Genomic DNA, 288,358 nt, shown 5'->3' with positions numbered 1-288,358 from the left:
AAGTACCAAAGAGAGAGGAAGGACAAGATGGCGGAAGAGTAGGGGCCCCAAATCACCTGTCCCCACCAAATTACCTAGATAACCTTCAAATCATCCTGAAAATCTATGAATTCGGCCTGAGATTTAAAGAGAGAACACCTGGGACGCTACAGTGAGAAGAGTTCACACTTCTATCAAGGTAGGAAGACGGGGAAAAAGAAATAAAGAAACAAAAGGCCTCCGAGGGGGAGGGGCCCCGCGAGGAGCCGGGCTGAGGCCGGGGCGAGTGTCCCCAGGACAGGAGAGCCCCGTCCCGGAGAAGCAGGAGCTGCACCAACCTTCCCGGGTGGAAAAGGGCTCGCAGGGAGTTAGATTTTAAAAACATATTATGAACAGCTCTACGCCAATAAATTAGGCAATCTAGAAGAAATGGACGCATTCCTGGAAAGCCACAAACTACCAAAACTAGAACAGGAAGAAATAGAAAACCTGAACAGGCCAATAACCAGGGAGGAAATTGAAGAAGTCATCAAAAACCTCCCAAGACACAAGAGTCAAGGGCCAGATGGCTTCCCAGGGGAATTCTATCAAATGTTTAAAGAAGAAATCATACCTATTCTACTAAAGCTGTTTGGAAAGATAGAAAGAGATGGAGTACTTCCAAATTCGTTCTATGAGGCCAGCATCACCTTAATTCCAAAACCAGACAAAGACCCCACCAAAAAGGAGAATTACAGACCAATATCCCTGATGAACATGGATGCAAAAATTCTCAACAAGATACTAGCCAATAGGATCCAACAACACATTAAGAAAATTGTTCACCATGACCAAGTAGGATTTATCCCCGAGACACAAGGCTGGTTCAACACTCGTAAAACAATCAATGTGATTCATCATATCAGCAGGAGAAAAACCAAGAACCATATGATCCTCTCATTAAATGCAGAGAAAGCATTTGACAAAATACAGCATCCATTCCTGATCAAAATTCTTCAGAGTGTAGGGATAGAGGGAACTTTCCTCGACATCTTAAAAGCCATCTACGAAAAGCCCACAGCAAATATCATTCTCAATGGGGAAGCACTGGGAGCCTTTCCCCTAAGATCAGGAACAAGACAGGGATGTCCACTCTCACCACTGTTATTCAACATAGTATTGGAAGTCCTAGCCTCAGCAATCAGACAACAAAAAGACATTAAAGGCATTCAAATTGGCAAAGAAGAAGTCAAACTCTCCCTCTTCGCCAATGACATGATACTCTACATAGAAAACCCAAAAGACTCCACCCCAAGATTGCTAGAACTCATACAGCAATTTGGTAGCGTGGCAGGATACAAAATCAATTCCCAGAAATCAATGGCATTCCTATACACTGAGACTGAAGAAAGAGAAATTAAGGAGTCAATCCCATTTACATTTGCACCCCCAAAAGCATAAGATACCTAGGAATAAACCTAACCAAAGAGGTAAAGGATCTATACCCTAAAAACTATAGAACACTTCTGAAAGAAATTGAGGAAGACACAAAGAGATGGAAAAATATTCCATGCTCATGGATTGGCAGAATTAATATTGTGAAAATGTCAATGTTACCCAGGGCAATTTACACGTTTAATGCAATCCCTATCAAAATACCATGGACTTTCTTCAGAGAGTTAGAACAAATTATTTTAAGATTTGTGTGGAATCAGAAAAGACCCCGAAAAGCCAGGGGAATTTTAAAAAAGAAAACCATATCTGGGGGCATCACAATGCCAGATTTCAGTTTGTACTACAAAGCTGTGGTCATCAAGACAGTGTGGTACTGGCACCAGAACAGACACATAGATCAATGGAACAGAATAGAGAACCCAGAAGTGGACCCTCCACTTTATGGTCAACTAATATTCGATAAAGGAGGAAAGACGATCCACTGGAAGAAAGACAGTCTCTTCAATAAATGGTGCTGGGAAAATTGGACATCCACATGCAGAAGAATGAAACTAGACCACTCTCTTTCACCATACACAAAGATAAACTCAAAATGGATGAAAGATCTAAATGTGAGACAAGATGCCATCAAAATCCTAGAGGAGAACACAGGCAACAACCTTTTTGAACTTGGCCACAGTAACTTCTTGCAAGATACATCCACGAAAGCAAAAGAAACAAAACCAAAAATGAACTATTGGGACTTCATCAAGAAAAGAAGCTTTTGCACAGCAAAGGATACAGTCAACAAAACTCAAAGACAACCTACAGAATGGGAGAAGATATTTGCAAATAACATATCAGATAAAGGGCTAGTTTCCAAAATCTATGAAGAACTTATTAAATTCAACAGCAAAGAAACAAACAATCCAATCATGAAATGGGCAAAAGACATGAAGAGAAATCTCACAGAGGAAGACATAGACATGGCCAACATGCACATGAGATAATGCTCTGCATCACTTGCCATCAGGGAAATACAAATCAAAACCACAATGAGATACCACCTCACACCAGTGCGAATGGGGAAAATTAACCAGGCAGGAAACCACAAATGTTGGAGAGGATGCGGAGAAAAGGGAACACTCTTACAGTGTTGGTGGGAATGTGAACTGGTGCAGCCACTCTGGAAAACTGTGTGGAGGTTCCTCAAATAGTTAAAAATAGACCTTCCCTACGACCCAGCAATTACACTGTTAGGGATTTACCCCAAAGATTCAGATGCAATGAAACGCCGGGACATCTGCACCCCGATGTTTCTAGCAGCCATGTCCACAATAGCCAAACTGTGGAAGGAGCCTCGGTGTCCATTCAAAGATGAATGGATAAAGAAGATGTGGTTTATGTATACAATGGAATATTACTCAGCCATTAGAAAGGACAAATACCCTCCATTTGCTTCAACGTGGATGGAACTGGAGGGTATTATGCTGAGTGAAGTAAGTCAATCGGAGAAGGACAAACAGTGTATGTTCTCATTCACTTGGGGAATATGAATAATAGTGAAAGGGAATATAAGGGAAGGGAGAAGAAATGTGTAGGAAATATCAGAAAGGGAGACAGAACCTAATGACTCCTAACTCTGGGAAATGAACTAGGGGTGGTGGAAGGGGAGGAGGGCGGGGTGTGGGGATGAATGGGTGATGGGCACTGAGGGGGACACTTGACGGGATGAGCACTGGGTGTTATTCTGTATGTTGGTAAATTGAACACCAATAAAAATTAATTTATTAAATAAAATAAAATAAAAATTACCAAGGAGATATCAAATATATAAAATGTAACAATTGAACTGAAAAGAAAATCAATGAAAGAGTTGAACATCAGACAAGATCAAATGGAAGAAAGGATCAGCAAGCTTGAAGACAGGGCAGTGGAACTTATCCAATCATAGGAACAAAAAGAAAAAACAATGAAAAAGAGGGGACTTACAGAATACTTTTACATAAACCAATTTACAGGAATCCGAGAAGGAGGACAGAAAGAAAGGGGAAGAAAGCTTATTCAAAGAAACAGTGGCTAAAATATTGCCTAAACTAGGGAAAGAAATAGCCATCCAGATCCAAGAACCCAGAAAGTCCAACTAAAATAATCCATTACCCTGGAATATAAATAATAGTGAAAGGGAATATAAGGGAAGGGAGAAGAAATGTGTGGGAAATATCAGAAAGGGAGACAGAACATAAAGACCCCTAACTCTGGGAAACGAACTAGGGGTGGTGGAAGGGGAGGAGGGCGGGGGGCGGGGGTGAATGGGTGACGGGCACTGAGGGGGACAGTTGACGGGATGAGCACTGGGTGTTATTCTGTATGTTGGTAAATTGAACACCAATAAAAAATTAATTTATTAATAATAATAATAATAATCATTCATTTGGGGAATATGAATAATAGTGAAGGGGAATATAAGGGAAGGGAGAAGAAATGTGTGGGAGATATCAGAAAGGGACACAGAACATAAAGACTTCTAACTCTGGGAAATGAACTAGGGGTGGTGGAAGGGGAGGAGGGCGGGGGGTGGGGGTGAATGGGTGACGGGCACGGAAGGGGACACTTGACGGGATGAGCACTGGGTGTTATTCTGTATGTTGGTAAATTGAACACCAATAAAAATTAATTTAAAAAAAATAATAATCCATTACCCAGACACAATTAAATTGCCAAAAATTAAAGACAAGAAAAGAATCTCAAGCACAGCAAAAGGAAAACAATTTATTACATGCAAGAGAACCCCCATAACATTACCAGGAGATTTCACAGCAGAAACTTACAAGACAGAAGAAAGTGGCATGATATATTCAAAGAGATGAAAGAAAAAACTGCCAACAAGGCACCCTCTACCCAGAAAAGTCCTTCAAATTGAGGAGAAATCATAATTTCCCAGAGGCAAAACCTGGAGAGGATAATCACCAACAGATTGGCCTTAAAAAATGGTAAAGAGACTTTTAAAGCTGAATGAAAGGACAATAATTAATAACAGGAAAACATAAAAGTATAAATCTCATTGGCAAAGGTAATTATGTAGTTAAATTCTGAATACTATAATATAATATTGGCAGGTAAGACACTTATAAATCTTATTATGAAAGTTAAAAAATGGGATCCCTGGGTGGCTCAGCGGTTTCGCACCTGCTTATGGCCCAGGGCACGATCCTGGAGTCCCGGGATCGAGTCCCGCGTCAGGCCCCTGGCATGGAGCCTGTTTCTCCCTCTGCCTGTGTCTCTGCCTCTCTCTCTCTCTATGTCTATCATAAATAAATAAATAAAAATAAATCTTTAAAAAAAGAAAGTTAAAAAGTGAAAGTACTAAAAATAATTACAATAATTTAATGGTTAAGTAGTATTAAACGATATAAATTGTACCATTGAAGACATAAAATGGAGGGTAGAGTAAAAATACAGACCTTTAGTACACATTCAAACTTATGTTGCTGTCAGCTTAAAATAGACTGTTATAGATATGTTTTTTATAAGCCTCAAGATAATCACAAAGCAAGAACATATAACAGATACACAAGAGAGAAAGAGGGAGGAATCTAAGGATACCACTGTAGAAAATTATCAAATCACAAAGAGAGCAAGGGAAGGGAAAAAAGACAATTCTGGCAAAGCAGCCTGAAAACAATTAACAAAATTGTAGTAATAAGTCCAAACCTATCAATAATTACTTCAAATGCAAATGGATTCAATTCTACAGTCAAAAGGCACAGGGTGGCTGTTAAATTAACAATACCCAGCTATATAATGTCTACAAGGGATTCACTTCAGCTCTAAGGATGCACACAAACTGAAAGTGAAGGGATGGAAAAAGATATTCCATGCAAAAGGTAGAAGTAGATATATATTTATTTGACAAAATAGACTTTCAGCCAAGGACTGCAATAAGAGACAGATAAGATTACTAACTAGTGAAAAATGGCCCAAGAAGAGAATGTATCATTTATAAATATTGATTAACCCAACATAGGAGCATCTAAATATATAAGGCAGATACTCAGAGACCTGAAGGAAGCAATAAACAACAAATGCAATAATAGTAGGAAACTTCAACATTCTACTTTCAATAATGGATATATTGTTTGAGCCGAAAATGAAAAAGGAAACATGGGACTTAAACTGCAAGTTAGACCAGGTAGATTTTACAGACATTTACAGAACATTCCATCCAACAGCAGCATACACAGTCTTCTCAAGCACATATGGAATACTCTACAGGATGGATAATATGTTATGTCACAAAAAAAGCCTTAATAGAGATACCTGGGTGGCACAGTGTTTGGGCATCTGCCTTTGGCTCATGTCGTGATCCCAGGGTCCTGGGACTGAGTCATGCATCAGGCTCCCCACAGAGAGTATGCTTCTCCCTCTGCCTATGTCTCTGCCTCTCTCTCAGTGTCTCTCATGAATAAATAAAAATAAAATATTTTTAAGCCTTAATAAATCTAAGAAGATTGAAATGATATCAAGCATCTTTCCCAACCACAATGGTATGAAACTAGAAATGAATTATTAAGAAGAAAACTGGAAAATTCAAATATGTGGAGACTAAACACATGCCACTGAATAGCCAATGGATCAAAGAAGAAATCAAAAGAGAAATCAAAAAATATCTTGAGACAAATGAAAATGTAAATACAACATATTAAAACGTAATGGGATGTAGCAAAGGCAGTTCTAAGATGGGACTTCATAGTGATAAATGCCTATAATAAGTAAAAAGAAAGAGCTCAAATAAATGAACTAAATGTATATACCTTAAGGAACTAGAAAAACAAACTAAGCCTAGTAAAATGAGGGAAATAACACAATGAACTAACAATAAACTAGTAAAAGAAATGAAATAACAAAGATCAGAGTGGAAATATTTAGAGACTAAAAAATAGAGATTAACAGGAATGCCTGGATGGCTCAGTGGTTGAGGATCTTCCTTTGGCTCAGGGCGTGATCCCACATCTGGGGATCTAGTCCCACATCGGACTCCCTGCGAATAGCCTGCTTCTCCCTCTGCCTATGTCTCTGCCTCTCTCTGTGTGTCTCTCATGAATAAATAAATAAAATCTTTTTAAAAATAGAGATTAACAAAACTAAGACACGGGTGTTTTTCTTTCTTTTTCATTTTTTATAAATTTATTTTGTATTGGTGTTCAATTTGCCAACATATAGAATAACACCCAATGTTCATCCCATCAAGTGCCCGTCACCCAGTCACCCCCACCCCCTGCCCACCTCCCTTTCTACCAGACATGGGTGTTTTTCTTAAACAAAAAAGACAAACCCTTATCTAGACTTACCAAGAAAACAAGAATGAGGATTCTTTTTTTAAACATTTGTTTATGTATTTTAGAGAAAGAGACAGAGATAATGTGTGAACTGGGGGAGAGACAGAGAAAGAGGGAGAAAGCAGACTCCCCACTGATCAGGAAGCTTGACACAGGGCCCAATCTCAAGACTCTAATATCATGACCTGAGCCAAAACCAAGAGTCAAGTGCCTAAGCAACTGAGATACCCAGGCACTCCAAGACTCCAATATTATGACCTGAGCCAAAACCAAGAGTGAAATGCCTAAGCAACTGAGCCACCCAGGCACTCCAAGAGTTTTGTTTAACTATAAATGAAAAAGGAGACTTTCCATCTTATGCCACAGAAATATAAAACACCATAGGAGAGTGCTATCAATAATTATATGCCAAGTTGGAAAAGGTAGAAGAAATGGACACATGACTAGAAATATACAACCTACCCAGGCTGAATTATGAAGAAGTAGAGAATATGAACAGATCAATAATGAGTAAAGAAATTGAATCAGTAATAAAAAAAACCTTCCCAATGAAGAAAAGTCCAGGACTCAATCAGCTTTACTGGTGAATTATACCAAACATTTAAAGAATAACAATCCTTAAACTCTCAAAAAATAGAAAAGGAGTAAATACTTAAAACTAATTTTATGAGACAAACATTACAATACTAATCAGACAAATATAGTACAAGAAAAAAAATTAAAGGCCAATATCCCAAAAAAATATGCAAAAATATTCAACAAAATATTAGCAAACCAAATTCATTAATACATTAAAAGGACCACACACTATAATCAAGTGTAATTAATTCCAGAAATGCAAGAATGGTTCAACATCAGCACATCAATTGGTATGATATACCACATTAATGAAATGCATAAAAATCATATGATCAAAAAATTCATATGAGCATCTCAACAGATGTAGACAAAGCATTTGACAAAATGAGACATTCATTCACAGTAAAAAAAAAATACTCTCAACAAACTGGTTAAAGAATGAGCATACCCCAATATAATAAAGGCTATATATGACAAGCTCACAGCTAACACTATTCTCAACAGTAAAAAGCTGAAAGCTTTTCTACCAACATCACATACAAGACAAGGATGTCAATTCTTGCCACTTTTAGTCAACACAGTCCATGGACTACTGGCCAGAACAACTGGGGAAGAAAAAGAAAAGACATCCAAATCTTAATTAAAATCATCATGGAGGGAGGGGCAAAATGGTGGAAGAGTAGGAATCCTCAACTCACCTGGCCCCACAAACTTACCTAGATAACTTTCAAAATATCATGAACACCTATGGATTTGACCTGAAATTTAATGAGAGAACAGCCAGAATGCTACAGAGAGAAAAGTTTTCACTTCTAACAAGGTAGAAAGGGGGAAAAAATTAAAAAGAACAAAGTGGGGGATGGGCCCTTCAAGTAGGAATACTAAAGTGGAGTGGCAAAAGCCTCCTGGGCAGGAAAGCTCAGCCCTGGAGAAGCAGGAACTTTAAAAATCAGCGCCAGAGTTTTCCCTAAAGGAAAAGTGCTTAGCAGGGAAATCGGGCAGAATCCCAGGAGGGGCAGTGAAGCCTCCAGATTCCTGGAGTCACTATAAGAGGAGGGGTGCCTGGGAGAAACATCACCACAACCATGGTCCAATATTGGTAAAGGGCTGGAGCTCTGCAGCCATCCAGGGCATTTCAGAGAAGCAAGTGGGTTAGGTGGGCCAGCTTTGTATGGAGGTGGCTGTACCCCGTCCCCTTCAGGAGAGGTGGTCCTTAGGCACGTTGGTCAAGTGACACAGGGCCCTGGATCCAAAAGGTACCCAAGACAAAGCCAGCAATCCTTCATTCCCCCTGGACAAGGTGGAAGCAGAGAGGGCACAGGAAAGTGAGAACTCTACTGCCACTGGGCGCACTGCAAGCTGTGCAGAGCAGTGCACTCACACTTGCCCCCAGAAGCATCTAGATCAGTGTGGACTGGGAGCTGCGGTTTGTTGCTCCTGGGGAGTTCAACTGCAGAGTTGGAAATCTGGCTGCCACCATTGTTCCTTTTCCTCTTTGTTTCACCATGTGCCTGGGAGAGGCAGGGCCTCTAGGGAACAAGGGCTCACAGGATAAACAGCTCATACTGAGCACAGCACCTGACAAGGAGCAGGAAATTTCTGCCCAGGCACAGACACCTGAGAATCAGTACAGCAGACCCCTCCACCAGAACTGCTGGAAGAACAAAGGAAGAACAAGTTTACTCACCAAGCAGCACTGGAAAGCTCCAGGACTGAGGGAAAATAGTATATAGAACAAGAGGGTCCTATTTTTGTCTTTTTCTTTCTCTTTTTCCATTACAACTCATTTTTATCATATCAGACTAAAAATTTCCAATATTTTTTCTCTTTTCCCCCCATAACTACAATATTTTACCACCTCTTAATTTTTAAGATTTTTCCTTTTTGACTTTCATATTTCTACAATTACAAGTCTTAGATATATTTTTCAATTCTGGATTTCCTTCAATGTACTCAATTTAATTTTGATAGATATACAAGATATAGGTCTTTGGGGGTTTTTTTTTGGTTTTTGTTTATTCTGCTTCATTTTGTTTTACAATGGTGGAAATTAATACCTTTGAAAACATGACCAAAGTACACCCAGAACCAAGTGGAACACCAGGTTGGTTCATTCTGTGAGATTATATTCTCTCTTCCTTCCTATTCTGCCCCCCTCTTTTATCTTCTTTATGTTTCTGTGGTCAATATTGGGCATTTATATAAGTATTGCTGGTTTATATAAATTTGGGATTGAACATCCTCCAACATACAGAATAAAATACACTCAGAACCAAGATGATCACCCTCTAGGAATGCTCAGATAGACTATATTCTCTCTCCACTACCACTTCTTCACCATTACCATCCCCACTTTTTTTCCTTTTTCCTCTTTACTTTTTTTTCTTTTCCTCCTTTCATTTAAAAAATGTCAATACTGATTATGCAAATTCAAGATTTTGGCCTCAAAAATTTGTCTATAATAATTGGTATAATATTATAGTTAATATCCTTTCATAGGATAGGTAGGGACATAGTTTAAATGTAGAAATTTATTTCCCTTTGTAAATCCAAATTAATAGTTCAATTTTTTCTTACCACTAGAATCAGAATTCACGCTATCAATCATTATGGACTAAGCCCTTTTAGCCAATCAATAAGAACCAAAACCAAACCACTACCACTTGATCCTCCACATCTTGATTGTGTGGTCTATGGACACCAGAGCCTCAAACTCAAATGGGGTAGCTCTTCAAGCAAAAGATTACTTTATAACCTTATAAACTACAATCTGTTAATTGGAGATTGATCTGGAAGGTAAACTATCATACTATTTAATATGTATTCTAATAAAAATGTTTTTAAATTTCCTATCTTAAACCATAGTCTAAAGTGGTTTCAATGAACTGATAGATGTGAAAGCAGTACATTATCATGTTAGATATACTTCCTTTAATTCCTACTGATAATGTAGCTATTTTTGCTCTTCTAAAAGACTTCTTCCTTTATATAACACACATTAATACCAAGGAACAGAAGTTACCAAAGTACTATGAAAGACAGCAGCTTGCCATTATGATATTTACAACCTGATTTTTTTTCCTTTTGTGTTATACCCACCAGGCTTCAAGTTGATTTATTTAGGCTTTACTGAGGACCCAGTTTCAGGTCAGTTATATAGAGTTACTTGTACCTAAATAACTGTTGATTAATAATATTGCTTCTTCAATCTTGATTCCCACTCCCAGATTTTCTATCATTTACCACGGACCTTGTCAGACTCACAAAGTGCAGAGACTGAGTGAATATACTCAATACAAATTTAAAATCCAAGTATGTAATGAAGCTGGTGAGGGACCACTGTCTAGTATCTACACTTTCACCACAACCAAAACTCCACCAGCCATACTTAAAGGTAAGTATTATAAGCTAGATGATGAAGGTTTCATTAATATGAGCTCCAGTAACTCATATATGAAATTCTGTAGTACAGTTCATTTGAAATGTTGAACAATATAATAGCAAGAGACTCTAGTACTTAATTATGGATTCAAGGTACAATTTAGAATTTAATAAGACTCCAAAAACTATAATGTTTTACTTTTTAATAAGTTTTTATTTAAATTCATTAGTTAATGTACAGTATACTATTAGTTTCGGGTGTATAATATAGTGATTCAACACTTCTATACAGCACCTAGTGCTCATCACAAGAGCACTCCTTAATCCCCATGACCTATTTAATCCATCACTCCACCTACCTTCCCTCTGGTAACCATCAGTTTGTTCTCTATATTTAAGAGTCTTTCTTCATTTATTTATTTTTATAAAGATTTTATTTATTCATGAAAGACAGAGAGAGAGAGAGAGAGGAAGAGACATAGGCAGAGGGAGAAGCAGGCGTCCCTGTTTCTTCATTTAATTCTTACTCTTTTGGAACACGTGGGTGGCTCAGCAGTTGAGCAACTGCCTTCGGCTCAGGGTGTGATCCCGGGGTCCTGGGATCAAGTCCCACATCGGGCTCCCTGCATGGAGCCTGCTTCTCCCTCTGCCTATGTCTCTGCCTCTGTGTGTGTGTGTGTGTGTGTGTGTATCTCATGAATAAATAAATAAAATCTTTAAAAAATAATTCTCACTCTTTTTTGTTTTGTTTCTTAAATACCACATCTGAGTAAAATATGGTATTTCCCTTTCTCTGACCTATTTCACTTAGCATAGTACTCTCTAGCTCCATTCATATCCTTGCAAATGGCAAGATGTCATTCTTTTTGTGGCTAAGTAATATTCAACTGAATATATATCACTTTATCCATTCATCAATTGATGGACATCTGGATTGTTTTCATAATTAGGCTATTGTAGATAATGTCGCTATACACATCAGGATGCATGTATACTTTGAATGTGTATTTTTGTATTCCTTGCGCAAATACTGCAAATGCTGGATCATAATGCAGCTCTTTTTTTTCATTTTAAATTTTGTTAGTTGGTAAATGGATAAAGAAGATGTGGTATACATAATGGAATATAAAATATAATATTACCAGTCAATGGACATTTGGACCCTCTCCAAAGTTTGGCTGTTGTTGATAATGCTGCTATAAACAGTGGGTTGCATGTACCCCCTTTGAATCTATATTTTTGTATCCTTTGGGTAAATATCTACTAGTACAATTACTGGTTTGTAGGGTAGTTCTATTTTAACTTGTTGAGGAACCTCCAAACTGTTCTCCAGAGTGGTTGCACCAGCTTTGATTCCTACCAACAGTGTAAGAGTGTTCCCTTTTCTCCACATCTTCATCAACACCTATTGTTTTTTGTGTTAATTTTAGCCAATCTAAGTTGTTTCTTGTATTATTGATTTTACCCATTATGTCAGATGTGGTGTGATACCTCATTGTAGTTTTGATTTGAATTTCCCTGATGATCAGTGATGTTAACAATTTTCATATGCCTGCCTGTTGGCAATCTGTATGTCTTCTTTGAAAAAAAATGTCTACTCATATCTTCTGGCCATTTTTAATTAGATTATTTTTATATGTTGAGTTTCATAATGTATTCATTTTAGATATTAATGCTTCATCAAATATGTCATTTGCATATATCGTCTCCCATTCAGTAAGTTCCCTTTTAGTTTTGTTGATGGCTTCCTATATTCTGCAGAAGCTTTTTATCTTGGGACGCCTGGGTGGCTCAGCGGTTGAGCATCTGCCTTTAGGTCAGGATGTGATCCTGGAGTCTGGGGATCAAGTCGCATATCAGGCTCCATGCATGGGGCCTGCTTTTCCTGCTGCCTGTGTCTAAGCTTCTCTCTCTGTGTGTCTCTCATGAATAAATAAGTAAAATCTGAAGAAGAAGAAGAAGAAGAAGAAGAAGAAGAAGAAGAAGAAGAAGAAGAAGAAGAAGAAAGAAGAAGAAGAAGCAGCTTTTTATCTTGATGAAGTCTGAAGTTTCATTTGCCTCAGGACACATGTCTAGAATGAAGGTGCCACAGTTGATATCAAAGAGGATACTGCCTGCTTTTTCCTCGTGGATTTTTATAATCTACTCTCTCACATTTAGGTCTTTAAACCATTTTGAATTTAATTTTGTGTATGGTATATGAAAGTGGCCCAGTTTCATTCTTTTGCATGTTGCTGCCCAACAACATTTTTTTTAAATTTTTATTTATTTATGATAGTCACAGAGAGAGAGAGAGAGGCAGAGACACAGGCAGAGGGAGAAGCAGGCTCCATGCACCGGAGCCCGATGTGGGACTCGATCGCGGGTCCCCAGGATCGCGCCCTGGGCCAAAGGCAGGCGCCAAACCACTGCGCCACCCAGGGATCCCCCAACAACGTTTGTTGAAGAGACTTTTCCCACTGGATATTATTTCTTGCTTTATCAAAGATTAATTGACCAAATTTCATTTTGTTATTGACCAATTATCATTTCTGAGTTTTCTCTTCTGTTCCATTGATCTATGTGTTTGTATTTGTGCTAGTACCATACTGTTTTGATCACTACAGCTTTGTGTAATTTCAAATCTGGGATTATGATACCTCTAGCATTGCTTTTCTTTTTCAAAATTGCTTTGGAAATTCAGGGTCTTTTGTGGTTCCATACAAATTTTATTTACTTTATTTATTATAGTTTTTGGTGCAATTATAAATGGAACTGATTCCTTAATTTCTCTTTCTCCTACTTCATTATTGGTGTATAGAAATGCAACAGATTTCTGTCAATTGATTTTGTATCCTACAACATTTCTGAATTTGTGTATCAGTTCTAGGGTAATTTTTTGGTGGATTCTTTTGGATTTTCTATATGGAGTATCATGTCATCTGCAAACTGTAGGAGTCTGACTTTTTCCTTGTAGATTTGGATGCCTTTTATTTCTTTTTGTTGTCTGAGTGCTGAGGCTGGGAATTCCAGCACTATGTTAAATAACAATGGTGAGAGTGAACATCCTGTCTTGTTCCTGACCACAGAGGAAAAGCTCTCAGTTTTCCGGATTGAGAATATTAGCTGTGAGTTTTTCATATATAACATTTATTATGTTGAGGTATGTTCCCTCTAAACCTTTTCTCAGGGCTTTTATCACAAATAGATGTATTTTGTCAAATGCTTCTTATACATCCATTGAAATAATCATAAGGTGCTTATCCTTTCTTTGATTAATGTGGTGTATATCACAATGACTGATTGGGGAATATTGAACCATACTTAGAACCTGGGAATAAATCCAACTTAATCATACTGAATCATTTTTTAATGTGTACTTAGACTCAGTTTCCTAATATTTTTTGAGAATTTTTGTATCCATGTTGATGAGGGATATTGGCCTGTAGTTTTTTTAGTGGAGTCCTTCTCTGGTTTTGGTATCAGGATACTGCTGGCTTCACAGAAGGAGTATGGAAGTTTTCCTTCCTTCTCTTCTTCTTCTTCTTCTTCTTTTTTTTTTTTTGGAATAGTTTAAGAAGTATTAACTCTTCCCTAAATGTTTGGTAGAATTCATCTGTGAAGCCATCTGGCCTGGAGGTTGTTTGTTGGGTGTTTTTTGACTACTGATTCAATTTTATTACTGGTTACTGGTCTGCTCAAGTTCTCTATTTCTTCTTTCTGTTTCTGTTTCTAGGAATTTATCCATTTAGTTTATGTTTCTAGGAATTATTCATTTCATCCAGGTTATCCAATGTGCTGGAATAGTTTTTCATAATATTGTCTTACAGTTTATATTTCAATATTGTTGGTTATTTATCCTTTCTAGTTTGTGATTTTATGTATTTGGGTCTCTGTCTTTTCGTTTGATAAGTCTGGCTAGGATTTTATCAATTTTATTATTTTTTCAAAAAACCAGCTCCTGGTTTCATTGATCTATTCCATCATTTTTTAGACTCTATATTATTTTTTATCTAAACTTTATTATTTCCTTATTTTGGCTGGCTCTAGGCTTTGTGTGTTGTTCTTTTCCTAGTTTCTTTGGGTGTAAGGTTGGGTTGCTTATTTGCTTCTTGAGGTAGGCCTTATTGCTATATACTTTCTTCTCACCACCACTTTGCTGGATCCCAAAGGTTTTGGACCATTGTGTTTTCGTTTTCATTTGTTTCCATGTATTCTTTTATTTCTTCTTTGATCTCCTGTTTGACCCTTTCTTTGTTTAGTAGTATGTAGTTTAACCTCTAAAAATTTGTGATCTTTCCAAATATTTTCTTCTGAATGACTTAAAAATACTTAGCATTGTGGTCAGAAAATAAGCAGAGGATGATCTCAGTCTTTTTGCACTTATTGAGACCTGATTTGTGACCTAGTGTCCAATCTTCTGGCTAATATCCCATGTACACTTAAAAAGAATGTGTGTTCTCCTGAATTAGGATGGAATGTTCTGAGTATGTCTGTTATGTCCATCTGGTCCAGTGTGTTATTCAAAGCCACTGTTTCCTTGTTGATTTTCTGCTTAAATGATCTGCCCACTGACATACATGGGTGGTTAAAGTACCCTACGATGATTGTATTATTACCAATTCATTCTCTTTTTTTTAACCAATTCATTCTTTATGTTTTTTATTGATTTGTATTTTTGGGTGATCCCATGTTAGGGGCATAAATACCTCCAATTGTTAGAATTCTGTTGGACTAAAATAGCCAAACTGTGGAAGGAGCCTCGGTGTCCATCAACAGATGAATGGATAAAGAAGATGTGGTCTATGTATACAATGGAATATTACTCACCCATTAGAAACAACAAATAGGGATCCCTGGGTGGCGCAGCGGTTTAGCGCCTGCCTTTGGCCCAGGGCGCGATCCCGGAGACCCGGGATCGAGTCCCACGTCGGGCTCCTGGTGCATGGAGCCTGCTTCTCCCTCTGCCTGTGTCTCTGCCTCTCTCTCTCATTCTGTGTGACTATCATAAATAAAAAAAATTTAAAAAAGAAACAACAAATACCTACCATTTGCTTCAATGTGGATGGACCTAGAGGGTATTATGCTGAGTAAAATAACTCAATCAGAAAAGGACAAACATTATATGGTCTCATTTAATTGGGGGATATAAAAATTAGTGAAAGGGAATAAAGGGAAAGGAGTGAAAATATCAGTGAGGGTGACAAAACATGAGAGACACCAACTCTGGGAAATGAACAAGGGGTAATGGAAAGGGGTAGTGGAAAGGTAGTGGAACAAGGGGTGGGCGGGGGGTTGGGGTGACTGGGTGATGGTCACTGAGGGGGGCACTTGGTGGGATGAGCACTGGGTGTTACGCTATATGTTGGCAAATTGAACTCCAATTTAAAAAATTAAAAAATAGGGATCCCTGGGTGGCGCAGCAGTTTGGCGCCTGCCTTTTGCCCAGGGCGCGATCCTGAAGACCCGGGATCAAATCCCACGTCAGGCTCCCGGTGCATGGAGCCTGCTTCTCCCTCCGCCTGTGTCTCTGCCTCTGTGTGTGTGTGTGACTATCATAAATAAATAAAAAAAAATTTAAAAAAATAAATTAAAAAATAAATAAAAATAAAAGTATATAAAAAAAGAATTCTGTTGGACTATCTCCTTTATTATGATATACTGCTCTTCTTTCTTTGTATGCTTTTTACTGGAGTTCAATTTGCCAACCTACATCATCACACCCAGTGCACATCCTGCCGAGGTCCAGCCTCAGTGCATGTCACCAGTCACCCCAACCCCTAACACCTCCATTTCCACCACCCCTTGTTTGTTTCCCAGAGTTAGGTGTCTCTCATGTTGTCACCCTCACTGATATTTCAAACACATTTCCTCTCCTTTCCCCTTTATTCCCTTTCCCTATTTTTTATATTCCTCAAATGAATTAGACCATATAATGTTTGTCTTTCTCCAATTGACTTACTTCACTCAGCATAATACCCTCCAGTTCCATCCACCTTGAAGCAAATGGTGGCTATTTGTCGTTTCTAATGGCTAAGAAATATTCCATTGTATACGTAGTACACATCTTCTTTATCCATTCATCTTTCGATGGACACTGAGGCTCTTACCACAGTTTGGCTATTGTGGACATTGTTGCTATAAACATTGGGGTGCAGGTGTCCTGCCATTTCACTGCATTTGTATCTTTGGGGTAAATCTCCAGCAGTGCAATTGCTGGGTCTTAGGGCAGTTCTATTTCTAACTCTTTGAGGAACCTCCACACAGTTTTCCAGAATTGCTGTAACAGTTCACATTCCCACCAAAGTGCAAGAGGGTTCTCCTTTCTCCACATCCTCTCCAACATTTGTTGTTTCCTGCCTTAATAGTTTTCCCCATTCTCACTGATGTGAGGTGGTATCACATTGTGGTTTTGATTTGTATTTCCCTGATGGCAAGTGATGTGGAGCATTTTCTCATGTGCTTTTTGGCCATGACTATGTCTTCTTCCGTGAAATTTCTGTTCATGTCTTTTGCCCATTTCATGATTGGATTGTTTGTTTCTTTGCTGGTGAGTTTAATAAGTTCTTTATAAATCTTGGAAACTAACCCTTTATCTGATAGGTCATTTGCAAATATCTTCTCCCATTCTGTAGGTTGTCTTTTAGTTTTGCTGGCTGTTTCTTTTGCAGTGCAGAAGCTTTTTATCCTGATGAAGTCCCAATAATTCATTTTTTATTTTGTTTCCCTTGCATTCATAGAAATACCTTGCAAGAAGTTGCTGTGGCCAAGTTCAAAAAGGGTATTGCCTGTGTTCTCCTCTAGGATTTTGATGGAATCTTGTCTCACATTTAGATCATTCATCCATTTTGAGTTTATCTTTGTGTATGGTGTAAGAGAATGGTCTAGTTTCATTCTTCTTCATGTGGATGTCCAATTTTCCCAGCACCATTTATTGAAGAGGCTGTGCTTTTTCCAGTGGATAGTCTTTCCTCCTTTCTCGAATATTAGTTGACCATAAAGTAGAGGGTCCACTTCTGGATTCTCTATTCTGTTCCATTGATCTAATGTGTCTGTTTTTGTGTCAGTACCACACTGTCTTGATGACTACAGCTTTGTAGTACAAACTGAAATCTGGCATTGTGGTGCCCCCAGCTATGATTTTCTTTTTTAATATTCCCCTGGATATTCGGGGTCTTTTCTGATTCCATACAAATGCTAAGATGATTTGTTCCAACTCTCTGAAGAAAGTCCATGGTATTTTGATAGGGATTGCATTAAACATGTAAATTGCCCTGGGTAGCATTGACATTTTCACAATATTAATTCTTCCAATCCATGAACATGGAATATTTTTCCATCTCTTTGTATCTTCCTCAATGTCTTTCAGAAGTGTTCTGTAGTTTTTAGGGTATAGATCCTAAAGAGGTAACTCTTTGGATAGGTATATTCCTAGGTATCTAATGCTTTTGGGTGCAATTTTAAATGGGATTGACACCTTCATTTCTCTTTCTTCAGTCTCATTGTTAGTGTACAGAAATGCCACTGATATCTGGGCATTGATTTTGTATCCTGCCACGTTGCTAAACTGCTGTATGAGTTCTAGGAATCTTAGGGTGAAGTATTTGGAGTTTTCTCGGTACAGTATCATGTCATCTGCAAAGAAGGAGAGTTTGACTTCTTCTTTGCCAATTTGAAAGCCTTTTATTTCTTTTTATTGTCTGATTGCTGAGGCTAGGACTTCTAGTACTATGTTGAATAGCAGTGGTGAGAGTGGACATCCCTGTCGTGTTCCTGCTCTTGGGGAAAGGCTCTCAGTGTTTCCACATTGAGAACTATATTTGCTGTGGGTGGGGTTTTTTAGAAGGCTTTTAAAATGTTGAAGAATGTTCCCTCTATCCCTACATTCTGAAGAGTATTGATCAGGAATCGATGCTGTAATTTGTCAAATGCTTTCTCTGCATCTATTGAGAGGATTATATTTTTTTTAATTTTATGTTAAAAGTGAAAGTTTTTTTTTAATTTTTTGATTGGAGTTCAATTTGCCAACATATAGCATAACACCCAGTGCTCATCCCACCAAGTGCCCCCCTCAGTGCCCATCACCCAGTGGATCATACGGTTTTTGTTTTCTCTTATTGATATGCTCTATCACATTGATTGCTTTACGAGTGTGGAACCAGCCTTGCATCCCAGGGATAAATCCCACTTGGTCATGCTGAATAATCTTCTTAATGTACTATTGGATCCTATTGGCTAGTATCTTGTTGAGAATTTTTGCATCTGTGTTCATCAGGGATATTGGTCTATAATTCTCCTTTTTGGTGGGGTCTTTGGTTTTGGAATTAAAGTGATGCTGGCCTCATAGACCGAGTTTGGAAGTATTCCATCCTTTTCTATCTTTCAGTACAGCTTTAGTAGAATAGGTATTATTTCTTCTTTAAACGTTTGATAGAATCCCCATGGGAAGCCATCTGGCCCTGGACTTTTGTGGTTTTGGAGGTGTTTGATGAGTGCTTCGATTTCCTCCTTGGTTATTGGCCTGTTCAGGTTTTCTATTTCTTCCTGTTCCAGTTTTGGTAGTTTGTGGTTTTCCAGATATGCGTCCATTTCTTCTAGATTGCCTAATATTGGCGTATAGCTGCTCATAATAAGTTTTTTAAATCGTTTGTATTTCCTTGTATTGATTGTGATCTCTCCTTTTTCATTTCTGATTTTATTGAGTCTTTTTTTCTTTTTAATAAGGCTGGCTAATGGTTTATCTATCTTATTAATTCTTTCAAAGAACCAACTCCTGGTTTTGTTGCTCTGTTCCACAGTTCTGGTCTCTATTTCATTGAGTTCTGCTTGAATCTTTATTAACTCTCTTCTTCTGCTGAGTGTAGGTTTTATTTGCTGTTCCTTCTCCAGCTCCTCTAGGTGCAAAGTTAGCTTTTTTATTTGAGTTCTTTCCAGTTTTTGGATGGATGCTTGTGTTGCGATGTATTTCCCTCTCAGGACTCCTTTTGCTGTGTCACAATGATTTTGAATGGTTGTATCTTCATTCTCATTAGTTCCCATAAATCTTTTTAATTCTTCTCTATTTTCCTGGTTGACCCTTTCATCTTTTAGCAGGATGGTCTTTAACCTCCACGTGTTTGAATTTCTTCCAAATTTCTTTTCGTGATTGAGTTCAAGTTTCAAAGCATTATGGTCTGAAAATATGCAGGGGACAATCCCAATCTTTTGGTTTTGGTTAAGACCTGATTTGTGACCCAGTATGTGGCCTATTCTGGAAAAAGCTCCATGTGCATTTGAGAAGAATGTGTATTCAGTTGCATTTGGATGTAAAGTTCTGTAATTATCTATGAAATCCATCTGGTCCAGTGTATCATTTAAATCTCTTGTTTCTTTGGGAATGTTCTGCTTAGAATATCTGTCATTTGCGGAAAACCCCGTGTTGAAGTCTCCCAGTATTAGTGTATTATTATCTAAGTATATCTTTACTTTGGTTATTAATTGATTGATATACTTGGCAGCTCCCACATTCAGGGCATAAATCTTCATGATTGTTAGGTCCTCCTGTTGGATAGATCCTTTAAGTATGATAGTGTCCCTCTTCATCTCTTTCTACAGTCTTTGGGATAAACCTTAATTTATCTGATAAATAGCAGGATTGCCACCCCTGCTTTCTTTTGAGGACCATTTGAATGGTAAATGATTCTCCACCCTTTCATTTTCAGGCTGTAGGTGTCCTTATGTCTAAAATGAGTCTCTTGTAGAGAGCAATAGATGAGTCTTGCTCTTTTATCCAGTCCAAAACCCTGTGTCTTTTGATGGGATCATTAAGCCCATTCACGTTCAGAGTGACTATTGAAAGATATGAATTTAGTGTCATCATAATACCTATCCAGTCCCTGTTTTTTTTTTTTTTTTTTTTGGTTTACTTCTTTGAGCTTCCTCTTTCTTTTACAGAGTCCCCCTTAATAGTTCTTGCAGAGCTGGTTTGGTGGTCACATATTCTTTCCCTTTCTGCCTATCTTGGAAGCTCTTTATCTCTCCTTCTATTCTGAATGAGAGCCTTGCTGGATAGAGTATTCTTGGCTGCATGTTCTTCTCCTTTAGGACTCTAAATATATCCTGCCAGGCCTTTCTGGCCAGCCAGGTCTCTGTGTTAAGGTCTGCTGTTAATCTAATACTTCTCCCCATAAATTTTAGGGATCTCTTGCCTCTTGCTGCTTTAAGGATCTTCTCTTTGTCTTTGGAATTTGCAAGTTTCACTATTAAATTTTGAGGTGTTGAATGGTTTTTATTGATTTTAGGGGGGATCTCTCTCTCTCTCCTGGATCTGAATGCCTATTTCCCTCCAAATTAAGGAAGTTCTCAGCTATGATTTGTTCAAATATGCTTTCTGTTCCTCTGTCCCTCTCAGCATCCTCTGGAACCCCAATTAAACGTAGGTCTTTCCTTCTGAGGCTGTCATTTATTTCCCTTCACCTTTCCTTATGATCTTTTAATTGTTTTTCTCTTTTTTCCTCAGCTTCCTTCCTTGCCATAAACTTGTCTTGTATGTCACTCACTCGTTCTTCTACCTCATTAACCATCGTCATTAGGACCTCCAGTTTGGATTGCATCTCATTTCATTGATTTTTAATTTCTGCCTGATTAGATCTAAATTCTGCAGTCATGAAGTCTCTTGAATCCTTTATGCTTTTTTTCCAGAGCCACCAGTAGCTTTATAATTGTGCTTCTGAATTGGTTTTCTGACATTTAATTGTAATCCAGATTTTGTAACTCTGTGGGAGAGAGTACTGTTTCTGATTCTTTCTTTTGTGGTGAGTTCTTCTTTCTAGTAATTTTGTTCAGTGCAGAGTAGCTAGAAATGAGTTGTACAAGAAAAAAAACAAGGAGGGGTATCCTCTGGTTCTGTATACTGTAAATCCCTCGACTTCCCCTGGAGCTTTCCAGCACTGCTTGGTTAAGAACTTGCTCTTTCCCTGTCCTTCCAGCTGGTCTTCTGGGGGAGGGGCCTGCTGTGTTGATTCTCGGGTGTGTGCACCTAGGGGAGCTGCCCTGCCCCCCACCAGGTGCAGGGCTCAGTGGGAGAGGTTTATCCTGTGAGGCCCCTGCTCCCTGGCAGCCCCGCCCAGTCCTAGGTACAGGGTGACACCAGGAGGGACAACAAACACTGGCCTCGGCCAGCTCTCCAGGTCTGGAATCAGCCCCCGTAGTAACTACCGCAGCTCACAGCGGGCACTGGCCTGGATGCTTCCAGGGGCTGGGGCACTGGCCTGCACAGCTTGGAGCCCACGGCAGCAGGAGCCTCCTCACTGTCCTGTGCCCTCCCTGCCTCCATCTGTCCTGGGGGGATGCAGGACCCTGGGCTGTGTACCCCGGGGCCCTGGGATCCGGGATCTGTGCTGCTGGAATCACGTTCCCCGGTTGCGTGACTGTCAAAGGCAGCAGGGCACAGATCCCTGCCTGCGGGTCCACCGCCTGAGCTTTTCCCGAGTCCCCGCCGGGCGTGTGCTCCAGCCCTTTACTGAATTTGGCCCACGGTCTGTGGCACGCTGTCCCCTGGGGCGCACTTCCTCTGTTCATGACGCAGGAAACCTGGAGGCTCCACTGCCCCTCCGATGGTCCTGCCCGATTTCCCTGCTAAGCGCCTTTCTGTCCCGGAAGAATCCGGTGCGGATTTTTATTTATTATTTTTTTTTTATATTTAAACATGTTAGAACAGAATTTCCTTTATTGTTTCAGTCATTAATTTTTGAGCATGTACAGTGTTCAGGGTATTGCCTGTAAAAAGTTCTTTAGAGTTGGAAAGATGATTTAGACATAGATTCTTTCTTCGTGTTGATATAAGATGGTTTAATAATAAGTTTGGTTTTTTTTTATAAATTAATTTTTATTGGTGTTCAATTTACCAACATACAGAATAACACCCAGTGCTCATCCCGTCAAGTGTCCCCCTCCGTGCCCGTCACCCATTCACCCCCACCCCCCGCCCTCCTCCCCTTCCACCACCCCTAGTTCATTTCCCAGAGTTAGAAGTCTTTATGTTCTGTGTCCCTTTCTGATATCTCCCACACATTTCTTCTCCCTTCCCTTATATTCCCCTTCACTATTATTCATATTCCCCAAATGAATGAGAACATACACTGTTTGTCCTTCTCCGATTGACTTACTTCACTCAGCATAATACCCTCCAGTTCCATCCACGTTGAAGAAAATGGTGGGTATTTGTCGTTTCTAATGGCTGAGTAATATTCCATTGTATACATAAACCACATCTTCTTTATCCATTCATCTTTCGATGGGCACCGAGGCTCCTTCCACAGTTTGGCTATTGTGGACATGGCTGCTAGAAACATCGGGGTGCAGGTGCCCCGGCGTTTCATTGCATCTGAATCTTCGGGGTAAATCCCTAACAGTGCAATTGCTGGGTCGTAGGGCAGGTCTATTTTTAATTCTTTGAGGAACCTCCACACAGTTTTCCAGAGTGGCTGCACCAGTTCACATTCCCACCAACAGTGTAAGAGGGTTCCCTTTTCTCCGCATCCTCTCCAACATTTGTTGTTTCCTGCCTTATTAATTTTCCCCATTCTCACTGGTGTGAGGTGGTATCTCATTGTGGTTTTGATTTGTATTTCCCTGATGGCAAGTGATGCAGAGCATTTTCTCATGTGCATGTTGGCCATGTCTATGTCTTCCTCTGTGAGATTTCTCTTCATGTCTTTTGCCCATTTCATGATTGGATTGTTTGTTTCTTTGGTGTTGAGTTTAAGAAGTTCTTTATAGATTTTGGAAACTAGCCCTTTATCTGATATGTTATTTGCAAATATCTTCTCCCATTCTGTAGGTTGTCTTTGAGTTTTGTTGACTGTATCCTTTGCTGTGCAAAAGCTTCTTATCTTGATGAAGTCCCAATAGTTCATTTTTGCTTTTGTTTCTTTTGCTTTTCGTGGATGTATCTTGCAAGAAGTTACTGTGGCCAAGTTCAAAAAGGGTGTTGCCTGTGTTCTCCTCTAGGATTTTGATGGAGTCTTGTCTCACATTTAAATCTTTCATCCATTTTGAGTTTATCTTTGTGTATGGTGCAAGAGAGTGGTCTAGTTTCATTCTTCTGCATGTGGATGACCAATTTTCCCAGCACCATTTATTGAAGAGACTGTCTTTCTTCCAGTGGATCGTCTTTCCTCCTTTGTCGAATATTAGTTGACCATAAAGTTCAGGGTCCATTTCTGGGTTCTCTATTCTGTTCCATTGGTCTATGTGTCTGTTTTTGTGCCAGTACCACACTGTCTTGATGACCACAGCTTTGTAGTACAACCTGAAATCTGGCATTGTGATGCCCCCAGCTATGGTTTTCTTTTTTAAAATTCCCCTGGCTATTCGGGGTCTTTTCTGATTCCACACAAATCTTAAAATAATTTGTTCTAAGTCTCTGAAAAAAGTCCATGGTATTTTGATAGGGATTGCATTGAACGTGTAAATTGCCCTGGGTAGCATTGACATTTTCACAATATTAATTCTGCCAATCCATGAGCATGGAATATTTTTCCATCTCTTTGTGTCTTCCTCAATTTCTTTCAGAAGTGTTCTATAGTTTTTAGGGTATAGATCCTTTACCTCTTTGGTTAGGTTTATTCCTAGGTATCTTATGCTTTTGGGTGCAATTGTCAATGGGATTGACTCCTTAATTACTCTTTCTTCAGTCTCATTGTTAGTGTATAGGAATGCCATTGATTTCTGGGCATTGATTTTGTATCCTGCCACGCTACCAAATTGCTGTATGAGTTCTAGCAATCTTGGGGTGGAGGCTTTTGGGTTTTCTACGTAGAGGATCATGTCATCGGCGAAGAGGGAGAGTTTGACTTCTTCTTTGCCAATTTGAATGCCTTTAATGTCTTTTTGTTGTCTGATTGCTGAGGCTAGGACTTCCAATACTATGTTGAATAGCAGTGGTGAGAGTGGACATCCCTGTCTGGTTCCTGATCTTAGGGGAAAGGCTCCCAGTGCTTCCCCATTGAGAATGATATTTGCTGTGGGCTTTTCGTAGATGGCTTTTAAGATGTCGAGGAAAGTTCCCTCTATCCCTACACTCTGAAGAGTTTTGATCAGGAATGGATGCTGTATTTTGTCAAATGCTTTCTCTGCATCTAATGAGAGGATCATATGGTTCTTGGTTTTTCTCTTGCTGATATGATGAATCACATTGATTGTTTTACGAGTGTTGAACCAGCCTTGTGTCCCGGGGATAAATCCTACTTGGTCATGGTGAATAATTTTCTTAATGAGTTGTTGGATCCTATTGGCTAGTATCTTGTTGAGAATTTTTGCATCCATGTTCATCAGGGATATTGGTCTGTAATTCTCCTTTTTGGTGGGGTCTTTGTCTGGTTTTGGAATTAAGGTGATGCTGGCCTCATAGAATGAATTTGGAAGTACTCCATCTCTTTCTATCTTTCCAAACAGCTTTAGTAGAATAGGTATGATTTCTTCTTTAAACGTTTGATAGAATTCCCCTGGGAAGCCATCTGGCCCTGGACTCTTGTGTCTTGGGAGGTTTTTGATGACTTCTTCAATTTCCTCCCTGGTTATTGGCCTGTTCAGGTTTTCTATTTCTTCCTGCTCCAGTTTTGGTAGTTTGTGGCTTTCCAGGAATGCGTCCATTTCTTCTAGATTGCCTAATTTATTGGCGTAGAGCTGTTCATAATATGTTTTTAAAATCGTTTGTATTTCCTTGGTGTTGGTAGTGATCTCTCCTTTCTCATTCATGTTTTTATTAATTTGAGTCTTCTCTCTCTTCTTTTTAATAAGGTTGGCTAATGGTTTATCTATCTTATTAATTCTTTCAAAGAACCAACTCCTGGTTCTATTGATCTGTTCCACAGTTCTTCTGGTCTCAATTTCGTTGAGTTCTGCTCGAATTTTAATTAACTCTCTTCTTCTGCTGCGCGTCGGGTCGATTTGCTGCTTCTTCTCTAGCTCCTTTATGTGTAAGGTTAGCTTTTGTATTTGAGTTCTTTCCAGTTTTTGAATGGATGCTTGTATTGCGATGTATTTCCCCCTCAGGACTGCTTTTGCTGCATCCCAAAGATTTTGAACAGTTGTATCTTCATTCTCATTAGTTTCCATGAATCTTTTTAATTCTTCCTTAATTTCCTGGTTGACCCTTTTATCTTTTAGCAGGATGGTCCTTAACCTCCACGTGTTTGAGGTCCTTCCAAACTTCTTCTTGTGATTGAGTTCTAATTTCAAGGCGTTATGGTCTGAGAATATGCAGGGGACGATCCCAATCTTTTGGTATCGGTTCAGACCCGATTTGTGACCCAGTATGTGGTCTATTCTGGAAAAAGTTCCATGTGCACTTGAGAAGAATGTGTATTCAGTTGAGTTTGGATGTAAAGTTCTGTAGATATCTGTGAAATCTATCTGGTCCACTGTGTCATTTAAAGCTCTCGTTTCTTTGGAGATGTTGTGTTTAGAAGACCTATCAAGGGTAGAGAGAGCTAGATTGAAGTCACCAAGTATAAGTGTATTATTATCTAAGTATTTCTTTACTTTGGTTAATAATTCGTTTAAGTATTTGGCAGCTCCCACATTCGGGGCATATATATTGAGGATTGTTAAGTCCTCTTGTTGGATAGATCCTTTAAGTATGATATAGTGTCCCTCTTCGTCTCTCACTACTGTCTTCGGAGTGAATTTTAGTTTATCTGATATAAGGATGGCTACCCCTGCTTTCTTTTGAGAACCATTTGAATGGTAAATGGTTCTCCAACCTTTTATTTTCAGGTTGTAGGTGTCCTTCTGTCTAAAGTGAGTCTCTTGTAGACAGCAAATAGATGGGTCCTGCTTTTTTATCCAGTCTGAAACCCTGCGCCTTTTGATGGGGTCATTAAGCCCGTTCACGTTCAGAGTTACTATTGACAGATATGAGTTTAGTGTCATCATGATATCTATTTAGTCCTTGTTTTTGTGGATTGTTCCACTGAACTTCTTCTTAAAGGGGAATTTTAAGAGTCCCCCTTAAAATTTCTTGCAGAGCTGGTTTGGAGGTCACATATTCTTTCAGTTCCTGCCTGTCTTGGAAGCTCTTTATCTCTCCTTCCATTTTGAATGAGAGCCTTGCTGGATAAAGTATTCTTGGTTGCATGTTCTTCTCATTTAGGACCCTGAATATATCCTGCCAGCCCTTTCTGGCCTGCCACGTCTCTGTGGAGAGGTCTGCTGTTACCCTAATATTCCTCCCCATGAAAGTCAGGGACTTCTTGTCTCTTGCTGCTTTAAGGATCTTCTCTTTATCTTTGGAATTTGCAAGCTTCACTATTAGATGTCGAGGTGTTGAACGGTTTTTATTGATTTTAGGGGGGGATCTCTCTATTTCCTGGATCTGAATGCCTGTTTCCCTTCCCAGATTGGGAAAGTTTTCAGCTAGGATTTGTTCAAATACATATTCTGGCCCTCTGTCCCTTTCGGCGCCCTCGGGAACCCCAATTAAACGTAGGTTTTTCTTCCTTAGGTGTCATTTATTTCCCTTAATCTGTCTTCATGGTCCTTTAATTGTTTGTCTCTTTTTTCCTCAGTTTCCCTCTTTGCCATTAACTTGTCTTCTATGTCACTCACTCGTTCTTCCACCTCGTTAACCCTCGTCGTTAGGACTTCTAGTTTGGATTGCATCTCATTCAGTTGATTTTTAATTTCTGCCTGATTGGATCTAAATTCTGCAGTCATGAAGTCTCGTGAGTCCTTAATGCTTTTTTCTAGAGCCACCAGTAGCTGTATAATAGTGCTTCTGAATTGGCTTTCTGACATTGAATTGTAATCCAGATTTTGTAGCTCTGTGGGAGAGAGGACTGTTTCTGATTCTTTCTTTTGAGGTGAGGTTTTCCTTCTAGTCATTTTGCTCAGTGCGGAGTGGCCAAAAACAAGTTGTATTGGGAAAAGGAGAGAAAGAGAGAGAAGGAAAGAAAAGAGAAAAAGAAAAAAGAAAAAGAAAAAGGAAAGAAGAGAAGAAAAAGGGAAAGAAAAAGAAAGAAAGGTGAAAAAAAAAGGGGTGGGGGAAGCAATCAGAAATCAAAAAGAAAAGAAAAAAGAAAAAAAGAAAAAAAAAACACGGGGGAGTATTTCTGTAGAGTTTAAGTCCCTTGACTTCCCCTGGAACTGGTCCGTCCAGCTGGTCTTCTGGGGGAGGGGCCTGTTGCGCTGATTTTCAGGTGTTAGCACTTGGGGGAGCTGCTCTGCCCCTGCCTGCTGCAGGGCTCAGCGGGGGTTGTTTACCCCGTGAGGTCTCAGGAGGAACAGCTGCAGTTGCTATGGCAACTCTGGAAGCCTGGATTCAGCCTCCGCAGGAACTACGGGGCTCGGGCTCTCGGTCTCCGTCGCAGGGCCTGGAGGCTCCGGGGCGGGGCCGCTGATCTGCTCAGCTCGGGGCAGGAGCGTCCTTGCTGTCCTGGGCCCTCCCGGCCTCTGCCTGTCCCGGGGGAGGCCGGATCCTGGGCTGTGTCCCGGCGCCCTGTGCTCCGGGGCCTGCGTTGTTGGATTTGCGCTCCCGCCCCGCAGCTCCCTCCCTGGAGCCGCTCCCGAGCCCCTCCGAACTGCTCCTGGTGCGCGCTGCAGCCCTTAGGGAGCTCGGAGCACTCCCCTGCGCTCGCAGGTGTCTGTTAGTGTCCCCGGGAGCCCGAGGGCATCCCCGCTCTCCTGGGTCCTGCTCCAACTCCCTGCGAGCCCCTTTCCGCCCGCCCGGGAAGGTTGGTGCAGCTCCTGCTCCTCCGGGACGGGGCTCTCCTGTCCTGGGGACACTCGCCCCGGCCTCAGCCCGGCTCCTCGCGGGCCCCTCCCCCTCGGAGGCCTTTTGTTTCTTTATTTCTTTTTCCCCGTCTTCCTACCTTGATAGAAGCGTGAACTCCTCTCACTGTAGCATTCCAGCTGGTCTCTCTTTACATCTCAGGCCGAATTCGTAGATTTTCAGGATGATTTGAAGGTTATCTAGGTAATTTGTTGGGGACAGGTGATTTGGGGACCCTACTCTTCCGCCATCTTGCCCCTCCTCCAATAAGTTTGGTTTACAAAAAATATTTTATAGGCTTATCTGTTCATTTACTCATTTATTTAATAAAGTATCTGCTATGTTATAGGGATTTTTTAATAAATTAATTTTTTATTGGTGTTCAATTTACCAACATACAGAATAACACCCAGTGCTCATCCCGTCAAGTGCCCCCCTCAGTGCCCGTCACCCATTCACCCCCACCCCCCCGCCCTCCTCCCCTTCCACCACCCCTAGTTCATTTCCCAGAGTTAGAAGTCTTTATGTTCTGTCTCCCTTTCTGATATTTCCCACACATTTCTTCTCCCTTCCCTTATATTCCCTTTCACTATTATTCATATTCCCCAAATGAATGAGAACATACACTGTTTGTCCTTCTCCAATTGACTTACTTCACTCAGCATAATACCCTCCAGTTCCATCCACGTTGAAGCAAATGGTGGGTATTTGTCGTTTCTAATGGCTGAGTAATATTCCATTGTATACATAAACCACATCTTCTTTATCCATTCATCTTTCGATGGACACCGAGGATCCTTCCACAGTTTGGCTATTGTGGACTTTGCTGCTAGAAACATCGGGGGCAGGTGTCCTGGCATTTCATTGCATCTGAATCTTTGGGGTAAATCCCTAACAGTGCAATTGCTGGGTCATAGGACAGGTCTATTTTTAACTTTGAGGAACCTCCACACAGTTTTCCAGAGTGGCTGCACCAGTTCACATTCCCACCAACAGTGTAAGAGGGTTCCCTTTACTCCGCATCCTCTCCAACACTTGTTGTTTCCTGCCTTGTTAATTTTCCCCATTCTCACTGGTGTGAGGTGGTATCTCATTGCGGTGCGGATTTTTAAAGTTCCTGCTTCTCCGGGAGTGGGCTTTCTTGTCCCAGGAACAAGCTTTCACCAGCTGGCCTTAGCCTGGCTCCTTGTGGGTGCCCTCCCCAACTTGATTATTTTTTATTTTTTTTCTTCCATCTTCATACCTGTTACCTTGTTAGAAGTGCAAACTCCTCTCTGTAGTGTTCCTGCTGTTCTCTCTTTAAATCTCAGGTCGAATTTGTAGGTTTTCAGGATGATTTGAAAGTTATCTAGGTAAGTTTGTGGGGACAGGTGACTTGGGGACCCTACTCCCCCATCTTGCCCCACCCCTACTGCTCTTCTTTATCATTTCTTATAGTCTTTTTTTTAACATCTAGTTTGTCCAATATAATTATTGCAATTCTGGCTTTCCATTTTTTTTAAGATTTTATTTATTTATTCATGAGACACACAGAGAAAGGAAGAAACACAGGCAGAGGGAGAAGCAAGCTCCATGCAGGGAGCCCGATGCAGGACTCAATCCTGGCTCCGGGATCACGCCCTGAGTCATGGCAGAAGCTCAATTGCTGAGCAACACAAGCATTCCTCTGGCTTTCCTTTAACATACATTTCCTTGATAAATGTTTCTCCATCCCCTCACTTTCAATCTGCAGGTGTGGTAGGTCGAAAAGGAGTATCTTTTAGGCAGCACAAAAATGGGTCTTAGGTTTTTTATCCACTCTGACACCCTATGTCTTTTGATTAGAGCATTTAATGCATTCACATTCAAAGAAACTATTGATATTATTGCCATGTTTTTACTTGTTTTGTTGTTTCTGGAGATTCTTCTGTAATCCTTTCCTCTCTTTATCACTTTTGGTCTTTCCTTTCCACTCAGTGAGTGGAAAATATTTAGCATTTCTTGAAGGGCTGATTTAGTAGTCATGAACTCCTTAGTTTTGTTTGGGGCACTCTATCTCTCCTTTTATTCTATATAATAGCCTTGCTGGATAGAATATTCTTGCCTGTAGATTTTTCCATTCAGTTCTTTTTCCATGCCACTCCAGTCTCACGTGCCAAGCTTCTGTTGAGATCTCTCCAGCTAGACTTATGGGTCTTCTCTTTTAAGTTAAGACCTTCTTGGGATCCCTGGGTGGCGCAGCGGTTTGGCGCCTGCCTTTGGCCCAGGGCACGATCCTGAGCCCTGGGATCGAGTCCCACGTCGGGCTCCCGGTGCATGGAGCCTGCTTCTCCCTCTGCCTGTGTCTCTGCCTCTCTCTCTCATTCTGTGTGACTATCATAAATAAATAAAAATTAAAAAAAAGTAAGACCTTCTTTTATCTTCCTGGTTTTTTTTTCTTTATCACTATATTTTACAAATTTAAATACAGTATCTCTTGGTGTTGGCCTGTTTCTGTTTTTTTTGTTTTCTTGTTTTTTTGATGGGAGTTCTCTGTGCCTCCTGGATCTGGATATCTGTTTCTTTCCCCAGTTTAGGGATGTTTTCAACTATTATTCCTCAAATAAATTTTCTGTCCCCTTTTCTCTTCTTCTGGGGACTCTGCTCATACATATGTTACTACATTTGATGGAGTCAGTGAGTTCCCTAAGTCTATTTTCTTGTTCCATAATTCTCTCTTTTTTTCAGTTTCATTATTTTCTATTAGTTTGTCTTCTAGGTCATTAATTCATTCCTGTGCTTCTCGCAGCCTGCGATTCATTGCATTGAGCCTTTTTCCAATCTCATTTATTTCCTTCTTCATCTCTGATTTATTCTTTTTTAACTCTTATCTCTGTGATAAGGGTCTCCCAGATGTCATCTACTGTTTTCTCAAACCCAGTGAGTACCCTTATGATTGTTACTTTAAAAAATTTTTTTTGTTTCTTTAAATTCTCTATCAGCATGTTACTTATAACTGCTTCTCTTAGATCTCTTGCCATGGCCTTATCCTGATCTTTCACTGGGGATAAATTCCTCCATCATGGCATTTTGTTCAAGTCTCTTCCTTCTGTTCTGTGTTAGAAAAGCCACTATGCTTCTTGCTCCTGTAAGTAATGTCTTTATGAGGAAGAGGTCATGTGGTGTCCAGGACCTGGCAATTCAGGAAGTGTCTCTAGTGCATGCTGCATGTGCTCTGCTGTGGTGTTTTGTCTACTCTATCCTTCAGGCCAGTCATCTGCAGAAGCCTTCCTTGGCCTTCTCTGTGCAGTGTTTGGTCTCTGGCTTGAATGTGGCAAGTGTTAACTCAGTATATTCTGATCTTCTTCTAAAATGAGACTTGACACTAACTTCCACTAGAAATGAGGCCCTGCAGAACTCTCTGGTTGTGAGACATGGTGTGGGCAGAGGTTTGTCCTGGTCTTCTAGGGGAAGGGGCTGCCACACTAGAACTAAAACAAGCTGGACTGAGAAGAGCAGAAATGCCAAAGGACAAGGTTGTGGGACTTGGTATAAGCAAGTTAGGCAGCCATTGTAGGTGGCTCTGTGTTTATGCCTAATGGACAGGAAGGGAAATGGTGGCCAGCCAGTTGCTTTGTTCACTGAGAGGTATCTCCATAAATGCTGCCTCTCCAAGAAGTGAAAAGCACTCCAAGAAGAGTGAATAATCTTCCACCCATGTTCCCCAGGCATTCTTCATATCCTTGTTTTCTCACAGTATGCCCCTGGGCTGTTTGCCTGCATTCCCAGCCAAGCCCAATGACCTTTAAAACTCCAGGCTTTAAGCCCCAGAGGTTGTAAGAACTCACAAAATTCAGCCCCTCTTGTTTTACAACCCAATGTCTATGGTGAAACATTCTCCTTGTGCATTCCCCTTTGTGCTCCTCTCTCTCTCACCCTTCTCCACAACCAGGGCTCCCTCCTCTCCACAGCAGCCAGGATCCATTTCTCCCCTAAATCATGGCTCCAGACTTCCTATCTTCTTCAATGTAGCCTCTTCTCTCCCTTTAGTTTTGGAGTTTGTTCTGTCAGTCTTCAGGTTGATTTCTGGGGTATTTGGGGTGATTTCACAGATATCCAGTAGTGTTAGTAGGACATGACAAGCCTAGGGTCACACTACTCTTCCCCCCTCAAATCATAATATTTCAAAAACATCTTTGAAATCAATTAATCCAGACACTCTATCACCACAGCCATTTTTTAAGAGGAAGAAGCAAATTCCCTGAATGGTAAGTAACCTAACTAAAGAAAACTATGAGCCAGTAGCACAGCCAAAATTGGAATTATAGGCTCCAAAACCCCATCATAGTTCTCCTTTACTTTGTCATGATATCCATTCCTTGCTAGACCTCACGTTTTCTCAAATGGATGAATACACCAACAAATATCAGCTGATAGGTATCATACTGATTAAAGCTAAAAAAATGAACTTAGTATATGATACACATTTATACGTATTTAGTACAGATTTGTAACTTCATATTTGGTAATTAGTACATATTTAGTAATTTCTGGAACTCTGAATTTAATCTCCCTAATTGAAAAGTGAAATAAACTACTTTCTATAATACATAACAAGGTCAATTAACAATCATGAAAGCTCAAGCTCTGAGCATTTTTTCCTTCACAGTTGTGAAATTCAGTTGTTCCAATGTTTCCACACAACTCCCATTACTATAATGAAGTAGTTTGTTTTCAGTGAAAAGCTAACTGGAACATACTGGAATTAAAAATGACTTAGACCGAGGAGGAGGGGCAAGATGACGGAAGAGTAGGGTCCCCAAATCACCTGTCCCCCAAAAATTACCTAGATAACCTTCAAATCATCCTGAAAATCTACGAATTCGGCCTGAGATTTAAAGAGAGAACAGCTGGAATGCTACAGTGAGAAGAGTTTGCGCTTCTATCAAGGGAGGAAGACGGGGAAAAAGAAATAAAGAAACAAAAGGCCTCCGAGGGGGAGGGGCCCCGCGAGGAGCCGGGCTGAGGCCGGGGCGAGTGTCCCCAGGACAGGAGAGCCCCGTCCCGGAGAAGCAGGAGCTGCACCAACCTTCCCGGGCGGAAACGGGCTCACAGGGAGTTGGAACAGGACCCAGGAGGGCGGGGATGCCCTTGGGCTCCCTGGGACACTAACAGACAACTGTGAGCACAGGAGAGTGCGCCGAGCTCCCTAAGGGCTACAGCGCGCACAGCTGGGCCGGAGCAGCTCGGAGGGACTCGGGCGGCGGCTCCACGGACGGAGCTGTGGGGCGAGAGCGCGAATCACACAGCGCAGGCCCCGGAGCACAGGGCGCCGGGACACAGCCCAGGATCCGGCCTCCCCCGGGACATGCAGAGGCCGGGAGGGCCCAGGACAACAAGGACACTCCTGCCCCGAGCTGAGCAGATCAGCGGCCCCGCCCCGGAGCCTCCAGGCCCTGCGGACTGAGAGCCGAGAGCCCCGAGCCCAGTAGTTCCTGCGGAGGCTGAATCCAGGCTTCCAGAGTTGCCATAGCAACTGCGGCTGTTCCTCCTGGGGCCTGACGGGGTAAACAACCCCCGCTGAGCCCGGCAGCAGGCAGGGGCAGAGCAGCTCCCCCAAGTGCTAACACCTGAAAATCAGCGCAACAGGCCCCTACCCCAGAAGACCAGCTGGACAGACCAGTGATACTCCCCCGTGTTCCAATACAACTTGTTTTTGGCCACTCTGCACTAAGCAAAATGACTAGAAGGAAAACCTCACTTCAAAAGAAAGAATCAGAAACAGCCCTCTTTCCCACAGAGTTACAAAATCTGGATTACAATTCAATGTCAGAAAGCCAATTCAGAAGTACCATTATACAGCTACTGGTGGCTCTAGAAAAAAGCATTAAGGCCTCACGAGACTTCATGACTGCAGAATTTAGATCCAATCAGGCAGAAATTAAAAATCAACTGAATGAGATGCAATCCAAACTAGAAGTCCTAACGACGAGGGTTAACGAGGTGGAAGAACGAGTGAGTGACATAGAAGACAAGTTAATGGCAAAGAGGGAAACTGAGGAAAAAAGATATAAACAATTAAAGAACCATGAAGAAAGATTAAGGGAAATAAATGACACTCTGAGGAAGAAAAACCTACGTTTAATTGGGGTTCCCGAGGGCGCCGAAAGGGACAGAGGGCCAGAATATGTATTTGAACAAATCCTAGCTGAAAACTTTCCCAATCTGGGAAGGGAAACAGGCATTCAGATCCAGGAAATAGAGAGATCCCCCCCTAAAATCAATAAAAACCGTTCAACACCTCGACATCTAATAGTGAAGCTTGCAAATTCCAAAGATAAAGAGAAGATCCTTAAAGCAGCAAGAGACAAGAAGTCCCTGACTTTCATGGGGAGGAATATTAGGGTAACAGCAGACCTCTCCACAGAGACGTGGCAGGCCAGAAAGGGCTGGCAGGATATATTCAGGGTCCTAAATGAGAAGAACATGCAACCAAGAATACTTTATCCAGCAAGGCTCTCATTCAAAATGGAAGGAGAGATAAAGAGCTTCCAAGACAGGCAGGAACTGAAAGAATATGTGACCTCCAAACCAGCTCTGCAAGAAATTTTAAGGGGGACTCTTAAAATTCCCCTTTAAGAAGAAGTTCAGTGGAACAATCCACAAAAACAAGGACTAAATAGATATCATGATGACACTAAACTCATATCTGTCAATAGTAACTCTGAACGTGAATGGGCTTAATGACCCCATCAAAAGGCGCAGGGTTTCAGACTGGATAAAAAAGCAGGACCCATCTATTTGCTGTCTACAAGAGACTCATTTTAGACAGAAAGACACCTACAACCTGAAAATAAAAGGTTGGAGAACCATTTACCATTCAAATGGTTCTCAAAATGTACCCTAAAAACTATAGAACACTTCTGAAAGAAATTGAGGAAGACACAAAGAGATGGAAAAATATTCCACGCTCATGGATTGGCAGAATTAATATTGTGAAAATGTCAATTTTACCCAGGGCAATTTACACGTATAATGCAATCCCTATCAAAATACCATGGACTTTCTTCAGAGACTTAGAACAAGTTATTTTAAGATTTGTGTGGAATCAGAAAAGACCCCGAACAGCCAGGGGAATTTTAAAAAAGAAAACCATATCTGGGGGCATCACAATGCCAGATTTCAGGCTGTACTACAAAGCTGTGTTCATCAAGACAGTGTGGTACTGGCACAAAAACAGACATATAGATCAATGGAACAGAACAGAGAACCCAGAAGTGGACCCTGAACTTTATGGTCAACTAATATACAATAAAGGAGGAAAGACGATCCACTGGAAGAAAGACAGTCTCTTCAATAAATGGTGCTGGGAAAATTGGACATCCACATGCAGAAGAATGAAACTGGACCACTCTCTTGCACCATACACAAAGATAAACTCAAAATAGATGAAAGATCTAAATGTGAGACAAGATTCCATCAAAATCCCAGAGGAGAACTCAGGCAACACCCTTTTTGAACTTGGCCACAGTAACCGGAGAAGGACAAACAGTGTATGTTCTCATTCATTTGGGGAATATGAATAATAGTGAAAGGGAATATAAGGGAAGGGAGAAGAAATGTGTGAGAAATATCAGAAAGGGAGACAAAACATAAAGACTTCTAACTCTGGGAAATGAACTAGGGGTGGTGGAGGGGGAGGAGGGCGGGGGGGGGTGAATGGGTGACGGGCACTGAGGGGGAAACTTGACGGGATGAGCACTGGGTGTTATTCTGTATGTTGGTAAATTGAACACCAATAAAAATTAATTTATATAAAAAAAAAACAAAAGCTAACCTTACAAATAAAGGAGCTAGAGAAGAAGCAGCAAATCGACCCGACGCCCAGCAGAAGAAGAGAGTTAATTAAAATTCGAGCAGAACTCAACGAAAATGAGACCAGAAGAACTGTGAAACAGATCAATAGAACCAGGAGTTGGTTCTTTGAAAGAATTAATAAGATAGATAAACCATTAGCCAATCTTATTAAAAAGAAGAGAGAGAAGACTCAAATTAATAAAATCATGAATGAGAAAGGAGAGATCACTACCAACACCAAGGAAATACAAACGATTTTAAAAACATATTATGAACAGCTCTACGCCAATAAATTAGGCAATCTAGAAGAAATGGACGCATTCCTGGAAAGCCACAAACTACCAAAACTGGAACAGGAAGAAATAGAAAACCTGAACAGGCCAATAACCAGGGAGGAAATTGAAGCAGTCATCAAAAACCTCCCAAGACACAAGAGTCCAGGGCCAGATGGCTTCCCAGGGGAACTCTATCAAACGTTTAAAGAAGAAATCATACCTATTCTACTAAAGCTGTTTGGAAAGATAGAAAGAGATGGAGTACTTCCAAATTCATTCTATGAGGCCAGCATCACCTTAATTCCAAAACCAGACAAAGACCCCACCAAAAAGGAGAATTATAGACCAATATCCCTGATGAACATGGATGCAAAAATTCTCAGCAAGATACTAGCCAATAGGATCCAACAACACATTAAGAAAATTATTCACCATGACCAAGTAGGATTTATCCCCTGGACACAAGGCTGGTCCAACACTCGTAAAACAATCAATGTGATTCATCATATCAGCAAGAGAAAAACCAAGAACCATATGATCCTCTCATTAGATGCAGAGAAAGCATTTGACAAAAAACAGCATCCATTCCTGATCAAAACTCTTCAGAGTGTAGGGATAGAGGGAACTTTCCTCGACATCTTAAAAGCCATCTACGAAAAGCCCACAGCAAATATCATTCTCAATGGGGAAGCACTGGGAGCATTTGCCCTAAGATCAGGAACAAGACAGGGATGTCCACTCTCACCACTGCTATTCAACATAGTATTGGAAGTCCTAGCCTCAGCAATCAGACAACAAAAAGACATTAAAGGCATTCAAATTGGCAAAGAAGAAGTCAAACTCTCCCTCTTTTCAGATGACATGATACTCTACATAGAAAACCCAAAAGCCTCCACCCCAAGATTGCTAGAACTCATACACCAATTTGGTAGCGTGGCAGGATACAAAATCAATGCCCAGAAATCAATGGCATTCCTATACACTAACAATGAGACTGAAGAAAGAGAAATTAAGGATTCAATCCCATTGACAATTGCACCCAAAAGCAGAAGATACCTAGGAATAAACCTAACCAAAGAGGTAAAGGATCTATACCCTAAAAACTATAGAACACTTCTGAAAGAAATTGAGGAAGACACAAAGAGATGGAAAAATATTCCATGCTCATGGATTGGCAGAATTAATATTGTGAAAATGTCAATGCTACCCAGGGCAATTTACACGTTCAATGCAATCCCTATCAAAATACCATGGACTTTTTTCAGAGACTTAGAACAAATTATTTTAAGATTTGTGTGGAATCAGAAAAGACCCCGAATAGCCAGGGGAATTTTAAAAAAGAAAACCATAGCTGGGGGCATCACAATGCCAGATTTCAGGTTGTACTACAAAGCTGTGGTCATCAAGACAGTGTGGTACTGGCACAAAAACAGACACATAGACCAATGGAACAGAAGAGAGAATCCAGAAATGGACCCTGAACTTTATGGTCAACTAATATTCGACAAAGGAGGAAAGACGATCCACTGGAAGAAAGACAGTCTCTTCAATAAATGGTGCTGGGAAAATTGGTCATCCACATGCAGAAGAATGAAACTAGACCACTCTCTTGCACCATACACAAAGATAAACTCAAAATGGATGAAAGATTTAAATGTGAGACAAGACTCCATCAAAATCCTAGAGGAGAACACAGGCAACACCCTTTTTGAACTTGGCCACAGTAACTTCTTGCAAGATACATCCACAAAAACAAAAGAAACAAAAGCAAAAATGAACTATTGGGACTTCATCAAGATAAGAAGCTTTTGCACAGCAAAGGATACAGTCAACAAAACTCAAAGACAACCTACAGAATGGGAGAAGATATTTGCAAATAACATATCAGATAAAGGGCTAGTTTCCAAAATCTATAAAGAACTTATTAAACTCAACACCAAAGAAACAAACAATCCAATCATGAAATGGGCAAAAGACATGAAGAGAAATCTCACAGAGGAAGACATAGACATGGCCAACATGCACATGAGAAAATGCTCTGCATCACTTGCCATCAGGGAAATACAAATCAAAACCACAATGAGATACCACCTCACACCAGTGAGAATGGGGAAAATTAACAAGGCAGGAAACAACAAATGTTGGAGAGGATGCGGAGAAAAGGGAACCCTCTTACACTGTTGGTGGGAATGTGAACTGGTGCAGCCACTCTGGAAAACTGTGTGGAGGTTCCTCAAAGAATTAAAAATAGACCTGCCCTACGACCCAGCAATTGCACTGTTAGGGATTTACCCCGAAGATTCAGATGCAATGAAACGCCGGGGCACCTGCACCCCGATGTTTCTAGCAGCCATGTCCACAATAGCCAAACTGTGGAAGGAGCCTCGGTGCCCATCGAAAGATGAATGGATAAAGAAGATGTGGTTTATGTATACAATGGAATATTACTCAGCCATTAGAAACAACAAATACCCACCATTTGCTTCAACGTGGATGGAACTGGAGGGTATTATGCTGAGTGAAGTAAGTCAATCGGAGAAGGACAAACAGTGTATGTTCTCACTTATTTGGGGAATATGAATAATAGTGAAGGGGAATATAAGGGAAGGGAGAATAAATGTGTGGGAGATATCAGAAAGGGACACAGAACATAAAGACTTCTAACTCTGGGAAATGAACTAGGGGTGGTGGAAGGGGAGGAGGGCGGGGGGTGGGGGTGAATGGGTGACGGGCACGGAGGGGGACACTTGACGGGATGAGCACTGGGTGTTATTCTGTATGTTGGTAAATTGAACACCAATAAAAATTAATTTATAAAAAAAAAAAACAATCAATGTGATTCATCATATCAGCAAGAGAAAAACCAAGAACCATATGATCCTCTCATTAGATGCAGAGAAAGCATTTGACAAAAAACAGCATCCATTCCTGATCAAAACTCTTCAGAGTGTAGGGATAGAGGGAACTTTCCTCGACATCTTAAAAGCCATCTACGAAAAGCCCACAGCAAATATCATTCTCAATGGGGAAGCACTGGGAGCATTTGCCCTAAGATCAGGAACAAGACGGGGATGTCCACTCTCACCACTGCTATTCAACATAGTATTGGAAGTCCTAGCCTCAGCAATCAGACAACAAAAAGACATTAAAGGCATTCAAATTGGCAAAGAAGAAGTCAAACTCTCCCTCTTTTCAGATGACATGATACTCTACATAGAAAACCCAAAAGCCTCCACCCCAAGATTGCTAGAACTCATACACCAATTTGGTAGCGTGGCAGGATACAAAATCAATGCCCAGAAATCAATGGCATTCCTATACACTAACAATGAGACTGAAGAAAGAGAAATTAAGGATTCAATCCCATTGACAATTGCACCCAAAAGCAGAAGATACCTAGGAATAAACCTAACCAAAGAGGTAAAGGATCTATACCCTAAAAACTATAGAACACTTCTGAAAGAAATTGAGGAAGACACAAAGAGATGGAAAAATATTCCATGCTCATGGATTGGCAGAATTAATATTGTGAAACTGTCAATGTTACCCAGGGCAATTTACACGTTTAATGCAATCCCTATCAAAATACCATGGACTTTCTTCAGAGAGTTAGAACAAATTATTTTAAGATTTGTGTGGAATCAGAAAAAACCCCGAATAGCCAGGGGAATTCTAAAAAAGAAAACCATATCTGGGGGCATCAAAATGCCAGATTTCAGGTTGTACTACAAAGCTGTGGTCATCAAGACAGTGTGGTACTGGCACAAAAACAGACACATAGATCAATGGAACAGAATAGAGAACCCAGAAGTGGACCCTCCACTTTATGGTCAACTAATATTCGATAAAGGAGGAAAGACGATCCACTGGAAGAAAGACAGTCTCTTCAATAAATGGTGCTGGGAAAATTGGACATCCACATGCAGAAGAATGAAACTAGACCACTCTCTTGCACCATACACAAAGATAAACTCAAAATGGATGAAAGATCTAAATGTGAGACAAGATGCCATCAAAATCCTAGAGGAGAACACAGGCAACACCCTTTTTGAACTCAGCCACAGTAAATTCTTGCAAGATACATCCACGAAAGCAAAAGAAACAAAAGCAAAAATGAACTATTGGGACTTCATCAAGATAAGAAGCTTTTGCACAGCAAAGGATACAGTCAACAAAACTCAAAGACAACCTACAGAATGGGAGAAGATATTTGCAAATAACATATCAGATAAAGGGCTAGTTTCCAAAATCTATAAAGAACTTATTAAACTCAACAGCAAAGAAACAAACAATCCAATCATGAAATGGGCAAAAGACATGAAGAGAAATCTCGCAGAGGAAGACATAGACATGGCCAACATGCACATGAGAAAATGCTCTGCATCACTTGCCATCAGGGAAATACAAATCAAAACCACAATGAGATACCACCTCATACCAGTGAGAATGGGGAAAATTAACAAGGCAGGAAACAACAAATGTTGGAGAGGATGCGGAGAAAAGGGAACCCTCTTACACTGTTGGTGGGAATGTGAACTGGTGCAGCCACTCTGGAAAACTGTGTGGAGGTTCCTCAAAGAATTAAAAATAGACCTGCCCTACGACCCAGCAATTGCACTGTTAGGGATTTACCCCAAAGATTCAGATGCAATGAAACGCCGGGACACCTGCACCCCGATGTTTCTAGCAGCCATGTCCACAATAGCCAAACTGTGGAAGGAGCCTCGGTGCCCATTGAAAGATGAATGGATAAAGAAGATGTGGTTTATGTATACAATGGAATATTACTCAGCCATTAGAAACGACAAATACCCACCATTTGCTTCAGCGTGGATGGAACTGGAGGGTATTATGCTGAGTGAAGTAAGTCAATCGGAGAAGGACAAACAGTGTATGTTCTCATTCATTTGGGGAATATGAATAATAGTGAAGGGGAATATAAGGGAAGGGAGAAGAAATGTGTGGGAGATATCAGAAAGGGACACAGAACATAAAGACTTCTAACTCTGGGAAATGAACTAGGGGTGGTGGAAGGGGAGGAGGGCGGGGTGTGGGGGCGAATGGGTGACGGGCACGGAGGGGGACACTTGACGGGATGGGCACTGGGTGTTATTCTGTATGTTGGTAAATTGAACACCAATAAAAATTAATTTATAATAAAAAAGAACTTATTAAACTCAACAGCAAAGAAACAAACAATCCAATCATGAAATGGGCATAAGACATGAACAGAAATCTCACAGAGCAAGACATAGACATGGCCAACATGCACATGAGAAAATGCTCTGCATCACTTGCCATCAGGGAAATACAAATCAAAACCACAATGAGATACCACCTCACACCAGTGAGAATGCGGAACATTAACCAGGCAGGAAACAACAAATGTTGGAGAGGATGCGGAGAAAAGGGAACACTCTTACACTGTTGGTGGGAATGTGAACTGGTGCAGCCACTCTGGAAAACTGTGTGGAGGTTCCTCAAAGAGTTAAAAATAGACCTGCCCTACGACCCAGCAATTGCACTGTTAGGGATTTACCCCAAAGATTCAGATGCAATGAAACGCCGGGACACCTGCCCCCCGATGTTTCTAGCAGCCATGTCCACAATAGCCAAACTGTGGAAGGAGCCTCGGTGCCTATCGAAAGATGAATGGATAAAGAAGATGTGGTTTATGTATACAATGGAATATTACTCAGCCATTAGAAACAACAAATACCCACCATTTGCTTCAACGTGGATGGAACTGGAGGGTATTATGCTGAGTGAAGTAAGTCAATCGGAGAAGGACAAACAGTGTATGTTCTCATTCATTTGGGGAATATGAATAATAGTGAAAGGGAATATAAGGGAAGGGAGAAGAAATGTGTGGGAAATATCAGAAAGGGAGACAGAGCATAAAGACTTCTAACTCTGGGAAATGAACTAGGGGTGGTGGAGGGGGAGGAGGGTGGGGTGTGGGGGTGAATGGGTGACGGGCACTGAGGGGGACACTTGACGGGATGAGCACTGGGTGTTATTCTGTATGTTGGTAAACTGAACACCAATAAATTTAATTTATTAAAAAAATGACTTAGACCACAACAATGCTTTGTTCTCTTCTTATATATTTAAGACCCATTTCTCTGAAATGTAGAGAGACAACATAAATAAAGATCCTGCTTTCCTTTCCTCACACAGTTGCTGTGATCCTAAAACAAAATTATTAACATATGTGGTGCGTTTGGGTGGCATAGTGTTTGAGGTGACAGACTCTTGCTTAGGTCATGATCTCAGGGTCATGGTATTGAGCCTCACATCTGGCTCCAAGCTTAGCCCAGAGTCTGCTTAGGATTCTCTCTCCCCTCTCCCATTGCCTCCCCTGCATGCTCTTAATCTCTGTCAAATAAATAAAATCTTTTAAAAATTGTTAATGTATGTGAAATGCTTTATTCATTGATAGTTTTAAGTTCTTAAAGTTTTTATTACAATCATTCAGATGCCTGATGTTGTTGCAAAAGGCTTTATAATAAGAACTATAACTATATATTTCTTAAACCAAGCCTGCGTGGGCTGCCTTTTACTCATCATGGAAAACTGTATCAGAATTCAACATATTCAAAATCATATAAGAAAACTTAAACCCTCTAAACTGAAATTCTCTTTTTCTAGCACCTAAATTACAGCATGTGAATAGCAATATTTGTGAGATTAAATGGGAGTCTTTGGAGCCAATAAAAGGAGATCCCATTGTTTACAATCTTCAACTAATCAGTCAAAAAGGAACTGATGTGGTAAATTCTTACAAATTTTTCTTTAAAATTTTATAATTTTGTATTCTACTGGGGATTGAGCTCTTGCTGAAGAGCAAGATATCCCTTTAGAAGGTTTAAAGTAACAAAATCTTATACAAAAGTCATACCTTTTATCTAAAGTTTTGTGTACATATGACTTATTTGGGGACAGTTTGCTTATTCACTTAGTTAATATATTACTATTGAATGATTTGATATTTCTAGGTTTCACTGATCACATGCACAACTCATTCCAAACCAAATCCAATTAAAGTTCAACAATTATAAGTCCTCGTTATTTCTTACACTGGATAAAATTATCTGAACAGTACTGGGTCCTCATGATATTAAAGACTGTAAGAATAAACTTTATTTTTGTTTTAAATGTGTTTATGAAGTTAATGGGTTAATTCATATTTTTCTTGTCAAAAACTATACCATATTATTTGGTAAGACAACATAATTTTCATTTTGTCTCATTTTTCTTTAGATATACAAAGGACCAAACACTTCATTCTCCTTTCCAACTTTGTCACAAATTCATATTATTGCTTCAAGGTCTGTGCTTGACGCCAATATCAGAATTCTGCTGGGATACAAGAGCCCTGGGGATCATATAGCCCCAGTGTTCTTCTCTCAACTCATAAGCAACATCCATGGCCTGGGAAAGGTGGTGGAGGAAAGAGAGGAAGTAGCACTGGTGAAGAGAAAGATGAAAAGCCCAGGACAGAAATGAGTGATGATACATTTGTTCTAACCATTGTGATAGGATTTGCACTAATTGTTATTTTGTGTGCTGTTATAATTCAACATTTTTTAATCAACTAATTTATTTTTATGCATTTTAACCTTTTTCAGAAGTTCCAAAAACAAATTACATCTCATGTAAAAATTGCTAGATACATCTCAATTCTTACTTACATGTAAATCTCATTTGGTAGAAATCCTTATAAACATTTATTTACCTGACAGTGAAAGAAAAGAACTTAGACTCAAGAAATTCATTGTGACAATAGAAGAGATTTTAAAAAGAAATAAATCTATTTTAAATTTGAGAATGTCAGCAACAAAACACTTCCACTATTATGTAGAACTATCTAGGACCTCTCATGAAAACTATTCTATTAATTTTTTAAAATAATATTTTGCAAATTTTTTTAGAATTATGAGAGGATAGCATTTTGGAATTTTATTCAGAAGTGAGAAAAATCAATTCTATATGTCAACTTACATTCATACGAAATAATAAAAACATATCTACCAACCGTCTGAACTGTAATTTTTTTGAAGTAATGTATTCAGCTGTTTGGCTTGTACCCTGATAATTACTTTGATACTAGCAAATAGTAACTTACAGACACTTGGTGAGTAGAAGTTGGAAAGTGGGGAGCCATTTTATACTATTCTAAACTCTTTAAAATACACCCAATGGTGGTTACCCTGTAATCAGAATCATTAAACATACATATGATGACTCATATCTGTATATAGTATATTAAAATGATTTCTTCTGGTGAGAGACAGACTAGCACACAGGGGAGCCCATGGGGAAAATGAATCCCCATAGCAACTGGCTTGGATAGTGAGAAGGGCCAAATTTTGTAGTTTCTTGCAACCATCAGGGCTTGAAGCCTAGAATGTTAAAGGTAGGTGGGCCTGGCTTGGGTAAAGCCCAGAAGGCAGTGTATTGCTCTGGAAATAAGGCAGGCAAACAGCCTGTGGACACAGAGTGTGGAAACAGCAATCTGAAGAGTGCCTGGGGCACACAGTGGGGAGACTAGTCACTCATTTCAGCACCCATCCAAGAGTGTTCACAGAGAGACCCCCTTCAGGAAAAAAAGGGATTGCCAGGCAACATTTTCCTATACCTGCCCCTCCCCCCAGCATAAACACAGGGCCACTTGTGGGAACCAGCGCAGCACTGATACTTGCTTACCTAACTTGCTTACTGAGCCCTGCCCCCCACATACACACACACACTCCCATGGAATTCCCCCCTCCTAGTCATGCTTGCCTTAGTCCAAGCACAGTAGGCTTCATCCCCTAGAAGACCAGCCAAACCTCTGCTCATACCACATCTCCCAACATGGGAGTTTTGCAGAGCATCAGTTCCAGCAGCAGTAGTAACATCTCATTTCACAAACAGACCAGAGCACATCTAGTAAAATGTGCCATATTCAGGCCAAGGAACAAACAATGCCCACAATAGGCAAAGAGAGACTCTGCAGATGACTGGCCTGAAGGATGAAGCAATTAAGACAAAACAGCAGAGCAAACACAGTACCCATTGGAGACACTCCCAAAGTGCCAGACCCTGGGGAATAGGGGACATTACACAGCAGGGCACTGCAAGACCTCTTCTTCATAAGCTCATTATCCTCCAAGAACAGGAGATATAGCTGACTTTCCTAACACAGAGAAAAAGGCACAAAAATTTAGAAAAAATGAGAATACAGAGAAACTTATCCCAAATGAAAAACCGGAACAAGGCCATGGCCACTGATCTAAATGAAACGGATATAAGTAACATGCCTGATACAGAATTTAAAGTAACTATCTTTTTTTATTTTAATTTATGATAGTCACAGAGAGAGAGAGAGAGAGGCAGAGACACAGGCAGAGGGAGAAGCAGGCTCCATGCATCGGGAGCCCGACGTGGGATTCGATCCCGGGACTCCAGGATCGCGCCCTGGGCCAAAGGCAGGTGCCAACCGCTGTGCCACCCAGGGATCCCTAAAGTAACTATCTTAAGGATACTCACTGGACTTGAGAAAAGAGTCGAAGACATGAATGAGACCTTTAACACAGTGATAAGAAGTAACATGGCAGAGATAAAGGGCTCAATAAACAAGATGAGAAACACACATTAGACAAAGCATCAGAGACTCTTAATCATAGGAAACAAACTGAGGTTTGCTGGAGGGGAGAGGGGTAAGGGGATGAAGTAACTGGGTGAAGGACATTAGAGAGGGCATGTGATATAATGAACACTGGGTATTATATGAGACTGAAGAATCACTGAACTCTACCTCTGAAACAAATAATACATTATATGTTAATTAATTGAATTTTAAAAATAATGAAGATAAGAAACAAACTTGATGGAATGAACAACAGGATGCAAGAAACAGGAAGATATTAGTAACCTAGGAGACAGAGTAATGAAAAGTAATCAAGCTGAACAAGAGAGAAAAAACAATTACACAACATGAAAATAGAATTCAATGACTCCATGAAATACAAATCATAACAGTACCAGAAGAAGAAAGAGAAAGGGGAACAAAAAAAAACTTATTTAAGACACAATAGCTGAATTCTCAATGGGGAAACACTGGGAGCCTTTCCACTAAGATTAGGAACATGACAGGGATGTCCAATCTCACCACTGCTATTCAACATCGTAATAAAAGTCCTAGCCTCAGCAATCAGACAATAAAAAGAAATAAAAGGCTTTCAAATTGGCAAAGAAGAAGTCAAACTCTCCCTCTTTGCAAATGACATGATACCATACATAGAAAACCCAAAAAAACTCCACCCCAAGATTGCTAGAACTCATACAGCAGTTCAGCAACGTGGCTGGATACAAAATCAATGCAAAGATTCCGTGGCATTTCTATACACTAACAGTGAGACTGAAGAAAGAGAAATTAAGGAGTCAACCCCATTTACAATTGCACCCAAAAGCAGAAGATACCTAGGAATAAACCTAACCAAAGAGGTAAAGGATCTATAACCTAAAAACTACAGAACACTTCTGAAAGAAATTGAAGAAGACACAAAGAGATGGAAATATACTCCATGCTCATGGAATGGAAGAATTAATATGTTGAAAATGTCAATACTACCCAGGGCAATTTACACATTTAATGCAATACCTATCAAAATACCATGGACTTTCTTGAGAGTTGGAACAAATCATCTTAAGATTTGTGTCGAGGGGGAGGGGCAAGATGGCGGAAGAGCAGGGTCCCCAAATCGCCTGTCCACACCAAATTACCTAAATCACCTTCAAACCATCCTGAAAATCTACGAATTCGGCCTGAGATGTAAAGAGAGACCAGCTGGAATGCTACAGTGAGAAGAGTTCGCGCTTCTATCAAGGTAGGAAGACGGGGAAAAAGAAATAAAGGAACAAAAGGCCTCCGAGGGGGAGGGGCCCCGCGAGGAGCCGGGCTGAGGCCGGGGCGAGTGTCCCCAGGACAGGAGAGCCCCGTCCCGGAGGAGCAGGAGCTGCACCAACCTTCCCGGGCGGAAAGGAGCCCGCAGGGAGGTGGAGCAGGACCCAGGAGAGCGGGGATGCCCTCGGACTCCCGGGGACACTAACAGACACCTGCGCCCCGGGAGAGTGCACCGAGCTCCCTAAGGGCTGCAGCGCTCACGCGCACGGCGGGGACCGACCGGAGCAGCTCGGAGGGGCTCGGGCGGCGGCTCCAGGGAGGGAGCTGCGGGGCGGGAGCGCGAATCCAACAGCGCAGGCCCCTGAGCACAGGGCGCCGGGACACAGCCCAGGATCCGGCCTCCCCCGGGAAAGGCAGAGGCCGGGAGGGCCCAGGACAGCGAGGACGCTCCTGCCCCGAGCTGAGCAGATCAGCGGCCCCGCCCCGGAGCCTCCAGGCCCTGCAGACGGAGAACCGAGAGCCCCGAGCCCCATAGTTCCTGCGGAGGCTAAATCCAGGCTTCCAGAGTTGCCATAGCAACTGCGACTGTTCCTCCTGAGACCTCACGGGGTAAACAACCCCCGCTGAGCCCGGCAGCAGGCAGGGGCAGAGCAGCTCCCCCAAGTGCTAACACCTGAAAACCAGCACAGCAGGCCGCTCCCCCAGAAGACCAGCTGGACGGACCAGTGATACTCCCCCGTGTTCCAATACAACTTGTTTTTGGCCACTCTGCACTAAGCAAAATGACTAGAAGGAAAACCTCACCTCAAAAGAAAGAATCAGAAACAGTCCTCCCTCCCACAGAGTTACAAAATCTGGATTACACTTCAATGTCAGAAAGCCAATTCAGAAGCACTATTATACAGCTACTGGTGGCTCTAGAAAAAAGCATTAAGGACTCACGAGACTTCATGACTGCAGAATTTAGATCCAATCAGGCAGAAATTAAAAATCAATTGAATGAGATGCAATCCAAACTAGAAGTCCTAACGACGAGGGTTAACGAGGTGGAAGAACGAGTGAGTGACATAGAAGACAAGTTAATGGCAAAGAGGGAAACTGAGGAAAAAAGAGACAAACAATTAAGGGACCATGAAGACAGATTAAGGCAAATAAATGACAGTCTAAGGAAGAAAAACCTACGTTTAATTGGGGTTCCCGAGGGCGCCGAAAGGGCCAGAGGGCCAGAATATGTATTTGAACAAATCCTAGCTGAAAACTTTCCCAATCTGGGAAGGGAAACAGGCATTCAGATCCAGGAAATAGAGAGATCCCCCCCTAAAATCAATAAAAACCGTTCAACACCTCGACATTTAATAGTGAAGCTTGCAAATTCCAAAGATAAAGAGAAGATCCTTAAAGCAGCAAGAGACAAGAAGTCCCTGACTTTCATGGGGAGGAATATTAGGGTAACAGCAGACCTCTCCACAGAGACGTGGCAGGCCAGAAAGGGCTGGCAGGATATATTCAGGGTCCGAAATGAGAAGAACATGCAACCAAGAATACTTTATCCAGCAAGGCTCTCATTCAAAATGGAAGGAGAGATAAAGAGCTTCCAAGACAGGCAGGAACTGAAAGAATATGTGACCTCCAAACCAGCTCTGCAAGAAATTTTAAGGGGGACTCTTAACACTCCCCTTTAAGAAGAAGTTCAGTGGAACAATCCACAAAAACAAGGACTAAATAGATATCATGATGACACTAAACTCATATCTGTCAATAGTAACTCTGAACGTGAATGGGCTTAATGACCCCATCAAAAGGCGCAGGGTTTCAGACTGGATAAAAAAGCAGGACCCATCTATTTGCTGTCTACAAGAGACTCATTTTAGACAGAAGGACACCTACAACCTGAAAATAAAAGGTTGGAGAACCGTTTACCATGCAAATGGTTCTCAAAATATACCCTAAAAACTATAGAACACTTCTGAAAGAAATTGAGGAAGACACAAAGAGATGGAAAAATATTCCATGCTCATGGATTGGCAGAATAATATTGTGAAAATGTCAATGTTACCCAGGGCAACTTACACGTATAATGCAATCCCTATCAAAATACCATGGACTTTCTTCAGAGAGTTAGAACAAATTATTTTAAGATTTGTGTGGAATCAGAAAAGACCCCAAACAGCCAGGGGAATTTTAAAAAAGAAAACCATATCTGGGGGCATCACAATGCCAGATTTCAGGTTGTACTACAAAGCTGTGTTCATCAAGACAGTGTGGTACTGGCACAAAAACAGACATATAGATCAATGGAACAGAACAGAGAACCCAGGAGTGGACCCTGAACTTTATGGTCAACTAATATACAATAAGGGAGGAAAGACGATCCACTGGAAGAAAGACACTCTCTTCAATAAATGGTGCTGGGAAAATTGGACATCCACATGCAGAAGAATGAAACTGGACCACTCTCTTGCACCATACACAAAGATAAACTCAAAATAGATGAAAGATCTAAATGTGAGACAAGATTACATCAAAATCCCAGAGGAGAACTCAGGCAACACCCTTTTTGAACTAGGCCACAGTAACCGGAGAAGGACAAACAGTGTATGTTCTCACTCATTTGGGGAATATGAATAATAGTGAAAGGGAATATAAGGGAAGGGAGAAGAAATGTGTGAGAAATATCAGAAAGGGAGACAGAACATAAAGACTTCTAACTCTGGGAAATGAACTAGGGGTGGTGGAGGGGGAGGAGGGCGGGGGGTGGGGGTGAATGGGTGACGGGCAGTGAGGGGTACACTTGACGGGATGAGCACTGGGTGTTATTCTGTATGTTGGTAAATTGAACACCAATAAAAATTAATTTATAAAAAAAAAAAAGATTTGTGTCGAATCAGAAAAGACCCCGAATAGCCAGGGGAATGTTGAAAAAGAAAACAATAACTGGGGGCAAAACAATGCCAGATTTCAGGTTGTACTACAAAGCTGTGGTCATCAAGACAGTGTGGTACTCGCACAAAAACAGACACATAGATCAATTAAACATAATACAGAATCCAGAAATGGGCCCTCAACTCTATGGTCGACTAATATTTGACATATTCACAGGAAAGACTATACACTGGAAAAACGACAGTCTCTTCAGTCAATGATGCTGGGAAAATTGGACATCCACATGAAGAAGAATGAAACTAGTCCATTCTCGTACACCATACACAAAGATAAACTCAAAATGGATGAAAGATCTAAATGTGAGACAAGGTTCCATCAAAATCCTAGAGGAGAACACAGGCAACACCCTTTTTGAACTTGACCACAGCAACTTCTTGCAAGATACATCCACGAAAAGAAAAGAAACAAAAGCAAAACTGAATTATTGGGATTTCATCAAGATAAAAAGCTTCTGCACAGCAAAAGAAACAGTCAACAAAACTAAAAGACAACCTACAGAATGGGAGAAGATATTTGCAAATGACGTATCAGATAAAGGGCTAGTTTCCAAGATCTATAAAGAACTTCTTAAACTCAACAGCAAAGAAACAAACAATCCAATCATGAAATGGGCAAAAGACATGAACAGAAATCTCACAGAGGAAGACATAGACATGGCCAAGAAGCACATGAGAAAATGCTCAACATCACTTGCCATCAGGAGAATACAAACCAAAACCACAATGAGATACCACCTCACATCAGTGAGAATGGTGAAAATTAACAAGACAGAAAACAACAAATGTTGGAGAGGATGTGAAGAAAGGGAAACCTTCTTGCACTGTTGGAAATGTGAACTGGTACAGCCACTCTGGAAAACTGTGTGGAGGTTCCTCAAAGAGTTAAAAATAGAACTGCCCAATGACCCAGCCATTGCACTGCTGGGGATTTACCGCAAAGATACAAATGCAGTGAAACACCAGGACACCTGCACCACAGTATTTATAGCAGCAATGTCCACAATAGCAAAACTGTGGAAGGAGCCTCAGGGTCCATCAAAAGATAAATGAATAGAGAAAATGTGGTCTACATATACAATGGAGTATTACTCAGCCATTAGAAACGACAAATATCCACCATTTGCTTCAATGTGGATGGAACTGGAGGGTATTATGCTGAGTGAAGTAACTCAGTCGGATGAGGACAAACATTATATGATCTCATTCATTTGGGGGATATAAAAATAGTTAAAGGGAATAAAGGGGAAAGGAGATAAAATCAGTGGGAAATATCGGGGAGGGTGACATAACATGAGAGACTCCTAACTCTGGGAAACGAACAAGGGGTGGTGGAAAGGGAGGTGGGCAGGGGGTTGGGTGACTGGTTGACAGGCACTGAGGGGGGCACTTGATGGGATGAGCACTGGGTGATATGTTTTATGTTGGCAGATTGAACTCCAATGAAAAAATTTTAATTTTTTTTTAAAAATAAAATAAAATTTAAAAAATAAATGAATAAATAAAAGTTCTGACTTCAGGAAAAAGAAAAGAAACAATAGCTGAAAACTTCCCTCATCTGGGGAAGGTAACATATCCTGACCCAGGAGGCACAAAGAACTCCCATCAAAATCAACAAATGCAGATGCATGCTACGACATACAATAAATTAGCAAAATATAGTGATGAAGAATTTAAAAGAGGAAGATAAAAGAAGACAATGAGTTACAAAACCTATAGGGTTAGCAAAGGATTTCTCAGCAGAAAATTTCCAAATCAGAGGGGAGTGACATGATGTAGTCACAGTGCTGAGCGGGAAAAATCTACACCCGAAAATATTCCATCCAGCAAGGCTATCATTCAGTTAGAAAAAATAAGGAGTTTCATACACAAACAAAAACTTTAAAAGTTCCTGATTACTAATACAGTCCTGCAGGAAATATTTAAGGTGATTCTTTGAGTGGAGAGACCAAAACTGATAGTATAAAGGTAGGAAACACAAAGATAGTGAAAATGAATATTTCTTCAACAAATCAATCAAGGAACTCACAAAATAAAATGATATAAAATATATTTTTTATTTTATTTATTTATGATAGTCACAGAGAGAGAGAGAGAGAGAGAGAGAGAGAGAGAGAGAGAGGCAGAGGCAGAGGAAGGCTCCATGCACCGGGAGCCCGACGTGGGATTCGATCCCGTGTCTCCAGGATCGCGCCCTGGGCCAAAGGCAGGCGCCAAACCGCTGCGCCACCCAGGGATCCCCAAATGATATAAAATATAACAACATATACGTAAAACGTGAGGAGAAGAGGAGTAAAGAATGAGTTCAAAACTTATATAACCATCACCTTAACAGATTGCTATATATAGAAGAGTTTATAGGCAAACCTAAAGGTAACCGTACATCAAAGTCCAAAAATATGCAAATAAACCAGAGAAAGTAATCCATATATATCACCAAAGAAAATCAGCAAACCATGAAAGACATAGGAAAGTGACAGACAAAATCTTCCGATACAACCACAAAACAAATAATAAAAAGAAAATAAATATATATCGATCAATAATTACTTTGAATGTAAAAGGACTAAACACTCCAATCAAAAGACATAGGGTGTCAGAATGGATTTAAAAAAAACAAGACCCTGGACACCTGGGTGGCTCAGTGGTTGAGCATCTGCCTTCGGCTCAAGGCATGGCTCAGGGCACGATCTCAAAGTCCAACATCGGGCTCTCTGCAGGGAGACTGCTTCTCTCTGTCCCTATATCTCAGCCTTTCCTGAATAAATAAAATCTTCTTTTAAAAATGTCCCATCTATATGTTACAAGTGATTCATTTTAGACATTATAACACCTGCATATTGAAAGTGACGGGGTGGAGAAACATTTATCATGCAAATGAATGTCAAAAGAAAGAGTAGCAATACTCATATTGGACAAGCTACACTTTTTGCTCTTTTTTTGTTTTGTTTTATAAAAAAATTATTTTTTATTGGTGTTCAATTTACCAACATACAGAATAACACCCGGTGCTCATCCCGTCAAGTGTCCCCCTCAGTCCTTGTCACCCATTCACCCCCACCCCCCGCCCTCCTCCCCTTCCACCACCCCTAGTTCATTTCCCAGAGTTAGGAGTCTTTATGTTCTGTCTCCCTTTCTGATATCTCCCACACATTTCTTCTCCCTTGCCTTATATTCCCTTTCACTATTATTTATATTCCCCAAATGAATGAGAACATACAATGTTTGTCCTTCTCCGATTGACTTATTTCACTCAGCATAATACCCTCCAGTTCCATCCACGTCGAAGCAAATGGTGGGTATTTGTCGTTTCTAATGACTGAGTAATATTCCATTGTATACATAAACCACATCTTCTTTATCCATTCATCTTTCGATGGACACCGAGGATCCTTCCACAGTTTGGCTATTGTGGACATGGCTGCTAGAAACATCGGGGGCAGGTGTCCCGGCATATCATTGCATCTGAATCTTTGGGGTAAATCCCCAACATTGCAATTGCTGGGTCGTAGGGCAGGTCTATTTTGAACTCTTTGAGGAACCTCCACACCGTTTTCCAGAGTGGCTGTACCAGTTCACATTCCCACCAACAGTGTAAGAGTGTTCCCTTTTCTCCGCATCCTCTCCAACATTTGTGGTTTCCTGCCTGGTTAATGTTCCCCATTCTCACTGGTGTGAGGTGGTATCTCATTGTGGTTTTGATTTGTATTTCCCTGATGGCAAGTGATGCAGAGCATTTTCTCATGTGCATGTTGGTCATGTCTATGTCTTGCTCTGTGAGATTTCTGTTCATGTCTTATGCCCATTTCATGATTGGATTGTTTGTTTCTTTGCTGTTGAGTTTAATAAGTTCTTTATAGATGTTGGAAACTAGCACTTTATCTGATATGTTATTTGCAAATATCTTCTCCCATTCTGTAGGTTGTCTTTGAGTTTTGTTGACTGTATCCTTTGCTGTGCAAAAGCTTCTTATCTTGATGAAGTCCCAATAGTTCATTTTTGCTTTTGTTTCTTTTGCTTTCGTGGATGTATCTTGCAAGAATTTACTGTGGCTGAGTTCAAAAAGGGTGTTCCTGTGTTCTCCTCTAGGATTTTGATGGCATCTTGTCTCACATTTAGATCTTTCATCCATTTTGAGTTTATCTTTGTGTATGGTGCAAGAGAGTGGTCTAGTTTCATTCTTCTGCATGTGGATGTCCAATTTTCCCAGCACCATTTATTGAAGAGACTGTCTTTCTTCCAGTGGATCGTCTTTCCTCCTTTATCGAATATTAGTTGACCATAAAGCTCAGGGTCCACTTCTGGGTTCTCTATTCTGTTCCATTGATCTATGTGTCTGTTTTTGTGCCAGTACCACACTGTCTTGATGACCACAGCTTTGTAGTACAACCTGAAATCTGGCATTGTGATGCCCCCAGCTATGGTTTTCTTTTTTAGAATTCCCCTGGCTATTCGGGGTTTTTTCTGATTCCACACAAATCTTAAAATAATTTGTTCTAACTCTCTGAAGAAAGTCCATGGTATTTTGATAGGGATTGCATTAAACGTGTAAATTGCCCTGGGTAACATTGACATTTTCACAATATTAATTCTGCCAATCCATGAGCATGGAATATTTTTCCATCTCTTTGTGTCTTCCTCAATTTCTTTCAGAAGTGTTCTATAGTTTTTAGGGTATAGATCCTTTACCTCTTTAGTTAGGTTTATTCCTAGGTATCTTCTGCTTTTGGGTGCAATTGTAAATGGGATTGACTCCTTAATTTCTCTTTCTTCAGTCTCATTGTTAGTGTATAGAAATGCCATTGATTTCTGGGTATTGATTTTGTATCCTGCCACGCTACCAAGTTGCTGTATGAGTTCTAGCAATCTTGGGGTGGAGGCTTTTGGGTTTTCTATGTAGAGGATCATGTCATTGGCGAAGAGGGAGAGTTTGACTTCTTCTTTGCCAATTTGAATGCCTTTAATGTCTTTTTGTTGTCTGATTGTTGAGGCTAGGACTTCCAATACTATGTTGAATAGCAGTGGTGAGAGTGGACATCCCCGTCTTGTTCCTGATCTTAGGGGAAAGGCTCCCAGTGCTTCCCCACTGAGAATGATATTTGCTGTGGGCTTTTCATTGATGGCTTTTAAGATGTTGAGGAAAGTTCCCTCTATCCCTACACTCTGAAGAGTTTTGATCAGGAATGGATGCTGTTTTTTGTCAAATGCTTTCTCTGCATCTAATGAGAGGATCATATGGTTCTTGGTTTTTCTCTTGCTGATATGATGAATCACATTGATTGTTTTACGAGTGTTGAACCAGCCTTGTGTTCCGGGGATAAATCCTACTTGGCCATGGTGAATAATTTTCTTAATGTGTTGTTGGATCCTATTGGCTCGTATCTTGCTGAGAATTTTTGCATCCATGTTCATCAGGGATATTGGTCTATAATTCTCCTTTTTGGTGGGGTCTTTGTCTGGTTTTGGAATTAAGGTGATGCTGGCCTCATAGAATGAATTTGGAAGTACTCCATCTCTTTCTATCTTTCCAAACAGCTTTAGTAGAATAGGTATGGTTTCTTCTTTAAACGTTTGATAGAATTCCCCTGGGAAGCCATCTGGCCTAGGACTCTTGTGTCTTGGGAGGTGTTTGATGACTGCTTCAATTTCCTTCCTGGTTATTGGCCTGTTTGGTTTTCTATTTCTTCCTATTCCAGTTTTGGTAGTTTGTGGCTTTCCAGGAATGCGTCCATTTCTTCTAGATTGCCTAATTTATTGGCGTATACCTGTTCATAATATGTTTTTAAAATCGTTTGTTTTTCCTTGGTGTTGGTAGTGATCTCTCCTTTCTCATTCATGTTTTTATTAATTTGAGTCTTCTCTCTCTTCTTTTTAATAAGGCTGGCTAATGGTTTATCTATCTTATTAATTCTTTCAAAGAACCAACTCCTAGTTTTGTTGATCTGTTCCACAGTTCTTCTGGTCTCAATTTCGTTGAGTTCTGCTCGAAGCTTAATTCACTCTGTTCTTCTGCTGGGCATAGGATCTGTCTGCTGTTTTTTCTCTAGCTCCTTTATGTGTAAGGTTAGCTTTTGTATTTGAGTTCTTTCCAGTTTTTGAATGGATGCTTGTATTGCGATGCATTTCCCCCTCAGGACTGCTTTTGCTGCATCCCAAAGATTTTGAACGGTTGTATCTTCATTCTCATTAGTGTCCATGAATCTTTTTAATTCTTCCTTAATTTCCTGTTTGACCCTTTCATCTTTTAGCAGGATGGTCCTTAGCCTCCATGTATTTGAGGTCCTTCCAAACTTCTTGTTGTGATTTAGTTCTAATTTCAAGGCATTATGGTCTGAGAATATGCAGGGGACGATCCCAATCTTTTGGTATCGGTTCAGACCCGATTTGTGACCCAGTATGTGGTCTATTCTGGAGAAAGTTCCATGTGCACTTGAGAAGAATGTGTATTCATTTGAGTTTGGATGTAAAGTTCTGTAGATATCTGTGAAATCTATCTGGTCCAGTGTATCCTTTAAAGCTCTCGTTTCTTTGGAGATGTTGTGCTTAGAAGACCTATCGAGGGTAGAAAGAGCTAGATTGAAGTCACCAAGTATAAGTGCATTATTATCTAAGTATTTCTTCACTTTGGTTATTAATTGGTTTAAATATTTGGCAGCTCCCACATACGGGGCATATATATTGAGGATTTTAAGTCCTCTTGTGTATAGATCCTTTAAGAATGATATAGTGCCCCTCTTCATCTCTCACTACAGTCTTCGGGGTAAATTTTAGTTTATCTGATATATGATGGCTACCCCTGCTTTCTTTTGAGGACCATTTGAATGGTAAATGGTTCTCCAACCTTTTATTTTCAGGCTGTTGGTGTCCTTCTGTCTAAAATGAGTCTCTTGTAGACAGCAAATAGATGGGTCCTGCTTTTTTATCCAGTCTGAAACCCTGCGCCTTTTGATGGGGTCATTAAGCCAGTTCACGTTCAGAGTTACTATTGAAAGATATGAGTTTATTGTCATCATGATATCTATTTAGTCTTTGTTTTTGTGGATTGTTCCACTGGACTTCTTCTTAACGTGTAATTTTAAGAGTCCCGTTAAAATTTCTTGCAGAGCTGGTTTGGAGGTCACATGTTCTTTCAGTTCCTGCCTTTCTTGGAAGCTCTTTATCTCTCCTTCCATTCTGAATGAGAGCCTTGCTGGATAAAGTATTCTTGGTTGCATGTTTTTCTCATTTAGGACCCTGAATATATCCTGCCAGCCCTTTCTGGCCTGCCAGGTCTCTGTGGAGAGGTCTGCTGTTACCCTAATACTCCTCCCCATGAAAGTCAGGGATTTCTTGTCTCTTGCTGCTTTAAGGATCTTCTCTTTATCTTTGGAATTTTCAAGCTTCACTATTAAATGTCGAGGTGTTGAATGGTTTTTATTGATTTTAGGGGGGGGATATCTCTATTTCCTGGATCTGAATGCCTGTTTCCCTTCCCAGATTAGGAAAGTTTTCAGCTAGGATTTGCTCAAATACATATTCTGGATCTCTGTCCCTTTCGGCGCCCTCGGGAATCCCAATTAAACATAGGTTTTTCTTCTTCAGGCTGTAGTTTATTTCGCTTAATCTATCTTCATGGTCTTTTAATGTTTGTCTCTTTTTTCCTCAGTTTCCCTCTTTGCCATCAACTTGTCTTCTATGTCACTCACTTGTTCTTCCACCTCGTTAACCCTTGTCGTTAGGACTTCTAGTTTGGATTGCATCTCATTCAATTGATTTTTAATTTCTGCCTGATTAGCTCTAAATTCTGCAGTCATGAAGTCTCTTGAGTCCTTTATGCTTTTTTCTAGAGCCACCAGTAGCTTTATAATAGTGCTTCTGAATTGGCTTTCTGACATTGAATTGTAATCCAGATTTTGTAACTCTGTGGGAGAGAGGACTATTTCTGATTCTTTCTTTTGAGGTGAGGTTTTCCTTCTAGTCATTTTGCTCAGTGTAGAGTGGCCAAAAACAAGTTGTACTGGGAAAAGGAGAAAAAGAGAGGAGAGACAGAAGGAAAGAAAAGAGAAAAAGGAAAAAGAAAAAAGGAAGGAAAAAAGGAAAAAAAGAGAAGAAAAAGAAAGAAAGAAGGGAAAAATGGGTGAGGGAAGCAAACAGAAATCAAAAAGCAAGAAAAAACAAAAACAAACAAACAAACAAAAAAAAAAACCACGGGGGAGTATCTTCTGTTTCTGTATACTTTAAGTCCCTTGACTTCCCCTGGAACTTGTCCTTGGAGCTGGTCTTCGGGGGAGGGGCCTGTTGTGCTTATTTTCAGGTGTTAGCACTTGGGGGAGCTGCTCTGCCCCCTGCCTGCTGCAGGGCTCAGTGGGGGTTGTTTACCCCGTGAGACCTCAGGAGGAACAGCCACAGTGCCTATGGCAGCTCTGGAAACCTGGATTCAGCTCCCACAGTAACTACAGAGCTCTCAGTCTGCAGGGCCTGGAGGCTCCGGGTGCGGGGCCGCTGATCTGCTCAGCTCGGGGCAGGAGCATCCTCGCTGTCCTGGGCCCTCCCGGCCTCTGCCTGTCCCGGGGGGGAGGCCGGATCCTGGGCTGTGTCCCGGCGCCCTGTGCTCCCGGGCCTGCGTTGTTGGATTCGCGCTCCCGGCTGTGCAGCCGCCTCTCCGCGGAGCCGCCGCCCGAGCCCCTCCGAGCTGCTCCGGGTCCCGCCGTGCTCGCTGCAGCCGTTAGGGAGCTCCGCGCACTCTCCTGGGCGCGCAGGTGTCTGTTAGTGTCCCAGGGAGCCTGAGGGCATCCCCGCCCTCCTGGGATCTTGCTCTAACTCCCTGCGAGCCCTTTTCCACCCGGGAAGGTTGGTGCAGCTCCTGCTTCTCCGGGACGGGGCTCTCCTGTCCTGGGGACACTCGCCCTGGCCTCAGCCCGGCTCCTCGCGGGGCCCCTCCCCCTCGGAGTCCTTTTGTTTTTATTTCTTTTCCCCGTCTTCCTACCTTGATAGAAGCGCGAACTCTTCTCACTGTAGCATTCCAGCTGGTCTCTCTTTAAATCTCAGGCCGAATTCATAGATTTTCAGGATGATATGAAGGTTATCTAGGTAATTTGTTGGGGACAGGTGATTTGGGGACCCTACTCTTCCGCCATCTTGCCCCTCCTCCACTTTTTGTTCTTGTATTGTTTTAGTCCCGCTTCATTATCAGATTAGTACCAGCCTCATGGAATGATTTTGAATATGTTTCTTCTATTCCTTGTAAGATTTTGATAAAGACTGTAACTAATTACAGTTTTTTTAAAATGTTTGGTGGGGTTCACCAATGAAGCCATGTTGTCTTCGGTTTTTCTGCGCTGGGAGATTTTGTATTCCTTTTTTTAAAATTTTTATTTATTTATGATAGTCACACACACAGAGAGAGAGAGAGAGGCAGAGACACAGGCAGAGGGAGAAGCAGACTCCATGCACCGGGAGCCTGACGTGGGATTCGATCCCGGGTCTCCAGGATCGCGCCCTGGGCCAAAGGCAGGTGCCAAACCGCTGCGCCACCCAGGGATCCCAGAGTTTGTATTTCTAATTCAAATTTCATTCTTATTGTTGGTCTAAGAACATCCCCTATTTATTGGATTCATGATTCATGATTCAATCTTGGTAACTGGTGCATTTCTAGGAATTACCTGTATTTTTTTCGAAGTTAACTGACTTGTTAGTATATAATTGTTTATAGTAATCTTATCATACTATGTATTTCTGTGGTTATCTGTTGTATTCTTTCCTTTTCCATTTCTCATTTTTTTAAAAAAATATTTTATTTATTTATTCATGAGAAACAGAGAGAGAGGGGCAGAGACACAGGCACAGAGAGAAGCAGGCTCCGTGCAGGGAGCCTGACGTGGGACTCGATCCTGGGTCTCCAGGATCACGCCCTGGGCTGAAGGCAGATGCTCAACCGCTGAGCCACCCAGGTGTCCCATCCATTTCTCATTTTTGTTTTCAAGTCATCTCTTAATGTAGTTAAAGCATTTCTAAATTTTATTTATTTCTGGGGGGAGAAAACTGGTCATTAATTTCAATGTTATATAATTATATATCCTGGTCTCTATTTTATTTATTTCTGATTTTTCTCCATTATTTTCTTCTTCTACTAAATTTCAGCTTTCTTCTTTTTCTAGTTCCTTGTTGTAATGCTGTTTATTTGAAGCTTTTTTCTTAATAGTAGCTTTTAAGGCATAAATTTCACTCTGACATCTGCTTTGCTGCATCCCATAGGATTTGGAATATTATGTTTTCTTTTTCTCTGTTTTGTGATAAATTTTTATTTCTTATTTGGCCCATTGCTTATGCAGGAGTCTGTTTTTAATATTTACATATTAAATATTTAATATTTTTAAAAAGAAATCTATCTTGAAAATTAAAAAGACAATGACTGATTTAAAAAAAAAGACAAATTGAGTCAGAGTATCTCTTATTTGAAGCTGAGGACAATATAACCAATAAAATTTCCAAACATGGTGGAAGCAATCACATATTTTAATTTGACCCAAAATGTAGTCTTTATAAGCTCATCTACAAAAATCTTCATCATGCTTCTGAAAGTTAAAAAAAAAGTGTATTATTACCTAGAGGTGAGTTAACAGTTTCTGGCAAACCTTGACTTTCATTTGATGTCACAGTTAACAGCTTTGAAGTCACAATGGGGTCTAATTGTATCACAAGCAAATTGAACTATGCCCTATAGAGCAAAATCAGAGGAATTCTGAGTAAAAGAATATGATTCTATAGTTGAGTGATGAGAGGCAATAGCAGGAAAAAGAATAAGAAGTTTGTGTAATCTCATTGTATACTTGCTTTGTTAGTAATATTCTTCAATGCCAAGATTCAACCTAAAAAATTGAATGATCACAAAAGATATTACAATGCTTTGGTGAAGCTCCTTTCTTCTAATGGATTCATAATTTCTTTTAGAAGTCATTAGATACTACCTCATTCATCCTTACTCCATCCCTGTGATTATTTTTGTTGTACACATTGGTAAACTGAACTTTTTGTGGTCAATGGTAGTACCTTGTTTAAAACTATCCTTTGGCAAGGAAGAAAAATAAGCAAGTAAGGTTGTCTATTGCAGAGTGAAGGTAATGATACTAGCTGCCTGGAGTGGAACTAGAATCAACAAGGTAAAAGTAACAGGAACCACTTTCAATTCACAATAAAAAAAGTTATCATAGGGACTCCTGGGTGGCTCTGCGTTTGAGTGTCTGCCTTTGGCTCAGGGCATGATCCTGGAGTCCTGGGATTGAGTCCCACATCGGGCTTCCTGCATGGAGCCTTCTACTCCCTCTGTCTGTGTCTGTGCCTCTCTCTGTGTGTCTCTCATGAATAAATAAATAAAAACTTTAAAAAAAAGCTTATCCTAGCAAGTAAAGACCCAACCATGGAGTTGGCTGCTCCAAGGATTCCTGAATGTAACTTCTCATCATTACAAGTTTGGGAGCTACATCTGTCAGGAAGGCAATAGAAAGGATTCTCCCATTGTTGTCATATCCAAAATTCTATGAAAGTTAAGATTATATGATTCTACTCTCAAATACTATAAGAGAAATGACACTCTAGTGAGTATTGGTATGCATAAAAAGGTAAAATTATTAGAATAGCTAGAAGTTCAAGAAAATAAATTCTTATTTCTTTAATAATCATGACTGTAGGCCCAAGAGGGTAATCTGGGCACCAGTTCTTCCACATATTATTTATCTACTATGCTAACAATCCCATGAAAGGACCAGAGATGACTCCCCTACTTTCCTGGAAAAATGAAGAGATAGAAAGGTTTAGCACACCACTTATAAGTGCTGCTGACTAATGAGATAAGTGAATGTATTTATTTTTGAGAGTCTGAAATCAGTATTGATTTATTTTACCACTGGAACCCTATTATACTTGTCTCTCTGGACTGTTCACTCACTCTCCCTCTCTGGCTTGTCTGTCAACCTTCTCCATGTTGAGTGTGTACCCACATACTGTGTTTGGTGATTATATCACTGTTTGGCTGGACAGCAACTAAAAATCACCCTGGGTGGCCTGACTCCAAAAATAGTATCTACTCATTAGGCCAATGGTTCCTTGTCTATCTGGGAACAACTTTTCTCATTAAGGTTCTTTATCTACCCTATCCCATTTTTGTTGCCCTGTCTATGTTTGTCTACATACCATTCATGTACTCTTCTAAACAAAAGCTATTATAAGGCAGCTAGGGAAATCTCAACATCATGACATGCCAAAAACTCTTTGCATTATCCATTACAGCACTTATCGCATTCTATTTTTTTAGTATTCCTGTCTGGTTTTTCCCATTAAACTGTGAGCTTCAGGGAAAGAACTGTGGCTTCATCTTCATATCCTCACTGTGTAATTCAGTGTTTGGCATAGGGTAAGTTTTCAATGTGTACTTAAATGAACAAAACTACCAAAATGCTTACTATCAATATGTTTATAGTGAGTATACAATAACCTAGACAATATAGTTTTAGATTTGATCAAAAGCATTCTGACCAACATAATATGCCTGGAAAAGAACACAATGCCTTTTTTAAAAAGAAGGATGAAGCGTTTCTCAGTTCTGTTTTATTTTTTTTAATTTTTATTTATTTATGATAGTCACAGAGAGAGAGAGAGAGAGAGAGGCAGAGACATAGGCAGAGGGAGAAGCTGGCTCCATGCACCGGGAGCCTGACGTGGGATTCGATCCTGGGTCTCCAGGATCACGCCCTGGGCCAAAGGCAGGCGCCAAACCGCTGCGCCACCCAGGGATCCCTCAGTTCTGTTTTATAAACTTGCTTAGATACTTTGTTTTGTCACACTGTAAGAGTGAGTTTGTTAAAAATTTCCTAATCACACTGAGTTACTTTACTGTGAAAATCACAAAGGCTAAGGATTACATAGTCATTTATGGCTATAAAATACATGTACTTAGGTAAGTGTGTAAAATTCAAACTTCTAAAGGACTTCAAACTTTGAAAACAAGAGTGTTTGTTGGGCATAGTCTGGAGATAAATTAGGAGTGTTAGCAGATTTAGAATGAAGGCTGGAAACAAAAAGGATTCAAAATAATAATATAGATACAATAAGCAACATGAAGCAATTTTGTCTTTATTTTTATGATTTTTAAATTAATAGCATTGCGTTTTGTTTTTATATAAGGAATGTGTGCTTATAGGAAAAATTTAAATTCACCACTATAAAAACAAAAAATCACTTGTAGAACTATCATAAAAAATAATTACAATTGGCAATTTGGTGATGACTTTCTAGTCTTCCTTTGTTGAATATTATGAATAATTATAAAAGTAATGGTATGACTGATTAAATTTAATAGCTGCATTAAGGGGAGGAGCTAAGATGGTAGCATAGGCAGACCCTAGGCTCATCTCATCCCTCAAAAATCACTAGATAACCATCCATTCTAAATACCTCAGAAATCAACCTGAAGACTGACAGAATAAACTCTACAACTAGAGGGACAATGAAGCCACAATGAAGAAGGTTAGGAAGTGTAGAGATGTGGTTTGGGGGAGAAATGGATCATGGGTGCTGTAGAAGGGAGGGAGCCATGGTCATGGAGAAAGGCAAGAAAGAAGAACAAATGGAATGCATAAGGAGAACACTTCCCCAAAGTCATTGGTTGGGAAAAGCACAGGGGCTGATTTTTGTGAGTTCTTGGCAACCACCGGGGCATAAAGCCTGGAGTTTTATTTTTTTTTTATTTATGATAGTCACACAGAGAGAGAGAGAGAGAGAGAGAGAGAGAGAGGCAGAGACACAGGCAGAGGGAGAAGCAGGCTCCATGCACCGGGAGCCCGACGTGGGATTCGATCCCGGGTCTCCAGGATCGCACCCTGGGCCAAAGGCAGGCGCTAAACCGCTGAGCCACCCAGGGATCCCAAAACCTGGAGTTTTAAAAGTCAGTGAGTTTGGCTGAGGCCAAACCCTAAAGGTACTGCTAGGTCATAAATCAGGCCTCAACAAGTACAAAAAAAACTGAGATGAAAGCATGCATATTTTCTGACCACAATACCATGTAATCTGAAGTCAACCATAAGAAAAAATCTGGAAAGGCTACAAATACATGGAAGTAAAACAACATGCAATCGAACAGTGAATGGGTCAAGTTAGGAAGTCAAAAAAGAAAAATACAGGGAAAAAATGAAAATACTATGGTCCAAAACCATCCCATGGGGATGCAGCAAAAGTGGTCCTAAGGGGAAAGTATATAGCAATACAGGCCCACCTCCAACGGCAAGAAAAAAAATCTCAAATATACAACCTAACTTTACATCAAAAGGAACTAGAAAAAGAATAACAAAAGAAGCCTAGAGCCAACAGAAAAAGGAAAATAATAAAGATTAGAACAGAAATAAATGATATAAATAAGTAAAATCTTTTGGAAAAAAAGAAATAAATGATATAGAAACTAAAAAAAAAAAAGAACTGGTCAATGAAGCCAAGAGTTGGTTCTTTTTTTAAAAAAAAGATTTTATATATTTATTCACGAGAGAAACAGAAAGAGAGGCAGAGACACAGGCAGAGGGAGGAGAAGCAGGCTCCATGCAAGGAGCCCAATGCAAGACCCGATCCCAGGAATCTGGGATCATACCCTGAGCCAAAGGCAGATGCCCAACTGCTGAGCCACCCAGGCATCCCCAAGAGTCGGTTCTTTAAAAAAATTTTGATAAACCTCTAGCCAGACTCATCAAAAAGAAAAGAGAAAGGACAAAATAAACAAAATCACAAAGGAGACTGGGAAGTATCACCACAGAAGAAAAACAATTATAAGAGAATATTATATTTAAAAAAAACTATATGCCAACAAATTGGACAACCTGGAAGAAATGGATAAATTCTTAGAAACATATAAACTACAAAAACTGAAACAAGAAGAAATTCAAAACCTGAACAGACTGATCATCAGCAAGAAAACTGAGTCAATAATTAAAAATTTCCCAACATACAAGTCCAGGGCCAGATGGCTTCACTGGTGAATTCTACCAAATATTTAAAGAAGAATACCTGTTCTCCTCAAACTATTCCAAAAATAGAAATGAAAGGAAAACTACCAAATTCATTCTATGAGGGCAACATTACCCTGACACCAAAGCCAGATAAAGACTCCACTACAAAAGAGTACAACAGGAAAATATTTCTAATGAACACGGATCTAAAAATTCTCAACAAAATACTAGCCAATCAAATCCAACAATTATTAAAAGAATCATTCATCACAATCAAATGGGATTTATTCCTGGGCTGCAAGTATAGTTTAATATTCATAAATCCATCAATGTGATATACCACATTAATGAAAGAAAATATAAGAACCATATGATCCTCTCAATCTACGCAGAAAGAGCATTTCACAAAGTACAACATTCATTCACGATAAAAACCCGCAACAAAGTAGGTTTAGAGACAACAGGCCTCAACATAAGAAAGGCCATATATGAAAGGTTCACAGTCAATATCATCCTGAATAAGGAAAAACTGAGAGCTTTTCCTCTACAGTCAGGAACAAGACAGAGATGTCCACTCTCACCACTGCTATTCAACATAGTACTAGAAGTCCTAGCCTCAGCAATAAGGCAACAAAAAGAAATAAAAGGCATTCAAATTGGCAAAGAAGAAGTCAAACTCTCCCTCTTCACAAATGACATGAAAATGTACGGAGAAAACCCCAAAGACTCCACCCCAAGATTGCTAGAACTCATATAGCAATTCGGCAGTATGGCAGGATACAAAAATCAGTGCGCAGATATCAGTGGCATTTCTATACACTAACAGTGAGACTGAAGAAACAGAAATTAAGGAGTCACTCCCATTTACAATTTCACCCAAAAACATAAGATACCTAGGAATAAACCTAACCAAGAGGTAAAGGATCTATACCCTAAAAACTACAGAACACTTCTGAAAGACTTTGAGGAAAACACAAAGAGATGGAAAAATATTCCATGCTCATGGACTGGAATAATTAATATGTTGAAAATGTCAGTGCTACCCAGGGCAATTTACACATTTAATGCAATCCCTATCAAAATACCATAGACTTTCTTCAGAGAGTGGGACAAATCATCTTAACATTTGTGTGGAATCAGAAAAGACCCCGAATAGCCAGGGGAATATTGAAAAAGAAAACTATAGCTGGGGGCATCACAATACCAGATTTCAGGTTGTACTACAAAGCTGTGGTCACCAAGACAGTGTGGTACTGGCACAAAAACAGACACATAGATCAATGGAACAGAATAGAGGAACCAGAAGTGGACCCTGAACTTTATAGTCAACTAATATTCGATAAAGGAGGAAAGACACTGGAAGAAAGACAGCCTCTTCAGCAAATGGTGCTGGGAAAATTGGACATCCACATGCAGAAGAATGAAACTGGACCACTCTCTTTCACCATACACAAAGATAAACTCAAAATGGATGAAAAATCTAAATGTGAGACAAGATTCCATCAAAATCCTAGAGGAGAACACAGGCAACACCCTTTTTGAACTCAGCCACAGTAACTTCTTGCAAGATACATCCACGAAGGCAAAAGAAACAAAAGCAAAAATGAACTATTGGGACTTCATCAAGATAAGAAGCTTTTGCACAGCAAACGATACAGTCAACAAAACTAAAAGACAACCTACAGAATGGGAGAAGTTATTTGCAAATGACGTATCAGATAAAGGGCTAGTTTCCAAGATCTATAAAGAACTTACTAAACTCATCAGCAAAGAAACAAACAATCCAATCATGAAATAGGCAAAAGACATGAACAGAAATCTCACAGAGGAAGACATAGACATGGCCAACATGCACATGAGAAAATGCTCTGCATCACTTGCCATCAGGGAAATACAAATCAAAACCACAATGAGATACCACCTCACACCAGTGAGAATGGTGAACATTAACAAGGCAGGAAACCACAAATGTTGGAGAGGATGCGGAGAAAAGGGAACCCTCTTACACTGTTGGTGGGAATGTGAACTGGTGCAGCCACTCTGGAAAACTGTGTGGAGGTTCCTCAAAGAGTTAAAAATAGACCTGCCCTATGACTCAGCAATTGCACTTTTGGGGATTTACCCCAAAGATGCAGATGCAATGAAACGCCGGGACACCTGCACCCCGATGTTTCTAACAGCAATGTCCACAATAGCCAAACTGTGGAAGGATCCTCGGTATCCATCGAAAGATGAATGGATAAAGAAGATGTGGTTTATGTATACAATGGAATATTACTCAGTCATTAGAAACGACAAATACCCACCATTTGCTTCAACGTGGATGGAACTGGAGGGTATTATGCTGAGTGAAATAAGTCAATCGGAGAAGGACAAACATTATATGTTCTCATTCATTTGGGGAATATAAATAATAGTGAAAGGGAATAGAAGGGAAGGGAGAAGAAATGGGTAGGAAATATCAGAAAGGGAAACAGAATATAAAGACTCCTAACTCTAGGAAACGAACTAGGGGTGGTGGAAGGGGAGAAGGGCGGGGGGGGGGGTGTGTGAATGGGTGACGGGCACTGAGGAGGGCACGTGACAGTATGAGCACTGGGTGTTATTTTGTATGTTGGCAAATTGAACACCAATAAAAAAAATTGAACACCAATAAAAAATAAAGTTATTATTTAAAAAAATAAAAAATAAATAAAAAATAAAATAAAACAAAGCTGTGGTCATCAAGACAGTGTGGTACTGGCACAAAAACAGACACATAGATCAATGGAACAGAATAGAGAATCCAGAAGTGGACCCTCAACTTTATGGTCAACTAATATTCGACAAAGCAGGAAAGACTATCCACTGGAAAAAAGACAGTCTCTTCAATCAATGGTGCTGGGGAAATTGGACATCCACATGCAGAAGAATGAAACTAGACCATTCTCTTACACCATACACAAAGATAAATGGATAAAGAAGATGTGGTCTATGTATACAATGGAGTATTACTCAGCCATTAGAAATGACAAATACCCACTATTTGCTTTGACGTGGATGGAACTGGAGGGTATTATGCTGAGTGAAGTAAGTCAATCAGAGAAGGACAACATTATATGGTCTCATTCATTTGGGGAATATAAAAAGTAGTGAAAGGGAATAAAGGGGAAACAAGAGAAAATGAGTGAAAATATCAGTGAGGATGACAGAACATGAGAGACACCTAACGCTGGGAAATGAACAAGTGGTAGTGGAAGGAGGGTGGGCGGGGTGGCTGGGTGACGGGCATTGAGGGAGGCACTTGATAGGATGAGCACTGGGTGATATGCTATATGTTGGCAAATTGAACTCTAATAAAAAAAGATTGAAGCAGAAATAAATTATACAGAAACTAAAAAAAATAGAATAGATCAATGAAGATTACTGAAGTAAATAAAATCACATATGAGACAGGAGAAATAAACACTACCACAGAAACACTAATCATAAGAGATTACTGTGAAAAGTATATATGGGGCAGCCCCAGTGGCATAACGGTTTAGTGCCACCTGCAGCCCAGGGCATGATCCTGGAGACCCTCTCTGCATGGTGCCTGTTTCTCCCTCTGCCTGTGTCTCTGCCTCCCCCCCTCTCTCTATGTGTGTCTCTATGAATAAATAAATAAAGTCTTTTAAAAAAAAGAAAAAGTATATGGCAACAAATTGGACAACGTGGAAGAAATGGATAAGCTCCTGTAAACATAAACTACCAAACTGAAACAAGAAATAGAAAATTTGAAAAGATCAGTAACCAGCAAAGAAATTGAATCAGTAATCACAAGACCCCAAGAAACAAAAGTCCAGAGCCAGATGGCTTCACAGGCAAATTCTACCACACATTTAAAGAGTTAATACCTATTCTTCTCAAACTATTCCAAAAAATGAAAAAGGAATGAAAACTGCCAAAATTATTCTATGAGTCCAGCATTGCCCTGACACCATAACCAGATAAAGACATCACTAAAAAATGTACAGGCCAATATTCCTGATGAACATGGATGCATAAATTTTCAACAAAATACTAGCAAGACAAATTCAACAGTACATTCCCTCTGATCAAGTGACTTATTCATGGACTGCAGTGAGGTTCGATATTTGCAAATCAATCAACGTGATACATCACATCACTAAAAGAAAGGATAAGGACCATAAGGTCATTTCAATAGGTGAAGAAAAAGCATTTAACAAGGTACAACATTGATTCGTGATAAAAAAAAAAAGCTTCAACAAAGTAGGTTTAGAGGGAACTTACTTCAACATAATAAAAGCCATATACGAAAAACCCACAGCTAACATCATCCTAATTGGGAAAAAACACAGCCTTTCCCTAAGGTCAGGAGCCAGACCAGACAACTCTCACCACTTTTATATAACATAGTACTGGAAGTCCTAATTGCAGCAATCAACAACAATAAGAAATAAAAAGCAACAAAATCAGTAAGAAAAAAAGTAAACTTTCACTATTTGCAGATGACATACTATATACAGAATACCTGGAAGACTCTATGAAAAACCTCCTAGAAGTGATATACAAATTCAGTAAATCTTCAGGATACAAAATCAATATACAGAAATCTGTTGCATTTCTATATACCAATAGTGAAGCTGCAAAAAGAGAAATTAAGATAATCCCATGTACAATTGTACCCAAAATAATAAGGTACCTAGGAATAAACCTAACCAAAAGAGGTGAAAGATCTATATTCTGAACGCTATAAAACACTGATAAAAGAAATTGATGAAAACACAAAGAAACAGGAAGACATTCCATGTTCATGGATTGGAAGAACCAATATTGTTAAAATGTCCATACTACCAAAAGCAATCTACAGATCTAATGCAATCCCTATCAAAATAGCAAAAGAATTTTTCACAGAACTAGAGCAAATAATCCTGATATTTGTATGGATCTACAAAAGACTCCAAATAGCCAAAGAAATCATGAGAAGGGAGGGGGGGACAAAGCTGGATGTATCAAGCTCCCAGATTTCAACCTATACTACAAAGCTATAGTACTCAAAATAGTATGATACTGGCAGAAAAACACATGTGTCAATGAAAAAGAATAGGGAACCCAGATATAAAGTCACAATTATATGGTCAATATTCAATGACAAAGGAGGCAAGAATGCACAATGGGGAAAAGACAATCTCTTTCCAATAAATGGTATTGAAAAAACCAGACAACATGCAAAAGAATAAAAGCAGACCACTTTCGTACACCATACACAAATATAAACCAACTAGATTATGAAACCAAAAACTCCTAAAAGAAAATATAGGCAGTAAACTCTTAGACATCAGTCTTGGCAATATTCTTCTGGAACTGGCTCCTCAAGCAAAGTAAATAAAAGCAAAAATAAACAATTGGTACTAGATCAAACTAAAAAGCTTTGGCATGGCAAAAGAAGACACCAACAAAACAAAGGCAATCTGCTAAATAGGAAAAGATATTTGCCAACGATATATCTGATAATGGGTTAATATGTAAAGAATTCATACATCTCGGGGCACCTGGGTGGCACAGTTGGTTAAGCATCTAACTCTTGGTTTCAGCTCAGGTGGTGATCTCACCATCATGAGATTGAGTCCTGCATCAGGTTCCACACTCGGCAGGGAGTCTGATTGAGATTCATATTCTCTCTCTTTCTCTCTCAAATAAATAAATCATTAAAAGGTAAGAATTCATACAATTCAATGTCAAAAGACAATCATATTAAAAAATATATACCATGGTGAAAACAGTTTCCAAAAACTTAAAAGATATAAATACCATATGAGCCAGAAATTCCACTTCTGGGTATTTATCCAAAGAAAACAAAAACACTAATTTGATATATGCCACTATGTGTATTGCAGCATTATTTATAGTACCCATGATATGAAAGCAATCAAATGTCCATCAATAGATAAATGGATAAAGAAGATGTAATATATATGTGTGTGTGTGTGTATATATATATATATATATATATATATATATATATATACACACACAATAGACTATTATTCAGCCACAAACAAGAGTGAAGTCTTGCCATTTGTGAAAACATGGATGGACCTAGAGAGCACTATGCTAAATAAAATAAGACAAAGACAAATACCATATGATTTTACTTACATGTGGAATATTAAACAAAACAAACAAAACAGACTCATAAATACAGAGAACAAACTGGTGGTTTCCAGATGGAAGGGGTTGAGGGGGATGAGCAAAATAGATGCAGATTAAGAGGTACAAAATTCCAGCATAAAATAAATAACTGGGATATAAAGTACACCATAGGGAATATAGCCAATAATATTATAATAACTATGTATGATAACTAGATTTGTCATGTTGATCATTTCATAATGTATATATCTAATCACTATGCTGTATACCTGAAACTAATATAATATCGTATGTCAACTATACCTTAGTTTTAAAAATACTATTAAAAAAATAGAAGAATTTTTTAGGTGCAGGGAGGAGCAGAGGGAAAGAAAATCTTAAGCAGACTCCACATCCAGTGCAGAGCCTGATGCAGGGTTTGATCTCATAGCCCTGAGATCAGGGCCAAAGCTGAAATCAAGAGTTGGACACTCAACTGACTGAGCCACCCAGATGCCCTAAAACAAAAGAATATTGATATCTTGTCCAAATACATACTATATTTTGCTCATCCATGTTCATATTCAAGCAGATATTGTAAATATAAATTTTGACATATTCCATTCAGTCTATAAACTTTGAAACACAGAAAATGAAAAGATCTTATCTGCTTAGGGTACGTACATCTTATATACAATACTGCTTAAAAAAAAGGAATGTGATTTCTTACCTGGGCATTTGAGGCTTTCATAATGAAGTTTTCTTCACTTTTAAGTTTTCTCAAAATGTGTACAAGGGCCTAATGAGATTTTTTTCCTATACTGTAATGTAAGGAATAATCTCCATAAAACATGTGCCTTACATGATGGCTATTACTGTTACTGGCTGTAGAAAAGGTGTCAAAATGTTGGCCTGCAGGCGTCTGTGTGGCTCAGTGGTTGAGCATCTGCCTTTGGTTCAGGCTGTGGTCCCAGGGTCCTGGAATCAAGTCCCACATCAGGCTCCCCATGGGGAGCCTGCTTCTCCCTCTGCCTGTGTCTCTGCCTCTCTCTCTCTCTCTCATGAATAAATGGATAAAATCTTTAAAAAAATGTTGGCCTGCTGTAAACTTGGTTTCAAAATGTAGGACAAGGAAAATGGCCTTTAATTTATAAATACATTAAGGATGAGAATGGTGAAAGGATTACAGTAAAACAAAGATGTATATGTTGTCTCTCTAAAACTGCTTGATATTTGAAGAGGCCATATGGACACTAGAAAAGAACTGACTGTGCCCAAGTTGTCTAATGTTATGTGTAGACTATAACAAAAACTCATACAGAAAAAAAGACTCAGTTTTTGGAAATAAGTCTACCTCAGAACAACAAAAAACTCACCAGAAAGGCACCTAAGTTAAACAAGACTCTCTAATTTCTTCGCTAAAATTTTAACTTATTTGGAATTTAACTTCAATTTCACAAGTTGAAATTCCCTCTGCACTTTAAAATATTTTTCCCTGAAGGAAAAAAATTAATTTATGTTGACATCCAAATGCTTTGGAATGTTAAAAAATGATGAATGTTTTAGTCATGGACAGTTTAGTGAATGAATGTATAGCTGCAAAGGACCTAATTGACTGACAAATAGCTGGTCTACCAAGACAAGCCTCTAGTACTAAGTGAATAGACATTTCTAGAGAACTGAAAACTAACTCCTACACATCTAAAAACCTGCAATTCCTAATAAGTAATACTTAGGAATATTATTCAAACACTTTTTTTTTGAAAGGACACTTATGTTGATGAAACCATACTGGACTGACACCAAGAATCAGTCTAATGTGGGCTTGATAAGACCAGAGATGCATATCAACTGAATGTTATGTTAAACTACATTCAGTTTTACCACTACATAAAAGAAAAGAAGGGGGGATCCCTGGGTGGCGCAGCGGTTTGGCGCCTGCCTTTGGCCCAGGGCGCGATCCTGGAGACCCGGGATCGAATCCCACGTCGGGCTCCCAGTGCATGGAGTCGGCTTCTCCCTCTGCCTGTGTCTCTGCCTCTCTCTCTCTCTCTGTGACTATCATAAATAAATAAAAAAAAAAAAATTAAAAAAAAAAAAAAAAAAAGAAAAGAAGGGTGTCCTAATGGCTGCAGGCAGTTCAGAGAAACATTACTGGGAAAAAAAGACAGAGTAAAAGTATCCTACTGTACCACAAGGCCAAAAGAAACATTTGATTGTTATTTTTTACTAAATATAGGTGATAGATGATATGTCTAATTTGTCATATTGTATTTATATTCTCCTTTTAAAAATGTCTTATATTTATGTATGTTAAGCATATATACTACAGCCTATAAAATTTAAATATTTAAGAATTAAGATAAATTGCTGTAATGGGGACAGAAATATGAAAAATACTGTCATATTTTCTCACACAAAGTATTTACTTAGTCCTACTATTAATGCTAATTGCCACTGTTAACTAGTCCTATTGTTTTGTTTAAATAATAGCGTGTAAGTACAGAAAAGTAAATAATATGGAAAAACATTATTTTGAATATCTATTTTCATATTTTTATATTAAAGTAAGAACACTTTGTGCAATTATTTATTATATATCATAGGTCTTTTCATCTAGTCTAGCTGTGTCCTGTGTTGGCACTCTAGAGGTTGGTCACCCCAACAGTATAGTACCATTTGGACAGGGAATAGAATATAAAAATGGTAATATTTGTAAATTACATAGATAAGAAACTGGTAAACTGTGGTGCCTTCTGTGAAAGATAAATTAGTGTATGGAACATGCCAGAGAGAGTTTCTTTTTCTTATTTTTTAAATATATTTTTAGAACTGTGCACCTTGTGCATGTACTACCTAGTCCAAAGGGAGAAAATCATTATTAGCCTTAAACAGTAATTGCACACAGTGAACTGGGAAAGGTGCCGGTGGAAGCAGAGGGATCAGGGTTCCCGCTGGAAACAATGTGTTAAGAACACGTGGCTCTTGAGGACCTGGCCCCAAATTCAAGATGGCTGCCTGGTGGATGACTGATTCAGATGAGCCTGATGAGGTAAACTGGTGCTCAAAACTGAAGGGTCTTCTAACCCCCCAAAATCAGTATGAATTTGTTTTGTGAAGGAAGCCATTAGAGGGTTTTAAAGAAAGGAATATAATTACGTGATTTATGACTCAGAGATCACTTTGGTTGTGAGAAGAACGTGGGGTAGCTCAATTTTGAGGGCCTATTTCTGTAGTCTTGGTGAGTACCGCTGTTGGTTTGGACTGTTAGCATGGTAGCACTGAATGAGGATGTGGAGACACAGACATGGTGTGACCTTGGGAGTTAGCCCTGGTAAGACTTTCTATATAGATTGAGTGTGGATTGTGGAGAGAGGGATGCATAAGATGGCCAGCTGCTGTTTCTGACTTGGGTAGCACAGTGTGTCTTTTTGGGATGGAGAACACTAGGGCATTGGTGGATTGTGGAAGAATAAGGAAGAGTTCTCTTTGGGGCACTTTAAGCCAAAGATGGTTAACTAATGCATGGGTTTTTTTGGAAGTCACTCAGGTTATTGTGTGGAGACTGGAGAAGGGAGGGCATCTGTGAGGCAAAGTGACAGCCCTGAGTGGGCCTCAGCGGGGACAGAAAGAAAACTACTCGGGGCCAAGGGACAAAGCTAGAGGGGCTCTGGCAGGGATTCTTGCAGGCCCGCAAAGTCTTTAGCTTTTCATCAGTGTGAAATGGGTGAGAATGACAGGACTTTGAGCTTGATGAGAGTTGACCAAAGGCTTGCTGTGTAGAGGGCAGACTATAGGACAGAGTTGCCAGATTTAGCAAATAAAAATACAGAATGCCAAGTTAAATTTAAATGTGAGATCAACCACAAATAATTTTGCAGATAAGTATAGCCCATGTAGTATTTGGGATATACTTTAGCTAAAAATGTATTCGTTGTTGATCTGAGAAATTTAACTAGGTGTTACTTTACTCAAGCAACCCTATCACAGGGGCAGGTGGAGGGAGCCACTGCAGGCATTACAGGGAAATGAAAGGGGGCAGAGTAGCAGCAGGGAGGATGTGAGGAGGGGCCACAGAAAAGACAAAGGTGACCCATTTGGTACATTTTACCGGAGAACAACTCTAGGAAGACGAGCTTCTTGGCCCTTCCAAGTGTTGGCCAAGGGCTCCTCAGGGAAGGCTTAACTGTCTCTTCCAAACCTCCTGAGACCGCGGCTTCACTGCTAGCCCTGCTCCCCTCAGCCTCCACACGGTAGAGTAGCAGCTGAAAAGCAGCAGGCCGCGGGGCGGGCGCTGTAACCCCGCCTTCCGCACCCCGCAGGGGTGGAGCCTGAGCGAGGAGCCTGCGAGCTGCCCTCTCTCCCCGGATGACGGGTGGCAGGATAACATGGAGTCGGGCAAGATGGCGCCTCCCAAGAACGCTCCGAGAGATGCCTTGGTAAGTGCGAAGGATGAGAGGCGGGGCATGAAGCTCCGCGCTGCTAACATCTTGGGAGGCAGGCCCTGGCGGAGGGCCTCAGGCTGGGCGCGTGTGCCCGCTTCAACCCAGTCGGGGCGGCCGGAAGGAGTGGGATACCGGGGTGCCGTGGACCCCGGGGCGCTTCTCCGGTAGCCCCGCTAGGGGGAGGCTCGCGGCCCGCCAGAGTGCGCGCAGTCCAGCCACCCGGCTTTGTCTCCTGGGCCTTGGGCTCCAGACGCTATGTCGTCTCACCAGGTCTGTGAGCCCGGACTCTCACGTCCAGTATTCTGATGCTAGCTTCCCCCATCGCCACATCCGAAAATGACAACCAGCTGTAGCCTTCCCTGCCTTTTCAGGTGGGAAAGATAACCCAGGCCTTTTTCTTCTCCTTGCCCCCGCCCCCACCCCCGCCAAAAAAGTTTTCAGAGATTAGGACGGGGTTTGGTGTGATCCTGACACTCACTTGAGAGGAAAAGTATATGAGTACAAGTCTGGAGCCCAGAGAACGGGGACCTTTTATCTTAAACATAAATGCTACCTTCGGTCTAGTCTTAATTTCTAGTACCTAGATTATGCATCTGGCGTTTTTATTTGAATCCACAGGTGATGGCACAAATCCTGAAGGATATGGGAATTACGGAGTATGAACCAAGGGTTATAAATCAAATGTTGGAATTTGCTTTCCGTAAGTTAAAACACCAAAAATTTGCCTAACTTGTGAATTTGAAAACATTCTTTTATCGTAAGAATATTTTCAACTAAATCGTTTTAACAATTAATATCACAGAATTCAGCCTAAAGCAGTAAAAAGGAGCTCAACCTATGGAAACAGTAGTATTTGTACTGTGATATCATTTAAAATTAGTCATATTGCTAGGACAATTAGATACTAGAACCAAAATTCATAAATTTTCTAGAGGCTAGAAGAACCTTCCATTAACAAAAGTGACCATAAATATTAAGCTGTTTCATGTTTAATAATGTTTTGTTCTTAAAGGATATGTGACTACAATTCTGGATGATGCAAAAATTTATTCAAGTCATGCTAAGAAACCTAATGTTGATGCAGATGATGTAAGGCTGGCAATCCAGTGTCGTGCTGATCAATCTTTTACTTCTCCTCCCCCAAGAGATGTGAGCAAATTTATTTGAAGTTCATTTTACTTAAAATTTCCTAAATTGTAGTTCTTTTTTTAATAATAAATTTATTTTTTATTGGTGTTCAATTTGCCAACATACAGAATAACACCCAGTGCTCATCCCGTCAAGTGCCCCCCTCAGTGCCCGTCACCCAGTCACCCCCACCCCCCGCCCTCCTCCCCTTCCACCACCCCTAGTTCGTTTCCCAGAGTTAGGAGTCTTTATGTTCTGTCTCCCTTTCTGATATTTCCTTTTTTTAGTTTTTACTAGATATTGCAAGGCAGAAAAATCAAACCCCTTTACCACTGATTAAGCCATATGCAGGACCCAGACTGCCACCTGACAGATACTGCTTAACAGCTCCAAACTATAGACTGAAGTCCTTAATTAAAAAGGTAAGAATTTTTAGTCAACAGTTTTTTTTTAAGGTGAGATGTGTTAGGGGAATTTGTAAAAAAGCAGATCCTGTAGATAGATTATAGATTAAAGACTAAAATAATTTGCTAAGATTTTTTAAATTTATAGCCTTGAAAATACCATGTCTGCAATTAGCTACTACGTTAACATATAAGATCCAAGATTTTTAGAGCTAAAAGGAACTTTAGTGTTCATCTAATTCAGCAATTAGTGTTCATATCAAGGACTTGATCCTCAATTCATCTATGGAGTTAGTAGCAAAGCTCAGACTGATTCCCAGGTCTCATAACTGCCAGTATTTCCACTATATCAGTTCTTTGTGGCACCTGGTAACAGAGTAAATTATGTACCATCAGGAATTGGACTTGCTTTCTGAAATACAACCTAAGGCTCTCCCACCACTGAAAAAGTTCTCCCCATATATTCAGCTAGCTGCCTTTGTTGTCTGAAATTCTCCTACAAAAGAGTATCTTTCTTTTTAGGTTAAGATATTGACTAGTTAAGATTAAAAGTTGTTGTAAGGATGTTAACTGTTATCCCCAAATAAGACTCTACCCTAAACAAACTACATAGAATTTTATATGTGTGTGTTCATATCCATGTTCATATAGATATGTATTATGTTTATATATGTTTGTAAAGACCCTAGTTTAAAAGTTGAATTTAAAACACTGATGGGAAAAAATAAATAAATAAATAAATAAATAAATAAATAAATAAATAAATAAAAAATAAAAATAAAAATAAAAAAAAAAATAAAACACTGATGGGAGAGATCCCTGGGTGGCTCAGCGGTTTAGCGCCTGCCTTTGGCCCAGGGCGCGATCCTGGAGTCCCGGGATTGAGTCCCGGGATCGAGTCCCACGTCGGGCTGCCAGCATGGAGGCTGCTTCTCCCTCCTCCTGTGTCTCTGCCTCTCTCTCTCTCTGTCTATAATAAATAATAAATAAATAAACCTTTAAAAAATAAAAAAAAATAAAACACTGATGGGTTGGGCAGCCCGGGTGGCTCAGCAGTTTAGCACTGCCTTCAGCCCAGGGCGTGATCCTTGGGACCTGGGATCGAGTCCCACGTCGGGCTCCCTGCCCGTGTCTCTGCCTCTCTCTCTTTCTCTGTGTCTCTCATGAATAAATAAATAAATAAATAAAATCTTTAATAAAAAAACTCATTTTTTTAATCCCTTAGGGACCTAACCAAGGAAGACTAGTTCCACGGTTAAGTGTTGGTGCTATTAGTAGTAGACCTTCCACTCCTACTGTAGGTGAGTGAGAGAATAAAATGACTTTTCTATCTGGTAAAGAAGTGCCTCGGCACTTGATTTTGAACAATAATCCAAGTCAAAACCTGAGTCAGAAATTCCCAAATATGTGTTGTCATTGATACATTTACTCATCCTCTAATAAAACTATAAACATATATTTGACCAGATTTCAAAATGAGAAAGCCACAAGGAATATCTTGCCCAAATGAGTATAAAATTAGACATTACCCAACGTTGTCATTGGTATAGGCTGAGTACCAAAAACAGTTTAAGCTGTGTTCTGCCTCTGTACAAATCAGGCTGCCAGACACTCAGTGCAGTAGCCTACTTGTCAGAAATTGAAGGAATTTGAGTAAACTGGCAAGAGAATGCAACCAAAAGAAAGAACTTTAAAATGTGCAAGAAGCTTAAGTATATCAAATTTTAAAATCAGTATTTTTAATACTAATCTTTTCTAAAGTAGCACTGGCCATCCTATATTGCTCCTTCAAGCTGTCTCCTGTGTCCCTTGTGACAGGTCTCCCTCCCATCATTCTTAGAGCATTTCTTGCTTTCTTGCACATGTTCTAAGCTTCTTTACCCCAGTCCTGCAACCAGCCACTTTCTCCAAAGAGCCCTGGTTTCTTTTAGTAGAGAATGGTACTTAGAAACCATTGCTTCCTTTTAATGTCATTGTTTAGGTAATAAAACACAAATGGATTTGGATTTCCTGATTTCTTTGTCCTACATTCCTGCTGGATTTCTTTCAAAATTGAAGTATTTTCAGAAATTATCCTTCTCTTTGACCAGTATTGATTTCTTGGAATGCTCTTATGGTTTATAAATTTGAATCCTACAGATGTCATATAGCTCTAACATAAGTAGCATTTGATTTTTGCAGTGTGTAGACAATCTCTTCATATTTTCATTTTAACATTTTAAAACCAATCTGGTATATTATACACTTCTAATTTACCTTCATGTGAACTTTGTGGACAGAAATTTACATATATAATTTGTGCAACTTTTTGGTCATATATTATTTGTGGATTCATACTACTTCATTGAATACCAGGTTTAAAAACAAAACTCTAAGCTGTGGTAATCCGTTACACATGTTGGCAAGTTAACCAATTTTATTTTTTTTAAGATTTTATTTATTTATTCATGAGAGACACAGAGAGAGAGGCAGAGACACAGGCTGAGGGGAAGCAGGCTCCATGCAGGGAGCCCAATGCAGGATTTGATCCTGGGACTCCAGGATCACAATCTGAGCCGAAGGCGGCGCTAAACTGCTAAGCCACCCAGGCTATCCAAGTTAACCAATGTTAGTTATCAGTTGTGATTTTTATCCCACTTAGACATTTATTATACATGTTTTAGAGATTTTTAAATCTAGAATGAGGGAGCCACTAAAACCTAGATATAAGTTTTAAACTTTAAAAAAATTAATCTTATAAAGCATTCAAGATTTAAGCATCTACTGTGTTCAATTTTAAAGCCTAAATTCCATACTTAAATTGTTAACAAATCCTTATGGTAATGGCCAAGAAAACCTCTACCTATTGTGAATTTCCTTGACAAAATAAATACATAACACTGTTTCATTAAGCTTCACCAAATTCTTTGAACCAATCCTTCATCAGAAAACTTGACTAGGAATGAAGATATGTCAGAGTAAGGCCTCACATTCTGAGTTGGGGAGAGAAAGCACTAGAACCAGATTCCTGGGTACCTTTGAGCTTTCTTCCCCCATTTCCCCATTTAAACTTTCTTCCTCGTTGTCCCTGGGGAGGATAGTTGTAGCTTTTTCAGCAACTCTTCCCTGGGCAGACTGCTGGTTCCAGGGGAAAGGACGATGTATGGAAAGCCTGAATCCCCAAAGGAAAAACTAGGAACAGACATGTTTCTATAAATATATATTTTTAGAGAGCTATATTGTCAGTATATCTTTGAGTCTTGCAAAATTCATTCATTAAGCAAAAATTTGTTGAGTGCCTATTAGGAGTAAGGCACAAAAACCATATGCTCATAAGGATAAAAAAGTGTCAGCCAAGGCTTATAATCTTGAGAACAAGATAAGATACTAATAAAGGCTCCTATAACAAAGGAATTTCAGAGGCAGGCAATGACTTCTGAGCAAATCAAGGAAATCTTATAAAATAGGGTGGTATTTGAGTTGTACCTGGAATAATGGGTAGAATTAAGATGAGGGGAGTTTGGACTAAATTATCTCCAACATCCCTTTCTGCTTAAAAAAATACCTGGATATAGAAAAGGAATAGGACTGGGATGCCCGGGTGGCTCAGCAGTTGAAGGTCTGCCTTTGGCTCAGGGTGTGATTATGGGGTCCCAGGATGGAGTCCCACATCAGGCTCCCTGCAAGGAGCCTGCTTCTCCCTCCCTCTGCCTATGCCTCTTTCTCTGTGTCTCTCACAAATAAATAAAATCTTCAAAAAAAAAAATAAAAAAGGAATGACTTTCGTGCTCACCTGGGGACCCTAAGAGGTATATTTGATGGGCTTTTTGTTACTTGCATGTTGATTTAGCTTCACAAGCCTAGTAGACATCTTCTAATTCTCAGTGAAATAAATTAAAAATGCCACCTAAGGTAATGAATAGCAAAGTTGGGTCTTTATTCTGCTAGTTTTAGACATCCAATTTCACAACTTCATGTAGCTACAATTCAGTGTCAGATGCTGTTTGAAGAGCTTTAGGTAGATTATTTTAATTTTCACAAGAATTTTATGTAATAGGTACTGTTATCCCATTTAACAGATGAGAAAACTTAAGTACTAAAAGATTAAATAACTTGCCCAAAAACATTCAGCTAGTAGATGATAAAACTCGGATTCAAACTCAAGTAGGTAGGCTCCAAAGCCTACATTCTTTACCACTATACTATCCTCTGAATTTGTAGCATTTATAAACTATTGAGCTTGTACTTTGCTTATTTTGATGATTTTTCTCACCTTTATTAGTTCCCTGTGCTTTGAAGGTAGTTTCTGATATGCCAAAGAGTACAAAATAATGAAGTTATGTAACTAACATGGTATGTTAATTACAACTACAGCAACCCCACAAACAGCATCTGTCCCAAACAAAGTTGCACCTCCAGTGTCAGTGACAAGCCAAAGATTTACCGTGCAGATTCCGCCTTCTCAGTCTACACCTGTCAAATCAGGTAACATGATGGGCGGCAAGTGGGGGTAGGGGTGTTGATAGTGTTTTTCTTTTTTAAAGTTTTTCTGAATTTTAAAATTTGTGAATAATTTTTGATTATAGAACAGTTTATATTCCTATAGCAAGAGTTGTTTTAATATCATACCAGGAAGGTGGCAGTAATGCTACAAATCAGGGTTCTTCAGAAGGGCCTATGAGCCTACTAAAATTGTATGAAATTTTACATATATGTAATGTTTTGATAGGAGAGAGTATTCAGAGCAATCATCAGATTCTCAAAGAACAATGAATTAAAATAAGCTAGGGTCCACAAATCTAAGGCATTTTCAGGGAAAAGCACTAGGGTCAAAGCTCAAGAAAATAATATAACTTAGTGTATATCAAAAATTATACCTTTACTTCACGGAAGGATACATATAAAGTTGGAATAATATATAAGTAAAATTCTGCTATAGCATGATTTATTACTGCATATATTTAAAATTTACATCTTCTGAAACCTAGCTGTACATAGTAAACTACTTATATAAAATATTGGCATATAAGGGAAATGTGATTCCTAATCTTGAACATGGGCCTTTAGTATGTTCCATGAGAAGTCCAGTGCACTGCTTCCCATGGCTAAGTACTAACTAAAATTTTAGGTAGTTAAGTTTAAAAAAAAAGAACTTTAATGTTGTCCTAGATACTAGTTTAAGTACTTTAAAGTATTAAAAAATTATATCCAACTCTTAATGCAACATAAATACCCATTTCTTCTATGATGTAATTGCAATTCATGTTATTAAAGTTCTTATTAGAATTATATTTTGCCTTGTTGAATACTATTTACCAGGTTTCTGATTTGGGGTAATTCAGTTTGAGGGTGTTTTCTCCTGTTTACAGTTCCTGCAACAACTGCAGTTCAAAATGTTCTGATTAATCCTTCAATAATTGGGCCCAAAAATATTCTCATTACCACCAACATGGTTTCATCACAGAACATGGCCAATGAATCAAACCCATTGAAGAGAAAACACGAAGATGATGATGATGATGATGATAATGACACTATGTAAAGAATACAATCAAGATGTATTTCAAATGTTGGTTTGGAGCCCATTATACTAAACTAGAATATTCTATCTTCTCAAGTTTTATCTTAGAAAACTTAAAAGTAGCTGCAGTATTTTTCATATTAGCTTAAACTGTTAGATTTCTCTTTTTTAAACTGTTAGATATCTTAAGTAAGCATACCAATGCTTTTTCATTAGGCTTCAAGTAAAGAAGTATTTGTTTCTTAATATTTTGATTAATGTTGAATTCTATAACAATTTTATATTTGGAAGCAGTTTTCTGCCATGTATTATCACGGACAGTAGCACTCAAGTGTCAGCTTCTACAGCCTTATCAGTGGACATTAGTACAGCATAATTTCTAATTTACATTTAAATACTTTTGTAAGGTAAAATAGTCACAATTTTGGTTTTCACCAACTTTTTTGACCAAATCTCTAAATTTAGGAAATATTTTTTGGAAAGGATAGATTTAAAGGGATTCTAAATTCATTTTGAGTGTATTTGTTTCTTGGTATTCCCTAACTTCCCACCTCCTCAACCCAGTTTCTAGATCCCATTCATTTCTGTATCACCTCTTCCCCATAGGCCTAAGTTTCTACCAATACTCTTAGAAGGCCAAAACTTGAACTTAAAAAGTGTAATTCCTAATAGTACAGAGTTCAGTGTCATTTTCCTATTTTTAAAACCTGCTTTACATGCCTAAAGGTTTGCTTTGCTGTTTTTCTCTCCATATTAGAGCAGTTGAGTTTTATCCATTGCCTTTTATGCTGTTTGGGCTTTCCTCTGCTTTTAACAGGTAGTTTTGGGTCAGTTAGTTTGTCTTATATTGCAAATGGATAACACCACATATTTCATATTTCTAATGTTAACAGAGATGCCATAGCTTAAAATCTGCCTTGAAAAGTATATTTACACTGGACCTAGGCAGAAACCACTAAAGAGCAAGTGTTTTTTTCCTACCATACATACATGCTATGTTCACTACTGCTTGAACTCTTCTATTGATATAATTCATTTTTCTAGCTTGTTGCTGAGGATATCATACATGAGATGGCATCAGACCTGAAAATCCTCTAGAAGGCCAACAACAAAATCAAATCAGTGTAATGTGACCTGCATTTAGGTGTACTATGCATAGGTTTCCTGGTAATGTTGCTAAACACCTTTCATTATTTTCCACTTATACACATGTAAGCATCTTAGGGGAAAACATTGCAAAGCTTTCAAAAATATAAATAGGCTTGTTGTTTTTAAGTAAGTTTGACATATTCAATATAGGAATACTTTTGCAGTTTTCTAAAATAAATTTTCATATATCATAATTTAGAACTTACAGCCAAGGATCCTCAAACTTAAAGCACAAAGTTTCATGTTAGGATGGTGCTTGATACATTGAAGAGAAATAGTCCAGTGACAGAGAAGACCTGTCTTATCACAGTTTGAGTGTTTTTAGATACTAGGAAAAAGGTGGTATCAAACTTATAAAAACAGGTCCAATCATGATAGGAGAAAGATGTTCATTATATAGCATAGGATTATCATTACTTGAATGTTCTCAGGGAAGCAGCATGTCAAAAAGCCTAGGTTCTAGTCCTGGCTCCATCAATTACCAACTATGTGACCTTACTTCACCTCTGAACCTAGTTCTCAGTAATAGAAAAATAACACCAACCCTGCCTACCTCACAGGGATGTTGTGAGGGTTTAATTGGTATATGAGAAAATTCTGTCAAAATTGTAAAATGGTTTATAACACCAAGAAAGTGTTAATGTATTTGTTCTAAGATTATTAATAAAAAATTGAACTTACCATTTATCTTTTATTTCTGATTTAAGGGATTCAAAGATGAATAAGATCCAGTAATTCTGAGGTCCAACAGGCAATTAAGATTTAATGGGTGACTTAATCTTAAATCAGGGAATTGCTTGCTTTTATTTGTAATCAGCATGTAACTCATAGTGAAGCAAAATAAAAATGATGAGGCTTAAGTCTGTTAAAAACGTAACATGCTGTCATTGGTAGGAATTTGTACATATAATTGAGGCTATAGTCTGAATGTTCATCCACTTGCTAGGTCAGCCAGTCTTCAAATGAAGACTGCTTTATCTTGCAGAACTCCCTTCCCTAATTAGGTCTACCTAATATAGCTTCTAGAAGGACTTAAGGCAGTTCTTGTCCTCCAGCTTCCAGGTAGATTTTTTTTAAAAGGCATACTGATGATAAATGTGGTGAGGACATTGTTGTCCTTTTACAAGTTCTTCCTTTTAAAAATAGGAAACAAGTGTTTTTGATCTGAGTATGAATATAGGAATACAGCCAGTAGTGGGGAAAATAGAAAACATAATGCACACTGGTCCTAAGGAGTCCTGAGTGAAAGGAAGTACTCGAGAGTTAGGAAAGACAACACTAATCAGAACAGCAGGTACAAAGCAGTGTGTAATATATTAACTACCATGTTTTAATTCGTATGTATACATATACATGGAAATATGCTTTTATATGCATTAAGTAGCTCTAGACCAAAGGAAACCATTCTGAACAGTGGCTATTTCTAAAGAGGGAAACTGGTAGCTAAGGGACTAAGGTAAGAAGGTGTCTTTTCATTTTATACCCCTTTTTGACTTTTGTATCTTGTGCCAGAGGGGGGTTTGGGACATAAAAAGGAAAACAAGGGAAGCAGGAAACACTGAGCTTAAGAGCTTGAATTAGTTTCTGACACAAAGATTGTCATTTCTCTGTACAGGCATACACATCTATGCTACACTTATGCCTAAATCTTCACAATATTTTATCAAAAATTCCTAATTCTTTATCAAATCAGGAAGCATATCCTTATACTATTCTAGTTTATGTGCTTATAAGTTAATCTTCCTCAACGAGGTTGTAAATTCCTTCAGGACATAAATGCTATCTTAGATTTCCTCCATTATGTACTAAGCATATTGCAGGTACTCAAATATTTGGCTATTTATGTTTCCCCATCCATTCTCTGGATTAATGACCCAAATAAATGGGGAATGATCCTGAAAGCAGGGTCTAGTAGAAAGCACTTAAAAGGTACAATCAGGGATTGATGGATGGATGGATGAATTGGCAGTTGTGGAATCGAAGTGCTAGGTTTATTGGTATAAAATTATTTTAATCCCTCTGTACATATGAAATAATAAAATACTGAATCGAAGTGCTAGGTTTATTGGTATAAAATTATTTTAATCCCTCTGTACATATGAAATAATAAAATACTGAGGGAAAGGTGATCAGTAGGGGAGAAAAGTCATCGGTATGCTAGAGTTCTAGCCAGGCTGTGACATTAATTTGCTGGATCTATGTAGCACCTCTGGGCCTCCTCTACAAAAATAGATAGAATTCCTGCTTCTCATACTAGGGTATACTGTACCCTGTATGCAGAAACAAGGTACATTTTAAAATTAACTACAACTGTGGGGACAGTATTAAGATGCAAATGAAGTTTTAAAAATTTCAAGTCTTCAAAATGGTTTTGTTTAAAGCAACCACCAAAATTTTCTTCTGCTATTCTTTCCAGAGTTAAACAAATAATCCTAGGCTAGAAGTATCATTTCAAGGAGTGGGACACAATGAAAAAGCAGCCTTCAGAATCAGACAAACCTGGATTTGAATCCCTGCTGTTGCCTACCATCTCTGTGATCCTCCAAGAGTTTATTTCTCTTCATAAAGGTGAAATACACATCAATTATGTAAAATACTCAGCAGAGGAATTCTGATTAAACATGGCCTTTTGAAATCCCATGTTTACCTTTGCTCACTCCCAAAACTCTATTAAAATAGCAGGAAGAGAAAGGACGGGAAAGTTACAAGGACAAACGAATCAGAATGACATTAGAATCACTTCTCAAAGACAATTATCATATGGTGTCACTCATATGTGGAATATAAATAATAGTGAAAGGGACCAAAAGGGAAAGGAGGGAAATTGAGTAGGGAATAGAGAGGAAGACTCCTAACTCTGGGAAACAAAGGGTTGCAGAGGGGAGGTGGGTGAGGGGTTGGGGTAACTGGGTGACGGGCATTAAGGAGGGTACATGATGAGATGAGCACTGGGTGTTATACTATATGTTGACAAACTGAATTTAAATAAAAAGAGATGATTATATTTAAAAAATAAAAATCACTTCTCAGCCTTTTAGCTAAGATCAAATGCAGAATGTCATTAGATTTTAAGCAATGACAATAAAGCAAAGCCTTTAAGTCTGAGAAACTGATATGTAGGCGGACATTCTACATATAGCCAAACAAGCAAGTATTAGGGGGTTGAATAAAGATATGTTCAGACATAGGTCTCAAAAATTTTGCCTCCCAGGTATTCTTTCTCAGGAAGCTAGTAGTCTTGTGTGTCACAAAAAGGAAAATAAACCAAGAGGGTGGGGGAGGGATCCAGGAAAGGGGAGATCCAACACAGGAGGTAAAAGGAATCCCCAACAGGGTTACCCCAAAGGGATTTCTTCAGAAAGGAAATCCCAGAGCAACAGCTATACAGCAAACTTAGAAGGCAGCCAGGGCAAATTGGAGTGGAAGCACAAAGGACTCCAGGAGGGATTATCTCTAATAAAAATGAACAGACTTATAAATCTGAACACACTGGGAATGAATAAGTACATAGAAAAAAAAGAAAACTTAAAAACTTACTAACACCAAAGAAAATAAAAAGGTACATAACACAATCATAGCATACAACATAGCTCAGCTGTGAATACTTTTAATCACAATATACACTATTGATCTAATCTAAGATTGTAATAAGACTATACTGGGCAAATGAAGAAGGGCAAGTATATGTGGAACAGAGGCTATAAGAGCTAAATCTTCCCATGTGTTAAAGTAATAAATAGTTTTTTATAAAAATCAAATTAAAAGTATGTTACTTAGGAACATGGAAGTAAAAACCCGAAAATGCTAAGAGGTAAAAAGCAGTCATCTCTGGGGAATGGGAATCACAAATCGGAGGAATGGGCTGAAGCCTCCATTTTGTTGTTGTAAGCCTGAACTTTTTAAACTATGGTCATGTGTAACAGATAAAAATAAAACCTAAAATAAAGCACATGTCACATTATGTGCCATAAAGTAGGACCTCAGTAAAAGAGTAGAGGTTTATCTAATCTCCCCTACCACCCCCACCAATGCTGTCCCATTTCTTGCATTCAGAATGTAGCTGATTTGACAGATTTCTCGAGATTCTGTTCTCACCCTGACAAAGTATAACAGGAAAAAAAAATCCATTTCAGTGGATACTTTTATTGATTTAATAGATCACCAACTTTGTCTCCCTACCTACCTACAATTGGAATTTCATCTTATTTCCATGCTGAGTAGTGAAACAATGACACAGCTATAATGAGAATAAGCTACTTCAAAAAGAGAAGCCAACACAGCTCATTTTCTTCTAACAAGCAAAATATAAATATATGCACTCTAGAATGCACAATGGTTTAGTCACTAAGAAATTCAAATGGGATCCTGAAGAATGTAGGCAAATCCAGGGTGCAGTAAAGAGAAGCTGAGATGCTGTGCGCCTGTTTAAGGGTTCCTGGTACTGCATCTCTTGGCCACTAGCTGAATCTTGACATGAGGGAAGATTTTAGCTAATGCCAAGGAGAGATGCAGCAAGTGCTAGGTTGACTTAGGGGCTGTGCACAGGAACCAAAAGGCAGGAAAGTACTAAACACTGCTGAGAGCATCCACCCCAGGAAGGACTTTACCTGTTTTTGAGAGAGCACACATAGACAGCATTACTGTAAGACCCACTGAGCCAGATACGCCTATCTTCCCAATAATACATCCCTATAATATGTCTGCTCTTCCTTAGGATATATGACCAAGACTTGGGTGACTTTTACATCTTGTGTCCCAGGTCTACTTGAGTATAACCTCTCTGGAATAAGTCTTCTTCTCTGCCCCTCCCCACACAAAATTGATGCCAAGAAAATTATCTGAAGTTCCTCCATTTGTACTGCCCAGATAATAATGAACACTAATAATAATACCACGTACTATCTCCACTCCATTCTACCCACCTGTCACTGCATCACCCCAACCTTTCCCCCAACAAGTCCAATAACAGGAAGAATCTCACCTTCCAAGAGTTCTAAACTCGCACCACCCCCAGTGCTCACATGGCTGACTTTATCCTCTGTGTTCCATTTGGCACAGCAAGTGGCAGTGTCTCCACCACCTGTTGAATGAAAGCAAAGTTAAAAGGAGAGAAAAAAAAATTAAAAAGGACTGGCACCAAACTATAAGACAGTATGCTCTCTTTTTTAAAGATTGTATTTATTTATTCATGAGAGACAGAGAGAGAGGCAGAGACATAGGTAGAAGGAGAAGCAGGCTTCTCAAGGGGACCCCGATGTAGGACTTGATCCTGGGATTCCAGAACCATGCCCTGAGCTGAAGGCAGAGGCTCAACCATTGAACCACCCAAGCATCCCAAGGCAGTATGCTCTTAAGCCCAAAAGGTAGATGATGAATCCCCAACTCCATCTCATTAAGAAGGCCCTCCATGAATTGTACATCCGTTCAGCTCTTAAGATTCATCTGGCACCAAGAAACCCAATAAAAGTTGATTATCTCCCTTCAACTTTCCTCTGATCAGAATTCTGCCAGATTACACTGGCATTAACTTTGTAAAGGACCCTTTACCTATGATGGTGATGCAGCCCCTAGCAGTGGCTTTCACCACCTCATCCATGAGGGCTTTGGTTCCTTGAGCAAAAGCTTCCCATTCAAATACACCCACAGGTCCATTCCACACGATCTGCTTAGCCCGAGCAACTGCCTCAGCATATTTCTTGCTGCTCTCAGGACCACAGTCCAAGCCCTAAGGGGCAGAGTTAAAAAAGAAGATGAGCTACCAAGAAAAGCTTCTTAGAGGAGTAATCACCACGTCCACCAAGACCTGAACTCAAGGTTGAACACTAGAGTTTCTTGTAGAACCAAAAAATACCCCTCAGTCCTTAAAATTATAAACCTGCTCATGTCCGTTATGAACGATAAAATGGAAGGGAAAACCTCAGATTAAAACATTTTTAACCACACTATTTATGACTGTAAAGAACTAAGTCAGTAGTTTTCACCTAGGGTTAATTGTACCCCTCCCCAAGGGTCCCGTAGCAAAGTCTGGGGATATGGTGGTTGTCACAATTTGAGGAGGGAGGTCAAGTTCTACTGACATATAGGAGACAGAGTCAGGGATGCTGCTCAACATCCTGCAATGTGGAGGACGGCTCCCCACAACAACTATCTGAGACATCAACAGTGCCAAGGTTGAGAAACAATTATCTAGACTCAGTGGTTCTCAAACTTTGGCATGTGTCAGAATCACCAGAAGGGCTTGTTGTAGCAAAAAATTGCTGGGTCCAACACCCAGTTTCCAATTCAGTAAGACTGGGATAGGGCCCAGAAACCTATGTTTTTTAAGTTCCAAAATGCTGCTGATGCTCTTCTTGGAACCACACTTTGAGAAACACTGAACAAAATAATGCCCACATGCTTAATAAGAGGAAAATAAGCAAACTAGTATATCAACATGACAGTTTTATACAGTTATTAAAACGACAGTACGTAGATGACATTGCAGCCAAATATTTAGTCTTTATTATACACATACATTTTTTCCCTGTTTATAATCAGCATATTTCTGCTATCTTAAGGTTTTCATTAGAGTTCTTATACAGCTTTCTAGGTAACAACATAATCCAGAACAGCCCAAATCATGAAAGTACATAGCACCAACCCCAGCACATAGTTACGTACTTAACAAACATTAAATAAAAGAAACAAAAAATGGTTTTGCCCCCACATTACTGATGAAGACAGAGGCAATCATGCTTTTCCCCCTCAGATTCCCTCTTGAAGAAGGCCTCAATGCTACATCTGGAGCCCTCTCTGACAGAGATCTCCCATAGAGATTCTTTTAAAATCCTTGCTGGTTGGTTGAATGAAAGAATGAATGAAATAAAAATGTTTTTGTTCACTTGTACTACCAACCCACCCAAAGTGACTCACCATCCAGCCAGCAGGTATGCCAGAGGCCACAGTGGCTTGGCCAGTCTTGGCATGCTCATCAAACTTTTCAGCAGTGACAAAGTCAACTGGCAAGGTAATTTTCACACCATTCTTCTCAGCTTTGGACATCAGGTCTTTGACGATCTTGGCTCCCTCCTCATCAAACAGAGAAGTGCCAATCTATACAAGGGAGCCAAGATAAAGATCAGACTCTATACTAAGAACATGATTACCTCACAAAGGAGACAGGAGTAAGATACAACACAGTATAAAGGAAAAATTCCAAAACAAAAGATACCAACTTTCCAAAATAAGTAAGAATAGGAGTTTTGAGGGCTCACATCAGAAGCTGACTTTCTTTTTAAATTTACATAACCTGATATTTCTCATGGAGAGCCATTTCACATCCACTTGGCATCGGTTTCCTACCTCCATGTTGTTGAGCACCTTCAGGAAGGTAAAAGCCATTCCACCACCAATAATCATCTCATTGACTTTGTCCAGCATATTACTGATCAGCTGGATCTTGTCTGCAACTTTAGCTCTAGGAGGGAAAGCAATCAATAATCATCACCAAAAGAACAAATGATGTACTAAGGAAGTGATATTACATAGTGCCTGAGTTTTTACATCAAGGCATAGGAACAGAGAAATGTCCCACAAGTTACAAAAGTATTGGCTAACTACACAGGAAAATAGTATGGAAGTTCCTCAAAAAGTTAAAAATAGAACTACCCTATGATCCAGCAATTGTACTACTAGGTATTTACCCAAAGTACACAAAAATACTGATTCAAAGGGATACATGCACCCCAATATTTATAGCCACATTATCAATAGCCAAATTATGGAAAGAGCCCAATGTCCACTGACTGATGAATGGATAAAGTTGTGGTGTATTTATATGTGTGTATGAGTGTGTACACACACAGTGGAATATTACTTAGCCATAAAAAGTATGAAATCTTGCCATTTGCAATCATATGGATGGAGCTAGAAAGTACTATGCTAAATGAAATAAGTCAGATAAAGATAAATACAATATGATTTCACGTATATGTGGAATTTAAGAAAAACAAATGAACATAGGGGAAAAAAGAGAGACAAACCATAAAACAGACTCTTAACTACAGAGAACAAATGAGGGTTGCTAGAAGGGAAGTGGGTAAGGGGATGGATTGAGTGATGGGTATGAAGGAGGGCACACATGATGAGAACTGGGTGTTGTATGTAAGTGATGAATCATTAAATCCTACACCTGAAACTAATATTACACTGCATGTTAGCTAACTGGAATTTAAATAAAAACTTAGAAGAAAATAATGTTATTTTTTTTTAATTTTTTTTTATTTATTTATGATAGTCACAGAGAGAGAGAGAGGCAGAGACACAGGCAGAGGGAGAAGCAGGCTCCATGCACCGGGAGCCCGACGTGGGATTCGATCCCGGGTCTCCAGGATCGCGCCCTGGGCCAAAGGCAGGCGCTAAACCGCTGCGCCACCCAGGGATCCCGAAGAAAATAATTTTAAATAAAAGCTTGGAAGAAAAAAACATACTAACTTTGCCCCATGTTTCTTCAACCAAAAGGCCCATCTGTTTCTAAGAAAATCTGTTAGAGGTGTAATCCTAGACAAAAAGGACTTAGAAGACCTACTATTGTCTAAAGAAACTATGAGACCCAAATACATCTATTTTGCCCCTACTCTACACACAGAAACCACAGTCAAGACAGATAATTATACCTGAGCAAGACTGCTAATCATGGGATCCCTGAGCCCACTCAAAACTGTCCCACAACTAAGGGTGCCTGGGTGGCAGTCAGTTAAGTAGTCTTGGTTTTGGCTCAGGTCATGATCTCAGGGTCATGAGATCAAGTCCAGTGTTGGGCTCCACACTCAGCACAGTCTGCTTCAGATCTCTCTCCCTCTCCTTCTGACCCTCTTGCCTGTGCACATACTCATGCTCTAATAAATAAATAAATCTTTAAAAAATGTGGGATAGACATTCTACAGCTCACATGCCCTGCTTCTTCAACAAATCAATGGAATGAAAATAAGAAAAGGGGGACTATTACAGAATAGAAAATGCCTAACAACCAAATACAATGCATGAACTTCATCTGGATCCTTATTCAACCAAGCCAACTATGAAAAGACATTTCTGAGATGACAAAGAACTTCTGAGTACAGGCTAAATGTTAGATGACACTAACAAAATTGTTAAATTGTGTTAGATATAGCATGATAGTTATTTAAAAAGAATCTCTTTATCAGTTATGAGATACATACAGAACTACTAAGTGAAATTATATGTCTAAGACTTGCTTAAAAATACTCCTGATAGGGATCCCTGGGTGGCTCAGCGGTTTAGCGCCTGCCTTTGGCCCAGGGCGTGATCCTGGAGTCCCAGGATCGAGACCCATGTCAGGCTCCCTGCATGGAGCCTGCTTCTCCCTCTGCCTGTGTCTCTGCCTCTCTCTCTCTCTCTCTCTGTGTGTCTTTCATGAATAAATAAAAATCTTTTAAAAAAATACTCCTAATAGGGGACGCCTGGGTGGCTCAGCAGTTTAGCGCCTGCCTTTGGCCCAGGGCGTGATCCTGGAGTCCCAGGATCAAGTCCCACACCCGGCTTCCTGCATGGAGCCTGCTTCTACCTCTGCCTAAGTCTCTGCCTCTCTCTCTCTCTCTCTCTCTCTCTCTCTCTCTCTCTCTCTCTCTGTGTGTGTGTGTGTGTGTGTGTGTGTGTGTGTGTCTCATGAATAAATAAAGTACTCCTGACAAAAATGTCAGTAATTATTCAAACAGGGTTTAGGTATCTGGGGGCTTATACTGTTCTCTCAACTTCTGTACATGCTTCAGTGTTTCCACAGTAATGACTTAATAAAATGTAAAATTTCCCCCAAAACTGTTAAAGGTCTAAGAAGACTACACTGGAAGAAAGGGTTGGCAAAAAAATAAAGTAAAATAAAATAAAAAATAACCTCTACATCAACTTCTCCAAAACAGCTATTTTTCAGGCTGAGCCTAAAACCTAATCATAATCACTAAGTGGTACTCACTTCCATACTCCAGATCTACAAGAAAAATGGAAAACAAAAAGCAGCTCAAATCCTCATCTCCATAGAAGATGAGTGTGACCTTATTACACAGTACACAAGAGGAGTAATGCTTCTAGAATACAGATAACAACCTGTACCCACCTGAATTATTTTTAGAACCCTGAAACTGGACTCATGAAGTCTGAGGAACAACTATGCTACCTGAAATTGACACCCAACTCCAGAGTCAGATATCATAGGAAAATGCTGAGTGTGTTCAATCCCATGGGGGAAAAAAACATAATTATAGAAGGGTCAGTGGCATTCAGCCATAAAGAGGGTGCTACCTAGATAGCCAGGCCAAGTGACAAGAAGTTCTCTTATCCAAGCAGTACTAAGGTCCCTGTCCCCACTCTAAAATTTATCTTCCTAGGTTCTTAACCCACAATTTTCAAATTTCTACTCTAAGCCATTAGAGTACCGTTATCCACATGGTACACTTTCCCACAGGAAAAAATATAAAAAGATATATAATCTGGAGAAATAAGCTCTAAATGATATATTAAATACATGTGAGGAGATGTTCATAGTTACTCTTGCCAGACTTTATGTATGTGAAAGGCTCAAGTGCTTCAAAAATTTAGGTAAGCACCTATGGTGAATCTTTCCCATTATTCCTTCCAAAACCACTTACTATCCTTCTTGTCCCTGTTTTGTCCCAGGAGGCTGACCTGCATGGACTGCATCAAGGGACTCTTGTATCCCTGAACCCTACCCACACATTTATAGATAGTCCCTTTATTAAATTCTCCTCATTGGGCACCTGGGTGGCTCAATGGTTGAGCGTCTGCCTTTGGCTCAAGACCTGGGATTAAGTCCCACATCAGGTTCCCTGTAGGGAACCTGCTTCTCCTTTTACCTATGTCCCTGCCTATCTGTGTCTCTCAAGAATAAATAAATAAAATCTTAAAAGAAATAAAATCTCACTTACTCAGTTTGATTATGCTTTCTGACTATAATAAACCACCCAAGTCATAGGCTACTACCATGCAAATACACTAAAGCATGATCTTAAGAGTCCTTCATACCCGCCCAGGATGGCCAGGAAGGGTCGCTCTGGGCATTCCAAGGCCTTGGCAAAGTAGTTCAGCTCCTTCTTCATCAAGAAACCTCCAGCCTTCTGTGGCAGACTGACTCCCACCATGGAGCTAGGAAAGACCAGAGACATTTAAATTTTGGTAAATCCTTACCAATTCTCCCAATTCTAGAAGCCATCTCATCACTGAAATACTTTCACTTCTGAGATTCCAGGAGACCACAGTTTTCATCCGTAAACTGCAACAAAAACAGGTATAAGATGAGGTTTTTGACTAAAAGAGTAGGGACAAAAATAAACAAATAAATAAAATAAAAGAGTAGGGACAAGGGGAACAAGTAAAAAGCAACAATCTTAAGTAGAATTTAAGATACCCAATTAATAGTCTTCAAGTCTATATTAAACAATCAGCCAATTGATGACAACAGGAGAAGATTCCTCAACTTGCTTCCTAATGACAAGATTCTGATCCTACAATGTTAATAAAGGGAGGACTCTACCTGAAGTATCCTAAGAGCAATCTCTTCCTGAAGCTTGACAAAAAGCTCCACAATTCTCATCACATTTTACTTTTATTTCCTCAAAAAAATAAGGACCAAGCATACTCAAAAAGAATCACAGTCTAACTGGCAGCTCCAATTAGAGATAGAAGCTGAAAGGATGATGTTTCATATAATTCATCATTCTATATAATACAGAATTCTCCAAAAACAACCCAGAACTTGGGCTGCTTGAGTAAATAGAGGAATACTGCTCCTAGCTCAACATCAAAAGACTCTTGGTACCTGTGGGCTCGGTGAGCAGTGCCAAAAGCATCATTGACATAGACATCTCCTAGCTTGGAAAGTGAAGCTCGGAAGGCTTCTATTTTGGCTGACTCAGCTTTAACCTGCAGGAAAAAAAAATGGGGAAAAAAACACAGAAAATGTTGATGGCTCCAAAGACAATTGTAAAAACATTTCATACCAAGAGTCCTCTTTAATATCTCTAAAGACCCGGAGTTGGCAGGACAGCAATTTTCACAGCTAACAACAGGATCTATTTCTTCTTCCAAATATTCCAGGTCTTGAGGCGTGTGGGTGCCTCAGTGGTTGAGCGTCTGCCTTCAGCTCAGAGCATGACCCTGGGGGTCCTGGCATCGAGTCCGGCATCAGGTTCCCTATAGGGAACCTGCTTCTCCCTCTGCCTATGTCTGCCTCTCTCTCTGTGTCTCTCAGAAAAAAAAAAAATCTTCCAATATTCCAGGTCTTTTGGTCACTTCTGCATTCTTCTCTCCTTCATCTTGCCTCAAATTGCAAATTTAAGATTCCTAAACCATGGCTTAACCTCTAATCACATGAGGCTAATCATATCCCACCCACTGGCCTCTCCCAAACTCCTAAAATAAGATTCTGATTATCTTTTCCTTTCCTTACCTTGACTCATATCCTCATTTTAACATATTCTCCTTGCAAAAGTTGGAATTATACCTGACTCAAGCTTCTAGCTACCAAGGCCTTTCTATGGGAAAGGAAAAGAGGCCCTCACACACCTTCTTCATGAAGCTGGAACAGAGAAGGCAGGAAACATGACACAGAAAAGGACCTCAGAAGCATTTTACATATATTAAAAGAGAGTATTCTATATAACCTTCCCTAGAAGTTAGGCCTCTAAGAAAACAAGAAATGCCCTTCTACAAAAAAGAAACAAAAAGTAGAAGTAAAACATTATGGCTTTGACATAAGTAACATATCAGCTTATTATTCAGGATCCCCCCCCAACAAAACATAAAGTAGGATGGCAGGATGAACAAAGAATCTCCAGAAATAAACCAAGCATAGATGCACAGGGAGACACGGCACAGAAGAATACACAGTTCAGGACAGGTGTTCGTTCATTTTAGTCAACACCCACTCACATCCTCCTGTTTCAAGGTGAAGGAGACTGCCACAAAGAACAGGGGCTTTCCTCTAATGACCCAAAGAATGCAGGGGAACTAATACTAAAAATAAAACAACTACAGAACCCACAAAGTCTTTCTGGAATGGAATATCATCTGCCACTAGTGACTGGAAGATAATCTGTGTAGTAATGAAAATACTGCCCAAATGGCAGGACACCTGGATTCTAGGCCCAACTCTAACACTAATTTGCTGTGTAACGTTTGGCAAGTGATCTCTGTCCCCGAAATCTTCCCCATCTATTAAAAAGGCATGATAACCCCTAAGAATTTTCTAAGGAAAAAGGGAGCAAATTGAAGCTCTTTATGAAAAAGGCACTATAGGGGATCCCTGGGTGGCGCAGCGGTTTGGCGCCTGCCTTTGGCCCAGGGCGCGATCCTGGAGACCGGGGATCAAATCCCACGTCGGGCTCCCAGTGCATGGAGCCTGTTTCTCCCTCTGCCTATGTCTCTGCCTCTCTCTCTCTCTCTCTCTCTCTCTCTCTCTGTGTGTGTGTGTGTGTGACTATCATAAATAAATAAAAAATAAAACATTTAAAAAAAAAAAAAAAAAAAAAAAAAAAAAAAAAAAAAAAAAGAAAAAGGCACTATAGAAAGTAATAATCTGAACCCATTTTTCATTTCATAGCGTTTTTTCATTCAGATCTGTCAGTAACTAGAAGAAAATGTTCCTCAAAAACTAATGTGAGCACACTGGGAAAAGGAAAAACCTTATGTCCTTGTTTTTTTAAATTTTGAACTTATTACTGGCTCTTGAAATTTCATGCATCAAAAGTCACTGGATACTAAATGTAAAGTTAATTAACTAAAAAAGTCATAGACTAGCACTGTTAGTTCATCATTTCCTGAATAAGTTTTGCCTCAGTTTGCTACCATTTCTAAGTCCTAGAATATGTGCAAGTGAGTTTCACTCTAAAAGGGCACCAAATTTGATATCATTATTTGACTCCTACTGTACCAAGACTATGCCAAAGGCAAGATAAGGCAAAACTCGGCCCTGAGGTGCTAAGAAAAGAAACTGCTTGAAAGCAGGTACTCCAATGACCTTAAGAAACACCAGAAGTAGAAAAAAAAATGAGTGGGAAATATCAGGGAGGGAGACAGAACATGAGAGACTCCTAACTCTGGGAAACGAACTAGGGGAGGTGGGCGGGGGTGGGGGTGACTGGGTGACAGGCACTGAGAGAGGCACTTGATGGGATGAGCACTGGGTGTTATTCTATATGTTGGCAAATTGAACAGCAATAAAAAATAAATTTTAAAAATTTAAAAAAAAATTAAAAAAAGAAATGTAGATGAACAAATAAATGTGAGGTACTACTTCCAGACCTAGCCTCTGAACCTCACATGCTCCCTTCCGTTCTTTCCTCCCACTCCTTCACACACACACATGCACATGCACACACACACACAGAGAGATATTTCTGTCTATATTAGCAGGTGTGTAAATACTAGATGAAAGAAATGCAAATTAAAACCACAGTGACATACCATCTGGGGGAGTGCTATACATGAAAAATATTAAACACTGGCAATATGAAATACGGGGAAAAGGCCCTCTTATACTGCTAGTGGTAATATAACAGAAACACGTTTTGGGAGGCCTCATTTGTCTGTATTCATCAAAATCAAAATAAAATATACTTTCTCAAAAAAAAAAGGAAACACTAGAAGTACAACAGGAGACTGAGATACTAGCCTTAGAGAATCTTCTTCCCCCAAGACACTAAAACCTTAAGAGTGGAAAGTTCTAAAGGATAACTTCAGCTTCACTCTACCAATAGGCTACCAATAGGCAAATTCTAAATCATCCTCAAAGAGCCAGTTTTGTCATTTAATATTTGAATTCTGGTTGTCAGGTCACAGTAATCTATTTTGTAGATTATCTATGGTTGCTCTTTTTTATTTGTTTTGAGTGGTTTTTTTCGATGTTCACTTTTGCAGGACAATAGCAAAAGTTTAGGCGTTCCAACAGAGACCATCTACAGTTTGGACTGTATGGCCTACAAAGCCTAAAATATTTATTGTCTGGCCCATTATAGATAAAATTTGATCTAATGGACTGAGCTATATATAAAGCCAAGCAACAGCACCACTGCCTCTAATTTCAGTAAAATGACTGCCTTTCTGAGACTTACATTTCTTTACGAAATGATGACAATACCTGCACTTCCTTATCTTAAAGAGAATTCAAAAAAATGCTTTACACTTCATAAAAAAATGTCTTAAATCCAAGGCAATACCATCATGACCATCATTTACCCAACTACAATCAATTTTCCCATATAGTCCCCCTTTCCACTTGACTTAGGAAAGTACGTTTTCTGCTCATATAATTCTTTTATATGAAAATCCCAATTATATCACATTTCATCTACAGTTTTAAGAGTACCAGGGTCAACCATTAAGTTAATTCCCCTTCTAAATAATATTACTGTCCCTCCATAACAGACTAGGGTTTGTTGCTTAGAACAACTGTTCAGCCTTGACAAAACAATCTAACTGGCTCTGCTGGATGAACACCTGGTATAGCATGGACACACACAACTGCCTGTGAATGTCTGCTCTCAGCACTTGGAAATCATAGCCTACCCTTCAATAGGATTATCACACACTGTCAGAAAAAGAATTCTCATCTATTATAGGCCAAGTGGGTAACAAAGAAACAACTGCAAAGGCATGTCCACTGAATACTCATATCCAAATTGTATTCACTTATTTTTCAAAGATATTACAAAACACTTAAGCATGAGAAGGGCTTCTGGGATGTTAGCCAATATTCTATTCCTTGACCTAATTCATCAAGCTATGCATATATATATACAAAAGGGCACCAAATGTGAGAGCAATACTTGATTCCTACCTCTGCATCAAGACTATGCCAAAGGCAAGATAAGGCACGTGTGTGTGTGTGTGTGTGTGTGTGTGTGTTGTTATACTTTCAGTATAAAGGTGTCTAAGGAAAAAATAAACACAAACTACCTCTATTCTTCAGCCTCTTACAGACTCTGTCCTCCTCACCTCTAATAATGTAAAAGTCACAGGTCCTACCTTATTCCCAGAAGCATCTTTTCCCTTCCCTTCTTCCTCCACATGAAAGCGAAGGTTCTCCAGCAGGATGACAGACCCAGCAGCTGGGTCAGCACAAGCTTTCTCCACTTCTTGGCCCACACAGTCCTTTAAGAATAAAACATCCCTGGGGAAAGCAGTAGATGGAGATACTTGAGCAGTCTGAAAGAACCAGTAACAACGTGCTTCACAACATCTCCTGTCACAGAGTACACCAGCTTCAGAATCTGGCACTTACTTGCCCAGCAGAGACTTAAGTTCTACAGCAACTGGCCCCAAAGAATACTTGTCTGGCATGGGGACACCATCAGGCCGGCCCAGATGGCTCATAAGAACAACTGACTTGGCTCCATTGTCCAAGCAGAATTTGATACTTGGGATGGCAGCCTTGATTCTGCAACCAAAAAGAGACAGCAAGTAGATCAAAGTTAGGAATTAGTGGGAACTAATTTTACTTATGGCCTTGTAAAACATAAAGACCCTTTTGTCTCTAAACTCCTTCAAATCTATTGTGGGCAACTCAGTGATGGTCCTCAGGTTCATGTTCAGGGGAAGAAGTCCATTATGATGCCAACCTTCCACCTAGGATTATTCAATCCAATCGTGTTTTGCTCCTTATAAAGAAAAGAGTTACCCTAGCAGGACTGAAGCTGCTATGTTTAGAAGGACTTGCTTGCAAGGTTGGCCTTTGGCCAGTGTCTGAGAACCTGGCTTCCAAAGTGGTCCCTCAGTTCTCTGACACAGGCCATTCTAACTGACACTGCTCCTAGACTGTACAAACTATGTGATTTATGCTGAACATCTGCTTTCCTCTAATAGTCTGGAATTTTGTTGGTTGCTAGGCAGAGGGTACTCATATGACCCAGTAAAAATCTTGGGAGCCAAATCTCTTATGGGCTTCTCTGGGCAAAAACAATGCATACAACTACTGCAGTTTACACTACTGGAGGGAGAGCACTGGAGCCCATGAATGGATTCCAGATTTTGTGTTGTCTTTTTCCCTTGCTGATCTTGTCAGGCATCCTTTTGCTGTAATAATAAACTTTAGCGATGAGAACTATATGCTAAATCCCATGAGTCCTTTTAGTGAATCACCAAATATGTGGGTGTCTTGGGGAATCCCTGAAACATCCTCTTGTAAGACTGAGGAAGAAATTGAAAATTCCCAAATCTTGAGACCATTAAAGGAAATTTAGGAAAAACTTAAAAATATGTAGTAACTTTTGTGTACCTTATTGATCCTAAGGCACATTTTTTGTAGGAAAAAATAAATTCATTATATAGGTTTTTTTTTATTTTATTTATTAATTCATGAGAGATACAGAGAGAGAGAAAGAGAGGCAGAGACAAAGGCAGAGGGAGAAGCAGGCTCCATGCAGGGAGCCTGACGTGGGACTCAATCCCAGGTCTCCAGATCAGGCCCTGGGCTGAAGGTGGCACTAAACCTGAGCATGCTGAGCCACCTGGGCTGCCCTAGAACATAGTTTAAAGGTCATATTATCGGGATCCCTGGGTGGTGCAGCGGTTTGGCGCCTGCCTTTGGCCCAGGGCGCGATCCTGGAGACCCGGGATCGAATCCCACGTCGGGCTCCCGGTGCATGGAGCCTGCTTCTCCCTCTGCCTGTGTCTCTGCCTCTCTCTCTCTCTGTGTGACTATCATAAATAAATAAATAAATAAAATTTAAAGAAAAAAAAAAGGTCATATTATCTACATTATAGTTTAACCAAAAAATTATTAAACTTCCTTTAAACATGTCAAATTTTTGTTATGAACTTGATACTAACTTTCCATTTTTGCCGGTCTTTAAAAAATTAAAATTGATAATAAGGAAAATCATTCATCTACTCAACATATATTTATTGACTGCTTCTTATTATGCCAGGTACCTTTCCCAACTCTGAGAATACAACGCTAAATAAAACAGTCTTTAAAAAATAAAATAAAAAATAAATAAAAAATAAAACAGTCTTGGAATGCCTGGGTGGCTCAGCAGTTGAGCTTCTGCCTTCAGCTCAAGGCGTGATCCCAGGATCTGGGATCAAGTCCCACATCGGGCACCCTGCAAGGTGCCTGCTTCTCCCTCTGCCTCTCTCTTTCTCTGTCTCTCATGAATAAATAAATAAATCTTAAAAAAAAACTGTCTCTGCTCTCATGGAAGTGAAATTCTAATGGAGGAAGAAACAATAAACATATATATGTGTGTACACATATGAGTATGTGTGTGTGTGTACCCTGCAAGGTGCCTGCTTCTCCCTCTGCCTCTCTCTTTCTCTGTCTCTCATGAATAAATAAATAAATCTTAAAAAAACTGTCTCTGCTCTCATGGAAGTGAAATTCTAATGGAGGAAGAAACAATAAACATATATATGTGTGTACACATATGAGTATGTGTGTGTGTGTATCAGGTGGTAATAAGAGTATGGAAAAAATAAAGGTAGAGAGAGAAGAATGACTGAGGAATAGTGGTAAAGGGGATTTTAGAAAGGGTTGTCAGGAGTCTGATAAGGTGACAGATCAGCAGAGAATGGAATAATAAAAAACCAAGTTATCTTTCTAAAGTATCTTATGCTATTTGACATATACAATAACTCACTAATACCAAATTAAGAAGAAACCTTCATCAGGTCTGAAGTTTGCCCAAAGAAACCAAATTATTCTTCAGGCCTATCCCTTTTCAGCAATTTCTATTATTTCTAATGCTTCCTTTTGTTATGTCCATGGATTTCTGAAAATGGAAAAATGTGCTCAGACCCGCTTCTCTGCTTTTATTTATTTTTTTGCTTCTCTGCTTTTAATTCATAAAACACCTTGATAGGCATATTTCCAATCTTTTCTGCTGTGTGCTGCAGAAAATAATGAAAATCAAGAAGGATCGGCAATGTCTTGTACAAAACAAAGACCTTCCAGTATGGTGCAGCAGGGATGTACTTGGTAAAAATGCCAGACTCTACCCTGGGGCCAATATCTGAAAAAGTTCTGGGCCTAGAAGAATAATACCAAAAAAGTAAAATGCCCCTTTAATTTTTTATTGATTACATATTGAAATGATTATTTTGATTTTACTGGATTAAGTAAAATATACTACTTAAAATTAAGTTCACTCACAGTTCTTTTTATCTTTTTAATTTAACAACTAGAAAATTTTAAATTCTATGTGGCTCATATTATATTTCTATTAGACAACACTGCTCTAGATTATTGGAAAGCATACCTCTCCAGCTCAAACCCCTCATCTGAAATTTAAAGTTAAACCTTCTTTACAATCTAGTCCAAAGCAAAAGTAGTACTATCACTTAAAATTGTGGCTTCTGATTTTGAAGCCAAGGTATTTAGAACAGCCTTAACTAACAGAAAATATTACTTCTGAAATCTTTTCCCTTACATCAAAATTCTTAAAAACTGATTTTATCTGGGCCATCTTGAATAGGGGCTTGTAAAAATACATGTAAGCTTAAAAATTACTAGTATTAAAAAATCCTCTTGCACAGTTCTTCATTTTACAAGGGAAGCAAAGTAACCTTCAGCTTTGATATTATTTAAAAATGCATAACCCTAAATTCTTCAAATTTTCAAAAAATGGGGAGAAAAAAATCACTTTGTTAAGATGACTTTTTAAAATTTCTACATTCTCGTAAGAAAGCAGACCAGATAGTGGGTTTGTGGAAAACCAAAAACATACGGCTTAAGTCACCACAGTTCTGCAGTAAGAAAGGAAAACCATTCATCCTATATACCCACAGACATACACATCGTAAACAAAACTCAAGGTTTAGCAGAGACCTTACCTCTGGTTGTTTGTTATCTGGTTGTTCTTCATAGGAACGTTGAAGTCCACTCTAAAAAAGAAACAAAGTTTCAGATTCTCTCAAAGATTAGTAGAAGCACTTTTTAAAAAATTGTATTTATTTATTCATGAGAGACACAGAGACAGGCAGAGACTTAGGCAGAGGGAGGAACAGGCTCCATGCAGGGAGCCCCATGTGGGACTTGATCCCAGGACCGTAGGACCATGCCCTGAGCCAAAGGCAGACACTCAAACGCTGAGCCACCCAGGCGTTCCAGTAGAAGTACTTTTAATGAACCAGTCAAATAAGGTGGGAGTCCAAAATCCACCTTAAAAATAATCAGTGGTAAAAAAAAAATAATCAGTGGTATTAGAAGTCAAGATAGTGGTTAGCCATGGGGTGGGGGACTAGTGACTGGGGATAGGACATCAGAGAGTCCTTCTGGGGTTGTCGTGTATTTCTTGACCTGGGTGATTACAGAAATGTGTTTGTTTTGTGATAATTCCTTGAGCTTATGATTTGTGTCCTTTTAGGTATGTTTTTCATACTTTAGAGAAAAATTTAAAAATAAAAACAAACCTAACTAACATCATAAGAACTAGCCCTGAAGACCTGGGAAGCTAAAACCAGTTCCATCTAAAAAGATTTTTTTACTGGAGTTCAATTTGCCAACATACAGCATATCACCCAGTACTCATCCCACCAAGTGCCTGTCACCCAGTCACCCCAACCCCCCGCCCACCTCCCTTTCCACTACCCCTTGTTCGTTTCCCAGAGTTAGGAGTCTCTCATGTTCTGTCATCCTCACTGATATTTTCACTCATTTTCTCTCCTTTCTCTCCTTTCTCCTTTATTTCCTTTCACTATTTTTTATATTCCCCAAATGAATGAGACCACGACCAGCAATTGCACTGCTGGGGACTTACCCCAAAATACAGACGCAGTGAAACGCCGGGACACCTGCACCCCAATGTTTATAGCAGCAATGTCCACAATAGCCAAACTGTGGAAGGAGCCTCGGTGTCCATTGAAAGATGAATGGATAAAGAAGATGTGGTCCATGTATACAATGGAAAATACCCACCATTGCTTCGACACGGATAGAGCTGGAGGGTATTATGCTGAGTGAAGTAAGTCCATCGGAGAAGGACAAACATTATATGGTCTCATTCATTTGGGGAATATAAAAAGATTTTTATGTGGACCTAGCCATGATAGTAACTAATAATGGCAGCTGGATGGATAAGGGGTAATTAAGGAACACATTTTGATTCTGATTCCTTTGATACTGTTTCTGGGTCCTAGTGAAGCTCACCGAAATCACTCAAAAGAAAAAAAAATGACTGGAAAATAAAACAAATCAACAGAGCATCATTCCTTCTGGAGAAAGCCTGGAGCCTCCTGATCAGAAAAAACTCACCATCCAAGACCAAGTTCACACAGTACTCTTCAAGCAAAATACAGACAATAAAAATAAGATAGCTTCTTTCATGAAAACTGAAAGAGTAGAACACGTGATCCTGCCTACCTAACAAACAGGCAATTAGAAGAGAAGTGATCATGATGGCACAAGCAAATATTTTACTGCTGTCTCTCCTTTTTCACCTACCAGATAACTCCATCATTTTTTAAGAACCAATAATTCTTTCCCTTACCTCTGGTTGAACTTCTGAACTCATTGGAACCTCAGCCTATTTCAATCTGACTCAAAACAACAATGTGTGATAGCTAGTTGTTAGGTCTAAATGTTGCCTGCCAAGATCCTGTTTAAATGCTTTCTTTCTCATCTGCAGAATGGGGAGGACATCTATCTCACAGTTATTGTGAGAATTAAATGAGTTAGTGTTGATTTGTAAAGGGCTTAGAAGAGTACCTGCTACACAGTAAGTGCCATACAAATGGCAGCTATTATGATATATGTTAATGCTTCTCCAAAATCTAATTTGTGTTTTAAAAGGCAGATCAACCATTACAAAAGCAGCTAGCGTCACATGCTAAGGGACTACAGGGAAGATATGACCTAGTCGAGAAGACTGCTACCATGCTTGAGGCCTAGCAGACACTTAAAAAATCCTTAGGCCTATCAAGAAGACCACCAATGTCCTATATCCCCTAGGACTATACTCCAACCCCTACCTCATCAAAAACCTCACAGCCTTTCCAAATGTGGGTTGAGGAAATAATTCTATAGTCAAACATTTTAATTAAATATTCAAAAATAAAAGCAGTATGCCTCTGAAGAAATATATTCTATTCAGTTTCAGGTTACTTGATTCTGATTCTAAGCATCTTCTCTAAATATCCCGAACAAGGCTCCTGCCAGCTTTAAAAGTACATTCTGAAGAGGACAGAGTATCCCATTACCTGTGTCATTTTCCCTCTCGCAGCTTCCCAGAAAGGCCCATGGTCAAAAGGGCTAATGGCAACAGGCTGAACACAAGCCACCCTACTCCCAAGCCAGTACAGGAAGGAAATTCTTTGGGCTGAAATATTCAAGACTCTGTGTCATCTATCCCAGCTGCTATGACATAGCTTACTGATGAGAACTGGATGTCTCTCTGCCTGTGGTTTACTCCCCTTCATCACCTCCTAGACTCTCAAGAACAGCTTTGCTTTTTAGCTTCCCCTTTCTGAGGACTCTAACCCATTAACTGCTCTTGCCTACACATTCCATTTCTTCCAGTCTATGTAAAATATGCACCCCTTCCTTTTCCACTTTCCAGAAACACTCATGAGCTTAGCTTCAGGCATGAACTCAGGTATCATTACACACCTATCAGAATGGCTGAAATAAAAAATAATGACAACACCAAATACTGCTGAAGATGCAGAAAAACTGATCACTCATACTGCTGGTAGGAATATAAAGTAGTGTACCTGCTTTGGAAACCAGTCTAGGAATTCAATATATGACCCAGTGATTTACTCTCGATGTTTACCTAAGAGAAATGATAGCATATGTCCATAGAAAGACTTGTGCAGGACTATTCAATGTTCACAGCAGCTTTATTTAGAATAGCCCCAAACTGGAAATAAACTAGACGTCTTTCAATGAGTGAATGGCTAATCACACTGTGCAACATCCATACCATAAAGGACTACTCAACAATATAAAGAATGAACTACTAATGCATGCAACAACTTGGATAAGTCAAAGGTATTAAGCTGAATGGAAAAAAAAAGCCAATCCCAAAAGATTATATACTGTGATTCTACTTATGTAACATTTTTGAAATGACAAAATTTTAGGGGCAAGAAACAGATCAGTAGTTACCAGGGGCTGGAATGGAGGAGTGAGTTAGGGTGCCATGACTCTGAAGAGGTAGAATGAAGAAGGTCTTTGTAGTAATCAAACAGAACAGTTTTGTAACTTGTGGTGGGAGTTACACAGATCTATACCCATGATAACATAGCACAGAACTATACACATTATTCCAAAGTCAACTTCCTACTTTCAATATTGTACAGTAATTTTGTAAGATGTATCTTTTGGGGGAAATTGGGCGAACAAAGACTTCTCTGTACTAACTTTGCAACTTCCTGTGAATCTATAATTATTCTGAAATAAAATGTAAAAAAAATAGAGTTAGTCAAAATAAGAATATCAAGTCTGTCACCTGACATCTCAGGGGTCCAGGCCCAGTCCCATTAAAAGCTCTCAAAAGTACCATGCCCACCCTTGTGTCGCTGCCCGACTAGAAAATTGGGGAATTATGAGTGTCTTTAAGACTTTTTCTCTGCTCAGTTTTTCCTCTCCATATTTTCCACTACATCAGAGCTGTTGTTTAACAAGTTAGAACAGGTTAGAGAAAAACAGTGAGGTTTAAAACAAAACAGGGGTGGAGGGAGCAAGCAAAAGGGAAGTGCTTCACAAGTCCCCATAAAACTGGCAATCTGTGAGGAGAAGACCGGAAATGATACTGCAAATACAAGCGGGGAGATTACTCAAAAGGCTGTAAAGTCAACTGGAATCCTAAAAAAAAAAAAAAAAAAATGGAGGTAGAACCTGGTAATTATCCAGTCAGAGGTTTCTGGCTTTCTAAAGTTCCCTCAGCAAATCAGCCTGTTTCCCTTGGCAATTCAAAGCAGGAGCCACAGACTCAGCTAACAGGCTAACATCAGTTTTCTTTTGTAGGACAAAGAGAGGAGGCCAGTGAAGCAACCACTACTAGGGAGGCCCCATTTCTGAAACACTGCCAGCAACCACCATGTAAAGGCATTGAAACAAAAAGAAATTTGAGCTGACAAGGCATAGCTGACTAGGCTCTTCCAAAAAGTACTGCAAAATGTATTCAAAAGAGATACATTAATAATCAAGGAACAAAGTAACTTCCTGTCCACAGGCAAAATAAACACAATTTATCCAGATTGGAGGGGGGGGGTCAGATACTGATCTCAACCTTCAGCAGTCTTTTTTCAGCCTGTCTTTGTTTACAATGTTGCATATTTAGAGGATCTGGTTAGCAACCAAAGAGACCCAAATTCTAGGCCTAGCTAGCCACCAATTTGCTAGTTCAGTGACCTTGGACAGGTAATTTTCTATCAGCAAAACAGGACTAGCCAATCATTTCAAGGTTCAGGGTTAATCTGTGTTAAATGAAACTTTGAGCCCTTGGACAGCAAGTCGTTTCATGTTAGGTCCAGAGAGAGGAAAGATAAGCACCTCAAGTCCCACTCCTGGGCAGCCCAGTTAATTACTCAAATCAGTTTCCAGGAGAAGATAATCCCCAAGATGGCAATTGTAGGAAGGTGACCAGCATGATGCTCCACCCCTGGTCTTTTGGCTAGTGTTATGTATTTGGAAAGGTCAGTCAGCCTTGAGCCCAGTGAAGATGGGAGGAAATAAATAAAATCTAGCTGCATGCCAAAGTCCACTGCCAGGACTACTGTTTTTCGTAGAATCTATACTGTCTCTTAAGACCACCTAAAGAATAGGAAGGGCCCTTTTCTAATACTAGGATGGCTTTGAATCCTTTGTCCCAGATTGCAAATGCCTAGGTCATTTGGGAAAATGTAGACAACCAGGTGTTTCTCTTGGCTACTGAGTTCTTCTATTTCCACAAGGCAGAGGAGGCCACTTGCAAACTAATAGTGGCCATAATTAAATTAGAGAAAAGAGTAGAGCTGCATTTACTTTTATGGTACCCGGAGTACTGAAATTCAGCGTGCCCTCCTATGTTTAAGCCTTGGGTAAAGGGAGCTTACCTACTGCTTTATGTGTCTGTTAATATCTAAAAGATGCCCTCACTTGAACCAGCCCAAGTTGGAAAAGGGGCTGGATCACACCATTCACATGCCTGTCCATCAATCAATCACGTCCCAAAAAGGACAGGGCTGCAAAGGGCTATCAAGGCAAGCCCTATGACACAGAACGTACCACCCTTGGATCCTATATCAAGGTATATAAACAGTCATTCCATGAGTTACATACCTTACTGTCCTGCACTTTGCTCCTGAATTGCAAATATACCAGACATTACAAAAAGGATAAATATAAAAGCTCCATACACCATACTACTAATTTTGGCATATAAGGGAGAAGTCATGTGGGTAAGTGACCAGGGATCCACAGGTGCAAAGTAGAAGACCCCAAAGTCCATGGATAGCCATCCTCACTTCTAATATCCTGCTTCTCTAGCCATCTGAGAGGTGAGGTTGGAGAACAGCAAGAATGAGCACCCACACCCTGCTCTACCATTACCCAGCATGTGTCACAATTCTGATGAAAACCCCTATGGCCTGTAGTCCGACAGTGTCATGCAGAGGCCTGTTACATAAGCTCTGCAGGGCCTCCTTCAGTGTGCCCCACCCGTCCTCATCCTCCCATCCCCAATGTTTTAGGAGGTTCTACTCCTGAACATCTAAGTCAACATCTTCTGGGAAAATTACCCTTTTGTGCAGGGGCCTTTGAAATGTGTGCATTTTCTCATTTATCTGGGATGATCCAGGGCGGTGGAGGAAGGGAAACCAAATGACCTTTCAAGGTCCCTTCTTTGGGGCCTAGGGATTTGCTAGCTAAGCATTAGGTCCCACCTCGCCTGCTGGGAGCTGGAGGCGACGTAAGTGCATTCAGGAATAGGAAAGAGGGCAAAACTGGTCCCGGAATTGAGCCCTTCTTTGGTGAATCCACTTCCAAAGGGCAAAAACGGCTCCCTTTCTGCGCTGAGGCAAATGAGATTAGAAACCATAAAACTGGGGCAAAGCCTCAGCCACAATGGTGGGAAGCCTCATTCTGCAGGCCTAGAACCCATGGGGCCGAGCCAAGGACTAAAAGCAACTTTGGGCAGGGGAGGAAGCAAGCAACTTGGCTCTGGCCGAAGAGGGAGCAAGAGCAGATGTGTATAATTACCTCATGACGACCCGCTTGCCCTTCACGTCGAGCTTGTCCAGAGTGAGCTTGTTAGAAAGCGACATCTTGGCAATAGAAGGGTTGCGAGGCTGAGAGCTTAAACAGTGGAGAAGAAAGCAGCCTGCGCGCGCTACAACCTCGTGCGGAATGTAGAGAGCGGCCCGGGCCACCCCGCCCCACCTCCCGCCCCGCCCCTTCCTCAGCGCGCAGCGCTATTGGACGCGGCCGAAAGGCGCCAGCACCCTGCCATTGCTCCGAGGCACTGTCTGTCTGCGAGGACACTGGTGAGACGTGCGGTTTTCATTTGTCACGTCTGGCACGTAGCAAGCTGCCAAGACCTTTGTGACTCGAGGGCGGGAGCTGGAGTCGGTCCACGGAGTTGGCTGGGGGAGGAGAAGGGAACTGGGTGGTGCCTCCGGGCGGATGAGGAGGGAGTGAGAGGCCCAAGGCCTCCGCCTAGGTCCCTGCCGCTGCCAAGCCCAGAGCAGCTGCAACGCCCTGCAAAATCCACTAGGCCAGAGAAGCGCCGCCTCCCACCCTAGGGAATTCTTGGCAGCCGCACCGAGATAGATGCAAATGGCACTTCCCTTTGGAAAACTAATCTGGTTTCCTGGCTCCCCAAAATGGAATTCTAAAGTAAGGCTCTAATTGCCCTTGATAACTGAGACCGATCAGAATTCGGGAAAAGCCCAGGTCCCTCCTAGATACCCCTTTTTTATAATTAAAAAGTTCAATGTAATTGTTCTGATTTTGACACAATGCTAATGGCAAACAAATAGCATTTTTCATATATTAACTAGTAATGGCCACAAAACTCGGAAGTAGGTATTGCCTTCCTCATTTTACAGATGAAGTAAATGATGCAAAAAGAGGTTTAGTGACTTGCTTAAGATTTCAGATTTTTCTAAGTGGTGGACCCAAACCTAGGCAGTCCAGATGTAGAGTCCATACATGTAACTACACTGTAATACAGACAACATTGCCGGGAAATAGTTACTCCACGTCCCACATGTTTGTAGAGTTGGCTGGAATTGTAAGCATGATTTGGAGTTCCCGAGAAAAGAAAGAGATATAACGACGCCTACAGACCAGTCCGAGGACCCAGACAGAGTCCTGCAGGACCAACCAAGAGTGTCCTTGGCTTCACTCAGGATAGAAGTCAAATGTAAGCGCAGAATTTATTGAAGATAAAGACAAAACAGATTCAGATGAAGCATCTGGAAGACTTGGAAAGGAAAGAAGCATGTCTTCTTTTTGTTTGGGGCCTGGGGGGGTTTACTGAGGATGACTGTCTGGTATACGTGTCCCCTCAGGCATCCAGGAACCTGTTAGAACAAAGACCAGGTGTTATTCCTTGGAGCCAGAGGGCCTTAGCATCTAGATGTCTAGCACCAGTGGTCTGGAATATGCATATGATAGCGTCCTCCTTTCACTCTCCTTTCCTCAGATGTTATCTATTCTAGAGAAATCATTAACTCCCAGTCTTTTACAAGGAGAATATCTGCTATTTGCACTACAGGCCATGTGTAAAGTAGGTGGGAGTGCAGGGCCTAACAAGAATAGAAGCAGGAATGGGATCCCTGGGTGGCGCAGCGGTTTGGCGCCTGCCTTTGGCCTGGGGCGCGATCCCGGAATCCCACGTCTGGCTTCCAGTGCATGGAGCCTGCTTCTCCCTCTGCCTGTGTCTCTGCCTCTCTCTCTCTCTCTCTCTCTCTCTCTCTGACTATCATAAATAAATAAAAAATTTAAAAAAAAATAGAAGCAGGAAAAGGAGCAAGAGCAGATTCTTATGGAGTCCTTCAGTTTACCTGTGTCAATAGCTTTCTTGTCATATATGTAAGTGATGAATCACTGAATTCTACCCCTGAATCCAATATTACACTATATGTTAACAAATTAGAATTTTTAAAAAATCTGGAAAAAAATAAAATTATACTGACAAGGTAAGGTAAGCAGGGACCAGATCCTTTGGGCCTTATAACCATGAAAAAGATGCAACTTTTATCTTAAAAGCAATGAGAATCCATTTTTGAAGTCACTGTTGCCTACCCAACAGCCATTGCCATTCCCCAGCCACCATCTTCCTTGCTAACAGAAACCTGATTTGATTATTGGGCCCAAGACAAGTACTCAGGGAAGGCAGGTTTATCTCAAAGCCTCAAGAGATGAATCACAATTTACCTAAACTAAGCTTGGCAATCCCATTCCCCTTTGTCATGAGTTGGTCCGGGAATGGGCATTTACTGAATTTAGGCAAATGACATACAAAAAGTCAGGGGTGTTTGGAAGGTTCAGTGGTTAGAACACATGACTCTTTTTTTTTTTTTAATCTGAACATATGACTCTTGATCTCAGGTTGTGAATTCAAGTCCCATGTTGAGCAGTGGAGCCTACTTAAAAAAATAAGTCAGCTGACACTTTCTGGGAAGGACTTTGTTCTCTGATAAAAGAGAGAGGAGCTATAGAAGCAAGGTAGTTTTTTGCCCCTGCTCCCAACTTCTTGCTCGGAATGCTGTCCTATAAGAACATCATGTTTGCAATTCATGGTAGTCTTAAAATATGTCCACAAATTATTTGATACTCATCTTTTCAAAAGGCAGAGCCTGAGATGCTTGAATGGCTCAGCGGTTAACTGTCTGCCTTTGGCTCAGGTCGTGATCCCGGGGTCCTAGGATGGAGCCCTAGTCCCACATCGGGCTCCCTGCAGGGAACCTGCTTCTCCCTCTGCCTTTTCTCTACCTCTTTCTTTGTCTCTCATGAATAAATAAATAAAATATTTTTTAAAAAGGCAGAGCCTGATTCCTTGTCCTTGAATGTGGGCTATACTTACTGATTAACTTCTGACGACCATGGAAGAGGACTTAAACTATCTCCCTTTTGACCTCAGTCTGTGCTTTCTAACTGATTGAGTTCTTTCCAGCTTATCTCTCTCTCTCTTTTTAATATTTTTTTATTTATTCATGAGAGACACAAATTGAGAGGCAGAGACAAAGGCAGAGGGAGAAGCAGGCTCCCTGCGGGGGGCCTTATGTGGGACTCGATCCCAAGACTCTAGGATCACGACCTGAGCCAAAGGCAGACGCTCAATCACTGAGCCACCCAGGTGCCCCCTTCCAGCTTATCTCTTAACTCAGGCAAAAGACCTGTGGACAAAGTATCCCCTGATAGGAACTGAAACTACCCCTTAAGCAATAAGGACTGCCTTGAGCGAGCAAGCCCCCTTTTGATTGACTGGAAGGCAGTGATTTACCTGACCTTTACTGCCTACCTACATGTACCCACTGACCTTTGTCCCACATTTCCTTATATAAACCTAGAAGTATTTTCAGCACTTGGGAGGCAGTCTTTGAGATGTTAGTCTTCCCAGTGTTGACCTCACTTAAATAAGTTCCTTTCTTGTTTCACCACCACTTACCTCTCTGCCTTTGAATTTTGTCAGTGGTGAGTGGCCGAACCTGGTCTATTTGGAACCCCCAGAGCCAGGTGCTATTGTACCCCTGCACGCCAATTACAAACAATGTGATAGAAATGACTGTGTGTGACTTCTAAGAGTAGGTCTTAAAAGACATTGTGGATTTTTCCTTCCTCTTTCTTAGATCGTTCACTCTGGAGAAACCAGCTGCCATGTCATGAGGATATTCAAATAGCCTGTTGGAGAGGCCCCTGTGTTACAAACTGAGGCCTCTTGTCAACAGCCAAGAAAGAACTAGGGCTTCCTTCCCGTAGCCATGCAAATAAGCCATCTTGGAAATGGATCCTGCAGGCCCACTCAAGCCTTCAGATGCCTCAAGTTCTGTCCAACATCCTTACTACAATCTCACAAGAGACCTTGAACCAAAACTGTTTCCACATCATGACACATAAAAATTGTGAGATAATAAATATTTGGTTTTTTAATTAATTAATTATCTGTTGTTTTAAGGTACTAAGTTTTGAGGTATTTTGTTACTTAGCCTTTAAAAAGCTATTTCTTTTCCTTGCTCCTTTCCTTGCTTTTATTCTTGCTAGAACCTGAACTCCTACCTTATACATGCCTTGATATATATCCTCCTTGTAAAGGTCAAGTAGTTAATGATTTCTTTGGAGTCTTTCAGCACAATAGATAGCACCTAAGGAGTGACCAGGCAAAGTCTTCATGAACATTCTCCAAACACATTGGCACCAAGACTCCTTGCTCCAGGGCATAAGTGACTTATGGAGGACACCTAAGCACTGATCTTTGTTCAGCTAGTTCCTGGATGCCTGAAAGGACATGTACACAGACCATCATTCCTAGTAGAAAACCCCAGGCCCCGGGATCCCTGGGTGGCACAGCGGTTTGGCGCCTGCCTTTGGCCCAGGGCACGATCCTGGAGACCCGGGATCGAATCTCACGTCGGGCTCCCGGTGCGTGGAGCCTGCTTCTCCCTCTGCCTGTGTCTCTGCCTCTCTCTCTCTCTCTGTGACTATCATAAATAAATAAAAATTAAAAAAAAAAGAAAACCCCAGGCCCCAACAAAAACAAGACTCATGTTCTTTTCCTTTCCAAGTCTCCCAGATGTTTCATCTGTATCTGCTCTCTATCTTCAAAAAATTCTGCTCTCACTTCCTGCTGGCTCATATTCAATTTCTATCCTGAGCAAAGCCAAGGACCCTCTTGGCTGGTCCTGTGGTACCCACCCTGCATCTTTGGACCCAGCCTGCCTGCATCACTATTACCCAATTTCTTACCATTGAGATTAACAAACCTTATAATTTTTAAAAAGATTTTATTTATTTATTCATGAGAGAGACACACACACAGAGAGAGAGAGAGAGGCAGAGACATACACAGAGGGAGAATCAGGCTCCATGCAGGGAGCCCGATGTGGGACTCAATCCCAGGACTCCAGGATCACGCCCTGAGCTGAAGGCAGACGGTCAACCACTGAGCCACCCAGGCATCCCACAAACCTTATAATTTAAGCCACATTTCACTGAGTATACTGTTGCTTGTAGCTGAAAATATCTTTCTGCACTATCGAAGGGATTTAAGCAAGAGTGGTATAATCAAGTATACATTTTTAAAAGTTTGTTTCTGGGAGGGTTTCACCTCTGCTACTGGGGTAATCTTGGACTCAGTAATTAGAACTAATCCTCCTATTGAGAAATAGAAAATCTGGACAAATTTTTTTTGAACAAATTTTAAAAGCATCTATTCAAGGTATTAGAGAACTACCAAGGTCAGTAAAGTGTAATAAAGAATTATGAAGCTGTGATTCAAGAGAAAAATGAAAAAAAAAGAGAAAAATGAAACCCCGAGAAGTTAAGTCCATATCTGGGGCTCTTTTTCTTTCCCATAAGGACATGTACCAACTCCAGAAGAGGCAGAGGAGAGACCTAGCATAACTTTGGTTAGATTCAGGGAACTAAAGAGGAAAGATTATACTTCAGGGGCTACCAAGGAAACAGGGCTTTCATAAACCATCAGACTTGGGGTTGTGACCTTGAAGGCTACACCTTAGGAATAAGGGAGAATAGGAGTAGATCAGCTTTCATATGAAGCCCAGCTTCTTATCTCAATCCATATTGAATAAAGTGACCTGGAATTTCCTCTAGCTTAGTGGTCCACCAGAAAGAAACAAATATAAACACTTTCTGGAGGAAGACCACATTATCAAAAAGCCTCAAATTATTACTACACTTTTAATATACAAACAAAAGTTACAAAGTATAAGGGTGTCTGGGTGGCTTAGTTGGTTAGCAGTCAACTCGATCTCAGCTCAGGTCTCATTCTCAAGGTTGTGAATTCAAGCCCCATGTTGGACTTCACACTGGGTGTGGAGTCTACCTAAAAAAAATACAGGGATGCCTGGGTGGCTTGGTTAAGCATCTGCCTTCAGCTCAGGTCATGATCCTAGGGTCCTGGGATTAAGCCTTGCATCAGGTTCTCTGCTCAGTGGGGAGACTGCTTCTCCCTCTCCCTCTGCCTGCTTTCCCCCCTGCTTGTTCTCTCTCTCTCTCTCTCTCTCTCTCTCTCTCAAATAAATAAATAAATAAATAAATAAATAAATAAATAAATAAAATCCTTTAAAAAAATACAGGGGCACCTGGGTGGCTCACTCTATTAAGCATCCAACTCTTGATTTCGACTCAGGTCATGATCTCATGGATCACAAGACTGAGACAGGCCTGCATTGGGCTCCATCCTCAGGGAGGAGTTTGCTTGGATTCTCTCCCTCTGCCTCTTCTCTCACTCTTTCTGTCTCTCTCTCTAAAATACATAATAAATCTTTCTTAAAAATTATGAAGTATATCACTTATCTATTTCTATTTGTTCCAAAACTCAGCACCTTAAAACAACAACAAAAAATATCTCAGTTTCCGTGGGTCATGAATTCAAGAATAGCTTAGCTGGGTGGCTCTCACTCTGGGTCATTCATGACATTGCAACTATCTGAAGGCTTGACTGGGTCTGAAGGATCTGCTTCCAAGATGGTGCACTCACATGGTTGTTGTAAAGAAACCTCAGTTTCTCACCATATGGGCCTCTCTGTAGTGCTGTTTGAGTATCCTCATGACGAGGCAACTAGCCTCCTCCAGAATGAATGATTAAAGATAGGATGAGGAAGAATCCATCATGCCTTTTATGACCTAGTCTCAGAAGTCACACACCATCATTTCAGTCATATTCCATTCATTAGAAGTAACCACTGGGACGCCTGGGTGGCTCAGCAGTTGAGCCACCCTTTGGCTCAGGGCATGATCCCAGGATCCAGGATCGAGTCCCATAAACGGCTCCTTGCATGGAGCCTGCTTCTCCCTCTGCCTGTGTCTCTGCCTCTCTCTCTCTCTCTCTCTCTTTCTCTCTGTCTCTCATGAATAAATAAATAAAATCTTAAAAAAAAAGAAGTAACCACTAAATCCAGCCCCACATTTGGGGGTAGGAGTATTGGGTTTCACCTCTTGAAGGGAGAAAAATAGAGGAATTTGTGGACATATATTAAAACCCCCACATACATTTCACCTGGGTCCTAATTTTGCTGAGGCCTAGACCTGAAGATATCCTACAGCATATTCTTCAACCCATGAAGAGATGAACATAACAATTCTGAGGAATATTAAAGGCATATTTCAGCCACTGTGGCCACTGCCTACACTTATATCCATGTCTTGCTTATGCTTATATTTTCATGTAATTATAAAAATTTCACAGTTGGTAGCAATTTGAAAATACCACAGGTCCAAACTCTTACCTCCTATATTATAAAAATGCCTTTTAAACTTCTAGCTTCTATTTGAATATTGAATAATGGATATTACATTAAAGGGCATTTAGTTACATTGCTGGATATATATACAATTATTAGGATATCACATATACTGTAGTATTAGTTTTAGGGGTAGAATTTAGCAATTCTTCAGTTGCATATAATACCCAGTGCTCATTGCATCAAGTGCCCTCCTTAATGCTCATCATCCAATTACCCCATCTCCACACACACCTCTCCTACAGCAACGCTGTTTGTTCCCTACTGTTAAGAATCCCTTATGATTTTCCTCTGTCTTTATCTTATTTTATTTTTCCTTCCCTTCCTCTATGTTCATCTGTTTGTTTCTTAAATCCCACATATGAGTAAAATCGTATGGTATTTGTCTTTCTCTGGATGACCTATTTTGCTTAGTGTAATATACTCTAGTTCCATCCACATCATTACAAATGACAGCCCTATTTATTATAGAGAAATAAACATTCAAGATTAGAGAGATTGAATAAATTTTGATACTGCCATGTGATGGAATCTTATACTGATTGCAGCATTTAGCCCATTCACATTCAGAATAACTATTGAAAAATATGAATTTAGTGCCGTTGTATTACCTGTAAGGTCCCTGTTTCTGCAGATTGTCTCTCTTTCTTTCTGGTCTGTTACTCTTGAGCTCCCTCTTCACTTACAGGATCTCCCTTAATGTTTCTTTGCAGGGTTCTCTTGGTGGTCACATATTCTGTCAATCTCTGTCTGTCCTGGAAGCTCCCTATCTCTCCTTCCATTCTGATGACAGCCTTGCTGGATAAAACATTCTTGGCTGCATATTTTTCTCATTTACTACCCTGAATATATCTTGCCAGCCCTTTCTGGTCTACCAGGTCTCTCTGGATAGGTCTGCCATCATTTTCCCTCTGTATGTTAAGAATCTCTTGTCTCACATTGCTTTCAGGATTTTCTCTTTATTTTTGAAATTTTCAAGCTTCACTATTATATGTCGGGGTGTTGATCTATTTTTATTGATTTTGGGAGGGATCCTGTATACTTCTTGGATATGAATGCCTGTTTCCTTCCCCAGATTAGGAAGGTTCTCAGCTATTATTTGCTCAAATATACCTTCTGCCCCCAACACCCTCAGGAATTCCAATAATTCTTTTTTTTTTCACAGCATCATTTATCTCTCAGAGCGTCTCCTCATGGGCCCTTAGTTGTTCTTCCCTCCTTTCCTCAGCTTCCTTCCTTTCCATCAACTTGTCTTTTAATCCACTTACTCTCTCTTCTGCCTCATTCATCCTAGCTGTTAGAGCATCCAGTTTAGATTGCATCTCAGAGTATTTTTAATTTTGGCCTGATTAGATCTCATTTCTGCACTAAGAAATTCTCTAGAGTCTTTTATGCTTTTTTCAAGCCCAGCTAGTAACTTTATAATTGTTATCCTGAATTCCATCTCCGATATTTTACTTAAATCCATATCCATAGATCTGTGGCAGAGAGCATTACCTCTCTTTCTTTCTTGTGTTGTGAATTCCTCCTTCTAGTCATTTTGTCCAATAAAGAATGGCTGAATGAGTGAACAGAATCAATAATATCAATCATGACCCAAGCAAAATACACACTAGATAAATATGTAGAAGTCAGAAACCAGAAAAGAAAAAAGACCAAAGAAAGAAAGAAAGAAAGAAAAAGAAAAACAAGTGAAGAAAGAAAAAGGGGTAAAAGAAGGGGAGAGAGGACATAATCTCACAGAGTGAACAAAACAGGGTGATCCACTTGGACCTGAGTGTATTTTGGTATGTGTTAGAAGATACTAAATTCCAAAATTATAAAGAAAGCAAAATGTACTTATATATGTATATATATAATACAAAATGTATATATATCATACAAAAACATATACAAAATGTATATATATAATACAAAAATAAAATTGAATACAGTGATAGGAAGTCAAAAATTAAGAATATATCTCTAACATGTAATTGTAAAAAATGAAAGTTAAAAAAGACTTAAAACAGTTTTTTTAATAAATTTATTTTTTATTGGTGTTCAATTTGCCAACATACAGAATAACACCCAGTGCTCATCCCATCAAGTGCCCCCCTCAGTGCCCGTCACCCATTCACCCCCACCCCCCGCCCTCCTCCCCTTCCACCACCCCTAGTTCGTTTCCCAGAGTTAGGAGTCTTTATGTTCTGTCTCCCTTTCTGATATTTCCCACACATTTCTTCTCTCTTCCCTTATATTCCCTTTCACTATTATTTATATTCCCCAAATGAATGAGAACATATAATGTTTGTCCTTCTCCGATTGACTTACTTCACTCAGCAAAACAAAGAGTTGATAAAATCATCAACAAATTAAAATGGGAAAAAAGAAAAAAATGGAAAATTTTAAACAGAAAGATAAATGAAACATAAAAAAACCCCTAGGGTCCTATACACTATTTTCCCCTAGCACTGTAATTTTACAGTCCTATTTGGTCCATAAATGTTCTGTTCACCTGTTCTTCTAGGTGATCTTCTGGAGGAGAGGCCTGCTATGCTGATTCTCAGGTGTTTGTGCCTGTTGGGGGGAGGTGCCCCGCCCCTTGCCAGGGGGCCAGGCTCTATGTAACTGCTGTGTGTGGCAAGGCTTTCTGTGCCTCTTTGGAGGATGAAAATAAAAATGTCCATGCCCTAATCTCTGGCCCTGGAGCTGAAAGATGCCAGTGTGTGCCAAGCTCTGCAGATTACTACAGGTATTTTTACATGAAGCCATTCGAACTGTAATTTTTTTAAAAAAACATATTTGGAAATGTTTATGTAGTTAATTTCTCTGTCAACAAATCTGAAATAATAAGAGGTTTTAATTGGAACAGAAAAAAAAGGATTTAGATGAGGAAAAGAGAAATTTTCCTTTGCCGGTAAAGGTAGAAATAGATTAAGCTTATTTTATTAAAAATATCTGAAAAAAAATATCTGAAATTTTCTTCTTTACAGATACTGAAAAAAATGGATAGAAATCTCTCTGTTTAGAATTATCTATATGGGCCCACCTGGATGATATTCAAGCTCATCTTCCAAACCAGTTTCAGTACCAGCTCTTTATTTGTGGGAAAGGGACAATGTCTCCACTTACTTAATATATTTCATTGTAACCACATATTTGCTCTTAATAATAATATTAGTGATTGGGTTTAAAAGGCAGAGCCAAAATTATTCCTTGTCACTCACAGTGTGGTCTATAGATAAGAAACATGCACACCACTGGGAACTGTCAGAAATGCAGACACTCAGGCCCTGCCCCAGACCTACTGAACCAAAATATGCATCTTAACAAGATCCCTCGGAGATTATTATGGACATTAAACTTTTGAGAAGCACTGGGTTCTGAGAGACAGAGAAAGATAGAGAGGCAGAGACAGAGGCAGAGGGAGAAGCAGGCTCCATGCAGGGAGCCCGAGGCCAGGCTCCATGCAGGGAGCCCGAGGCCAGACTCCATCCCGGGACCCCAGGATCAGGCCCTGGACCGAAGGCGGCGCTAAACTGCGGAGCCACCCGAGCTGCCCCCAAAATTTAATCATTAAACATTCTTTGGATTTCTCTTCTTGTGATATTTATTTTAAAAATAATAGCAGTAATAATATAACTTAACATGTGTGTAGTTGATTACTGTTTCCAAAGACTTTCATATCTATGATCTCATTTGATATCTTTATGATGGGTAACTCATTAAACCAGTACACCCTAATCATTCTACCAATAAATATGAAGTTAGGGCAATACTGTATTGCTTTTTCCTAAGGACCACTGAAAACTTCAAGAATACTATGGTGCTAATCATTTTGCAATATATAAGTTTATCAGGGATCCCTGGGTGGCGCAGCAGTTTAGCGCCTGCCTTTGGTCCAGGGCACGATCCTGGAGACCCGGGATCGAATCCCACGTCGGGCTCCCGGTGTATGGAGCCTGCTTCTCCCTCTGCCTGTGTCTCTGCCTCTCTCTCTCTCCCTATCATAAATAATATATATATATATATATATATATATATATATATATATATATATATAAGTTTATCAGATCAACACATTGTATACCTTAAACTTTTACAATGTTGTATGTCAGTAATATTTCAGGAAACCTGGAAAAATACTAAGAATGAAATACTGGTACAGTGAGACTCAAATAAATTATGAATTCAAAGTAGACATAAGATATGAGTCGTGATAAAAAGTAATATAGTGAGGATAAATTTCTTTTTTTTTTTTTTAAAGATTCCATTCATTCATGAGACAGAGAAAGAGAGGCAGAGGCAGAGACACAGGCAGAGGTAGAAGCAGGCTCTGTGCAGGGGGCCCGATGTGGGTCTCGATCCCGGGACTCCAGAATCATGCCCTGGGCTGAAGGCAAGCGCTCAACCACTGAGCCACCCAGGCATCCTGTGAGGATAAATTTCTAAGCATAAAATGGTTCATTGAATCCCAGAAGGGATCTTCATGATTGGATAAATTTAATTTTTATGTCTAAAATAACATTCATTCTAATTGTTGAGGTTAAAAAAAAGGGGGTTCTGGAAGCTACATATGTGTTGATTTGAATCAATTGCAACTTAACTTGAGTGAGTTAGAATTAGCCTAAGAAAAGTGAAAACAGCTTAGAGGATCTATTCACTATGAAACTATAAAAACAGGTTTGTTGTAGATGTGTCTGGACACAAATGACTATAAAGGTTTGTTTGCAGATTAAGAAGGTGACACTGACCCAATGTCACTTACTACAATCATCTTTGATTTTACTATATAATACCTGCAGGAGGAATTTAAGCCTTTGATAAGTGGCCTATTGCATCCTACAGCATTTAGGAAGAATAAGGATAAAGCTATTATGGATTATTGTAGTTCTGAATCCAGTCCTAACAATTTTTTGTTTTCAAATAAAGTTCTCAATAGAATCTTTCTAAATTGAAAATTATTAAATAGAGTAACAAGGACAGGATTCTTTTTTCAAAGATTTATTTATGTATTTATTTATTATTCATTCATGAAAGACAGAGAGAGAGAGGCACAGACACAGGCAGAGGGAGAAGCAGGCTTCCCATGGGGAGCTCTATCCGGGACTCCATCTCAGGACCCCGGGATCACACCCTGAGCTGAAGGCAGATGCTCAACCGCTGAGCTACCCAGGTGCCCCTGTAATAGCTTTTTTATGCTGCTTTAAGGGTTAAATATAATAATGTATAGAAGGACTTAGCAGGATGCTTGGCCCATAGATGTTAGCTAAGAAATGCACCTTCCTTATGATTGAAAGACCTAGGGCAGAAAGAGCAATGGGTGTAAAAGAGAAAGGGCTTTTACTGAAGAGAAGCAGCTAGAAATATAGAGGCCACTAGCTTTGACCACTTCACCATTTGACAAAAGACATCCCTAAAAGGAGACCTGGATTGCTTCCCCCCAAAATTACAGCTTTGTTGATACTTCAAACTTTGTAGAGTACTGAAAGACAGATTTTCTTTTTTTTTTTAAAAAAAAGATTTTCATTTCATTGCTTACCACCACTCGATATGCCCAACCTAATATCTATAATCTAAGCTACCTGTGGATATCCAAGGCCCAAGTCTACAGCTCTTCAGATCCAGAGAGAAGATTCCAAGTTAGTCAGATGGAGTCATGAAAGGCAAGTTAATATCCAAAGGGGAGAGGAAGTGAAGTAACTGGAGTTTCCTTGCTCTATCCTGCATAGCACTGCCACCTTTTGGTTATTTAATGAATCATACTATCACACACGCACTCCCCCCCCCATCAAGGGTCTTGTCTTAATGTGCAGCCTAGTGCTGAGTAACAAATTACTACAAAAATAGTGGCTTAAAACAACAGAAATTTATTCCCCCATAGTTCTGGAAGCCAGAATTCCAAAAATCAAGGTGTAGGCAGGGCATGATCCCTCCAGAAGCTCTGAGGGAGAATCTGTTCCTTGCTTTCTTCAGATTCCGGTGGCTGATGGCCAACATCCCTGAGCTTGTGGCCACGTTGCCTCAGTCTGTGCCTTCCTCTTCACATGGCCTTCTCCTCTTCTGTGTGTCTGATCTTCTCTCTCTTTCTTATAGGGACACTTGTAATGGCATTTAGGTCCCACAGTTTAAGATGCTTAATCCAATTAGCATCTGCAAAGACTCTTCCAATTAGGGTTACATTCATTGGTTCCAGGGATTTGATGTGGATATCTTTTGAGGACCCTTCTTTTGGCCTAACATTCATATCTGATCTTTATTATCTTTTTTTTTAATTTTTTTATTTATTTATGATAGTCACACAGAAAGAGAGAGAGAGAGGCAGAGACATAGGCAGAGGGAGAAGCAGGCTCCATGCACCGGAGCCCGACGTGGGATTCGATCCTGGGTCTCCAGGATCGCGCCCTGGGCCAAAGGCGGGCGCCAAACCGCTGCGCCACCCAGGGATCCCAATCTTTATTATCTTTTAATTAATTGTTGGTAGTTAATATATAAGATCTATTCGCTGTCCAGTGATCAAGGCATCACAGAGGACTCTGGGCAAATGGGTATAGAAGAGATATATCAAGGGCAAGAAAGGGCTGAGAGAATAGAGCCTATTTGGTTGTGGTGAATAATTAAGAATTAAGAATAATTCTTTTAATGTACTGTGGATTTGATTGGCCAATATCTTGTTGAGAATTTTTGCATCCATGTTCATCAGGGATATTGGTCTGTAATTCTCCTTTGTAGTGGGGTGTTTGTCTGGTTTTGGAATCAAGGTGATGCTGGCTTCGTAGAAGGAATTTGGAAGCTTTCCTTCCATTTCTATTTTTGGAACAGTTTGAGAAGAATAGGTATTAACTCTTCTGTAAATGTCTGGCAGAATTCCCCTGGGAAGCCCATTTGGCCCTGGGCTTTTTTTGATGACTGATTTTTGATGACTGATTCCATTTCTTTGTTGGTTATAGGTCTGTTCAAATTTTCTATTTTTTTCTGTTCCAGTTTGGGTAGTTTGTATGTTTCTAGGAATTTATCCATTTCTTCCAGATTGCCCAGTTTGTAGACATATAATGGTTCATAGTATTGTCATAATTGTTTATATTTCTATGGTGTTGTGATCTCTCCTCTTTCATTCATGATTTTCTTTATTTGGGTCCTTTCTCTTTTCTTTTTCATAAGTCTGTGTAGGGGTTTATCAATTTTATTAATTCTTTCAAAGAACCAGCTCCTAGTTTTATTGGTCTGTTCTACTGGGTTGTGTGTGTGTGTGTGTTAATATATCATTTATTTCTGCTCTGCTCTTTGTTTCCCTTCTCATACTGGCTTTAGGCTTTATTTGCTCTTCCATTTCTAGCTCCTTTAGGCCTAAGGTGGTTGTGCATTTGAGACTTTTATTTCTTGATACTTTCCTGTGATGCAATATACTTCCCTCTTAGGATAGCCTTTGCCACATCTCAAAGATTTTGGAATGTTGTGTTTAACGTTGTTGTGTAATTATCAGCAAATTGTCATTTGCTTCCATGTATTTTTTATGTCTTCTTTAATTTCCTGGTTAACCCATTCATTTTTCAGTAGGATGTTCTTTAATTTCCATGTATTTGTGGTCTTTCCTAATTTTTTGTGGTTGACTTCTAGTTGCATATCATTATGGTCTGAATATATGCATGGTATGATCTCAATATTTTGTACTTGAGGCCAGAGTGTGACCCCTATATGTGATCTATTCTGGAAACTGTCCTTTATGCAGTCAAAAAGAATGTGTATTCTGCTGCTTTAGGATGAAATGTTCTGAATATATCTGTTAGGCCCATCTGGTTCATGGGAGCCTGAAGTAGCTCAGTTGGTTAAGCGTCCAAATCTTGATTTGCCTCAGTCATGATCTTAGGGTTGTGAGATGGAGTCCTTCATAGGGTCCACTCTGGGCATGGAGCCTGCTTAAGATTATATCTTTCCCTCTTCCTCTGCCCCTCCCCTTTCTCTCTTTCCCTCTCCAAAACAAAACAAAGGAAACTGGATCCTATTTTCCCTAGGGCTGAAGCTTTGCAGCACTCTATGATCAGTAGACTTGTGGCTTGTGAGGGTTTCATACCGGTTTTCTGTGGAGTGGGACTTGGTACACATTGATTCTCAGGCTGACTTGCCCTAGCGTTAATGCACCTGCAGAGCACAGGAGGGCAAGGTTTGGTGTTAGCGGCTCTGGCCTCCACTTGTGGCGCTATTTTGCTCACTTAAGTTGGTCAGTGCTGAAGGGCGGCAGCGGAGGGGGGCCGGGACTCCAGCAGCAGGAATGGCGTTGTTCCTGCTACTTCCTGGAATGCCGGATGTCTACTTCCTGCAGTCGGATTTTTGCGGCTGCCAGCTTCGGGAAACCCTAACAGAAGAGCAATCACCCGTGTTGTGTCCCCGGCTTCCGCCAGATCCCTGCCTTCACTCTGCCTGTGTCTGAGCAGCACAGTACTCCTGTGTTGTTGCTCAGCCGTGTGGCTGGGTTTCAAAACCCCAAAATTTTATTGATCTGCATGTGGCACAGACCCGCACTGATCCTCTGGGAGAGCGTCTCGCTTCACTGTTGACAGGTGCTGGCACGTCCCAGAAAATGGACACGTGACAGCACAACAAAACGCAAGCATCATGTCTCTCGCCACCTTCAGCCAGCATCCCAGTGCCTGTTAGTGATCTGAGCAGCTCAAAGGAGCCTGCTGGGTCTTTTGTCCTCAGCGAGGCCGCGCCACCTCTCCCAAACGCACACTAACAAGGGGAACGTTTCTCCCCGAGAGACGCAGGGAATCCTCAGACCAGGCTGCCCACTCCTGGAGTCTGCCCTCCTTCCCCCTCAGGGAACCCCCTGAGCTTGCCAGTTGACACCCTGACCATGGCACTGACCTCTAAAACTTCAGACTTTGACTCGTCTTTCTAGCCCTATGCTCAGGCCAAGGAAACAGCAGCATTTACCACTGTGGTTTTGGTGTTTGGGAAATATTATCCCCAATACTAGCAAGTCTCACAATTGTGCAAGGTGGGTATTCGTATCTTCATTTTGCACTTGAAAAAACTGAGGTTTGGTTAGATTTAAGCAACTTGTCAGTGGTCACTGTTGTAGGCAGCATAACAGCCTCTCAAAGATGCCCAGGTCCCAATCTCCAGAACCTGTGGAAATGTTACTTTACATGGCAAGAAGAGACTTGGCAATACAATTACAGGCATTGTGATGAAGAAATTATTCTGGATCAGCAGCATAGACCCAAGGTAGTGACACAGGTCTTTGTAATATGGAGGCATAAGGATCAAAGGCAGTAGAAAATGTGATGATGGAAGGAAGGGGCCCTGAGCCAACAAATGTAGGCAGCCTCTAGAAGCTGAAAAAGGCAAGGAACTGGGTTCCTTCTAGAGCCTATAAAAATAATACAGACTTGCTGACACTTTGATTTTAGCCTCGAGACCCATTTCAGACTCTGACCTTCAGAACTCCAGAAAATAATTTTTTTCCAGAAAATAAATTTGTATTAAGACACAAAGTTTGCTGTAATTTGTTACGGCATTAAGAGGAAACTAATAGGGGCACCTGGGTGGCTCAGTGGTTGAGTGTCTGCCTTTGGCTCAGGGTGTGATCCCAGGGCCCTGGGATCAAGTCCCACATCGGGCTCCCCATAGGGAGCCTGCTTCTCCCTCTGCCTATGTCTCTGCCTCTCTCTGTGTGTCTCTCATGAATAAATAAGTAAAATCTTTTTTAAAAAGAGGAAACTAATAGTCACCCATGTGCTTATGGTTAAGTGGCAGAACTGGGATTTTGCAAATAGCTCCTGTGGGCTCCAAAATCAGTGTTTTTCCTATCACTATGGGGATGTGATGCTTTTTAAAGAAATGGTGGATAGAAAAGTGGAAGGTAAGGGCACCTGGCTCAGTTAAGTGGCTACCTTCAGCTCAGGTCATGATCCTGGGGTACTGTGACTGAGTCCTACATTGGGCTCCTTGCTCAACAGGGAGTCTGTCTCCCCCCTTAGTCTCCCTCATCCTCACTCACTCACTCTCAAATAAATAAATATCTTTAAAAAATTGGAAAGTAAAAAGCTGCAAAAAAGAGCCGAGGAGAGTCGATCCTGGGGTCTACTTTCCCCAAAACCTCTTCCACATGGCCAGAGGTTTTTCATTTCAGTAAAGTTATTTGGATTAAAAATAATCTTTCCGAATAACTGAAAATACTTCTGGCCATATTTAAAGGTCATTGGCATTTTTGGATGTGTGAAATTAATCTCAGTTTTTGTCCTATTACCTGGTGATGAAACTGGAATGAAAAAATCAAAGTTTTGTTTGGGTGAGGTAAAGCAAGTAATGTAGACGTAATAGTAGCACTTGAGTTTATTGGCAGGCCTGTGGGCATGGAACAGGCTGCTGACAATGAAAAGCTGGGGGCCACTCCAGGGCCATGGGTACATTATGCAAGACTACACAGCTTATTTCAAATTTATCCAGAGAGAAGGCTGTATGGGAGTTCTCAGATTTCTTAAATTGCAGGAGATCCTATTTATAATAGCATCGTCGGGATCCCTGGGTGGCGCAGCGGTTTGGCGCCTGCCTTTGGCTCAGGGCGCGATCCTGGAGACCCGGGATCGAATCCCATATCGGGCTCCCGGTGTATGGAGCCTGCTTCTCCCTCTGCCTGTGTCTCTGCCTCTCTCTCTCTCTGTGTGTGACTACCATAAATAAATAAATTAAAAAAATTATAATAGCATCGTCACTTAAACCTTGTCCTGGAGGACAAGGCCTCCATTCCTTTCATTCCTTTGAGGAATAGTTGAACTCTGCTCTTCATACGTTAAAGCATAAATGTTCACTTTTCCAAAGCATCAAAGCCATTGCCATAGTAAGTGAAAACTTGGACTTCCATTGGATTTTTATTAATTTTCTACATTTTGATTGTGTGCACTACCATTACTACATCAGTTTGATATCAGTGTTGAAAAACTACCAGTTATATTTGCTGTTTATAATCTATTTGTAGATTAGGATTAAAATGGATTTAATCCATTTTTAAAGCTGTGTGAATTTTTCTAAACAGGAACAACTATTTGCAATATGGGTTTTCATAGTGATTAAATCAGTTATAACTCTTATTAGCAGCTGAGAGCACATGTTCATATAGCAATGTAAAATATATTAATGAGTATTTGGTAAATTCCAACAGGCTTTTACCATTAGCATAATTTTGTGTTGTACAATTAAGTTACAATTACATCTATAATTTTGGATAACGTTCATTGGTTAACAATAAAGTGACAAAAGCTAAAAAAAAAATTTAGGGGATCCCTGGGTGGCGCAGCGGTTTGGCGCCTGCATTTGGCTCAGGGCGCGATCCTGGAGACCCGGGATCGAGTCCCACGTCGGGCTCCCGGTGCATGGAGCCTGCTTCTCTCTCTGCCTCTCTCTCTCTCTCTCTCTCTCCCTCTGCCTCTCTCTCTCTGTGTGACTATCATAAATAAATAAAAAAATTAAAAAAAATTTAGCAGGGATGTCGATGCCTAACATAGGAAGCATTCCCAATAGGAAGCTTTTCTGGTTTTTTGTTTTTTTGTCTGGAAGGTTTTGAAACCTTGCCCAGGATATTGCTATCCTGCACATCCTTCTGAGGTTAGTCAAGACACCAGTGGAAGAGAGAGTGACCAGCTCAGTGGATTGAGTTCAGTAAATCCACTGAGGGTCGGTAAACCCTGACCAGTTCAGGGATTTTACTCATGTTCCCATATAAGTAAAACCTATCTCATCAACCTGAATGGTCGCAAGACTAAGGGAGAGAAATGAAAATGAGTTTTTCCTTACAATAAGTTTAAAACCCTTTCCTTAACCCACAAAAGTGTTTGGTATAAGAATATATTTGGGGTGGGATCCGCACTGTATAGGGACCCCCAAATGCAAGAAAACCTCTTGTCTCCATTAAGCTCATTTGGGATAGACAATATCAAGAATGTATTAGAGACTACAGAATTCCTTTTGAGGACAACTATATTCTTCTCATTGTTTCTCATCCTCACTAAATGATATAGCAGGTAGAGTGGAAGTGAAGGAAAACAGTTTTCTTTCCTCCCACTCTTCGTGAATGTGTAGTGCTGCCTCCAATCCTACCCCACCATTGAGTAACAGTCAAAAAAACATAACTTAATCCAGGGTAGTTTGGGACTGCTGGAAGAAGAGTTGGATGGTTTAACAAAAGACACACTGACAAAAAACATTTCTCTACAATACTATAATTATAAATTTGAAGGCACATCCTTGGCAGAAATATAATCAATTACATGCTTATGGAAAAACAAACTACTAAATATCTTAACTGTAGTAGATGATTATTGCACAACATTGTCCACTGCTCTGTTGGGTACCAAACAATCAATGTTTAACAATGTTTAGTTAAACATTTAACTAAAACCACAAGGTTGAGACACCTGGTTTTGGCTACAGATGGTATCCATTATCAATGCCATTATAGAAGCACTTTAAATTGAAGAACAAGATTTCATACTTTTGTGTTTATTTGGTGATTCATACCAGATAAACTTTCGGAGGGACTATAGCAACTTAGTGTAAAAATAGTAATTTGGCATGAATTTATATTTTTTATATTTGGTAAAATAATATTTTTAAGTATAGAAAAGTAAGAAATAAACAAGCAAAAAATCCAAAGGGAGTGATTCCAGGAATGTTTTTATTCTTATTAAAATAACCAATAACCAGATGCCTCAGCCAAAGAAAATAACAAAGTAGAGTAGAATAAATATTAAGAAAAAATAATTTTAAAGCAAGATTCACCAGAAATGGGAAAAAAGTCTCAAAGAACATACATTCTTGATTTTAAGCTGTGTACATAAAAGATATGCACACTTAAATTTTCGGAAACACTTTGTCTACAGTGCTATTTTAAGCATTCTGAAGAAAGAAAACATTTGAAAAAAGAAAAAACTTGTACAAAGTTAAAGCACAATGTAAAATTTTTTGTTCACAAGGCATCAAATTTAACACCCTAAAATGCTGATACGAAGCTAGGAAAAAGAACATCTCTATTTTCACAACTGATAACATACTTCTTTAGACTACGAAACTAACTATCCTAGTTGTGTTTTAACCTTTGAAATTCAAAAGGCATCTTTGGATATTCAAGATGAAAGGTGCCCCATAGTTGAGTCAGAACCAGAACTGGATATCAAAACATCCTTTTTATCTTCAGACTGAGGGCATGGTTACTGAGTGAATAAAGAAGAGTGATAAAGGAACAACAAATAAAGAACTTCAAATATTCAAAAATCAAATTCAGATATAAATCCATTTTCCTTCTATATGGTAAACATGTATGTGTACATACACACATATCTATTTATAACGTTTGTTCTCACTAGTCACTAGTTATTTAAAGCTAGTTATTAACTGAAAGCAATGTTTTTGATCCAGATTCATCTTTCTCCCCTGGGAATACAGCTGCTCTATGAAGCTAATGGGAGTTCGGGATTACAAAAGAGACTTGGGGTAGAGAATTCAAAGGTGATTACAAATATTTAAAATAGGATTCTTTCTAAACAACATGTTTTCTGTTCTGATAGTAAGGGTTGAAATTAAATCCTTGATTTTTTCCCAGATTATAGGGTGCTCTTCTCACTGTCCTAGGACATGTGGGTCCCTTGGCAAGTGGGGGACAAAAGGACAACTCGAAAACACACATAGAAATAAAAGTAGTAACTGGCTATGTTCAAGTGTTTCAAAGACAGAGAAAGAGTAAGGGAGAAGGAGAGGTGCTTCTTTTTTCAAGAGTCTATTGTACATTTGTCATATTAGCTCTTTCTTCTAGAAGAAATAGGTTGTGGTATGAGGAACCACTAGAGTTAAAATAAAAAACAAATATTAAAATTCAAAGTGGAAGCATGGAAGATGGCATGTGTTTAAAGACCCTAGACATACAAACGCATCCATATTTCATTAAAATGGGTTTGCCTTTCTAGATTAATAGCACCTTCATCAATAGTTTCAATTCTCTAAGATAGTCGAGATAAAAATGAGATTTTTCCCCAAATCTGAAAAGCTAACATAGAATATGTTGTAAACTTTTTTGTGAGTGTATGAAAGGATAAAAGAAAAATGAAGTAGGAGAGGAAGAAACCCAATCCCCCACTCCCACCTGACTGTAGACTCTGTCCTAAAAAAATTGATTATTAATATTGATTACAGATCTCAAGGGGAGAAAAAAACTAACATTTACTGAGTACAAGTCCTAGGTGCTAGGCATCATGCTAACAGCTTTACGTATGGCAATGAGAACAAAATATTAGGTATTTATTTATTTTCACTTCCATATTCTATATATGAAATCTATCTGGCAATTAATGAAGAATTTCAATAGTGATACAAATACCAGATCTCTCAGCAGTGTATTAACTCCTAGGCACTCAGGGGGATTATTTCTAACTCTATATGGCACTGAGAACAGCCCCTGAATTTGTGAACTATGCTAACTAGTGAGGGCAAATGCTTTAAACTAGAGAAAAGTATAGAATTGGCTAAAAGGTATCACAACCTAGGGAGATTTTCATTTCTGTAGGACAATTTATTGTATTTTTTTGGTAAATGTGGCTTTGTGTAATAGCAGTATTTTAAAGTCATTTTGAGAAGTAATCTAAAATACTAAAATATAATTAAAATCTATTAAATTATATATACCAGCTAAAGTCTTATATTCTCTCCAAAAAAGGACACATTTAGTGAATCCAGGTAACTACATAGGACCCGTATAGGTTAAAGATGGTACTGTTAATCTTTGAAAAAGTCAACTGCAGAAGAGGCTCAAAATCTTAAGTTTTTGGACTAAGGCTGAAAAGACTAAGAACAATTTATAGTGGAACTCAGCAGGAGTGAATTGAAAGGGTTTTTTAAAAAAGATTTTATTTATTTATTCATGACAGACACAGAAAGAGAGAGGCAGAGACACAGGCAGGGAGGAGCAGGCTCCCTGCAGGGAGCCCAACATGGGACTCTGGGGTCACGACCTGAGCCATAGACAGATGCTCAACCACTGAACCACCCAGGCGTCCCACAAATTGAAAGTCTGTACAGAGCTAGGGAGTCAATGAAAGAAAAATCTGATGTATTTTTTACAAGAATGGAAAGATCGGAAACAGGGAACCCTATGGACCCTCAAGGTTTTTTGGGGCTACAAGACAAAGGAAAAAGATACTGGAAAAGTTGTCAGTTATTTTTATCAATCAAAAATCGCCTACACTTAGCTCACTTGAAAGAACAACAACAACAAAAAACTGTACTGGTGCATCTAAGAAAGCAACCACAAAGACAAAGATGCGGGGAGAATAAGGGGAGAAAAAAGCCACTAATAAATAAGGCACATCTATTTTTAAACAGTTTCTACTGTTTTCCTTCTAAAACCACATGCTTTATACAGTGTTTTAAAAGCCCTTGTTCCCCAACCTGGCAGGGATGAAAGTTCAAGAATGTCCTCAAGATCATGCTCTCAGATCTTCAAACTTTTAAGTATCCTTTTTCTTGAGCCTTTTCTTTTTGGTCAAATAAAAAAAGTATCTATCACTTTAGCAGCAATTCAGCAATCTTCAATTGTAGGGCTTGTTGTAAATCTTACTGGCCTACCTTCTCTGTTACTGGTGAAAACAAAAAGTATTGGAAATTCACTTTAAATAAAGCTAGGTTAAGAGCCAATGCTCTGAAAAACAATATTTTTGCCATTAGACAAATGTAATTCAAATAGATTCCCTAACATAAGGGCATGAGACCAATGGAAAATCCTTCCACAATATTTTGAAAAGTTAAGAAGACATCATTAATGCTGTATCAGTGCATAACATCATCAGCTGGGTGGCCTGTTACAATGTGGTGTCATCATCTTCCCTGTAGTCTCCCACCAGAAGTGAATGCTTGTCAGGTTCACTGGTACCAATGCTGTTTAGGGACCGTTTATCAGACAGTAGTGAATTTATGGAGGCTCTGCTGTAATTAACAATCCGGTCCAGCAAACCCAGTTTAGGAGAATTTCTTGAGGTATCATCTATTCCAACATGAACGCTGATTTCCGAAGGCCTTTTCTGTCCCATCTGGCTTCGCGCATGCAGTTCATAATTCTCATAAGTTGGTTTTCTGTAACTGAACACATACAAAGTTACCCTAGTTTGAAATAACCAAATGTGAACTAGAAACTTGTTATATTCAAAACTGGAAATATATTTGCCTGGTATGAAATCTACAAAGGTGGTTCCTGTTAGGAAAGTAGCTCAAAAAAATTTTATGGAGTCACAATCAGAAATTCTACTTCTCGGAGCCAATGCATTATATTCTTACCACACTCAGAGCTAGGTAGAGACTACATAAGATGATAATTACATAGCTAACATTCATTATTTTTAAAAGATTTTATTTATTTATTCATGAGAGACACGAGAAAGAGAGAGAGGCAGAGACACAGGCAGAGGAAGAAGCAGGCTCCATGCAGGCAGCCTGATGTGGGACTCGATCCTGGGTCTCCAGGATCACACCCTGGGCTGAAGGTGGCGCTGAGCCACCAGGGCTGCCCACTAACATTCATTATTAAGAACAGTTTGGGCCTATCACACAAGAATAAGACCTACCAAGACCGACTGTGGATGATAAAAGGAATATAAAATACGAACATGAGCAAGCCATCATACTTACAGTTTAAGGAAGAGAGAAGAAAGTACTACTGAAACAGATGAAGCAGCCATTGCAGCAGATCCCATCCAGGGCTGCAAAACCAAACCAAGAGGCATAAAAACTCCTAGGAAAGAAGTTTGGATTAGTTAGAGCAGACAGTACTAAACAGATTGTTAATGTTTTTCTAATACATAGATACAAATAATTTCCTTGTTTGATAGTTATTCAGCACTTTATAAGTGAAAAATCAGCAGTCACATAAATCTCCACCAACAGGAGGATAGAGTGTTGCTGTGAACATTTCTTGTACATGTCTCCCTGTGCATGTGTTTGAGAATTTCTCCAGAGTACATACCAGAGGTGAAACTGGATTATAACATGGGCACATCTTCTACTTTAGGTGGATATTTGTTAGTTGTTCTCCAAAGTGCTTTGGACCAGATCATAATCCCACCAATAGTGTATGAATTCATGTTCTACAAACTCATCCACTATTTTTAAAAAGATTTTATTTATTTGAGAGAGCAAGAGTGAGTGCATGAGTGGGGGGAGGAACAATGGGAGAGAAGCAGACCCCTCATTGAACGGGGAGCCCAACACAGGGCTTGATTCCAGGACCCTTAGATCATGATCTGAGCCAAAATCGTAAGTTGGATGCCCAACTGACTGAGCCATCCAGGCGCCCCTCCACACTTGGTTTTGATAGATATTTGAACATTTGGCTTATACGATAGGAATAAGATAGACTTACTGTCTTCTAATTTTTATGTGCTTATCTATATTTTTCATTTTTCTATAATGATCATATATTGCTTGCATAATTTTTTCTACTCTGCCCCTACTTACATAATTTTTTAAAAAATCATTTGCTACATGAATTAATCTTTCTGGATTTTGACTATTCTTTTATTTTTTGTTCCCTCAGCATTTGTGTCCTTGTTTATAAACAGGTTTGTAATTGTTCTAACATCATTTCACGTCCTTCTTTGGCTCTCAAACCAGAGAGAACAAGAAGAAAGTGATAACTATTTCTCTTCTGTTATTACTAACTCCTGGGGCGCCTGGGTAGCTCAGTTGGTTAAGCATACGATTCTTGGTTTCAGCTCAGGTCATGATCTCAGGATCTCAGGATCATGAGATCAGTCCCACATCAGGTTCTGCATTGGACATGGAGCCTGCTTAAGATTCTCTCCTCTCCCTTTCCTTCTGCCCCTCCCCCTGCATTCTCTTTCTCTTTCTCTCTCTAAAAAATTACAATGTATTACTTTTCCTACCAAATCCCTAAGTACAGGACATTTTCAAGTGTTTATTTAAAAATTCTAAATTGTTTTTTCTTGGTCATATTCCTTTATTCGCTCCATCAATCTCCCTCCCTCTCTTTTTCTCCTCCCCTTTCTCCCCCCCCCACCCCCTCCATCTCCCTCCCTCTCTGTCTCTATGTCTCTCCTGGAACACACATAAAAAACCCTGTTAAAAAAAATCCTGTTGGCTATTAGAATATAAAGTGAAGAGCAAACAATTCCCCATATGCTATAACTATGTAACAAAACAAAAACACTGATGCAAAGTAAAAAAAAAAAAAGACTGGAAGAAAATACACTAAAATGCTTACACAGTAAGATTAAAAGTAAATTCTGTTAAGCATTTGACTCTTGATTTCAGCTCAGGTCATGATCTCATTGAGATTGAGCCTCATGTTGGGCTCTATGCTTAGCGGGAGTCCACTATAGATTCTTTCTCCCTCTCTCTTTGCCCCTCCCCCACTCATGAGCTTTCTCTCTCTCTCTCTCTGATAAGTAAATCTATAAAAGTAAATTTGTTCTCTTCATCAAAAGATAAATAAATTAGTGATAGCATATGGAGAAAGAGATGAAATAATATGGCAAAGTATTAGTAATTGGTGAATCTAAATGAAGACTATACAGATTTTCATTGTACCTTTTTTCCTTGTTATACATAGCTTTGAAATTTCTCAAAATATAAAACTGGAGGGGAAAAGAAAGTAAATTAAAATAAACCTATCAGAATCCTTATACATTTTATGCCATAATGAACATTGCTCAAAATTACAATTATTGATTTTATTTTTTAAAGACTGTATTTATTTACTTGACAGAGAGACAGCACAAGCAGGGGGAGCAGCAGGCAGAGGGATAGGGAGAAGCAGGCTCCCTGCTGAACAAGGAGTCCAACGTGGGGCTCGATCCCAGGACCCTGGGATCATGACCAGAGCCAAAGGCAGACACTTAACTGGCTGAGCCACCCAGGTACCCGTACAATTTTTGATCTTTCACCATACCAGCAGACTACATATAAAAACTGAGCTTGAAGCAAATAATAAGATTAAAACTTCCAATATGATAGATCTCTAATGACTTCAGAGGAAAAGGTAATACTAGCCAATAGTCACATACCAGCAGCTATGGGAATTCCAACTAGATTATAAATGAGAGCAAAAACAAAATTTATCCGAATCCTCTTGACTGTCTTCCTTGATAAGTCAATACTTGCCACTACATCCAGAAGATCATTCTGAGAACAGAAAAATTTGTGATATTAGTGAGAGACTCTAACTTAATAAGTACTTTTGTATTTGATACTGTGATTTTGAAGGTGATGTGAACCTTAGGGTGGGTAATATGAATTAACTATAAATCTCAAATATTGCTAAAAATTTCAGTCAGCCTTGGAAAATGTTTTTTTGGAATTTTTCTCAGAGGTCTAGAAAACATTTTTTGGGTTATATGCTGGTATGTAGATTACATCACTTAAAATAATCACAGCAAGTGTTGTTGAAGATGATTTTATTATAAAGTATATTCCAATCTTATTCTATACTTCAGAAGCTTGGAATTCTCATTTGCTTTGCTGGATTGAAAAAGTCTGGAAGTAATTAGAATGACTTCTCATACTCCCACCTTGAATTCTCCTAATATCAAAGGCTGGGAGCATGTGAATTAGAAGGAAAGAACTGTTCTACTCAATATACTTTACAACATTATCTCTGACCATGTGGAGCAATGTCACAGACCTCAACATTCAGGACACAGGACTTACCCTTATCAAAACCACATCAGCTGCTTCAAGGGCTACATCTGTACCTGTGCCAATGGCAATTCCTACATTAGCCATAGCCAGAGCTGGAGAGTCATTGATTCCATCTCCTACCATTGCAACCCATTTCCCTTCTTCCTGAAGTTGCTTCACCTTAGCTACCTTATGAGAAGGAAGAACTTCAGCAAACACCTTTGTGATGCCAACCTATGTGAGGAAAAATAAATTCATTTCAAGAAATATTACTAGGACCTCAAATACAACACAGCAATAATAAGCATCATTTTTCCACCCATCAGATGTCCAAAATTTCAAAAATTTATAATATCCAGTGATAGTAAGGATATGGAGAAATGAGCTCTTATAGACTTTCAGTGGACATGTAAACTGTTATTGTCTTTTTGGAGGGCATTTGGCAGGATCTATCAAAGTGCACACATCATTTGATTGAGCAATTCCACTTCCAGCCATATTCTGGACATAATTATACAAGTATAAAAAGATGCATGTTTGACTTCCAGGAAAGATGGCAAAGTGGGGAGATCCTGGGTTCACCTCATCCCATAGATGTAACTGGATGCACCCATGTCAGTATGAATGGCCCAGAGAATGGTCTAAGGACAGGCGGAATAGACTATCTACAGTTAGGTATACAAAAGAGGCCATGTTGAGGAAGGTGTGGAAGGGAAGACACGGTCTGGAGCCAGGTGGACTTATGGGGAAGTCTGCGGGAAGGAAGGATGTGATGGGCCTGGAGAGGGGAGAGGAACAGATCCCTACACTGGGTGCCCCAGGTACGGGGCCTGCACAGGGAAGGCAAGTCCACATAGAATTTGGCTTTGAGAACCAGAGGGGCCTGCTTTGTGAGTTCTTACAATCAATGGGGCTTAACACCTGGAACTTTAAAAATCAGCTGGTTCAGCTCTGGGAGAGCCAGAGGATAAGAAACTCAGTCCCTCCTCCTCTCTCCTCACTTAGCACAACAAACAGCTTCTATGGCATAGAAGCAGCAGTTTGAAAAATGCCTGGGGTATACAGGAGGGAGATTTGTTTACTAATTTCAGAGTGTGTTCAGTAGGGGCAGGGATCTTTGGGAGACTTCTCCAAGAACCAAAGAACTGGCAGGTAGCATTTTTCTCCCCTGCCCCCAGCCTACATACACCAATACCTGTGGTAACTAACATAGTTCCAACTCTCTCCACATAGATTACTAACAGTGTGCCCTGCTGCCACGCAATTCTACAGATCCACCCCTTCCAACCCAGCCAGACTCAGCGGTTTTCCCTGATGACTACAGGTTCCCTCCCATAGCAGGCCAGTACAGACCTTGCTGGAACCCCATGCCCTGACCACACTTTCTCCTGTGGACCTGCCCCCTCCCCTTGGACAGAGCCCATCCAAAGCGGTGCCACAAGCCTGGCAGTGTACAAGCAGCCCTGACAAGGGTCAGAACCACTACAAAGTGGCTCTAGCCCCATGCATAGGGAAATATAATCATACACACAAGTCCACCTGGGGGCCCAACAGTGTGGTGGAAGTAGATATTGGGTCTGATGCCACGCTCTACCCACCAAAGAAAGCTTCTCAGGGGACAACACAGGTAGAGTGCTCTATAGTTTGGTGCTACTGAATCTCTTGCAAATACCTGGTCTGACTCAATTCATGCTCAAGGTGGCCCCAGAATGGTCCACTAACACCACTGGGACCAAACCTTGCTGCCAACAGGCAAAGAGAGACAGTGTAGACAACTGAACTGAAGGCAAAATGTGGCTCAGCCAAAATAGTCCAGTGCATGCAACACACATAGGAGACACCAGTAAACTGCCAGGATCTAGTGAACAGAGGAGACTGTACTACAGGGTAGTAAAGGACTCTCCTTCATAAGGACACTAGTTTCAAGAGCAGGAACTGCAGCTGACTTTTCTAACACATAGAAACAGACACAGAAACTTAGAAAGAGGAGATAAAGGAATATGTCCCAAGTGAAAGAAAGAACAGGACAAAATCATAGCAAGAGAGCTGAATGAAACGAAAATAAGTAAATATGCCTGATAGATAATGGTCATAAGGTCATAGTAATGGTCATAAGGATACTCCCTCGACTTAAGAAAAACAATGGAGACTTCAATGTTACCATCAAAAAAGAGACAGAAAGCATAAAAAAGTAGATATGAAGAACTCAATAGCTGAAATTAAAAATATATTAGAGAGAATAAACAGGAGACTAGAGGAAACAGAAGAATAGATCAACAACCTGGAGGAGAGAGTAATGGAAAGCAATCAACCTGAACCAGAGAGAGAAAAATAATAACAAAAAATGAAAGTAGACTAAGGTAACATAGCAACACTATCAAGAGTAATAACACTGACATTATAGGAATCCCAGAAAGACAAGAAAGGGAAAACGGGGCAGAAAATTTATTTGAAGAAATAATAGCTGAAAACTTCCCTAATCAGTGGAAGGAAATAGAAATCCAGATCCAGAAGGCACAAAAACTCCCAACAAAATTGACCCAAAGAGGTTCACACTAAGACACATAGTATTTAAAATGGTAAAAAGAGGTGATAATGAGAAAATTTTAAAAGCAGTAAGAGAGGGGCACTTGGGTGGCTCCGTTGGTTAAGCATCTACTTTCAACTCAGGTCATGATCCCAGAATCCTGGGATCAAGCCCCACATCGGGCTTCCTGCTCAGTGGGAGCCTGCTTCTCCCTCTGCCTCTGCCTGCCACTCCCCCTGCTTGTGTGTGCTCTCTCTCGCTCTCTCTCTCTATCAAAACAAACAAACAAACAAACAAACAAATCTTTTACAAAAAATTAAAAATAAAAGCAGCAAGAGAGAAAGGGGCGCCTGAGTGGCTCAGTCAAGCATCTGATTCTTTATTTTGGCTCAGGTCATGATCTCAGGGTCATGAGATCAAGCCCCATATAAGGCTCTGCACTCAGCATGGAGCCTGCTTAAGATTCTCTCTCTCTCTCTCTCTCTCTCTCTCTCTCTCTCTCTCTCGCTCCCCCTCTGCCCTCCCTCTACTCATGCTCCCTTTCTCAGAAGAAAGAAAGGAAAAAAAGAAAAGAAAGGCAAGAGAAAAGAAATCAGGTACATGCAAGAGGAACCCCATAAGACTACCCCATACCAAAAATACCAGAAGATATTTCAGAAGAAACTTTGCAGGACAGAAGGGGCTGGAATGACACAATCAAAGTACTAAAGGAAAAAACCTACAACCAAGAATACTCTCTTCAGCAATGCTATCATTCAGAATAAAAGGAAAAATAAAGAGTTCCCCCCAAAAGTTAAAGGAATTCATCACCACTAATCTAGCTTTACGAGAAATGTTACAGTGGACTCATTGAGTGAAAAAGAAAGACTGCTGTTTAAAAAAAAAAGGAAAGCTGTAAGTAGAAGTAAGAAGTAGGAAGCACAAAAGCTAAAATTAAATATATCTATAAAAGTCAGCTAAGAGATTCACAAAATCAAAGGATGTAAAGTGTGACACCACATACCTAAAAAAATAGGGGAGAGGAGTAAAAAACTGGCTTCAAACTTAAGTGACCATCAGCTTAATATAGATTGCTATAAGATGTTATATATAAACCTAATGGCAATCACAAATCAAAAACTGGTAATAGATACACAAGAAACAAAGGGAAAGGAATCCAAGTATATCACTAAAACAATCCAGCAAACCATAAGAGAAGAAAGCAAGACAAGAAAGAAGAAAGAAGAACTACACAAACAACCATAAAACAAGTAACAAGATGGCAAAAAAAAAAAAAACCATACTATCAGTATTTACTTTGAATGTAAATGGACTAAACATTTCAATCAAAAGACACTGGGTGACTGGATAAAAAAGCAAGACTCATTTCAGACCTAAAGACATATGCAGATCGAAAGTGAAGGTATGGAAACACATTTATCATAAAAAAAGGAAATGAAAATAAAGTCGGGATAGCAATACTTATATAGGACAAAATAGACTAAGAGACAAAGAAGGTATAATCACAAAAGGAACAATCCAGAAAGATGTAAGAATTGTAAATATTTATGCACCCAGGGTGGAAACACACAAATACATCAAGCAGCTAAGAATAAACATGAAGAAAGTAATCAATAGTAATACAATTATAGTAGGTGACTTTAACACCCCACTTGCCATCAATGGATAGATCATTCAAACAGAAACTCAACAAGGAAACAGTGGCTTTGGACACAATGGGACACAATGAAACAGATCTTTTTTTAAAAATTGTATTTATTTATTCATGAGAGACAGAGAGGCAGAGACATAGGCAGGGGGATAAGCAAGCTCCCTGAAGGAAACTCCATATGGGACTCGGTCCCTGGACCCCGGGATCACACCCTGAGCCGAAGGCAAACGCTCAACCACTGTGCCATCCAGGCATCCCCACAATGGGCCAGATTTAACAGATATATTCAGAACATTCCAACCTAAGACAGCAAAATACACATTCTTTTCATGTGCACATGGAACTTTCTCCAGAATAGATCACATGTTAGGCCACAAAACAAATCTCAACAAATTCAAAAAGACTGAAGTCATACCATGCACCTGTTCTAACCACAATACTATAAAGCTAGAAATCAACCACAACAAAAAAACCTGTAAAGAAAACAAGAACATGAAGGTTAGATACTAAACAGTGAATGGACCAATCCCAAAATTGAAGAGGAAATCAAAACATACATGGAGACAAACGAAAATGAAAATAAAATGGCTCAAAAACTTTGGGATGCAGCAAAAGCTGTTTTAAGAGGGAAAGTTAGGGACGCCTGGGTGGCTCAGCGGTTGAGCGAGATGCCTTTGGCTCAGGGCATGATCCCGGAGTCCTGGGATTGAGTCCCACATCAGGCTTCCTGCATGGAGCCTGCTTCTCCCTCTGCCTGTGTCTCTGCCTCTCTCTCTGTGTGTCTTTCATGAGTAAATAAATAAAATATTTTTTAAAAAATAAGGGAAGGTTATTGCAAAACAGGCCTACATCAAGAAGAAAAATCTTGGCTACAGTTAGGATGGTGGAGTAGGAGGGGGATCCTATGCTTGTCTTGTCCCTCAAACACAGCTAAATAAATATGAAATCATTCTGAACACCCAAGAAATGAATCTGAGGACTGAGAGAATAAACTTCACGTCTAGAGGGGTTAAAGTAGCCACACTGTGGAAGGTAGGAGCTATAGAGAGTTGATTTGGGGGAGAAAAGAGCTGTGGGTACTATGGAGAGGAGGAAGCTCTGATCACACAGAGAGGAAAGAGAAAGAGAGAGAGCAGTGTGCAGCGGACTGCACAAGAAAAACTCTTCCCCAACACCACTGACTGAGAAAAGGAGAGAGGCTAATTATCACAAATTTTTACAAGCATTGGAGCTCAAAGTCGAAAATTATAGCAGTCTGTGCCTTCACTGGGGTCATGCCTAGCAGGCTTAGTGGCATTCCTATGGGGAAGGAGAGCAGACGCCTGGGAGTGGACAGCATGATATTAGGATCTCCTGGATCACAACAAGACAAACAGTTCATCTCCTTGGAGTACATTTGGAAAAGGTGGCACTGCCTCACAGGGGACCAAAGAGATAGCAGACACCACTGAGAGACCCTGTTACTTAGCATAGCAGCAGAGACACCTGCTGAAGGCAACTAATCCGGAAGCTAGCTTTTGGCTCTGCTTTAACGTAAACTCCAAGCCCCTACATGGTCATGTGACTGCTTTTCTGGGACAAACTGGCACCACCTACAGCATAGTGAGACCCTCCCCCAGAATATCAGCATGGGTCCTTGCTGTACTGGATCCCTAAAATTTGGAGTTTTTGAAATCCAGCCACAAGCCTGAGATAAAAACAGAGGAGTACTGGCAGGCAGACAGATCAGACACGGACAGGATGAAAACAGGGTTCTGATGGAAGCCTGGGACACAAGAAGGGAGATTGTTCGCTCTTCTGTGGGGGATTCCTGAACAGCAGCGAATGCCAACTCCCCCCTCTAGGGAGGACAGGGCAGGGTGATGCCATCCCCACCTAGCACATCAGCATGTACAGACTTCAGTGAGCAACACAGCACTCCCCAGTGTTGGCTAGAGCCGCTTACAAGTTCTGCCCTCCTGTGCCTGCAGGTACATTTTTACCAGGGCTAGTCAGCCTGATAACCAGCCCAGTAGGGCCCTATCCCTGAAGACCAGCAGAAACCCACTGAACACACCAAGTATATTGATCATAGAGTGCTACAAAGCTTCAGCTCTAGTGGAAATAAGATTATGTTATTTTAACAAGCAGACCAAAGCACACCTTGTTAAAATGCCACACACTGGACAATATCCAAACACCTCACATGGCAGGCAAGGACAAATTCTGCAGAGGACTGACTTGAGAGAAAGAGCATCCAAAACACAATAGCAGAGTACACACTTGGAAAACACTTTCTGAAGCCTCAGGCCTCTTAATATAGCCATTATTCTAAGGAACAGAAAATATAACAGGCTTTCCTAACATAAACCAAAAAAACAGCGCCCTAGGCAAAATGCCAAGACAGGTATTCACCACAAAAGAAAGAACATGAAGAGGTGATGGCCAGAGATGTAAACAAAACAGATATACCTAATATACTTGGGCCAAAATTTAAAACAATAATCATAAGGATACTAGCTGGGCTTGAGAAAAGCATAGAAGACACTAGGGAATCCTTATTGCAGAGATAAAAGAACGAAAAACTAGTCAGGCCAAAATTTAAAAAGCTAATAACTGACATGCAAAACCAACTGGATGCAAAGACAATGAGGATGGATGAAAAAGAGGAATGAATCAGTGATACGGAAGATAAAACTATGGATGATAATGAAGCTGAAAAGAAGAGGGAAAGAAAAATACTGGATAAGGAATGTAAACTTAAGGAACTCAGCAACTCTATAAAGAATAATAACATTCATATCATAGCAGTCCCAGAAAAAGAAGGAAAAAAGGGTAAAAGGTTTATTTGAGCAAATTACAGCTAAAAACATCCCTAATCTGAGGAAGGGAACAGACATTGAAATCCAAGAGGCACAGAGAACTCCCATCAAACTCAACAAATGCTGGCCAACACCAAGATATACTGTAGTCAAATTCACAAAATACACAGAGACAAGGAAAGAATCCTGAAAGCAGGAAGGGAAAAATGTCCTTAACCTACAAGGGAAGAAAGATCAGGTTTGCAGCAGATCTGTCCACAGAGAAGATATCTGCAAATGACATATCTGACAAAGGGTTAGTATCCAAAATATATAAATACATATAAAATATATAAAGAACACACAAAACTCAACATCTATTAAAAATGGGCAGAAGACATGAACAGACATTTCTCCAAAGAAGACATACAGATGGCCAGCAGACATGTGAAAAGATGCCCAACATTTCTCATCAGGGAAATGCAAATCAAAACCATAATGAGATATCACCTCACATCTGTCCGAATGGCTAAAATAAACTCGAGAAACAGGTGCAGGTGAAGATGTAGAAAAAAGGGAATGCTTGTGCACTGTTGGTGGGAATGCAAACTGGTACAGCCACTGTGGAAGACAGTATGGAAGTTCCTTAAATAAATAAAAATAGAATTACCATATGATCCAGTAATTCTACTACTGGGTATTCACACAAAGAATGTGAAAACATTAATTCAAAAAGATATATGCTGAGTGAAATGAGTCAATCGGAGAAGGACAAACATTATATGTTCTCATTCATTTGGGGAATATAAATAATAGTGAAAGGGAATAGAAGGGAAGGGAGAAGAAATGGGTAGGAAATATCAGAAAGGGAGACAGAACATAGACTCCTAACTCTGGGAAACGAACTAGGGGTGGTGGAAGGGGAGGAGGGTGGGGGGTGGGGGTGAATGGGTGACAGGCACTGAGGGTGGCACTTGATGGGATGAGCACTGGGTGTTATTCTGTATGTTGGCAAATTGAACACCAATAAAAAATAAATTTATTATTAAAAAAACAAAAAGATATATGCAATGCTATGTTTATTGTAGCATTATTTATAATAACCAAGATATGGAAGCTGCCCAAGTGTCCACTGATAGATGAATGGATAAAGGATATGTAGTATACATAAATACAATGGAACATTATGCAGCCTTAAAAAAGAATGAACTCTTGCCATTTGCAATGATGTAGATGGAGTTAGAGACTATTATGTTAAGTGAAATAAGTCGGTCAGAGAAAAACAAATACCATATGATTTCACTCCTATGTGGAATTTAAGAAACAAAACAAATGAACAAGGAAAGACAGAGACAAGCCAAAAACCAGGCTCTTTACTATAGAGAACAAACTGATGGTTACTAGCGGGGAGTTAGGTGGGAGTACGGATAAAATTAGGTGAAGGGGATTAGGAGTACACTTATCATGATGAGTGCTGAGCAATGTATAGAACTATTGAATCACTACATTGTACATTTGAGTCTAATATAATACTGCATGTTAACTATACTGGAACTAAAATAAACTGTTAAAAAATAAAAAATGAAAGCACTGTGAAATCCTCCCCCTTAAAAAAAGATGTATGTCCAAGGATGTACATCATTATCTGTTTGTAACAAAATCTTCAAAACCACCTAAATATCCATCATTAGAGGAATGTTTAAGTAAATTATTATACATCCATACTATAGAATTCCATGTAGTAATGTTGAAAGAATAAAATAACTTTGTATGTTCAGGTATGGACAAAGCTCCAAAGCATATATGTTGTTATATAAAAAAAGAAAACTGCTGAGTAAACAATCTATAGAAAAAAGATGTAATTTATGTAGAAAATATCAGAATATACATTTGTATGTGAACACACATGCATACGAAATATTGGAAATAAGACTGGACAGGGAGATTGGGAGAAGAATGACTTAAACTTTTTACTTTATATCCTTCTGCATTTTTATATAAGAATGTATTCATATATTACTGTGTTATTTAGTTGAGGAGGAAGAAGGCATTTTGAAGTAGAAAAGACTAATATGAGAAAAGTTCTGTAGGTAAGCCAAATGTAGGGGGTCAGTAGCAGAAAAATATGTCAAAGTGGTGCATCAGGTGATGGTTCCACCAGTGATGTTCAGGATGGACTAGAGAGGAAAGTGCCTGGAGCTCTTGCTGTAATTTAGGCATGAGAGATTGGGTATCTGAGAGCCTGGCTTAGGCTTGCAGCACTGATAAAGAATATGAGCAACATTTCAAAGGAAGTATCAACAGACACTGGTGTATGGTGTAACTGAAGTATTTCATGAATTAAGTAAATGTTTCTTTAGTTATAATAGTAACACACAAAGTCCAAAGTCCTTCCCATACAGCATGCCTACTGTTCTTTAAAGAACCAGATATCAATACTCAGTGATACAGGAAAATAATAGGTAACGTGAATCTTTAGCACTTGAAAGCAAGAAAAAAACTGTATATGACAGAAGTAGAAGTTACCACATACCCTTCACCCCAACAACTAAGTAAACCAATTACCTGAGAAGCAATAGATCTAGCTGTTTTGCTGTTGTCTCCAGTCATCAGAACTACTTCCAAGCCCATAGATTTCAAAATATGGACAGCCAATTCTGCTTCAGGCTTCACTGTATCAGCAATAGCTATTAAACCACACAGCTCATCTAAACAGGAACACCAGAAAATAAGAGTTTGGAATATAATGAAAGCAGGAATAATATTCTAACTTAAAATTTAAGAAAGAAATTAATTTTGTTAAGCAAAGTTATTCAGGCCTTAGCTTAATTCAAAATGTCTCCAAACCCACACAGGCTGTATTCCACAAAATCTGTGACAACCTCCAAATTTAGTTATGAAACTTTCACAGAATGAGGTACCGATTATTAATGAAGGTAGTAATTAGAAAATGAAAAGAGACCTCATAGGATACTAAAAGACTCATTTTCTTTCCTTTGAGAAGTATTGGTTGATAGCACCTATCAACAGTGATAGTTCCTAGCACTTTGTAGTTCATTTTAAGGCAAATGACACTGAAAACTAATACTTTCTTTTTCTTTTTTTTCTTTTTAAGGTGAAGGGGGTGGATTGAGACAAAACTGACATTTTATACTGAGGGAAAGAAATCACTGCAAGTAGTTATTTTAAAAACAAAAGTGAATGGTAGTTTCTGCTTCTTCCTGGACCTAAAAATGTCATAGTTAAGATACTGCCTTCATACTTAGCAAGGATTTTAAATGTTGACTAATCTCATAGCTAGAAATTTACCCAAAAAATAATTTAACAAAAGAAAACACCTAAAACCTCATATATGTTTATCATAGTGTTTTTTATAATAAAGAAATATTACAAATAGCTTAAATTTCCAACAAGGGAATGATTATGTTAGTTACAGTATATGATAAATTATGCAGAATTAAAATAAAATTAGAAAATATTTATGAATATAGTAAATAAATGAATAAAGCAAAATATAAGGGTATGTGTACAAGGGAGTTTATTTTTTTAAAGATTTTATTTATTTATTCAAGAGAGACACACAGAGAGAGAGACAGAGACATAAGCAGAGAGAAAAGCAGGCTCCATGCAGAGAACCCAATGTGGGACTTGATCCCGGGACTCCAGGATCATGCCCTGGGCTGAAGGCAGGCGCCAAACTGCTGAGCCACCCAGGGATACCTGTACAAGGGATTTTACATTTAAAAATTTAAAATTTTATTCAACTGTATTGAGGTAAAATTTATATGCAAAATACACCCACTTAAAAACAATATGTTTGGGCAGCCCCTTAGCGCCACTGTCAGCCCGGGGTGTGATCCTGGAGACCCAGGACTGAGTCCCACATCGGGCTCCCTGCATGGAGCCTGCTTCTCCCTCTGCCTGTGTCTCTGCCTCTCTCTCTCTCTGTGTCTCTCATGAATAAATATATAAAATCTTTTTAAAAAACCAATATGTATACTGATATTGTAATTCTATATATGTATGTATTATATATTGTATATTATACATATACAATATACATATTTGGTACATTACATTTTTGGTATCAAAAAAACTAGAAATGGAATACATGTAATTAAAACTGACATTGAGTTAGGAGGATGAGATTATAGACATTATTTTATTTTGCTATTACTTTAATGTTATGTCATTTTTAGATTCTTTTTAAAGATTTTATTTATCCATTTGAGAGAAATTGAGTGAGAGAGAGCATGAATGGGGGGGCAAGGAGAGGGAGAAACAGGCTCTCAGCTGAGCAGGGAGCCCCACATGGGGCTCAATCCCAGTACTCTGGGATCATGACCTGAGCTGAAGGCAGATGCTTAACTGACTGAGCCACTCAGGTGCCCATGACTTTTAGGTTTTAAAAAAACCCTTGATTAGTTTGTTTGTTTTTTTAAAGAAAACCATAGGCTAGGGAGGAAAATAACAAAGCCAGGCAAATGTAAGAGAATTCTAAGTTAATCAGTAACAATTATGTATTGCTAACATTTTTACTTTGTATTCAGGCTGCTTTTTAAAAGCCCTTAAGTTCAGATGTCTTTCAAAAATATACATAAAATAATAACTGAGAGCACATCATTGAGTCATAGCATACTTATGGAAAACCTTACCATCAACTGCCACCAATACAGCAGTCCGACCTTTTCTTTCATGTTCAGTCATGGAATCATCTACATCGTTGTTAATAACAAGACCATTTCTAATCATCCACTCCCGGTTACCAATGAGGACTCTGTACTGCTGAGCATTAAGAGTATCTGAAATAAAGTACAGAAACAACATTTAGTGAGATCATTTAATACTTATAAAAACCCTGCGAGGCACATTCTTCCTGTCTAACCTTACTCAGTCAATATGTTGTATTTTTGGTAGACTGTAGTCCACAACAGTAATTTCCAAATTTTCAAGAAACACACTCTGCTCTTCTATGCCTTTGGGCCTTTGCACATTTTGCTTTGTCTCCACCTGGAATGTCCTTACCTTCCTCTCCACTTATCAAACTCCATCATATTCTTCAACAGCCAGTTCAAATGTTACTTTCTTGGTGAAGCTTTCCCTTTGATCTTCCACACAACTGAATTAAATTAAAAATATTTGCTATGCCTCAGTAGCTGAATATGGTTGGATGAAAACATACAACCATACTGATATCTAATTTTAAACATGTGACCACTAACTTTACACAATCCCTTAGAGTTGTCTGGCAATTTTACACTTCCCTAGTCCATTCATTCTCCATTCCTTCTAAAGGGCTATTTTATATCTTCCCTTCTCTAACCCTCATATATGGCCAGATGATGAATCGGCTTCCTACTTCAAAAAGAACTAAAAAGCAATCAAGAGAACTTCTGCAAGCTCTCACTGCCACATCTTTTTTTAAAATTTAAATTCAATTTGCCAACATATACTATAACACCCAGTGTTCATCCATCAAGTGCTCGCCTCAGTGCCCGTCACCCAGTTAGGTCATCCCCCAACCCACCTCCCTTTCTGCAACCCTTTGTTTCCCAGAGTTAGGAGTCTCTCATGGTTTGTCTCCCTAATTTTTCCCACTCAGTTCCCCTCCTTTTCCTTACAATCCCTTTCACTATTTCTTCTAGTCAACTACCTATGCCTATGTACACACAAATGTAGCTTCCCTTCTGTTATTATAAACTGCCCTTGCTCCTACTTAAGGCCAACTTCTCCACTTATGCACTAGACCTCTTTCCTTTGCTTATTCTAGAACATTTCTCCAATAATTTTCTTTTTCTACTGCATAATCACATTTTCTATCTTTGTTGCACATAGTCCTATCTTAAATAAAAAAAAACTCTCTTGATCTTACTTACCTCTTTACTACTGCCCTAATTTTCTGCTTCTGTACTGCAGAACTTGGAAGCGTTGTCTCTATTGACTATCTCCAATTCATATCTTCCCATTCTCTTGTGAACCCACTCCAATAAAGCTTTTGTCACACAAGGGACTCCTAACTCTGGGAGGCGAACTGGGGGTGGTGGAAGGGGAGGTGGGTGGGGGGTGAGAGTGACTGGGTGACGGGCGCTGAGGTGGGCACTTGACGGGATGAGCACTGGGTGTTGTTCTATATGTTGGCAAATTGAACACCAATAAAAAATTTATAAAAAAAATAAATTAAATAAAATCCAAAAAGGCCACCAAAAAAAAAAAAAAGCTTTTGTCTCTACTACTCCAAAGAATTGTTCACACAGTGTACCAGTGATCTTCACTTTCATAAATCTAATGGCTAATTCCTGTTCCTCATCTTACTTGCCCTATTAGCAGCATTTAACACAGTTGATCACTCCCTCCTTCCTGAAATACTTTCTTTCTTTGGCTTGCAGCACATTCTTATGAGTTACCTTCTCATTCACCACTTCTTCCATCTTCTTTGCTGATCTCCCTGACCTATTAACCTATCATATTGTAGGACTCAATCCTTTTTTTAAAAATATTTTATTCATTTATTCATGACAGATACAGAGAGAGAGAGAGAAGCAGAGACACAGGCAGAGGGAGAAGCAGGCTCCATGCAGGGAGCCTGATGTGGGACTCGATCCCAGGACTCTAGGATCATACCCTGGGCCAAAGGCAGGCACTAAACCACTGTGTAGGACTCAATCCTTAAATCATTTTCCCTCCTTCTTCTATCTATCTACTCTCACTCCTTGGTGATCTTATCCAGTCTCATAGCTTTAAATATAAGCTATACCAGCTTTGTCCAACAGAATTTGGAAATGTTCTTTTTCTACTGTTTAATACAGTAGCCATTAACAACATGTGGCTATTGAACAGTGAAATGTGGCTAGTATGACTGAAGGGCTGAATTTTAAATCAAAAAAATTTTAAGTTTATTTATGTATTTATTTTATGTAATCTGTACACTCAACATGGGACCCAGACTCATGACCCCAAGATCAAGAGTCACATACTCTTCTGGCTGAGCCAACCAGACAACCCTGAATTTTAAATTAAATACAAATAATTTAAGTTTAAATAGTCATATACAATGAATGGCTATCATATTGGATGACACAGATCTATAAGTGGATGACTCCCAAATCTACATCTCCAACCTACTCTGTTTCACTGAACTCCAGACTTGTATACCCAACTGGCTAGTTGTTATTTCCATTTATATGGCACCTCCAATTGAATATCTAGTAGGCACTCAAATTTAACATGTAAAAAACTGATCTCCTGATCAGTTCTCATCAATATTGCCCTTTCTTTTAAAAAAAAAGATTTTTAAAATTTATTTATTCATTAGAGACACAGAGGGAGAGAGGGGCAGAGAGACATAGGCAGAGGGAGAAGCAGACTGCATGCAGGGAGCCCGATGTTGGACTCAATCCCAGGACTCCAGAATCATGCCCTTAGCCGAAGGCAGGTGCTCAACTGTTGAGCCACCCAGAGATCCCCAATATTGCCCTTCCAATGGTCTTCCCCATTTTATTTAAATGGTAACTTCATCCTTCTAAATTGTTAGGCCACAAACCTTGACATAATTCTTGACTCATGTTTCTCTCACACCTCATATCCAATGTTAGAAAATCTGTCAGCTAGCTCTCCCTTCAAAACTCATTCATATTTTGATCACTTCTTATGACCTCTACTATTAACACATTGGCCCAAAACACTCTTATCTTTCACCTGGATTATGGCAACAGCCTAGTAACTCATCTCCCTGCTTCTGCCCTTCCCCTTATTCCTCCAACCATGTATTTTTATCAGAGCATCCAGGGTAATACTTTTGAAACATTAAGTTGGATTCTGTCACTCCTATACACAAAACTCTCCAATGACTTCCCATCTCAAGGGCAAAAGCCAAAATTCTTTCAATGTCCTTACATAATCTAGTGCTGTACTGCTCTCTAACCTCATCTCTTACCCACTTCCCACTCACTGACTCTGCTCTAGGCACAGTGTTCTCCTTGTTGTTCCTCAAACTAGTCAAGCACCCTGGACTTTGGTACTTAGCATCCCTCCTACCTGGAATGTTCTTGTCACAGATACTCACATAGGTTTCTCCTTCCCCCTTCTCAGGTTTTTGCTCCAGCACCAACATCTCAATGAGGCCTACCTTGATCATCCTATATAAAATGGGACACAATACTCACAGCATTCCCTATTCTCTACTTTACCTTCCTTTATTTTCCTCTACGCTACTATCTCTGTCAGACATATTATATTTTCTTATCTATTTGCTCACTGTTTTGTGTTCTCCCACCAGAAATACAAGTTCCAAAAGATAGTCACTTTGTCTATTCTGCTTAGCTGATTCTTTAGTGTCTTGAACAGTGTTTAACAAAAGGTGTCAAATGAACAAAATTACTGTGTCAGTATGCTTGATGCTGGAACTTCACAGACAAATAATAAAATATAGTTGGGTAGAATCAAGCAGGTAAATAAAGTATTATCATGCTAAAAACAGAGAGTAAGTACAATTGTGATTTAAAAAGAAGAGCAAATATCTCTACCTATACATGTCAGTCAGCAAAGGCTTCACTGAAGAAAGAGGTGAGCTGAATCTTGAAGGATGAAAATAAGTTCATGAGGTAGATGCCACTGTAGGAAAGGACATTATCCAGAGAAAACAGTAAATTAAATGATCTAATAGGCGTGAAATGACACAATGTAAAAAGGAACTGTAAGTAATTCCATATAAATGGAACACAGAATGCATGGAGGTCAGTGGAAAAAGACAAAATGGGTGGTGCAGGGAGGTAGGAGGCATAGCATGGGGAACAGACCTAGAACAAAGTCCAGAGAGACTGGTCTTTGTCCCACAGGAGACAACCAGCAAAGCCAGGATCCCTAATAGAACTGCATTGATAGGGTTTAGGATACATACAAATCTCCAAAACAAAAATTTTCTGAGGGGTAGGCATAACTTTCATTACATTCCTTCAAAGGTTCATTATTCAAAAAATAAGTTATAAAACACTATAATAAAAGGTATTAGTCAGAAAGTTATATAATCATATTTGCAGGTTAGCAAAATCACTCAAGCATAAATGGGTAGGGAGGTGCTATAACACTCAGGTGGGTATATTATGTTTGGGGGTAGATGGACAAACCAACCAGAAATTTAGGAAAACAGGTTTTGGCTAGAGATGTGGATTTTGGAGTGGTGGTAAAAGCCTAGAGGTGGCAGAACAAGCAATAGATACGAATGAGATTGTACACAGACTATATAAAATAAGAAAAAGACAAAGAACAAAACCCTGAGGATACCCAGTATTTGAGAGAAAGAGAAAAGAGGAATTAGAGGAGGATTGGAAGCAACAACCAGGTAAGTGACAGGATAATTTAGAGAAAGAATGGTCATGAAATTAAGAGAAGAAAGAACTTTAGTAAGAAAGAAATGGTCAATAGTTCTCAAATGCCTTAGGCATTTGAGCTCATGCAAGATGTGGACTTGAGAAGAAACCACTGGAGTAAGTATTGAATAAGGTCATCAATGCACTTAGAAAACGTAGTTTCAGTAGTATGGATGGGGCAGAAGACAGGCTGTGCAATGAATAAGTGAATTAAGTAAACCTAGACTACTCCTTCTAGTAGCTTAGATATAAAGGAAAATAAGAGACAGGATACAATCTAGACAGGATTACACTGATATTGATGGAAGAAATGTTTATATGTTTAGGAGAAGGAGCTAGCACAGAATTGGAAAACAAAGAAGCAAGGGGATGTAACAGAATAAGGTCCCTGAAGAATCAAGAGAGGGTGGGATCTAGAGCAAAGAGGAGGGATACCTCTTCCCCTGAAAAAGGAATCATTCTGAGCAAAAAGTTCAAAGAACAAATGTCTGAGAACCTTAATTTTCTATGTGAAAAATAAACGTGAAAATTTGCTTAGGGAACTAAGGAGAAGGCCACAGTATCTCGTGAAAGATATAAAAGGTTTAGAGTAGCTGTGATGAGAAATAAAAGAAAGATAGCTGAACTAATATGGAAGATCAGCTAAGACTAGTATTTGTCACCCTATGGTACAATCAAGGAGCACAGTTGGGAAATATTCTCAAGTAACTCAAGTGAAGTGATCAGAAGGCCTATGGTAAAATCATTTGAGAGAATGAAACCATGATGCCAATTTTTGTTTCTTATCTAACAGTTCAGGATTATAAAGTTAGACATCTGTTAATATTTGTCCCATAATTGGTACTATGAAGAAAATTAGCTTACTTGAGAGCTGGACATCAATAATCATGGAAGATGAAGTTGATGACTGTTCATTATTTGCACCAATTTGAACCAGGGATGCATTTTTAATATTATTTTCCTCTATCTTCCAGTTATCCTTATGTAGCAAGCCTTCAATATTGATGACTTTACAGCTAATACCACAGCCTGGCACAACCTGGAAATCTACGCAGGTACCCAAGGTTTCAGTGTCCAGCTCCTAACAAATAGAAACAGAAGGATTTCTTCTGCTGTTCTAATAATCCAAGATCGTCAATAGCACACTCAAAGATTACCACTGGTTAATTCTAAATGTTTAGACACATGCCACATGCCCAGTTAATTCTAAACGTTTAGAACAAAATATCATAATTGTTTATTTTAATCCCACTCTCTAAAATGTATACCAAGTTTAGAGAAAGAAAACAGGTAAGATTTACCAATATTCTCTGCCCTTTCCAGTAGAGAATTACAAGTTAAATTTTTAATTCTGTTGTCAAGTCAGATTTTCTATTCAGTACAGGGCAAAGGGTAACAAAGAACAGGGCCTTTAGTTACCAGAATGCCTCTCTAGTATGATTCTGTGTCCTTAGTAAGCCAAAGAATTTTGGTGGCCATCATTGTTTCCTGGCTCTTTATATCTTCATCCTCTCTGTTGTTTGGTTTGGGTGTAAAGAAGCCAGGTCAGTAATAGTAAATTGGTAAAAAGGAAAGAACACCAGTGATAGGAATTGCCATATCATAACTGTAAAATTATGAGATAATTTACAAAGAACTTATACAAATCAATGATAAAAAGATAAATAATCCTATGAAAAAAACAGGCAAAGGATACAAGCAGAAAGAAATTCAAATAGCCATTGAAAAGATGCTCAGCCTATTTACATAGTTATGTAAATACAAAGCAAACCACCAATGAGTAAATATTTTTTATTTATTAAATTGGAAAAAATAAAGTAAGAATGTGGGGAAATGAGCACTAATAACTTTTGGTGAAAGTATAAACTGGTACAACCCTTCATGTGGGTATCGGTAATATTTGCTATGTGGGCAATGGTCGTATTCATCAAAATTTAACTGCATGTATCCTTTGATCTAGCAATTGCACTCATGCATTTAACATAAAGATAAACTTGCAAAAGCTGACAAGAACATTAACTGTACATTATAAAAGACAAAAAACCAATCATACAGTAGAATACAATATAGCCATTAAACATAATGAGGCAGATCTATATGTCCTAATATGGAAAAATCATTCAATAAAATAAAACAAGGTACCAAAGATTGGTCACAGTGTGACCTTTCTACATAAAGTCTAAAAAGTAATAAATGCATATATTTTCAGATATGCATTAAAAATGGTTAACAAATGCACACTTTTGAGACTATACTAAAATTTACTGAATTATACAATTTACAATGAACTTTATAGTATGTGAATTGTATCTCAATAAAGCTGCATAGTTATGGTCTGGAAGCAGATTATCCTCTTTCTGACATTGTGACAGAAGGTCAATTGTAGCCTAATGCTATGTCACAATGCCGACATCATTCATCTCATTTAAACTCGTCACTCAGGCATTTTACCATCTCACATCATCCTAAGAAGGATTAGTATAGTACAAAAAGTAATTTTGAGGGAGAGAGAGAGACTACATTCACATAACTTTTATTACTGTATGTTGTTATAATTATTCTATTTTATTATTATTCTTATTAATCTCTTACTGTGAATAATTTATAAATTAAACTTTATCATAAGTATGTATGTATAGGAGGAAACACAGTATATTTGGGGTTCAGCACTCTGCAGTTTCAAGCATCCAATTGGGTCCTGGATTCCCTGTAGATAACGGGAGACCACTGTATTTTATCTTATTTTATTTTTTAAAGATTTTTATTTATTTATTCATGAGAGACAATAGAGAGAGGGAGAGAAGCAGAGACACAGGCAGAGGGAGAAGCAGGCTCCATGCAAGGAGCCCGATGTGGGACTTGATCCTGGGACTCTCTAGGCTCACGCCCCAGGCTGAAGGCAGGCGCTAAACTGCTGAGCCACCCAGGGATCCCAAGACCACTGTATTTTAAAAGACTGCTAATGAATTAACACTTGCTAAACTTTGGAAAGAAGAATTATAAAAGAGGGCAGGGAATGAGGCTATCCTTTTTCATTATGAAACTCTCTGAACTCTCTGAATTTTCCTACCATAAATAGGTACTATATTTTAATTTTTTAGTCAACAGGGGTCATCTGTGTGATAAAATTATAATTTCCTTTTCCATCTTTATAGTCTTCTGTATGAAGAAACTAACACATATTATAAAATAAAATGAGAAAATAGAAGTCTTTCTAGCCTCCTACCAACTATATATGTAAATCATAGTCAAACACTAGTTTAGATTTGGTCTGTATAATTTTTGTAGAGGACAACTACACTAATAAATAAAGGAAAAATTGTACCTGTTTGCAGTATTTGGTTATGGCTGCTCCTAGAGGGTGTTCACTATTACTTTCAGCAGTCCCCACGATGGCCAGGATCTTATTGCGTGATATTCTGTTACTTTCCACTAGAATCTTTACTTGATTCACTACTGGGGTTCCATGGGTAATGGTTCCAGTCTTATCAAATACCACTACCTTCACCTGTAAGAAAATTAAAATACACTGTACCTATATGACTTAATATCACTTTCCCAAAAATAAGAAAAAGGTTTATTTTACCATATGACTATTTTGTTTCTTAATAAATTAACCTTTCACTTAATTGGAGTTGAACTGTCTTTGAGTGAGCAAAAGTAATGGAGAATAAGGAAAAAAATACTCTTATTTATATCTAATAACCCTCCCTTGCAAATGTTTAACCATACTGTGAATATATGTTAAACAACTAGAACTAATTGTTAATTGTTGACTATTAGTAAGTAAAGAAGAGATGACTCTGCCTCCAGGGAAAGAGAAAGGCTTTCAATACTAACCAGTTCCAGAACTGGAGTGGAAATCTGGGCAGTAGGCATATGATTATAAAAGAAAGGTAACTGTAAGCACCAAATAAGACCTGCTGGCTTGCTATGACTTTATTGGGTCTAGATGAGAAGCCTGGTCTGAGAAGAGACAGCTCAGTGAACCCATGAGGGCAACTGAGCCCAGACTTCCTTAAAAGGAAGAATCTGGAATTAGAGAACACAGTCACTCCACAGTAAATTTGGAATATGAACCTTGAAAACTGAATAGCTTGAGGAAGCAGGATGAAAAGAGAAAGAACTAAATACAAAGCATAAATCTGAACATAATAAGAAATAGCTATAAAGAGTATTATGGAAACAGCTGAGGAAACTGGAATGTGGACTAAAGGTTAGATAACAGTATTATAGCAATGTCAACTTCTTGATTTTGATCTCTATATTATGATTATGTAAGAGAATGTCCTTGTTCTTAGGAAAGGAGCCTGACATCTGCAGTAAACGGAATACAAGATTTCTTTATACTGTTCTTTCAATTCTTAAGTTTGAAATTATATCAAAGTAAATAAAAAATCACTATAAAAACTAACAGCTTGTATTCACTGGTTATATGAGGTTCCAAGTCTGTTGTAAGCTGTGTTCTGTGTTTACTACATGCATCTGTATATAGTTTACATCCCCATAATAAGAACATATTAGAAGGAATACGGTTTTAGTTGAAGTCAAGCAGCCTTGATTGAAATTGTTGTGGAAATCCTAATATGAGAGAGATGAGGGATAAGATTATATTTCTGAAGTCATAGCTGCAAACTGTCAGCTAGTGGCAAAGGCAAAGAAACTACAATGTTACTACTATAAGCACTATCTTACCTTGAAGAACACAAGCAAAGACTTGCATTTTTCCAGGGCAAATATGCCTTCTATCATCCTTATCTAAAGACATTTTTAATCTAAGCTGAAATAGGACTCCCAAGTTTTTCACATCAGGGTCTGCTCTAAGAAAGAAGACCTGTAGTAGTTTTAGAGATCTTACAGAACTAAGACCAATCCAGAACAGAACCAAAAAAACACCTTTCCTACCTCAACCCTCAAGACAGTCCCAGAAGCAGCTCATGGGACCATGAGAAGAAGCTTCTGGACCATGTGGAAATAATTTTAGATTCTGTTTCTCAAAAGGGGTTCTACTGCCAGTTTGGATGGAACAGTTCTGGAGACTATCTTACCTTATGAGCCATCTCCAATGGCTCGCCACCTTTGATTAGTATGCCATTTTGAGCGCCTACTCCTGTACCCACCATCACAGCAGTTGGAGTGGCTAGTCCCAGTGAACAGGGGCATGCAATGCACAGAACTGTGATAGACGCTTGGAAAGCAAAGCGTATTATCGTTTCTGTTCGGGAGATACTTCTGTTATATCCCTTTAGAAGAAAGGCATGAATTTTGGTTATTGATCTAGAGCTGTATAAAACAAAAGGAACAAAGCTTAACTCTATTTAAATAAAACCACATTTTTCAAGTCACACATAACCTACTTAGCTGCCAACATATACATTTCAGTTACTAGTAAGAAAACACTTTTTTTTTCTTGTAGGAATATAAGAAATTGTGACATTACTGGTAAACAAGTCATAGTCCTAAAATTAAAAATTCAATTTTGCTGATTCCTGAGTTACAAACTACACAGTTAATCTAAAGAACATGAAAACACCTGGGTGACTCAGTGGTTGAGCGTCTGCCTTCAGCTAAGGGCATGATCCCAGATTCCTGGGATCGAGTCCCGCACTGGACTCCCTGGAGGGAGCCTGCTTCTCCCTTTGCCTGTGTCTATGCCTCTCTCTGTGTGTGTCTCATTAATAAATAAAACATTTTAAAAAAATCTAAAGAACATGGGCAACCCCAGTGGTTCAGTGGTTTAGCACCGCCTTCAGCCCAGGGCCTGATCCTGGAGACCCGGGATCGAGTCCCATGTCGGGCTCCCTGCATGGAGCCTGCTTCTGCCTCTGCCTGTGTCTCTGCCTCTCCCTGTCTCTCTCTGTGTCTCTCATGAATAAATAAATAAAATCTTTAAAAAAATCTAAAGAACAAAAGTCACCTTTTTCCCTCTATATTGAGAATAATTGCTTTTATTGGAGATTTTCAAAAATAGCTGCAAACATGGGACCTAATTCTTAGCAAATCTGATCCTGAACAAAAAGAATTCTGAATCTCTACATACTAAGACCATAAATCTGCCTTTCACACTATACTTTAAAGACAATGGAAAAATCACCCAGCATGCAAAGGAAGCTTAATCCTATTTCAGTAAAATTTTCTTGAACATAACAGTGTGAACTGAATATATCAGGTAGTATAGCTCTTAGTGACATTGAATATTTGCTTGTGTGAGTAAATACAATCGACAGCATTAGGGGAAATCTCCTAGACCCCCTTGAACTCATGAGAAAAATTCCTAAGGGATACACATTCCAAAATACTCAGCAATCTTCTTGTTCAATGTGTAATTAACCAATGTGAATCATTTAAAAAATTAAACTAATGAGCATATATCATGAAGTAGACATGTAGTTTTTATTATTCAACCTGTTCTATTTCTTTTTTACATTCAGAACCACAGTAATAGTATAATAGGAAATCCATTTGGAAATATTCACAATCTGGTCACTGAGAAATGGGAAAAGTTCCACCCTGCATTACAGCCAACCCACTGTGTTTGAGGAGCCAGAAGCACAGATGAGATTAGAAGTCACCTGTCCCAACAAAGCCCCATTCCATAGCTCTGTGAGTTTTTGTCCCAAGCTTCAACAACCAGAGGGAACAGTGAGAACTGGTAACTAAAATACTGGCATAGGTAAGGGTTTCGCTAAAGGCCCTGAAGAGCCTAAGCACCAAGGAGAGAAAGGGAGATCAAGTAACATATGAAAAGGGGAAGAGACAGTAACTATCATGGGGCCCAATTTCCATTTAAAAAAAATAGCAGGAAACTAGATGATTTGTGGAGGTGTCTGTCATCTGTGGCAAGAGTAAATCCCTCCACCTCATCTAACTCTCTGAAATGTTCCAGAGTTAAAAGTCTTCAGTTTGTTTTTTATCCCCTCTTCTCTCCCACCACTCCCCTCCATTGCTCCCAAGAAGCCACATGTCCTGATCTCACACTCTTCTTTCCGATTTCCACTGTCTGAGTCTAGAGTGAGACAGAGTCCCTCCTCCCTGAACCCAAGATTTAAGGAGTTCTTCCCCAACGCACCAAGGAAAAGTAGCCAGATGAGATGGAACACTAAAGTTTTGGAAAAAAGCACAGATGCAATTCCACAAAGTAGAGGCAGTGTTATTTATACACAGAGACAGGTTTAACACATTCTATCCAAAAAGGGGCTGTAGGAAGCTGTGGTCATCAAAACAAGCTGTGGTCATCAAAACAGTGTGGTACTGGCACAAAAACAGACACATAGATCATTGGAACAGAATACAGAATCCAGAAGTGGACCCTGAACTTTATGGTCAACTAACATTCGATAAAGGAGGAAAGACTATCCATTGGAAGAAAGACAGTCTCTTCAATAAATGGTGCTGGGAAAATTGGACATCCACATGCAGAAGAATGAAACTAGACCACTCTCTTGCACCATACACAAAGAGAAACTCAAAATGGATGAAAGATCTAAATGTGAGACAAGATTCCATCAAAATCCTAGAGGAGAACACAGGCAACACCCCTTTTGAACTCGGCCACAGTAACTTCTTGCAAGATAGATCCACGAAAGCAAAAGAAACAAAAGCAAAAATGAACTATTGGGACTTCATCAAGATGCGAAGCTTTTGCACAGCAAAGGATACAGTCAACAAAACTCAAAGACAACCTACAGAATGGGAGAAGATATTTGCAAATGACCTATCAGATAAAGGGCTAGTTTCCAAGATCTATAAAGAACTTATTAAACTCAACACCAAAGAAACAAACAATCCAATCATGAAATGGGCAAGAGACATGAACAGAAATCTCACAGAGGAAGACATAGACATGGCCAACACGCACATGAGAAAATGCTCTGCATCACTTGCCATCAGGGAAATACAAATCAAAACCACAATGAGATACCATCTCACACCAGTGAGAATGGTGAACATTAACAAGGCAGGATACCACAAATGTTGGAGAGGATGCGGAGAAAAGGGAACCCTCTTACACTGTTGGTGGGAATGTGAACTGGTACAGCCACTCTGGAAAACTGTGTGGAGGTTCCTCAAAGAGTTAAAAATAGATCTGCCCTACAACCCAGCAATTGCACTGTTGGGGATTTACCCCAAAGATGCAGATGCAAAGAAACGCCGGGACACCTGCACCCCGATGTTTATAGCAGCAATGTCCACAATAGCCAAACTGTGGAAGGAGCCTCGGTGTCCATCGAAAGACGAATGGATAAAGAAGATGTGGTTTATGTATACAATGGAATATTACTCAGCCATTAGAAATGACAAATACCTACCATTTGCTTCGACGTGGATGGAACTGGAGGGTATTATGCTGAGTGAAAAAAGTCAATCGGAGAAGGACAAACATTATATGGTCCCATTCATTTGGGGAATATAAATAATAGTGAAAGGGAATATAAGGGAAGAGAGAAGAAATGGGTAGGAAATATCAGAAAGGGAGACAGAACATGAAGACTGGTAACTCTGGGAAACGAACCAGGGGTGGTGGAAGGGGAGGTGGGTGGGGGGTGGGGGTGAATGGGTGATGGGCACTGAGGAGGGCACTTGACAGGATGAGCACTGGGTGTTATTCTGTATGTTGGCAAATTGAACACCAATAAAAAATAAATTTATTATTTAAAAAATATATTTAAAAAAGGGGCTGTAGGAACATAGAGGAAACAAGCTACTGATAAACTACTTCCAACTAGAGCAAAGTAACAGTGCATATAAATTCATACTCTCTTAAGTGCAGGCTACACTGCACGTTTACTCATACTATCTCAAACATATGGACCCCTAAAAGGGTACTTGACCTAATACAGTGGAAGTGTGGTAATAAGGGTAACATGACATGGTAATGGATGAACAAGCCTATGGTGATGCTAAAGCAACAACATACATCAACAAGATAATAATTGTTCAGGAAAAATCCTTTTCCATTGCTGAGGTTACAAATTCAAAGTTACCTATGAACATTCTCCTCTGAATTCTTTTTATTTTCTTTAACATTTTTTTCTTAATATTTTTATTTATTTATTCATGAAAGACACACACAGAGAGAGAGGCAAGAAACACAGGCAGAGGGAGAAGCAGGCTCCTCGCAAGGAGCCTGATGTGGGACTCGATCCCTCATCTCCAGGATCACACCCTAGGCTGAAGGTGGCACTAAACCGCTGAGCCACCCGGGATGCCCCCTCTGAATTCTTTTAAAGCTATGGCTTAAAGCAAAATAAAAATCCATATCAATAAGAGAAAGGATAAAAATCATGCGATCATTTCAATAGATGCAGAAAAAGCATTTGACAAAGTACAACAATCCATTCATGATAAAAACACTCAACAAAGTAGGTTTGAAGAGAATATAGCTAACATAATAAAGGCCATTTATGAAAAACCCATAGTTAACATCATCCTAGAGAAAAACAGAGAGCTTTTCCTCTAAGGTTGGGAACAGAACAAAGATGTCCACCCTAACCATTTTTATTCAACATAGTACTAGAAGTCCTAGCCACAGCAATCAGACAGCAATAATCAAAAATAAATAAAAGGCAAAATCTAAATCAGTAAGAAGTAAAACTTTTACTATTTGCATATTACATGATATTATATATAGAAAACCTGAAAGGTTCCACCAAAAAAACTAAACTCAGTAAAGTAGCAGGATACAAAAATCAATCTACTGAAATCTGTTGCATTTGGATACACCAATAATGAAGCAGGAGAAAGAGAAATTAAGAAAATAATCCCATTTATAATTTCACCTTAATAATAAGATAGCTGGGGATCCCTGGGTGGCTCAGTGGTTTAGCGCCTGCCTTTGGCCCAGGGCGTGATCCTGGAGTCCTGGGATCGAGTCCCACATCAGGCTCCCTGCATGGAGCCTGCTTCTCCCTCTGCCTGTGTCTCTGCCTGCCTGCCTCTCTCTCTCTCTCTCTCTCAAATAAATAAATAAATAAATAAATAAATAAATAAATAAATAAATTTTAAGAAAAGAACTGCTTTAAAAAAATAATAAGAGGATACCCAGGAATAAATCTAACTAAAGAAACGAAAGGCCTGTACTACGAAAACTAAAACACTGATGAAAAAAATTGAAGATGACACAAAGAAATGGAAAAATATGCCATGCTCATGGAATGGAAGAACAAATATTATTAAAATGTCTATACTGCCTTGGGCACCTGGATGGCTCAGTTGGTTGGGTGGCTAACTCTTGATTTCAGCTCAGGTCATGATCTCAGGGTCCTGGGATCAAGCCCTGTGTTGAGCTCCATGTTCAGCAGGGAATTTGCTTGAGGATTCTCTCCCTCTCCCTCTGCCCCTCCCCCAGCTCATGCTTGCTCTCTCTGTCTTGAAAATAAGTCTTTTTAAAAAGTCTATACTACCCAAAGCAATATAAACATTTAATGTAATCCTTATCAAAATACCAACAGCAGGGACACCTGGGTGGCTCAGTGGTTGAGCATCTGCCTTTGGCCCAGGGCATGATCCTGAAGACCCAGGATAGAGTCCCGCGTTGGGCTCCCTGCATGAGGTCTGCTTCTCCCTCTGCCTGTGTCTCTGCCTCTCTCTCTCTCTCATGAATAAACAAAATCTTTAAAAAAATACCAACAGCATTTTTCACAGAACTAGAACAATCCTAAAATTTATATAGACCCACAAAAGCAATCTTGAAAGAACAAAGCAAAGCTGCAGGTGTCACAATTCCAGACTTCAAGTTATATTACAAAGCTGTAGGAATGAAAACAATTATAATGGCATAAAAATACATAGGCCAATAGAACAGAATAGAAAACCCAGAAATAAACCCACAATTATATGGTCAATCAATCTTCAACAAAGTAGGAAAAAATATCCAATGGGAAAAAGACAGTCTCTTAACAAATGGTATTGGGAAAACTGGACAACTACATGCACAATGAGGAAACTAGACCACTTTCTTACACCATACAAATAAATAAATTCAAAATGGGCAAAAGACCTAAATATGAGACAGGAAACTATCAAAATCCTAGATGACAACACCGGCAGCAACCTTTTTGATCTCGGCTGCAGCAACTTCTTGCTAGATATGTCTCCAAAGGCAACAGAAATAAAAGCAAAAATGAACTATTGGGACTTCATCAAGATACAAAGCTTCTGCACAGCACAGGAAACAGTCAACAAAACTAAAAGGCAACCTATGGAATGGAAGAAGATATTTGCAAACAACATACTGATGAAGGGTTAGTATCCAAATTATATAAAGAACTTATACTCAACACCTCAAAAAAATCCGGTCAAGAAATAAGCAGAAGACATGAACAGACATTTCTCCAAAGGAGATATCCAGATGGCCAACAGACGCATGAAAAGATGCTCAACATTACTCATCAACAGGGAAATGCAAATCAAAACCACAATGATATATCACCTCATACCTGTCAGAATGGCTAAAATCAACAACACAAGATATAACAGGTATTTGTGAGTTTGTGGAAAAAAAACAACCCCTCTTATACCATTGGTGAGAACTGGTGCAGTGACTCTGGAAAACAGTATGGAAGTTCCTAAAAAGTTAAAAACAGAACTACCCTTCAATCCAGCATACTACTGAGTATTTACACAAAGAATACAAAAACACTAATTCAAAGGAATACATGCACCCCTATGTTTACGGCAGCATTATTTATAATAGCCAAGGTGGAATATTACTCAGCCATAAAAAAGAATAAAATCTTGCCATTTGCAACCACATGGATGGAGTTAGACAGTATGATGGTAAGCAAAATAAGTCAGTCAGAAAAAGACAAATACCATATAATTTCACTCATAGGTAGAATTTAAGAACTAAAACAAAGAGTAAAAAAACTAGAGAGAGAGAGAGAAAGAGACAGACAAACCAAGAAACAGACTCTTAACTACGGAGAATAAACTGACACTTACCAGAGGGGAGGTGATGGAGGGATGAGTTAAATAAGTGATAGGGATTAAGGAGTTAATTTGTCATGATGAGCACTGGGTGATATATGGAATTACTGAAACATTGTATTGTACACCTGAAACTAATATAACACTGTATGTTAACTAGCTGGAATTAAAATTAAAACTTTCTTTTTTTTTTTTTTTTTTTTTTTAAATTATTTATTTATGATAGTCACAGAGGGAGAGAGAGAGAGAGAGAGAGGCAGAGACACAGGCAGAGGGAGAAGCAGGCTCCATGCACCGGGAGCCCGACATGGGATTCGATCCCGGGTCTCCAGGATCGCGCCCTGAGCCAAAGGCAGGCGCCAAACCGCTGCGCCACCCAGGGATCCCCCAAATTAAAACTTTCAAAAAAATAAAAATCAACAGCTAAAATTTCCTAAAAACCAAAATTTGGTTGCTCATTGGGAAGGCTCCCTCACCAGATGGCTGGTTAGGAGTACTTTTTAAAAAAAGAAGTGAGACTGCTACATGGGGAAAAACTTGTTTGGTTCAGTAAAGGGAGAAAGGATTTCTAGAATTAATCTTCCCTTCTCTGTACTCCATCCAAAATTAGAATCCATCAACTATCATTAATTACGATGCCTATTTTTTTCTTTTGTATATTTTTATTGGAGTTCGATTTACCAACATATAGTATAACACTCAGTGCTCATCCTGTCAAGTGCCCCCGCAGTGCCCATCACCCAGTCACCCCATTCCCCCATCCACCTCCCCTTCCACTACCCCTTGTTCGTTTCCCGGAGTTAGGAGTCTCTCATGTTCTGTCACCTTCTCTGATATTTCCCACTCATTTTCTCTCCTTTCCCCTTTATTCCCTTTCACTATTTTTTATATTCCCCATATGAATAAAACCACATAATGTTTGTTCTTCTTGGATTGACTTACTTCACTCAGCGTAACACCCTGCAGTTCTATCCATGTTGAAGCAAATGGTGGATATTCATCATTTCTAATGGCTGAGTAATATTTCATTGTATACATAGACCACATCTTCTTTATCCATTCATCTTTTGATGGACACTGAGGCTCCTTCCACAGTTTGGCCACCGTGGACATTGCTGCTATAAACATTGGGGTGCAGGCATCTCAGTCTTTCATTGTATCTGTATCTTTGGGGTAAATCCCCAGCAGTGCAATTGCTGGGTCGTAGGGTAGCTCTATTTTTAACTCTTTGAGAAATCTCCACACAGTTTTCCAGAGTTATTGTACCAGTTCATATTCCCACCAACAGTTAAAATGCCTATTTTAGTAATCATCCTAGATTTCAAGTAATACTGCATATAATCTTCAACAAAGAAAGAAGTTCCAAAGGAAACCAGCAGCTTCTTAATATAGGCACATGACTTTCTAAGAAGTTAAACTTGAGTTTCCACCTGAAAGAAATTGTTAAGAGGCAACGTGCAAACCTTACAATCCACATATGTATGCTTCAATAACACTTTACATTTCTCTCTAAAGTCTTGTCTTCTTATTGCACCTTGACTTTTCCAGTATCAAATCTTCTACCCTATAACCTCTCTTTATGCACTTTCCTCTAACCTCAATTTCCTTATGTTCTCATTATTTGGTAAAATTGCTTTATACTTAAAGAACTATAAATATATAAATACTTATGTAATAAAACCAGAAGATAAAATAAATAAAACTCAAGTTAATTCTCTCTCCAGAGCTGTATGGAAGTGAGGAAGGTGCTCTCATTTATTCCCTCTCTACCCTCCACACTCATGTAGATCTGCTTCCTGTTAAGTCTGGGGTAGGGGAAACTACACCTAACTCTTATACTCCTATATGTCCTTGTGAGGTAATATTAGAACCCAAGGGAGGAAAAGCTGGCAAAGCTGTCATATGTCAAGCAATCAATTCTTCTTGAAATGAAGGAATGTTCACTTGGTCTCTCCTAAACAGAAGAGAATGTCCAAGAAATAAAATGTTTAAAAAACCATTGAAGGTCCAACTAACTCTAGTATTGGGTTCCTCTGAGTGCTCATGAAGTGTGTTGAGAGAAAGAAATCAAATAGCAGCATTCAGAAACAGTCCTGGGTAACAATCTGATGAGGTCTCTCTCTCTCTCTCTCTCATTCATTCAGGGAGAGGTTGCTTTTTTGTGTTGGTTAGGTAGGCAGGAAGGACGCATGGCTTAGACCTTGGTGGTAGTCTCCTTAACAGGTTGGATGCTGTTTATCTCCACAATGGGGCCTTTGTCAGCTCTACTGGCCTCTTTAACCTGCCCTTCAAAGGCTCATGTAATTTCCTCAAAAGTCCTGCTGTGGGTCTCAGGGATGGAAGACCAAGAAGATACCAAGCAAGCCAGTAAAGACAATAAAAATGAAAAATGTAGGCTCCTAAACAGAATGCAGCTGAGGGGGAAGAGTTGCCCAGTCAAAAAGTTGGAGGTCCAGTTGGAACAACCAGTCTCTGTCATTGCACCTGGATGGGGTCCCTGGTTAAAGAGTTTGGGCACAATAAACCATGGAATAGAGCCTGGGTCCATTTCAAAAAAGTGCATGAAGACCAAGACAACTGCAATACAGACAAAGCTCTTTCAGTTATACTTGTCCTTTAATAACAATGAAATAGTCATGAGGATGGAATAAAAATCCATCCCTCCAAAACCAATCAGATTAGAGTCTTCCTCCCTGTTCTTTCCACCAAAAACAAAGATACTACAGTGAAGACACTATTAACCACACCCACACCAATGGCTTCCCAACACCTGCATCTTTGAAGATTCCTATTGAGTAACAGAACACAGCACTGATTCCAGAGAGCTGCTAGGAGAGCTGGAGCATGGTGAAAATGATGATACACTGTCAGTAGCTGAGTACTTCTGAAGAGCTCCAGTACAGTGACCTGTTTTTCTTGTGCCATTCTAGCACTCTCATCTTTCATTTCCCCAATGTCTTGTCTGAGTCACATCCTGGGTGCCCCGTGATCACTAGAAGATCTCCTTAGCACTCACCTCTCCCTTTCTGTTAATGGCCAAGAATCTAGGACATTCAGGGCAAAATGGAAGGGCTAATTTGCAGGACAGCTAGAATGATGGTGAAGCCCAATAGCATGGGCCAAAGCTCTTCAGTCACCAAGATGACTTTCAGAACAAAAATCTGAGCCACCAGAATCCTGGTAACAATACCCAGCTGGTTAGGAATGCCAAAGGGCCCCCACTCCATCTGCTACCATAAAGCATGTAAGAGATACCTTTCCAATGCACATGGACACAAAATCTGTACAGTTATCTGATTATCTGGTCAATAATCTTTGGCCCAGGGTCAGTATTTCAATAGACTCTCCTAACTTGGAGGAACCCATAAGGCAGGTACCAGCAACAGCCAATAGGTTGACAATAAGCACTGAATTTCACCTGCCAAAACTATTGACAAAAAGCTCATTGGAAAAGGAGTCAATCAATACTAATGGAGAAGATGGCCCAGACAATGACCAGAGGGCCACAGGGACAAGACAAGGACCCTGAGTTGAGGGAGATTTCTAACCTCTCTTCCAAAGAATTGAGAAACTCCTTTATGACTGTCTCAGGAACACTGATGACTCCAAAGTTGTAGACAAACTAGAAAGAGTCTATTGTATCAATGGAGATAGCAAAGATCAGAAGTGCTATGACCTTCTGTGTCTCCAAGGGCCCTGATTTAATTTTTTTCCAATCTTCAATAAATACCTAGGAATGAGATCCCAGAGACACATCTTCTAGACAATAATATCTTCAAAATGTCCTTCCTGGCAGCAAGTTTTTCTTCAGGTCCCCAGTAAGGCTCTACATCTCACTCTCACTCCCCTGATTCTAATTGTTTTATCATCTATCTATCTATCTATCTATCTGTCTATCTCTTTATTTTTCTACTTGTTCTTTAATTAACAAATAACATGAAGGAGTGTATATCATGGCATTTTTAAAAATAAAGAAACACAACAAAGACTTTCTTAGTAGTAATGACTTTATGATGCTACGTTCTTTTTTTAATATTTTATTCATTTATTCATGAGACACACAGAGAGAGAGAGAGAGAGAGACACACAGGCAGAGGGAGAAGCAGGCTTCATGCAAGGAGCCCGATGTGGGACTCAATCCTGGGACTCCAGTATCACACTCTGAGCCAAAGGCAGATGCCCAAACACTGAGGCACCCAGGCGTTCCTATGGTGCTAGGTTCTTACAAAGTTCTCAAATACTTAAACTTAATGTTCACCTAAGAGGTATTTATCTGTATAGAAACAGCTGGAAGATACTCTCATAGACATGAAAGCTTATGCTCTTTTTTAAAAGATTTTATCCATTTATTCATGAGAGACACACACAGAGAGAGAGAGACAGAGAGACAGGCAGAGGGAAAGCAGGCTCCACACTAGGAGCCCGATGTGGGACTCGATCCTGGATCCCAGGCTCACGCCCTGAGCCGAAGGCAGATGCTCAACCACTGAACCACCCAGGCATCCCACTATGCTTTAATATATGTCATATGTGCATGTTTTCACCTATACTAATTCCAATCTTGCAATTTAGGTATTACAATCTCTATATTACAAGTGACAAAACTGAGGATAACAGAAGTGACTTAAAGGTTCTATCTCTAATATCAGGCACAATCCAGGTCTACTTTAACACTTTATAACACCATACTTTAGAGAGGAACAAGCACTAACATTACATTTATAAAGCATTTAACAAATTACAAAGTGTTTCCAATATATCATCTTATTTAACTTTCACAACTGTAAGTTATGCAGGATGGATATTACTAGAATCTCACTTTATAAATGAGGAAACTGAAGCTCAGAGAGAAATTAAGTTGACCAATTCCTTGGGCAAGATGGCGGAGGAGTAGGGTCCCCAAGTCACCTGTCCCCACCAACTTACCTACATAAATTTCAAATCATCCTGAAAACCTATTAATTCAGCCGGAGCTTTAAAGAGAGAACAGCTGGAACACTACAGAGAGAAGACTTAGCGCTTCTAACAAGGTAGGAAGACGGGGGAAAAAAAATAAAAAAGAATCAATTGGGGGAGGAGCCCCACGATGAGCTGGGCTAAGGCTGGGCAGCAAAAGCCTCCGCAGACAGGAAAGCCTGGTCCCAGAGAAACAGGAACTTCAAAAATATGCACAGATTCTTCCCAGACGGAAAGGCACTTAGCAGGGAACTCGGGAAGAACCGCAGAGGGGCAGTGGAGCCTCCAGGTTCCCAGGGTCACTAACAGAGGAAGTGAGCCTGGGGGCACAGAGCCACAGACTGTGGGCAGAGCTCAGTAAAGGGCTGGAGCGCACGCTCGGCGGGGACTCAGGAGAAGATCATGCGGCGGCTCCAGATGGAGGGGGCTGCGCCCTGCTGCCATCAGGAGCCACAGCCACGGGAGCACAATTCCAGCAGCACAGGCCCCAGATCCCAGGGCTCCAGGGGACACAGCCCAGGATCCTACATTCCCCCAGGACAGATGGATGCTCCTGCTGCCGGGCACACCAAGGTGTGCAGATCAACTCCCCCCACCCCAGGAGCATCTAAGCCAGGGCGGACTGAGAGACTGCGGTAGTTACCGCAGAAGCTGACTCCAGAGCTGGAGGGCTGGCCGCCGCCAGTGTTGTTGTTCCTCCTTATGTCACCCTGTGCCTGGGATGGAGCGGGGCCACCAGGGAACAAGGGCCTCACAGGATAAACAGCTACCAATGAGCACTGAACCTGGCAGGGGCGGGGCAGGTATCCCAGGTACACACACACATGAGAATCAGCACAGCAGGCCTCTTCCCCAGTAGACCAGCTAGAATGACAGGGGAGAGCTGGAAAGTTCCAGGGGAATTCAAGGGATTTACAGTATATAGAACCAGAAAATACCCCTCTCCTTTTTTTTCTTCCTTTCTCCGGTACAATTCGCTTTTAGCCACTCTGCACTAAGCAAAATTACTAGAAAGAACTCAGCACAAACGAAAGAATCAGAAACAGTACTCTTTCCCACAGAGTTACAGAATTTGGATTACAATTGGATGCCAGAAAGCCAATTCAGAAGCACAATTATAAAGTTACTGGTGGCTCTGGAAAAAAGCATAAAAGATTCAAGAGACTTCATGACTGTAGAATTTAGATCTAATCAGGGTGAAATTAAAAATCAATTAAATGAGATGCAATCTGAACTGGAAGTCTTAACGACAAGGGTTAATGAGGTAGAAGAACGAGTGAGTGACATAGAAGAAAAGTTGATGGCAAGGAAAGAAGTTGAAGAAAAAAGAGAAAAACAAAAGACCATGAGGAAAGGTTAAGGGAAACAAATAACAGCCTCAGATGGAAAAATCTACATTTAAATGGGGTTCCAGAGGGCGCTGAGAGGAAGAGAGGAACAGAAAGCATATTTGAACAAATCATAGCTGAGAACTTCCCTAACATAGGGAGCGGAAACAGGCATTCAAATCCAGGAGATAGAGAGATCCCCCCCCCTCTAAAATCAATAAAAACTGCTCAACACCTCGACATTTAATAGTGAAACTTGCAAATTCCAAAGATAAAGAGAAGATCCTTAAAGCAGCAAGAGACAAGAGATCCCTAACCTTTATGGGGAAAACTATTATATTAACAGCAAACCTATCCACAGAGAACTAGCAGGCCAGGAAAGGCTGGCAGGATATATTCAGGGTTCTCATTTAGGAAATGAGAAGAACATTCTGCCAAGAATACTTTATCCAGCAAGGCTCTCATTTAGAATAGGAGAGATAAAGAGCTTCCAAGATCTGCAGAAACTGAAAGAATATGTGACCACTAAGCCAGCTCTACAAGAAATATGAACGGGGACTCTGTAAAAGAAAGAGGATGCCCAAAGAAAAAATCCACAAAAACAATGACTGAATAGGTATTATGATGACACTAAATTCATATCTTTCAATAGTAACTCTGAATGTGAAAGGGCTTAATGATCCCATCAAAAGAGGTAGGGTTTCAGACTGGATAAAAAAGAAAGACCCAGGGATCCCTGGGTGGCTCACCAGTTTAGTGTCTGCCTTTGGCCCAGGGCATGATCCTGGAGTCCCAGATCGAGTCCCATATCAGGCAACTTGCATGGGGCCTGCATCTCATCTCCCTCTGCCTGTGTCTCTGCCTATCTCTCTCTCGCGCGCGCTCTCGCTCTCTCTATATATCTCATGAAAAAATAAATAAAATCTTAAAGAAAAAGAAAAAGCAAGACCCATCTATTTGTTGTCTACAAGAGACTCATATTAGACCTAAGGACACCTACAGCCTGAAAATGAAAGGGTGGAGAACTATTTACCATTCAAATGGTCCTCAAAAGAAAGCAGGGGTAGCAATCCTATTTATCAGATAAATTAAACTTTATCCCAAAGACGGTAGTAAGAGATGAAGAGGGACACTATATAATACTTAAAGGATCTATCCAACAAAAGGAAGTAACAACCATGAATATTCATGCCCCTAATGTGGCAGCTGCCAAGTCTATCAATCAATTAATAACCAAAGTTAAGAAATACTTATATAATAATACACTAATACTGGGAGACCAACACTGCGCTATCTGTAATTGACAGATCTAAGCACAACATCTCCAAAGAAACAAGAGCTTTAAATGATACACTGGACCAGATGGATTTCATAGATAATTACAGAACTTTACATCCAAACACAACTGAATACACATTCTTCTCAAGTGCACATGGAATTTTCTTCAGAATAGACCACATAGTGGGTCACAAATCAGATCTTAACCAAAACCAAAAGATTGGGATTGTCCCCTGCATATTTTCAGACCATAATGCTTTGAAACTAGAACTCAATCATGAGAAGAAGTTTGGAAGAAATTCAATAACGTGGAGGTTAAAGACCATCCTGCTAAAAGATGAAAGGGTCAACCAGGAAATTAGGGTAAAAGTAAAAAGATTCATGGAAACGAATGAGAATGAACATACAACCATTCAAAATCTTTGGGATACAGGAAAAGCAGTCCTGAGAGGGAAATACAACGCAATACAACCATCCATCCAAAAACTGGAAAGAACTCAAATACAAAAGCTAACCTTGCACCTAAAGGAACTGGAGAAAGAACAGCAAATAAAACCTACACCCACCAGAAGAGGAGAGTAAATAAAGATTCGAGCAGAAATCAATGAAATAGAGACCAGAAGAACTGTGGAACAGATCAACAAAACGAGCAGTTTGTTCTTTGAAAGAATTAATAAGATAGATAAACGATTAGCCAGCCTTATTAAAAAGAAAAAAGACTCAAATTAATAAAATCACAAATAAAAAGGAGAGATCACAACCAATACCAAGGAAATACAAACAACTTTTAAAAACCTATTAGGAGCGGCTATACGCCAATAAATTAGGCAATCTAGAAGAAATGGATGCATTTCTGGAAAACCAAAAAACTACCAAAAGTGGAACAGGAAGAAATAGAAAACCTGAACAGGCCAATAACCAGGGTGGAAATTGAAGCAGTCAACAAAAACCTCCCAAGACAAAAAAGTCCAGGGCCAGATGGCTTCCCAGGGGAATTCTGTCAAACGTTTGAAGAAGAAACAATACCTATTCTACTAAAGATGTTCCAAAAGATAGAAAGGGATGGAATACTTCCAACCTTGTTTTATGAAGCCAGCATAGCCTTGATTCCAAAACCAGACAATGATCCCACCAAAAATGAAAATTATACACCAATATCCCTGATGAACACAGATGTAAAAATTTTCAACAAGATACTAGACAAGACAAGAGAAAAAAAAGCAAAAATGAACTATTGGGACTTCATCAAGATAAGAAGCTTTTGCACAACAAAAGAAACAGTCAACAAAACTAAAAGACAACCTACAGAATGGGAGAAGATATTTGCAAATGACCTATCAGATAAAGGGCTAGTATCCAAGATCTATAAAGAACCTATTAAAACTCAACAGCAGAGAAACAATCCAATCATGAAATGGGCAAAAGACATGAACAGAAATCTCACAGAGGAAGACATAGACATGGCCAACAAGCACATGAGAAAATGCTCCACATCACTTGTTCAGGGAAATACAAATCAAAACCACAATGAGATACCACCTCACACCAGTGAGAATGGGGAAAATTAACCAGACAGGAAATAACAAACGTTAGAAAGGATGTGGAGAAAGGGGAACCCTCTTGCACTCTTGGTGGGAATGTGAACTGGTGCAGCCACTCTGGAAATCTGTGTGGAGGTTCCTCAAAGAGTTAAAAATAGATCTGCCCTACGACCCAGCAATTGCACGGCTGGGGATTTACCCCAAAATACAGATGCAGTGAATCGCCGGGACACCTGCACCCCAATGTTTACAGCAGAAATGTCCACAAAAGCCAAACTGTGGTAGGAGCTTTGGTGTCCATCGAAAGATGAATGGATAAAGAATATGTGGTCTATGTATACAATGGAATATTAGTCAGCCATTAGAAACGATACATACCCACCATTTGCTTCGATGTGGATGGAACTGGAGGGTATTATGCTGAGTGAAAAAAGTCAATCGGAGAAGGACAAACATTATATGGTCTCATTCATTTGGGGAATATAAAAATAGTGAAAGGGAATAAAGGGGAAAGGAGAAAAAATGAGTGGGAAATATCAGAAAGGGAGACAGAACATGAGAGACTCCTAACTCTGGGAAACGAACTAGGGGTGGTAGAAACGGAGGTGGGCGGGGGGTTGGGGTGACTGGGTGATGGTCACTGAGTGGGGCACTTGATGGTATGAGCACTGGGTGTTATTTATTCTATAAGTTGGCAAATTGAACACCAATAAAAAATAAATTTATAAAAAAAGATACTAGCCAATAGGATCCAACAGTACATAAAAAATATTATTCACCATGACCAAGTGGGATTTATCCCCAGGATGCAAGGCTGGTTCAACACTCATAAAACAATCAATGTGATTCATCATATCAGCAAGAGAAAGAACAAGAACCATAGGATCCTCTCAATAGATGCAGAGAAAGCATTTGACAAAATACAGCCTCCATTCCTGATCAAAACTCTTCAGAGTGTAGGGATAGAGGGAACATTCCTCAGCATCTTAAAAGCCATCTACAAAAAGCCCACAGCAAATATCATTCTCAATGGGGAAGCACTGGGAGCCTTTCCCCTAAGATCAGGAACACAACAGGGATGTCCACTCTCACCACTGCTATTCAACAGAGTACTAGAAGTCCTAGCCTCAGCAATCAAGCAACAGAAAGAAATAAAAGGCATTCAAATTGGCAAAGAAGAAGTCAAACTCTCCCTCTTTTCAGATGACATGATACTCTACATAGAAAACCCAAAAGACTCCACCCCAAGATTGCTAGAACTCAGACAGCATTTTGGCGTGTGGCAGGATATGAAATCAATGCCCAGAAATCAGTGGCATTTCTATACACTAACAATGAGACTGAAGAAATAGAAATGAAGGAGTCAATCCCATTGACAATTTCACCCAAAAGCATAAGATACCTAGGAATAAACCTAACCAAAGAGGTAAAGGATCTATACCCTAAAAACTACGGAACACCTCTAAAAGAAATTGAGGGAGACATAAAGAGATGGAAAAATATTCCATGCTCATGGAATGGAAGAATTAATATGTTGAAAATGTCAATGCTACCCAGGTCAATTTACACATTTAATGCACTCCCTATCAAGTACCATGGACTTTCTTCAGAGAGTTGGAACAAATCATCTTAAGATTTGTGTCGAATCAGAAAAGACCCCGAATAGCCAGGGGAATATTGAAAAAGAAAACCAGACCTGGGGGCATCACAATGCTGGATTTCAAGTTTTACTACAAAGCTGTGATCATCAAGACAGTATGGTATTGGCACAAAACAGACACACAGATAAATGGAACATAATACAGAACCCAGAAATGGGCCCTCAACTCTATGGTCAACTAATATTCGACAAAGCAGGAAAGACCATCCACTGGAAAAAGGACAGTCTCTTTAATAAATGGTGCTGGGAAAATTGGACAGCCACGTGCAGAAAAATGAAACTAGACCATTCTCTTACACCTTACACAAAGACAAACTCAAAATGGATGAAAGATCTCAATGTGAGACAAGAATCCATCAAAATCCTAGAGAAGAACACAGGCAACACCCTTTTTTAACCTGGCCTCAGCAACTTCTTGCAAGATACATCCATGAAGGCAAGAGAAACAAAAGCTAAAATGAACTATTGGGACTTACTCAGGATAAAAAGCTTCTGCACAGCAAAAGAAACAGTCAACAAAACTCAAAGACAACCTACAGAATGGGAGAAGATATTTGCAAATGACCTATCAGATAAAGGGCTAGTTTCCAAGATCTATAAAGAACTTATTAAACTCAACACCAAAGAAACAAACAATCCAATCATGAAATGGGCAAAAGACATGAACAGAAATCTCACAGAGAAGACATAGACATGGCCAACACCACATGAGAAAATGCTCTGCATCACTTGCCATCAGGGAAATACAAATCAAAACCACAATGAGATACCACCTCACACCAGTGAGAATGGGGAAAATTAACCAGACAGGAAATAACAAATGTTAGAAAGGACGTGGAGAAAGGGGAACCCTCTTGCACTGTTGGTGGGAATGTGAACTGGTGCAGCCACTCTGGAAATCTGTGTGGAGGTTCCTCAAAGAGTTAAAAATAGATCTGCCCTACAACCCAGCAATTGCACTTTTGGGGATTTACCCCAAAGATACAGATGCAATGAAACGCCGGGACACCTGCACCCCGATGTTTATAGCAGCAATATTCACAATAGCCAAACTGTGGTAGGAGCCTCGGTGTCCATCAAAAGATGAATGGTAAAGATGATGTGGTTTATATATACAATGGAATATTACTCAGCCATTAGAAATGACAAATACCCACCATCTGCTTCAACGTGGTTGGAACTGGAGGGTATTATGCTGAGTGAAGTAAGCCAATTGGAGAAGGACAAACATTATATGGTGTCATTCATTTGGGGAATATAAAAAATAGTGAAAGGGAATCAAGGGGAAAGGAGAGAAAATGATTGGGAAATATCAGTGGGGGTGACAGAACATGAGAGACACCTAAGTCTGGGAAACGAAGAAGGGGTAGTGGAAGGGAGGTGGGCGGGGCGTTGGGGTGACTGGGTGATGGGCACTAAGAGGGGGCACTTGATGGGATGAGCACTGGTGTTATGCTATATATGTTGGCAAATCGAACTCCAATAAAAAAATATCCAGAAAAAAAAATTAAGTTGACCTAAGGTCACACTGATGGCATATGACAGAGCTGAGATCCCATGGTTTTTCTCAATATTATCTACAGCCCTGTTAGAAAGCAAAGTCATGTTGGGAATGAGACTAGGTATAAAATATAAAAGTTCAGTACTTGCTTTGGGAAAATCATAATGAAAATAAGTTTAAAAATTAAAGAAAAAATTCCTTTCCTGAAGGAAATTTTTATATTTATAGAAATGCAAATGTTATTCTTATTACACTTCCATTCTAGGCCCTTAAAGATAATAGTAATTACTAAAGTTATTTTCCAACTAATAGTTTATACAAAAGATTCACAAATTGTTTTGCATATGGTAGAGTTGTTACAAGTCACTTACAGGAAAGTAGGTTTCCACAATTTCAAAATTCAGGAATCCAATTATAATCCAAACCAAAAGGGTAGCAATGGAAATAATAACAATAAAGGGAACAAAGTAGCCACTGAGTTTGTCTGCAAACTGCTGGATAGGAGCCTAGAATAATAACAACAACAACAACAATAATAATACATGTATAAAAGTTTCCTTTTTTGATAACGAATACTAGAGTTAAAGGAAAATAAAAAGCTAGGTCAAGATTTATACTGAGCAGTCTTTTAAAAAATACTTTGTTTTTCCTAGGGAATTAAGTTACCTTTGATGTTTGTGCCTCTTCCACAAGTTTAACAATTTGAGATAGTGTTGTTTCAGCTCCAACATGGGTTGCACGGATAAGTAGTGACCCATTCTGGTTAATGGAACCAGCAATTACTGTGCTGCCAGATTTCTTAGCCACAGGCATTGCCTCCCCTGCATAAGGAGTAAAGATAGATTTAGGGAACATAAATAAATACTATCTTGAAACATGTTGTTATTTATTAATTGTCAAAAATATGTGGAAAGTATATTCTTACTTCATGAAATAGAATCTGGATAAATGCCTAGGTCAAAGTTTTCCTCCCTTTTTTCTTATGTCAGTTCTGGGCCAAACCCAGGGATACATACCTTAAACTAGAAAAATCTATTAATTCAGCTCTTATATGCCGACACCTTTAAAGCTGCATCCTAGTCTTAGATCATTGGTTTTAAATATGTTCCCAAGGAGCATTTAGAAATGTGGGAGTTCTTGTTTATAATAACTATTAGAGCATGGAGTACTGCTATTCCAATTTAGTGGGCCAGTGTCAGGGATACTAAATGTATTACAATGTGCAAGCAGTCTCCCAGAAGAACTGTCCCACCTGAACTGGCAATAGAACCCTATTGAGAAACACAGATTCCTATATCATTTCCTCATAATCCGTAAACTGAGCCTTTTCTGGGACTATCCTGAGGGTTAAGGCAGGAAAGGTATTATGTTGGTTCTGTTCCAGATTGGCCTTAGTTATCTAAGATCTCCAAAACTACTCTAAAGCTTAATCTCTTAGACCAGACCCTGATGTGGAAAACCTGGCGTCATATTCCAGCTCAGACCAGCCCAGTCTTTAGGGCAGGAAAACAAAATAGGTATTTGCTCAGGAAAATCTACCAAAGTCTCTTGGACTCCACATTAGAATGAGACAACTTCCTTGGGTTACACATTGTAGTCATTAACAATCCTCAGTGAAAAAAGCTTTCAGTAGCATCATGGAAAACACAAAGTAAATCTACAGAAATTGAAATAATACAGTCTTACACAGAATTCATATTCTCTTTACTCATCATTTACTCATTCCATAGTTTCTACAAAAATCTCTCTACCTTTTGTTCCTTTTTTTTTTATTAACACTGTGGATTCACTTTACTTTCATGTCATGATCCTCTGAAAGAACATACCTGTAATGAGGGACTCATCTACCATAGAATGTCCTTCAATAACACGGCCATCCACCGGAAATTTGCCTCCTGGAACCACTTTAATGATGTCTCCACGTTGTACAAGTTCTACATCCACTTGTTCTTCACTGGATAGGAATTAAAATATTGGGAAAATATGCTTTTCAGCCTGATCTTTCTGTGCCAGCTTATTGGTTCAGGTCAAGCTTGTGGCTGCATAATTGCTATCAATGGAAACTAGAACTAACATGTAAGCTGGAGCTGCAATGTCAGTCCTGTTTACTATTGGGGAACAGCTCAGTACCCGGCACACAGTGGGTGCCCTGTATTTTTGTTGAATAGTGACTAAATGAATAAGTTAAATCTTTAGAAAATAATGTGAGAGGTTGTATTTAACTAAACTATTTATTGTGTAAATTTGCCTATATAATTGTATGAGTATACAAATAAGAAATCAAAAAGAATGAAATTTTTAAAAACAGAATGAAATCTTCTCACGTCTTTAGCTCTAACTTCCAGTTTACAGGTAACACAGGAGTTATAGAACAAGTTAGGTGACACCACAAGGAAGCAGAGTTTGATTCAGACTGCGTGATATTCTACAGGACAATTGATGCATGGTTCTTTAACAAGACACCTGCAAAGGGCGGCAGTGAGAGGGTGTGAATAGGAGGGAAGAGCTGTTCTAGATTAAAAGAAACATGTCAGTCAAATGCTTGACACATGGACCTTGTTTGATTTCAATTTCAAACAAAGAAACAAAACTTTTGGAGACAGAGGCACCTGGATAGTTCAGTCAGTTAAGCATCCGACTCTTGTTCTGCTCAGGTCATGATCTCAGGATGAGATCAAGCCCCACCTTGGGCTCTGTGCTCAGCAGAGTCTGCCTGAGATTCTTTCCCCCTCCCTTGCCCTCCTCATCTGCTCTTCCCTGTCTGCTCCTCCCCCAACTCACACATGTGCTCACTCATGCTCTCTCTCTCACCCCTCTCTAAATAAACAAATAAATAACTTTTTGGAGATAAAAGGAAAAATATTAGATGATATTACTACATATTAGATGATATGTAGTACTACATACTACATATTAGATGATACTAAAGTATTGTTAATCTTGTTAAATGCAATATGGTATTATAGTTACATAAGAATATGTCCTATTTTAATAGAGGTACTATAGGAATATTTAGCAATAAACCAATATGACTGTAATTTAAAATACTACTGCAACAATGTAAAGATAGGATGTATAAATGAAGTTTGATGAAATGTGAATAATTGTTAAATCTGGGAGATAGATTATGTGGGTTCATTATACTCTTCTCTCTACCTCTGGGTATATTCGACATTTTTCATAAGAAGTTAAAATGAGAAGGGGGAAGAATGAAAATAAATACCTTAGGAGAATATTATCAGAGTCAAGAGTTACAATAGTTGCTTCTGTAGCTTGTAGTGAAATTAGCTTGGCAAGTGCCTCTGATGTTTTGCCCTATAAATGAAAATAAACATGTTAACAATGCTAAGGCAAAAAAAAAAAAGCTCAGGTTTTACCTAAAATAAAGATATAATACTTAACATTTGCCAAAAAGGTAGCTTTAGGAATATTAATTAGTTCAAATTAGAATATGTTTCACTTCAGGGGATCCCTGGGTGGCGCAGTGGTTTGGCGCCTGCCTTTGGCCCAGGGCGCGATCCTGGAGACCCGGGATCAAATCCCACGTCGGGCTCCCGGTGCATGGAGCCTGCTTCTCCCTCTGCCTATGTCTCTGCCTCTCTCTCTCTCTCTCTCTCTCTCTCTCTCTCTCTCTGTGACTATCATAAATAAATAAAGAAAAAAAATTAAAAAAAAGAATATGTTTCACTTCAAAAATATGAAGTATACAAAATATAAAATGTATTATTAGGTATAGTTTATAAGTAAGTAATGTAAATTAACAGGGAAAACATCAAGAACTCAGATATATGAGCAAAGGACATCATCAGGCAATTCATTTAAGAAGAAATAAAATAACTGGTGTGTAGAAAAAGATTTGTTCCTGCTATTAATAGAAGAAATGCAAACAAAACAACTCTATGATACCATTTAATGCCTACTAACTTAGCAAGAATTTATACAGGAGTTAATCCTGATGAAGTTGTAAAACTAATTCACTAACATATTCTTACTGACAAAAAATTGTTACAACTTGTAGCATGAGCCAAAAAAAGATTTATGCCCTTTTACTCATATACTTTGTAATTTATCCTAAGATACTAATTCAATAGAAATTACTATTAAACACGAATATGTTTAATGCAGGATTATCTAAAATTTAAAACTGGGAACAATCTAATTGAGAACAAAACTGAAATGGTTTAGTGAATCACAGCACAATGATTTGACAGAATACTTAGAAAATACCAAATAATTATCTGGAATGAAAAATAGGGGAAAAACTTTCTAGTGTTAAGGATAAACTAGTATATATACTATGTTTACCACTTTCTAAAATATAAAGGTATATAGAACAGAATTAGAAAGTAATTTCCATTATAGCATGGGATTACAGGTGAATTTTTTTTAAAGATTTTATTTATTTATTTATTTATTTATTTATTTATTTATTTATTTATTTATTTATTTATGAGAGACACAGAGAGAGAGGCAGAGACACAGGTAGAGGGGGAAGCAGGCTCCATGCAGGGAGCCCAACATGGGACTCGATCCCAGGCCTCCAGGATCACACCGTGGGCCAAAGGGGGCGCTAAACCGCTGAGCCACCCAGGCTGCCCACAGGTGAATATTTTTTTCCATCATTATTTTAAATCTTGTGGTCACATCAATTTTTCCATTAGAAACATGATATAAATAAGTACTTAGGAAATATCTCTCTCTTAAAATAAATATGGATATACTGTACTATCTACAGTATTAATTCCATAAATTTGGTAAATCTTCTAAAGGAATATTTAACTTAAAATATTACCCAAATGGAAGTACTTCTTTTGTTAACTATATAAATCAATGTATATTTCCAATAACTGGTCTAGAAAATATGATCTCTTATCCACTCAAGATGTTAACAAATGTCATCCTTTCTTACTTTACCTTTGCTATATGTTCCAGCCACCGGCCTAGTGCAATAAACACAAATAGCATAGGAGGTGTATCAAAGAAAGTAATAGGGTTTACTTTTGCTCTTTCATACATTGCAACCAGAAGAATAACCAAAGAGTAGGCAAATGCAATGGTGGTTGCCAGCACAATCAGTACATCCATATTTGCTGTTTTATGCTTCAGTGCTTTGTAGGCCTGAATGTAGAAGTACCAGCCTCCAAAAAACTGTAATATAAACACAATAATTATTGCCTTTTAAAAAATGCTGAGATTCACATGTATAGCTCAACAACAAAGGTACAGTCACAATGTTAATTTCCTTTTGCTTTGATCTAATCCATAAACACTACAGAAAGGTTTTATTTTTTTAATAAATTAATTTTTTATTGGTGTTCAATTTACCAACATACAGAATAACACCCAGTGCTCATCCCGTCAAGTGTCCCCCTCAGTGCCCGTCACCCACTCACCCCCACCCCCCGCCCTCCTCCCCTTCCACCACCCCCAGTTCGTTTCCCAGAGTTAGGAGTCTTTATGTTCTGTCTCCCTTTCTGATATTTCCCACACATTTACAGAAAGATTTTAAGCTGAAACAATAATGTTTGTATTTTAGCAGGTTATGTGTGTACTGAGATTCAAATTGCTGTAGAAGTCCTTGGCAGCTGTCCTCTACAACCCAATGGATATTCCATAATACAAAGAAAGTTAAATGGTTCATGGATTTTTCTTTTAGATGCTAGCAAAAACAAGAACTAAGAAAATAATTACATTCTTTTGACAAGGGTATTTTTTATATAAAACTCAGCTCCCCTGCCTGAAATTCAACCTAAGTAGTATATCACAAGCTACTGGAACTGCTGGCTGTTTTCACTGGTAAACATAACTGAAAAGCTTATTTTTTCATTAGGACAGAGAAACATACTAAGTTGTTCTTAAAATCATCATTGCCTTTTATAAGGATCAGAAAAAGGAATAAATTAATTAGATGGAAGTGTTCCACAGTATAAGTTTATCTAAAAAGAAGAGTTGAAAACATACAAAAGTAATGTACTTGAGTACCAGGGAGAAATAATAAAAATAATAACATGGTATTATAATTATCACCATAATTTTATATAATAAATTACTAATTAATTAAATATATATTTATAACATGCTAATATGAATATAATTAATTTTAATATATTTAATATAGAATATAAAATACAAATGTAACTAAAATATAATCTATTTTATTATTATAACTTTAAAGATGAAGTTATATACAACAGCAGATATGAATTGAACTATTTCTCTGCTTTGTTATTAAACAATATCCTTAGGAATTAAATGGAATTCATTATCTATTCTAACCACTCAGTTTAAGATTGTTTTTATGAGACATCCAGCATAAAATGATCAAACTTCTGGTTAATATCTGTTTTGCAATTGAAAATAGCCTTGCCTGTCACATTTTGCTATTTTTCATTATTAACATATATACTTATTAACATTTCACTTGCCTGTACAGGTACACACAATAAAAAGGATAGCAAATTCATAATGGACAATCCTGGCAGGATCTGGCGCTCCAGGAACATAGAAGAATGAATGTTGATCATTTCTTCTTGACTCATGTTCTGATTATGGTGAAGAATGGCTAGATGGTGATCCATAACCATCATATATATCATCAGCCCCATCACAGGAATACAGAAAAAGAGGCTCACAAGGAAGGATCGTCTCCACCTTACATAGAAAAGAAAACTCATTTTAGTTAAGTAGCTAATGGTTAAAGATTCTATCTACTATAGGGAAACACAAATTGTGACCACTTCAACCAATATAAGGATGACATTGTAAAAACTGACATGTCAACAGAATGTTAAATTTTTAACAAAGAGGGCACCTGGGTGGCTCAGTCCGTTAAGCCTCCAACTTTTGATTTCAGCTCAGATCATGATTTCAGGGTCAAGGGATCAAGCCCCATGTCAGGCTCTGTGCTGAATGTGGAACCTACTTAAGATTCTCTCTTCCTCTTCCTCTGCCTCTCCCTCATTCTTTCCCTCTTAAAACAAATTTGTAACAAAGAGTCAAAATCTGTTTTTCACTGACACACCAAAAGTACTTACTGTCTTATTTCTCGTTTATGGTCCAAATGGCTTGCTGACCGATCCTTCTTGACCAAAGAAGCTTCAAAACCTAAGCTCTAAGGAAATTCACAAGAAAACAATTACTTTACTGAATGTAAAAATATTATATATAGAGAAATTCTAAGCCACTGTATTGTCATTAAGAACAACTCAGTTATTGAGTGTAAGTCAATAATTGTGAATTAAACCACTCCGGTGAATGCACAGATGAAGATGTGCTCCCTTTTCTTAAATAAAACAAAGTATTAAAGAAAACTACACATAAGTAAGATTCATATGCATATAGACAGTAACATATACTATATTTTCAACTGCTAGGGAAAATGCTGCCATCTTATATTTGTTAGCAGTGTAGCCCAGTGAAAAAAGCAAGGATGAGCTTTAAAGTCAGAAAGAATAGGCTCAAATCCCAGCTATGACACTTACTAGCTATGTGATTTTGGGTAAGTAACTTAACTTCTATTAACCTGAGTTTCATCACCTCCAAAATGAAGAGGACAACACTGTTGTGAGAATAAAATTAAGAGGTGAAGCTTTGCAATCTTGGTAACTGGCTCATAATAAATACTCGATAATGCTAGCTTCACAAAGATGTTAATGATATTATTATCTATACCAATAGGATCTTATTTGAACTATTAATATGCTCCAATTATTATAATACCAAGGCTATACTGCATTAAATCTTTTAAAGCATTTTCACATGTACTACCACTTCAGATTAACTGAAGAACACAAGATAAGTTTGTGACAAAAGGGTTTGTTCCTTTAAATTTCATACTTTTTTTTAATTTCATACTTAAAAACACATCTTTTTAAAGCAGCATCAGACCCATAAATACAAAGAACAATCTGATTACTGGCAGAGAGGAGGTAGATGGGAGATGGGTAAAATGGGTGAAGAGGAACAGGAGATACAGGCTTCCAGGTATGGAACGAGTAAGTCATGGGAAAAAAAACATACAACATAGGGAATGCAGTCAATGGTACTGTAATAGTGTTGTATGGTGACAGATGTGGTGTCACTACACTTGTGGTGAGCACAGCATAACTACTGAGTTATTGAATCACTATACTGTATACCTGAAACTAATATAACATTGCTGTGTCAACTATACACAAATTTAAAAAATTACATCATTTGCTTTGACCTAACAATAAAGGATCTAACATGATGCTGCTTGCTTTCTTAATGATTAAATAATCTTATAACAAGTTATACTTTATTGCCATTTTCTAAATATTTTTAAAGGATTTGTGGTTCTACCTTCAGTCTGCTCCTGATTAATAGTGCCAGTATGGTTTTGCCTAACTCTTCCTGACAAAGACCAAGAAAAAAACCATATTATGTTGTAAACAGATTTATGTTAAATTTGAGACATGTTAATTGAGAGTAATCAAAGGAACTAGATCTTTTTCATCATATCTGATACAAACCAGAAATGATTCAGCGGAGTGCTGACTGAACAGGCAAGAACACAGAAATGCAAAATCTTACCACTTACTTCAACCATATGGATAATATCCCTGGGACCAATAATTTCTGGGTCATATTTAATATGTGCTTTGTTGGTTGCCAGGGCCACAGAGCAGTAGAAGATCCCTCTGTGTTTTGTGAGGATAGACTCTATTTTATGTACACAGGAGGCACACGTCATTCCTCTCACCTGTTAAAGACAAAGGTTTTGTTACTCAGAAATCTACTTACCTCCATTAAACATTGATTGTAACATGGGATTAACACACAAGACCTTGTCTGCACTATTAATATCCTTCAGATATGTTCATTAGAATGCTGTTTTCATATAAAATTACATGGAACAAAGATATGGTCCCAGCTGCAATAGGTTAAACAAAAGAGGATCTCACTAAGTCAGTATCCCTCTTCCTGTCATTACTCTGTGATAGAGGATTTGACATCTATTGTTTCCTGTATTTTTTAAAAAGATTTTATTTATTTATTCATGACAGACACAGAGAGAGGCAGAGGGAGAAGCAGGCTTTATGCAGGGAGCCTGAGGTGGGACTCGATTCCGGGACTCCAGGATTATGCCCTGCCAAAGGCAGACGCTCAACCGCTGAGCCACTCATGCATCCCTTGTTTCTTGTATTTAATATCTTGTTTCTGTCCAGAATTTTTAGTCTTTTTTTTATTACTTTTAAAAAGGTTAATGGATGACAAAAGTATCATACTTTTGTCTAAAAATGCATTTTGCCTTATGTCTTGGGTGAGGTTATAGTTCAGCTTGGTATTAAATTCTAAAATAGAATAGCAGAACTTCTGGAATGACTGTGTGTGAAGCTCAGCAAATCCTTTCCCCAAAAGCAATGATAAAATTGAACAAAAGTTTTAGGGCACCTGGATGGTTCAGTCGGTTAAACATCTGCCTTTGGCTCAGGGTCATGATCCCAGGGTCCTGGGATGCAGCCCTGAGTCGGGCTCCCTGCTCAGTGGGGAGACTGTTTCTCTCCCTCCTCCCTGCTCATGCTTTTCTCTCTTTCTCTAATAAATAAAATCATTTTTAAAAATTGGACAAAAGTTTCAAAAAACAACCATTTAAAGACTCTGGGAAGTGACTAACAAGTATACAACAAATTACAAAGCTTCTATTCAAGAATATCTACTGAGATGGGATGAGCACTGGGTGTTACATGTTGGCAAATTGAACTTCAATAAAAACAAGTAAAAAAAATATCTACTGAAAGAATATCAGTAATGGTGTAGTAAAGGCCTTTGAAAATTATTTCCTCCATAAAAGCAATGAGAAAACTGGCAAAAACTGTCAGAACCAACTTTTTTTTTTAAATTTGGAAATTAAACAGAAGGTTTCAGCAATCCAGGAAGCATTTATTCAAGAAAATCAGAGGGGCACCTGGGTGGCTCAGGTGGTTAAGCAGCCAACTCTTGATTTCAGCTCAGGTCATGACCTTGAGGTCCTGGGATTGAGCCGCCCCATGTCTGGCTATGTGCCTAGTAGGGAGTCTACTTGAGGATTCTTTCTCCCTCTCTCTCTCTGCCCCTCCCCCCACTCACATGCTCTCTAAAATAAATGAATAATTTTTAAAAAAGAATTAAAGGAAAATATGAGAATAATATCTCATCAAATAATATTGATAAATAGAGATTATTAAAAAGGCCCAATGGACAGTCTGGAATTGAAAAGTACAATAACTGAAATAAAAGCAGTACTTGGAAATGTGTAGCTGTAAATGTCAATATTAAAAAATAAGAAAGATCTCAAATAAATAACCTAACCTTCCATGTTGAGCTACTAGAAAAGAAAAGCAAACTAAACATAAAGTGAGCAAAAGGAAGGAAATTAGATTAGAATGGAAATTAATAAAAGAAAGAATAGAGAAAATCAATAAAACCAAAAATTATTTTTCTGAAAAAACTGACAAAATTGACAAACTTGGTAGACTGACCAAGGGAAAAAGAAAGAAGACACAAATGCTTAACATTAAGAATAAGGAGTAACTGCTAACAGGCAAGGCATTTCTTTCTTGGGTTAATGATAATCTCCTAAAATTAGATATGGTGAGGGCACCTGGGTGGCTCAGCAGGTGAGCGTCTGCGTCTGGCTCAGGTTGTGATCCCGGGGTCCTAAAATTAAGTCCCGCATCAGGCTCCCTGCAGAGAGCCTGCCTCTCCCTCTGCCTATATCTCTGCCTCTCTGTGTGTCTCTCATGAATAAATAAACATCTTTTTTAAAAAATTAGATATGGGAGGCAGGAGAAGATGGCGGAAGAGTAGGGTCCCCAAGTCACCTGTCCCCACCAACTTACCTAGATAACTTTCAAATCATCCTGAAAACCTACTAAGTCAGTCTGAGATTTAAAGAGAGAACAGCTGGAATGCTACAGTGAGAAGAGTTCGCGCTTCTATCAAGGTAGGAAGACGGAAAAAAATAAAGAAATAAAAAAGCATCCAAGGGGGAGGGGCCCTGCGAGGAGCCGGGCTAAGGCCGGTCGGCGAGAGCCCCCAGGACAGGAGAGTCCAGTCTCGGAGAAGCAGAAACTTTACCAATCTTCAGGAAGGAAAGGCGCTTGCAGGGAGCTTGGGCAGGATCCCAGGAGGGCAGGGATGCCCTCAGGCTCCCAGGGGCACTAACAGAGGAACTGCGCCCCAGGGGAGAACGCGCCCCACACCGCGGGCCGAGCTCCCTAAAGGGCTAGAGCGCGCGCCCGGCGTGCCCTGGAGCAGCCCAGGCGGCGGATGTGGATGGACCTGGAGGGTATTATGCTGAGTGAAATAAGTCAATTGGAGAAGGACAAACATTATATGGTCTCATTCATTTGGGGAATATAAAAATTAGTGAAAGGGAATAAATGGGAAAGGAGAGAAAATGAGTGAAAATATCAGTGAGGGTGACAAAACATGAGAGACACCTAACTCTGGGAGATGAACAAGGGATAGTGGAAGGGGAGGTGGGCGGGGGGTGGAGGGGTTGGGGTGACTGGGTGATGGGCATTGAGGGGGGCACTTGGCGGGATGAGCCCTGGGTGTTATGCTATATGTTGGCAAATTGAACTGCAATAAAGAAATTGTTTTTAAAAATTAGATATGGTGATACTTGCACAACTCTGAAGATATAAAAAAACAAACACTGAATTGTACACTTTAAAAGGGTGAGTTTTGTGGTATGTAAATTATATTTCAATAAAGCTATTATGTTTAGAAGTCTTTAAAAATAGGGGCGCCTGGGTGGTGCAGTCAGTTGGGCATCCCACTCTTGATTTTGGCTCAGGTAGTGATCTCCAGGTAGTGAGACTGAGCCCTGCATTAGGCTTTACACTAAGCATGGCATCTGCTTAAGATTTTCTCTCCCTCTCCTGCTGCCCCTCTCCCTACTCTCCCTTTCTCTAAAATAATGTCTTTTTAAAAATTTTTAAATAAATAATAAAAAATAAAAACCCATCCATTCTTTTTATTTATTTTTTTTTATTTTATTTATGATAGTCACACAGAATGAGAGAGAGAGGCAGAGACATAAGCAGAGGGAGAAGCAGGCTCCATGCACCGGGAGCCTGACGTGGGATTCGATCCTGGGTCTCCAGGATCGCGCCCCGGGCCAAAGGCAGGCGCCAAACCGCTGCGCCACCCAGGGATCCCCCATCCATTCTTTTTAATAGCTGCTTAGTATCCCACTATATGAATGTACTGTAATTTATGTAACTAGTCCCCAGTGATTCATTTAGGTTTTTTTCCTATCTTTTGCTATAATAAAAAATACTATAATGAATATATTTGCACTCATGTCATTTCATACATTTGCAACGATGACTGTTGGATAACTTCCTGTGAGTGGAACTTCCAAAGCAAAGGGTATGTGCAATTTTATTTTTAATAGACATTGACAAATTCCCTGAGAGCCTGTATCAATTAACTCTCCACCAGCAATACATGAGAGATCACAAACATAGTGTTACCAAAATTGTGTATGATCTTTACCAACCTAATAGGTGAAAAAGCATTTCAATGCAGTTTTTATTTGCTTTATTCTTATTACAAGTGAGGGTGAACATCTTTTCATATATTTAAAATGGTAATATTTTGGATTTTCTGTGAACTGACAGTTCATATCCTTTACTATCTCCCTTTTGGGTTGTTGGTTCTTTTATTATTATTATTGATACCTCTTTATATAATTAAGAAAATTAATCTTTATGATAAGAAATAAACTCAATTTACTTGTCTTTTGACTTTGTTTATGGTGTTTTCCTTCCAAAACAAAATTTTTATGTACATGAATTTATCAATCCTTCCTTTTATAGGTTTTGTATGATATTTAGAAAGGCCATTTCCACTCTAATACTATTTTTTAAGCGACAGATTAGATATTGTTATTGTGGAAAAGCTGGGTGGAAGCTTCATAGAAATTCTCTACTAGTTTTGCAACTTTGTGAGTCTAAAATTATTTACACAATGGATTAACAGACTTGCATATAGTAAAACAAATACACTAAAATATTATTGGGGAATCTAGGTGGAGTGTATAAGGGTGTCTGCTGTACAATGCTTTCGACTTTTCTGATATGTCAAGTTTTTATAATAAAATACTGGGAAGGGCAGCCCCGGTGGCGCAGCGGTTTTGGTGCCGCCTGCAGCCTGGGGTGTGATCCTGGAGGCCCGGGATCAAGTCCCGCGTCGGGCTTCCTGCATGGAGCCTGCTTCTCCCTCTCCCTCTGCCTGTGTCTCTGCCTCTCTCTCTCTCTGTGTGTCTATGAATAAATAAATAAGATCTTTAAAAAATAAATAAAAATAAAAAATATTTAAAAAATAAAATACTGGGAAAAGAGCTCTAAATATTTCTTCTAGTAATTTCATGTTTGTTTTTTTACATTCAAATTTCTGACTGAGCTGGAACTAATCTTGGTACAGTGTTAAGTTTTTTGTTTTAATTAAGTTATACAAATAAAATGCAACTTGTTGGATTGGAGAAAATGATCATTTTAAACCATTTTAAGCCTTAAACCTGGTTCTATGACTTCATTTATAAAATTTAAGTCTTCGGTGCATCTGAAATTTATTCTTTTCTATTCCTACTTGGTAGGAATCATACTATATTTAAAAGTTGATTTTTGGGATGCCTGGGCGGCTCAGTGGTTTAGCACCTGCCTTCCGCCCAGGGCGTGATCCTGGAGTCCTGAGATCAAGTCCCACATCAGGCTCCCTGTGTGGAGCCTGCTTCTCCCTCTGCCTATGCCTCTGCCTCTCCCTCTCTCTGTGTCTCTCATGAATAAATAAATAAAATCTTTTAAAAAATAAAATAAAAGTTGATTTTCATTTCTTTATTCAAACCTAAATCATCTTTTTTTTGGTTCTTAATAGAGATATGAGTATCTTTTACATTCCATGCTCAAAGGCCACCATTCCATTAAGTTATATCTTATCCTTCTATTTTCCATTTTCCTTAACTTTTCTTTTATGTCTTATTTTCCCAACCCTTAAATACCTTTGGAACTATTTTCTGAATCTTCCCTAAGTTTTCCTAGAAATTGTATTAATCACAAAAAAATAATTACTTACAACAAGTTCTAAAACACCATCTACTTCATCAGCATTTTCTATCATAGTGGCTCCAAATCCAAGCTCTCGGATGAACTCAGCTATCATTGGAGGTTGTATAACAGCAGGATTGTATCTTACTTCTGCCTTGCCAGCCATCAGAGCCACAAGTACAGAATATATTCCTAGAAGCATTGATAAGAAAAACAATTGAGATAATATCCTTATAAAAAGAGTAATACTATTAGTTTTTTTTCACTTGTAAAAGGATTAAAGTGAACCTAGAGACATTTGTTACTTAACTTTTATATAGTCTTGATCCCAAACAAAACTACTTTGAAAGGGGGCCACGACTTTTTATTATGGAAATTTTCAATTACATATACCTAAAACAGAGAACAACATAATAAACTTGATACAACCATTGCCCAGTTTCAACAATTATCAATAATACTAGGGCTAGGGACACCTGGGTGGCTCAGTCAGTTTTGTAGCTAACTCGATTTCAGCTCAAGTCAGGATCTCAGAGGTCCTGGGATCAAGCCCTACATTAGGCTCTGTGCTCAGTGGGGAGTCTGCTTGAGGATTCTCTCTCTCTCCCTCTCCCTCTCCCACAATTCTCTCTCTCAAATAAATAAATACATCTTTTTAAAAATTACAATTGTGGCTAATCTTGTTTCATCTATATTCCTATCCTTTTACTTCCTTCACTCTACCTCCAATTATTTTGAAGCAAAACCCAGATAACATTTCATATGTAAAAATCTAAATACATATCTCTAAAAGACTCTTCTCTTAAAAAATACCTATAATACCATTATCACATCTAAAATAATTCCTCAATATCACAAAATATCCAGGCAGAATTTACATTTCCAGAATTGTCTTGTAATTATTTATCTAACACAGTTTGTCTTTTTAAATTGGGATCCAAATAAGACCCATGAATTGCAATAGATTGAGACTTTATCATATAAATATAAAGCATTTGTAGAAACTAACTTAGAGACCTACAGAAAGGATCTCATGCACTTAAGGAAATCACTACAGTTACAGCAAAGAATCCAAGAATGTACCAACATGCACATTATAACATAAATAATAGTCATTTCTTACAATTATCAAATATGACTATCTGACACACACTAATATAAAGTATTTATTCATAGGGGTAAAAAGTGCCATACTACTTGTCAATAAAACAAAGGAGTTCATTTTATCACAGTTATCCTGTTCTGTAGCACAAGCCTTTTATTAACAACCATCCTACTTCTCTAGGCCAGCTATTGCTGTCATTGCCAGGAAGAAAATTAATTCTGCATAGCAGAAATGTCATCTCTTTCTGGTAATCTATGGCACTTGGTGACTGACAGGGAATGGGGATCAATAGTCCATAGGTCAACTCTGCAGTTTGATAAAAATAAAATAATAACTTAATAACTTAATATTAACTTAATAATAGTTTTAATAAGAAAATAAAGTACCTATATAATCTAAGTTTTCTATATAAAATTCTTGCATTCTGGGCTCTGTGGATACCAAATAATTCAGAGGATCAGTTCATAGGAAACCATCAGTAATAAGAGTAGGTTATAGAGAAAGTAGGAAAAATCTTTTTTGCTCCAATTGCATGTAATCTATAGCCTAACAGAAAGAGAAGGGAAAATCTGACTCTCAAAGATAGGTTTCATAAGTACATAAATTATGGATAATTTTTAAAACTCTTACTTCAAACTATAATTAGAATTCTATTCATTTTTAGAAATATAATGCAAATTAAACTGAGACAACCAGTGTTAGTTTTTTAAAAAGTAAATATAGTGACCCTAGCTAGGCCAATGGTATTCCTAATTGGGTAAAGAGGTGGTAAAGGGGATAATAAGGAGCAACTGGAAGAATCAATCAGCACAATGGATTTTTCTTAAGGGATTCATGATTGGCATAGGCATTGCTTATCTCATGAAAAGGGCTATTTCTGGATTGCCAAAAAAATAGTTGGTCCTAAAATTAAACAGGAACCTTACAAACTTCCTTTGCTTTCATTTGTTTGTAACCTCCCACCCTTCCTCTTTTAATCATTCAAAGGGCACCTGGGTGGCTCAGTGGTTGAATGTCTGCCTTTGGCTCAGGTCGTGATCCCGGGGTCCTGGGATCAAGTCCCACATCGGGCTCCCATGGGAAGCCTGCTTCTCCCTCTGCCTATGTCTCTGCCTCTCTCTCTCTCTCTCTCTCTCTCTGTCTCTCATGAATAAATAAATAAAATCTTTTTTAAAAAAGCATGATACAAGCTTCAGCCTCAAATGCATTTTAATTAGATAAAACGGAGACTGAAATGACAGGCAAAAATGACACAATGCAGATAAAGTAATAACTGTATAACATACACTTTGTTATAATTTTCTGGCCTTTATATATAAAGTAAGGTATGTGTGTATATGTGTGTATATATACACACATACATATATATATGGAATATATAAGGCCTTTATATATAAGGCCTGTGGACCACAAGCTTGTATTATTATTACACACTTTGAGTTATTTTCCCACAATGGAAGGGATAAGCTGATATTAATCTTACTTATTTGGCCCTTGTGACTAAGGGCACGTATTAAGACACTGGGGCTAGGGCTGCCAAAGTACCAACTTCAGTCTCATTAAACATAACTGTATATCTCTATATCTCTATAATTAACAAATCTTTTTTTTTAAGATTTTATGTATTCATGAAAGACACAGAGAGAGGCAGAGACATAGGCAGAGAGACAAGCAGGCTCCATACAGGGAGCCAGGACGCAGGACGTGATCCCAAAACTCTGGGATCACACCCTGGACCGAAGGCAGAGGCTCAACCGCTGAGCCACCCAGGCATCCCTAACAAATCTATTATGTCACAGTGTGAAGCCAATTAATATGAGTGCAAACTTATAACGCAAAACATTTGAGTTTGATTGAATAAAAAAAAAGGTTTGCTGTAAATTTTCTAAGACTTTGCAACCTAGAGTTAAAATTTGTAGAGAAGGGGATCCCTGGGTGGCGCAGCGGTTTAGCGCCTGCCTTTGGCCCAGAGCGCGAATCTGGAGACTCGGGATCAAGTCCCATGTCGGGCTCCCGGCGCATGGAGCCTGCTTCTGCCTCTGCCTGTGTCTCTGCCTCTCTCTCTCCCTCTGTGACTATCACAAATAAATAAAGAAAAATAAACTTCTCTGTAAAAAAAAAAAAAATTTGTAGAGAATATTAAGTAACTTTTTAAACATTTTTACTGCAAGCAATGATCAGTGATCAAACCGTTGGAAGAGAATAACATAATTCTAAACAAACTTGGTTCTGGTCTGGTTTTTGGTCCAAGTACATTAATATTGAAACTAATGGACTGTGGTTATTAGGTTTAAATGTAGTTTTATCAGAAAATTGGTATGTTTCTTAAAATCCATTGCAACCAAGGTCCATAGAGAATAGTAACCTTATATCTTTCCTTCTGCTATTTTCCTACAAATTTCATTGATATTAAAATGTGATCATGAGGTAAACAAGATAGGAACTTGGGAACTAAGGTAACAAAACACAAAAACTGGCTGTCAGAAAGTCAAAGTTGTCCTGCACATCACTCATATGCAGGACTTCATAAGGCCTTTTGTGGCAAGAACCACAAAAATGGTTACAAAACACCTAAGAGAACAAAAAGAACAGAGTCCTCAAATCAATACACAAAATGAGAGGCTTCAAGAGTGTCTCACCTTCTTCTCGTCTTAAATTCCGTTCAATGTTTGCTACACAGGAAGCACAAGTCATACCAGTGACCTGTATGTAACACTTAGATGAAGTCTTTGTCTCCACATCGTGAATTGGTGTCATCATCTTAGTATAAAATTCATTAGTTGAGGTCAAAAGCGGCATTTCCGATGAGGTCTGACCTATTATTACCAATGGCTCATTTATATCTGGTGGACAGGGAAAGATTATTTTCATTTGAGGTACTCTTCAGTTGCATCCTTGTCATTCATCACAATCCACACTTCTAGACACTGTCAATCCATTCCTTTAAAACCAGCATGGACCTAGAGCTCTCAGCACTGTTATCTTTTACACTTTCCAGAAAGTGACTTTGAATTCCAGTACTGCCCATCCCAGTTCTCTAGAAAACCTGAACCAACTGAATAAACAAAACATTGGTTATACCAAGTTCTTCGGGGCACCTGGGTGGCTCAGTGGATTGAGCGTCTGCCATCAGTTTGGGTCATGATCCCAGGGTCCTGGGATCGAGCCCCACATCAGGCTTCCTGGTCAGAGGGGAGTCTGCTTCACTCCTTCTCTCTGCCCCTCCTCTCTTATGCTGGCTCTCTCTCTCTCAAATAAATAAATAAAATCTTAAAAAATGAACCCAAGTTCTTCTAGCTATTATCTCTACTGCAAACCCCAGGTAGAGAGTAGTTTGTTGATGGATAGATCTTATTTTTATAATGAATTTTTATTATCATGTTAATGATTTACATACTGACATTAAAGTAACTCATGATATAGTAAGTAGAACAAAAAGCAATTTATAAAACAGCACTGCAGTATGATGTAATTTTAAAACTTTTTGTGTATATGTATATATGAGACCATACATAAGAAGGTCAAAATATTAATGGTGGCTATTTCTGAGGAATGGGGTTAAGGCAGGAATAGAATAACAGATGAGGGGCACCCGGGTGGCTCACTGGTTGGGCGTCTGCCTTTGGCTCAGGGCATGATCCCGGGGTCCTGGATCAAGTCCTGCATCAGGTTCCCCACAGGGAGCCAGCTTCTCCCAAAGCCTGTGTCCCTGCCTGTGTGTCTTTCATGAGCAAATAAATAAAATATTTTTAAAAAGAATGACAGACGAACACATTTTCTCTATAGACACTTCTGTATTATTTGAATTTTAAACACTAATATATAGTATTTTTTTACATTAAAATGTCTTTGTGGACAATAGAAGAAAAGGCAAGGAGTAAGTCTGCAGTAATCTTTGTTCTGTGCAAAGGAATATTTGGGGGGTGCCTTTGTGGCTTAGTCGGTTAAGTGTCCGACTCTTGATTTTGGCTCAGGTCGTGATATCAGGGTCGTGAGACTGAGCCCCATGTCAGACTCTGTATTGGATGTGGAGCCTGCCTAAGATTCTCTTTTCCCCTCTCCCTTCACCACCCCCCCACAGTGTGTGCAGGCACGCACACGCTCTCTCTCTCTAAAAAAAATATAAAGTATAATAAAATAAAAGTAATATTTGGAAAATCCCTCCATACAATGTTTATGCACTGTGGAACAATGGAAGCTCCTATCATCCAGAAGATCCCCCGCAGTCTCAGAAAATCTACCGTTCTGTTTGAGTTTATCCACAGCAGTATTAATCACCTCCAAGAAGGGAGAAGTTATTCTCTCTAGCACATCCATGCACTTCCAAAGCTAAAGATTTTATACTCTCTTGCAGAGACAAAGAGTAAAAGAGATGACATGGAAATTTTCAGGCACCTAACTTGTTCTTTCTTCCCCTTGGGCAAAAAAAACTGGTTCAGGTCTATTTGGCTAGCCCATAGAGGAATCCCTGCATCAGGGCTGGTTTTCAGGACGTTAAAGAAGGCATCTTTTGCAAAAACTTTAACCTAACCATTTAACTCATAAATAATGATATAGATTTCCCAAGTCAGTATAGTAATAGCTCTTAAATTTTAATGCACATATAATAACCTGGGGGTTTTGTTAAAATGCAGATTCTGGTTCAGTACATTTAAGATGGAACCTGAGATCCTGCATTTCCACCACTCTTCCAGGTGATGGCACTACAGCCAGTTGGGTTACAGCAAAGGACACTAATCACAATGGACTAGATACTCACAATCCCAAAACTAGTCAGTCTCTGGTCTTAAGAAAATCAATTTAGAAAATTATACTAATTCATTCAGATTATGAGAGCATTATTTAGAAGACAGATAGAAAAAGTTACCAAATACTATTGTTATCTTAAAGAATTCAAAAAGGAAGTTCATTTGCCCAAAGGAAATAGCTGTGGCTTTGAAAAAATACATGATTTTAATCCATCCAAGAGCTTACTCCATTCTCTCATAATTATTATAAAGACTTAATTTTGAACTTAGATACTGAAAAAAAAGTTTATACTGCTAATTACTTTAGGTCCTGTTCCAGAGTAATTCAGGTATTTCAGGTACCAGAGATAACCCATAATACAATCTGCAATTTTCATACTCTGGTAGTATAGTATTAAAATAAGTCATAGAGGTAGTTCCTTTTAGCTACCTTGGCATGACCTCTCAACAAAGATCCATAAAATTGGGCCCTTTACCCCAGTGAGTGTGGCAACCAGAAATGCAAAAGTTTTCATCTTCCACAGAAGCAGTGCAGGTGTTAAAAAGCCACACTGAAGTAAAGGACTACTTTTCTTCAATTAGATTTTCTATAGGCTCTAGCAACATGGCCTATGCTTAAGTGAATTCAAAAGGAAGGAAGGTTGACTTTCCTGCACTTGAGGCAACAATCAGAAAAGATTCCAAATATTTCAAGAAAGAGTTTCCAGGGATCCCTGGGTGGCGCAGTGGTTTAGCGCCTGCCTTTGGCCCAGGGCGTGATCCTGGAGACCCCGGATCGAATCCCACATCGGGCTCCCGGTGCATGGAGCCTGCTTCTCCCTCTGCCTGTGTCTCTACCTCTCTCTCTCTGTGTGTGACTATCATAAATAAATAAAAATAAAAATAAAAAAAAGAAAGAGTTTCCAATCTCATCCTCAAAACTGGTGGGATCAGTGTCTGAAGTAATATGAAAAACAAATACATAATCAAATAATAGATTAAAAAGAATTAAGAATATCATTTCTGCAACATACTCTCATATGATTCAGAAAAAGTGTGTGTGTCTATGTGTCTGTCAACAGATAATTATAAAACAAATGTGGTAAAATATTAAAAATGAGGGAATCTGAGAGAAATTGGTAAACAGGATTTTTTTTGTATTACTTTTGCAGCTTTTCTGTAAGTTTGAAATTAAAAATAAAAAGTTACAAAACAGGAAAAGAATTTGAGTATTTTTATGCTTTAATTGGTTAGTGAAGACTTAACTTCATATATTATATATCTTTTTAAGAGAATGATGAGATTAATGATCATGATAAAAAGAACCTCCCATGCAAGGGTGGTGCAGTATTTGCAAGTCAATCAATGTGATACATCACATCAACAAAAAAAGGACAAAAAACCCATATGATCATTTCAACAGATGCAGAAAAAGCATGACAAATTACAATATCCATTTATTATAAAATACTCTCAAAAATGTAAGTCTAGAGGGAACACACTGCAATGTAATAAATGCTTTATATGAAAAACCCACAGCTAACATCATACTCTATGGTGAAAAACTTGGGATCCCTGGGTGGCGCAGCGGTTTGGCGCCTGCCTTTGGCCCAGGGCGCGATCCTGGGGACCCGGGATCGAATCCCACGTCGGGCTCCCGGTGCATGGAGCCTGCTTCTCCCTCTGCCTGTGTCTCTGCCTCTCTCTCTCTCTCTGTGACTATCATAAATAAATAAAAATTAAAAAAAAAATTAAAAAAAAAAAAAAACTGAGTTTGTCCCCCTAAGATCAGGAACAAGGATGTCTGTTCTCACTACTTTTATTCAACATAGTACTGGAAGTCCTAGCCACAGCAATCAAACAATAAAAAGAAATAAAGGCATCCAAATTGTCAAGGAAGAAATAAAACTTTCACTGTTTGCAGATGACATGATGTTACAAAGAAAACCTAGAGTCCACCAAAAAACTACTCATAAATGAATTCAGTAAGGTTGCAGGATACAAAATCAAGGTACAGAAGTCTGTTGTATTTCTATGGAAAAAAAACCATATGATCATTTCAACAGATGCAGAAAAAGCATGACAAATTACAATATCCATTTATTATAAAATGAAGCAGCAGAAAAAGAAATTAAGAAAGCAATTCCATTTACAATTGCATCAAAAATAATAAAATACCTAGGAATACACTTAGCCAAAGAGGTAAAAGATCTGTACTCTGAAAACTATAAAACATTGATACTGATGAAAGATATTGAAAACAACACAAAAAAATGGAAAGACATTGCATGCTCATTGATTAAAAGGAAAAATAAGGGCAACCCGGGTAGCTCAGAGGTTTAGCGCCACCTTCAGCCCAGGGTGTGATCCTGGAGACCAGGAATCGAGCCCCAAGTCAGGCTCCCTGCATGGGGCCTGCTTTTCCCTCTGCCTGTGTCTCTGCCTCTGTGTGTGTGTGTGTGTGTCTCTCATGAATAAACAAATAAAATATTTTTAAAAAGGAAAAACAATATTAAATGTTTATTCTACACATCTAATCTAAGCAGTCTACACATTTAATGCAATCCCTACCAAAATGCCAATAGCATTTTTCACACAACTAGAACAAACAATCCTAAAATTTGTATAGAACCACAAAAGACCCTGAATAGCCAAAGCAATCTTGAAAAAGAAAAACAAAACTGGAGGTATCACAATACCAGACATCAAGTTATATTACAAAGTTGTAGAAATCAAAATATTATAGTACTGACACAAAACAAAGGAACAAAATAGAAAGCCCAAAAACAAATCCAGAATTTATGGTCAATTAATCTTTGACAAAGGCAGCAAGAATATGTAATGGAAAAAGTCTCTTCAACAAATGCTGTTGGGAAAACTGGATAGCTACATGCAAAATGAGGAAACTGGACCACTTTGTTACACCATACACAAAAATAAATTCAAAATGGATTAAAGACCTAAAAAAGATCTAAATGTGAGACAGGAAACCATCACAATCCTAGAAGAGAATACAGGCAGTAACTTCTTTGACACTGGGCATAGCAACTTTTTTCTAGATATGCCTCCTGAGGCAAGGGAAACAAAAGGAACAATAACTATTGGAAGGACATCAAAAGAAAAGCTTCTGCACAGCGAAGGAAATAACCAACAAAACTAAAAGGCAACCTACTGAATGGGAGAAGATATTTGCAAATGGCATATCCAATAAAGGATTAGTATCCAAAATACATAAAGAACTTATCAAATTCAACACCCAAAAACAAATAATCCAATTTAAAAATGGGCAGAAGACATGAACAGATATTTCTCCAAAGAAAACATACAGATGGCCAACAGACACATGAAAAGATGCTTAATATCTGTGATTATCAGAGAAATACAAATCAAAACTACAATGAGATATAACCTCACACCTGTCATGATGGCTAAAAACAAAAACTCAAGAAACAGCAAGTGTTGGCAAGGAGGTAGGAGAAAAGGAACCCTCTTGCATTGTTGGTGAGAAGGCAAACTAGTGCATCCACTGTGGAAAATATTATGGAGGTTCTTCAAAAAGTTAAATCTAGAACTACCCTATGATCCAGCAATCACACTACTGGTTATTTACCCAAAGAATATAAAAACACTAATTCAAAGGGATACATGCACCCCAATGTTTACAGCAGTATTATTTACAATAGCCAAATTATGGAAGCAGCCCAAGTGTCTATTGATTGATGAATGGACAGAGAAAGTGTCATACACACACACGTATATATACACACATATGTATATATACACATATACATATGCATACACACATGAACACAGAGAGGAATATTATTTAGCCACAAAAAAATGAAATATTGCCATTTGCAATAACACAGATGAAGCAAGAGAATATAATGATAAGGGAAATAAGTCAGAGAAAGACAAATACTGTATGATTTCACCAATATATGGAATTTAAGAAACAAATGAGCAAAGGGGCAAAAAAGAGAAAGAAATTAAGAAAGATTCTTAATTATAAAGGATAAACAGATGGTTACTAGAAGGAGGGTTGGGAGGATGGGTTAAACAGGTGATGGGGATTAAGGAGTGCACTTGTGATGAGCACCCAGTGATGTATGGAATTGTTGAATCACTATGTTGTACACCTGAAACTATTGTAACATTGTATGATAACTAAACCTGAATTAAAATTTTTTAAAATAAAATTAAAAAAATAATTCATCAATGAAAAAAAAAACACCTCATATTTCTCTATCTCCTTTAACTTTTACAGCCCACTCAGGATTAGTGTGTCATAAAGACAAATCATGCAGGGCCCTCTCTGTCTGGAAAAGGATTATGGTGATAGGTTGTGAGGCCAGGATCAGCATTGACACTGATATTCAGAAAATGGACAGCCACCATTCTGATGGCATCTTAAACTCTGAATGATCTCTAGCAGAAATACAGAATGCAATCACTTGATATCAACATTTTATCTCAATAATATGGGTCACTGTAGTCACAACTCTATCAGTTCTTTTATGATGACATTCACTGTGCCAAGTTTTTTGTTTGTTTGTTTTTACTTATTCATCATGACCATTAATGTGTTTGTTATGACCCCTAATGGATGTAGGGCACATAACAGGCTCCTGGTAATTATTTGTCAAACAATTAATTCCTGGGGCCCTTGACAATAGTTGGTTAAGGTAAAAGCCATTGTTAATGTTACTGAACATGCTGCATTCATGGATCCTGAGGACTAAGTAGATGACAGACATGGTACAAGAGACTATCAAGTACTCCTGAATTCCACTTATTAGTCTGACCAAAATTTCTCCTATTGCTAAAATATTACATATTTGAAGCCATAGGAGGTAGTTGGAAATTTACTTTTACTCTGCTCACATCTGTTATATAGAAACTCTTAAATGCCATCTTATATTATTTAATATTATCATTACATTAAATGAACAGTGTTAATATAGATTTAATTCAGAGAGTTTATTTATGGAGGTCACTGCGGCAAATTATTTATGCCAGTGCTTCTCAAACTTTAATGTGCATATGAATTACCTGGAGAGCTTATTAAAAAAATAAAATGTAGATTTTTAGTTAATGAGTATGCAGTGAGTCAGAGAGTATAGTTCTAAGAAGCTCCCAGTGATGGTGCTGCTACGGCTGATCTGTGAACAATACTTTAAGCTGCAAAAATACAGACTCAAATGAATAGGATAAATCCCTTTTTTTTTTAAGATTTTATTTATTTATTCATGAGAGACACAGAGAGAGAGAGGCAGAGACATAGGCAGAAAGAGAAGCAGGCTCCATGCAGGGAGTCCGATGTGAGACTTGATCCCAGGACTCCAGGATCACGCCCTGGGCCGAGGGCAGGCGCTCAACTGCTGATTCACCCAGGCATCCCAATAGGATAAATTCTAATTTGGGGGTCCAATCTGAAAGTCTGTAAGGTTCCTACTTACAATAATGCCAGATATTAGATTTTATTTTTTAAAAGTATATCACTTTTATACTATATGTGGTATAAGTTGATATGATTTGAGTTCCTAATTTAAGAAGCACAGGAATATCACAGTGTAAGTAACTTGTCTGTTTATTAAGGTAAACTAATTTATGTGGTGCCCATTATGCATCATGTATGCCAAATTATTTTAATATAAACTCTGAAGAATAATTCAACATTATGAGTTAGGAAAATGTGAATCAGTTTCAAATATTGTTATTTTGAAAATTTTAAAAATTATAAGCAATGGGGGCACCTGGGTGGCTCATTTGCTTAAGCACCTGACTCTTGATTTCCGCTCAGGTCATAATCTCAGGGTTGTGAGACTGAGCCCCGTGTTAAGCTCCACTCCAACTTCTCCCTCTCCTTCTGCCTCTCCTCTCTGCTCACACTCTCTAAATAAATAAAGTATTAAAAATTGTAAGGAATGATAGATACAACTAAATTTTGCTGAAACCAATTTTATTCATTTTTTATGGCTTCCTGATACAGTTTTGCTTCAGTATTTCCAACTAAAAATTTTCTTCTGGTTTCATAATTATTTTCTTTTGCAATTATGGATCTCCCAGGTACTTTGTTCAGACTTTTAGTACCGGAGGCTCTTTAACATTTCAGTATTCTATTTGGATTTTCTAATAAGGAATTATGTGTCTCTTTGTTAGAGCACAAAAACTTTGGTCTTTTGAGATTTTTCTTTATTAAAGTCAGAATTCTAGGTGACAGTGTGAAGTGGTTCAGCCACTTTGGAAATGTATGGAAATTCCTGAAAAAGTTAAACATTCACCCTTTGACCAAGAAATTACAACCCTAGGTATACACTCAAGAGAAAAAAATATATATTCATGTAAAAACTCATACACAAATGTCCTTAGCAGCATTATTCATTAAAAAAGAAGTGGAAACAACCCAAATTTCCATGAACTGATGGGGAAACAAAACAAGGTATATAAATACACATATTTATATATTTATATATACATATATATTAACTGTAGTTTTAAATTTAGACATTCATATATATATTATATATACTATTTAGCAATAAAAAGAAATGAAATATTGATATATGTTACAAACATAAGATAAACATTTGTGTACCTTGAAAACAATATACTAAATGAAAGAAGTTAGACACAAATGGACAAATATCCTATGGCTCCACTTATATGGTACCTAGAATTATCAAATTCATAAAGATAAAAAATTGAACAGTAGGGGGATCCCTGGGTGACTCAAGCGGTTTAGCGCCCGCCTTTGGCCCAGGGCATGATCCTGGAGTCCCAGGATCGAGTCCCACATCGGGCTCCCTGCATGGAGCCTGCTTCTCCCTCTACCTGTGTCTCTGCCTCTCTCTCTCTCTCTCTCTCTCTCTCTGTGTGTGTGTGTGTGTGTGTGTGTCTCATGAATAAATAAATAAAATCTTTAAAAAGTTGAACAGTAAATAACAAGGGCTAGGGGAGGAGTGGGGGAAATGAGGAGTGACTGCTAATGAGTATAGGTTTCTTCTGGGGTGATGAAAACATCATAAAATTAGATAGTGGTAACGGCTGCAAAACTCTGAATATACTAAGAACTACTGGATTGTATACTTTAAAAGGGTAAATTTTATGGAATGTAAACTACATGTTTACATTAAAAAGTGAGAATTCTATGATTTCCACCATTTGTCATGAATATGAAAAATAAGAATATTTAGTATGTTTCTGGGTCCTCTTCCAATGACATTTATCTACCACAATAATTTGAGCATGTGTTTGATATAATTTATTATGCTTCTCAGTTTTAGTGAGCTTGAAAAAAGAATATAGCTATTTAATATCCTTCATTCTGATCAGAATAGCAAAAGTTAATAACATTATCTGGAAATTAGTTATATTGTTTTTCTATTTTATTTACAGCAAGAAATTTCATTAGAGCATTTCCAATTTAATTCAAGCCTAGGTTCAATTCTAGTTCAAAATAACAAGTCAACATAGGCAAATTCATTGAATATTCATTTTTGGTTTCAGTTCAAGAGCTATCAGGAAATAAAAAAAAAGAGCTATCAGGAAATAGACTTTTAGGCAGTTCTAGAGTCAGTTTCATTTGAATGTCTAAATTTAAAACTAAGTTTAAATTCTATTATTTATATATACCTTTTTTCTTTTCAAAATAGCATTTGCTTCTCTAATAATACATGTATACATATATCCTTGTCACAAAAAACAAAACACATAGGAAAGAAAGTACAATGGAAATAAATATCACCTTTATCCTACTACTCATATAATAATCACTGTTAGGAATTCCTGTCAGGAATTTTATTCACTTATATACATAAACAATATACACATGGCATAAATCCTTATATATGTGTTTATAAAATTTCAATCATACTGAATATAAAGATTTTTAGCTTTTTTTTCATTTAACAAAATATCTCAGGCACTTTCCTGTGGCATTAAGTATCAGTATTAAAATACTGTCATTTTTTATAGTTTTATAACATTTCATCATATGGACATATCATGATTTAATGTTTATAGTTTTTAAATATTACAGATAATTATGCAAACATCCTTATGCATCTTTGTATATATACATTGCTGACTACCTCTAGAGGACTTACTTCGAAAAACTTGAATTGCAGTGCCTATTACTCACTTATTATTGATGAAAGCCAAAGAATCCAAAATAGGAAATACAAAACATTAGAGGAATCTGAGAAAAAAGTGATAATTACCTGACAAAGCAGCATCAAATCCCATGTCTTCTATTGCTTCTCTCAAGGTTTCTGGAGAGGTTAGTAGAGGATCATACTCAACAGTCCCATTGCCATTTGCAAGAGATACTCGTATGGATTTTACACCTTCCTTTTTTGATATGACACCCTCAATAGACTGCACACAAGAATTACAAGTCATGCCATCAATGTTTATTACAGTTTCTTGAGTCAGAGGATGGCTAACTATGTTCAAAGGAATCTTCTGAAGAGGTGAGCTGGAGGGAGAGTTTGAGGTACTCTCAACTTCACTAGCAATACTAACTCTGTATTGTCCTGGTGATATGGCCTCTATTGCTTTTCTCAGGGTTTCTGGAGTGACTAAGCTTGCATTGTACTTTACTATGGCAGATCTATTCTCTAAAGAAACTACCATGCTGCTTACATATTGGAGTGTAGATAAAGCACTTTCAATATTTAACACACATGATTTACAATGCATGCCATCTATAATGAAAGTGACTGTTGAATCACTGGTATAAGATGGACTCCTTTGCTGAGATCCTTCTGAGGATTTGACTGGTGTATTCTTTAGGCGTTCTATATCAATAGCTCCCAATTTCAGGTACTTGGGCTGTTTTTTGATGAAGGCTGGAAAGCCCACAGCTTCAATCTGCTTTTTTATTTCCTCTATTGTTATAAGTTGAGGTTGATAAACAATAGTAGCTTCTTGGTTGTCCAGGGAGACTAGTTAATAAAAAGAGAAATATTATATCAATATTATATCAATACCACACACAATTGTTTCTCTGTCTTTGTTATCATCATCCTTTAAGATATTTCAGTTCTTTTCAGAAAATGTTATTGACAACAGACTGGAAAAAAAGCAAAAAATATGACCACTCTATCTATAGTCTCCAAGTTTCCACATGCCTGAATAGAAATGCATTAGAGGTAGAGAGGACCACATGCATGTTGCAATAAAAACCCTGAAATCCAGGAATGCCTGGGTGGCTCAGTGGTTTAGTGCCTGCCCAGGGTGTGATCCTTGGAGTCCAGGGATTGAGTCCCATGTTGGGCTCCCTGCATGGAGCCTGCTTCTCCCTCTCCCTGTGTCTCTGCCTCTCTCTCTCTCTCTCTCTCTCTCTCTCTCTCTCTCTTTCTCTCATAAATAAATAAAATCTTAAAAAAAACCTGAACTCCATGAACTGCCACTCAAGCTACCTTTTTTACTTGTTTAATACTCATGTAATTTTTCATTATAATTATTAACTTTACCCACATCAACCCTGTGAATACCCACATTGTACCCAGACTTCAATGAAACAGTAAGTATTCTAGTCCACTGGGGCCAAAATCCATGCTTAGGTAAAGTAAAAACCTCAAAGACCAAAACAGAAAACTAAGCTCACCAGACAATTAAAAAAATAACACAAGATATATTACCTTTAATTCGCTGAACACCTTGCAGCTTCCCAATTTTTCCTTCAATGGTGCTGGTGCATGAATGGCAGGTCATCCCTTCAATTTTCATCTTCAGCATGACTTCACCTGCTTGAGCCATACTGTAATCTTCACAGGTTCCTGATTTTTTCTCCAGAGTTCTAATATCTAAACTGAGATCTGGAAGCAGCTCTATTATCTGATTGGCATTCACTATAAAAGGGATTAATGTCACCACTATAGTTCTTTGCTGAGGGGAAATTTTAATGTCTGTCACACCCTTGGTCTTGAGCAATGTGTTTTGGATATGATCCCATGGCAGAGCCAGTGAACCAGCAACAGTCAGAAACACAGTATCAGTTAAAACAGGGAGAGGATTAGGATTGTGGAGAACAGCATCAAAGCCCATGTCATCAATAGCTTCCAGTAGGGTCTTTGGAGTCTGTAGTTTAGGGTCATAAATAATAGTTGCATTTTTTTCTTCCAGTGAAACCTTTTGGAAGAAAATTTCAAAAGTCCGTTTAATTACATTTCATGGCCTAGAACTTTAAAAATTGCAATCATCATATCACATTCAAGAAGAATGCAACAAATAATTCAACCTGGGAGTTTCTCTATTAGTTCTCTTCTTTACTATTCTCTTTGGAAAGAAACAGAAAATGTCTCCTGTACTTATAGGAATAATAAAATTATATGTAGGTGTATGTGACTCAAGTACTAATTGTGCACTTGAAACATACACATCGACAAACACACCCTAGAATTTCACAACAGAGTATAAACTCCTTCTTACCATCTCCTTTCACAAATTATTCCAATACTTCACACTCTACCAATTCAAAAGATAATAAAAAAAACAGGATCAGTTGCAGAAAATAAAAGGTGATATGAAGTTTAAATTTTAAGATGTTCAATTAAGATAACTTTGGAAGAAAAGATATAAACATGCTAGTTTATGATTAAAGGTAGTACTGTAAGATTTTGTAGCATATATTCCTATAACTTTCTAAGGTACTACAGCCTAATATTACTTTTATTCAAAATAAGAACATGTTTATTGTTTTGCCTGATTCAATGATAAAAACAATGACTGGATTCCTAAAGCTGAGCTACTATATAATTTTACTACTACCATGACTGCATTGCATATCTTTGGCTGACAGCTTACAAAAGTTAATGATACAGTCATACACACAAACACATATGTACAAACACACAACTACTGGGCTGGGAGTCAGAAGATTTGAGTTCCATAAAAAATTCTCCACTTCGGGCACCTGGGTGGCTCAGTTGGTAGAGCATCTGCCTTTGGCTCAGGTCATGATCACAGGGTCCTGGGATCGAGCCCCATATCAGGCTCACTGCTCAGTGGGGAGTCTGCTTCACCCTCTCCCTCTGCCTCTCCTCCTGCTTGTGCTCTCTCTCACTCTCTGTCTCCATCAAATAAATAAATAAAAATCTTTTTAAAAATTCTCCACTTATTAGCCAACCACACTCATTAATTCTGACATCTGAAAAATGGGGAAATATGCCCTATAGTCTTCTAGGGTTGTTATAAGGATCATATGAGTAAATAAAAAGTAGTTCTTTGCAGCAGTGAGTTAAAGGTAAACACTGAACAACTAATATTTACCAAGCACTTATTATATGTGCCAGGAACCAGGATTCTCAAGACACAAAGCTGAGCGTGACACAGCACAGGGAACAAAACTAGAAAAGAAAATACAGAAAACAGACATGTATTCATCCCGGGAATATGGTTCAGAAAAGGCTCCTTATGGGAGCCTTTTATTATCTCCCTTAGGGGAGATAATATCTTCATGTAAAAGGACAAACAGAAATCAGCAAGGATGCATGAGGGAGGAATTCTAGACAAATGGAAAAAGTAGATAAAGATCATAAGCAAAAGAATTAGGCAACTAATTTATTATGGGGCCCCTTTTATGCCAATAATGGTTTGTATAGGGAGCTATGAAAAAGTTAAACAAGAGAATGACATGATTGTTTTAGCATTTTAGAGAAGAATCATTTTGGAGACACTATAGAAGATGTGTGTGGGTGGAATGGAGTGACAGGATGGAAGATCAGTTGAGAGACTACTGCAATTGTAATACTGATACAGAAAAGATGGATATTTTTTTAAATTTTTTTAAATTTTTATTTATTTATGATAGTCACAGAGAGATAGAGGCAGAGACACAGGCAGAGGGAGAAGCAGGCTCCATGCACCGGGAGCCCGATGTGGGATTCGATCCCGGGTCTCCAGGATCGCACCCTGGGCCAAAGGCAGGCGCCAAACCGCTGCGCCACCCAGGGATCCCGAGAAGATGGATATTAAGGCGTGAACACTGGGGACAAAGAAAAAGAAAAAGAAAAAGGGGGCATTTCCAACATATATTTGGTGCATTTGCAAGGGCAAGAACTAGTAAGGAGATTATAGAGAATAAAGGAGATGATTACGATGACTTATATGTTTATGGTTTGGGCCAATACATGGTGTTGTCATTAACTATTATCAGAGAGAAAGGAGGAAAACTGGAGGAAGTTAAAAGGAAAACTGGAGGAAGTTAAAAGTGAAGGGAAAAGAAAGATGACAAATTTAGTTTTAGATTCATTGATTTTGAGAGGCAAGAGGGTATTAATGTTCTAAAAGCAGTCAAAATATGGGCATTATTATTATTAATACTAAAATTTTGGATTCCTGGTGAAAACCTTTGTTCTATAAATAAAAGCAACCCCAAAATATAATTAAAAGTAATTAAGAGTCAGGGCGCCTGGGTGGCTCAGTCAGTTAAGTGTCCGACTCTTGATCTTGGCTTGGGTCTTCATCTCAGGATCATGAGTTGAAGCCCCGTATTAGGCTCCATGCTGGGTGTGGAGTCTACTTTAAAAAAAAAAGTAACTGAGAGTAGGAAATCTCACTTTAAACTGTCAAAAATAGGGATGCCTGGGTGGCTCAGTGGTTGAGCATCTGCCTTTGGCTCAGGTTGTGATCCCAGGGTCCAGGGATCAAGTCCCGCATCAGGCTCCTTGCAGTACCACAACAGTCTGCCTATGTCTCTGCTTCTCTCTCTGTGTCTCATGAATAAATACATAAATAAAAATGTAAACATTCAGGGGCACCTGGGTAGCTCAGTTGGTTAAGCACTTGCCTTTTGCTCAGGTCATGATCTCAGGATCCTGGGATTGAGCCCCAAATTGGGCTTCCTGCTCACCGGGAAGTCTGCTTTTCCCTCTCCCTTTACCCCTCCTCCCAACTCATGCCTGCTCTCTCTCTCTCTCTCAAATAAAGTCTTTAAAAAAATTAAACATTTGGGACACCTGGGTGGCTCAGCGGTTGGGCATCTGACTTTGGCTTGGGATGTGATCCCGGAACAAGATCAAGTCCCACATCAGGCTCCTACATGGAGCCTGCTTTTCCTCCCTCTGCCTGTGTCTCTGCCTCTCTGTGTCTCTCATGAATAAATAAATAAAATCTTTAAAAAATTTAAACTTTCAAGCTAAGGAAGAAGATGGTGAACAGATGAGGGGTAGGGAAGAAGGGGCAGCACAGGGGACTATAGTGTCATGGTTGTGGTGATAGTTAAATGAATCTATGTACATGTGTTAAAATTCACCAAACTAAAAAAAAATAATAGAACTGTATACCAAAGAAGTCAATTTTACTGTATGATAATGGTTTTAAACAAAAAAATTAAGATTAAAAAACTCATTAGTTGTATTAGCTAAATTTCAAGTGTTCAATGGCCAATGTACCTAAGAGGCTGCCATATGGTACTGGGTCTATATAGAACGTTTCCATCATTGCAGTACATTGCATTGGACCATACTGCTTCAGGCTCTAGTATATTTTATGATAAAGTACCAAACTTTTTTAAAAGGGTGGGAATTTTTCTCCTTATGTTTAAATACACATTATATGGTATTTTTTAAGATTTTATTTATTTAGGGATTCCTGGGTGGCGCAGCGGTTTGGCGCCTGCCTTTGGCCCAGGGCGCGATTCTGGAGACCCGGGATCGAATCCCACATCGGGCTCCCGGTGCATGGAGCCTGCTTCTCCCTCTGCCTGTGTCTCTGCCTCTCTCTCTCTCTCTCTCTGTGACTATCAAAAAATAAATTAAAAAAAAGATTTTATTTATTTATTCATGAGAGAGAGAGAGAGAGAGGCAGAGACACAAGCAGGCTCCATGGAGGGAGCCCAATGTGGGACTCAATCCCAGGACTCCAGGATCATGCCCTGGGTCAAAGGCAGGCGCTAAACCGCTGAGCCACCCAGGAAACCCTATATCATATCTTTTTAAAAAGATCTGGTTTCGAATAATTTCCACCCCCTCAAAAAATGCTAATTTACCAACATGCCCAATGAGAAACTATTCTTAAAACTGACTATATAAGCAAACCCACTTTCTCACTACATGGTTTGCTGTAATTTCTACTGCATTAGCTTATATTCTAATTATAATAGGCATAAGGAGATAAGGAAACTAAGTATATAAAATACTACATTAAAAAGTTATATTACCCTATGTTGTTTTCATGCTGTAGACTAAAAACATTTCCTCATTTAGTAACTTCTATTTGTGTGTTTTAAAGCTGGCCAACCACCCTTAGCACAAACAAAAATGTTCCCCTTTTGAGTAACGTCACTTAACTTTTCCTCTGAATGTTAGATATCTAAAGATATCTAAGAGTTAGATATCAAAAAGTCACAGAAGAGTTAGATATCAAAAAGACTTTTCAAGCCTAAAGTCTCAAAGGAAACAAAAACAAGCAGCACCTCTGTTTCTTTTAAGAGGAAATTCATATAGTGATTATCACAATACTGTTCTAGATACCAAATCCTTAGGCAGGAAGCTTAAAATAACATTTATTTATTCAACAAATATTTACTAGGTGCTTATTATGTGCCTGGCACTGTGCTAGCTGCTAGGATACAATGGTGAGCCTGGAAACTGCTGGTAGCAATATGATTCTGGGTCAGCTTAACCCTTTCACATTAACCCTACCAACAAATATCACCTCCACCTATTCACCACGTTATTCCAAAGTTTCATCAGCCTGTCTTGTTCTCTCAATCTTTCATTAAGAGCCAATGCTGTTAATTACACTACTAGGAATTTACCCCAAATATACAAATGTAGTGATCCAAAGGGGCACCTGCACCCCAATGTTTATAGCAGCAATGTCCACAATAGCCAAACTTTGGAAAGAACGGAGATGTCCATTAACAGATGAGTGGGAAAAAAAAACAGATGAGTGGATAAAGATGTGACATATATACACACATATATACACACACACAATGGAGTATTACTCAACCATCAGTAGGATAAGATCTTACCACTTACATCAACATGGATGGAACTGAGTATTATGCTGAGAAATTAAATAAGTCAATCAGAGAAAGACAATTATATAGTTTCTCTCATATGAAGAATATAAGAAACAGTGCAGAGGATGATAGGGAAAGGAAGGGAAAATGGAATGGAAAGAAATCAGACAGGGAGACAAACCATGAGACTCTTAACTATGGGAAAGAAATTGAAGGTTGCTGGAGGGGAGGTCATTGGGGGGATAGGGTAACTGGGTAATGGGCATTAAGGAGGGCATGTGATGTGATAAGCACTGGGTGTTATATGCAACTGATGAATACTGAACTCTATATCTGAAACTAATGATGTTCTATATGTTGGCTAATTGAATTTAAATAAAACAAAAAAAGAACCAATGCTGTTTTTTCTATTTTCATAAGAACTATTCTTCCATTAAATCAACAGTTCCTCTAAAAATAAACATGTAACAGGCTACAAATTATGAATGTGACTTGTAGGAAGGACAAAAAGAGGAAGACTATTTGCTGTATTTAGATGAAGGCAGAAGTGGAAGAGAAGAAATCAAAGATATTCTGTGGCCTCATAGCATTAACAGTGGAGTAAAGGGGTGCTAAATGCCCACAGGAATTGTAAAGATCCATTATTTTAATGAGTATGGTATTCTTTACTGAAATGTTTAAAACATTAAATTCAAGCACAGTATACTTTATCTGCATGTGATTTCTATATAATTTGCTCTCAAATAGGATGAAAGCTAGAACTTTGGACAAGTTACCTTAACTTAAAGGACTTCATTTTCCTAAGAGACCAGTTTAAAGCTTACTTTCTTACATTTTCATAACAACTCAACATAAAAGTAATCAGAGGTTTTTCAGACCTTGAAAGGATTCGGTCATTTTATATAGACCAAAGTCATTAAAGTGAAATGATTCATCAGTTATCTTGAATTTCTAATATATTTGATTCACCAACCACAAACAGTCTTGACTCAACTAAAAACTATTTAAAATACATAGGAGACACTGGTCATGCATGGTATCCTCCATCATGAGTCCCCGTAGTGTGGCCTGGCATATCCACAGCCCTGAGGGGAAACTTCTTCTGCCCTGCCCCAAGCCTGGCTCCCCATGGGCTCCGTGATTGCCCACCACCTCCCCACCTCACAGAAGCAGGTTATACAGACTCCTCTCCTCTCATGACCATTTGCAACTCTTCACCAGGGGTCTTCAGCTGACAGTAATGAAACCTGAAGGCCCATGCAAGAAAGGGTAACATTTTTATTTTGAAAGTGAGGTTTCCACCATTTGCTTCGACGTGGATGAAACTGGAGGGTATTATGCTGAGTGAAGTAAGTCAATCAGAGAAGGACAAACATTATATGGTTTCACTCATATGGGGAATATAAAAAATAGTGAAAAGGATTATAGGGGAAAGGAGAGAAAATTAGTGGGAAAAATTTCAAAACATGAAAGACTCCTAACTCTGGGAAATGAACAAGGGGTAGTGGAAGGGGAGGTGGGCGGGGGATGGGGTGACTGGGTGACAGGGAATGGGGGGGTACTTGGCGGGATGTGCATTGGGTGTTATACTATATGTTGGCAAATCAAACTCCAATAAATAAATAAATGAATAAATAAAACATAGGAGACACTGGGTGTTCTACTGTATGTTGGCAAATTTAATTTAAATAAAATATTTAAAAATGAATGAATGAATAAATAAACATAAAATATATAGGAGGAACCTGATATAAATTACACATTTTATAATACAAATTCTATTATTATTTGTTGAAAACAATAATATTAATCAAGCGACACTCTACTTTGATGCTTCAATATAGGGTACTGAAAACTAAAAGTCATATTATATTTATATTTATAAATTTATAAATATAAATTTATATTATATAAACTGTTCAGTACTAGCACAAAAATAGACACAAAGATCAATGGAACAGAATAGAAAACCCATAAATAAACCTATGCTTATATGGTCACTGAGTCTATGACAAAGGAGGCAAGAATATACAATGAGAAAGAGACAGTCTCTTCAATAAATGGTGCCAGGAAAACTGGACAACAACATATAAAAGAATGAAACTGGATCACTTTCTAACACCATACAGAAAAATAAGCTCAAAATGGATTAAAGACCTAAATGTGTGACCTGAAATCATAAAAATCTTAGAAAAGAACACAGGCAGTAATTTCTCTACATCAGCCATTGCAACATTTTTCTAGATATGTCTCATAAGGCAAGGGAAAGAAAAACGAAAATCAACTATTGGGATTACACCATAATGAGAAGCTTTTACATAGCAAAGGAAATAAACCAACAAAACAGAAAGGCAACCTACCAAACGGGAGAAGATATTTGCAGATAATATATCCAATAAAGGGTTAGAATGCAAAATATATAAAGAACTTATCAAACTCAACACCAAAAAAAAATCCAAATGAAAAATGGGCAGAAGACATGAATAGACCATTTTTCCAAAGAAGACATACAAATGGCCAATAGACACATGAAACGATGCTTCAAGATCAGTGATCATCAGAAAAATGCAAATCAAAACTACAGTGAGATATCACCTTACACCTGTCAGAATGGCTAAAATCAATAATACAAGAAACAACAGCTGTTGGCGAGGATGTGGAGAAAGGGGAAATCTCCTGCATTGTTGGTGGGAATCCAAACTGGTGCAGCCACTCAGGAAAATAGTACAGAGATTCCTCAAAAAGTTAAAAATAGAATTACCCTATGACCCAGCAATTGCACTAAGTATTTACCCAAACAATACAAAAATATTAATTCAAAGGGATTCATGTACCCTGATGCTTACAGCAGCATAATCTGTACTAGCTAAATTACAGAAATAGCCTAAGTGTCCACTATCTGATGAATGGATTAAAAAAATATGGAACAATGGAATATCACTCAGCCATAAAAAATGAAATCTTGCCATTTACAACAATATGGATGGAGCTAGAGAGTATTATGCTAAGTGAAGTAAGTCAGTCAGAAAATGATAAAAACCATATGATTTTACTCATATGTGGAATTTCAGAAACAAAACAAATGAGCAAAGAGGGAAAAAAGAGACAGAGACACAGAGAGGGCAGCCCCAGTGGCTCAATGGTTTAGCGCCGCCTTCAGCCCAGGGCCTGATCCTGAAGACCCGGGATCAAGTCCCATGTTGGGCTCCCTGCATGGAGCCTGCTTCTCCCTCTGCCTGTGTCTCTGCCTCTCTCTGTGTGTCTCTCATGAATAAATAAATAAAGTTTTTAAAAAAAGAGACAGAGAGAGAGGCAAACCAGGAAACAGACCCTTAACTATGAAAAATAAACATAATGGCTACCAGAGGGAGGTGGGTGGGAGGATGGTTTAAATAGTTGATGATGATTAAGGAGTGGACTTGTTGGGATTAGCACTAAATGTTGTATGGAAGTGCTGAATCACTATATTGTACACCTGAAAGTAATAATACACTGTATGTTAACTAACCAGAATTTACATAAAAAGCAGGAAAAAAAGAATATTGGACAGTACAGATTTCCCATAAAACTCTTCCTTTACAATATCCCCTATTATTGCTTAATGTATTACATTAGGTGTGATACATTTGTTAAAATTGATTAAAGTTTCTATTTTATGAAAAAAATTCAAAAACCAAATTTTATAATTTTTTAAGTTGTAGCATTGTTTTTTCATACACTAATCTGTAAACTGAGTGCATTAGCATAATTTTCATTGCTAATATATTATCATTTTGTTCAAAAATTATAACTAATGCATAGTTATTCATTATGAAATATTTAAATATAAAACCATACAAGGAAATAATGAAACTCTCCATCCATACCATTCCTCCACTGCTAGTTTTTTATATTGAATTTGACCTTTTTTTGAAATTTGGGATAAAGTTCAACTAAATCAGAAACCTAACCCTCTTCGAATAATCGAATAATTGACTCTACATCTTCATGGATGGATGATTATCACCTAGGAATTATATTAAGCAAAACGCCGGTTTTACTCTAATACAGTGTTTGAAAAACACAATGTTCAAAGCTCTATCATTTGTCATAGCAAAAGTTAGCAAATGAAGAAAGTTCCAAATTGAAATAAAGATTCAGCTCTATATGCTGATATGGCACAATCTTTTTTTTTTTATGGCACAATCTTTAAGATGTATTTGCTAAGTGAAAAAAGCAGGGCAGCCTGTGTGGCATAGCGGTTTGGCACCTGCCTTCAGCCCAAGGCGTGATCCTGGAGTCCTGGGATCAAGTCTCGCGTTGGGCTCCCTGCATGGAGTCTGCTTCTCCCTCTGCCTGTGTCTCTGCCAATCTCTCTCTCTCTCTCTCTCTCTCTCTCTGTGTGTGTGTGTGTGTGTGTGTGTCTCATGAATAAATAAATAAAAATCTTTTAAAAAAGAAAAAGAAAAAAGCAGGGCACAGATAATACATATGGTATACATGAAAAGTGAAAGAAAATGGAGTCATTTATGTCGAGGGGTTTTAAAATGGAGCCAGGAGGCCATTAAGGAGATGGGCCTTATACATATCCTCACCTGGTGGAACCATGAACTTCTAAACTGGGACAAACAACAAATATTCCAAGGACTCTCCACAAACATCAACAACTTACCATATTAACAGACTTTTGCTTAGTGATAGCCTTAGCAATCAATTATGTTTAGCTAAAATAAGTTTTCTGCCACCAATACCAATCAAAATTCTTTGTAAACAATGTGCACAAGCATTCCTCTTTGCCTTTAAAAACCACTGACTTGGGCAGCCCTGGTGGCTCGGCGGTTTAGCACAGCCTTCAGTCCAGGGTCTGATCCTGGAGACCCCAAATTAAGTCCCATGTCGGGCTCCCTGCATGGAGCCTGCTTCTCCTTCTGCCTGTGTCTCTGCCTCTCTCTCTCTCTCTCTCTGGGTGTGTCTCTAATAAATAAATAAAATATTTTTAAAAAACTAAAAATAAAAATAAAAAATAAAAAAATAAAAACTACTGACTTTTGTTCCCTAGAGGAACACAATTTGTGTTGCTATCTAAATCTGTGCTTCATGAATTGTAATCCTGAGACCCCAAATAAATGCTTTTATTTTAGTTCTTCCTCTTTTCTCAGTGGACATATGCTTTCATTTATATAAAAGGATATATATAGATAGATATAGATAGATACACATATATACATATAAACCATTTTACATTCATAATCTATTTCCAGAAGGATACATACATTAGCAAACTAATAACTGGTTTCCATTGGGAGGGGGATTTTACTCTGTGTTACTTTTTCTTTTTTTTTAATTTTTATTTTATTTTTTATTTATTTATGATAGTTACAGAGAGAGAGAGAGAGAGAGAGATGCAGAGACATAGGCAGAGGGAGAAGCAGGCTCCATGCACCGGGAGCCTGACGTGGGATTCGATCCCGGGTCTCCAGGATCGCGCCCTGGGCCAAAGGCAGGCGCCAAACCGCTGCGCCACCCAGGGATCCCTGTGTTACTTTTTCAATTAAAAAAAACTGTTGGCAAATCGAACTACAATAAAAGATATAAAAAATTTAAAAATAATAAAAAAAATTAAAAACCTGTTATGTATATCAACTATACTCAAATTTTTAAAAACCACTTAATTTTAAAGGGGGCAAGGAATGTATTGGTCCACAGGATGAATTTGGTAACTGCTAGCATCTAGGTGGCCATTTTTTAAAGGATAATCTAAATTAGGTGTATGGACTGCAGCCTTTACCTCAGTAAAGGGAAAAAGCACTCAAAATGTTACCGGTATCAATTTCAAGGACAAAAGTAATTTGGTAATAAGGCATTAATCTTTGGAGTCATCCAGTACTTATATCTAATTAAATTTGTTTTTACATTTCCACTTTCAAAAAGGCCAAATGATTCCAGAGAAAGACCTTCATATCATCTGCCCATTTTTACCCTGAACAGACCACTAGAGTGATTAAGTTAAACTTTGGGTTAATCTCTTTAAAGTCTCCAGTCTTCACACTGACAAGACAAACAAGAGTATTATACTCATTTATAAACTTCACAAGATAAGACCATTTCCCAAAATGTATTTAAATGCTGATGCTGCAAAGAGAAATAATCACATTACTTCTACTTATTACAAAATTAGAGACATCTTGACTATTCAACTCTCCTTGAATTCTGTTAAAGCTCTAATCTGTTCCACTGTAGCATTTTTTTCAATAAAACAACCCCACTCAATTTAAGATCACAATTACATTACCTCATATCGGGGTTTTATTCCAAACACAAGAGCTCCTTGATTTAGTTGAAAAAATGTCCTCTTTAAATCTGTTTTCTTTCTTTTTAAAAAGATTTCATTTATTTATTTTAGAGAGAACATAAGTGCATGCTCCCGTGCCCACCAGCCAGGAAAGGAGCAGAGGGGAGGAAGGGGGTTAGAGGAGAAAAAATTTCAAGCAGACTCCCCACCGAGTGGGAGCCTGAGACAGGGCTCTATCTCATGACCCTGAGATCATGACCTGAGCCAAAATCAAGAGTTGGACACTTAACCAACTGAGCCACCCAGGTGCCCCATCAAATCTGTTTTCTAAAGTGACTGCACATTAGTCTTAATGGTAATCTCAGCTATAACTATGATCCAGAAATTTGAAACCTTGAGTTCTTAAAAAGTAACCAATAGGGGCACCTGGGGGGGCTCAGTGGTTAAGTGATCCTGGGGTCCTGGGATTGAGTCCCTGTGGGGAGCCTCCATGCTCAGCAGGGAATCTGTTTCTCCCTCTGCCTCTCTCTGCCACTCTGTGTTTCTCATGAATAAAAAAAATAAATAAAATATTTTAAAAAGTGACCAATACTTATGTATTAACATGTTGAGTTGCATTCTGACTATAAATTATGTTTGCACAGGAAAATTTTCTATGTAATGCCTAGAAAGAAGTGAATCCACCTTTTTAAAAAAAAACTTTTATTTTTTAAAAGATTTTACTTATTTCTTCATGAGAGATACAGAGAGAGGCAGTGACATAGGAGCCTGATGCAGGACTTGATCCCAGGACCCCAGGATCAGAACCTGAGCCAAAGGCAGACACTTAACCACTGAGCCACCCAGGTGCCCCATAAATCCACCGTTTATGGCCTCTGAAATGCAAACATTTTAAGGGCTTTCCTTAAGAAAAATAACACAAAACTATAAATAACAAAATTCAGTACAAAAGTAAATATTTCAAATGAGTAACAAAATCACAAGTTACAAAGTTTAGAAAGCTGCCAAATACCATAAAATCCTGATATACCTATTTTCTTTTCCTATATTTTCATGTATATTCTCCTATTTCATTTCTTTTTTTAAAAAAAAATTATTTGAGAAAGAGAAAAAGAGAGAGCATGAGCGGGGGAAGAGGCAGATGGAGAGGGAGAAGCAGATTCCCTGCTGAGTATGGAGCCCAATGCAAGGCTGCATCCCAGGACCCTGGAATCATGACCTAAGCCAAAGGCTGGCGCTTAACCAACTTAGCCACCCAGGCACCCCTCTCCTGCTTCATTTAACAATAACTTTGTAAAGGCATTTTTCAAAAAGAGAAAAGAAAGATAATTTAGCTATTCCCTGTATGTCAAAATATATTTTATTAATGATAGCTTAGTAAAGTTCCTTTCAATATCACAACTAGGTATTAATAAATTTTTAGAGCTGTTGTCAAGTTTGGGAAAACTATCAAGTTTCTTTCATATGTGTACTAGAAAAGTTCAGAGAATTTCAGAGAAGTTTACTTGTGTACTGATTACTATTAAATACTCTTTGAATTGATAACAATCATTTACCATTTTTACACTGGACCCTACATTTTTTAAAGATTTTATTTATTTATTTTTATTTATTTATGAGAGAGAGAGAGATAAAGAGAAAGAGAGAGGCAGAGACATAGGCAGAGGGAGAAGCAGGCTCCATGCAGGAAGCCTGATGTGGGATTCGATCCCAGGACTCCAGGATCACACCCTGGGCCAAAGGCAGGCACTAAACCGCTAAGCCACCCAGGTGTCCCGGCCCTACATTTTTGTGTCATGATACTGAGTAAGTTGGTAATATGGGTGGTAGGAGTATTATTGGAAGACATTCCTACATCAGAATTCCTAGCAAAAATTTCACGATACACAGAAGTGACCAGCACATTTGGCCAAATATGCTACTAATCCCAAACCAAACATCCCCATCTCAACCTTTCCTTAGTCAGATCCCCAAAACACCCATGGCAAACCTAATACCACTCAACACAAAGGGAAAGTCTAACAGAGGACAAGTTTAAGTGGAAATAGACAATGGACTTAAATGCTTGTGGTTAAAATATTTTACTTTTGCAAAAACACATAACCATGTGAACAAACTGCTAAGACTCCCTCCAGAGTCTCAGAAGGGGTCAATACAAGTGAAAGGCTATGAAACTTAAACTTCACAATAAATCTGTCTCTTGGCCTAGAAGACTAGGCATTTAGTAAAATATTTTTAAAGGAAAGAAAAAAGAAGAAAGATTACTAATAATATATACTATATCATCTGGGCTTTTGACTGAAGGAGGAGAGGCAGAGCTAGGAAAAAAAGTATGTGTCTTTTTATTTTCAGCAAATTATGAATGTGCCCTGGAAAGTATAGCTTATCTATCACTGGACTCCACATAAATCACTGTTGATAACACAAAGTGCTTTCATATTATATTACTGCTACTTTTCCAAGTTAATCCAATTCAATTGTATTTTTCTGACCTTAAACAGACTGTATTAAGTACAGGGGAATCCTAGGAAGATGCAGGAAAAATAGCAGCCTTAAATATGAATGGGGTGCAACAGACTTTTTTGGAAAATCTATATAGGAATGTACTTGCAAATGTCAAGCAGAATCCCTTCCTTTAGTTATACATGAATATGTGGGAAAAACATATTAATCTAAAATAGTTGGCCATGCAAAGAGTTGGAGATTCTAGAAAATACACTAGCTGTTAGTGGACAGTAAGCACCTAAGTCATCTGAAAAAAAATTATGTGAACTAGTTTTTGGATGGTTAAAATAGCTTTACTGCAGTTAGCACAGACAATTAGTTAGATTCAGCTTCTATTTTGGCCCTCCAAGATCAGCTACCTTGGATCAAGTAGAGGAGGTTTAACTGCTTTCATTTGAAGATAAATCAAATGTAGGTGTCACACTTATTACTCAATGAAATTAACTCATTTTTAAAGATATGGGACTGAAGGGTGCAGAGCTACTTTTATCATCATTTTTTCTAATCAACAAACTGGAAAATATCCATCTAATTGTTGGATAGTTATGATCAGTGAAAAAATTACAAAATGTAATTGGGTAAAATCAATGTAGATGGGTAAAACTTAATGTTTTAGATTAATTAAAAGGCAGAGCTCTCTTAAGTATTTAGCTGATCTGGGGATACATCAGATATTCTAGTCCAAATTTAATGACTCATGTACTTAAAAATATAATGATCTTCTGATTATTAAAAGAATCCATTGATCTCTGAATTTAAATGTTGTGCTAAATCTGATTGTGCTAGGGCAGCTCAGGTGGCTCAGCAGTTTAGCGCCGCCTTCAGCCTAGGACCTGATCCTGGAGACCCAGGATTGATCCCACGTCAGGCTCCCTGCATGGAGCCTGCTTCCCCTCTGCCTGTGTCTCTGCCTCTCTCTCTCTCTCTCTTTCTCTCTGTGTGTGTCTCTCATGAATGAATAAATAAAATCTTTTTAAAAATCTGTGCTAAATGCAGCTGGACAAAATTCCCTTTAAAATATTAATATCTACTCTGGGGGATCCCTGGGTGACTCAGAGGTTTGGCCCCTGCCTTTGGCCCAGGGCGTGATCCTGGAGTCCCGGGATCAAGTCCCACGTCGGGCTCCCTACATGGAGCTGCTTCTCCCTCTGCCTGTGTCTCTGCCTCTCTCTCACACATCTCTGTGTTTCTCATGAATAAATAAATAAAATCTTTAAAATAATAATAATAATAATATCTACTCTGGGTAGTGTATCTAAAAATGTACCTTTTGTATATAGATCTGAACTACTCATAGGAAAACCACTTTAAGATTGATGCAATTGATCAAATTTCAAGGTTGCATTAATTTCCACCATCACTGTAACAAATATTGTATAAAAGCAAAATTATAGAAAACCTCCAGTAAATAGAACCACCACCAATACAAAGTTGTTTAATGATGTGAAAAACTCAAATAACACATTGAAATAATCAGTACATTACACAAATGAGGAAACAACTCAGTTAAAATGACATATCTGGGGATTGACTCATTAAGCTGCGATTGTGAAATAAGTTCAAGAGGCAGTAATTCATAGTATAATATTTAAGAAAAAGCAGCCATATGTTACTGTCATTATAGTAGAAATTCCTAAACTTCTGGCAAGAAAGCAATATTGTTCATTCCTTTGGACTCTTAGATACAAACTGGAGAGAAACAGGGGAGAACAGGAAAGGAACCAAACTGAATGAAGCATGAAAGAGTGCTGATATTAGCTACACTCCAAACAATGCTGAGAATCCTGAAGAGTAACAAGGAAAGAGGCAGGGGTGGGCAGCAAAAAAGTTTGGAAATGGTATTGAGATATACTAGGAAATTCCATGCACTAGTCAGGGACTTCTACCTTAACAAAGTACAATAGGCGTTAAGGCCTATATTAACTCTTAGAAGCATCAGCAAAATACATTACCAAACACAAATGATGAAAATAAACAGCAAGGATTCTCCTGAGGGTAGGTAGAGGGAGGTTCCTTGTACTAGGCTCTCCACTTTTGTGTATGTTTGAAATTTCTCATTAAAAGTTCTCAAAAAAAATAAAATAAAAAATAAAAAAATAAAAGTTAAGTACTCACACACAAAAAAATAAAGTTAAGTACTCAGGGTGTCTGGGTGGCTCAGTTGGTCAAGCATCTGACTCTTGATTTCAGTTAAGGTCATGATTTCAGAGTTGTGAGATTAAGCCCTACATGTGGATCTCTGCTCAGTGGGGAGTATGCCGCCCCCCTCACTCTCCCCCACCCCTCCCCTACTTATATACTCTCTCTCCCTAAAATAAATAAATATACCTTTAAATAAATAAGTAAAAGTTAAGAACTCAGTTGATGGACATTTGGGTTGCTTCCACAATTTGGCTATTATAGATATTGCTACTATGAACACTGGGGTGCATGTATTCCCCTAAATTAGTATTTTTGTATTCTTTGAGTAAATACAGATAGTAGTGCAATTGACTAATGAATGGATAAAGATGTGATATATATATATATTTTTATATATACATCTCACGTGTGTGTGTGTGTGTGTGTGTGTATACATAGACACACTATGGAATATTACTCGTCACCAAAAAGAATGAAATCTGGCCATTTGCAATGACATGGATGGAGCTAGAATGTATTATGCTAAGTGAAATAACTCAGAGAAAGACAAATACCATATGATTTCACTCATGTGGAATTTAAAAAACAAAACAAATGAGCAAAAGGACAAAAAAAAAAAGAGAAGTAGAGGCAAACCAAGGAACAAACTCTTAATACAGAGAACAAACAGATGGTTACTAGAAGGGAGGTGGGTGGGGAATGGGTTAAATACTAGATGGAGATTAAGGGATATGTTAGTTGTGATGAGCACCAAGTATTGTATGGAAGTGTTGTATATTGTACAAGTGAAATTAATATTACATTGTATATTAACTAACTGGAATTTAAATAAAAACTTTTTTAGGGATACCTGGGGAGCTCAGTGGTTGAGTGTCTGCCTTAGGCTCAGGTCATGATAATCCTGGGGTCCTGGGATCGAGTCCTACATCAGGCTCCCCAAAGGGAGCCTGAGTCTCCTACTGCCTATGTCTCTGCCTCTCTCTCTGTCTCTCATGAATAAATCATAAAATCTTTATTTTTTTAAAGATTTATTTATTTATGATAGACAGAGAGAGAGAGAGAGAGAGGCAGAGACACAGGCAGAGGGAGAAGCAGGCTCCATGCCTGGAGCCCGATGTGGGACTCAATCCCGGGACTCCAGGATCGTGCCCTGGGCCAAAGGCAGGCGCCAAACCACTGAGCCACCCAGGAATCCCCCACAAATCATAAAATCTTTAAAAAAAAACTTTTTTAAAAAAAAGTATGTACTCTGTGACCAAGTAGGCTTTACCATGTGAATGCATGGCTGGTATAACATTTGAAAATGAATCAATGTAATTCACCATATTAATACCCTAAAGAAGAAAAATAACATGGTCATCTCTACATGAAAAAAAGGCACTTGAAAAATTTCACCATCGGGGAATCCCTGGGTGGCTCAGCGGTTTGGTGCCTGCCTTTGGCCCAGGGCGCGATCCTGGAGACCCGGGATCGAGTCCCAAGTCGGGCTCCGGGCATGGAGCCTGCTTCTCCCTCCTCCTGTGTCTCTGCCTGCCTCTCTCTCTCTCTCTCTCTCTCTCTCTCTCTCTCTCTCTCTCATAAATAAATATATAAATCTTAAAAAAAAAGAAAAATTTCACCATCCATCCATTCATAATTAAAAACAAAAGCTCTTGGGACACCTGGGTGGCTCAGCAGTTGAGCATCTGCCTTCTGCTAAGGTCGTGATCCCAAGATCCGGGATCGAGTCCCACATCAGGCTCCTGCGAAGAGCCTACTTCTCCCTCTGCCTGTGTCTCTGCCTCTCTCTCTTTCTCTGTGTCTCTCATGAATAAATAAATAAATCTTTATAAACAAACAAACAAAAACAAAAAAAAAAACAAAAAGCTCTCAGAAAACTAGGAATGGAAAGAAACTTCCTTAACCTGATATACGGCATCTGCAAAAAACCCTACAACTAACATAATACTTAACGATGAATGACTGAATGCTTCTCCCCACCCCTGCCATGATCAGGAAAAAGACAAAGATGTTCATTCTTACCACTTTTTTTTAAAGAAAGGCAGGCTGCCAAATGCAGCACCCCGTTTGGATGTGTAAGGAGTCTTGGAAGCTTGACTATCCTACATTCTTCTATAAATGGACCTTGAGAGCTTGTTTGGAAGTTCAAGCTGGGGAGCACAGCTACTTGTATATCCTTGACCAAAGAACTGTCTTCCTTTATCAGGGAAGGTCATACTCTTCAACCAAACATGCAGCTTTGGGAAGGATGCACATGGAGTAGTGAGGCAGGAAGGTGATACCCGCCTAGCCAGCCAGATCAGCTGAATCAACCTTTGCAGTCAATGGGGTGACAGATGTTGCAGCCCGATCACCCTCACATTCCATTCTTACCACTTCTATTCAAAATTGTAATGGAGGGCAGCCCGGTGGTTCGTCGGTTTAGTGCCGCATTCGGCCCAGGGCGTGATCCTGGAGACCTGGGATAGAGTCCCATGTCAGGCTCTCTGTATGGAGCCGGCTTCTCCCTCTGCCTGTGTCTCTGCCTTTCTCTCTACGTGTTTCTCATGAATAAATAAATAAAATCTTAACAAAATTGTAATGGAGATTCTATCCAGTTCAATAAAGCAAGAAAAAGAAGCCATACAGACTAGAAGAAAATAAAATTCTTTATGCCCTGATGACATAATTACTTATGTAGAAAAATCCCAAGGAATCTACAAAAAAGCTAATTATTATGACAATTTAGCAAAGTTCAGAATACAAAGTCACCATACAAAAATGAATTGCATTTCTATATGCTTGTAATGAACAAATGAAACTAAAATTTAAGAAACAGTACCATTTAAATATCATTAAAAAACATGAATTACTTAAATATAAATCTAAAAAATATATTCAAGATCTATATGCTGAAAACTATAGATCTCTGATAAAAGAAACCAAGGAATACCTAAATACATGGAGATATATATCATATGTAGATTAGAAAACTCAATATTGTTAAGATATTAATCCCAGGGCAGCTGGGTGGCTCAGTTGGTTAAGCATCTGCCTTTGTCTCAGGTCATGATCCCAGGGTCCTGGGATGAAACTCCACATCAGTCTCCCTGCTCAGCAGGGAGTCTCTTTCTCCCTCTCCCTGTACCCCTCTTCCCTGTTTGTGCTGGCTATCTCTCAATTAAATAAATAAATAAATAAATAAATAAATAAATAAATAAATAAATAAAATCTTTATAAAACTTTTTTAAAAGATGTTAATACTATCCAAACAGATCTACCGAATCAACACAATCCCAATCAAAATCCTAGCAGATATTTTTATAGAAATGTATAAGCTGATTCAAAAACTTATATGGAAATGGAAAGGAACTTGCATAGTCAAAACAATTTTCAAAAGAAAAAAAAACAAAGTTGAGGAAACACAATATCTGATTTTAAGATTTATTATAAAGCTACAATAACCAAAACTGTGTGGTATTTATTGGCAAAAGGAGAGAAACACAGATCAATGGAACAGAACCGAGCATACAAAAATATACCCATAAATATGCGGTCAACTGATATTCAAAAAAGGTACAAAAGCAATTCAATGCATAAAGGATAGATTTTTCAACAAATGGTGTGTGTGGGAAAAACTGGACATTTGTATTAAAAAATTAACCTCAACCCATATATCAAATGTGTACACATTAATTCAAAATGAGGGGCACCTGGGTGGCTCAGTCAGTTAAGCATCTGACTCCTGATTTCAGCGCTGGTCATGATCTCAGGGTGGTGAGGTTGAGCCCCACATCAGGCTCCACAGTGAGCATGGAGGCTGCTTAAAATTCTCTCTCCCTCTGCCTCTGAACCCCCTTGTGTGCACTCATTTTCTCTCTCAAACAAAAACGAATCATAGACCTAAAATGATAGAATTTTAGATAACATAGAAGAAAATCTTTGTGACCCTGGGTGAGACTAAGATTTCTTACACACGACACCAGAAACATGACTCATAAAGGAAAAAAGTAGATAAACTAGAATTCACCAAAAGTAAAAACATCTGCTTTGGGAAAGATGCTTTTAAGAGATTGAAGACAGGGGGAGCAAAGATTGTGGTTTAGTAGGAGGACCCTAGGCTCATCTCGTTCGTCAAACACTAGATATCTATCAAATTATTCTGAATACCCAAGAAATTAACCCGAGGACTGAAAAAACAAATTCCACAAGTAGAGGGAGAGAAGAGACCACATCAAGGAAAGCGGGAAGTGTGGAGATGTGGTTTGGGGGAGAAATGGATTGCAGGTGCCACAAAGGTGCGGGAGCCCTGGTCAATGGAGAAAGGCAAATGAGAGAGGAACACACAGGGAAATGCACAAGGAGAACACTTCCCCAAAGCCATTGGCTGGGAAAATGAGAGGGGCTTATTTTCATTAATTCTTAGAACCAGCAGGGCTTAAAAGACCGGAGTTTTAAAGGTCACTGGCTTGGCTGGGATAGAGCTCTGAGGGCATTGTGCTGCTCCTGGAGAAATGGCAAGCAAACAACCCAGGGGCAGACACCATGATCTGAGGAACACCTGGGGCACACATGGGGGAGATTATCCACTCCTCTTGGAGCACATCTGTGAGAGGTAGTATTCATAGAGACATCTCTCCAAAAACAAAGGAGCTGGTGGGTCACTTTTCCATCCCCTGTCCCTCAGCATAAACACACAGCCACCCAAGCAGGGCTGTTTGGTCCCAACGCTGGCTGCCTAACCTGCTCGATCCCAGTCCCATGCCCCTGTGCTCTGGCACAACTGCCCCTCTCAGTCAAACCTCCTTCAGTCCCAGCACAGCAAAACCCTCTCCCAGAAGAACACTGCAGGCCCCTGCTCCCATCATATCCCTAAAGCCTGGAGTTTTAAAAGTTAGCAAGCATGGCTGACATAGAGCCCAGAGGCTACTGTGCTGTTCCTGGAGAGAAGGCAGGCAAACAATCCATAGGCAGACAGCCTGAGAACAGTGACTTAAAATGCCTAGGGCAACACAAGGGGGAGATTATTGGCTCTTCCGGGAGTGATTCCTTAGAGCAATAAGCACAGAGACCCCTCTCCAGGGGAAAAAGGACCTGTCTGGCACGATTTCCCTACCCAACCCCAATAGCATAAACACACAGCCACCTGCAGCAAATAGCACAGTGCTGACCCTGGCTGCCTAACCTGCTTACTTACACCAGGTCTCATACTGCTGTGCTCTGCCAGTACTGCCTTTCTCAGTCAAGTCTGCCTCAGTCCCAGCACGGCAAGCCCCCTTCCCCAGAAGACCAGTGGAAGCCCCTGCCCACTGCATGTCTCCTGACCAGACAGTTCTGCAAGGCTTCTATGCTAGTGTAAGTAGTATCAAGTCTCATTTAACAGCAGACCAGAAACTAATTAAAACTCTCCACACTCTGACCAAGGACCAAACACTGCCCACTGCAGGCAAGGAGACCCTCTCCAGACAATTGGCCTGAAGGACAGAGCAGCCAAAACACAGCAGCAGAGTGTACACAGCACACACCACAGACATTTCCTAAAGTGCCAGGCCCTGACAGTAAATGATCTCTTCCTCATAAAGCCATTATCTCAAGAGCACAAAACATAAAAGGTTTTCTAACACAAAAAAAGAAGACAGAGACTTAGACAAAATGCCAAGATAGAGGAATTCATCCTAAATGAAACAGCAAGATAAGGTCATGGCCAGAAATCTAAGCAAAACAGATATAAGTAATATGTCTGGTAGAGAATTTAAAGCAACAATCATAAGGATACTTGCTGGGCTTGAGGAAAAAATGGAAGAATTCAGAAAGGTCCTTGCTACCAGATAAGAGTTAAAAAAGAATCACTCAGAAATGAAAAATGTAGGGTGCCTGGTGGCAGCGTTGTCTGAGTGTCCAACTCTTGGTTTCAGCTCAGGTCATGATCCTAGGGTCCTGGGATCAAGCCCCATATTGGGTTCCCTGCTCAGCAGGGAGCCTGTTTCTCCCTCTCCCTCTCCCTGCCACTCCCCCATTTTGTGCATGTGTGCATGTGTGCTCTCTCTCTCTCTCTGTCAAATAAATAAATAAAATCTTAAAAAAGAAGAATTAATAAAATTGATAAACCTCTATCCGGACTTATCAAAAATAAAAGAGAAAGGACTCAAATAAACAAAATCACAAATAGGAGAGGAGAAATAACAACCAACACCACAGAAATACAATTAAAAGAGAGTATTACGAAAAACTAGATGCCAACAAATTGAACAACCTGGAAGAAATGGATAAATTCCTAGAAAAATATAAACTACCAAAACTGAAACAGGAAGAAATAGAAAATTTAGTAGACTGGTAATCAGCAAAGAAATTTGAATCAGTTATCAAAAATCTCACAAAAAAACAAAAGTCCAGGGCTAGATGGTTTTATGGGGAATTCTACCAAATGTTTAAAGAAGAGTTAATACCTTCTTCTCAAACTATTCCAGAAAAAATAGAAAAGAAAGGAAAACTTCCCAGTTCCTTTTATGAGGACCACAATACTTTGATACCAAACCCAGATAATGACACTACAATTAAAGAGAACTATAGGTCAAAATCTCTGATGAACACAGATGCAAAAGTCCTCAACAATATATTAGTAAATCAAATCCAAGAATATATTTTAAAAAATCATTTACCACAATCAAGTGGAATTTATTCCTGGGATGCAATGTGGTTCAATATTTGTAAATCAATCAATGTGATACATCACATCAACAAAAGAAAAGAACCATATGATCCTTTCAATAGATGCAGAAAAAGCATTTAACAAAGTACAACATCCATTCATGATAAGACCTCTCAACAAGTAGGGTTAAAAGGAACATACCTCAACATAATAAAGGTCATTTATGAAATACCCACAGGTAATACAATTCTCAATAGGGAAAAAACTGAGAGCTTTTTCTCTATGGTCAGGAACAAGACAGGGATGTCCACTCTTACCACTATTTAGCATAGTACTAGAAGTCCTAGCCTCAGCAATCAGACAACACAAACAAATAAAAGGTATCCAAATTGGCAAGGAAGAAGTAAAACCTTCACTATTTACAGATGACATGATACACTATATAGAAAACCTGAAAGACTAGACCAAAAAAAAAGCCATAATTGATACATGAATTCAGTGAAGTTGCAGGATACAAAATCAACATACAGAAATCTTTGCATTTATATACACCAATAATGAAGCAGCTGAAAGAGAAATCAAGGAATCAATCCCATTTGCAATTACACCAAAAACCATGAAATACCTAGGAATAAGCCTAACCAAAGAGGTAAAAGATCTGTACTCTGAAAACTATAGAACACTTAGGAAAAAAATTGAACAGGACACAAAAAAAAGGAAAAATATTCCATGCTCTTGGATTGGAAGAACAAGTACTGTTAAAATGTCTATATGACTCAAGCAATCGACACATTAAATGCAATGACTATATCAAAATACCGCCAGCATTTTTCAGAGCTGGAATCAACAATCCTAAAATGTGTATGGAACCAAAAAAGACCCCAAATAGCCAAAGCAATCTTGAAAAAGAAAAGCTAAGCTGGAGGCATCACAATTCCAGATCTCTAGTTATATTACAAAGCTGTAGTGATCAAAACAGTACGGATCTGGCACAAAAATAAACACATAGATCAGTAGAATAGAATAGAAAACCCAAAAATGAAAAATATATATATAAATAAAAAATTAAAAAATAAATTAAAAAAAAAGAAAACCCAAAAATGAACCCACAATTATATGGTCACTTAATCTTTGACAAAACAAGAAAGAATGTCCAACAGGAAAAAGACAGTCTCTTTGACAAATGATGTTGGGAAAGCTGGATAGCAACATGTAAAAGAATGAAACTGGACCACTTTCTTACACCATATATAAAAATAAATTCAAAATGGATTAAAGACCTAAATGTGAGACAGGACCATTAAAATCCTAGAGAAGAACACACGTATAACCTCTTTGACACCAGTCATAGCAACTTCTTACTAGATACGTCTCCTGATGCAAGGGGAAAAAAGGCAAAAATGAACTAATGGGACTTCATCAAGATAAAAAGCTTCTGAAAAGCAAAGGAAACTTTCCATCAACAAAATTAAAAGGCAATCTCTGGAATAGGAGAAGATATTTGCAAGTGACATAACTGCCAAAGGGTTAGTATCCAAAATATATAAAGAAGTTAAAAACTCAACACACACACACAAAAATCCAGTTAAGAAATAGGCAGAAGATAGGAACATTTTTCCAAAGGCTTACAGATGGCTAATAGATACATGGAAAGATGCTCAGTAATCATCAGGGAAATATAAATCACAATTACAATGAGCTATCACCTCACACCTGTCAGAATGGCTATAATGAACAACACAGGAAACGTGTGAGCAAGGATGCAAAGAAAGGGAAACCTTCTTATACTGTTGGTAGGAATGTAAGCTGGTGCAGCCACTATGGAAAAGAGTATGGAGATTCCTCAAAAATGTAAAAACAGAATTACCCTGAGGCACCAGGGTGGCTCAGGTCATGATTCTGGGGTTCTGAGACTGAGCCCCACATTGGGCTCCCTGCTTAGCAGGAAGCTTGCTTCTCCCTCCCCATCCGCTTGTGGAATCTCTAAAATAAATAAATAAAATCTTTCAAAAAATAGAACTACCCTACAATCCAGCAATTGCACTATTAGGTATTTACCCAAAGAATACAAAAATACTATTTCGAAGGGATACATGTTCCCCGATGTTTACAGCAGGATTATCAACAATAGCCAAATTTTGGAAAGAGCCCAAATGTCCATCCATTGATGAATGGATAAAGCAGATATAGTATACATATATATACAATGGAATATTACTCAGCCAAAAAAGAATGAAATCTTGCCATTTGTGATAACACAGATAGAGCTAGAAAGTATTATGCTAAACAAAATAAGTCAAAGATAAATATCATGATTTCACTCACATGCAGAATTTAAGAAACAGACAAACATGAGGAAAAAGAGAGGAAAACCAAGAAACAGATTTTTAATTATAGAGAACAAATTGATGGTTACCAGAGGGGGATGGGGTAAATAGGTGACAGGGATTAAGGAGAGCACTTGTGATGAGTACCAGGTGTTTGTTGTATGTAAATGTTGAATCACTAAATTGTACCCCTGAAACTAATATTATTACACTGTATGTTAACTAAATGGAATTTAAATAAAAACTTAATTTAAAAAAACAGAAGGGTGCTTGGATGGTTCAGTCAGTTAAGCACCAACTCCTGGTTTTTGGCTCAGGTCATGGTCTCATGTACCATGGGATCAAGCCCAGTGCTGGGCTCCATGCTCAGCAGGAAGTCTACTTGAAGATTCTGTGCCTCTGCCCCTCCCTACTGCTCATGTGCACACTCTCTAAAATAAGTAAATAAATCTGTTTTAAAAATAGAATGAAAAGACAAGCCATAGACTGAAAAGATATTTGCAAAAAAATCACATATCTAAAAGAAGATTTATTTGGAATATATAAAGAACAATCAAAATTGAATAAGAAAACAAAAGAAAAGCAGCAAAAAATTTTAAGAAAAGTTTTTACAGCCATTTGACCAAAGAAGGCATACAAATGCCTAACAAACACACGAAATGCTCAACAGCATTAGCCATTAAGGAAATGACAGTTAGTGTGATACCACTACACACCGACTAAAATGTCTATAACTAAAAAGACTGGTAATACAAAGTGTTGGAGAGAATCTGAAAAAGCAGAACTCACAAACATTGCTGGTGAAGATAAAATAGTACAGCCACTGTGGTAAATCATTTGCCAGTACCTCAACAAATGAAACACACACTTACCATACAATGGAATAAATCCAATCCTAGGAATTTTCCCAAGAGAAAACATATGTCCAAACAAAGACTTGTGTGAACACTCAGAGCATTGTTTTATATAATCACAAAAAAGTTGCAACAATCCATATGTCTTTCAATGAATGAATGGGCAAACAAATTTTGGCACATCCACAAAATGGAATACCACTCAGCAAGAAAAAGAAAAGAACCAGTGATACAAAAAATAATGTAAGTAGATCTCAAATGCAAGATGTTACATGAAGGAGGCTAGATTCAAAAGGCCATATGATTCCATTTATATGACAGTTTTTAAAAAGTAAAATGTGGGGCATCTGGGTGGCTCAGTTGGTTAAGCATCTGCCATCAGCCTAGGTCAAGATCCCAGGGTCCTGGGATCAAAAGAGCCCTGCATCGAGCTCCCTGCTCAGCAGGAGCCTGCTTCTCCCTCTCCTCTCCATTTGTTTTCTCTGTCACTATCTCTGTCTCTCTCTCTCTCTCTCAAATAAATAAATAAAATCTTTTTTAAAAAGTAAAATTTATAGAGACAAAAAAACAAATCAGTGGTTATGAGGGGCTGAAAGTAAGGAGGAGGAATGACTTCAAAGTAGGGTTACCAGATTTAGCAAATAAAAATACAAGATACCCATGGACACATAACTCTTGATCTTGGGGTCTTGAGTTCAAGCCCCATGTTGAACATAGAACTTAATTTTAAAAAATTAGAATAAAATAAAACATATAAATAAAATTTTTAATTAAAAAAACACAAGACACCAAGTTAAATTTAAGTTTCAAATAACAAATAATTTTTAGTGTAGGTATATCTCATGCAATATAATCATCCTAAATTGTGGTTCCAGGGCCAGCACCACTAGAATTAATTATTTGTTAGAAATACAAACTCTCAGGCCCCATCGGACCTACTAAAACAGAAACTCTGAGGGTAGGACCCAGCACTGTATGTTTTAGCAAGTCTTCTAGGTGATTCTCACAACTAACCAGGTTATGGTTTGAGGACCACTACTCACTGTATCTGTCACTGGCAATAAAGAACCATAAGAAGTGATTATGAAGAGAAGGTGGCACATGAACCTATTCAATAAATCAATTCATCATCATAAAATACTAACTAAACAGCCAAAATGTGTATAGTAGGTTCTCTGAGAAGGGACCACAGCAGTGAATCCCAACTGAGGGCAACTCTGCCCACAGAGGATATTTGGCAATGCCTAGAGACACTTCTGGTTGTCATAAGTGCAAGCAAGAAAAGGCTATTGGCACCCAGTGGGTAAGGCCAGGGGTGTTGCTAAACATTCTACAACGCACAGAGCAGCCCTCAGACAATAAAGAATTATCCAACCCAAGATGTCAACAGTGCTGAGATTGAGAAAGCTGGATGATAAAGATTAATCAAAACATTTTTTACCCCAAAAGCTTTAATTTCAAAGACATTTTTATGAACATGGAAATAGAAAGTTTAAAAAAGTAATGACAAAACATAATTTGAGGTTTCTCATACTAAAAATACTAGAATTATTCTGAGAAGAATTTATAGAGACTAGCAATACATAGCTAATACATCAATTGGTGGTAAGAGGCACCTTCATGATTAACTTTTTCAGAATTTATGTGAGAAAATAATTCAGAGACAACCAGTTTGAGAACATATGCAAATTAAAATGCATCTGTAGACACTGTATGACCAGAAAACACTGGCCCAGGAATCACAGAACTTGAGTTCTAGTTTTGCTTTCGTAATAGGTAACTGTAATTTAGCACAAGTCACCTCATTAATCTCAGCTTCCATTTGCTAATCTGTAAAATGAAGAGGTTAGATTATTGAATTCATTATGTAAGAGCCTTTGTAGCTTTAACATATATCTATGTCAAAAAAATGAACATGGGAAACATTCCAAGTTTTTTTTTTAAGATATGAGGGGTGATGGCATCATTATATTCCTTGTAGGGTAGTTTTATATTGACTTTTGGACTTTGGTTCTTGTGTTTATAAGGTGTAAAACAAAGCCATTTAGCTTATCTATTTATAATGGTTACAATTCAGGTTCATTATAGACAAATTAGAATATATAGTGTTAAGATGGTCTGACAAGGTCAATTTTATTTTTGCAATTAAAAATTGAAATGGGGGATCCCTGGGTGGCACAGCGGTTTAGCGCCTGCCTTTGGCCCAGGGCGCAATCCTGGAGACCCGGGATCGAATCCCACATTGGGCTCCCAGTGCATGGAGCCTGCTTCTCCCTCTGCCTGTGTCTCTACCTCAATCTCTCTCTCTCTGTGTGACTATCATAAATAAATTAAAAAAAAATTTTAAAAAAGTGAAATGAAGGGGTGCCTGAGTGGTGCAGTCAGTTAAGCATCTGACTCTTGGTTTCAGCTCAGGTCATGATCTCAGGGTCACAAAATGGAGCCCTGCATGGGGCTCCACATTCAGCATGGAGTCTGCTTGGGTTTCTCTCTCCCTCTCTCTCTCCCCATCCTCCCAACCCCTACCCACTCTCTAAAATAAAAAAATCTTTTTTAAAAAACTGAGTGAACTGGGCACCTGGCTGGCTCAGTTAGTATAGCATGTAACTATTAATCTTGGGGTTGTGAGTTCAAGTCCCATGTTGGGTGTATAGGTTACTTAAATAAATATATATACATATTTTTTAAAAACTAGAAACATTTAAAAAATTGAAGTAAAAAAGCTTAGAAAATTGCTGTTACACCTTGTATGCATGTACTTAAGGAAGACTACATTATTATTTCACATAATTGTCACGCTATATAAGAGAAGAAAGCCTACAACCCTTTACCTGAAAACATATATTTTAGTTCAGTATGAAATTAAGAGTAATAAAGAGTATATTAGCATCTATACACTTATAAAACATAAATCTATAAATATACAACCATAATAATGTCAAGATTCCATTTTCAGATGTTTTAAGTTGAAAAAATATATAATTTTGTATTTTTTATAAAAAGAAAAGTTAAAGGGGCAAAGAAAATATATTAATCTTCTCAGTTTTTATTATCAAACATGTCAGTGTGTCTGCTTCAATCTCAGTGTTAGAAGTAATTTTCTAGAATTCCAGTCAACATTTGACTTCACTGATTTCCAAAGACAAACTTACTTTAATATGATATACACCATTCAGATTTCCAATCCGCTGCTCAATGGTCCAAACACAGGAATCACATGTTATTCCCTCCACAGAGATGGTGACCGAATCCACACTCATACTTCGATCCATCTTGATTTCTTCTTTACATTCCTATTAGAAAAAATGAACTCACTAATTTCAGCCATGGAAATAATCCTTCCTCAACTTTTCCCCCACCTTCTCAACTGAAAATATTCTACTAATAAAATATGGTCAGCATTCTTGTCTCTCATCTCATTTTACTCTCACCTCAAGACCACTGATTTAGCTATTCCCTTGGAATAGACTTTCTTCCAGATACCTGCTTAGTTAACTTCCTCGTCTCTTTCAAGTCTTTACTCAAATCTAATCCCCTTAATGAGTTTTACACCGACGCCCTGCTTAAAATTGCCATACACATCCCTTCTACACAAATACACTCTGATTCCCCTTACATCTGCTCTATTTTGTCTTTTTATAGAACTTATTATCTTCTAATACAGTCTATAATTTAGTTACCATTTGTTGCTTATTATCTGTTTTCCTGTGGCAGTTTTAAAAGGTGCTCACAAAGTCTTCATTACTCCTTCTTTCAAGAGGTGGAATTTAAATCCTTTCCCCTTGAATGTGGCCTGTGTTCAGTAACTTGTTTCCAAACAGAATATGGTGGAATAGACAAGGTATGACTTCCAAGAGTAGGTTATGAAAGGCACTGGGGGAGGAGGGAGTCACTGTGGATTCCTCCTTGTCCTCTTCCCTGAATGACCCGATCTAGAGGAAGCCATCTTCTACATCATAAGGACACTCAAGTAGCCTTAGGGAGATGTTCATGTGGCAAGAAATTGAGGCCTCCTGCCAACAACCAGATGAGTGAACCATTTTAGAAGCTGATACTTCAGACTTAATTAAGCCTTTAGATGCCTGAAGCTCCAGTCCACATACTTACTACAATTTCATGAGATATCCTAAGCCAGAACCACTCAGCAAAACCACTCCCAAACTTATGACTCACAAAAACTATAAGATAATAAGTGTTTGTTCTTTCAAGCCATTACATTTTTAGGTAATTTGTTACACTGCAATAATTAACTAATATATGTCCCACTAGAATGAAAATTCCATGAATGCAGCAATCTTTTTTTCCCCACTGATGTTAGTTTGAACCATGTGAAGTTGCCATTGTTGTGTATCAAAATAGTCAAATACTGCCAATTTCATATAGATCAACCTAATATATCCCATGAAAACAGTGTTTTCCTCTGGTGAGGGGAACTAAGTGGCTAGGGGATAAGGATGGGAGAAAAAATTTCAGTATATGACCTTTTGCATCTCTTTTTAAAGTTGAGATATAATTGACAAAACATTGTGTAAGTTTAAGGTGTACAATGTGTTGGTTTGTAGGATTGTTGGTTTGTAGGATTAAAACCATTAGCTAACACCTCTATCATATCACTTAATCATCATTTCATTCTTTGTGGTGAGAACAATTAAGATCTAGTTTCTTCTGTATCTTCTAAATTTTGTACCATGAAGATGTATTATCTATTCAAACACACACACACACACATCACATCACACACACAAAGGAACAATGGACCTGAAATAATAAAAAATAATAGGGATGGGCGTTTATAGCTCAGGCATTCTGAGATCCCTGGTCTTGTTTGAAATGTATAAAAAGAAATAAACCTTGGATTTTGTTAACAACACATGTTAAAAATTTAAAGGTACTTAGTAGGAGAATAGAAATAGAATATATAGCTTCCAAAATAGTAGAGGGAGAAAGAGAATAAAGAAAATTAAGGGATCCTTGGGTGGCGCAGTGGTTTAGCGCCTGCCTTTGGCCCAGGGCGCGATCCTGGAGATCCGGGATCGAATCCCACGTCGGGCTTCCGGTGCATGGAGCCTGCTTCTCCCTCTGCCTGTGTCTCTGCCTCTCTCTCTCTGTGTGTGACTATCATAAATAAATAAAAATTAAAAAAAAAAGAAAATTAAATTATGCCAATAGAGAGCAAGGAAGATAAATGAAAATTACAAGAAAAGAAAAAAAAACTAAGAACATATTTCTTTAAAACTATTTTCTTGGGATCCCTGGGTGGCGCAGCGGTTTGGCGCCTGCCTTTGGCCCAGGGCGCGATCCTGGAGACCCGGGATCGAATCCCACATCGGGCTCCCGGTGCATGGAGCCTGCTTCTCCCTCTGCCTGTGTCTCTGCCTCTCTCTCTCTCTGTGACTATCATAAATAAATAAAAAAAAAAATTAAAACTATTTTCTTTAATGGATAATGTGAAATGATTATGATAAAAGCATCTAGAATCAGGCTTAAGAAATTATTCAAGAATAAAACCAGAGATTTCCCAATATAGATCTAGGGGCCTCTCTTAGAGCACTAGAAATTATTCATGTTTAGGTAAATTAGAGGGTTTAATTAGAAAATGTTTAATTACAGGACGCCTGGGTGGCTGAGCAGTTGGGTGTCTGCTTTTGGCTCAGGTCATGATCCGGGGTCCAGGGATTGAGTCCCACATCAGGCTCCCTGTGAGGAGTCTGCCTCTCCCTCTGTCTATGTCTCTGCCTCTCTCTCTGTGTCTCTCATGAATAAATAAATTCATGAGAATTTTTTAAAAAAGAAAGTGTTTAATTATGGGAGAAAAATTTTATTTGGAAGAATATATTAGCTCAATGTAAAGAACTTGCAAATTATATAGATTTGCAACAAAAAGTTTTGCAAAGATTATAAATTATGTAGAAAGGACCATTTTGTCTAAGAGGGAGAAGAGGGCAGCCCCGGTGGCGCAGCGGTTTAGCGCCGCCTGCAGCCCAGGGTGTGATCCTGGAGACCCGGGATCGAGTCCCACATCAGGTTCCCTGCATGGTGCCTGCTTCTTCCTCTGCCTGTGTCTCTGCCTCTCTCTCTCTCTCTCTAGCTGTGCCTCTATGAATAAATAAATAGAATCTTTAAAAAAATAAGAGGGAGAAGAGAAATACTGAAGTAAAACTTACCCAAACCAGTGATGAGGGAAAAGAAGAACAGGAAATAACCAGTTATCATGAGATGCTATCACCTAAAATTGAAGTACAAATAAAAAAAACAAGTCTTAGGTCCAATAAAATTATCCAATATTCATTAGGGTCTCCATGACCTGGGATAAAGATCTTGTTGTGTGACCATAATAAAAAATTAGAGACAAAGTATTTCTCTTAGACTTATTTGTCAAAATTAACAATGGCCAACTACAGAACTCAAAAGGTATTATACAAATACCATGATTTACATTGACTCTATTTTGCCCCAAAAGTAGTTTCTTTAAAAACACCAAACTACAAGAGGGCAGTAATTTTAAAAATCAAAACACTATGTAAAAGGATCTTTGGAAGGACTCATAAATATTATATCAGTAACATTAGTTAACTCCAGAGAGGGAAAGAGACTGGGTGGTTGGGGAATCTTTTGCATTTTGTATATTTATTCATGAGAGAGACAGAGAGAGAGGCAGAGACATAGGCAGAGAGAGAAGCAGGCTCCCTGTAGGGAGCCTGATGCAGGACTCGATCCCAGGACTCCAGGATCACGACCTGAGCCAAAGGCAGATGCTCAACCACCGAGCCACCCAGGTGCCCCTAGGAAAAACTATTTAAACTGAAACATCTCTTGCAATAAATTTATTCTGAGTGGTATAAAAACAATTACTACATCATCCTAGCTTTGCTAAGCTCAGAGAAACAAACAGAAACTGCTGCTGACCCACATCCTCTGCTCCTAACAAAGCAAGTTAAATGGACTCTTCTTATTTCTTTGATTGATTTCGTTGGAGCTTTGAACAACTGGACCAATATAATTTCCCAATATCTAAAACCACAGAAGTCCTTTGGGGATAATTTTTTTCAAATGTTAATTCATTTTCAGCACATATTTTTCATTATACATGTTCTTTTTTTGGAGATATAATTCGAACACTATAAAATTCACCCTAAGATGTACAATTCAGTGCTTTTTAGTAATTTCACAAGGATATGCAACAATAATGACTATGTAATTGCAGAACATTTTCATTACCTTCAAAAAAAACTCCATACCCATCAGCAGTCGCTCCTTGGTCCCCTTACAGCTACTGGCAAAAATGAATCTACTTCCTATCTCTATGGATTTGCCCATCCTGATAATTTCATAAAAAGGGATTAATTCAATATGTGGCTTTCTGTGTCTGGAACTCTTTCCCTTAGCATAATATTTTTAAGGTTTAACAATGTGTGGAATGTATCTGTACTTCATTGTTTTCACTTGCTTGATGGCATCTTTTGAAGCAAAAAATACTTATTTTTTGTGAAGCCAAATTTATCAATTTTGTCTTTTGTTGCTTGTGCTTTTGGTGTCCTATGTAAGAAACGACTGCTACACTGAAAGCCATGAATATTTACTTCTATGTTCTAAGAGTTTGGTAGTTTCAGCTCCTATATTTAAGTCTCTAAATCCTCTTTGAGTTAATTGTTGTACATGATGTATAGTAGGGATCCAAGTTACATTCTTTTACGTGTGGATGTCAAGTTCTCCCAGCACCATTTTTTTAAACAGCTTTACTGAAATAAAGTTCGCATATAATTCACACACTTAATGTGTAGAATTCAATAGGTGTTACATTCACAGATATTTGCAACCATCACTACAGTCAATTTTACAATATTTCTTTCACCTTAAAAAGCCCTATACCCTTTAATTATCACCCTCCCACCTCCTAAGCCTCTAACCCACTGCCAGGCAACAATTAATCTTTGTGTTTGTATAGATTTTTCTCTTTTGGACATTTCATATGAATGAAATCATACAATATGTGACTGGCTTCTTTCACTTAGCATAATGTTTTCAAGGTTCATTCATGTCATAGCATGTATCAGTACTTCATTCCTTTTCATGGCTGAATTATATAAAGATATATCACATTTTGTTTATCCATTCACCAACTGATGGGAATTTAGGTTGTCCCTATCTTTTGGTTACCGAGAATAAGGCTGCTATAAATATTTATGTACAAATTTTTGTGTTTTCATTTCTCTTGGGTAAGAGTGGAATTGCTGGGTCCTATAACTATGTTTCAACTGAGGAACTGCCATATTGCTCTCCAAAGCAGCTGTACCATTTTACATTCCTACTAGCAGCATATAAGGGTCCTAATTTCTCTACCTCCTCATATAAAGACTTGTTATTATCTGGCTTTTTATTTTAGCCATTCTAGTAAATGTTAAGTGATATCTCATTGTGGTTTTGATTTGCATTTCCCTGATACTTAATATCTTTTCATGTGCTTATTGGCTATTTGTATATCTTTTTTGGAGAAATGTCTACATGAGTCCTTTACCCATTTTTTAATTGGGCTTTTATTTTTTTGTTGTTGTTGTTGAGTTGTAGGATTTCTTTATATATTCTAGATATTAATCTCTAATCACATATATGATTTCCAAATATTTGCCCCTATTCTGTGGGTTATCTTTTCACCTTCTTGATAGAGTCCTTTGGTGCCCAAAAGTTTTTAATTTTGATGAAGTCCAATGTATCTATTTTGTTGTTGTTGTTGTTGTTGTTGCCTCTAATCATTTTTTAACTGAGATATAGCTTATATATAGCATTATATTAGTTTTAGGTGTACAACAAAATGATTTGATATATGTGTATACTGTGAAATGATTACCACCATAAGTTTATTTAGCACTTATCACCATGTGATTAAATTTTTCTTCTTATGATAAAAACCTTTAAGATCTCTCTTAGCAACTTTCAAATACACAATGTAGTACTGTTAACTATAGTTACCATGTTGTACATCATATACCCAGAACTTATTTATCTTATAACTGAACATTTCTATCTTTTGACCACCTTCACCCATTTCACCCATCTCTAACACTCACCTCTGAAAACTCAACAATCTGTTCTGTAGGAGTTTGCTTTTTTCAGATTATACATATAAATGAGTTTAAATAGTAATTTGCCTTTCTCTGACTTACTTCATTTAGCATAATGCCCTCAATCCATATTGTTACAAGTGACAGAATTTCCTTCTTTTTAATGGCTGAATAATGTATGTACATATTACACCACATTTTCTTTGACCGTTTATCCATCGAAAGACACTTAGGTTGTTTCCATGCCTTAGCTATTGTAAACAGTGCTGCAATGAATATGGGTGCAGACATCTTTCAGACAGTGATTTCATTTTTTTTATAAATACCCAGAAATGGAAATGCTGGATACAAAACTAAACGACAACCTACAGAATGGGAGAAGATATTTGCAAATGAAGTATCAGATAAACGGCTAGTTTCCAAGATCTATAAAGAACTTATTAAACTCTACAGCAAAGAAACAAACAATCTAATCATGAAATGGGCAAAAGACATGAACAGAAATCTCACAGAGGAAGACATAGACATGGCCAACATATACATGAGAAAATGCTCTGCATCACTTGCCATCAGGGAAATACAAATCAAAACCACAATGAGATACCACCTCACACCAGTGAGAATGGTGAACATTAACAAGGCAGGAAACAACAAATGTTGGAGAGGATGCGGAGAAAAGGGAACACTCTTACAGTGTTGGTGGGAATGTGAACTGGTGCAGCCACTCTGGAAGACTGTGTGGAGGTTTCTCAAAGAGTTAAAAATAGACCTGCCCTATGACCCAGCAATTGCACTGCTGGGGATTTACCCCAAAGATGCAGATGCAAAGAAACGCCGGGACACCTGCACCCCGATGTTTATAGCAGCAATGTCCACAATAGCCAAACTGTGGAAGAAGCCTCGGTGTCCATCGAAAGATGAATGGATAAAGAAGATGTGGTTTATGTATACAATGGAATATTACTCAGCCATTAGAAATGACAAATACCGGGATCCCTGGGTGGCGCAGCGGTTTGGCGCCTGCCTTTGGCCCAGGGCGCGATCCTGGAGACCCGGGATCGAATCCCACGTCGGGCTCCCGGTGCATGGAGCCTGTTTCTCCCTCTGCCTATGTCTCTGCCTCTCTCTCTCTCTCTGTGTGACTATCATAAATAAATAAAAATTAAAAACATTTAAAAAAAAAAAAAAAGAAATGACAAATACCTACCATTTGCTTCGACGTGGATGGAACTGGAGGGTATTATGCTAAGTGAAATAAGTCAATCGGAGGACAAACATTATATGGTCTCATTCATTTGGGGAATATAAATAATAGCGAAAGAGAATAGAAGGGAAGGGAGAAGAAATGGGTAGGAAATATCAGAAAGGGAGACAGAACACGAAGACTCCTAACTCTGGGAAACGAACTAGGGGTGGTGGAAGGGGAAGTGGGCGGGGGGTGGGGGTGAATGGGTGACAGGCACTGAGGGGGGCACTTGACGGGATGAGCAATGGGTGTTATTCTGTATATTGGCAAATTGAACACCAATAAAAAATAAATTTATTATTTTAAAAAAAGGAAATGCTGGATAACATGGTAGTCCCATTTTTAATTTTTTGAGGAACCTTCATTCATACTATTTTCTATATATTCATTTTTAAAATGTAAAAACTTAGAAAAGCTGAAAGAGGGGTACCTGGGTGGCTCAGTTCGTTAAGCAACTGACTGTTGATTCAGCTCAGGTCATGATCTCAGGGTCATGAGATCAAGCCCTGCTTCGGGCTCCACACTCAGCAAGGAGTCTGCTTGAGATTCTCTTACCTTTCCTGTCCCTCTCTCCATCCCCGCACTTGTATGCTTTCCCTCTAAAGATAAATAAATAAATCTGTTTTCTAAAAAAGAAATACTGAAAGAAAAATTCATTACTAAGCTCACCATTCTGTCTTAATTTCATTCAACTAGCATTAATTATGGAATAATTATATGGTATGACTTAATCTGAAATTGATTCATAAATTAGTCTACTTGTGTTATTTTATTTTTTATATTTATTTTTATTGAAGTATAGTTAACACACAATGTTACATTAACTTCAGGTATACAATATAGTAATTCAACTGGTCTATGTATTATGCTATGCTCACCACAAGTGCAGCTACCATCTGTCACCATACAACACTATTCATACCATCGACTGTATTCCCTATACCTTATCTTTCATCACTATCACTTATTCATTCCATAACTGGAAGCCTTGTGTTATTTACTTTTATATTTTTAAGTTTATTTATTTTTCTTTTTGTAATCTCTACACCCAATGTGGGGCTCAAACTCAACCCTGATCAAGAGTCACATGCTCTACTGACTAAGCCAGCCAGGCCCCCCCATGTTATTCACTTTTAAAGTTATGGCTAGGGATCCCTGGGTGGCGCAGTGGTTTGGCGCCTGCCTTTGGCCCAGGTTGCGATCCTGGAGACCCGGGATCGAATCCCACGTCGGGCTCCCCGTGCATGGAGCCTACTTCTCTCTCTGCCTATGTCTCTCTCTGTGTGTCGCTCATGAATAAATAAAATAAAATAAAATAAAATAAAATAAAATAAAATAAAATAAAATAAAATAAAATACAAACTCCTCTTTGATAGTTTAAGAGACTCATAGCTAGAATTATATGCCCTAATACCTATGAAGCCCAGATGGGACAGGAAAAGCAGGTAATTGTGAACAAATGATACCTCAGATGAAGGGAATTCATGGACCCAGGTGAAACGTCCAAAGGTGAGGTACTTAAGGCCAACATAAAGGCATCAGGGGCTAGGGAGAGGGTCACTCTCCCTAGCAGTAATGGGTATAAAAAGGGAAGCAGAGTAACATCTAAAACAAATGATCCTATCAAAATGTTGTCTAGTGTCAGTCCTCTGCCTTATAAAGGAGACCCTTTATCTTTCCTCTTGTAGCACACGGATGCCTGCCTCTAGGACAGAACACTTAGACTTAGTACTATATAACTCAGATATGTTATGGGTCAAATGGGGTTTTTGAAGGTTGATCTAGGCATACTACCAAAACTAAATTGTTTTATGGGAAAATGTCAAGTTCAAACAGAATTGGTAACAAACTTTTAGACTATAATACATTCATCAGATGAAAGCTAGTTTATCTGGTTATTTAGAAATGTAACACTGAAATACGGTTTTCTAATAGGGTATGTCCCAGACCAAAGTACTGGAGCATCTCTCAGGCTTACTGAGGAACTGAGAGAAACTTAAATAGAAAGGCACTTTTAACGTAACTGGATAGGGACACCTGGGTGGCTCAGTGGTTGGGTGTTTGCCTTTGGTTCAGGTCATGATCCTGGGGTCCTAGGGTCCTGGAGTCAAGTCCCACCTCGGGCTCCGTGCAGGGAGCCTGCTTCTCCCTCTGCCTATGTCTCTGCCTCTCTCTCTCTGTGTCTCTCATGAATAAATAACTAAAATCTTAAAAAAAAATAAAGTAACTGGATAATTCACCTGGAAGTATGTATTGGGGAAGAGAGAATTTCTGAGCACAAATGAAAATTACATTAATATAGCCACATTTCTGCTTAAATCCTAATTCAAACATGTTAAATCATCTATGAAAATATGTATTTCCTCCTGCCTTCATAATTCACCTGCATTTTCTCTTCAAAATTCTACTCAAATTGTCCTTTACACACAAAAGCTCAGAAGAATTCCATCTCCCTCATACTACTCCTATATGTATAACTAATTGATTTTGTCACATATGCTACATCCCCCTTTTGAATTTTAAATGTCTCAATGATAGGTACAAAGTCAGGAACATCTTTTATAACCTCCTACTGTACTTAGCAAAATGACTCAGAAAACAGAGTAGGAACATAAACAATTTCATATGGTATGGAAAAACACATAGGCTTCTGGGAGATCACAATATCAAAGAACAAATCTGACATGCGGCTATTAGGAATGAAGTAACTCTTAGAACAGCATCCAACAACACTGAGGGAAATAACTTCTGGTTATTAAAATATTTTGAGCCACTCCCTAAACACACATGGTAATCACCATTAGAAACATTTTCTAAGAGGAAGAACAGCATTATGACTAGATCATCATCTCTGGTTTTAGAAACAGAAACTGAATGAGTTGAATACAAACATGATACATATATATGGAGTCTGCTCAAAACCACTTCTTAAAGCTGATCACAGAAGCTCAAATATCATTTTAAGCCCCCTAAAATAATTAGCCTTCATAATTTTGGAATGGTTTCTGCATTAATAAATTGTAATTAAGTAAATGCAAATTAAAACCACAATGAATATCATTTACATCCATCAGGTAGATAAAAATTTCAAAATCTGGCAATACCAAGTGTCAGTGAGGATGTGAAGCAACAAGATCTTTCCTATTCAGCTGATGGAGAATGTAAATTAGTACAACCATTAGGGAACCTGTTTGGTGATATCTGGTAGAGTTGAAGATATGCATATACTACAACTTAACATTTTCACTCCTAAGCGTATCACCCCACACATGTGCAGAGGAAACATGAACAAGAATGCTCATTGCAATAGTGTTCCTAATAGTTAAAACTTTGGAAATGTCTGTCAACTAGAAAATGGAAAAATAGGTGGTGGAATATATATATATATATATATATATATATATATATATATATATAATGGAGAATGATACAGTAGTTAAAATAATGAACTAAAACATGGTTCTTGCTGGGAGAAGGGGAGATTTTACCACGAAAAGGACATCTGGCAAAGTCTGGAGACACTTTTGGTTATCACAACTGGGGGATAGGAGAAGATGCTACTGGCATCTAGTGGGCAGTGGCCAGGGATACCACTAAACATCCTTAAAAAACAAGAAATCCATTCACAGGAGTGTCTGGGTGGCTCAGTCAGTTGGGTATCTGACTTGATCTCTGCTCAAGTCATGATCTCCGGGTCTTGAAACAGACCTCTGCATGGGGCTCTGTACTCAACAGGGAGTCTGCTTGAGATTATTTCTCCCTCTCCCCCTGCCCCTAACCCCTGCTCACACCTGCTCGCTCTCAAAAATAAATAAATCTTTTAAAAAAAGAAATCCACTAACAAAGAATTATCTAGTCCCAAATGTCAATACAACAGAGCTTGAGAAACTAGAAGTATAAGCAGCAGCGTGGATAAATCTAATTAACATAGTTGAGGCAATAAAAATTTTCACAAGGACACAAAAGTCTAGAAACATAAAACAATACCATATATTGTTTCTGTATGCATACATATGTAGTAATGTTAGTGAAAATATAAAAATGTGCATGGGAATAACAAATGTCAAATTCAGAAGTTTGGGGAGGGAGGAAGGGATGCAACTGGAGCACAAAGAGGAATTTCAACTATATATGTAATGTTTAACTTCTTAGGCTGTGTAGTAGACATACACTTATCTTACAGGGCTTTCTATACTCTGTTGACCTAAATTCTTTTATTGTAAGAATTTTTAAAAGGAAAATAAATGAATGAACTTGGCAGACATTATGCTAAGTAAAATAAGCCAGACACAGAGAAAAACTGCATGATCTTACTTATATGTGGAATCTAAAAAATGTCAAACTCATAAGTAGAGACTAGAAGGGTGATGACCAGGGCCTGGAGGGGGGGTGCAGTGGAGGAGATGAAGAAGTGTTGATCAACGGTACAAAGTTTCTCACTCATCATCAGGGAAATAGAAATCAAAACTACAATTTGATATCACCTCACACCAGTCAGAATGGCTAAAATTAACACAAGAAACAACAGGAGTTGGCAAGGATGTGGAGAATCTTTTGGCGGAAATGCAAACAATGCAGCCAATCTGGAAAACAGTATGGAGGTTTCTCAAAAACTTAAAAATAGGGACACCTGGGTGGCTGAGTGATTGAGCTTCTGCCTTCGGCTCAGGGCATTATCCTGGAGACCCGGGTTTGAGTACCACATCAGGCTCCCTGCATGGAGCCTGCTTCTCCCTCTGCCTATGTCTCTGCCTCTCTCTGTCTCTCATGAATAAATAAATAAAATCTTTAAAAAAAAAAACTTAAAAATAGAACTACCCAATGATGCAGCAACTGCACTACTGGGTATTTACCCAAAGAATACAAAAACACTAATTCAAAGGGATACATGCACCCAATGTTTATAGTAGCATTATCAACAATAGTCAAATTATGGAAAGAATGCAATGTCCATCGACTGATGAATAAAGAAGATATTATTCAGCCATAAAAAAAATGAAATCTTGCCATTTGCAATGACATGGATGGAGCTAGAGAGTATTATTCTAAGTGAAATAAGTCAGATAAAGACAAATGATTTCACTCATGTGTGAATTTAAGAAACAAAAAAAGAGGGGCAGCCTGGGTGGCTCAGCGGTTTAGCGCCGCCTTCAGCCCAGGGCGTGATCCTGGAGACCCAGGATCGAGTCCAGCGTTGGGCTCTCTGCATGGAGCCTGCTTCTCCCTCTGCCTATGTCTCTGCCTCTCTCTCTGTGTGTCTCTCATGAATAAATAAATAAAATCTTTAAAAAAAGGAACAGACTTTTTTTGTATATATTTTTATTGGAGTTCGATTTTCCAACATATAGTATAACACCCAGTGCTCATCCCATCAAGTGCCCCCCCTCAATGCCCCTCACCTAGTCACCCCAACCCCACCTCCCCTTCCACTACCCCTTGTTCGTTTCCCAGAGTTAGGAGTCTCTCATGGTCTGTCTCCCTTTCTGATATTTCCCACTCTAAATGAATAAATCTTTTTTTAAAAAGGGCACTTTACATAAAAGGGCAACATTTCTTTAAACAAAATTTAAAATAGTGGGTACTATAGAGAAAAACTGATGCTTACCAGAGTGGAACTAGGTGAAGGGATGGGTTAAACAGGTGACAGGGATTAAGAAGGGCACTTTTTGTAATGAGCGCTGGGTGTTATATATAAGTGTTGAATCTATATTGTACAGTTGAAATTAATATTACACTGTATGTTAACCAACTGGAATTTGAATAAAAACTCTTTTTAAAAGGTAGAAAGTTTAAGTTATATAGGATTAATATCTGGAGATTTACAGCATGGTAACTATGACTACAAATATTGTATACTTGAAATTTGCTAAGAGAGATCTTAATCTCAAAAAACAAAAAAGGTAACGGTGGGGTAATGATTAATTAGCTTGACTGTGGTAATCACAATGTATAGGTATATCAAAACATCATATTACACACTTTAAATATATATAATTTTTATTTGTCAATCATACCTCAATAAAGCTGAGGAAAAAACATTTCTAAAAAGCCAGCTTATTTTAGGGGGAAATAAAGAAGAAAAATAAAGGGAATATGCAGAAATTGAGAAGTGTTACTAAATTTGAAATAATTCAATGTGAGACTAATGATAAACATATAAACAGCCCAAATCCCCCTACTGTACCATTTTATAAAAACAATCTCAATGTTGTTAATCAAACTGATGATTTCTAGCTGTGCAAACATTAAACCAGCTGCCTTCAAGGTATCTATATAATATTTCCAAATCTAGGATCCCTGGGTGGCGCAGCGGTTTGGCGCCTGCCTTTGGCCCAGGGCGCGATCCTGGAGACCTGGGATCGAATCCCACGTCAGGCTCCTGGTGCATGGAGCCTGCTTCTCCCTCTGCCTGTGTCTCTGCCTCTCTCTCTCTGTATGACTATCGTAAATAAATAAAAAATGATAATATTTCCAAATCTATTTAATTGTTTCCTACCCATTTTCTTTTATTTAAAATCACTATCACCTCTAGGGGCACTTGGTTGCTTAGTCTACAGAGCATGCAACTGTTGATCTTGAGGTCATGAGTTCAAGCCTACAGCTTACTTACAACAAAAAAAAAACAGCAAGATAAAATTACTACCAACTCTAAATTGCAAACAAAAAGGGAAAACATTAACTTCTCTATTGTCTTATATAATGGTACCTCTTTCGTTTAAATTGTGTAAGCCTTTATGGGACACCTGGGTTGCTCAGTGGTTGAGCGTCTGCCTTTGGCTAAGGGCGTGATCCTGGAGTTCCGGGATCAAGTCCCACAGCGGGTTCCCTGCACGGAGCCTGCTTCTCCCTCTGCCTATGTCTCTGCCTCTCTCTGTGTCCCTCATGAATAAATAAATAAATCTTTAAAAAATTGTGTAAGCCTTTAAAATGAAAATTGATCTCACACTTTAACCTATTTTCAAAATACCAAGTACCTAATCTCTTCCATCAGACAACTGTCATTATATAAATAAAGGATGAATATTCTAGATGAAACTGCTGGAGTAGACAAGCACGTTTTCAAAACATAAGTTGACCATTCCCAAAAGATTAGGAGTCCATACTTAAGACATATTAATAAAGTCAAATAAAGAACAGAATAGAACATTCAAATTGAGAAAAGGTAATGTGTCTTGTTGGTCATTTTTGTGACTCCTGGGCTAATTATTGCCTTGCTACAAAAGAGCTGTCCTTATAATAACAATATAGATGTTTCAATTTCTTGTAATACTGAATAGTTGACAAAACCATCATATACATGAATTTCTCAATTCTGCCATAAAATAGAGTGGTAGTCTCCTTTTAAAATTAAGGGAGCTAACACTCAGGCTTATTCACCCTTATACAGACAATTCAGGGTGAAGTCCAGACCTAACAATAGCCTCAAATGAATTAATAAGGCAATGTTTGCAAAATGCATAAAATAAAACCAGCCAAAGGTTTGGGGGTAGGGTGGGGAAAATGCTTGAGAAGTACTGATATCCTTCAATGTACACAGGTAGGGACAGGTTCTAACCAAACTGAGAAATAGTCCTCAAGTTACTAGGTGCCTTTCCACCAGGGGATGAGCATCTGCTGCCATGTCAATAACAGACTAGAGGGAAAAACATGTTTTTAGTACAGATAAAAATTTTCATTGCCTCAGACAACACCACTGTTATCCCAGAAAAGTAGAGGGTAGCAGGATTCAACTATCTGACAATGAAATGTGTCAGATACTTTTCAACCATATTATAGTATAATATGGTATTGCTGTAGCACTCACTCAGATTCTAAGAAGACTGCTATGATTTTTCCCCCTGTCAAAATAATGATCTAACTCAAGCTTGTCAGATACAATCTGTAGGTAAATAACAGACTGCTTGCAATGACATCACTTTCTTCATAAGGAAAAATCCACCTTACAACTTTAGTTCTAAGACAAAACAGGGACACGTGGGTGGCTCAGCGGCTTAGCGCCTGCCTTTGGTCCAGGGCGTGATCTTGGAGTCCCGGGATCGAGTCCTACATCGGGCTTCCTGCATGTAGCCTGCATCTCTATCTATGTCTCTGCCTCTCTTTCTCTCTCTCTCTTTCTCTCTCTCTCATGAATAAATAAATAAAACCTGCAAAAAAAAGCAAGTGTTTTTAAAAAAAATAAGACAAAACAGTACTACAAACCATGATGAAGAAACATCAAATATCTATGAAAAATAAAAGCAACTGTCAGTATTTAACCATTATAGAGAGTAAGTAGAAAAAGCATTTATTTTATATTCGCTGTAACTGATTAAGAATAAGAAAACTGTAAATAATAAAAGTTTGGTGAGGCTGAAAATAACAACTCGGTTTGGCCAAACTTTTCAAGTGTATTATTAATTTTATAAAAAACATTACTAGGGGCACCTGGGTGGCTCAGTGGTTGAGCACCTGCCTTTGGCTCAGGTCGTGATCCCCAGGTTCTGCTCAGTGGGGAGCCTGCTTCTCCCTCTCCTCCTCCCTCCCACTCATGCACTCTCGCTCTTTCTCAAGTAAATAAATAAAATAAAATAAAATAAAATAAAATAAAATAAAATAAAATAAAAATAAAAAAAGAAAGAACAATGTATCTATTCAATATGGTCAAGGGTGCAGAAAAATATTCTACCATACTGTCAGTGAAGTGCAAATCATTATGGCCTTTTTTGGAGGGCAATTTTGCAATACCTATCAAGATATGACCCAGCAATTGTACACAAAAAAATCTAAACTACAAAATACACAGATGTAGAAGGCTATAGGATAAGTAGTTAAAACAGTCAAAACTTGGAGACTCTCTAAATGTCTGTCAATACAGAAATAAACTGTGATGTATTCATACTATAGAAGACTACACAGCTGTTAAAGAATGAGCTAAATCTGTCTTGATTCAACTGAAAATGATGAAAGCGTATCAATGAATAGAAAAAAAGTTTCGAAAGATACAAACTATTAAAAAATAATTACCCTTTGAAGGGGTGACTTTTTTTTTACTTTATATACTTCCATATTATTATAATTTCATGAAAATAAGCATGTAATACTTTAGTATTCAGAAAAATATAATAAATAAAAGGCTAAAATTTCCAAACATATTTTCTTTGCTGGAAACAGATGCATATATTTTTTTCCTAGAGCATAGACATTTGCAGATAGCTTTTTTTTTTTCAAATACAAAAGAGGAAGAAAGTCACATACAGTTCTTATTTTTAAAAACAAGCAAAGGTTAAGGATGACCAAAAAAAAGAGATTGCAAAAAATAAAGGAAATGAGGAAAAGAAGAATATGAGCAGACTGATAGAAAACCTACAGAAAGGAATTCTTTTAGTGCTGGGCATGAAAACAATGAGCAGAATATGATTCTGTAATCTTAAATTGGAAAGAGAAGTGAAAAGAAAAACTGAGATATACTTTCCTTAGTCACAGAAGGGGAGTTTAAAATAAACAGCAGCAATAAAAAAATTTCACTACAATTAGTTTTAAAAACCTAGGAAAATCCACCTATAATCAGGAAATTATACAAAGCCTCAAGAGAAAGATGAACAAACCAGTTTCTAAACTGCCTGATTGGAATCTTTGGAATAACTAGGAAAACACACAGCATCTCCTAATAATCTGACTTTAGGAATAAATTTGGGACAAAGGAATTTGCAAAATTTCTATAACCAAATTAATTGAATCTTCTCCAAAACTAGTAATATAGAAAGTCTATCAAATTAGGAATAAGACACATAAGTTACATTAAACCCTATGAATAGGGACACCTGGGTGGCTTAGCAGTTGAGTATCTGCCTTCAGCTCAGGGCATGATCCTGGGGTCCTGGGATCCAGTCCCGCATCAGGCTCCCCACCGGGAGCCTGCTTCTCCTTCTGCCTATGTCTCTGCCTCTCTCTGTGTGTCTTTCATGAATAAATAAAATCTTTTTTTTTAAAAAAAGCTCTGTGAATAAGCAATTATAGAGTCTTGCACGTTAAACGACGATTTTGACATTAGGAGATAATACGGTGGTTTGGAGTTCAGAGAGTCTCTTTTTCAGACTCAAAAACAACAAGCAACACCAATAAATCTGCCTTGGGCAAAATAACTTTAGAGTTATGCTGCCTTGATAATCAAGATATTATGCTCATTTCAACTTCCCTAAAAACAGTAAAACTGATAAATCACTTTTCTGACCATTCTTCCTACTCAAAAGGCTGAATGAAAGACCTGGATTGCTACCTTGTCACATCATTTCCAATCCTTGGACTTATAAATTGACATTGTTCTCAGAGAAACAAATTCTCTTAATAAAATATGCTTAATTAATAAGCAGAGAAATATAATAATTTATTCTCATAATCTTTAAGGTATCTAATATAAAGATGTTTTATATTTAGTTTAAAATAGCATGTAGGGCAGCCCGGGTTGCTCAGTGGTTTAGGGCCGCCTTCAGCCCAGGGTGTAATCCTGGAGACCCGGGATTGAGTCCCACATCGGGCTCCCTGCATGGAGCCTGCTTTTCCCTCTGCCTGTGTCTCTCCCTCTTTCTGTCTCTCATGAATGAATAAATAAAATCCTTTAAAAAAATCCTATTCATATAGCGCCTCAATATCTCCCTGAAAAAATATTTAAGACTTAGTAATAAACTTAATGCGTATGAAGATATTGTGAAAACAAGTTAATTCTACCCAAATTAATCTATACTTTAAGAGAATCAGTGGGATTTTGAGGTAAGTAAAATCTGACACAATGATCCTAAGGTTGATATGAAAGAATAAAGAATAAACATCTAAGAATGCACAAATTGTGAAAGAATGGTAAGGGGAAAGTATGTATATGTATATATTTACACACTAAAATATGACTTTCCATATATCACTGTATATAAAATAGAGACAGCATTTCCTTTTTTTATTAGGATTTTATTTTTTTAAGTAATCTCTACACCCAATATGGGGTTCAAACTCATAACCCTGAGATCAAGAGTCCCATGCTCCATGGACTGAGTCAGCCAGGTACCCCAAAACAGCATTTCAAGTAGGTGAAGAAACAGTGGCTCACTTAACAAATAGCATTGGGACAAGTGGTTAATCATTTTAGAAAAAAATAAAGTTAGTTCCCTGTTATATATCTAAATTTTAGATGCATTGCAAATTTAAATGTGAAATACAAAAGCTACTGAAAGAAATTATAAGCAAAAATTAGTATAACATTGTGATAGAGAAAGCCTTTTTTAAGCATGATACCAAAGGCAAGGACATAAAAAATAAAACCTGCATAAGGAAAAAAGCACAGATAAAAGATAAACAACAAATTATAAAAATGGAATAGCAATATATATGATAGGCAAGTGATTAATATCTTTAGTATACAAATATCTCTTACACATCTATAACAAAAAGATGAGCACCCAAAAGAAAAAATGCACAGTGGAAATAAGCAGGCAACTCATAAATGAAAAGATACAAATGGTCATAAAGTCTCACTCATCATGGAAGATAAATATAAGCAGATAATCTTTTTCACATAACAGACTAACAAAGCTTAAAAAGAATTTTAATAACATCTGGTGTAAGTGTGGTTAAATGGACACACTCCTACACTGTTAGTGGGAGCATGAAATGGTAGCTTTCTATTTTTTTTTAAAGATTTTATTTATTTATTCATGAGAGACACAGAGAGAGATGCAGAAACACAGGCAGAGGGAGAAGCAGGCTCCATGCAGGGAGCCCAACGTGGGACTCGATCCTCCTGGGTCTCCAGGATCATGCCCTGGGCTGAAGGCAGCGTTAAACCGCTGAGCCACCTGAGCTGCCCAAATGGTAGCTTTCTGAACAAAAGTTGGCAGTATGTTATCAAAAGTCTTAAAAACTATTAACCACTTTTTTTTTATTAACCACTTTTATATATGTTACTGGAAGTATATATTTGTACAACTTTTCTGGGGGCCATTTTGGCACTATTTATCAAAATATTTAATGTATATGCCCTATAACCTAGCAACTCCACTTCTAGTAATTTTATATAAAAGATATGCTCATAAAGATATTTATATAAGAAGGGAAACCTGGGTGGCTCAGTGGTTGAGCGTATGCCTTTGGCTCAGGTTGTGATCCTGGGGTCCTGGGATCGAGTCCCGCATTAGGCTCCCTGCAGAGAGCCTGCTCTCCCTCTGCCTATGTCTCTGCCTCTCTCTGTGTCTCTCATGAATAAAAAAATAAAATCTTTCTAAAAAAAAGATATAGGGACGCCTGGGTGGCTCAGCAGTTGAGCATCTGCCTTTGGTTCAGATTGTGATCCCGGGGTCCTGGGATCAATCCCTGCATCGGGCTCCTTGCACGGGTCCTCCTTCTCTCTCTGCCTCTCTCTGTGTGTCTCTCATGAATAAATAAATCAAATATTTTTAAAAAGATATATACACGTATATATATACATATATATATATATACACACAAGAATATTCATTGAAGCAGTTTATTATTATAACACAGAACCGAAAACAACCTAAATATTAATCAAAAAGGAATTAATTTAAATAAAATACAGCATATTCACACAATGGAATATCATACAACCATTTAAAAAAATAAGGTAGGTCAAATTTCTTGATATAAGATGTACAAGATATGTTAAATGGAAGATGGAAACTGCAAAATAGTGTGTACATACATATATAGTAATATACATATTATATATGCATATATATTATATTATGATCATACATAGTATGATCCCATGTGCAAAAGAGGAAAAAAAAAGAGGCATTACATAGGCTTGAAAATGCACTGAAAATTTTTGAGGAGTATACAAGAATCTACTAACAGTTTCTTAGAGAAGGGGGCTGGGAAGTCAGAAAATTTTACTTTTCACTTTTGTATTGTAACATTTTATCACTATGAACATACATATTACCTTTGATTTTAAAAATGAGCTTAGGGATGCCTGGGTGGTTGCCATTTGGGTGTCTGCCTTCGGCTCAGCGCGTGATCCTGGAGTCCCAGGATCGAGTCCCACATCGGGCTCTCTGCATGGGGCCTGCTTCTCCCTCCACCTCTGACTCTGTTTCTCTCTGTGTCTCTCATGAATAAATAAATAAAATCTTTTTTAAAAAAAATAAACTTAGAAAAAGTGCCACTCTCTGATCTGGAAGAGTTAGTTGTATGATACCTGATGTTTATGAGAAGATTTAAATTTATTTTTAAAACGGTATTAAAATAGGGGCACTTGGCTGGCTCAGTAGGAAGAGAGTGCAACTCTTGTCCTTGGGGTTGTGATTTCCAGCCCCATGTTGGATGTAGAGATTACTTAAATTTTTTTTAATATTTTTTAAAAGGCACTAAAAATGAATGAGCCTTTTGAAAATTTCAATGACATGGATGGAGCCAGAGAGTATTATGCTAAGCAAAATAAGAAAAACAAATACCACAGGATTTCACTTATATGTGGAATTTAAGAAACAAAACAGATGAACATATGGGAAAGAAAGAGAGCCAAACCAGAAAACAGACTCTTCTACAGAGAACAAACTGAGGGTTAGTGGAGGGGGAGGTGAGTGGGGGCATGAGTTAAATGGGTTATGGGTATTAAGGGTATTTGTGATGGGCACTGGCTGTTGTATTTAAGTGATGAATAACTAAACCCCCTACACCTGAAACTAATATTACAAAGTATGTTAACTGGAATTTAAATAAACTTGAAAAAAAGAAAACATTCTCTGGAAAAATATCTTGTTCCCTCTAACATTTAAACTTTAAGATACTTACAAAAGGAAAGCATTTACCTTATTTTAGCACCTTCCATCCTGGGCTGCCTGTACTACAAGATAAAAGCTTTTCTGTAACAATCTGAAGAGCTCAAGTAGTTTGCTTATAACACTTCAAGTAGTTTGCTTATAACATTTATCATTAACTTACCCATATGGTTTACTGAATGATCAAGCAGTAGTAAAAGTTCATCTGATATGATCAGCAAATTCCAATGAAATGAGAAGGCTTTTGGTTTTAACATAGAATTCCCCATTTTTTTTTAAATTTTATTTATTTATTCACGAGAGACACAGAGAGAGGCAGAGACACAGGCAGAGGGAGAAGCAGGCTCCATGCACCGGGAGCCCGACGTGGGATTTGATCCCGGGTCTCCAGGATCGCGCCCTGGGCCAAAGGCAGGCGCCAAACCGCTACGCCACCCAGGGATCCCTAGAATTCCCCATTTTTTAAATGAAAAAGGCACTTCCATGACTTTCCATATGACATTACAGTTAATAAAGTTGCATTTACTTTCATTAGGTGAACTGCACTTTATATGCTACCAAGTTGATAATACAGATTTCGGGGGAGAGGAATAATTAGTTGCCTTTATTTCTACTTATAAGAGTTGACAGACCAGAATGTATTTAACCCTCACTACATGCCTGTTACTTTGGTGAGAGTTGGCAACAGAGGTTGGGGGTGGGAAGGATGTGAGAACCACTTCCAAAATTCCCTCATGCTATCCCTTTATAGCCAACACTTCCCTACATCCCTAAATCCTGGCACCCACTGATCTGTTTTCTTCTTTACACTTTGGCTTTTTCAGATTGTCATATAAGTGGAATCACATAAGGCTACATAAGCCTTTTGAATCTGGCTTCTTTCACTTAAATACATACTAAGATTCACCTGATATTGCATGAATCAACAGGCAGTTCCTCTTTTGTCATGGGGTAGTATTTCACAGTATAGGTATAGAACAATCTGTTTATCCATCAGTTGAAATAACTGGGTTGCTTCTAGATTTTAGTGATTAGTACTTAATAATGCTGCTCTAAATACTCAGATATAGGTTTTTACGTGAACATAGGTTTCATTTCACTTAGATAGCTAGAAGAATTGCTGAATCATATGGCAAATATATGTTTAATTTCATTAAAAAACTAGCAAACTCTCTTCTAAAGTAGCTGTACTATTTTTCATTCCCACTAGCAATATCTGAAAGTTACAGTTGTTCTGTCTTGCTAACACTTGGTATTGCAGCTTTGTTTTGTTTTGACATAGGTGTATAATGGTATCTCACTATAATGTTTTAAAGTATTTTTTAAAGCACTGTTAGGTTCACAGCAAAATTGAACAGAAAGTATAAGATTTCCCATATACTCTTCCCCTCCCATGTACAATCAACCTTCTCCACTATCAACATCCTGAATCAGATTGTACATGTTACAATCATCACTGTGGATTTAATTTACATTTCTCTAACGGTTTTCATTTGCATCAGCCTAATTTGCATTTACTTTATTTGCTTATTTGTATGTCTTCTAGATGAAGTGTCTATTCAGAACTTTTGCCCATTTTGTTATCGGGTTATTTTTCTAATTGTTGAATTTTGAAATTTGAGGGTTTTAAATTTTAAAACCTACAATTTTTCATCAGAAATGTTATTTGCAAATATTTTCTCCCCATCTGTGACTTGTCTTTGCATTTTCTTTCATATGACAAAAAATTTTAATTTTAATAAAGTCCAAATAACCATTTTTTCATGTATGGATTATGCTTTTGGGATAATATAGATTTCTAATCACATTTCTTTGTTCATGTCTTTTTGCATGGAGTAACATTTCTCCTAATTAGCAGCCTCAGTCACAAAGGCTGAGAACAAATAAACAAAAACTGCCACTAATATTGTTTAATGGGTACAGAGTTTCAGTCTGGGAATACTAGAAAAGTTCAAGAGACAGATGGTGATGATGGTTGCATAACAACATGAATTTACTTAATGCTACTAACCTGACACTTAGAAAATGGTTAAAATGGTAAAATTTTGTTACCATGATAATATAACTTTACCATAATAAAAAGGAAAAACTGCAACCAAGCAACAATATGTCAGGGATGTCTATGTTCCAAAGCTCATACATATTTGTTAAAACACTTCAAGCAGTACTGAAACCAATGCAATGGAGCCAAAGATTCACTTTGGATCCATGGAAGATGAATGAAGATTCTTTTCCAAGATGAAAAATAGCCAGACAAAATGAGCCATGTAGAAAAGTTGTCTCTTTTAGTCCTCATACTCATAAGGCAGATAGTATACTACGCTTCTTTCTTTAAAAAAAAAAAAGATTTATTTATTCATTCATGAGAGACACAGGGAGAGAGAGGCAGAGACAGAGGCAGAGGGAGAGGCAGTCTCCTCGCAGGGAGACCAATGTGGGACTCGATCCTGGAACTCCGGGATCACACCTTGAGCCTGAGCCAAAGGCAGATGCTCAACCACCCGGGCATCCCCGCTTCTTTCACAATAAAAAGAGCTGAGGCTTGGAGGGCAAAGTTGCCTGTTCCAGGTCATACTTGAGTCAGTAAATCAAGGAGTGAAGATGAGTAGAAGCTACCAGACAATCCAAACCCAGAGCTCTAACTGTAGACCATTCCCCTGTACTACCTCTAAATCTCTGAAGAATAACTCTCTCTTCAGCTTTTATGTTTAAAATTTTTTAAGTTTTAAGAATTACAAATAATTTAACAAACATTCCTTGGGGATTGTTGAATGTAATTTCACTACATTGGTTTCCCACAATACATTGAACAAAGATAAGCTACATGTTATTTTACTTTGCAATGGAGTAGATAACAGCTCTAATCTAAAGTCAAATGACCTTATGTCAAATCCTGGCTCTGGCTTTGTGCTGAAATAACTTACGCATTTTAGTTCATATGAATGAAATTTCCAACTTGGGGTGATAAAATCATAGCACTAGAAACTTGTTCACTCAAATGTGCTGCTTTTCTCATCTTGAGGTTTCAAGATATAGGTAAGTTCACTGATACTGTGAAGACCTAGTAATGCTTAGAATACTTTGAATCTCTATAAAAGTTAGCTATTAATTGTAGGGTGGGTTTTTTTTGCTATTATTGTTTATAAAAAAGAGTTACCTTGGACAAATCTATAAAATATAAGTATTTAAGAGCACGTGTTCCAGAATCAGTCTACCTTGGTTTGAATCCTGGCTCTGTCATTTGCTGAATTTAAAGCCCTGGACCTGTTAATTTGTCTCTTTAAGCTTCATTTTTCCACAGCTGAAAAATAAAAATTATTAAAACATTGCTGTAAGAATAAAATGAAACAATCTATGCAAATTGCTTAGTACAGTCCTTCATATACAGTAAGCCATCAGTGCACATGAACTGGGTTTGGGGTTTTTTTTTAAGATTTCATTTATTTATTCATGAGAGACAAAGAGAGAAAGGCAGAGACATAGGCAGAGGGAGAAGCAGGTTCCCTGTGGGGAGCCAGATGTGGGACTCAATCCCCGGACCCCGGGATCACGCCCTGAGCAGAAGGCAGATGCTCAACCCCTGAGCCACCTAGGCATGCCGAACTGCTATTGTTTTTTTATTAGCAATGTCAAAATGTGCCTATAGCATTAGGAATCAAATCATAAAAAGGGCATTTTGCAAATCTGCAGAGACAGCAATACTCTAATCAATTCTTAGAGAACTAAAAAAAAAAAAAATTAAAAAAAAATTCTTAGAGAACTGTCACATCTCTTATTTGATACTCATAAACACTGACCTCTCCATTAAAAGCTACCCTTTGCCAGTCTCTTAATATCACAATCTTCTTGTTTTACACTTTACCATACTGTTTATCACTACTTGATATCTATGTACTTTAATTATCTACTATCTGTCTTCCCCTTCCAAAATGTAAGCTCCATAAAAGTAGGGAGGCATAATGTTTAAAAACAGACTTGAGGGGATCCCTGGGTGGCGCAGCGGTTTGGCGCCTGCCTTTGGCCCAGGGCGCGATCCTGGAGACCCGGGATCGAATCCCACGTCGGGCTCCCGGTGCATGGAGCCTGCTTCTCCCTCTGCCTGTGTCTCTGCCTCTCTCTCTCTCACTGTGTGCCTATCATAAATAAATAAAAAAAAAAACAGACTTGAGAGCCAGACTGTCTGATTCCTATCTCTGCCACTTGCTATGTGTCCTTGGGCATGTTACTTAAGTTCTGTGCCTCAGTTTCCTTATCTATAAAACAGAGATAACAACATCTGTTCCCACAGGGTTGTAATGAGAATTATAAGACTTAATATATATAAAGCACTTAGCAAAACAGTAAGCACTCAATAAATGCTATTATTATTGACCTGTCATTCCAGTAGCCTGAGTAGTCCTCAGCACAGAGCAGGCACCCAATAAATATTAACCTAGTAAAATAATAATGAGCTTAATGATCCAATTGGAGCCAGTCTTATAGCTCAAGACATCCCTAAAAGAGTTGGAAGCAAAGGAGAGGGACTGGGAAAGGTGCTTTCTGCAGGGTCAAAACCTCTGTTCTGACCCCATCTTCCACCCTAAGTATTAAAGCCTGCTAATCACCATGGGACATGATGTAAATTCTAGAGCTGCCTTTGACAACTAGGAAGTCCCTGGGCACCACATCTCCTTTCTCAACATTCATCAAGAGGTTACCATGAACAGTATTTTGCACATATTACCTCATTTAATCCTTACAACAATCTTGAGGTAAATACTATAATTACCTCCATCTTACAGATGGGAAAACTAAGGTAGAAATAGGTTAAATAACTTGTCCACAGCCACATTATTCCCCAGGGTAGGATGGGGAAACAAACAAGAGGATCACCTTAGTGTAGCAGGAAACAGAAGAGACCTGAGGGGTCCAACCCTGTTCTATCAGTTTTTATTTTTTTTAAAGATTTTTATTTATTCATGAGAGACAGAGAGAGAGGCAGAGATACAGGCAGAGAAAGAAGCAGGCCCCCTGCAGGGAGCCCGATGTGGAACTCAATCCTGGGATCCCAGGATCTTGCCTTGAGCCAAAGGCAGGCGCTCAACCACTGAGCCACCTAGGTGTCCCTGTTCTGTCAATTTTTAAAACATTTCCTTTATTTTCAGCCATGGGTCTCCTCCTCACCTTTCAGTAATAAATACTTACCTCCAAATTCTGAACCTCTCATGGGTACTATGATAAAAGACCTCACTTTCATTGATATCTCCCTCTGCAGGCAAGATTCCCCCTCTTCTGTTTCCTATGTTCCACTTATGTGTTTAAACCTTTCGTCTGCTGATGTTCCTCTTCTGTTCTCTTTGTCCTTGTGGGTTTAAGCCTTTTAAAATGTCTTTACTATCGGGATGCCTGGGTAGCTCAGTGGTTGAGCATCTGCCTTTGGCTCAAGGCATGATCCCAGAGTCCCGGGATCGAGTACATCGGGCTCTCTGCGTGGAGCCTGCTTCTCCTCCCTCTTCTTATGTCTCTGCCTCTCTCTGTGTGTCTCTCATGAATAAATAAAATATTTTTTAAAATTTGTTTACTATATCATATTAGTGGAGTTTGAGACAGACAAGAGCTAAACATGTGTGGTTGGGTGGCCATATTTAACTCCATATACTACTTTTATGATTTTTTTTCAAATAAAGATTTAAAAACTGGAAGATGATGCTGATAGTAGGTAGAAATATGGGTAAAGGGGAAGATAATAAAAGGGAAAAGTAATTAAAAGTTACTGAGTTACTATTATATGCCAAGGATTTTAAAATACTATAATCCTAACAACCATGTTAAACTGTCCTCCCTCCTTGGGCACTTGATGGGATGAGCACTGGGTATTATACTATATGTTGGCAAATCAAACTTCAATAAAAACAAATGGAAAAAATAAACTGCTCTCCTTTTGAATATGAAATTCAAGTTCAGAATAATGAGAGCTTCTTTGCCTAATGCCAAGAAGCTAATGAATGATAGAGTCTGATTCTAAGTCACATCTCTTAGACTCCCCAAAAGTATGTTCTTTCCTCTACTTGATTTGTCTAGAAACAACAGTTCAGGCAAAAGATGAGGGCCTGAACTAAGATAACAGTCATTAAAGTTGAAATAGGGAGTGGGTTCAAGAGATTCTTTGCATATACTATAGCAGCAGTATAGCACTGCTCTCAAGTACTCAACTATAAACAGAACACTAGTGATCAGCTTTGTACAGGTATTTGCAAATACTAATATTCACACATGGCATTTTGGTGACAAATACAATTTAACATGAATGTCCAACTTCACTCATTCTGAAAAGACACACAAACAGTATCCCCCCTCCCCAAACAAACATTAAACTTTCCAATTATTTCCATTTCTCCTACTTCCTTATCATTTCCTAGCTGTTTTTTCTTTCTGTTTCTTCTGAGTAGCTATTCTTTTGATTCTGGTCCCCAAAGTTCTATAGAATCCCCTCCCTCTGGTCCCCTACCTGGTGCAAACACATACATTCTAGCAACGTTTCCTCCCCAAGTTAAAACTGCAACTGGTTATCCTGTCCTGAAAGTGTTGACTAGGTGCCTTAACAGTGAATCAAGAAAAGAAATATCCATTGAGTGCCTATTTCTCTGAAACATATGATAGGTCTCAATAAGTATTTACTGAATTTAAAATGGGTTATTTATTTATTATTTTTCAATTTAAAAATGGGTTCCTTGAATGCAACTTACAGAACATGGAAACAGTGGGTTTTCTGTGTTTGGCAGCAGCAGTCCTAGCAAGGGGCTTCGTATGGGTTTGGGACTCCAGGGAACAAATGAAAAGTCAGGAGCTGGCTGGCATGCTAGGAGATGGAAGCAGGACCTTCCTGGTGATCCCGCACCTCAATGATAAAGCCATGTTCTTTACTCCCACTGTGCTATGCCCGGCCTGCCTAAAATACTGGCTGTCCTTGCTCTGCTTCTGTGCAGGGTTCTCTGTTGTAGGGCACTAAGTGAATATACCAAAGGCCCCTTCTCTGGGTGCTTCACTGAGAATCAGTGGCCCTAGCTTGTAGACTGTAGCAGCCAGCTTCCTAGGTGGATTGGGAGATGTCACCAGCTTGCGTACTTCATTGCCAGCAGGATTGGGGAGCATAAGAGAACTATTCACATTTTGTTCCATTTAATACCTATATTTCTGTTGGGAACTATGACTGTACTCATTCTGTGGAACTTTTTTATGTGAAAGGACCAAGAATAATGATCTTGGGACGCCTGGGTGGCTCAGCAGTTAGGCGTATCTGCTTTCGCCCCAGGATGTGATCCTGGAGTACCGGGATTGGATCCTGCGTCGGGCTCCCTGCATGGAGCCTGCTTGTGTCTCCCTCTGCCTCTGCCTATGTCTCTGCCTCTCTCTTTCTGTATGTCTCATGAACAAATAAATAAAAATCCTTAAAAAAAAGAATAATGATCTTACAATGGGACACCAAACAGAATCTAGACTGTATCATGCCTGCCTAACCCTTAAAATTTTACTACTAAAGATAGCAAAGGACCTTCCTGCTGCTTTTAAAATCCATTTTGTGGGGTGCCTGCGTGGCTCAGTTGGTTAAGCATCTGACTTCAGTTCAGGTCATGATCTCACAGTCCTGAGATGAAACTTCATATCCAGCTCCCTGCTTGTGGGGAGTCTGCTTCTCCCTCTCCCTCTGCTACTACCCTGTCTCTCCTGCATGCTTACATGCATGCACATGTGCACTCTCTCAAAATCTAAAAAAAGAAAAAAAAGAAAAAGAAAAAATCAATTAAAATAAAATAAAATCATTTGTGCTATTAAGATGCATATGTCAAATTGAAGAGAGAGACTCAGATCATTAGATTAGAAAATAATTTTAGAATCCAACATCCACCATCTTTCAATGAAGAGGCCTTTCATTTTTTTTGAAAAGGCCTTTCTTTTTTTTAAAGATTTCATTTATTTATTCATGAGACACACACACACACACAGAGAGAGAGAGAGAGAGAGAGAGAGAGAGAGAGAGGCAGAGACGCAGGCAGTGAGAGAACCAGGCTCCATGCAGGGAGCCTGATGTGGTACTCAATCCCAGGTCTCCAGGATCACACCCTGCACCAAAGGCAGGTGCTAAACCACTGAGCCACCCAGGGATCCCTGAAGAGGCCTTTCAAAGATGACTTTACCATACAGAAAAGATGGACTGAGAAAACAAAAATTGACCCTGACGCTGAATTACAATAATAATTGCACAACTGCATAAATGAACTATTCATAGACAATGGGTGAATTTTATGGTATGTAAAATTATACCTCAATAAGCTACTTTTAACCAAAAAATGGGTTCCTTGAACAGTTGTTTCTCAGTTGATTTTGAAGATGAACCATGTTTTCTCATAGAAAGAACATTATACATGATGGCTAGGTTCACATATTGATCTTCAGAAGTTTCTTGGCTAGGTTCACAGATTGATCTTCAGAAGTTTCTTGGCAATAATGAAGCTAGATTATATATTAATAGTATTTTAGCACTGACTTTTATGAAGAAATGCACAGTGAGTTCCAATTAGGAAATCAAGATGCCAACAGACACTTATCTCCTATTTACATTTTCAGCTCTAGAAAAGATGTCTCTGCCCCATGCAGGCAGTGATAAGGGTAAGTGATGCCTATCTTCAACAACAATAACAAGTGAACTCATGCCAGGTCTTTCATGGATAATTAAGTCAGGTCCTGGTATTCTGCTTAGGAAAGCAATATATTACTGAATGAAATACTTGATATATTTTACAAGGTCTTTTACACAAAATCTTCATTATAAAAATAGTTTTGGGGCACCCGGGTGGCTCAGTCAGTTAAGCATCGGACTCTTGATTTCAGCTCAGGTCCTAATCTCAGGGTCCTGGGATCGAGCCCCGTGTCAGACTCCTCACTCAGTAGGGTCGGCTTGTCTCCCTCTCCCTCTCCTCCTGTTCATGTGCTCCCTTGAATGCTCTATCCCTTGCTCTTAAATAAAACAATCTTAAAAAAATAGTTTTGAGTGAATTAATTCTGATGCACTGTGGATGGGAACACAAACTAAAACCCTGTAGGGTTTCTAAAAGATAATTTGGCAATATTTATCAAAGCCTGAAAATATGCATGCCCTTTTAACACAGAAATGCCAATTTTTTAATTTATTTATTTTACAGAGAAGGAGAGAGAGAGAGAGAGAGAGAGAGAAAGAACAAGTAGGAGGAGTGGCAGGCAGAAGGAGAGGGAAAAGCAGACTCCCCACTGAGCAGGGAGCCCAATGCAGTGCTCCATCCCAGGACCCTGGGATCAAGACCTGGGCCAAAGGCAGATGCTTACCTGAGTAAGCCACCCAGGTGCCCCACTTTTGGAAGAATTTATATCATAATCTTAACAGCTACTACTTAGATGATAGAATTAGGGTAATAATCACTTTCTTCATTCATTTAGTCACCAAATATTTATTAAATTCCTACTATATTTCAAGTACTATTCTAGATGCTGGTGATAGAGCAAGTGAAGAACATAGACACAGTTGACACCGTCATGGAGCTTACATTCTCATGTGGGAGATGGACAGTAAGCCAACAAAGTAATATATAAAATCAAGTAGTGATGTTATAAAGAAAAAAACAAAACCCTGTAAAGACAGATATCAAAATATTGCCTAGATTTTGTTTTTACATTGACCATTTACTAATTTTCTAATAAGAAAAAAAAGTATTTCTACTTTTAAAAAAGTTAATGTATTTCAATGATACATTTGGAGGATTCATACATTGATAAGGCACTGGACCAAGACACATTTAAGACCTCTGAATGACTAAAATTTAAAGGGTAGACTTCAGTTATCTGGAAAATTCACTTCTGTGAAATTCCTCATTCCTCACCAATGCTTAGTAAAAGGTACTACAGATCACAAAGACCCTGGACTGCACTGGAGGCTCAATTTCATGGGATCCTCAGAGGCTCACTTAAAACTTCTCTACAGATGAGCCTATTAAACCCCAAAAAAGCTATTTACTTTCAATTCCAAAACTGTAGATCTACAACTCCAGAGACATTTGTTGAGATCACTTTATGGAGATGAAAAAAAAAAACTATTACTTTTTACAAATGTATATAGTGAGCCAAGGCTTTCCTTGGTTCTCTGAAACCATGAAAGGTTTTGTTGTTGTTGTTGTTGTTGTTGTTGTTGCTTTAAAAAGATTTTACTGGGATGCTTGGGTGGCTCAGCGGTTGAGCTTCTGCCTGTGGCTTGGGTATGATCCTGGGTCTGGGGATGAGTCAGGGAGCCTGCTTCTCCCTCTGCCTATGGCTCTGCCTCTCTCTGTGTGTCTCTCATGAATAAATGGATAAAATCTTTAGAAATAAAAAATAAAAAGATTTTATTTACTTGTTTGAGAGGTGGAGAGTGAGAGCACATGAACGAGGGCAGGGGGCAGAGGGAGAGGGAGACTCCACACTGAGCAGGGAGCCCAAGATGTGTCTTGATCCCAGGATCCCAAGATCATGACCCAAACTCTAAGGCAGACGCTCAACGACTGAGCCACCCAAGGGTTCTTTTAAGGCAAAAGAGTCTAGAATAAAGGCAAAAGGGATCTAGAGTTGAAAGCACAGAGACATGAGCATAATATTCTGGAAGTCCAAAGGAGTAAGTTTCTAAGTGCAGCCTCCATTGATAAGTAAAAATATGTATAAAGTGTTTGAAATTACAAATACATCTAGGTATCATAGACCCTCCTATCAAAAGAAAAAAAAAGCATGGGAATTGATGATGACTATTTTAGTGACCTATCTCTTCTCTGGACAAGTCTTCCTCTTAACTAACAAACTACGCTCAGAAAACTGTGAAGCAGAGTTAGAGGTATAGCTAATGACACCAGAAGACAAGTACACACAGGGATGAGATATATAATTTTGGCTTCATTAATACTGTTAAATCAGCCAAACCATAAACGTATCAGGTAGATTTATATCACCAACACCATGCACACTAACATTTAACTTGTGTTGAAGGAAACTATAATACTCAGTACATGTGGTATATCTTGGTGACTCATCTTGCTGATTATGCAAAAATATCTCCCCTATCAGGTAAGAATATAATTAATCTTTCCAGGACTTAAAAAAAAAGTAGTTAAAATATTGGTAGAAAAACTATTTTGTCTTGGGGCACCTGGGTGGCTCAGTCAGTTAAGCATCTGCCTTCAGTTCAGGTCATGATTTCAGGGTCCTGGGATCGAGCTCCACAGGGAGCCTACTTCTCCCTCTCCCTCTGCCACTCGCCCTGCTTGTGCTCTGCCACTCTTTTACTCTCTCCCACAAATAAATGAAAAAAAAATTTTAACTGTTTTGTGAGGGATCCCTGGGTGGCTCAGCGGTTTAGCACCTGCCTTTGGCCCATGGCGTGATCCTGGAGTCCCAGATCCTGGAGGATCTAGTCCTGCGTCAGGCTCCTGGTATGGAGCCTGCTTCTCCCTCTGCCTGTGTTTCTGCCCACCCACCCCACTCTACGTCTATCATGAATAAGTGAATAAGATCTTTAAAAATAAATAAATAAAAAATAAATAAAAATAAAAATAAAAATAAATAAATAAAAATAAAAGGTTTTTTTAAAAAACTGTTTTTGTCTTAATTCTTAGAGATGGAATATTTGTATGCTATGACTAAAACATAAAAATATGTATCTATTTTTCAAAATAGTTTGACTACTCCTAACATCCATATTTTTCATATTTTTTTTATCAAACCAAGGTTCAAAGAACAATTTTCAGTATGAACCAAGCAGACACCCTGTAAATATAGTCCAGATCTATATCCCCACCCACACCCAACCCCTTAATTCCTTTAATGACCTGTTTAATACACTTCAGTTAAGGAAGGTGAAAATCTGATAACATTCTCTCCTGTTCAAAGTTCAATCACCATCAGAACATATAAGGATGAAAAACTATGTACTAGGAATGTACGGGGAGTTCAGCTTTTAAAAAGAGACTAGAAGTTCCAAATTGTCAAAAGCAACTGTTTAGCTGGGTATTTTTTGATACAGATAAATGAGAATGAATTCAGAAAAGGCCTATATTATTCCATACACTTTAGAGTTTTTAACTGGGAAGTTTCAACTGCTTTGTTTTTTTGTTTAGGCTCCACACCCAATATGGGGCTTGAACTCATGAAACCTGAGCCAGCCAGGCACCCCTCAAGTGCTTTGTTATCACAAGCAAGCAGAAGCCATAATAACACACAATAATGAGTTTGATGGAAATGCATGGATTAACCTGAAAAGCTTCACATCATTATTAGAAACCAAGTTCATAAAAAGTGGATAGAGCATGAGCAATATAAAAAGACAAAAGAAAATAAAATGCCAGTTGAACAGAGAAGAAAAATTGTGTGTGGGAACAGGAAAACAGGTTTGCCGAGTCAAAATTGAGGGTGTAAGTGAAAACAGAATATCACAAAAGAAACAACAACAAGAATTTAGATCCAATCAGGCAGAAATTAAAAATCAATTGAATGAGATGCAATCCAAACTAGAAGTCCTAACGACGAGGGTTAACGAGGTGGAAGAACGAGTGAGTGACATAGAAGACAAGTTAATGGCAAAGAGGGAAACTGAGGAAAAAAGAGACAAACAATTAAAGGACAATGAAGACAGATTAAGGGAAATAAATGACAGCCTAAGGAAGAAAAACCTATGTTTAATTGGGATTCCCGAGGGCGCCAAAAGGGACAGAGGGCCAGAATATGTATTTGAACAAATCCTAGCTGAAAACTTTCCCAATCTGGGAAGGGAAACAGGCATTCAGATCCAGGAAATAGAGAGATCCCCCCCTAAAATCAATAAAAACCGTTCAACACCTCGACATTTAATAGTGAAGCTTGCAAATTCCAAAGATAAAGAGAAGATCCTTAAAACAACAAGAGACAAGAAGTCCCTGACTTTCATGGGGAGGAATATTAGGGTAACAGCAGACCTCTCCACAGAGACCTGGCAGGCCAGAAAGGGCTGGCAGGATGTATTCAGGGTCCTAAATGAGAAGAACATGCAACCAAGAATACTTTATCCAGCAAGGCTCTCATTCAAAGTGGAAGGAGAGATAAAGAGCTTCCAAGACAGGCAGGAACTGAAAGAATATGTGACCTCCAAACCAGCTCTGCAAGAAATTTTAAGGGGGACTCTTAAAACTCCCCTTTAAGAAGAAGTTCAGTGGAACAATCCACAAAAACAAGGACTAAATAGATATCATGATGACACTAAACTCATATCTGTCAATAGTAACTCTGAACGTGAACGGGCTTAATGACCCCATCAAAAGGCGCAGGGTTTCAGACTGGATAAAAAAGCAGGACCCATCTATTTGCTGTCTACAAGAGACTCATTTTAGACAGAAGGACACCTACAACCTGAAAATAAAAGGTTGGAGAACCATTTACCATTCAAATGGTTCTCAAAAGAAAGCAGGGGTGGCCATCCTTATATCAGATAAACTAAAATTTACCCCAAAGACAGTAGTGAGAGACGAAGAGGGACACTATATCATACTTAAAGGATCTATCCAACAAGAGGACTTAACAATCCTCAATATATATGCCCCGAATGTGGGAGCTGCCAAATACTTAAACGAATTATTAACCAAAGTGAAGAAATACTTAGATAATAATACACTTATACTTGGTGACTTCAATCTAGCTCTTTCTACCCTCGATAGGTCTTCTAAGCACAACATCTCCAAAGAAACGAGAGCTTTAAATGATACACTGGACCAGATAGATTTCACAGATATCTACAGAACTTTAGATCCAAACTCAACTGAATACACATTCTTCTCAAGTGCAAATGGAACTTTCTCCACAATAGACCACATACTGGGTCACAAATCGGGTCTGAACCGATAACAAAAGATTGGGATCGTCCCCTGCATATTCTCAGACCATAACGCCTTGAAATTAGAACTCAATCACAAGAAGTTTGGAAGGACCTCAAACACGTGGAGGTTAAGGACCATCCTGCTAAAAGATAAAAGGGTCAACCAGGAAATTAAGGAAGAATTAAAAAGATTCATGGAAACTAATGAGAATGAAGATACAACTGTTCAAAATCTTTGGGATGCAGCAAAAGCAGTCCTGAGGGGGAAATACATCGCAATACAAGCATCCATTCAAAAACTGGAAAGAACTCAAATACAAAAGCTAACATTACACATAAAGGAGCTAGAGAAGAAGCAGCAAATCGACCCGACGCCCAGCAGAAGAAGAGAGTTAATTAAAATTCGAGCAGAACTCAACGAAATTGAGACCAGAAGAACTGTGGAACAGATCAATAGAACCAGGAGTTGGTTCTTTGAAAGAATTAATAAGATAGATAAACCATTAGCCAACCTTATTAAAAAGAAGAGAGAGAAGACTCAAATTAATAAAATCATGAATGAGAAAGGAGAGATCACTACCAACACCAAGGAAATACAAACGATTTTAAAAACATATTATGAACAGCTCTACGCCAATAAATTAGGCAATCTACAAGAAATGGACGCATTCCTGGAAAGCCACAAACTACCAAAACTGGAGCAGGAAGAAATAGAAAACCTGAACAGGCCAATAACCAGGGAGGAAATTGAAGAAGTCATCAAAAACCTCCCAAGACACAAGAGTCCAGGGCCAGATGGCTTCCCAGGGGAATTCTATCAAACGTTTAAAGAAGAAATCACACCTATTCTACTAAAGCTGTTTGGAAAGATAGAAAGAGATGGAGTATTTCCAAATTCATTCTATGAGGCCAGCATCACCTTAATTCCAAAACCAGACAAAGACCCCACCAAAAAGGAGAATTACAGACCAATATTCCTGATGAACATGGATGCAAAAATTCTCAACAAGATACTAGCCAATAGGATCCAACAACACATTAAGAAAATTATTCACCATGACCAAGTAGGATTTATCCCCGGGACACAAGGCTGGTTCAACACTCGTAAAACAATCAATGTGATTCATCATATCAGCAAGAGAAAAACCAAGAACCATATGATCCTCTCATTAGATGCAGAGAAAGCATTTGACAAAATACAGCATCCATTCCTGATCAAAACTCTTCAGAGTGTAGGGATAGAGGGAACTTTCCTCGACATCTTAAAAGCCATCTACGAAAAGCCCACAGCAAATATCATTCTCAATGGGGAAGCACTGGGAGCCTTTCCCCTAAGATCAGGAACAAGACAGGGATGTCCACTCTCACCACTGCTATTCAACATAGTATTGGAAGTCCTAGCCTCAGCAATCAGACAACAAAAAGACATTAAAGGCATTCAAATTGGCAAAGAAGAAGTCAAACTCTCCCTCTTTTCAGATGACATGATACTCTACATAGAAAACCCAAAAGCCTCCACCCCAAGATTGCTAGAACTCATACAGCAACTTGGTAGCGTGGCAGGATACAAAATCAATACCCAGAAATCAATGGCATTTCTATACACTAACAATGAGACTGAAGAAAGAGAAATTAAGGAGTCAATCCCATTTACAATTGCACCCAAAAGCATAAGATACTTAGGAATAAACCTAACCAAAGAGGTAAAGGATCTATACCCTAAAAACTATAGAACACTTCTGAAAGAAATTGAGGAAGACACAAAGAGATGGAAAAATATTCCATGCTCATGGATTGGCAGAATTAATATTGTGAAAATGTCAACGTTACCCAGGGCAATTTACACGATTAATGCAATCCCTATCAAAATACCATGGACTTTCTTCAGAGACTTAGAACAAATTATTTTAAGATTTGTGTGGAATCAGAAAAGACCCTGAATAGCCAGGGGAATTTTAAAAAAGAAAACCATAGCTGGGGGCATCACAATGCCAGATTTCAGGTTGTACTACAAAGCTGTGGTCATCAAGACAGTGTGGTACTGGCACAAAAACAGACACATAGATCAATGGAACAGAATAGAGAACCCAGAAGTGGACCCTGAACTTTATGGTCAACTAATATTCGATAAAGGAGGAAAGACAATCCACTGGAAGAAAGACAGTCTCTTCAATAAATGGTGCTGGGAAAATTGGACATCCACATGCAGAAGAATGAAACTAGACCACTCTCTTTCACCAGACACAAAGATAAACTCAAAATGGATGAAAGATCTAAATGTGAGACAAGATTCCATCAAAATCCTAGAGGAGAACACAGGCAACACCCTTTTTGAACCTGGCCACAGTAACTTCTTGCAAGATACATCCACGAAAGCAAAAGAAACAAAAGCAAAATATGAACTATTGGGACTTCATCAAGATAAGAAGCTTTTGCACAGCAAAGGATACAGTCAACAAAACTCAAAGACAACCTACAGAATGGGAGAAGATATTTGCAAATAACATATCAGATAAAGGGCTAGTTTCCAAAATCTCTAAAGAACTTCTTAAACTCAACACCAAAGAAACAAACAATCCAATCATGAAATGGGCAAAAGACATGAAGAGAAATCTCACAGAGGAAGACATGGACATGGCCAACATGCACATGAGAAAATGCTCTGCATCACTTGCCATCAGGGAAATACAAATCAAAACCACAATGAGATACCACCTCACACCAGTGAGAATGGGGAAAATTAACAAGGCAGGAAACAACAAATGTTGGAGAGGATGCGGAGAAAAGGGAACCCTCTTACACTGTTGGTGGGAATGTGAACTGGTGCAGCCACTCTGGAAAACTGTGTGGAGGTTCCTCAAAGAACTAAAAATAGACCTGCCCTACGACCCAGCAATTGCACTGTTAGGGATTTACCCCAAAGATTCAGATGCAATGAAACGCCGGGACACCTGCACCCCGATGTTTCTAGCAGCCATGTCCACAATAGCCAAACTGTGGAAGGAGCCTCGGTGTCCATCGAAAGATGAATGGATAAAGAAGATGTGGTTTATGTATACAATGGAATATTACTCAGCCATTAGAAACGACAAATACCCTCCATTTGCTTCAACGTGGATGGAACTGGAGGGTATTATGCTGAGTGAAGTAAGTCAATCGGAGAAGGACAAACAGTGTATGTTCTCATTCATTTGGGGAATATGAATAATAGTGAAAGGGAATATAAGGGAAGGGAGAAGAAATGTGTGGGAAATATCAGAAAGGGAGACAGAACATAAAGACTTCTAACTCTGGGAAATGAACTAGGGGTGGTGGAGGGGGAGGAAGGCGGGGGGTGGGGGTGAATGGGTGACGGGCACTGAGGGGGACACTCGACGGGATGAGCACTGGGTGTTATTCTGTATGTTGTTAAATTGAACACCAATAAAAATTAATTAAAAAAAATAAAGTGCTTTTAATCATTTAAAAAAAAAAAGAAGCAACAACAACATATCCTTACATTCACACAGCACATTTCTGCTTACAAAGAAATGCTTCATAAATTATTTCATTAGAAACAGCAAGTATATTCATTAAGCAATTCATTAATTTGATATACATTAAAGAGAACATCTTTGGCACCAGAGTTGGACTTGAATCTAAGTTTTGAACCTTAGTAGCCGTATGACTTTCAGCAAATTGTTTGAGCTGTTTGATACACAATTTTCTCATTTAAAAACATAGATAACTTACTCATGGGACTGTTGAGAGAAACATTATGAGGTTATACATGTAAAGTGCCAAGCTCATAATTCCATTTCTTCTTCACCTTACTGATACTGCCAAGGTCCTAGTATCTTCTAGATTCTATACTAGGCCCAGCTGGGGATAAAAAAAGTGAATGAATACAACATAGGCTCTGCCTTCAAGGAGTCTAGCAATGCATGCTACACTGGTGATCTAAAAGATGAAGCAAGGGAGTTCAGTGAAGACTTCATAGAAGAGATACTTTGTATCTTTTTTTCCTTTAAAATATAACGAATAATAAAAAAATATATATATAAGGAATAAACATCAACTAGAGGAAAAATATAAAACATAGATAAGCAAATATAAAAATAAACAACAAATCAATCTACTACCAAGAGATAACTACATTAACATTTTGAGGTAGGGGTGTGTGTGTGTGTTGTGTTAGTTTAGGAGTTAAACACACAGTTTTAATAAAAATTATGTACTGTTTTTTATGACATGCTTCTTTTCATTCAAACTAAAATTTTTGTCAGTGAATAATAATAAATAATAGCACTTAATATTTTTGTCAATGAATAATAATAAATAATAGTACTTAATATTTTTTACTATTTTAATCTTCACAACTTAATGGGATAGGTACTAATATTATCTCCATTTACAGATAATGAAATTGAGACAGGTTAAGGAACTTTCCCAAGGTCACACAGCTAGTAAGTGACAACCAAAATCTGAACCCAGTAAGTTTGATCCAGAGTCTGTGCTTTTATTTTTGAGAGCGAGAAGAGAGCAGGAGGAGCAGAGGGAGAGGGACAAGCAGACTCCCCCAGTAAGCGTGGAGCCAAAGCAGGGTTAGATATCACAACCCTGAGATCAGGACCTGAGCTGAAACCAAGAGTCTGACACTTAACCCACTGTGCCACCCAGGTACCCCTACCATAAACTTTTAAAAGAGTATAGCCCAGAAAGGAAATGATTAGGGACTAAATGGAGATACAGAAGAGGGAGAAATATTGATAAATATCAAGAACTAGACAACAGGGGGGCCTGGCTAGTTCAGTTGGCTTAGCATGTGACTCTTCATCAATGGGGGTTGTAAATTCAAGCCCCATATTGAGCATAGGGCTTACTTAAAAGAAAAAAGTAACTAGACAACAGACTTGGTAACCTGACTCAATGTCGGGGCAAGGAAAAAAATAACTCTTGGGTTTCTAGGTAGAGAGGAGTGGCATTATTAGTTTCCTTTTATAGACAGAAACCAAGGCCCAGAAACACTAATTTGTCCAAGGTACAGTTTGTTAATAACAGAAATGGAACTTAAACTCTAGACTATCTCCAAAGTCAGTACTCTTTTTTTTAAGATTTCATTTATTTATTCATGAGAGATACAGAGAGAGAGGCAGAGACAGGCATAGGGAGAAGTAGGCTCCATGCAGGGAGCCTGATGTGGGACTCTATCAAGATCACACCCTGAGCCGAGGGCAGACGCCCAACCACTAAGCCACTCAGGCATCCCTCAAAGTGAGTACTCTTTCCACTACAAGACAACACATCAAGAAAGAATATTATGCTACATTTAATATAGCACTCTATAATCTATAAAGTGATTTCAACATTATTTCACTTGATACTCTTAACAACCTATGAGTGAGGGCAGGTATCACCATTTTACTGATGAGTACACTTAAATAGAGTAAGAAACATGATGTAACCCTTAAAATCCTCAAAGATCTAAATTTCATCTGTTGGATTACAGAAGAGCCTCGAGGTGGGAAGTGAGATTCAAGTGATGAGCTTGGGACTACCTGGGCTGCTGAATGTTGTAGGTATTGAGAAGAGAAAGGGGCTAGAAATAGAAATGGTTTGGGTAGGTTTCAAGACAGCCTATTGTATAAGTCCACATCATATTTATAGACTTACATATATTTATAATATTTATGGACTAACAATGTGATTGCTGCCCCCAGAGTTGTGTAAGACAATAGCCCTAGATGAAAAAAAGAAGTCTCCAACCTGCAGATCAGGATCTACTGGTAGGTCTAGGAATCTTGCTTCATGGAGCCCCAAGGTGGCTTCCAATAATGTTTTCTCCACTCTGCTACAACCCCTTTCTGCCACACATCCCAGCTAACATTCCCAGAGTGAAAGGGAGAACAGTACAGCCAGCAACTACTTCTCAGGAACTGCAATGATTGTATCTGCCCTAATCTCAAGACTCAGATTAAAAGAAGGTCCACCAGGAGCACTGGCTGGCTCACTCAGTAGAGCACATGACTCTTGATCTTAAGGTTGTGAGTTCAAGCCTCATTTTGGGCATGGAGCCTACTTTAAAGAGAGAGAGAGAGAGAAATAAAAAGAAGGCTTTCCATATAATAAGGTTGGAGATCACCTTGATAAAGGATTGGGAAGAGATGAAAATGGTCTGATGTAATCAATCATTTCTACTTATCTGGCAGGAAAAAATTCTAGAAAGTCCCAGAATAACAGTATTCTGTTAAACCTCCTTAGAATATGATCACACTTATATTAAATCCAAAGGTAACAAGAAACAAAAGGCAGATCATAACAAGCATTCATTTGGTAATCCACTCATGCCTTAAACCAATTGAGAGAACACTAACACAGATTATAGACAAAACTTACTATATCAGCTTCTGACCAAGTTATGTTTAGGTAAAATACAAAACTTGGACAGAATAATCTAGTCGGATGCTTCAAATATAGAAGATAATCTGAAACTGACCAGATGATTCAAATGTAGAATAAAACCTAAAATAACATTGGTAGTCCTCAAGTGGTCATGTCAAGTAACTGCAGTTAAGTTTCTTTTCCTCATATCTGGACAAAGAAAACACACTATTCTTAAAGGAACACAACTGAAAACAAAGGCGAAGCAAATGTACTCTGTAGTGCTTGAAGATATTTCTGATAGCATTCTACCAACCATCACAGAAAGTATTTCTTTCTCTTGCCTAACCTCCTTCTTGCACTTCCACTGACACATTGCTCTCTAGTGCTACTTGGTGCTACTAGGGTTACTAATCCCAGCTGCTCTGTGTAAATATTATTTTATTGCTTACATAGTCCTGTCACTAAGAGAACTTAATACAAAATTCTAAACTCAGGGGGCACTTGAGTGACTCAGTTAAGCATCTGACTCTTGATTTTGGCTCAGGTCATGATCTCAGGGTCATGAGCTGAGGCCTGCATGGGGCTCCAAGCTGAGCATGGAGCCTGCTTAAGATTCTTTCTCTCTCCCTCTCCCTCTCCCTCTGTCCTGCCCCTCACATGCGCTTTCTCTCTCTCAAAAAAAAAATTCTAAACTCAGGTAACAAATTAGAATGAAAATGGAATCAAATTGAGGCCTATGACTCCAAAGCCCATGCATGCTATAACCCTCTCCAAAACACCCTATCCAAGGAATTTACCACAGATTAAATAGCTGCTCAAAGCATTCAAAAGATGGCTGTATTAGAAAATCCTAGTCTTCCAGGCAGCCCGGGTGGCTCAGCGGTTTAGCGCCTGCCTTCAGCCCAGGGTGTGATCCTGGAATCCTGGGATCGAGTCCCACGCCAGGCTCCCTTGCGTGGAGCCTGCTTTTCCCTCTGCCTGTGTCTTTGCCTCTCTCTCTCTCTCTCTCTCTCTCTCTCTCTCTCATGAATAAATGAATAAAATCTTTAAAAAACAAAGAAAATCCTAGTCTTCCTTCTCATGTTTCTCCTAAACTCTCATACTACTACCACATTCACAACACTTCTGACACCAGATGTTTGGCAGTTTTCCCCTACCAAGTAATTCTCTGTAACACCAGCAGGGTATCCTACAATTTAACTCAATTCTTAGGCTATCCACATGGAGATAGAGTCAGATCCCACAGGTTAAGGGCTTAATCCCACAAGACTGTTCCCACCCCACTTTCCACAGACTTAAATAGCTATTCAAAGCATTCAAAAGATGGCTCTCACCTATCCCTTTCAAAACTCTTCCCCAACATAAAATCTCTACTACAATCAGGAAGTACCCTCACAGCCATATAGTCCACGCTTGCCATTTCTTTCTATGATTTTGTTTAGCTTGGTTCCCTCACCTGGAATGCTCTCTTCCATATCTTTAAATCCTATCACCTCACTCATCTGTAAACTCCAGAAAAGCAGGACCATATCTGCTGTACTGACAAGCATATCCCCAGTACCTTGCAAATCATAGCTACCCAAGTAACTACTGAGTTAATCAATGAACCCAAGTCCCACCTCCTCCATGAAAAACATGTCAAATAATCATACCCACTTCCTTTTTAAATTCTGAAGACCCTTGGAATCATCATCATAGTTTAGTACCTAATTACTCTGTAATTGTTTGGTATTAGATTTCTTTTTCTGGCTAGACATTGGAGCATATGCCTTATGCTTCTTTGCATATCTTACAGAACCCACATAAACCCTAGATATACAACAAGCACACAATAAACACGTATTCATTGGAGTGCTGACATAGGATCAGCACTATTTTGCAGAGTAGGTTAGACATACATAAAGCCTTCTCTTCTGCCTATATTTTGTATTTAATAAATCATTCAGAAGTATGTTTCAGCATTCAGCAATTAGAGAAATAATACAGAAAAGCTCAATGGCCCAAAGTCTGTAGCTCACTAATTATACAAGTAGATCATCATGAGTTTTCTCAGTAGAGAAGCAGGAAAAGTACATCAGGGTGATTTGACTTGATAACTGTCATAATGAGTTTTGAGATATGATGTTAGCTTACTGTAGGTGTACGTAGACTACTGTGCCCTCCTAATCTGAGTTTTCCATATTTCTGTGGTGTCATTTGGAAACTAAATATTGCCTGCAAGTACTGATTGATCAATATATTTCTCCTACAGTCCACTCAATTTGTATTACTGCAAAACTATAATTTACAATTTTATTATATAGGTAGGTTGCTAACATTACTTTAACAGTAAATAATTTTTTTAAAGATTTTATTTATTTATTCATGAAAGACACAGGGAGAGAGAGAGAAACTGGAGGGTATTATGCTGAGTGAAGTAAGTCAACCGGAGAAGGACCAACATGAAATAGTGAAAAAAATAGTGAAAGGGATTATAGAGGAAAGGAGAGAAAATGAGTGGGAAATATCAGTGAGGGTGACAGAACATGAGAGACTCCTAACTCTGGGAAATGAACAAGCGGTAGTGGAAAGGGAGGTGGGCGGGGGGATGGGGTGACTGGGTGACGGGCACTGAGGGGGCACTGATGAGCACTGGATGTTATGCTATATAGTTGGCAAACTGAACACCAATAAAAAAAATATACAAAAAATAAATAAAAGAAAGTTTTTTAAAAAGAGCCAAATCCTAAGACTGATTCTGAAATTTCTGAAATCTATTCATGGCTTTCTAACATTGCTATAGAGCATTCCAATAAAAATACAAAAACAGAGAAAAAAATAAAAAAAAGATTTTATTTATTTATTCATGAGAAACACAGAGAGTGGCAGAGACACAGGTGGAGGGAGAGGTAGGCTCCTCGAGGGGAGCCAGATAAGGGACTCAAATCTTGAATCTCGGGACTCTTAGGACCATGCCCTGAGCGGAAGGCAGACAATCAACCACTGAGCCACTCAGGCGTTCCTTTTTTTCTTTTTTTTTTTTTTTTGAATAAACATTCTTTCTTTTACAAAAAAGATAAAAATAAACACACAGACCATTTCTCTTTTCTTCATGGGAGACTTAGAAAATACAAAAAAAAAGACTAACCATTTTAAACGTTAGGTCTTTTAGCATATCTTTTTCTAAAAGATTTTATTTATTTATTCATGAGAGACACAGAAAGAGAGAGAGAGAGGCAGAGAGAGAAGCAGGCTCCATGCAGGGAGCCCAATGTGGGACCCGATCCCCAGATCCCGGGACTCCTGGACCATGCCCTGCGCCGAAGGCAGTCACTAAACCTCTGAGCCATCCAGGGATCCCCCTTTTTGCATATCTTTAAATAATGTAATTAGCTAAAAACAAAACTATGAGTCCTTACTTACGAATTTAGTTTGAATGTATCAAGGAAATTCTGAGCCGCCAATACTTTATTTTTTTTATCATCAAATCTATTTGCTCATTCATACTTTCAAAGAAGATAAATGAGTTATTTCTCCCTTTAGGACAAACAAGGAACTTAATTCCAATAGAGTTTATTTTGCACAAATGTCTACTTTAAAAAAAAAATACAGTTCCATTATGTAAGGTAAGAACATAGGTTCTGGGCAGCCCGGGTGGCTCAGCGGTTTAGCGCCTCCTTCGGCCCAGGTCATGATCCTCGAGACCTGGGATAGAGTCCCACGTCGGGCTCCCTGAATGGAGCCTGCTTCTCCCTCTGCCTGTGTCTCTGCCTCTCTCTGTGTGTCTCTCATGAATAAATAAATAAAATCTTTAAAAAAAAAAAAAAAAAGAACACAGGTTCTAAGACCAGACTGACTGGCTTTAAATCTCAGCCTAGCCACTTGCCAGGTCTAGAAATAAAATTTGGCCCTATGAAAGAATATGTCAACTCGTACCAAAGTGCAAACTATAGACAAAATACCAGATTCATTTTATCACACCAGAGGAGTGATCAGTTCTAGTCTCCTTCATTTCCGTGCACAAAAAAAAAAAAGAAAAAAGTTTCAAGATCCCATGACTTAATACTTCCCCCAAAGTTAAGAAACAGGCACTTGTGCGTTATTTTTGTAATAAACACAGTGGACACACTCTTATGCAATCCTAATCATACCTTAAATTCAAGGTCAAATAATATACTGCACTAAATAAATTATTTTTTTTTCTGTCATCATATAATGAGTTTAACGCTTTAAAACTATATGAAGGGATGCCTGGGTGGCTCAGTGGTTGAGCATCTGCCTTGAGCCCAGGGCGTGATACCAGGATCCCAAGATGGAGTTCCACATAGGGCTCCCTGCAGGGAGCCTGCTTCTTCCTCTGCCTACATCTCTGCCTCTTTCTCTCTGTGTCTCTCAATAAATAAAACCTTTAAAAAAAACTATATGAAGACTACAAAGGTTTTTTATGACTAAAAGTCATCCAATTACCACCTAGCTAGAAACAGAGAAGCCAGATAAAACACTTTGCTTTTGACAGACAATACTTGAAGACATATGACACCAATTTGATTGCTAATACATAAAAACCCACTTACAGCTGTGATTAGAAATTAATACCAAGATACTGCGGCTGTAAGTCTGAACTAAAAACTGATATTTAGAATTAATGGTGAAATGGCATAGTAAAAGAACAGAAAGCATTTGTTGGCCAAAATGAAATTGGTCGTATATAAATAATATTAATAGTAATGTTTTAATAATATATTTATTAATCAATACAATATACTTTATATTGATAGCATTATTTTTTTCCCATTTTTCTGATAGGTTGTTAGCCTTTTTTTTTTTTAAGTAGGCTCCATGCCCAGCATAGAGCCCAATGCAGGGCTTGAATTCACAACCCTGAGATCAAGGCCTGAGTTGAGATTGTGTCAGATGCTTAACCGAGTGAGCCACCCAGGCACCCCTTAATAGCATTATTATTAATTGATTTAATAATTCAATTAGATTTCTTAGAGCAAATAATCTTATTATCACAAAAAAAGATACCTTTTTTCCTTACCAATATAAGTGTAAAGATCAACAAAGGAGATAACACTTGGAACTACTTTACAACCAAGCTTTGTAACCTTTTGTTAGCTCAAGGATCAATTCTTAAGTATTCTCATGACACTAGAAGTCAGCTACAAATTAAATAGTCCTGAGAATTTTCTTTAAAGGGCTCTGCACTATGGAATTCTTTTTCTCTGTCCTTATATCTCTGTTGACAGTTTTTCAGGTCTTAACAGAACCCCTCTTAATGCTCTCCTCTCCTAAATGGCAGGTAGCACACTTAAATGAACACTCAAGAGAGTGGAAACCATCTTCTTCACAACTACAAGAATATACAATGCCCTGCAAACTCTCAGATCAGAGTAGAGGAGGGAAGTGATTCCAGTATTTTTCCCTCCCAATCTTTGGGACATCAATGCCCAAGCAGAATCAGCAACATAAAACAAAAACATTTCTTAAAAACAAAATGGCCAAGTTAAAACAATTCCCCTAAGATGTAAAATAACCTATTAATTTAAATTAGTATATTATGAAAATGTACTCCTGAGTATAGGTCTGGAAAATTGGATTTCTGCACTAGAGAATTAGAGTAAAAATAGGTTTAAAAAACATAGCTGTACAATTCTACATGTGGACAGAAAACATGAGACAAAGTACAATTAACTGGCTCAAAATGGGGATATTTTATCTTCATTTTCTTTAAGGAAAGAAATATTTGTGAAAACTAATGTAATCTACCAATATCCCACACATTTAATTCAACAAAGATATGGAAATCATTTCGATTTTCTAACAGTGCTGAAGAAGCTAGGAACATATTTATAAAACAAGAAACATCCTACCCTTACACTCTAATGAAACACATTCTTAAAGTATTGTGATACTTTTCTTGCCATACTGCTTCAGCAAGTAACCAAGCAAGTTATATCACATTAAATTGACCTGAAGACTGACCTGAAGATTTATAAGTAAAAAACATGATTGCTGGGATGGTAAATTGAACCAAAATAGGCTTGTTGCCTCTCTCTCCTGCCCACCACCCACCTCCACCCACACTTTGATTTATGTTTTAAGAAAGATCACAACTTAAAAACAAAACTCTGTAAAACCTTTAACAAAGATGAGTAGAGGGAATTTTAAAATTCCCAAATATTATTCTCACCTGTGCCAGTGCCTGTATCACCTCAGACAAATCTCTCTTCACAGTTTAATTTCCCAACTGGCAAATAAACATTATTTTCAGTCATTGGAATGTATCAAAATTCTTGATTAAAGTTTGTCAATATTGGGGCACCTGGGCGGCTCAGTCAGTTGAGCATCTGCCTTGGGCTCAGGTCATGATTTCTGGGTCCCAGGACCCAAACCCCGCCTCAGGCTCCCTACTCTGAGGAGAGTGTGCTCCTCCGCTTTTCCCATTCCCCCTGCCCCTCCCCTTGCTCCCACCACCCCCCTCCCCGCTCCTGCTCTTTCTCTCACTCTCACACTCTCTAAAATAAATAAAATCTTTTTAAAAAATAATAAATAAAAAGGATGAGATACGCAAAGTATTCAATCAGTGGGGCTGCTAGAACCCACTGTCTTCATAACTGAACTAAACCAACTTGATTGCATACTCATTTGAGGCCAGGGACTCCATCCTATTTATTGTGTATACCTCCTACCACCCCTACACCTTAATATCACCCAATTCAATGTTTTGCACACATTAAGACTCAATACAAAACCATATTTCTGTAGATGAACAGACTCTAAAACAAAAATCAGATGCTGAAAATACGAACTTGTGAACAACAAAAAGAGTTGTTGGTGCTTAGAATAACCTCAACGTCTACAACAAAAAGTGTCAAAGATAAAGATGCCACAGAGATGGAGAATAACTTTACTGAGAAAGAGGCGGAATGAACAAAATGAAATGGAAATAAGAGTGTTCTCTCAGTTTAGCTTATGCTTCCAGAGCGAGACAAGAAGAAAAATATTTTTTTTACATTATTAATCGTCATCATTCCATACGACTTCCAATACCGGGCACGGACCTTCTTGTACCTTCAACTAATTAGGTAACATAGGCCACTGAATAATCAAGACAGTTCCCCAGGAGGGTACAAGGAAAGTGACTTGGGTCTGGACTCAATCTCCCCTCGATTATCCCCTACTAGGAAGATAAAACGTGAGGGTGGTAAATACGAGAGTCGTGGAGAAGTGAGAGTTTGGAGACTGCCCCTGATTAAAATGACCCCACTACACTCCGTAGTAAAGACTGACAATACAGAACACCTCTCCAGTAGAAGGGGACTACAGGAAGACAATATAGGACTTACCTGGTTTTTCTTTACTATGGTTAAACCTCGCGAGCTATGCAGCCCGTGGCAGCCGCAAATCCACGCACAGGCTCCGATCTCACACACCGGGAGAAGAAACAGTAGTGGTGGCGTGGAAGGGGGGTTGCGGGGAGGGGGGGCAGCGGCGTCAGAGCCGCGGCGGCTGCGGCTGCAGTGGCGGCACTCCCATGGTTTCTCTTCCTCCACCCACCGCCGCCAGGGCCTGTGGCCTTTACGCGTCCTTTCCTCACTCCCCCCACTTCCGGGTGACGCCCAGGCCGGAAGCAAGGCCTGAGACGCAGAATGAGGGACGCAACACGTGAAGAGGGACAGGAGCCCCAGAGTTGAGCTTCTCCCGCCCCCTACTGCCCCTGGGTTGACACGCAGCCTGGGGCGGAAGTCTTTTTGGCGCGGCAGAGACCTCTCCTTCCCCCATCACCAAAAACAAAACAAAACAAAACAAAATCCCACCAAAACCTGTATCATCTGTAGTATCCTAACCCCAAGCCAAGAAGTACCATAGACCTGTTTGCAAATCATCTTCTGCATAGTTCAGCCCTTCCCAGCGTGAAATTAACATGCTTCTGTTACTGTGTAGCCTAACTCCAGTTGCAATTCCAAAACTATGAACTTGCACTCATCCCTCTATTAAAAAATGATCTCAAAAAATTTATGATTTTTTATTCATGCTTTTGAATTCATAACCTTTATGTGTGTGTTGGAGTTGGGGCAGGCGTCTCACCTCATGCCTACCTTCATATCACCAATCTAAAGCTTTGAACCACTTGCCCATTTATCCATTACTTGTCTATCATTCTAAAAACCTAGAGGATTCCAAGGATGCAAAGAATGTTAGAGTATCTACCACCATGAGTTTAGAAAGAAATGAGATGCATAAAATGTTGCAATATGATGCACTGTTACAGAAAGCGTTTGAGAAAAATGTATTCTTTTAATCCTGTTTTCCCATTTTCACATTTTAAGAAATGGTAAAATCCTAATTTTTTTTAAGATTTTATTTATTTGAGAGAGACCACAAGCAGGGGGCAGGGTAGAGGGAGAAGCAGACTCCCCGCTGAGCAAGGAGCCCCATGCAGAACTCAATCCCAGGACCCTGAAATCATGACCTGAGTCGAAAGCAGACACTTACAAAGCAGACACTTGGCCACCCAGGCGCCCTAAAATCCTAAGATTTTTAAAACAGTGAATATTAAGAGGGACAGGCTCCATCTCACTAAATTCGTAGTGAAGTGTGATCTTTTCCTATTTCCTTTAATATCTGTCATGAGATGTGTGGGGAAATTATTTTTTTTTTAATTTTTATTTATTTATGATAGTTACAAACAGAGAGAGGCAGAGACATAGGCAGAGGGAGAAGCAGGCTCCATGCACCGGGAGCCCAATGTGGGATTCGATCCTGGGTCTCCAGGATCGCGCCCTGGGCCAAAGGCAGGCGCCAAACCGCTGCGCCACCCAGGGATCCCGGAAATTATTTTTTCAACTGGAACCATTTGAACCCAGTTCCCCTAAGAAGAGTATCAGGTCTTTTTTTATATATATAGACTTTTTAAATTTGTTTGGGGGGAGGGGCAGAGCGCCCATGTACAAGCGGGGGGGAGGGGCAGAGGGAGCAGAAGCAACTCCCCACTGAGCTGAGCTGGATCCCAGAACCCTGAGGTCATGATCTGAGCCTAAGGCAGATGCCCCAGGCGCCCCTCCCCTAATAATGCCAAACCCAAAATAGTACACTAAGTATAATATTAAATTGGTATTTGTAAAAGGCTTAGGAAAGTGGCACACACCAAATATATTTAAGGGTTAAATAAACTAGGGACGCCTGGGTGGCTCAGTAGTTGGGATCCCTGAATCTGTCCCGTGTCAGGCTCTCTGTGGAAAGCCTGCTTCTCCCTGTCTATGTTTCTGACTCTCTGTGTCTCTCATGAATAAATAAATAAATAAATCTTTGGGGGAAAAGGGTTAAATAAACTAATTACATTCCACCTGTTGTGAAATCCCTATTAAGACTTGACAGGCAACATTTAAAATTGCCCACAGATCTAAATTTTAGGCCTACAATTAAATATTTAAGAAAGAAGTATTCCTTCCTCCTCTATACCCATCCACATAAATATCTTCAAGACTCCTAACCTTCGCAGCCATTAAGTTGTAATTGTCAATGTTCACAAACTTAAGTCATAAATTCAACCCCAAACTTAAAATCTTAAAAATCACATCACATGAAAGTAAGATGACTTTTAAATGGGCTTCCAATTATTAGCCGTCGTTTTTTTTTTTTAACATTTTATTTATTTATTCATGGAGACACAGAGAGAGAGAGAGAGTCAGAGACACAGACAAGAGGGAGAAGCAGGCTCCATGCAGGGAGCCGGACATGGGACTCGATCCCAGATCTCCAGGATCACACCCTGGGCTGCAGGCAGCACTAAACCACTAAGCCACCAGGGCTGCCCTAGCCAGTTGGTTTATAACTACAACATTATCAGTTAAGCTTACAAAGACACTCCTAAAAATGAGAAACCATTAATAAAGCCTTGTCAGAGTCTCAAATTCACCAGCTAATTTTTATGTAAAGTTTATCATTATGAGCTGCAAGACTATTATGTATATCCTTAGTCACTGAACTCTTCCCTCACTCTAAAACACCTCACATCTCTAAGTGCATCATCCCTAACCTCCCTTTATCAATGCATAAGCATACTAACAGTTTTATACATACTATTAACTAGTTTTCAAATAAAAGTGAATATCAAGTAATCAAGTTTTCTGGTGTTGAGCTGATAGTAGGTGCCCCCAAAATGATTATAAAGTGATATTAATATATCTCAAAAAAAGTTAATAGTCACAAGGGTGAGAACTCAATATCTGTTAGTATCTAGTTCTTAATAAGTTTAATGAATTTCTTTGATTAAAGATTTGAGAGAGTGAGTGCATGAGCAAGCTGAGAAGGGGCAGAGGAAGAGAATCCTCAAGCTGACTTCCCGCTGACCACAGAGCCTGACATGGGGCTTGATCTCATAATCTTGAGATCATGACCCAAGTGGAAACCAAGAGTCCGACACCCAACTGACTGAGCCACCCAGGTGCTCCAAGTTTAATGAATTTAAAAGAAAACATATGGTAACATAATTTACAATGAAATTAAGAATGGGATTTATGACATTTACCCTAATTTAAAAGAATACTTCACAGCACTCTAACAAATAACATTTAAAGGATTGGCAATGCTTCTGAAGTCACTTCCCTACATTCTTCAAATGTTCATATTTTTGATCGAAGACTAATTTGACAATCTTCCCACCCTAGATACTAAAACTCCTGGGACACCTGGGTGGCTCAGGGTGTGATCCTGGAGCCCCGGGATTGAGTCCCACATCGGGCTCCAGTCCCTCATCGGGCTCCCTGCATGGAGCCTGCTTCTCCCTCTGCCTGTGTCTCTGCCTCTGTGTGTCTCTCATTAATAAATAAAATAT

At 38.8% G+C, this 288,358-nt stretch overlaps 3 protein-coding genes and 1 pseudogene across 9 annotated transcripts; 1 reads left to right on the top strand and 3 right to left on the bottom strand.

The window, feature by feature from the left end:
* The first annotated feature begins 75,772 nt into the window (after nucleotides 1–75,772).
* TAF9B (TATA-box binding protein associated factor 9b) lies at nucleotides 75,773–84,728 on the top strand. The gene is made up of 7 exons (XM_055337852.1): nucleotides 75,773–75,861; nucleotides 76,486–76,567; nucleotides 76,880–77,016; nucleotides 77,283–77,417; nucleotides 78,625–78,700; nucleotides 81,753–81,863; nucleotides 82,748–84,728. Exons 1-7 carry the CDS (start codon nucleotides 75,811–75,813, stop codon nucleotides 82,918–82,920), a joined length of 765 nt encoding a protein of 254 aa, XP_055193827.1. The 5' UTR covers nucleotides 75,773–75,810; the 3' UTR covers nucleotides 82,921–84,728.
* A 3,443-nt stretch (nucleotides 84,729–88,171) lies between these two features.
* On the bottom strand, nucleotides 88,172–110,404 carry PGK1 (phosphoglycerate kinase 1). Its single transcript, XM_055337851.1, has 11 exons — nucleotides 110,237–110,404; nucleotides 103,888–103,938; nucleotides 100,340–100,495; nucleotides 100,084–100,228; nucleotides 95,879–95,982; nucleotides 95,086–95,205; nucleotides 91,390–91,504; nucleotides 90,961–91,140; nucleotides 89,596–89,773; nucleotides 89,030–89,128; nucleotides 88,172–88,655 (listed from the first exon to the last, which is right to left on the bottom strand). The coding sequence occupies exons 1-11, from the start codon at nucleotides 110,299–110,301 to the stop codon at nucleotides 88,615–88,617; spliced, it is 1,254 nt and encodes a 417-aa protein (XP_055193826.1). The 5' UTR covers nucleotides 110,302–110,404; the 3' UTR covers nucleotides 88,172–88,614.
* Nucleotides 110,405–129,652: 19,248 nt separating this feature from the next.
* ATP7A (ATPase copper transporting alpha) lies at nucleotides 129,653–285,107 on the bottom strand. 7 transcript variants are annotated; one of them, XM_055337898.1, is made up of 26 exons: nucleotides 284,868–285,107; nucleotides 260,519–260,604; nucleotides 239,397–239,458; nucleotides 238,232–238,347; nucleotides 236,385–236,525; nucleotides 207,176–207,665; nucleotides 205,751–206,476; nucleotides 195,441–195,644; nucleotides 191,725–191,888; nucleotides 186,200–186,361; nucleotides 184,674–184,750; nucleotides 184,065–184,290; nucleotides 182,554–182,787; nucleotides 180,863–180,954; nucleotides 179,466–179,593; nucleotides 178,306–178,460; nucleotides 178,011–178,145; nucleotides 158,496–158,690; nucleotides 156,773–156,955; nucleotides 154,312–154,528; nucleotides 148,738–148,884; nucleotides 146,648–146,790; nucleotides 137,155–137,358; nucleotides 136,512–136,629; nucleotides 134,119–134,221; nucleotides 129,653–133,572 (listed from the first exon to the last, which is right to left on the bottom strand). In XM_055337898.1, the coding sequence occupies exons 3-26, from the start codon at nucleotides 239,443–239,445 to the stop codon at nucleotides 133,296–133,298; spliced, it is 4,686 nt and encodes a 1,561-aa protein (XP_055193873.1). In that variant the 5' UTR covers nucleotides 239,446–239,458; nucleotides 260,519–260,604; nucleotides 284,868–285,107; the 3' UTR covers nucleotides 129,653–133,295. The 7 variants fall into 7 exon arrangements, with proteins under 7 accessions (XP_055193873.1, XP_055193872.1, XP_055193875.1 ...); XM_055337897.1 differs by lacking the exon at nucleotides 260,519–260,604; XM_055337900.1 differs by lacking the exons at nucleotides 260,519–260,604; nucleotides 284,868–285,107 and adding an exon at nucleotides 283,712–283,726.
* Nucleotides 167,570–177,743, bottom strand: LOC129517626 (solute carrier family 2, facilitated glucose transporter member 3-like; annotated as a pseudogene).
* Nucleotides 285,108–288,358: the final 3,251 nt, after the last annotated feature.

Source organism: Nyctereutes procyonoides, unplaced genomic scaffold, assembly GCF_905146905.1.
Source record: "Nyctereutes procyonoides isolate TBG_1078 unplaced genomic scaffold, NYPRO_anot_genome, whole genome shotgun sequence".
Classification (NCBI taxonomy): domain Eukaryota; kingdom Metazoa; phylum Chordata; class Mammalia; order Carnivora; family Canidae; genus Nyctereutes; species Nyctereutes procyonoides.
The sequence above is the reverse complement of the archived record's forward strand: the minus strand, read 5'-3'. Positions and strand labels throughout refer to the sequence as shown.

Bases quoted from the DNA above. Each gene is read 5' to 3' on its own strand.
- TAF9B (XM_055337852.1), top strand. From the start codon at position 75,811: ATGGAGTCGGGCAAGATGGCGCCTCCCAAGAACGCTCCGAGAGATGCC. The intron at 77,418-78,624 runs GTAAGAATTTTT...TTAATCCCTTAG, and splicing joins TGAAGTCCTTAATTAAAAAG to GGACCTAACCAAGGAAGACT. The intron at 78,701-81,752 runs GTGAGTGAGAGA...TTACAACTACAG, and splicing joins ACCTTCCACTCCTACTGTAG to CAACCCCACAAACAGCATCT.
- ATP7A (XM_055337898.1), bottom strand. From the start codon at position 239,445: ATGATAACTGGTTATTTCCTGTTCTTCTTTTCCCTCATCACTGGTTTG. The intron at 184,751-186,199 runs GTAAGTGGTAAG...GAATTTCCTTAG, and splicing joins ATATTATCCATATGGTTGAA to AGCTTAGGTTTTGAAGCTTC. The intron at 184,291-184,673 runs GTAAGTACTTTT...TTTCTATGTAAG, and splicing joins CATAAACGAGAAATAAGACA to GTGGAGACGATCCTTCCTTG.
- PGK1 (XM_055337851.1), bottom strand. From the start codon at position 110,301: ATGTCGCTTTCTAACAAGCTCACTCTGGACAAGCTCGACGTGAAGGGC. The intron at 100,496-103,887 runs GTAAGGTCTCTG...TTTTGGTTGCAG, and splicing joins CAGATAACAAACAACCAGAG to AATCAAGGCTGCCATCCCAA. The intron at 100,229-100,339 runs GTAAGTGCCAGA...TGCTTTCCCCAG, and splicing joins CTTAAGTCTCTGCTGGGCAA to GGATGTTTTATTCTTAAAGG.